The sequence below is a fragment of the Euprymna scolopes genome, chromosome 26 (assembly GCF_053919585.1).
Source record: "Euprymna scolopes isolate OS-2025 chromosome 26, ASM5391958v1, whole genome shotgun sequence".
Lineage (NCBI taxonomy): Eukaryota > Metazoa > Mollusca > Cephalopoda > Sepiida > Sepiolidae > Euprymna > Euprymna scolopes.
The window spans coordinates 49,544,331-49,767,502 of record NC_136507.1 but is presented as its reverse complement, the minus strand read 5'-3'; the positions used below and the strand labels follow the sequence as shown (position 1 = coordinate 49,767,502).

The 223,172-nt window shown below is 34.1% G+C and overlaps 1 protein-coding gene across 12 annotated transcripts; it reads left to right on the top strand.

The window, feature by feature from the left end:
• Positions 1-4,815: 4,815 nt before the first annotated feature.
• Positions 4,816-218,990, top strand: LOC145248018 (armadillo repeat-containing protein 8-like). 12 transcript variants are annotated; one of them, XM_080109718.1, is made up of 21 exons: positions 4,816-5,441; positions 57,290-57,363; positions 59,567-59,638; positions 60,560-60,708; positions 63,837-63,934; positions 66,188-66,283; positions 69,525-69,605; positions 72,757-72,835; positions 89,140-89,291; positions 100,391-100,600; positions 116,964-117,050; positions 120,406-120,570; positions 125,928-126,014; positions 172,559-172,651; positions 172,928-173,077; positions 192,817-192,867; positions 199,402-199,497; positions 203,806-203,901; positions 206,481-206,559; positions 207,655-207,748; positions 212,922-218,990. In XM_080109718.1, the coding sequence occupies exons 2-21, from the start codon at positions 57,350-57,352 to the stop codon at positions 212,950-212,952; spliced, it is 1,980 nt and encodes a 659-aa protein (XP_079965844.1). In that variant the 5' UTR covers positions 4,816-5,441; positions 57,290-57,349; the 3' UTR covers positions 212,953-218,990. The 12 variants fall into 12 exon arrangements, with proteins under 12 accessions (XP_079965844.1, XP_079965841.1, XP_079965839.1 ...); XM_080109715.1 differs by lacking the exon at positions 4,816-5,441 and adding an exon at positions 40,159-40,441 and having other exon boundaries at positions 66,191-66,283; positions 206,481-206,553; XM_080109713.1 differs by lacking the exon at positions 4,816-5,441 and adding an exon at positions 40,159-40,441 and having other exon boundaries at positions 66,191-66,283.
• Positions 218,991-223,172: the final 4,182 nt, after the last annotated feature.

Sequence of the window (223,172 nt, the reverse complement as noted above, 5' to 3'; positions counted from 1 at the left end):
ATTTCATTATCTTTGAATTCAGTGAAAATTATGATGCAGGTCATTGCCAATATTTTGGTGCTTTCCATGTGCCCATTATCTTCAGCTCCCAATTCCACCAATAGCATGCAGAAAGTTCCATTGCATTCAAATAGTTCTGAAATGAAATACAAAAATGGTGCAGCATTAGCAGTATCAGAATTTTTGTAGGAATTTTTGACACCCCTAACACGAAACTGCGAATATAATATAAAAATCTCGTAATTTCTGTTAAAAGTGGGTTATTTATTTTCTTTATGGATTATACTTCCAAAATAAACTATTACAGTTGTTTTAAAAGTAATAGAAATATTTAAAAAAAAAAAAAAAAAAAAAAAAAAAAAAAAAAAAAACAGTAATGAATTTTCCGAACTCGATATTTTTCAATTTTTAAACTTTAAAAATCTATCAATATTTTTCTATTGATTCTATTTTTACGATATTTTCAGGGTCAATGTGAAATTTTATGTTCTTTCCAATAAACCGAATATATTTTAGACAAACGTTTTTTTTTTAAATTCACCCCCCCCCCCCGTGTCACCCATTTTGAAATGTCTATTAAAAAGTAAATAATTAATTTATGTCGGGGAGTTTTATATATCACAAATTGAAGAGAAAAGGTCAATAAATAATATATTCAAATTAAAAAAAAAATAAAAAAAATCGCTTTTTTAGAAATTTACCTGTAAAGTCCGAAGTTTAAAACCTTATTTTATAAGAACACATTGTTTTTTTTGTTTTTTTTAATGAAACCTTGGTCCTTGCTCCTTTAATTGAAAAAAATAATTAGGGCTTGAATTAGATTTTTCGAGGAGCTATAAGCTTGGAAAGACAGGGGGTCGAATAATTCACGCCTCTCATTTTGAAATGTCTATTAAAAAGTAAATAATTAATTATGTCGGGGAGTTTTATATATCACAAATTGAAGAGAAAAGGTCAATAAATAATATATTCAAATTTAAAAAAAATAAAAAAATCGCTTTTTTTTTTTTTTTTTTTTTTTTTTAGAAATTTACCTGTAAAGTCCGAAGTTTAAAACTTAAAAAAAAAAAAAAAAAAAAAAAAAAAAACACGTTTTTTTTTTTTTTTAAATAAAACCTTGGTCCTTGCTCCTTTAATTGAAAAAAAAAATTAGGGCTTGAATTACATTTTTCGAGGAGTTATAAGCTTGGAAAGATGGGGTGGAATTATTCACTATTTTCACGAAATTTCTGACACTGCTAGTGCAGCAATCAGCATAAGTAACACATTTTTTGAATATGAATGTAGGGTCATAGGTTAATAAATATCTATTAACAAAACTAATTCTTATTCAGTTTAATGACGTTCAACTACAAATGAAATGTTCAAAATGTCCATACAATTCTGAACTATCAGCATCACGAGGTGTATCAGAATTTTTGACACCCCAACACGAAACTGCGAATAAAATATAAAAATCTCGTAATTTGTTAAAAGTGGGTTGTTTATTTTCTTTATGGATTATACTTCCAAAATAAACTATTAAAACTTGTTTTAAAACTAATAGAAATATAATATATATATATATTTTTTTTTTTTCAAAACAGTATTTCCGAACAATATTTTTTAATTTTTAAACTTTAAAAATCTCAAAATTTTTCTATTGATTCTATTTTTACGATATTTTCAGGGTCAATGTGAAATTTTATATTCTTTCCAAGAAACCGAATGTAATATTTTAGACAAACGTTTTTTTTTTTAAATTCAAATTTGTCTCCCTTTATTTGAACAGTGAAAAAGTACATTTTAATCCTTGTTTAAAAAATTATTTTATTTAAAAAGGACATGGAATACATAAGTATAAATATGGATAAATTCTTAATGAACAATGGAAGTACCAATCGAATAGTATTTTTTTTTTTTATAGCTAAGTGATTTTTTTTGGAATTTATATATTTTATAATCGAAGCAAGTAAAATTTCGTTGATTTTCTTAAAATCTTTTTAAAAATAAAACCAGATTAATTTTTTTTTTTTTGCACAATTTGCTACTAAACCAGTTTTTTTTTTTTTTTAAATTTGGTCTTTGCTCCTTTAATTAAAAAAAAAAAAAATAGGGGTTGAATTACATTTTTCAATAAGTTATAAGCTTCGAAAGACAGTAAGTCTAAATATTTCAGTGTTTGTGACACTGCTAAAGCTTTACTATTTCACACTAAAGTAGTCAACTGTGAAAGGAAGCATTCTCCATTTATATATAAACAGTTCAGTTAGAGCTAATATCAGAAGACATCAAAGGGAAAATCAGGTGATATTTATCATCAGTACTGTTTATAAAAACAAAGATCTCCAAATACAAAGGTTGGACAAAATAGAAATGGCGTGGATTCATACAATGCTTAAATGATTTTTTTTCGAGCAATTTTCTACTTTCTAGTTCTTTCATTGAAAATTCATACTTTATTTTTCTAAAATACACCAAATATTAAATAACATTACATTTTTGCATGATTAGTGACATTTGATGGGTTTCTACCAATTCTAATTTTCGAGTGATTAGCAAGAACCAAATTACATTATTTTTTTTCAGTAAATAACTGCATTAACATTAAAATAAAACTGTTCAGGAAGGTAATGGACACTTTTGGGTTTGTATCAATGTACAGATTCGAAAAAGTTGTCAAAAACAAATATACAACAGTCAATTTTCTACCCACCTGTATATATTTGTGTTTTTATTCAATGTCACATGTTTATTCAGTTTGAAAAACAGTGTTTACCGATGTATTAGAAAATTCAAAATGGCGCTCGACCCTCTCTAACACGGTAAGTTTGGGAAAAGATATAAATAATAAACTAGACAAAATCTATTAAAAACCCACCGAATATGTCAACTTATGTCACAGTAACATATTGAGCGAATTTCTAACAGTTAATTAAACTTGGAAATACGATTTAAGAAAATAGCGCGGATCAGTAAGTGCATTAGCACCGAATTTTTTTCTGAGATCTTTATTCCATACATACAATATCACTTTTTCGATATTTTTTAACTGTAACTAAGTTAATACAAAAATATCTGTACGATATTTTCATTGGATGAAAACCTGGCGGACGTACACGAGTAATGCCGGGATGCCCTAGGTGTATCAGAATTTGACACCCCCTAACACGAATAAAATATAAAAATCTCGTAATTTCTGTTAAAAGTGGGTTATTTATTTTCGCCCCCCCCCCCTCCCCAAGTTTCTAGTAAAAAGCAAATAATTTACTCACAAATTGAAGAGAAAAGGTCAATATATTCAAATTTAAAAAAAAAAAAAAGTTTTTTTTTTTTTTTTAGAATTTTATCTGTAAAGTTTGAAGTTTAAAACCTTTTTTAAGCCACGTTATATTATTTTTTTTTAAATGGAACCTTGGTCCTTGCTCCTTTGAGTAAAAAAAAAAAAAAAAAAAAAAGCACTTTTTTTTTTTTTTTAATGAAACCTGGGTCCTTGCTCCTTTAATTGGAGAGAAAAAAAAATTAGGGCTTGAATTACATTTTTCGAGGAGTTATAAGCTTGAAAAGATGGGGTGGAATTATTCACTATTTTCACGAAATTTGTGTTTTTATTCAGTGTAACATGTTTATTCAGCTCGAAAAACATGCAGTGTTTACCGATGTATTGGAAAATTCAAAATGGCGCCCGACTCTCTCTCGGAGAGGGTAAGTTTGGGAAAAGGCATTATAAATAATAAAGTAGACAAAATACTGTTAGAAATTCGCTCAATATATGTTACCGTGACATAAGTTGACATATTCAGTTGTTTTTTAATAGTATTTTGTCTAGTTTATTATTTATAACATCTTTTCCCAAACTTACCGCGTTAAAGAGACAGTCGGCCGCCATTTTGAATTTTCGTTAATTAATACATCGGTAAACACTGCATGTTTTTCGAGTTGAATAAACATGTTACATTGAATAAAAACACAAAAAATATATCCAGTTAGGTAGAAAAGTAACTTATTTTGCCTTTGATAACATTTATTTGTTACATATTTGTTTTTTGACAACTTTTTCGAATCTATGTGTACAGTAATACAAACCCTTTATTTTTTTTTCTATGTGGAAAGTCGATTGTCTGCCCCTTTCTGGTCTTATATTCCCAACATTGCCAATAGGTGTCGCTAGCAGTGTATCATATCGGAATTAGCATACTGACGAGTAGGGGGGAGGGTAAGAAAAGACGGTTTAAGTTTGTCTTTCCTAAGGAACAAATGGGTAACGAACGATGGTCCAAGTGTAATTTGTCTAAAAGACAGCAACAACTACTACAACAGTAGAGAGGCCACCCCCTTTTATCTACTCCAACTCTTAGTCAACGAGATTCACGCGTGACTGGAATGTCTATTTAACTTGTAATTAACGGACCACCCGGCAGTGTTGGTCACACACTCCTTTCTTCCCCACCGACTTACCCTCGGCAAGTCAAAATTCTCACAATCATTTAAAAACAATATGGTGAGAAGTTTTTCTTTGATAAAATGTCTATTTGATTTTCTTAAAAAAAAAAAAACTTCGATCGATTTACGTGATTTTCTGAATATGACCTTTTCATGCAGTGACAAGTACGTACAATAAAGATTTCAGATTTTTATAGTAAAGATTACTTGTAGACCATTTAGACTTGCACCTGTTAAGCTGTACAAGTTCTTTAATTGAATAATCCCCCCCTCCCAGACGAAAATGTTTTGTAAACCGGTCGTGAAAACTTAAATTTTAAGATTATTTCTGGTGATTTAAAATGTTCGCCATGTGAAATGTCACGTGACTACCGCTTACGCGTATCGTAAATGAAGTCAGTGAAATGGCGTCTGCGCGCACGAACAATCAACCGACTTACGCCATTATAGCCGATTTTACAGAGAAAAAAAAATCTCAAAACTTAATTTGCGGCGGTACGATTTCCAAATTCTTTTTTTAGCACACAGAAAGCTACAAAAATATTTTTTATCTAGAGTTCACGCTTTTTCTAAAATGCCTAATACGGATAATTTAAGATTTTTATTTTTTTCCTTTGAAGATTGTAATGCTGGGTATGGGGCAGCTAAACCAGCTGCCAACATTGCCCCGCTTTTTATTGAAACCAACCGAGAGCTCTTTTTAGTATCCTCGCTGTTACCTTAAGTGCAATTGTTTGAATCTCTTTTGCACTTGATTCACCAGGAATATTAGTTAGGTAGGACTTCAGGTTCTTCTTCATAAGTCCTCCTGTGGCAGTGGCACCTATGATAACTGGTATGATCGATATCCCGTTTAGGTTCCAGTTTCTTTTCATATCATACATGAGACCTTGGTATTTGGTCTGTTTCTCTTTCAGCTCTGTTAAGACCTCCATCATTAGGAACACTCACTTCAATCAAGGTTGCAACTCTGACTTATTCCATATAACTATGTCAAGTTTCACAGCAGCATTTTCAAGGTAGGTAATGTTCATGAATATGGCAAATAAAAAATTCCCAATAGGTAAATGAACGGATACGTACAATATAAACTTTTTCGATACTTTCATTTTGTCTTGATTAAACTGTACCAGTACCGTGACAGGTTTGTTTATCACCACAAGTACTAATCTGAACTTGCACTAATTTTCCTGTTAATTAACTATAACCTCCGGCCAAAAAAAAAAAGTCAAAATTTCTTTAGAAAATCCGAGATAATAGCTCCCTAATGCTGCGTACAACATCGAAGCCGATGAGTATTTTTGGGTACCCGGTAAAATCATCCCTTTTTTGCTAGGTAGGAAAACTGGTCTCTTATTCAATAATTCGGTAGATTAGTTACCATTCGATGATCGCCCAAGGGGGGGGGGGATAAGAATCAGAGGGCGGCGCTTCGACATGTGCGACGGAATTATATTTCTAAATATCCGGAAAACTACTTTTCCAATTTAAATGCGATATTGGTTTTATACGAAAACCGATTAAGCTGGAAAATAAAGTTCACTCAAATATTAGAAACAAGTTTTTCCCAAACTAACTGCAACATCATAATCGTTGGTGATGACTCATGATCACCAACGATTAAAACTGAATCGTAACCAAATTCAAGCTGTACTTTTTAATCGATAGTTTAAAGGTTCCAATTTTCTTTTCAATTTTAAACTAACGATGTTTGATTTAACTATTAACTAAATATATGAAAATTGCGGAGTTGTTTTAGAAAACCGGCATGCAATCAATCTTAATTTAATTTAGAATTTAACTAGAAAAGGGAATGACCATTTAACTGATTTTCATTAAAAAGGTAAATATTTTAAAATAAGAGTTCTTAAAAATCTGCCGGGAAACTTCGTAACAAAACGCATTCAGCCATCTGAGGCGGGGGGGTGGGGCACAATATCTATCTAGTTTCATCTATATATCCAACGAGAAAATATAGAAATTTGCAATAACGAGAAAAAAATCATCTTCATGGTTCATTAAATACAGATAATATGTATAAAGAGGAAAACAAAGGAAAGATATATCTGAATAATAATAAATGTATATCTAAATCTTAATAAAATAGAATTCATCTCCTTATAAAAGTTCATACTAAAAAAAAATTTCAACAGAAGTGCTTACCTAAAGCTCCTGGGAAGAATAAGAACGAGAAGATGGCGCGTATCTCTTATAAAGTAGTAAATTAGCGCCACGTAGCGAGAAAAAGAAAAACTACTTAACAAGATAAGATAACTTTAACGGTGCCCGGAAAACTTGTCCCCTGAAAACTCGTCCATTTTTGCTGGTAGGAAAACTGGTACATTATTGAATAAATATCGATTAAAAACACATTTTATGACCGTCCTTGAAGAAGATACTGTTTTTAAAAGAGAGTATACCCCCCATAATATTTAAAAAATATATTTTACTTGTTTACTGTTGTTTTAAAAAAGATAAAATCGATTTTCTAAGTGTTCGTTTTCTATCTAACTGGCTGAGCTGTTAGTGGTTTCACTTATTTTAAAGCGTTTATTCATTTCAAAAACGAGACTACAGACCGCAAAACTTTGAAAACTCTAACATAATTTGGTTACAGACATGCAGATACAAATTAATAATTAAACAAAATAAGTCCAGAAAGACAAAGCAATTAGAAAAAAACATTGCAAAAACATAAACTAACTTCATAGGTAGCATGGAAATGGTTGAATACAAAAAGACGTAGTAAAATTGAGTGTCTTAAAAAAAAAAAAAAAAAAAAATCTTGCCAGACTGAGGAAATTGATGAAAAAATTCAAAGGCGCCCTTTTCTTGGGAAAAATTTGTTATGAATCTAAAAGGGAAAAATGCTGAAAAACAAAGCCTAAATAGTTAAATATAGCTTTTAATATTCTTTTTCTTTGAATTTATATTATGAATTAAAAATCATTTGAATTTATATTATGAATCATTTGAGCTCCAGAAACTCTTCGTTAACTTTGTTTTTAGAGAATACTCTGAAACAATCTTCTTGCTTCATTCTCTTATATTCTTTTTTATTTAAATTATTTACTTTTACGATAAATGATTAATATTCTTTTTAACACACAGACTTTAGGGGAAAGAAGGTTAAGTGAAAAAAAATCTCCTAGACCCAAACAAAATAATAAAGTATTTTCTGTACGAAAGGATATCATAGCCCAAATGAATCACTTTTGAGATCAATTGTCTCGATCTGTTACAACATTTTATAAAGATTTTAATGAAGAAACGTCTAAACAGGAGTATAAATGTCTCTCCGGAGACTAGAAAATGGTCAAACTAACAGCTCGGAAATATATTCCAATATGATCATATTTGTTAATTTTACTAAACAAGAAAACTTTGGAGTTCTTGTTTACATCACTGAGAAGCCCCCCCCCCCAATCGTCTGCCTTAATCAAAATAAACCGCCCAAAATTTACACATCTCAAAAAAATCTTAAATCTGTTTAAAAATAAATTTTACAACTTTTCTCTTCTGTTTTTAAATGAGATGATCTATTTCAAATATTACCAAAAAACCAGCAAAGTTCACTCACAATATAAAAAAACTCTAAGCATTCATCAAAGTGACCCTTCGAGGGTATTTTAAATGCAATGAGCCATTGTTTATTTTTTATTTAAAATAAATTCTGAAACTCTCTTTCAATTTCTCAATCTTTATCTGTTACCTTCTTTCTTGTATTCCCTTCCATCTCCCTATCTCCTCTCTTTCTCCTGTGTCTAGTCAATTCTCCTTTATGAACAAACACACACATACAAACAGACAACTCTCCTGCAACGTTCATATACCGAGAGGCATTAAATCCTACTATACTGAACAAAAAACAAAAATATGTACAGCACACCTCTACTTTGCCGAGCAAGCTAGAACTTGCAAACTCTGGTGTAAATGGCCGAAGAAGCAGAACATAAAAATATTACCAAGCTCGCGTCCACCCACGCCAACACTAACTCGGAAAACTGATAACGTGAACCATGTCCGTCCCTTTGAGTCCCCCACTACTACAGATCAATGCATGGCTAGGAACAACAATATTAAAATTCATAGTAGATACTGGTGCGAGTATCTCAATAATGCCGGCGTCCATATTAAATGGTGTCACGTTAAAACCAACACCAGTATCACTCACTACTGCTAATGGAGAGTGAATAAAATGCCATGGCCAAGCAAACCTGGAAATTGGAATACCAATTTTGAGAAGGTCATTTTCCTGGACATTTACGGTCGCAGATATCACCAATCCCCTCCTCGGACTTGACTTCTTAAATAAATTTAGCCTTACAATTCACTGCAAAAACAGAACAATTTACGACCCAGTAACAACCATTAGAAAGAAATTAATGTTAAACATGACAGCTCCAGTAAACGTGGTTATAAAGGAAGTAGAACTACCCAAACTCATTCAAACCAGCCTGGATAAATACCCAGAAATTATTTCCCCACTTACTAACAAAAACAACAACTACTGCAGTGTTTATCACAGAATTGACACAGGTAGCCACGCAACAGTTTTTGCCAAATTCAGACAACTGTCTGCTGAAAAACTAATGGTGACCAAAGAAGAATTTAAGACTCATAAACGAAGGCATTATAACTCCTTCAGACAGTGAGTGGTCAAGCCCACTACATCTGGTACCTAAACAGAGTGGAGGATATCGTTGTTGTGGAGACTACCACACCCTAAACAGTGTCACTAAAAGTGATACCCCATCCCTAACATAAACTCATTTACAACTAAACTCGCTAATCCACAGCGATTTTCAAAAATTGATTCAGCGTATCATCCAATTAAGATGCACCCCGATGATATTCCCAAAACCACTGTTATTTCACTGATAGGACTTTTTCAGTATGAATTCATGCCGTTTGGATTAAAAAATTCTTCTGCAACTTTTCAAAGATACATGGACAGGATTTTTCGGGATATCGATGGTGTCTTTATATATATAAATGATATCTTAATCTTCAGCGATGACAAGCAAACCCACAAGAGAGACATAAACACAGTTTTTGAAATCTTACAAGAAAATAGCCTAAAAATATCATTATCGACATCTATTTTCACTGTAACATCATTAGACTTCCTACGTTTCAGAATTAATTCAAAAGGAATCCAGCTAACTGATAATAAAATCAAAGAATCTTTTCTGTGTCCTAAAGATGCTAAAAGCTTACGCAGATTTCTTGGTATAGTAGGATTTTAGAGAAAATTAATACCAGGATTTGCGAAGTTAGTTTTACCCCTACCTGAAAGAATGAGACTAATCCCTAGAGGAATACTTGAATACTTTGGAAAAACAATCCTTTTCTAACATTGTAAAAATACTTGGTGAGCTAACAGAATTACCTAATTCTCAACCAACTTGTACACAGTATCAACTGGTCACGGATGGCAGCAAATATGCTGTAGGCGCTGCCTTACATCAAGTCATAAGTGGAACCCCACACCAATTGGATTTTTCTCAAAGAAGCTGACGACAATACAGACGAGATATTCCACTTTCGCCCATGAACTTTTAGCAGCATATTTAGCGGTATTACATTTTCACCACCTCATAGAAAGTCGCGAAGTGTTACTTCTGACAGATCACAAGCCAATATGCGGTGCATTCCACAGTCTAAAACCTGCAAAATCAGATAGACAACAAAGACAGCTAGCAATTATTACAGAACTAATTTCAGACATAGCCCATGTGAAGGGTAACCAAAGTATAGTTGCAGATTGTCTATCTTGCCCAACATTTGGTCATACAGCATCTTCAAAGTTGCAGTTTACTGCCTGTCTGAATGATCAATAACACAGTTGTTGTATGGCATCATTAATTCTCTACACAAACATAATTATCTGGGGAAGTGAACAAAGCATTTTATATAAAAAACGGTTTTACTAAAAATGTATTACTAAAAATTAGGCACGACTAGTGTATGACTAATTGCTGTTGCTGCTGAGTAAAGCAACTTTGGCAAAGGTGATCGACTGGGCCCATCAGTGTAAAATATTGTAAAACAATCTTGAGGAATAAACAATAAAATGAATTTACTCAGAAGTTTGGAAAAGTTATTTTTGACAAATATCTTTTGAAGTCCATACCCATAAAGATATTTACTAAAAAAACCCTCCTGATTTTAATCAAATATTCCATTTACATGGGCGATCTACTGAGTCCATTAGTGCAAAAGATCTTGTGTTATTAAAATAAACAATAAAACGAATTTACACAGTCGAACCCTTAAATACTGAATTTTTATTTTTGACCACTGGTACCACTTTTAAAATTTTTTAATCTTTGTAAAAAACAAAACATAAATAAATAAACAAGTTTATTTCTTGATGTGTTATTAAAATTAAAAACAAAACGAATTTAGTCAGTCACAACTTTCAGCCGAGAGGTTTTTTCTTTTTTCTTTCTTTTTTTTTTTTGGCAAATTAAATTTCACCAGTGGCTGTTTACTTTAAAATTTGAATTTTGTAACACAATAACAATGTAACACTACAAAATCTTTGTAAAAAGTAGAAGAAATCCTTAAAGACTGAGGCAGTATTTCCAATCCCATGTGTCTCTTTTGGGGGAACTAGTTGTCCCCACATTTAAAACATTAATATCTAACTGCCCTGTCGGGAGGCAAGTAAATAACTATTATTTTTAAAAATCATTTTTTGTTTTCTTTCTTTTCTTCCTTCTTTTTTTTTTATAATATTGCATAAACCTCCATTTTATTATAATGTAAATTTGGTTCATTTCTTAAAAAAAAAAATTCAAAGAAAAGACATTTTTAAAAGTTTTTTCAAACATTTTTTTTTTTAAAGTTATCATTATTGTCAACTTCTGCTTGTTATTTTTTGTTTTGTTTTTTAAATTAAATGTGAAACTGTCGAAGTTGCTTTGACTTGTAGCAACCACTATGCCTGGCCGAAATAAATGCCCGGCAGGAACATTTCACAGTGTTCACCACTTTGAAACACTCATGTGTATGAAGAACACATAGGAACATGACGTTGTGATGTGACCACCACACACATAAAAGAAAAGGGACTATGTTGCGGTTGCGCTACCTTGCGTATGAATACAGTAAACAGGTTGGAACCTTTGAGAAGGCCTGTATATAAAAATTTGCTTGCCAAAATCAAATCAGTTTTCTCTTCAATTTCACAAGTTTGACACGTGTTTGAGTAAACTCCATGTGCCATAGACATCAAAACGCCTGTTTTTATATTATGGGTTGATACAGGTGAATATTAGTTAGAATCATGTTAGTAATTTGTTAGTGAAACATTCATTGAAGAGACAAAATGCACATGGTATCATAACGAGGAATTTATTTACACTGAATAGAAACACAGCAGTTTACTACTAAAAAGAGTGTCACTCAATGGTAGTGGGAGGTTGCAGTCGGACTTGTCGTGATATGCCTGAAATCCCAATCTTTAGCAAATTGTCTAAATTCTGATGATCGGTACTCGGGTCCATCGTTACTAATCACTATTTGTGGAATGCCAAATTTTGCGAAGGTGTTCTTTATTTTATTGATCACTGTACTTGATTTGCAGTCATCAAGTTTGTGGAGATCGAAATATCTTGCCATGTAGTCTATTATCACTACATATGCTTTACTATATAAGTAAAATATGTCTGTCACAATTTTGGTCCATGGTGTTACGGGTATTTCATGGTGTATTAGTGATTCTGATGGTTGTCGGTTTCTGTGATCTAGACAATGTGCGCATGTGCTAACCATTTCTTTTATTTGATTGTTTATGTTAGGCCAATATACGACCTCTTTTGCTCTTGCAATGCACTTTTCTATGCCTAAATGTCTAGTATGGATTTTTTGTAGGGTTGGGACTACTATTCGTGTACCTTTCGATACTAGTCCTTTCACGACTGATATGTCATCGCGGACTGGCATATATGGTGTTATTGTGGGTGGCACATCCTTATTTTCTGGCCAAGTTGATCTCGCATATTTCGTGAGCATTTTTAGTGTTGGGTCTTTCCCAGACTCCTCATGGTATATGTTGAGTTTTTGGTCGCTCATTGGGTATTGTTTTATAATGGTATGGATATATTTGTCCATTTCTGTATCCGATATTTCTTGTTCACTGTCTGATATATATGCACGTGATAATGCATCAGCAATTACGGATTCTCACCCTGGAATGTATATTACTTTGAATTCGTATTTCTGAAGCTCGAGTAAGAATCTTTGTATTCTTAGAGGGCTTTTTGTAATGGACTTTTTAAAAATTTACCTTAATGGTTTGTGATCATTTTCTATGAGAAATTTTCTTCCATAGATAAATTGATGGAATCTGTTGCAGGCCAACACTATGCTGAGTGTTTCCAATTCTATCGGGAAATAATTTTGTTCTGCTGGAGTTGTCGATTGTGACGCGTATGACACGGGTAACCATTTTTCATTATGTTTCTGTTGTAACACTGCACCCAATCCATGTTTGCAAGCATCGGTGGTGATTTTAATTTCTTTGCTGGGATCATAAAATTTTAAAACTGGTAGGCTAGTTATTATCCATTTTAGTTTTTCTATAGCCTCTATTTGAGGTTTGTCAAACGACCACAGTGTATTATTATGTAGCAGTAATCTTAATGGTGTAGTTACCTCTGAGTACTCTGGTATGAACTTGCACAGGTAGTTGGTCATTCCCAAAAATCGTTGGACATCTTTTTTATTTTTGGGTAGAGGCATGTGTGTTATTGCCTTTATTTTAGACTAGCGAGGGTTACCCGGCATTGCCCGGGTGTTTGGAGGTGTGTGTGTATGTGGGGGGGGGGTTTAAAAAAAAAATAAGTATGAGGATTGAACCCGAACCGTTGAGGCAAAGTTGTGAAAAAAAAAAAACCATTGCCCCACCGCGACAATTTAATTAGCGGGGAGTATCCGGCGTTGCCCGGGTGTTTGTAGGTGTGTGTGGAAACTCCGAGGGGGGGGGGGTAAAAAAAGTAAGTATGAGGATCAAACCCGAACCGTTGAGGTAAAGTTGTAAATTAAAGTGTGAACAAAAAAAAATGCGCAACGTTAACCATTGCCCCACCACGAGATGCTAATGGAAACACGTTTGAATTTATTTAATTATTTGGATTTGGCAGGTACCCGTTTTAATGAGTTAATGAGGTCAATTTTGACTGCGGGATAGTATTCATTTACTGCTGAACACTTTTTTTTTTCGCCTCCCCCAAGATTTTATAGGAAAAAGACTAACCCACATGCGGCGAGCGACAAATATTGAATATTTATCTTCCCGAAATCGAGCAAATTAAATAGACAGGCAAGCTTCGTTGTTAACTGTGAGATACTACGATTTATATGTGATATAAAAAGTTTTAAAAAGTTGTGAAGTGAGCAACTGCTTCTCTGAAAGAAGCCTTTTGTAGACACACAGAAAAAGCGAACACACATACATACATTTTCGCTTTTATATTTATAAAAGGGTCTCGTTTTATTTCTTCATCAGTGATCAAATGACCTAAATATGTTAGTTGCTTTGTTGCAAATTCATATTTATTTTTGTTTAATTTCAATCCAGCGTTGCACAATTGACTAAATACTTTGTCTAATGTTTTTATATGGTCCTCTAATGTTTCTGACCATATTATTATGTCGTCCTGTGAGTTCTTTGTTCCAGGTATGCCTTCTATTATTTTTGCAACTTTTTGCTTGAAAAATTTCAGAGGCACTATGTATTCCATATGGCAGATGTGTGAATGAATAACGACCAAATGGCGAATTAAATGTTAATAGCTTAGAGCTTTCTTCATCAATGTGTATTTGCCAATATCCATTTGATGCGTCCAATTTCGTAAAATATTTTGGATTTTCCATTCCTGCAAATATTTCTTCGGCGGTGGGTAATTTGTAGTGTTCTCTTTTTATGGCCTTGTTTAGGTCTCTAGGGTCCAAACATAGTCTTAATTTTCTGTTCGGTTTCTCCACTATTACAAGAGAATTTACCCAATCTGTCGGTTCTTCAATGGGTTTTATTATTCCCATTTTTGTCATTTTTTCTAACTCCTTTTTTAATTTTGGTTTCATCCCAAACGGTATGTTCCTTGGAGGATTTATGATGGGTTTTATGTCCGGATTTATGGTTATATGATGTGTGACTGGTAATTTTCTGATGTCACCAAAGCAATCTTTATATTTTTCTTTTAATGTTTCTATGTCCGTCTTGTTTATTTCATACATTCTTTTTATTAGTCCTAGCTCTTCTGCTGTTTCTGCGCCAATTACTGTGTTTGCATTTGTATTGGCCACAATGAAATGCGAACTTATTTTTATATTTTTATTTTGTAATTGTATAACACAGCTCCCTATAGTGGGAATTTGTGTACAGTTGTAGGCGGTTAATTTTATAGACATTTTCTTTAATTCTGGCTTTGGTTCAATAGTTTTATATATTTTTGCTGGTAATACATTTACTTCAGCACCTGTATCGATTTTAAAGTTGATGAGTTTTCATTGCCTCGAATCTTTACTTTCCATTTGTCAGTTTGTAGTGCGTCTACATTTTTTTTTCAATATGGCGTCCATGTTAAAATGGTTTTGCTCCACATGGTCTGAATTGTATGAATGTCCGACATTGTATAGTTTTTTCTTTTTCGTTCGACACATTCGAGCGAAATGTCCTTTTTTACCGCAATTTTTGCAGTTTTTATTGTATGCTGGACAGTTTCCTTTCTGACCCAGTGCAGTAGTTACATGTTTCAATCCATTGTTGTGTTTTGGCAGGCTTTTTGTCTTCACGTTTGAACATGACGTTGGAAGACAGCTTGTTTTTCTTTGGATTGCGAATTGTTGAAATATTTTCTGTTTCGGATGTAGCCATTATCTTGGAGTGTCTCTTCATTTCTTCAGCACTCAGGCCTGCTTGTATCACCTTCTGTAAATCCAGTAAAGGTTCTCTGAGCATTATTTTTCTCAACATGTTGTCGTTAACGCCACAAATTAGAATGTCTTTTATTAATCTTTCAGTGAGGTCACCGAATTCACATTTGTTTGCCTTTTGTCGTAATTCAAATCTCTGTTTCTTTCTGTTTGCACGCGAAAAATTGATATGTGAGAAACGTCAGGTTTTTTCTTGGTTGGCAGTGCGCGTCAAATTTTTCTATTACTTTTTTCAAGTTTAGCTGCTTGTCGTCATTTTCAAAATTGAACGTATAATATATTTTCCTTCCTTCGTTTTCTATACAGGTCAGCAATATGGAAGTTTTCCCCTTCTCCAGTTTCTTGTCTGACTCTGTAGCTTGCAGGAACAATTGAAATTGGTTTTTCCAAGTTTCCCATTCCTGTCCGAGATTATCTAAAGAAAAATTTAATTCTTCTGGATGTGGTAAAAATTCCATTTTTTTTTTTTTTGACGAGATATTGATATACGGCTATGAGTGTTGACGGTTCGATGTTTTATCCCACTCTTGACACCATTTTATATTATGGGTTGATACAGGTGAATATTAGTTAGAATCATGTTAGTAATTTGTTAGTGAAACATTCATTGAAGAGACGAAACACACATGGTATCATAACAAGGAATTTATTTACACTGAATAGAAACAAAGCAGTTTACTACTAAAAAGAGTGTCACTCAATGGTAGTGGGAGGTTGCAGTCAAGAGTGACGGTGGCAGTTACTAAGTCAAAGGGAGATAACTCGTGTTTACTCCATATGTAATACCTGTCATGATTTTAAATGAGACAGGATGAACTTTAATTCTCAGTGTGGAAATTTACCACATCGAGCAAGGATTTAAATCTTCTTTTAAACAATCTTATTTCAAACTAAGGTTCTTATCACTCACACACACACACACACACACACACACACACACACACACACACACACACACACACACACACACACACTTATATAATTTATGGACTGTTTCACTCAAAAATAGCTATATAGACTTTAAACTCTTGTGCTGCACTCTTATCATAAAAAAATCAGTAATTTCAAACCCCATGCTATTCTCACAAAATCCTTACTTCAGTAATCTTTTCATTATTGAACTTTTCCACCAACAAGAAAACCCATATGTATGAACACTTTGTTATAATATTTCTAACACATCAGAAAATGTTATTTCTTTTATATAAATTCACTGACCACAATTGGTGACTCCACTGTAAATTCAGAATCTGATGACCGCTCAGATGGAATACGGATCACTCATTTCAAATAGCATCACTAATAAAATAGTGATGGTGAACATTTTATTAATTTCATAAATCATAACTCCTGCGGTTTTCGGACAGTAATTGAGGAATTACCAGACAACAGTGGTGGACTAGAACAACCACACGGTATATGTTGGAGAATAACACTATGTCATCAAATTTGACTACGCTTGCGATAGTAAAGGTCCCGCCTTTTTGGCAGATGACCCTATATTTTTGTTTGCACATGTAGAGGCCCAATTTTATACTCAAAGATCCATAGTGAGCTTACCAAGTTCAAACCTTGGTGCTCCCGACAAACTACTTGTGGGTCTCATAAAATTTCTTATGAATTTTGTAAAAAAAAAGGAAAAAAATCCTTGATTACATCATTTAAAAAAAAAATAACAAGTGAGCTAAAAACAATGTTACGAAAAAGAAGTAAACAGATTCTAAAAGAAAGAAAATAAAGAACAAAACTAATTTTTCTTTTCCAGTCATCTAACAAAATAGTACACGCTGGTGACTCCAATAAATGACGACACTTACAAACATGGACCTTCTTACAATAAATGACGACACTTACAAACATGGACCTCCTTACAATAAATGACGACACTTACAAACATGGACCTCCTTACAATAAATGACGACACTTACAAACATGGACCTCCTTACAATAAATGACGACACTTACAAACATGGACCTCCTTACAATAAATGACGACACTTACAAACATGGACCTCCTTACAATAAATGACGACACTTACAAACATGGACCTCCTTACAATAAATGACGACACTTACAAACATGGACCTCCTTACAATAAATGACGACACTTACAAACATGGACCTCCTTACAATAAATGACGACACTTACAAACATGGACCTCCTTACAATAAATGACGACACTTACAAACATGGACCTCCTTACAATAAATGACGACACTTACAAACATGGACCTCCTTACAATAAATGACGACACTTACAAACATGGACCTCCTTACAATAAATGACGACACTTACAAACATGGACCTCCTTACAATAAATGACGACACTTACAAACATGGACCTCCTTACAATAAATGACGACACTTACAAACATGGACCTCCTTACAATAAATGACGACACTTACAAACATGGACCTCCTTACAATAAATGACGACACTTACAAACATGGACCTCCTTACAATAAATGACGACACTTACAAACATGGACCTCCTTACAATAAATGACGACACTTACAAACATGGACCTCCTTACAATAAATGACGACACTTACAAACATGGACCTCCTTACAATAAATGACGACACTTACAAACATGGACCTCCTTACAATAAATGACGACACTTACAAACATGGACCTCCTTACAATAAATGACGACACTTACAAACATGGACCTCCTTACAATAAATGACGACACTTACAAACATGGACCTCCTTACAATAAATGACGACACTTACAAACATGGACCTCCTTACAATAAATGACGACACTTACAAGCATGGACCTCCTTACAATAAATGACGACACTTACAAGCATGGACCTCCTTACAATAAATGACGACACTTACAAACATGGACCTCCTTACAATAAATGACGACACTTACAAACATGGACCTCCTTACAATAAATGACGACACTTACAAACATGGACCTCCTTACAATAAATGACGACACTTACAAACATGGACCTCCTTACAATAAATGACGACACTTACAAACATGGACCTCCTTACAATAAATGACGACACTTACAAACATGGACCTCCTTACAATAAATGACGACACTTACAAACATGGACCTCCTTACAATAAATGACGACACTTACAAACATGGACCTCCTTACAATAAATGACGACACTTACAAACATGGACCTCCTTACAATAAATGACGACACTTACAAACATGGACCTCCTTACAATAAATGACGACACTTACAAACATGGACCTCCTTACAATAAATGACGACACTTACAAACATGGACCTCCTTACAATAAATGACGACACTTACAAACATGGACCTCCTTACAATAAATGACGACACTTACAAACATGGACCTCCTTACAATAAATGACGACACTTACAAACATGGACCTCCTTACAATAAATGACGACACTTACAAACATGGACCTCCTTACAATAAATGACGACACTTACAAACATGGACCTCCTTACAATAAATGACGACACTTACAAACATGGACCTCCTTACAATAAATGACGACACTTACAAACATGGACCTCCTTACAATAAATGACGACACTTACAAACATGGACCTCCTTACAATAAATGACGACACTTACAAACATGGACCTCCTTACAATAAATGACGACACTTACAAACATGGACCTCCTTACAATAAATGACGACACTTACAAACATGGACCTCCTTACAATAAATGATGACACTTACAAACATGGACCTCCTTACAATAAATGCCGACACTTTCAAACATGGACCTCCTTACAATAAATGCCGACACTTACAAACATGGACCTCCTTACAATAAATGCCGACACTTACAAACATGGACCTCCTTACAATAAATGACGACACTTACAAACATGGACCTCCTTACAATAAATGACGACACTTACAAACATGGACCTCCTTACAATAAATGACGACACTTACAAACATGGACCTCCTTACAATAAATGACGACACTTACAAACATGGACCTCCTTACAATAAATGACGACACTTACAAACATGGACCTCCTTACAATAAATGACGACACTTACAAACATGGACCTCCTTACAATAAATGACGACACTTACAAACATGGACCTCCTTACAATAAATGACGACACTTACAAACATGGACCACCTTACAATAAATGACGACACTTACAAACATGGACCTCCTTACAATAAATGACGACACTTACAAACATGGACCTCCTTACAATAAATGACGACACTTACAAACATGGACCTCCTTACAATAAATGACGACACTTACAAACATGGACCTCCTTACAATAAATGACGACACTTACAAACATGGACCTCCTTACAATAAATGACGACACTTACAAACATGGACCTCCTTACAATAAATGACGACACTTACAAACATGGACCTCCTTACAATAAATGACGACACTTACAAACATGGACCTCCTTACAATAAATGACGACACTTACAAACATGGACCTCCTTACAATAAATGACGACACTTACAAACATGGACCTCCTTACAATAAATGACGACACTTACAAACATGGACCTCCTTACAATAAATGACGACACTTACAAACATGGACCTCCTTACAATAAATGACGACACTTACAAACATGGACCTCCTTACAATAAATGACGACACTTACAAACATGGACCTCCTTACAATAAATGACGACACTTACAAACATGGACCTCCTTACAATAAATGACGACACTTACAAACATGGACCACCTTACAATAAATGACGACACTTACAAACATGGACCTCCTTACAATAAATGACGACACTTACAAACATGGACCTCCTTACAATAAATGACGACACTTACAAACATGGACCTCCTTACAATAAATGACGACACTTACAAACATGGACCTCCTTACAATAAATGACGACACTTACAAACATGGACCTCCTTACAATAAATGACGACACTTACAAACATGGACCTCCTTACAATAAATGACGACACTTACAAACATGGACCTCCTTACAATAAATGACGACACTTACAAACATGGACCTCCTTACAATAAATGACGACACTTACAAACATGGACCTCCTTACAATAAATGACGACACTTACAAACATGGACCTCCTTACAATAAATGACGACACTTACAAACATGGACCTCCTTACAATAAATGACGACACTTACAAGCATGGACCTCCTTACAATAAATGACGACACTTACAAACATGGACCTCCTTACAATAAATGACGACACTTACAAACATGGACCTCCTTACAATAAATGACGACACTTACAAACATGGACCTCCTTACAATAAATGACGACACTTACAAACATGGACCTCCTTACAATAAATGACGACACTTACAAACATGGACCTCCTTACAATAAATGACGACACTTACAAACATGGACCTCCTTACAATAAATGACGACACTTACAAACATGGACCTCCTTACAATAAATGACGACACTTACAAACATGGACCTCCTTACAATAAATGACGACACTTACAAACATGGACCTCCTTACAATAAATGACGACACTTACAAACATGGACCTCCTTACAATAAATGACGACACTTACAAACATGGACCTCCTTACAATAAATGACGACACTTACAAACATGGACCTCCTTACAATAAATGACGACACTTACAAACATGGACCTCCTTACAATAAATGACGACACTTACAAACATGGACCTCCTTACAATAAATGACGACACTTACAAGCATGGACCTCCTTACAATAAATGACGACACTTACAAACATGGACCTCCTTACAATAAATGACGACACTTACAAACATGGACCTCCTTACAATAAATGACGACACTTACAAACATGGACCTCCTTACAATAAATGACGACACTTACAAACATGGACCTCCTTACAATAAATGACGACACTTACAAACATGGACCTCCTTACAATAAATGACGACACTTACAAACATGGACCTCCTTACAATAAATGACGACACTTACAAACATGGACCTCCTTACAATAAATGACGACACTTACAAACATGGACCTCCTTACAATAAATGACGACACTTACAAACATGGACCTCCTTACAATAAATGACGACACTTACAAACATGGACCTCCTTACAATAAATGACGACACTTACAAACATGGACCTCCTTACAATAAATGACGACACTTACAAACATGGACCTCCTTACAATAAATGACGACACTTACAAACATGGACCTCCTTACAATAAATGACGACACTTACAAACATGGACCTCCTTACAATAAATGACGACACTTACAAACATGGACCTCCTTACAATAAATGACGACACTTACAAACATGGACCTCCTTACAATAAATGACGACACTTACAAACATGGACCTCCTTACAATAAATGCCGACACTTTCAAACATGGACCTCCTTACAATAAATGACGACACTTACAAACATGGACCTCCTTACAATAAATGACGACACTTACAAACATGGACCTCCTTACAATAAATGACGACACTTACAAACTAGTAACACTGGTCATAACAAAGTAGCGATTTATGCCAATAATCGGGCAAAAATAAAAAATTAAACAAAACACGGCTTCCCTACAAATCAGACTCCAAGTACAATGAATTAGCAGCAAAGACATGATCCTCCTATGGATTAGTTGTCCTGTAACAGCACGTTGGACAATTCGCCCAGCAACGGAATGTTACCTACACCGTTGCTAGCGGTGATTATCAACACCTGTTTAATTCTGAATCTCCCATGAAATTCATGATACAATGAAGACAGATCCTCTCACATCAACCACGACCACACAGGCCATATTGGAGATACCACCATTTTCAGCACGTGGGGAATTTAATAACGCCCCCCCCTCGGCTCAACACTTTCGGAATGAGCTCATTACAAACACCTCAGATTCTTAAGCAATCCCAGTACATCTTCACGCATACATATTGATGCCATCCAAGCCATCAGTAGCACGAGTACAGACCCACTTGTATTTGGCAGAGGAGACTCATTTGCACTCATCACTTTTAACGGTGCACTCACTTTCACACATCTTTTGGACTCTGCAGACACACAGTTGTGCAGACTCACTTGCACTTAAACCAGAGGAATGAAGAGGAATTATATAATCTACGACATTTTGCTTATCTATTGATCAATCCCTTGGTATACTCGAAATGGACACAAACATCTATAAAGTTCATCTCAAACACAGGTGGCTCATTTTCTTTGAAATTGCACCATTTATCTCACCAAGCAACCGTGCAACACAAAAGTTCGTGATGTCACTTTTCTTTTGGACTACCATCAACCAAGATATACCCTTCAAACAGGGTCAGCTAAGCCACACCTTATGATACCATGCTACCTAGTGCTACAACTTCCACCAAATCCGGCAGACACATAAGGCATCTACTCCGATTTGCTACCTAGACCCAGTGAAATACTTGCAGTATTTTTATTCTTTCTCCTTATTATCGACTTCTCAAGGGAGTGATGTAGCAACCACTATGCCCGACCGGAATAAATGCCCAGCAGGAACATTTCACCGCTTTGAAACATCCACGCATATGAAGAATGTGTAGGAATATGACGTTTTGATGCAACCACCGCACACATAAAAGAAAAGGAACTATGTTGCGCTCCCTCACATATGAATACAGTAAACAGGCTGGAATGTTCGAGAAGGCCTGTATATAAAGATTTGCTTGCCAAAATCAAATCAGTTTTCTCTTCATTTTCACAAGTTTGGAATGTGTTTAAGTAAACTCCGTCTGCCAGAGTCGTTAAAACACCCGTCATAATGAACTTCAATTCCCAGTGTGGAAATTTACCACATCAAGCGAGGATTTAAATCTCCTTTTAAACAATCTTATTTCGAACTACTGTTTTTATGATACAAATGCACGCATACACAAATGCACACAAATGCACACACACATGTATTCGCTTATATGATTTTCTGTTTCTCTCAAAAATAGCCACATGGACTTTAAGCTCTTATCATAAAAAAATTAGTAATTTAAAGCCTTATGCAATTCTCACAAAATCTTCATTCAGTAATCCTTTCATTATGAACATTCAATGCAAGAAAACACTTATGTTGGAACAATTTAAATTAATATTTCTAACATGTAAATAAATGTTTATTTTATATTAATTCAGCGATTTTGTGTTCTTTGTCGAGTGCCATTATTTTCCAGATTTCGTTTTTATTTCTTTATGTAAGGATGTGGATTATTTTTTTCCAATACAGTGTGCCAAATAATTGTCTCAGTCTTTAAGGATTTAATTAGACGTACATAAATCATCTTTATTTTTTAGTCGTGCATAACCAAGACACAACCAATCTAAAAAATAAACTTGTTTATTTTTTTACAAAAATTTTTAACGAAAAAAAAAAAAGTGGTACACAGAATTGAAAAAAATAATTGTCTCAGGATTTTATTACATAAATAATACTTATGCATCTATTTACTTTCTGCTTTAAAAGATAATATTTTAAAAAAATATTTTATTTTTTTGTAAATACTTTTTACATGAATCTTAAAAGATATTTGCCCAAAATAATCTCTCTTTTGAGTAAATTCATTTAATTGTTTATTTTAATAATACCACAAAAGATTATGTTGTTTTGTGTTACAAACTCAGTAGTTTGTCTGTGTCAAAGTTGCTTTAATAGCAAATGAGTAGCAGGAGCAAATAGTTGTACATTTTCAGTAAAGCTTGTTATGTATGACTAAATCGCGGCATGACTAAAATGTACGGTCGGCTCCTGCTGATTTAAGCAATTTTACACATTGTTTCTATATGACAAACAGCTGGGCATTTAGTTGTACATTGGTATGGCATAATTTTAGTCATACATTAACTTTAAAAGTCTTTAATTAAATTCTAACTTTTATAAATCTCATCAACTTTGTTTCTCTCTTATGGTAACAAAACAAGAAAGAGAGAGAATACAACAAAAAGAAAAAAAGAGAAGCAATCATCAACAAATTGAAAAAGAGAAAGAGATAAAGAAAAAACAAAAGTCACTTGCGTTCTTTCAACAGCCACTCCCACCCCCCTTTGTTAATATCGGGTGCAAATGTTTACAGTTCTTTTTAGGTACTCAACAATTGTCATTTCAGAGTGAATAGAAAGTTATCAAACTGTTGTCAATAATGATTCCAATGATGTCTCTATTTACTTACTGCCCCATGAGAGCAAAGTTATGCACAAGGTTGGCTTTCAATGGGAAGAAATACAGCTGTGCAAAAAGGGCACCTATCTTAATACAACATTAGTGTGGTATACAACATTGGTTGGTTTAGTTACTTTTTTCTGAAGCAGAAAGTTTATAGGGACAATCAAATTCACAAGAAATCCCTAGTGGCTTGTAGTTGCCCGGGCGACAGTGAAAAACCCTGCTGAGAGAAAAGATTGGGTCATGAATCGACAACGATGTAATTTTTTTGGAAATTGTACTCCGAAACTGGAATGGCTCAGGGTTCAAGACTAAAGATGTTTATAATTTGAGTGCAGTGCGCGGCCCAGAGGGTCGTGGGGATGATCTACAGGTGCACTCATGGGAGGGAGAACCTCCCCTGGGGTGACATATTTGGGTACGATTGGTCCAGGGAACAACCCCAGTCTCTGAGTATATGAACCGGGCATAGAGTCAAAACCGTCAGTTGGAGTCAGAGTTTTTGAGAGTTGAGACAGAACAACTTGTCGAGAATCACCACACACTCTCCTCTCTTTCCACAACCCTAACCCTAACCCTAACTCTCCTCTCTTCCCACATCAACCTCACTGCTATATCGAAGAAAGGAGAAAAAAAAAAAAAGAAAGCCTGTCTTGTTTACTAAGAGATTAGTTCATTTTCTGATTGCACAATTTAGAATGCTCCAAACAAACAGAAAAAAAAAGAATGGAGATTAGTTCATTATTTTCAGCTTATAATTTAGGACGCGCAAGCTAAACATTATAAAAAGAAAGATAGTCGTTATTACTAAATTAGTTCATTTTCGCAAAGCAAACAGAAAAAAGAAAAGAAAACAAATTAGTGAATTTTTGCAGCTCATAATTTAGGACACTCAAACCAAACAAAAAAAACTAGTCTTGTTTACTAAGAGATTAGTTCATTTTCGCATCTCGTGAGTTAAGACTCACAAATCAAACAATAAAAAAAGAAAGCTTGTTTCATGTAGCAAGAGATTAGTGTGAAGTTCCATTTCAAAATTTAGGATGCTTAAAGCAAACATTAAAAAAAAAGAAAGTTTGTCTTGTTTACTAAGAGAGTAGTTAACATTAACATAGCAAAAAAAAAAAAAACAATAAAACAAACAAACAAAAAAAACAATGCACAGAGGTAATGTGTGTGTAGGTAAATGTTAGGGTATAATTACTTGAATCTATGATCATGAGTGGTAGAATGTTGTATTTGGTTTAACATGCATTGTAGAATGAGCGGCCATATTGTTTAACATTTGATGTGTTCGTTTTTTGTGAGGAGGTGTGTAATCCAGAATAATAGAATTTTAAGATGGTAGGTTATAGTTTAGACATAATACATTTGTATGTGGCATTTGTTATTGCAAACCTACGGTAATTTGGTCCAGAGGGAAATTTCTGCAATCAAAATCTTATATACAAGATAAACTCCTTGAAAAAATATATCGTTGTACACAACGATTAAAAACAGAAATTATTCTTTTTACAAATAATAAGTCTCTGGGGATTTACTCTGCAAAGGGAAGATGAAAAGCGGGGCACACAAACAAGAAATAAACAATTACATACATTAAAAATTCCTTTTTATCCAGTAGACAAAATATTTCCCGAGACCTCTGAACCAGTTTTTCTTCTCCAAAACTTTTCTTTGAGAGTCTCCCTTTCCTTCTCCCTCCCAAAGTCTTTCTTCGTCTTCAACTTCTTTTCTTTAAAACGGGTTTCTCAGAATCTTCTAGGGCTTTCTGGACCTAATGTTCGATCCTTTGGACTAAAAATGATCCTTCAAAGAGTATTTAAATAAATGTTTTCACCTCCTGTATAATCTTCTTGCTATTTAATTAAAGGTTCCTTTTCGAAGGGTAGTTTCTCTGAATCTCTTTTAATTCCACCTTTAGGTAAGGCTTTTTGCCTTTTAATTAAAGGAGAATGACACTGGATGCATTGACATTTCAACAGAGCACCTAATGTTCTGTCTGGTCGGCGTGGCTGTTGTCTAGGTACTGAAGAAATTGTAGTAGCTAAAATTGGAGACCACCACGATTCTAAGGAAGGAAGGAGGCAAGCAAAAGTTCCTTGAATACATTATCATCAATCCGACAACAGCAAAGCTTCAACTTTTTCATCACAAGAAAATATACAAAGAGCAGATCTTCCAGAACTTGAAGACAAGTTCTGGGAGAATTCCTCTAACTAAACCTTTAAACTTTTTCTATTGAAAGTATCAGATGGTATGAAATCACAGACAGCATATTGGCATACTTGGCATACTTGGCCAATGCCCTTCCTATTTATTTTATTATCTTCAATGCATTATTGTCATTTACATCTGTATAAACAGGATTGTCAGAAAAACATAAAGAACTCTTCAATCAGTCTGGAGACAATTTGAATCTTGGTTTATTTGTCCAGTGGTGTTGGCTTCTATAATGAATCAAAATGAGTGTTAATTAGTATCATATGTGTATGTGAGTTTGCAAAACTCAAAACAATCAAGATTTTAAAGCCAATAAAATAAAATAAAATTAAAAATGATAGAAATTGACAGAACTCCCTTTTCACTGATCTTGTAATTTTCACCATACATATCTTAATTTCACTGTGCTCTCTCAGATTCGAACATGTCACACCTCAACATAGCACATACGCATAACTTGCCTTCCTCAAAAAAAAAAATGAACTCTGCCATTCTTCAAACAGTTTGCTTACATACAGCCCAAGATCATCTAATTTGCATACTATCAGTGAGAATTCAGCACAATGTTGGCATTAATTTGCATGACCGTTTTTTTTTTTTTTTTTTTTTACTTGGGAGTCACCACTTATCAAGGTCTGAGAGCCAATCGAGGATAAAGGTTAATGAATGTAAAGTGGTAGTATAGAAACATTAATGGTGTACATTCGGTAGAATTTGATTATCTATGGGAACAGCTAAACAAGAACTTATTTACATTGGATTTGAGGCAACCATGCTGTATTAAACTGAGAAGCAGTGTTCCACAAGTGGGCAGTTCTGGGAAAGAAGCTTTGTTCATGGAACCTGTGTTTAGATTTAGGCACAGATAGAGAGTGGGGGAAATCGCATATAGTGGTTGTAGCTAGTTGAGTGCTTTTGTGAAAGTTTGGCAGGAGGTGGCCACAGAGTGGAGTACAGTCGGGCACTTGCCATGAAAATAATGATAGAGCAGAGATAGACCCACAACGTCTTTTCTGTGGGAAAGAGGTTGCAGGGAAGAGAAAAGGGCATCACCTACTAGGTTTTGAAGCTGGTTTTGAACTCTATCAAGGCTGGATTGAGTGCACCGAGCAGCTCCTGCCCAAATGTGACAATAGTACTCCATTTTAGGGCATAACTGGCTCTTTTACAGGTAGAGAATTGCATCGGCAGTGACATATCTACTGGAGCAGTAGAGTAGTCTAACCATTTTTCCAGCAATCTTGGCAACAAATTTGATCTATGTGTTCCATTTCAGATCAGGAGTGAAGGTCAGTTCAGAAGCTTGTCAAGACACGGACTTTCCCCAAGACGAGAGCCATTCATTTCAATTGAAGCGTGGTGGGGATCAGAGCGATTATGATGAAAGGAGAGAAATTTGGTTTTACATGCATTAAAATTAATCAGTCACCTTTTTCCCCATTGCACCACATTCTCAAGATCAGAAGAAAGAGAATCAGAAACGTCTTGGTCATTGCTGGGCTTTGAAGTGTTGCCATAGATTGTAGCATTGTCTGCATTAATGTCTACAAAGAATCTAAGAATGTGATTTGGGAGATCATTAATGAAGATCAAGAAGAGATTGGGCCCAGGCTGGACCTCTGAGGGACGCCAGCATTAATACTATGAGCTTCTGATTTCTGCCCATCAACGACTACTCTTATTAGCCTTTTGGAGAGAAAGGATATTATAACTGAGAGGACATTTCCTGCTATTCTGTAGCTGGCGATCTTGTGAAATAGACTTTATGCTATACTCTATCAAAAACTTTTGATATATCAAGAGCAATTGCTCTAAAATGAAGCTTTTGTTGAGAAATTCACTAATCCTGTGTGATATAACAGTTAGTACATCAGCTGTAGATCTAGCAGAACGGAAACCATATTGCACGTCACTGAGCAGGTTATTTTTACTGAGGTGGTTAACTACTTCTCTGTTCATCACAGATTTCAGCAACTTACTCATAATGAACAGTAGACTGATTAGTCTGTACTGAGAAGGAGATGACCGATCTCCAGAATTTTTAAATACGAGGCAGACTGATGGAGTTTTCCAGGATGTTGGACAGCATTTCTCCTTAAGTCAACGTTCAAACAGCTTTGTAAGTATGGGAGCTAATTCCGGTTGAAGCTTTTCGAGCACTCTAACTGGAATGTCATCAGGGCCAGTTGCTTTGCTGGAATCAAGGTTTTTGATAAGGTTGGCAACATCACATACAGCTATTTGTATGTTGCATAGTTTGTCTTCAGTTACAGGAGGAAATATGAGAGTGGGGTGTAGGTGGCCCTGATTACAAAGGATAGAATTTGAAGCAAAGTTATTGGCAAAAAGTTTTGCTTTGTCAGATGCTGACAAAATTACCTAAGGTTCATTGATGTTGGCAGAAATAGCGGACATGCTTCTGTTCTGTTATTTGCCCAGACTGGTGGGAACTAAGCTGCTGCTTAGCTACTTTAAACTTAACATGCTGAGCATACGACTTTCTTATATTCTTTATTACTCTTTTACAATGGTTGCTGACAGTCCTAAAGGTGGCTTTACATTGGAAGCAATGGAAATAGTGATTTCTGTAAGTAATGGCAGCAACACATTCTGGGGTGAACTACGGTTGGCTGTTGGGCTTTTGCTAGAATTTCTTGAAGGGTATAAAGTGATCTATACAGATAATTAATCATTCAGCCAGGTCAGATACTATAGAGGACACATTCTTTTTGAACATGATGTGTAGAGGTATATCTGACATAAATGTTGCCAAATTTATCCAAAATTATATTGATATTCAGTATGATGAAGAGGTACATCTGAGGACTTATTACATTTTGATTTTATCCTAACCAAGATCACTGAGTGATTGGAAGATCCCAATGGAGACAGAATAAAAGATGGGCATATTTCTGGGCAAGGAGACTTGCATATTGCCTGTCGGAGTCAGCCATACAGGTAGGTTCGTGAACAGTGTTAAGTCGTGAACAGTGTTAAGTCATAGGTAATCAAGATATCATGACAGTACCTCCTCTCAACATGTCTTGTTTGAGTGGAATAGCACTTCAATGTTGTGAACATTGAAGTCTCCGCAGATATAAATGTTAGCCGAGCGATGAGTTGACAAAATGTCATCAATTTTTTCAGATATACTCTCAATGAGAGTAACTCCACTGTTATAGGAGTGATAGAGGGCAAATATAAATGTGGCACTGTGAGCAAGTGTTACTCTGAAGCACATATAAGGCAAATTAGGATCTTCTCTGGAGATGTCACTACCACATGGGAAGCCATCTCTAATGTGACACATATTCCATGCCCATACCGATTTTGGGAGTCAAATTTTGATGTCAAGTTTGAGTATCCTTTTATTGCAAACTCATTTAGGGGAAAAAACGGCCATTGCTAGTTTTGCACAAGGTCAATGAGTCAGGTTTAGTCTCCTGTAATTGTACTTCATCCTCTGAACCCCTGATGTTAGAGAAAGAGACCTGGTAGTAGGGGTCTACGTTGAGAGTTGAAGTTGGGTTTGTGGGGGTCGTCAGGCCTTTTTAGGAACTAACTTCCTCCACAAATAAATAAAAATAAAAAGAAGAAGACACATGCAAAACAAATGGAGGTTTATTCACAGAAGCCAACCATTAACAAATAAAATATAATTCTCTTTATAATGAGTTCAGAAGTCCTTTTTAAGTGTTCGTATAAAAAAAAGGAGAATGTCTTTTTTTGTTGAACTGTTCATATGTTAAAATATGTTAAGAGAGGCAATAGGTAATGTTCGCCTGTGAAATTGTATGAAGCGCATGGAGCGGTGAAAATGGAAAAGTGATAGTAACACGCGTGGAACGTCCAAATGAAAATTCAGTTGAGAGAGAGATTTGATGTTTGTGTGTGCTTAAATACTATTTGGACCGGCTCCAGCGAGCTTAAGAGGAAAAGTTTAGAAAAATGTCCTTGGAGAAATCCCATTGGACGGAAGCATCATGTGGGGTGCTCTGTACTACGTCCACTCGCTTTGAGTCGATTTAATATATAAGACCACGCCGGAATTTGCGTGGGAGTTATTTTTTATTTTTCACGCGCCAACATAATCATAATCATACTGCGCGCCTAAATTGTATTTATTTTTATAACAATTTTTAATCCAAATCTTAACCGTGTCAACTGGCACAATACTCCCCCCAGATTGAAAAAAGAAAATTTTTTTTTTTTTAATATGTAATGTATTCCTTGAAATGTTTTGGCCAGTGGACTTTCCTACCTGTTTTTGTCGTAGGTTTGATGTTCCCGTCATTTTCTGCTGGACTCCCATCTAAGGGAATTTGATCTGGTGGGGAAATTGTCTGAGGGTATTCCTCAATGTATGCTGGTTTAATTCGGTCGATCGCGATGTTGTCTTTCTTGTCTTTCCTTTGGACAGTAAAATATTTTTCACTTCTGTCCAAAACTTGGTATGGTCCTGTGTAATTTAATCTCCTGAAAATGCCGCAAGGACACTATGTTGTCGCGTCTGATTTCTGTACCATATGTAGAGGAGATGACCACGCACTTTTGGAAGGTCGGATAATTCCTTGTTGTAACATGCGTTGAAATTCGTCTTTTGCGATTTTGTACTTATCTGGCTTCAGACGTCTGGGGGTGGCGTAGACGGGTTGTCTATTTGTTTTAATATAATGCCTTGCATTATGTTTAATATTATCCGTGACTTTGAATGGCTGAGTAAGTTGGGGGTATTTTTGAAACAGCCGACGAATGTACGTCTCTTCAGGTAAGGCAGAACTAATCCCAGTAGACTGGTATCTTGTGGTGATACCTTTAATTACGACTTTTGTTTGGTTATCAGTCTGTGTGCGATTAGTCATGTCTACCGATAGATTAAATCATGCTAGGAAATCTGCTCCTAATATTGGTGTCGTCACGTTGGCTTTGGTAAAAATCTACGAAAATGTGCGACACAAGCCGAGATTGATGCTTAAGTACTTTTCACCGTATGTCGGTATTTGTGTACCATTAGCTGCCTGGAGGTGGTAAGGCTGTGGAGTAGCTTTCTGTTTACGTAGCGGTGGTATCACGCTTATTTCGGCTCCAGTGTCTATTAAGAAGTTATATCCGTATTTACTCTCACAAATATAAAATAAATGACCTTTAGTGGAAAATCCAGCGACAGTTGTCGTCACTACTGGCTGGAATGATCGTTTCCCTGGTTCTTGTTTTTAAAAGAACAGGGATAAGTGCAACGCCTCGCTTCTGTGCCGAATTTTTTGTGGTAAAAACAGATTTTGTTCGCTCGTTCTCGTGTGTTGCTTTGACCTCTACTAAAACTTCGTTTTCGGTAGTTAGGTCGTTTATTAAATGAGTAACGACGGTTTATTTGCATTAATTCCTGCAATTGACGAGTGAGATTTTCGACCGTAGTTTTTAGTCCGGCTACTTCATCGTCTCTCGTCTGCTTTGGCTGTGCTTGTGCTGAGTTTACTTTGCGGTTCCTCAGATTTTCATGAATTCGATCTGCCATGTCGGCGAGCTTTTCAGTGCTTGTCTCTTCCCATGTGGGTGCCAGAATTTGTACTGTTGTGTCTGGGAGTTTATCCAGCCACAGACTTCTCATTATATTTTCGGACATTTTGTTGTCCCCTAGCAATGATCGAATGTATCGTAAAAGTTGCGATGGTGTGCGATCTCCCAATTCTACTTGGGTGAAGAGATTGCGTAACATTGTCTCGTTTGATAAGCCAGTCCGTCTCAAAATGGCCTCCTTAAGTTTATCGTATGGATTATTTTCTGGTATGTTCTCCAATAAATCAGTCACGTCTTCGACGACGTCTGCCGGGAGTTTTTCAACCAAATAACAATACTTGGTTCGCTGTTTTGCGTCGAAAAGGGCCTGGATCTGGATAAACCACGTCTTTATATTGGTGGGATTAAAAGCTGGTATATTTAGCGTTAATGTAGCCAGAGGTGTTTCAGCATGGGGAGGTTCCATTTTTCTGTTTTTCGTTTGAAAGTGATTTTAAAGCCTTTAAACTGTCGGTTGACTTGTTTCGAGTACGCGAAGCTTGAAATTGTGATCGAAAACAAATGTTGCTTTTGCTAGGGTCTGTGTTTCTGAGGTCTGTTAAACTGGCGAGTGAAGTTCGAGATTGTGGTAGATCATTTTCCGAGGGGTTTTACACGCTCGTGTTCACGTTTGGATCGGTTGAATTGTAGCTGTGTGTGTTCATTACACGTTATTTATCACCAACTCGTTGTTGGGGGGTGCCTGATGAGTGAAAGTGCTGTTTTGACGCTGAGTCATGATTTGTTTAATTTTCGATTTTATAGCGACTATCGGCATAACTCACTAATTTGTTGCTATATTATACTGAGATCCACGCTTCGTTTGATGGCTTGTATCATCCCTTGAGATTCGCGTCGTCTTTTTACTTCCTTTGAGTGTTACTGCACGCATGATATAGCAAGTAGGTTAGGAAACTGCGTGTAGCTTGTAAGGAGATTCCGTTGTGCATGTAATGTTCTAAGTCGGGTCACCAACTTGGTGGGGGTCGTCAGACCTTTTTAGGAACTAACTTCCTCCACAAATAAATAAAAATAAAAAGAAGAAGACTTACATGCAAAACAAACAAAGGTTTATTCACAGAAACCAACCATTAACAAATAAAATATAATTCTCTTTATAATGAGTTCAGAAGTCCTTTTTAAGTGTTCGTATAAAAAAAGGAGAATGTCTTTTTTTGTTGAACTGTTCATATGTTAAAACATGTTAAGAGAGGCAATAGGTAATGTTCGCCTGTGAAATTGTATGAAGCGCATGGAGCGGTGAAAATGGAAGAGTGATAGTAACACGCGTGGAACGTCCAAATGAAAATTCAGTTGAGAGAGAGATTTGATGTTTGTGTGTGCTTAAATACTATTTGGACCGGCTCCAGCGAGCTTAAGAGGAAAAGTTTAGAAAAATGTCCTTGGAGAAATCCCATTGGACGGAAGCATCATGTGGGGTGCTCTGTACTACGTCCGCTCGTTTTGAGTCGATTTAATATATAAGGCCACGCCGGAATTTGCGTGGGAGTTATTTTTTATTTTTCACGCGCCAACATAATCATAATCATACTGCGCGCCTAAATTGTATTTATTTTTATAACAATTTTTAATCCAAATCTTAACCGTGTCAACTGGCACAGGTTTAATCTTCTTTTGTTTCTTGAGAGTTTTCATTTTGAGGACTGAAATATGTAGAAAAGGTTGGCAAAGTTGTTAGAGCAGAGTAGAGAAAAAAATAGAAAGAATGAAGAATGATTTTTGCAACCATGTAGAGGTTTGGTTTCTTCTATTATATACTAATCAAACAAGATACGCAGACACATGGGTGTTTTTGAGGTAATATTTGCACTCATCACAGTTTTCTCTACAAAAATGAACAATGCTTCAAGGGAGAAACATCAATGAAGAATAATGTAATGATTGCCGGAACAAATCTTTGGCAGAGACATTTTCATAGCAATCACCATTTCAACGCCCATGTATATTAGAATGCGCAGACACATAATGCCGTAATTTGCCCATCTGCACACATGTGATAAAGGGACTATGTTGCACTCCACACACAGTGCAACAACAAACAGGGTAGAATATTCCAGAACACCTGTATAAAAGGTTTTAACCATTAAAATTAAAACAGTCCAGGATGCAGTTCTGTGAGTAGACATCACCGCTGCCCATCCTCAGCACATACGCCGGACTCCATCTATTCAGACGTAAAACAGCTTTGCCAAGTTTGCCGTGAATCTGTACCTTAATCCTCATCATGGAAAGTTACCATATCAAACGAGAATTAATTCTTCTAAAACAAATTTTATTTTCAACTACTATTTTCTTATGCAATGAACACACATGCTCAGCCCACTTACATGGTTTAATGACTTTCTTTTCCTCTCAAAAAATAACAATGTGTGTCCCTCTGTTCATAAAAATCAGTAATCTTAAACTTCATGCCCTTTACACGAGACACTCATTTAATTAAAATCATTCCAACAGTCAAGAAGCTATGTAAGCATGATGTGTGTGTGTGTGTTAAGAAAGCAACAGTTTGTTGAAAAAAAGAAATAATTCTTGTTTGATATGGTAACTTTCCATGCTGCGCTTGGTTGATACAGGAGCAGCTTGCAGCATTTGGCCACTGAAACTCCTCACCGAGAAGCCGCCAGTTTCATCCATCACACTGCAAGCGGTAAATCATTCATCTATTCCCACGTACAGTCAAATTTCTCATTCCCTTGACTTGGAATTACGTAGAGACTTTACGTGGGTTTTTACGATAGCTGATTTGCCCTATCCCATTATAGGCACAGACTTTCTGCATCATTTCAACCTATTAGTTAACATATGCAGACAACAGCTGATAGATGCTAATATGGAACTTTCTGTCACGGGTTCAAAATCGAACTTCACATCTATCGGCCCTGTATTTTTCATCGCTTCTGCCGATGATCCATATCATACATTATTAAACTCCTACCCGGAGTTAACTAACTTGAATTTTGTTGTGAGTGAACCACCTCACTCAACAGCTCACCATATTGAGACCACAGGTGTTCCTGTATTCTCACAACCTCGACGCCTCCCTGCTGACAAACTTAAAGCAGCGAAGGCAGAGTTCAACCATATGCTGCAACTGGGAATCATACGCCCCTCGTCCAGTCCATGGGCTTCCCCTTTGCATATGGTTCTGAAACATTCCAGAGATTGGTGTCTGACTGGTCTCTACCGACGATTGAATGCCACTACGGTACCCGATTGTTACCCAATCCCACACACAGGACTTCGCTTCTTCACTGCACGGTTGTAAGACCTTCTCCAAACTAGATTTGATTAAGGCATACCATCAGATTCCAGTGAATCCAGCCGACATCCTGAAAACTGCTGTAACAACTCTGTTTGGAGCGTTTGAATTTTAATGATGCCTTTTGGGTTGCAAAACGCGGCTAGTACCTTTCAACGCTTCGTGGACGAGGTAGTGTGTGATTTAGACTTCGTCTATAACTACGTAGACGACATGCTAGTGGCAAGTGCCTCATATGAAGAACATGTCACTCACTTCCGCCTACTGTTCGAACGGTTTCAACAGCACCAGGTTAGAATTAACCCTGGTAAATGTGTTTTTGGTGCTTCAGAGTTAGTTTTCCTGGGCTACATCATCAGCCCAGAGGGTATATCTCCCTTACCTGAAAAGGTTAAGGTTCTACAAGACCTTAAACCACTCACTTCACTTCACCAACTAAGGAACTTCCTCGGCCTACTAAATTACTACAAGCGCTTCACCCCACACTGTGCGGATCTCTTGTCTCCTCTTTCTGACTTGTTACGTAACAGGAAGAAGAAAAATGAGCAGATTTCGCTGAATGATATTCAGCTGAAAGCCTTTAAAGAAGTGAAGGAGAAACTAGCAACACACACATTACTTGAACATCCTGTGCCTGATGCCCAGTTTTCACTGGTTGTGGATGCATCGGGCAGAACTGTAGGTGCAGTGTTGCAACAACAACAACTACAACCCCTCGCATATTTTTTGAGGCAGCTGAAACCGGCAGAACATTACAGCACGCTTGGCCGCAAACTCCTGGCTATGTACCTCACAGTGAAACACTTTCAGCATTCACTCGAAGGCCGGCAATTTGTGATCTACACTGATCACCGTCCGCTTACATTTGCACTGTGTGCTAAGCCAGACAAATATTCACCTTGCGAAACTCGTCACTTGGATTTTGTTTTGCAATTTATCAGCGATATCTGACATATCTCTGGGGGACAGAACACTGTGGCAGACGCTTTATCCCATCTCCCTATTAATTCTCTGTCCTCACCTTCGGATATCGATTTACAACAAATGGCCTTAGACCAGCAAAGTCTGGACACGTTGGATCTGTCGTTACCTGAATTTGCAACTTGCAAATTCACGTATCTGCCCGTGCCTACTTAGGACACGCAGATCATATGTGACACTTCAACAGATTCACCTAGACCGTTTGTTCCCATGACTCATCGTAGGGCTGTCTTTGACACACTACACAATCTGGCACACCCTGGACGCAAAGCCACAGTGAAGCTGATTACAGCTAGATTTTTCTGGCCTAATATGAGGCGTGACATTACTGCCTGGACACGTTCCTGCATTTCCTGTCAGAAGTCAAAGGTACACAACCATATCCGTGCACCCCTTGGAACATTCAGCATCCCAGATGGTCGGTTCAGCCATGTTCACATCGATCTGGTTGAACCATGGCCGGTCAGCTACGGATTTACTTTTCTCCTGACCTGCATAGACCGTTTCACACGGTGGCCTGAAGCTATTCCCCTAAAGAACATTTCGGCTGAATCTGTAGCACGAGCCCTTATATCGGGCTGGATATCGCACTATGGAGTCCCCACAACAATTACCACAGACCGTGGAGCACAGTTTGAATCCCACCTGTTTCAGGAACTTTCCAGGATTTTAGGGATCAAACGTATTAGAACAACAAGCTATCACCCAGCTTTGAACGAGATGATACAACGCTTCGATTAACAGTTGAAAGCTGCCTTACGCACTTACCCTGACCAACAATGATGGAGCAAATACATACCTTGTTCTGGAAGTCACGGCAGTTATTCCTTAGAATCTTGCTATCAGGTACCTACAATACCGTCCAGCAGTCAAACTTCAGAAAGTGTGCGTTGGGCGGACAGATAAACTCAAATTAACATAATGAAAACAACTATTACGTTGAAAACGCTTTATTAATTAGGTAAAAAAAATCTGAAACAAAAAGAAAACAAATAGTTAAAAGGAGAAAACATAATTAAACAAAAGGAAATAATACATGAAAATAATTATATTTTGGACAGGCTTCTAAATTAACAGATTCTGGAATATCTTATCTTTTTCAATCAACTGTTAGGTGAAAGTCCGTAACAGTTAGAAAAGTGTCTTTTCTCCATTAAATTGTTAGGTGAAAGTATGGAGCGGTTAGAAAATGTCTTTTTTATTAAATCGTTAGGTGAAAGTATGGAACAGTTATGTCTTTTTCCTACGAAGGTTGTTATTTTAGTATGGCGCATAAACTACACAAGCGCCCAGAAAATAAAAATAGAAATAAAAGTCTGAGAAAAGATATAAGTTCTGTGCGAGCGAAGAAGGAGAAAATAAATTAGAATTTCTCCAAATTGTATATAGAACTCACACACTAGATTAATTAAACAGAAATAGGGTTTCAAGTTTTTCATAGAAGGAATAGGCAGGTAAAGTCGATAAAGATGAGGAATAATGGGATATTCTGAACATACCTCATGGCTTAGAATGGGAGATAGCCTAGTTCATGGAGTCGAGTAAAGGCCATGCGTATAGTTTCAAATTCCACGGTGAAAAGGAGGAAGGAGAGAATCGAAAACGAGACTAGGCCGAGATCGCGTGGGAACCTGAAGTTCTCGAAGGATAGCGATATGAAGTTTTTTCTTTACCTTTATATTTTTTTTTATTTGAATGCCTAAACGGCTAAGTTTTCCATTAAAGAAAGATCAAGAAAGGAAGAAGTAAGAAAGGAAAACTAATAAAAAATAAACTCGCACAGAGATGAATGAAAAAGAGGCACAAGACACCGGTTCTCTTAAAGTATGTTTCCTTGTTAAAAAGAGCCCGGTCTGAAGACAGAACATACCTTATGCCCTTCTTGGCTGTTGTGCAGCTATCAAAGAGGACCAGGGACACTCTCTAACCGAACTTGTCTATGGAGTACCTCTATCACTGCCAGGTCAGATGCTGATCCCGATAGAACTAGGATTGTCAGATCCAGCTCTGTTTATAAACAGACTGCAAGCTCCCACCCATGAAACCTAGGGAACAGACCATAAAATCTTCGGTCCCTAAAGATATTTTTTCATGGACACACATATTTCTTAGAAAAGACTGTGAAAGCCCCTCTAACACTGCCTTATACTGGTTCTTATCGCATGTTATCACACACTTCCAAACTTTTCACCCTGGATATTGGGGGCAAAAAAGAAACAGTATCTGTTGGCAGAGTGAAAAGAGCTTTTCTTGACTCAGAAACTCAAGACACACATATGCCACCTACATTCACACAGCATACACCTGAGGTGAATACTGAAAATGACAACTATGTCACTACTACACGTAGTGGCCGCCATGTACATTGGCCCAAAAAATTATGCAAAACTTTGTAAATTCGGTTTATTTAAAAAAAATTTTAGCTGGAACTTTCTATTCTCTTTATATATTCTTTCTTCGGCAGCATACACTTCCAGACATTACGTTGCCTTGTGTTCTGTATTTTTCTAAAAACTGCTAACTTTTTATTTTTCTTCATCGGCTTTTCGCCTAAGCAGGGAGTGATGTGGCAGTTAACAAACTATTTACTATAAGCGGATCAATGCTCGGTGCCAAAGTGATTCGGCCACACTGACCAATTGGTGGGCAGGGCGCATTGATTTGAGCTGTCCCCTTAAGGACTATTTTTAGCCCTTTGGGATCTTAGCTGCGATCGCCAGAGAGACGCCAGCAAGCGACCTATACAGACCTCTCTCACTCACCCCTCCAACTGCTACTTATTGACAACTGCAGTCTGATGGCAGAAGACACCTCCAAACAGATATTTACACTTTCTTTCTCTTCAGTCTGAGATACAATCTCGCCTTTTCTAAATAAACCCTTTATTATTCTTTTGTTAAAAGCAATGTCGCTTGGCCTTGTGTTTATTTAAGTAATTATTAAGGAGAGACATGCACAACATTTCCCACCTATAAATTCTTGTTCGATATGGTAACTTTCCATGCTGAGAATTTAAGGTGCATGATGCGCAGAAAGTCATGTTGGGTGATTTTAACGTCCCACAAGGATAGAGTCTGGTGTATTCACCGTGGACGGGCAGGGACCAGCCAGCGGTAATGTTTACTTGTAAAACTACATCCTGGACTAGTTTGATTTTCGCAGGCAAAATCTTATGTATGCATTTTCTAGAACATTCCAGTCTGTCTGTTGTATTTCTACGCATGGAACGTAACATAGTTCTTTCATCGCATGTGTGCAGGTGAGCAAGTTACGACGTTATGTACCTACGTGTATAATACGCTTGCATGTTGAAAACGGTGATTGCTATGAGAATCTCCTTGCTGAAGATTTGTTCCGCCCGTTTGTAGCGGTTGCTAATGCTACACTATCATCATCATGGGATCATACCATCCACCAAGAGATTACCTGTTTCCCTATGGATAGCGATATACTAGCAAAATAGGCAAGCAAAAGTAACTAATAATTGTATGAATTGCATAATATCTGCGGTGATGATGATGATGATGATGATGATGAAGCCACAGCAGACGAGCTTCTTTTATGAACCGGAAGTTCACACCGTTTCCATTCTGACTTCCTGTTTCTTAGAACTAACAACACCGCTCGTTATTGTCCTTTTGCTCTTCTTTTTTTTTAAACTTAAAAATTCAGATAAATACGAAACGAAAATGAATAATTATGTGAAATATTAAGTCTATCCTTTTTACCGATTGGTTGGTTGGTATGAGCGGTGTATAGACTTTGGCAAAGAAAAGGGCGACACTCATTATTTTGACCCCCCCCCCATCTCATCTTTTCTCTTTTCAACCAAAGATTTTTTTCTAAGCATGTCGAGTTCTTGTGTAATGGTAAGAACTTTTTTTTTTTTTTTTTTTTTTTTAATATTTTATGTTGTTCTGTTTATATTAACCGCGACCGTTATGTTTACTCTGATTTATATAAAGCAAATAATAATAATAATAATAATAATAATAATAATAAAAAATGGAATTGTGTCTATCCGGTGTTGCCTGGGAGTTATTTTACTTTCATTTTTATCCAGTTTTCTTTTCGTTTTTAACAATAAAAACAATAGTATTTAAAATAAATTTTAATGTATATATAGTTTGATTAACATGTATAATTTGATTATTAAATTATTTACTAGACAACATTGTTATAAAACAATAACTAACTTTTTTTTTTATGTAATCTCTACAAAATTGAACGTAAAAAGCTTCGATAACTTTAAATTTTTTAATAAATGAAGATTGGGTTTGTATTACTATACACATAGATTCGAAAAAGTTGTCAAAAACAAATATATAACAAATGTTATCAAAGGCAAGATAAGTTACTTTTCTACATAACTGGATAATTTTCTAGTGTATGTAACATGTTTATTCATCTCGAAAAACATAGTGTTTACCAATGTATTGGAAAAATTTAAAATGGCGTCCGACTCTCTCTTTGAGACGGTAAGTTTGGGAAAAGGAGTTGAAAATAAAAAATATGCAAAATACTGTTAAAAACCCACTGAATATATGTCGGCCTATGTTACGGTAACATATATTGAGCGAGTTTCTAACGGTATTTTGTCAACGAATTTTAAAACCGTTTAAATGAATTTCCACTCGACAGTTTAAATATTTCTAAATTCTTTAGAATTTCGAACTTTCTTTGTAACAAAAGATTAAACTGTCTGATTTGTTTATGAAGAGACTGAAATGCATTCTGGTGAATTTAATTTCCTGCTTAAATTAAAAGTTTTGGGACATAAAAACGAAAAAGACAACAAAACAACGAAAATAAACAAAATACATAACAAATGCTATCAAAGGCAAAATAAATTACTCTTTTTTTTTTATTTATTTGGATAAGTTTTGTTGTGGTTTAATTTATTTTAAGGCATTTACTTATTTCGAAACACAACCAGTGCCTAGTGCTACTGCTACTGCTCGAATTAGAACAAGAACTAAATGGTTGACATGAGATTGGGGCGTCTCCATAATCGTTCAAAAATCGAAAATTAAGCAAAATGCTCCGAACTTTACACTACTTTTATTTTTAATGCCATATTGACATTATTTTGTTGGATTTCTATCAGTATTTTGTTTAATCATCAATTTTAGAGCGATTATCATTACTCTCCAGGTGGATCGTCTCATGTCAGCCATTTTGTTCTCATTTTAACTTGACACTACTTATTTTCGAATTAAACGTTTTAAAGTTAGTTAAACCTTAAGTAGAAGTAACTTATCTTGCCTTTGGTAACATTTAAGTTATATATTTGCTTTTTTTATTTTTAACTACTTTTTTCGTTTTGTTGTTTAAGTTTTAATGTTTTGCTCTATATATTTAATTAATAGTAAACAATAACGATTATATAGTAAGTCACGCAGAGACGACGAACACGCAGATACAGTACACGAGAATTTATTAACAAAAGCAAAACAATACAAGTTTCTACTAAAAAAAAAGCAAATTTGATTTAATGTTTTCATTGTTCGTTTGTAAGCACATATGCGCCTGTAAATCACTCCTTCCTTCGCCCAAAACGAGATTTTTTTTTTTAATTGTTTATTTATTTATTTTTTAAGCGATCAAGTGTAAACAACCTGCGAAAAGAAAAATTGGTACTGGTCGCGATTAGAGTTCCCTGTCGAACACCCTAAAAAAACACTGACTTCTCCCTACGCATGAGCAAAGGATATGTTTTAGTTGCCATAGTAACTAAACGATCATGAATTTTTATCGACTTTGTTTTACTGTTTATGAATATTGAAATAAAAGACATTACTACACATTTATTAATAATATCTCACTTTTAATCACTTTTATCGACTTTTTTTCTTTTTTAAATAGCATTTTCTTTTTTATAAATGACTACGTTTTACTGTTTATGTCTCACTTTTTTTTATATTGTACTAGTGCACTTATTGATCCGTGTGAAATAACGTTATTTAAAAAGCCATTCTTAACATGGGGAGGGTGTTTTGTACCTATTCTCTACTTTAACCTTACAATTGAATAAAAAAACATTAAACTGTAATTAAACTTAGAAATACGATTTAAAATATAGCGCGGATCATAAGTGCACTAGCACCCATTTTTTTATTAATAAATGTTTAGTAATTATTTTTCTTTTAATATTCATAAACAGTAAAAACGTCGTCATTTAAAAAGAAAATGCTATTTAAAAAAGAAAAGAAAAAGTCGATAAAAGTGACACATAAACAGTAAAACAGTAAAAAAAAAAAGTCGATAAAAGTGATTAAAAACAAAGGCGATAAAAGTGAGATATGCAAATTCGCCTAAAAAAAGTAGAATCCCATTTTACGGAATTAGCTAAGAGTGTTAATTTACAATAACACCTATGGCACCATTGGCACTTCTGCATGTCAGTAACATGAAGCGAATGCGTGTAATTTAGTTTCAAGAACTGCCGACAGATGTTGTTTGTCAGCCAAAGAACCGGGGTCGATAACTATTGTTGTAATGAAAAAAAAAGTTTCATTCAACACACAAAACTAAAAACACATAGAAATGAAAAAAGTTGGGAAATTATTTTAATATTCATTTTAAGAAAATGCTATTAAAAAAGAAAAGAAAAAGTCGATAAAAGTGAGACATAAACAGTAAAACGTAGTCATTTAAAAAAGAAAATGCTATTTAAAAAAGAAAAAAAGTTGATAAAAGTGACACATAAACAGTAAAACAGTAAAAAAAAAAGTCGATAAAAGTGATTAAAAGTGAGATATTATTAATGTGTAGTAATGTCTTTTATTTCAATATTCATAAACAGTAAAACAAAGTCAATAAAAATTCATGATCGTTTAGTTACTATGGCAACTAAAACATGTCCTTTGCTCATGCGTAGGGAGACGTCAGTGTTTTTTTAGGGTGTTCGGCAGGGAACTCTAATCGTGACCAGTACCGAAAAATTTTTTGGAATTTAATGTGGGGCCAATTTCGCATATAAATTTTTGGTGTTCGACAGATCGAATTTTTTTAAATGTGTGGTTTTAAGCAAAAACAACAGTACTTACTTGTCATGTCGAAAATAGTAATATATACAGAAATTAATCGAGTAGAACAACTGCTATTGTGTTTCTGTTAAAAAAAGGTACCCATGCACTTTATCCGTGCTGAAATAATAACGTTATTATTTAAAAAGCCATTCTTAACATGGGGAGGGTGTTTTGTACCTATTCTGTACTTTAGCCTTACAATTGAATAAAAAAAATATCATAAAACTTTAAGTAAACTTGGAAATACGATTTAAAAAATAGCACGGATCAGTAAGTGCATTAGCACCTTAAAAAAAAAAAGGTCTATCATTATGACATAAAACAGTACGTCAGCCATTAAAGTGGCGAGTTCCATGTATTCGCAATCTTCAAAATGTTCACATCTAGGAAAAATACAATCATCCCCTCCCCAATTTTCCGTAAGAATTACTTTTAACTATAAATAATTTTCCAGTCGACGAATTTTCGTAATTTTTGTATATATTACTATTTTCGACATGACAAATACTGTTTTTGCTTAAAACCACATATTAAAAAAAAAAAAAAAAAAAAAAATTCAAAAATCGATCTGTTAACTGTTTCTTAACAAGTATCAATTTTTGTAAAATGGTCCCCCCCTTCTGTGTTACTTTAACTTTTAGGACAGTTAACTAGATTATTTTACTAACTCTAAGTTGAGTAGCAAGATCGTAATACATGTAATTGGTTAAAACAATATACCCCCCTCCCCCTAAAAAATAATCAACTGTCATGACACAGATAGTGGATCATTTTGTTAAATTTACATGTAAAATTGATCCCCAATGTAAATTTTAAAATAGTTTTTTTTCTTTCTGCTAAGTTTTCAGTGTAATTGCTTAAAAATGTAGAATCTCAATTTTCTTCAATAAAACCATTTGATTTTTTTTTTACTAGAAAAACTTGTTTTTAAAATGTCAAATAAAAAGTACTTTAGTAATTATTTTTCTGTAACACATTTGTAAAATATCAAACATTTTTTAAACACTATGGAAGCATTTCTAAAGAACCTTTTATTAAAAATTAATTCCTATTTCACATAACTTATTTAGCATAAATCAGGTTTCAGCATTATTCTCACAATTTTTATTTATTTATTTTTTATTACATTTTCACCCCAAACAAGGCACATTGCCACTTTGATGTAGGGGGCTACTATCACGGGCAACAGCTACTGGGGTACTATATAGGGAGTTGGGCAGCAAGATGTCTGTTCACGTTACACTTTAACTTCTGCATGTCAGTACAGTTGGGAAAGCAGGGACCTGGAATGGAATTCCAAAGTCTAGCGGTTCTGGGGAAGAAACTACTGGAGTAGAAAGCTTTTACATCTAGGGATCTCTACTGTGTAGGAGTGGGATTTAGCTGCCTGTCGGGTTTGTTGAGGATGTTTATGTCGTGGAGGCACAAGTGTTTGCAGTTTGTCAGAGCATTCACCATTAAAATACTTGTAGAACAGGCAGAGAAATGCAACATTTCGTCGATGGGACAGAGGTTGAAGCTTAGATGACAGTTCATGACTTATCAGATTTGCGACTCTCTTTTGAACCTGGTCTAGGAGCGAGAGACTAGTAGCAGATGCACCAGCCCAAATATGACAACAATACTCCATACATGGGCGAATGGTGGCCTTATAGAGGTACAGGATACTTTCGGGTTTTAGTAGTTTTCTAGCACGGTAGAGAGAGCCTACCTTCTTCACAGCGGTCCTGGCAATACTTTCAATTTAATTGTTCCAACTCATATTTTCTGTGAACATTAGGCCAAGGAGTTTAAAAGATGTACTTTCAGATAGTCATTGGCCATTGCTATTGGTGGCAGAGAAGGTTTCTTGTAATTATTGAAGGAAACAAGTTTAGTCTTGGCAGCATTGCATGTGACCATCCATTTTTGTCCTCATTCCACTACAGATTGGAGGTCATCCTTCTACTGTTTCTGTCATTTCTTTAGATATGTGTTCATTTGTTTTCCTGTCGTGCCTGTTATAGAGTGTGGTTTCATCAGCATATATACCCATCTCGGAGGCAATTTTGTCAGGGAGGTCATTTGTGAATATTAGGAATAATAGAGGTCCAAGGATAGACCCGTGAGGCACTCCCGCATTTATATCATATTGTTTAGATGTACGACCGTCGAGGACAACCTGGATTTTTCTCTTATCTAAGAAGGATTTAATTACGTTAAGTATTCTACCAGTGATACCGTAAGATCTAATCTTCCTGAGGAGACCCTCATGCCATACCCTGTCAAAAGCCTTAGATATATCTAGAGCTACCACTCTACCCTCCCCCGCTTTGTCCAATGAATGGTATATACGTTCAGAGATTACAGTTAGGATGTCTGCTGTGGTACAGGCTTGCCTAAGTCCATATTGTTGGTAGTCAGAAGTTTAGCATCTGTAAGGTGATGGACTAGAGCTTGGTTAATTATGGACTCAAATATTTTGGCGAAAAGTGGGAGAAGACTAATGGAGTGATAATTTACTGGTTTGGTTCTTTCATCAGAATTCTTGAGAACTGGTAACACAGAAGCAGTTTTCCAGCAGTTCGGAAAGCAAGATTCATTAAGGCATTTGTTGTAGAGTTTGGAGAGATTTGGAGCTACTTTGGCAGACCACATTTTAATAGCACAGCAGGGATGAGATCAGGTCTATATGCTTTTGAAGTGTCAAGGTTTTTTATGCAGGGGTGATTTTCAGATCGTCTAGCGTGGCGTCTGTCCACAAAGGAAAGTCAGGGAGGGAGTGGTTAGAAGGGTCCAATGTGGAGTTTGAGGCAAACCGACTGGCAAGCATGTTATCCTTCTTGGTTGCTGAGCAAACAACCTCGTGATTGTTGGTTAGTGGGAGAATTGTTGATTGCCCATTATTTACTACACTGTTGAAGATTTTCCAGAAGTCACGGTTCCTAATTTTTGTGCTTTGATGCATATTTTGATGGTTTCAGTAAATTCTCTTTTAGCTGTCGCTATTTCTTTCTTAACGTTACTCCTAGCTTCTATATACTTCTGTTTGTTTGAACTGGACTTATGTCGGTTAAATCTGTGGTACGCTTGCTGCCTTCGAGCAATGGCAGTCGCGCAAGTAGAAGTAAACCATTGGGGAGAGTGGGGCCTGCTATAAAATTTCTGTGTGGGAACGTGCTTCAATTGCCGTTTTGAACCATTCAGTGGTCTCGTTTGCGCACTGTTCAGCAGGAAGAGAAAAAATATTTCCCTATGGGGCATCTCTGATGAGATCCCTGATGGCTTCCCAGTCAGCCTTCTTATAATATCTCGTTTTGAGCAATGGCTCTAGAGTTTAGGGCGATTTCGACCATTATCACTGCATGATCAGCGTTCCCAAGTTGGCTGTTGGCATTCGTTATACAATCATAGGGAACTGTGGTCAGAAACAGATCTAGAAGTGATGCATGTTGTTCTTGCTGGTCTGGGAAACGGGTTGGAAATGTAACCATTTGTGATAGGGAGTGAGATATAGTGAAGCTATGTGTTGTGCTGCCCACTGCGTCTGTGTAAGTAGAGAATCCAAGCCAGTTTCTGTAGTGGACATTAAAGTCACCAAATACATGTACTTGTGCGCTAGTGTCACGGGAGAGTGCTGAGTCTATACTGTCAGAGACTTTGTTTATTATGGTGCAGTCCTGGGTCGAAGGAGAGCGGTAGAGAAAATAAAATGTCATGTATGTTTAGTCTAAAGCACATAAAGGCTTGATCGTCCGATTCTAGGTGTTATCAATGTAGATTCCAAGTCCGTGCATATGTCTGTCAGAGTCCTTACGGCAGAGTGGGAGATATCCAGGCATGTTAAAGTAGTTAGAGGGATGGAGGAGTGTAGGTTAGTCTCACTTAGTGCTAAGATATCCAGGGTATTTGTGAGGAGAAATGCTTCAACATCAGCTAAATTAGTTCTAAGCCCACGGATGTTCGTAAATGCAAGCCTGAAAGGAGGAGGCAAGTTAAATTTGTTTGAATCTAACCCTGGTTTAAGCTTAATTTTTGATTGTACTATCATCATTTTTTTTAAGAGTTTCAGTTTAGATAAGGAGGAGGTGAACAAGAGCTTATGCAGAATACCAGACATGCAATACAAGTAGACCATCAGCTGACCTTTCATCAACTAGGATTGTGGCCTCAGGAAAGCCCACCCGGGATGAGTGCAGGGTTCCTTTCCATGTGTGACATGGCACTACAAACATTCCGATATTATACAACTGTTGATGGAGCAGCCACTCTAAGCGCTACCAAAGAGTTAGGGTTCCTGTACTACTAGTTGGAAACAGCAGCCAGGGACCCTCAATCCATCAGACGAAGGTCAACCCTATCTAATTGCACAAGCATATGTGGCACTCAAGCACTTCCAAGTGCCCAGTTTTGAGGGGTGGGATGTCTCGGGAGTGGGGAAAATGGCGTTCATTGCCCTAGACACTAAACAAGAAACAAGATCTACCACTGAGTGTTTCTGTCGAATCCCTGTGATAGTGTATCTGCACCTGACTAATAGGCAAAGAAGGAGTATGGAAGCCAGGCGATAGACATAGCCCATCTACTCCTTAAGCAGTTTAGGTTTGCAAACCGCTAATTTTTTGAGTCACCAGCTCTAGGAAGGTTGTCATCCAGGACTGGAGAGGCCTCTCTCCCCTTAGGTTTAGTTTTAGTTTTCCTTCTCCTAGGTGAATTATCTGGGAAGATCTACTGCTACAATTCCTTAAAAATGCCAGGTATCCATAAACAGAAAAGAAGTTGGAGAACTCATAGTTGAATTGTAATGTGCTTTATGTACAAAAAACTTAAATTTAAACATAAGACCATTTAAAAATGAATATATTGCAATATTTCTTTAGTATTATTGTAGATTAACACCTTCTGCTTAACCCCACCAAACCCCTTCTGACCCCCCCCCCCTCTAAAATGTGATTCTACCTTTTTAGGCAATTATGTATGAAATTCCATGAAAAACTTTAATGAAAGATAAACAAATTATTTTAGAATTTAATGTAAAATAATTCCCCATTATAGGGCATTCTAGCGTTTTAGGGCAGTTAACTGTTTTTTTTTTATGGGAGATAAATCCTGTATGCTTTTTGTTTTATTTTTTTAAAGATGATTATGTGTGATTTTGAGAGGGTTTCTATGCAATGAGAATATAGGGAGAGTTGCCATTCGGACTTTGAATTAATTGTAGGGCTTAGGAAAATTATGTGTGAACATACTGAAGACTTGACAAAAACAACAAAAACAATATTAGAGGGGGGGGCGGTTAGTTTCACAAAAATTTAATGTAAAATGATTCACCATTTCCAGGCCATTCTAGCATTTTAGGACAGTTAACCAATTTATCTTTTATGTGCATTTTTCTTTAAGGAATCGATGCACCGATAGAAAGCGCTTAAGAAAAGATATGGCCGAACAACAACTTTTGGCACCATTCTATATAATATACCTGCCGAAATTAAAAAGGCTGCTTTCAGAAAGATCGGAAAAAGGAATAACTCTATGTTCAATCAGACATGTCTAAATATATATATTAGTGGTGGGACGATTGATCGGAATCGTTAATCGTAAGAATCGTGTATTTTGGGAGGTATCGGAATCGCATCGTTAAAAAATAACTTAATTTTCCGATTCCTTCATTACGATTCTTTTAGTCTGATGTTGAAAAAAAGAAAAAAATGTCCTGATATTTCTAACCGCAAGAGAGAAATGTAGCATGTTATAAAAAGAAACCAAAGAAATTCATTACTAACAGGGCAATGCTTAGTGCCCCCTCCCTTACAAGATTTATTCATTCAGATCTATTGTAATCAAAACTACAGAAGAGTTAACTTGAAAAGAAGTATGCAGGGCTCTACATTGCGAGTAAAAATTAAAAAAAATACGCTTATCTTTTTGGCGACTGTTTTTTTTACTAACAAATCTTCTAATAGTGAATGAAAATGCTTTTTCAACTTATATTTTCTTAAAATAAAACGAGCAAAGTCAAATTATTTAAACAGTAAAAGGTTTAATAAAACAATATACTTTTTTTTTTCTTTTTTTCAAAGAAGGCTTTTGAAAGAAATATCTCTAAAATGAAATTGATCACGTTGTATTATTTCGCAAAATTTTGACAGTAGTAGGCTTCTTTTGAAGTTTCAAAAAGATATCATTGGAATAACATTAGAACTACACATGCTAAGTGGTGGTTTGCGGTTAAGGTCTTCAGAAAATTAAAAAACAAAAACAATTATTTTGCTATCTCTTAATTACAGCTTTATATTTAATTTAAGCTACTACTGGGTAAGTTAATTTTCAAATTTTTTTTTTTTTTAAATTTACATTCTATTAAAATATTCAGCTCATGAAGCAATTAGATATATTTTTTGGAACTTCTTTGCAGATCCCCCCCCCCAAAAAAAAATAAAATAAAATATGGCTGAATCCAAGTTGAGCGTTACAAATTCCAGAGAAATATTGGTTTTAATTTAGATTAAATAACATTTTTGGTATGATTTTACTTTAGGGCTCGTCTCACGTTCGTATAGAAAAATATATTTTTGAAAGTAGATTTAGGTGTGCTGAAAACGCCACTCCATTCTCGAGTAACTCTTTATAAAATACCTATTTTGAATTTTCTTTTTATCGCGAAAAAATAAAACTTATTCTAAAAAAGACATGGGGCTTATGTTTTTTGTACCCCCCCCCCCAAAAAAAAAAAAACACCATGAACTTTATAAACAATCAAAAACACTTGTTAGATGCTTCCTTCGATATTTTAAAAACTATTTGCCGGGCCCCAATTTTGAATGCAATATTTGTTTATAACACACCCGAAATTATATGAAAATTAAGATTTTAAAGGCAAGTCGTGGTAGTGTATTATCGACATTTACAAAAAAAAAAACAATTGCCTTTCCAAAATTATCTGCAATTTTTAAAAAATTAATTTCCATCTAATTTTAAATTGTTCGCGAAAGATTACTACGCTTATGTCACTTTAATACGAGTGTGGGTGCACATATGGCACACGAATAGCCTTAGTGTGCATGCTAGCATACCGTAACGAAAGCTGTAAAATGGCTGAAAATAGTCTGAGGGTTCAGAGGCTCATACCCACTAGCGTAGGGGGGGGGGGGCGGTCAGCCCCGGGTGACAGCCATAGAGGGGTGACAATCCCCCCCTCCCCCCAAAAATTTTTTCAGCCAAGCTTAGGTGCGCAAATAGAATTTATTTATTATATATTATGGAATTTTTACGTTTTAATTTAAAATCTTTTTTTTAGAATATTATAAACTCTTTAGAAAATTAGTCATTGCAAAACCTTTTGTCGATTTTTATTGAAAAATTTTGTACTTATGACTTATGAAATCAGTTGATGACATTTCATTTTTTTTAACTGTGGAAAAATGAGAAAGAAACGATATATATATGGTGCTCAGTAAAAATGGCACTGGTAAAAATGGCACCGGTAAAAATGGCACAAGTGAATAACTAGGTAAAAATGGCACCAAAAGGTGCTACTGAAGCTATGAGGTCCCAAATTCTAACCTCATTTTGGGTTTTGTAAAAGTTCCTATTTTCTTGCCGTCAACGAGGGCAGAGTTAGACACAAGGTCGATTTTTAATATCCAGCCCCCCCCCCCCAAAAAAAAGGGGCAGTTTTCATCGGAACAAAAGATTACAATTACCTCAGTTTAGAAGCATTGTTTATCTAAAGGTTTGTATTTAATTGCACCCCCGCTAGGGCAAAGTTAGACACAAGGTTGGTTTTAAATCTGGGGAATATCCAGCTCCCCAAAAAGGGGCATTTTTGATCAGTTGGTTTTAAATCTGGGGAATATCCAGCTCCCCAAAAAGGGGCATTTTCGATCGGAACAAAAAATTACAATTACCTCAGTTTAGAAGCATTGTTTATCTAAAGGTTCTTATTTAATTGCACCCCGCGAGGGCAAAGTTAGACATAAAGTTAGACACAATGTCGGTTTTTAATCTGCAAATTAGCAAAATTACCAACTAGTCACTCAGAGCAGTTTTATTAGTGAGGGTCGAAATCGCAGTGTCTTTTTTTTTTGCCTAAGTCACCATCTAGGTGTCACCAATTTTTTTTTTAACCCTCCTTAACTTCAAAGAGTAAATACAATATATACAACTAAAAAAATAATTTTTAAAAATGCTGATTCTATTCATGAAAAATTCTTTTTACTAGAAATTAAAACTCAGGTAAAGATAGCTGACTGACAGCAACAGGAGCACTGGTTAACTACTGAACCACGTGGAAAGGTGTGGGGGGGAGGAAAAAAGGAAATTAAATGATGATAATAAATTATGATAACCGTCTTTGAAAGGCACTAAACTCCTAAAATTTACTTCTTTAAAATTTTAGGCGGCATTCCCCGGCGATTTTAAAGAACTCTCTCTCTCAAAAAAAAAATTTAATTTTTAAGGTTTGGGAAAGATATATTTATTATAACCGAATTCCTGTATGAAGACTGGATCTACTTTATTGGACGTTAATTTGTGAGATAAGTAATTTTTCAATGTTTAATATGTTTTTAAAATTATCAATTAAATCTTTAATTATCAATTCAATTATCAATTAAATTTTTTTAATTGAGTTTTATTTTCAATTTATTTTAAAAAAACAGGGTTTAAAATGTATTTTTCAAGGTAACAAGCTTTGAAAGAAGTCTAATTAAAAAAAAATCACTTAATTTTTAATTTCGACAACCCTGAGAATTTAATTATTAAAAAAATATTGAAATGTGACATTTTTTTTTAACATTTCTATTAGTTCAATTAATTTTCTTTCAATAATTCATTTCACTCAACAAACTTCACCATTTTTTGTTTTGTTTTGTTTTTCTTTTATCTTTTTCTGTAATTTTGGTAATTATTTTTGCTCAATTTTATCTAGTATTTCATTTGTTTTTATAGTGGTATCGTTTTTATATGTGTTCCTTTGATATACCCTATTTCAAAATTAGTTTGGCTAAACTTTACGTAAGAACCAACGTGTAAAAGCAATGAAAAAGTAAGAAAAAACAATAGGTGTTAACTACACTTTGTGAATTATACACGTTCATTTATAAATTATTAAATTAAATATTTATCTTTTTTTATATTTAATTAGTATATATTTTCTTTCTCTTCCGCAATATTTTTTTTATTTAATTCATTAAATCTGTTAATTATGAGGACCAAAATAATGAATTGTGTTAATTTATTCTCTAATTTTCTTGTTTTTGTTCTGTTATATAAATTCTATTTTATTTGTTTTTGCTCTGAAGGATTAATTCTATTTTCTTTGTTTTTTTTTTTTTTTCTGTATTCCAATTAAGTAAAATAAATTTTCTCTAAAATAAATTTTGCAAATTTTTCCATTTAGTTTACTATATAATAATTTTATTTAAACCAAAACACGACTGTGTAGGCATAAAATATCTCTTCCAAAGTTAGAGAACATATTTGGGAACTACCCGACCATAAGTATAAAACTACCTGGTATATTTCAAAACAATAATTCCCTAGGAATCGGAATCGTACTTGGTATCGGAATCGTTAATCAATATTTTCCTGGAATCGGAATCTGAATCGTATAAAAATTAGGAATCGTCCCAACACTAATATATACATATATATATATATATATATATATCTATATATATATATATATATATCTATATATATATATATATCTATATATATATATATATATATATATATTTTAGTTCCTTTAGTTAAAATCAAAACCAAGACTTATGAAGAATTCTATTGTTTTATTTTAAATCGATGCAGAATTTCAAATGCAATTAAAGACATTAGAGAAATAAATCCAGCAAGGGTTGCGAAACAAAAACAAACTTAGCTTTCACTTTCTCTGTTTCTATTATATATATAATAAAGCTGAATGTTTGTGTGTGTGTCTGTACATTAATAGGCTCCTATATGGTTTACTATTATACTAAACTGACTACATACAATGATAGAAGAGATATCAAGAAGCAAAAATGGGTATGTTTCATTTTGAACAGGAGTGGTTTATTAAAATTATGGTGTCTCTGTGTACACATCCGGTTCCCAAATAATGGAAATAAAAAAACTAAAAACAAAACTTTTACATGGGTTTTTGATATAGATGTGCATAAGAATACTTTGATAAGAATGTTTCAGCTTGAACAGAGATGGTATGATAAAATTGTGGGGTTTGTGTTCGCGCCAGACCTATATAGAATGGGAATATGCCACAAACTTTAATAAAGACTTTTGATATCTATCGTATAAGTACATTTTGATAATTATGTTTCAGTTTTAAGAAATGTGGTATAATAAAAATTATGGGGTCTTAGTTCGCGCCTGAAATATGTCACAAAGCTTAACAAGGTTTTTAATATAGATCCACATATGAATACTGTGATAAGCGTGTTTCAGTTTGAACAGTTGTGGTATAATAAAATTATGGGGTCTGTTTGGCTTTCGTAGAATGGTTTTTAATTTTTTTTTACTGAAATATCGTTTAAGAAAAATAAGTTTGTGAGTAATTTCAAAACCAATTCAGGTAACTGAAATAGGATTGGACCAATATTTAAACAATTTGATAAAAATGGAAGGGTTAAAGTATTTAATATTATTTTCTGTTTGTGTGTTCTTGTTCCCTTTAAGTAACTAATTTTTTTTAAATAAAGCTGCTTAAAAGTTTTACTCTTCCATTTTTTATCATAAATTATTAAAATATTTGTCAAATTCTATTTTCAGTAACCTAAATTGGTTTCAAAAATAATCCCAAACAAATTATTTTATTTTTAGGAAAAAAAAAAAATTATATTTTGGATGCTGATTAATTAATAAATAAATGAAAGAATTAAATGATGAGATAGCTAGAGTATGCCAAAGTAAAACAGTCGATTTTATGAAGTATAAATGAAGATTATGAGAGGCAAGACAGTCGAAAAGGATTTGTTGTCCTCTGACTGACGATGAAAGAGCAGATACCGAATTTTTAATTATTCATTCAAAAGTAAAATTAAAATGCTTTTTTTTCATGATACTACACTTATTTTTTAACAAATAAGACGCATTTTATTTATAAATATTTTTTAATGATTTCTTAAAACTTTCAAATGCAAAGAAATGGAATTTCTTTACTTTTCACATATTTTTATAGTTTGATTGATCGACTTAGAATTTATTTTTTTAAACTAAAAATAATCTAAAAATGGAAAAACTGGTTGTAGTCCTTTCATCCCATCTCACTTAACCCAAAATCAGTTTAAAAATACTACAAAACATGTTTTATGTATGAATTTTTATTTGTACCATTTTATGATCAGAGATAATTTCTTCAATCATCTTCAGAAGTCAAAATCTCTTCCATCAGTTTGCAGTTGATATGTTTGCAAAAGTTGAAGCAGAGAGACTTTTATATATCAAAACTCATTAAAACAAGCAAAGAGTAAATTCCTACATGCATCTCAAAGATCATATAAACAACTATATAGGTTAGATATGCATACTACCTTCTAGCTTCATAGGTAGTTTCAATATATGCATGAAAGGACCCAAAATGCAATGACTTATGTCAGAAATTATGGAAAACCAGACCTGTTTATGAGGGTCATCCAAATGTAAAATTTGACACTACAATTAGAAGAGTTTACTCTGTGCACCCACGTCACCATAAATGTTTATTTTTTGAGACTCCTTCTTCATGAAATAAGAGGACTGACTTCATTTCAATTTCTAAGAACTATTGATGAACAAACTGTTGGCAAATATATTATTTTACATGGTTTTACATTCTCTTTGCAATTGAGAAATTGAAATGGGTCAATGGGTGCAGATAATAGAATCACCATTTTTTTCTGCTTTTTCAAAAACATTTTGTTGGTCACTCTTAGCTACGAAGGGCAGCAAAGTTGATATAAAAATAGATGTTTCTGCAAAATTTTACTTTTTTTTTTCTAACCAATTAAAAACTTCTTTTTTTTTTTTAATTTGTTTTTATTTCTACAAATCAAAAGTATTTTTGTAAAACCATGTATTTGTCAACAGTTTAGAGAAACATAATTAGTTTTTATTTGGGCCACAACAATTTCTGTAAAAGACGTTTTCTCATATTACACCAGCTTGTTCTTATAGTTCAGTAGTGCAAATTCCACTGTGTGCAGTTTTTTTGTTTGTTTTTTTTTACTCACATGACAGTACCAGTATAATCAATTCTTATAATAATTTTCATGCTGGGGAAGTGTAGTCCAAATTTGTTGGGCTTGGTCAGATTTTACATTACAGATCCATCTATCTAGTCATAGATCCGTTATTATTTCTAATTGTAAAATTAAAGAAAAAATAGAAATTTGGATTATTGTTGACATCCCACAATTATATTTAGCATTTTTTTTTTTTTTTTTCAATTTTGATAATTTTGTAAAATGTATATTTTCGTTGAAATGGAAGGAATTATCAGATATTTTCCTGGATATCTTGAAGAATTTTGGCTTTTTACATCATACAGAATATTCTGAATAAATTTTAATTTAAAAAATTGTTTTTTAAATTAAAATTTTTTTTTTTTTTGCATTCTTTTATTTCAGAAACATAAGTATATAATACCAGTAACTTGCAATGGATATCTGTTTCAGTGTACTATTGTTGAGTTTCATGGCTGAAGACGATGGACGACTGAAAAGCACCAGATTATTGGAAAAGCGTGACCTGCATTATGATGATGCACACAAGATTAAAAAGTTCTGAAATCTTAGATGCGACTCAATGCTCCTTGAAGATTGTGAGATGAAGAATTGGGACAGATTTGGAAACAGTGGCTAGCAGAAAGGATTGTAACGGGTGTTCTGACTGTGTTTACACAATGAAATCCATTTAGAAACTGCAAAGAAAGGTGTAGCAAGATCAAGGCAATGCATACTTTGGTAAGAAAAAGCCAATGATGACTGAAAAAAGCGCTGAATGAACATCTTTGCCAATTCTCATGCAAAGGCCAACTACTTATTGAAATACTCAGATAAGAAACCTTTCTACTAGCTCCAATTGTGTGATGAATAGAACAATAGCTTGAGTCCATATGAAGTTTCACACTTGAAAACTAATTTCTCTCGATTTACTTCAAACGACTATATTGGGTTGCTGCCCAGTTGTCAAGTAAAACCATATGTGTAGTAACAAGACTTTGGTCCATGCCACACCTCTGGGAAAACCCAGGAATGGCCGTTTTGAGAATTTTGACAACCCCAACATTTGTTCTTTTCAACTCACCTGATTGTAACCCCATGTATTAAGTGAGATGCAGTTGAGAAACATACCAACCGTATTGTATGAAACGCCAAAAACAAGCTGATGGCTCAGATCAAACTGGTCTTCAGATATCTCTTGAAGGTTATGTGCTCCAGGTTCAGGTCATACTTGGCAGTTGTGATGGAAGTGCATGATAATTTCCTCAAGTGAACTATATTCAGTAAAAGATCCTTCAAGCAATGCACTTAGAATTTTGAGAATACATCCATTATTGACCAATATATGACATGTTTTTTTTTTTTTTCCAAGAAGTGTCAAATTAGATCAGCTCCAGTTTTGGTTTTCATTTGTATACAATGTGCAATGATATGAAACTTTATAAAAATTGTTTTCTATGTAGAAACCATGCAAGAAACATTTACTAAGACTAAATTGTTTTTTCTTCAGGAAGTAGATGGTTCTCAAAGCTATGTTGACATATTACTTTCCAATGATGCAGATCGGTGGATGGATTCCATTGTGTAAGTTTTTGCCACAAAACTTGAAACAATAATAAGACAGACATTTGTAAATTGATAGTTGTAAAATTCTGGAAATTAGCATACCAAATAATAATCATAAATCTATGTTAAGATTTTATTATAGAAATAAGATGAAATGTTATGCAAATCTCATTTTAAATGTTATGCAATTAGTTGATATAGAGTAAATGAAACAAAATCTTTCAAGAATGTTAATTGCTTTTCTTTATATTTTTGAACTTTTGAGATGAGGATTGATACTTTGGATTATTTAAAACACTTTTTTACTTTGGATGTTACTCTTAATGTTTCACTTAATATAATCTGACTTTTCCAGATGCTTTTTGTAAAATTTAAGAATCTATGAAATTTTGAACTGAAGCTTTAATTGATGGGAAAAAATTGTTAGCATTTCATCAATCATGACCAGGTAGAAGTTTTAATTTTTAAAATTTTTCATCATCATCATGACGGGCTCCTTGCCCGGACCAATGTGACTCTTCCTCTCCAGAGTTTCCTGTCTTCCATCAGTTGCTTCAGATCTTCAGGTTCACAGTTGGTGTTATGTGCTATTTGTTGGATGTACATGGATCTAGGTCATCCTCTGCTTGCGCGTCCGTGTCGTGGAGTCCATAGCAATACATCACTCACCAATTCATACTTGCTCTTCAGACAATGACCGGCAAATTGTAGGCGTTTTTGTCTGATGGTATTAGATATGGCAGGTAGATTGCCATAAAGTTGAATGATTTTGCCAAGATATATTTAATATTGTTCTTAGCATATGGGTGTATGTGCCATCTAGTTTTCTTTCCAATCTTTTGGTGAGTGTCCAGGTTGTAGCACCATAAACAAGGACAGACTCTACCACTGCCCTGAAGAACTGCCTTTTCAGTTTGTCAGCCAGTCTTGAAGTCCATACTGAATGCAGCCCATCCAATGCGGGCCATACTTTTGAGATGCGAATTCCGATATCTCTCTCTGTGGAAATTATTTTGCTGCCCAGATACGTAAACTCAACGACTTCTTTCAGTGTTGATCCAACCAAAGCCCTGATCTCTCCCTTCACATTGAAAGTCATAAACTTTGTCTTATCCGTATTAATGTGGAAACCAATGTCATTTGCAGACTTTTCTAGCTTACGTAAGTGTTTGCACATCAACATTGTTGTTTGCGAACAAAGTAATATCGTCTGCGTAATATGCATCAGTTATGTGTTCTGATTGATGACATCTGTTTCTGGATTCATTTAGGGTGAAGCCTAGCATGTTGTGTATATCAACAGAGGTGCGAAGTACAAAATCAAGACAGACAATGAAAAGAAAAGGGGCAAGAGTATCTCCTTGTAGAACCCCAGTGCGGATGTCGAAAAATTCAGTGTCCCCATCTGGGGACCTGACTGTTGCTCAAGTGTGCTCATATAGCATAATGATAGCATTAATGACTTCATTTGGAATGCCATATGCTTTTAATATGCTAGCCATTTTTCCTCTATGTACAGTCGAATGCTTTGGAGAAATCTACAAAGATCATGACTGCCTCAATGTTTTTTGCTTTGACTCCTTCAATCAGTCTCCTAACAGTAAGTATTTGACTAGTAAATCCATTTTGGTTCTTCCTGAACACTTCTTCGATATTTGATTGGATACAGTTGAGAAGCATGGCATTGCAGATTTTTGCTGCAATTGGAGTGAGTGTTATTCCTCTGTAGTTGCTTGGTATGCTTAGGCCACCCTTCTTGGGGAAGGGAAGTATGCATCCTTCCCTCCATATATTAATAATTTTTTGATTATATACAGAATTACATGAATTAAGAAGTATGTCATTGAAACCACCTGTCTTCCATACTTCAGGAGGTATGTTATCTAAGCCTGCAGCTTTACGATTCTTGGTCTTCTTTAGTACATTTAGAAGTTCCTCCATTGTAAAATCACCCTTCTCAATATCGAGTTCCTGTGCAACAATCGGCTGAATTGGTTGGTCTGTTACTTCTGGTTTGTTTACAAGTAGCTTTTCAAAATGTGCTTTCCATTTTGAACATGCATTTTCCAGAGTGTTTGCCTTTAACTTAACTTTGGCAGGTCATTTAGCATCGCCTTAAGACTTCTATTTGATCATGGTTAGCAGAATGAGAACAATCTACCTCTGTAGATTGAATAAAGGGTGCTTTTGTTGATTTTCTTTTTTTTTTCTTATCTATTAGACAGGTAAAAAACACAGTAATTGGTAACAATAAACAAAAGACCAATGTAATTGTGCAAGGTATTATCCCAAGGTAAGTAAAAAAACAAACTAATTTTCAATATCTACATTAATAGATATTTAGTATTTGTCTTGATCATATTTGCAGATGGCTACTTTAACCTTTGGCTCATAACAAACTAACAAACATTTTAGATTAATAATTTAAGGAGTAAATATTTTATTGGACTAAATTATTAAATCTATGATGTAGCATTATCATATATATATATATATATATATATATATATATAAACTAGACAGCTGTTTCTGTTGGGTATATCAGGGTTTCAGCAATCATGTTATGCTGGATGTAGAGTAGAAACTAGCTATAGTGACAGACTGACTCTTCAGCACCTTTCAGTAGGTGAATACTTGTAGTTTGAATACCTAAGGATACTAACTTGATCTACAGATTGCAAAATCAGCATTTGTATAAGCTGACTTACCATTGGAAAATTTACAATAACAAAAGATGTAAACATAATATTGTTTTATCATTTGACTTTATGGATTTCACATTGAATACTTTTTGTTATGACCTAGGATTTAGTTGACTTTATTTCATTGCTTATTTTCGTTTTACAATCTTCAAATGTTTCGCATTATGCTGAACAAGTTATCAAATGGGTATTCATTTAAGAGGTTTTAATATAATTAGAAATAAGTAGACAATTAAAATTTTAAAAATCTTTACATAAAAATGTCTTATGACAATTCATTTTATTCAAGTAACTTGATTTTAACAATCTTTTAAATTAGCCCAACTATTCTTATTGCTAAGGCTGTGGCTTCTCACTAAGGCATTCAGAATTTAATAAAAAAGAATTAATTTCAACAATTTTTTTTCTCTTAAGATGATTTTACAAATAAAATAAAACTATATGACAGTTTATCATAAGTGAGTGTGGCTTTCTATGTATAATGAATCTTTTTATTTTCTTTTCTTTCATAGACTTTTGCAATGGATGATGGATGACAATGTTCCATTGAGTTTAAAAGTTGAATGTTCTGTGGTTCTTGGTAGCCTCTCTAAGGGAACAGAAGCAAACATTGCCAGCTTGGTGGATGCGGGATGCGTGCCAGTTTTGTTGGCTGCAAAGAGTCAGTTTTTATCTGTTATTTCTTTTATTTTTTGTTGTGAGGGAGGGGGATTTTTTTATAATCACTCTGCTGTTGAACAAAAATGTGTTATTTAACATTTTTTTTTCAGAGTAAATACTTCAAATAATGGTAAACTCTTAGAATCTTATTGCATTTCAATAAGAATTAAAAAAAAAAATTTGCAATGTTACTTGTTACATGATAAAATAAAAAAAAACAAATTGCATAAAATGTCTGATTTTAGTGGTATTGCAAGCTGAGGACTGGCTATTCCTCTGCAACTATAACAGTTATTGAGTTTTTTGTTGTGATTTGCACTAGCCAAACACTGGCTGATGACCAGAGTGATTTCAGATGAGATTTGCAAGTCTGGTCATATTAATTTCTGTATTAAACTATGACATTCACTATTTGTAACATTGAAAAATAAGGTTTGTCATGCATGGCATCAAACTAGTTAGGGTTATATGCTGCCATAGTATAATGCAGACAGCATGGCAACAAACATTGCATCATGTAAACAGTATAATAAAAAATGATAAAACAGAAAAAGTACTTGTTACTAAAATAAAATACATATATTTTAAAAGAAATTCGTTTATTTAAAAAGTAAGACACTTTTTTTGAACTGCCTGTTTTGCTAGATGATTCAATGGATAATCTATTGCATTCATTTACACTGGTATTGTGAAAAATGACTGGTGTGTAGTGTAAAAAAAAAAAAAAAAAAAAAAAAAAGGTAAAATCTGAAATATGTGGTGCTTCTATAAAATGGAATGAATGATACAGGGTTTAATAACTAAGTGTTTAAGAAATTGAACAGTTCAATATTTCGTCAGGAGGTGAGGTAGTTGGTAGTCAATTGCTGTTTATTCCTCCTCCCACTTTTTGTACACACCTGTATTATACATTACCCAAATATTTTCTTTGGAATAAGTATTCTATCATTTTTCTGAGTAACCATGGTTTTAATAATATAAATTAAAAAGCAAAGCAAAAATGTAGACCCTCTGCAGGATTAACTCTGATAAAATAAAATTAAAAAAAGACAACTCTAGCTAAGGAAAATGGATTTTCATATAGTTAGAATGAATGGAGAATATTTTAAGATAAAATGATTGTTGCCTTCAAAAATGTATTCCAATTATGCTTTCCAAAAAAATCAAAAGAGACATAAGACCTAATAAAGACATATATAACCTACCGCATTTCACTAGTCACGCAAACAAATTTGGCTTTGTAGCATTTTCACTATTTCTTCAAGTTGTTGAAGCCAGTTAAACTTATCTGGGACAAATAACATTTATTAAATGATATATATAAAATCTATATCTTAAAGTATATGAATCTATTTTTTCCTACTTTATATTTGTTTTAAATTGTTATATCATTATCTGACAATTTTACTGAAAAGGTTCATGGTTCTTGAAATAATCTATCCTTTCTGTTGTATTAAAAATATTCTTATCTATAAATTGAAGTGTTATAAAATGATTATTTTATGTTAGAAACTAACATGGGTCAAAGAACTTTAATAAATTATTCTTTGTTGAAATATTTGAATATAATAAATTTGTAAAATATTTAATTTTTGTTTTATTTTATTCTTTCATAATATATCTACAATTATATAGATGCAACTTCGTGTGTTTGAGTTTGTTCCTTATAAACTCTGAAATGGCTGAACAAATTTCCTTTAAAATTTATAGAACTTTAGTGTATAAGTCTGGGAGTTATCTTAAGTTTTGTCTCAGAATACCCCTGATAATTATTGGTAATTATACTGTTATTTTAATTCATCTATCATTGGTAAAGCCATTTTTCCCATGTCATCGCTTAGCAATAATGGTAGAACAACAGACCATGAAAATTCTACTGTGAGTTCATACGTGTTTTTTAGCAGTGCAAAAGTAAATTGTGTTTCTGTTTGTGAACGTCCATTGAACAAGCAACTGATCCTGAAGAAATTGCAAAACAGTCTACACATATATTTAGTGAAATGTGATTCAGAGGTTTCTTGTATGTCGGTTTAACAAAACATAGCCCCCAACAACCAAGTACAAGTAATATGCTCGGCAACATAAGAAATTTTTCAACACGGTTGACTAATTATAGAACTATACAGCAACAACCACAGAAATTCTTACAACGAATAGATAGTCGATGTTGATCCTGTGGTTTCTTTCGCATACGGTTCAAGAAATCATGCCCCCCCCCCAAAAAAAAAACCTTGCCCAAGTAGTTGGTTTTGAGCTGGAAGAATAGCTGCTAAAGGGGACAAATCAGAAATTGGATTGTTGTTGGCACGTTGCATCCACTGTGTGGGGGCTACATTGATCAGTAAGGTGACAATGTAACCGAAATTTACTAAAATAATTTTAAGATTACAACCCCCCCCCCCCCCGGAAAATATTGGAACTACCAAAGAAAGATACAGATCAAAATAAGCATCCCCCGAGCAAGACCAGGTAATACTGCTAGTATATATATATAATTGTTATCAAAGGGTAAATTTTTAACAAAATAAAACTTATCAAGATAAGAAAAGATTAACACTACCAAGGGCAGCAGAAAACAATATTAAATGAAAGATCAGGAATAAGTTATATATAACTTTATTATATCATCAGAACAACAAGGAAAAAAAGGGAAATTAAAGAAAAATCCTCTTTAGGCTATGGCATTTCAAAGCTAAATGCTTTTCATCAGAAGAGAAGGGCCGAAATTATACAAAATGCAAATATAGACAGAAAAAACTGGCTTAATAACATTTAGAAATGAAATGAGAATGAAGGAATAGGATAAAATGGTAAATAGTAATTAAAAGTAGGTGCAACATATAAAAGTGAATTTGAAGGGTAGTATATATGTAGGTAATATTTAAAAATAAATATATATTTATACTATTACCTACGTTTAAATCTTGTATGGTATCAGTCACACGTATTTACTTTCAACTATCAGATTGTACGTTACCTCCCTCACTTGAACTTGTTACTTTTTCCTGAAAGTTTAGCAGTGAATTTATTAAAAACTGTAGCATAAAAATTAAAAAGATAGATCAAAAGAAAATTTGTCAAAACTTTTATTCATTTTTATTTTAAAGGTTCATGTTTTAATTTTTGTAGGATTACCAAATTATGATCTGAAATATGTAGAAGCCTGTCTACGTTGTCTACGTACAGTATTTCTCAGTCCTTGTGCACCTAAAGGATATATTTTTGAGGTATGTATCTATGAGTTATTTCTTGTTATTTTTCAGCTCAAGGTGTGTACAATTTGTCTTATAAAAACGGTTTATTGAATTATCTTTATGTTCATTTGTCTGGAAAAATGAGCAATTTACCCTCAGTTAATAGAAATTTGTATTAAAATTCAAGAACATTTTTTAATCCTAATAAAGCATCATTTACCAATGCTGAACACTGCTCAAGAGTAAGGATTAATGAAGTAGATTGATTTTCAGTTGAATAATGGATAATATTATGAGAAGATTGAAAATGATTAAAATTTGATTACTTATGGAAATGTTTTATGACAAGTATCTGTTTACATTGGATTTGAAGAGGAGTTCTCGCTATGTCTTATTGAAGCCCATTTAAGAATTTTCTATAATAATGATGAATTAGAAAAGTTAACACTGTCTCTTCTGTGAGAAAGGTGTTGTGGAGAACAGAAGTCATTCTCCCACTAGATTGTGAAGTTAATTTTTGTAGTCTGACAAGAGTGTTCTAATGAGCAACTTCCCAAATGTCATAGCATTACTCCATTTTAAAATATTTCACTCTTGTGTAGATAGATGATTGCATCAGAAGTCAAGTACTTTGTGGAGCAGTAGAATGATCCAACCATTTTTCTAGCAACAAATTGGATATGCCTTCCATTCTCGGTTTGGCATGAAAGCCAATCCTAGAAACTTATCAAAATGGAGAACTTTAACAAGGAAAATAATATTTTCTACCGAAAGAAAACCAAGATCTGAGTAGTGAAAGGAAATTTTAGATGTATTGAAGTAACAATCCACTTTTTTCCCCCATTGCATCACATGATCTAGGTCAGAAGAGAGAAAAAATCATCAACATATTGATCATTAATGCTCTTTGAAGTGCTGCCATAGACAGTTGTATTGTCTGCATAGATGTTGACAAATAATCTCATATATTGAATAGATTGTTTCAGAAAAAAAATGGGTTGATTTATCATAAAACTGACAAATCAAAACCCTATTACAACCAATTCCCATAAAAATAATTGTTTGGTTTCTTTTCATGACATATCAACCCTTCAAATAAATGAAAGAAATAACTAAGCATAAAAATAAAATCAATATGAATCATAGTTTTTTATTTGATAGGCTAACCAGTTTATGTGTAAGAAGTGTAAGGCAATGATGTAAGAGATGGATGAGAACACGAATGTGGAGAAAGTATATCTGGATGGCAAAGCTATTTAGATTACTGAGAAGTTTTGTTATCTTGGTGATACTATTGAAGCAGGTGCTAGTATGATTGTAAAGGTGGATGGAGTAAGTTGAGGGAACTTCTGTCTGTATTAAGTTGAGTGTTGACCAAAAGGAAAGATTATCAGGCATGTGTATGCTGATGTATAGAATGCTGTCCAACACGTACTACCATGTAAAATGGACATTAAACCAAATATGATGATGATTATGATCACTATAATATGCACAAAAATAACCATCAAATTATATCTGTGATTGGTAAAATTTGAAATAACTGTTTCACAACAGAAGAAAATCGAATAAGTACTTTTTTTTGCCTTGACAAGATACAAAATTAACTTTGTAATCTACAGCCCCTTTCTCACATGTAGTTATTCTTTGCTATTTCCATAAAACATTCACTGGAACTTTTCCTTTTACCACACTTGCAAAGAACTTTCATTTCTCTCACTGTGTGCCTAACGTTAAATGGAATTTCCATCAAGTGGGACACATTACCACTGGACTGCTTACCTACAGACTACATTTCAAATCCAATGCCAGCAAACATTTGTTATAAACCATCCTCAAATTAATCAAATAATAATTCCATTTATCATTTTTAATCTTCTCATAATATTGTTGATCATTTAGTTGACAATCCATACATCTATCTCATTAACTCTTATCTTTTAGTGTCTTTTAGCATTAATTTAATAAGTGGTAACATTTATACTTTATTAATAATTTATATAAAGAAATTGACTCGCCATGAGGATTTGCTAAGAATTTTAAAGCTAGTTTTGAATGACTTCATATTCAACACAAAAGTTTTGACATTCCTTTAAAATTTCAAAGGTTCATAAAGTAAATCATCCATTTTTCAACCATTAAATAAAGAGTAAAATAACCGATTTGTTTAAGAAAAAACTGAAGTTCATTATCGTTGATTTAATTTTATAATTAAATTTTTATATAAACAGGATTTCAAAATCTTTGTTTTATTTAAAAACTTAATATTGAAACTTTCGTTTTCAGCAGGATTCTGCCATCATTCCTCATCTCATAAATGTGCTTCCAAAATCAGCCTGTACTCAGGAATGTATCACAACTATCTTTGCCAACTGCTGTAAGGTAAGAAGAGACTAATTGCAACTTCGTCCCAATGTGATATCATAAAGATGAACTGAATCTGATATGCTTGTAGCCAGTTGTTAATATGTAGAAATCGGCACTTCTTCTGGCAAGATGTCCTGGGTGTAACCTTAAGTCTATCTGATAGTGAGGCCCCAGTTTAGAGTCACCCCTTAGTTAGCATGATCCATTATGACCTGGACTAATACCCTTGGGCAAGGTGTTCACCTTTACTCCATCCCACTATCCCAAAATCCATATTACAACCCTTTCTACTTTTTTTTCTCTGCCTACTATATTTGTATCAGCTATTTATCTCTCTTCCCTCTTCAACCATCCTGTGTATGACATTAAACTGCGTTCAGTGATGAGGGCTCCAATTTTGGAGCTTTGAGGAAGGTGCATTTCCTCCTTAATTACCTTTACTTCCTGACCCATTCTGAACCTAAATGGTAGTACCTGTCGGGATCCATCTATAGAAACTATCGTTTACAAACTATTTGTTTACGAATTATGCACCTGTAAACCAAATTGATCTACAATCTAACTGTAGGTATAATTTCTATATAGAATGAATCAAGGATGGTTAACATGCTGTAAAACTAGAAATAGAGCAAATGATTTTAAGTAATTAGCTTAGCAAAGTTTGCTATTTGAAATAATTTAAATAATAAACATTGCATTCATAAATTTATTGTAAACCTGACAAAAACTTTACATATAAATAAACATTAACATTTTAATATAAATTTATTTTTCTTTTAAATAAGATGTAAGGAAATGAAAAGAAAAAAATCAATTTGCCTGAACGATTATGGTCCTGTGTGTAGGGAGTGTTTTGTTTTTTAATTTTTTTTCTATGTAATTTACAAAATGTAGAGAATATTGTTGAAAGTCAAGTCGGTTTTGTAAATAAAAGGCAGGTTCAAAACATTTAAATCAAGACTATCATCGAATTTAAAAACAAGAAAAAAAAAAAAAAATGGGTGGCAGAAAGGTTACCTTCCCTTTCTCTCTAAGAGACTTTTCAGTATATTTCTTTTTAGCTAGCTAAGATATATTAGTTTTATTTATCTTTCTGGAAAATTAATGACATAATATTAAAAATTTAATCATTTATCCATTTTTCATTAAATCACTTTAACTACTGTCAATATTGACAAAACTGTTATATATTGCTAGCAGGGAGACCTGATGTTGCCTGGGATTGAATGATGATCAACGAATGTTTCATACTTCCATATTTTTATTGTCATCAAAATCGGTGAAATCACTCATTTTTCAATCAAATCGATTGATTGCCAACTCTAATTGGGAACCCATCATGGTGCGCCGGGAAGAAGCTTCACATGCCTCCCCGCAGTGACTTAGTCCACAATACATTGTAGTCTATATTGCACTGTAGAAAATCTGTTGATTTTATAAAATTATTTTTTAAATATAATGGCTTGAATTAAAGTTTAAATAGAAAAGTCAAGTATTGTGGTGCCAGTGGTGCACTGAACAGAAACATTCATTTCGTACGCACCCCTCTCAGATACAGTACATTTGACTTTATATGCTGCGCCTTTCTGCTTGAAATAATAAAATTTCTCAATTGCACTTGTGATTTTAGGCAGCATAAACTGTTAATTTTGGTCAAAATCGTTGGTATTTTCTTTCATTGAATTATTTAGATTTTGATGATAATTGATAATCTAAGAACACTGCCAAGTGCATAAAGTACTTTTGTGTGAAATTTCATAAAAATTGGCCCAGCCATTTTGAGTCTATAGGGAACGAACTGACACACACACACACAGTTTCTTTTATACAATAGTATCGGACACACACACATACACACACACACACACACACACACACACACACACACACACATACAATAAAATTACAAATAAAAAATGTCAAACATTTATGCAAATTAGGTATACAAATAGCTGTATCTGGGTATGTGATCTGTATTATATATCTACATTATTTTAAAATATCATGTTTTATTGATTTAAATAACAGTAACCTGTTTTAATAGTAATATAAGAATGATGACAAAAATCTTCCCATTTACTTAATTATATAATTTGATTCAAATGGGAAATGGGGTGGAGGTCTTTTGACCATCCATTGGCTATTTAATTAGATACATTCGAACAAGATCCTCTATATTAACCAACTATCCAGTTCTCTCCCACTCTCAATTACCATAACATTGCATTCACTCTAACAGATAATCTTTGTAAAATATTCAGAATAATGGAGAATATTTTTTTCATTAAATCTATTTTTATAATTTCAATGGTCAGATAAAAAAACACAAAAGGAAAAAAAAATATATAAAGTGAAATTTGTTTAGTAAAACTTTTTTCTTTTTTTTCTAGACTGAAATCTAGTTGTTTGGTATCTAAATAGAATTCTTAAAGATGTCTAATATAAAATAGTGATTAGATTGGACTGGTATAATCTCCTTTCAAGATAGAAACATTTAGAATGACGTTTTGGTCAGGGAATCTGGGCCTCCTGATCACACATTTTAGAGGTTGGGTTATACGAAATCATGAACAAACCAGTGACCTTTTTTAGGTTTTCATGGACAACAGACACAAGGGATGGAAACAGTGAAATCACGAAAAGCATTAACAAGAGGTCCTGAGAGAGAATCACCAGTACACCAACATGACATACGAAGAACAAAACAAAGAATGTCACTTAAAATTGATTGGTTAAAAAGCATTAACATTGTATCACCAATCCATGAATGAAATTTCAACCCTTGCCACAGATAACTAAGAATAGTAATAATAGACACGTTTACACATTTCATAGCTCGCATAATGAGAACAATCTACCGCCATGGATTAAATAAAGAATTTACTTCAAAATTCCATATAGGTTTTTATGTTCGAGAAAGGTTGGAGGTTACATTGGGTGAAACTTTAGGAAAATAACAACCAAGGTGAGAAAAGTAATTCAAATAATGCAAATTATCATTCATTATCTCCAAAATTTCTGAAGCATAAACAGTATTATGATTTCTTTATAATAGTATAAAAACAATCAGTTTAAATGACTATAAGTAAATTGAATACTTTGCAGCAGATTTCATCTCCTTAATTTGCTTAAGTTATTGATAATCTAGATTGACTCTGATTGGAATTTGGCTATCTAAAATTTAAAGTCTGGGTGCAATCAAGATTCTTACTGTTGGCTTTTCCTTACTTTTGTACTTTTATCTTCTCTTTTCAAGACATCAGAACATCAAAATATCCTGTGCAGTAATGGGGCGATTGAAGCATTGGCACCTCTTCTCAAGTCCAATATTTATAAGGTAAGATATTTTGTTTGAACTTCCAGAAATTAAAATTCTAAATGAAAATATTTCACTGTGATACAAATAAAAAGCTAATAGTTAAATTTTTTTCTTTCTGCAAAATTTAAGATTCATATTTATATATAACATTGGTGATTTGTATCTACTGTACAATCCTGATGGATTTAGAGATTTTGTATAATTGTGATAAATGTTAAATTCGAATCAAGTTCTTCAAAATAATTCATTTTTTGACTTAAAAATAATATCTGAACCAAAACATTTTTTACAAACACAAACTTGTGTCCCATAGTTATCCCCATTTGTTTCTTGGAATTACAGTACATAAGATGTGATGGGGACCACTTGTTCTTACATTGGATAGCTTGGTACAAGTGCATATTGCCTGAGACAAATGACTTCTTGCTAAGAAAATGGCCCTCACTAAATGGTGTAGCTTGTAATTATGACTCTGCCAGTCAACTCTCTATTAGTTTCACGTTACTAGATCTGTGTCTATGATGATTAAACTTTTGTTAATAAATATTTATGTTCATAATTTATTTGTGATTTATGTAAAAATATTCATTACACATTTTTCTTAAAAAATTCATAGTTTTGGACAATGTTATCAAAACATTCATTTGATAATTTGTAAGAAGGAAAAGAATGCACAACGTTTAATTTGATTTTTTTTTAATACAAAATTTCTAATTAAAAAAATTCATATTTTTGTATGAATAAACATTTTCTCCATCATGCTTTTTATTTATTTAAAAAAAAATTTACTTCCAGTATAAATAAATTTCAATGAAAGAAAATCAGTTTTCAGATATTCTTGTGTACTGACTTACATTACTTAGTGTTGATCCATTTTTTTTTCTTCACACTTTTCTATTTTATGTACCAGAAAAAAAGTTGAGTTTTTTAGAATGCGCAATATCAAGTTTTATTTATAATTATTACACACACCCATCCATAAAAATAATTGCTAGTGTGTAAAGAAAATGTATCTGCATCATTAAACTAAAAAATGTGACTCTTTGCTGAATCATTATATCCATTTCATATATATATATATGAATTGGCAGAACTCTTTGAATCATCATTATTTAAAATTTTGAATAAAAAAACTATTTTGAGAACACGTTAAGATGCAAATATTTTATTAAAATAAATTAAAAAAAAAATAATTCAAATTCCCCCCCCCCCCCCCGTTTTTTCCTTTTTAAACATGAAATGTTTCTTGTTAATTTCGTATAGTAACATATCAATCATCAGAGAATGAAAGTTTTTTTCTTGTAAGTAAAATATCAGTCTCTACATGTAAGTTATGTAACGGCAGTGCTTACATGTGTGGTTATCCTTTTGATGTAAAAAAAAAAAAAAAATGGGTATTTAAAAATTAGTAGAAAACTCCCCTTCACTTTGTTGTAGTTAATTTTGGCACATACCTTAGATATATTTTCTGTGCAGAAAATTATAAAACTTTGTTGATGGTAGCATGAGTGAGGTTGAAATTAATAAAGGAATGGCAATTTTGTCATTTAGAGGACCTTGGTCTATGCAATTCTTCTTCACTAATGACCTTTTATTTTTCTTGTGATTCATTCTTGTCCTTTACTGAAATCTATAGCAAAAAATGTAAATTCTTGCACCTTTTGTGAGAAGCGCTAATTCTATTTTACATGTTGTTGGTATCTACTGCGATATTAACAGGGATTGTTTGTTTTTTTTTCTTTCCGTTTTCCTCATGTCTAGGAACTTTCTGCCTTTTATGTTTGAAAATGTACTTTAATTTCAATAGGGGAGCATGTGCCAATATTTCTCCTATTGTAATTATTATGTTTGTGGAGCAAAATATGTGAATGTAGCAGTATATTTTTCAGTCCTGAGGAGCAAATCAGTTTTCTTGAGGTCACTAATATTTGTTTTGTATAAGTAATCATTTACAATTTTTGGTGTATTTTGAGCAAATACTAATGACAGATTCTTTTAGATATTTGTCAAAACAAAAAATACCATTTAAGAGTATTTTAGTATCCTAGAGGATAAACTTCCAAAATTGTGGTTAGTTTTCTGGGTTCATGTCGTGTGACTTTCTGCCAAACTTTTTTGAAAAACTAACAAATTAACTTTGAGAAGATCAGAACACTTACAGAATAACAAGCTATGACAAAAAAAAACTCAAGTCATTTCTAATTAAAATTCAAGACCAATAAAAAATATGGTGAATGATTACATCTAATCATGTTTCAATCATAAATCGCGTCAGACTATTTTGATGATATTAGTAATTATTTTTGTCTATAAATGACTTGGATTTGTTATATATATAATCTAATACGTAAATTTTTTTTTCTCAGATTTTCAGTCAGACCAGGTAGCATTTTTAAGACAACAAATAAAACTTTGCTTCTGACTATTCAATTTTCATTTGTTATTGTTCCTACTTACTTTGCCTCCCCACGAGGGCAGTTAGGGTAGTTTTTTAATGTGGAGAAAAGGAACAAAAATTAAAAATTGTCTCAGTTGTGAAGATTTCTCCTCCACCGAGAACAAGAAATTGAAGTGTAGCATCTGAAGAACAGATACTACACTTTGATCTCAGTCCAGAGCTGATTTCTTGTTGTATAATGTTATTAGCAATGTACTTTTCTACAATTTTTCTCTAAGAAAAATTTTGTTCGACCAAGACAACTGATAATGTGGACAATTTACTGACGTGTGTGTGTGTGTGTGTGTGTGCGTGCGCGTGTGCGTGCGTGTGTGTAGAAAACTGTATTTATGCACTTCTCTTCCTCTTTTGTGGGTTTTCTCCTATAGTGTTCAGGATGCAATAATCACAAAACAAATTATGTGATCCTGTTATTAGCTTTCTGAGCTTATCAAAAACATTGTGCATGGACTGTGGTATTCATTGTCTATATCTAAACAGCATTTAGGCAGGTGGTAAGTTGTAATAAGTTTAGCATATCTTGAATGTCAAAAGCCGAGGGAGAAGACCAGATTGATTTCATTTTCATATAGCAATGCTTGATTCAATCAAATTTCCCCTTCCACACCATCTCTCAATATATAACAGAAATATCTACTTTCAAAATCTTTCATCTCTCTCTTTCTCCTTCTCTCTCTGATCATTCTTGAACTCGACCTTTTATTCTTGCAGGTACAAATGCCAACATTAAGGTGCTTCTCTGTGATGTGTTACCAGAATGAAGAAGTTGCAAAAGCTATTGCTAATTATGGTAAGGAGTTTTTCCAACTACTTTTTAAAACAATTTAAAAAATTTTAAATACCTAGATTTATGAAATCCATGTATGCCCCCTATCCATCTTATTAGTGACAAAACAATTTATTTAGAAAGCTTACATAATGAAATAGAGATGAGAAAATACAGCATTAATCTGAAGAACGAAATCAATGATGCCTTGCTTATTTAAATTGGGTGGGTTAGGGTTATTTAAATTGGGTGGGTACAGTGAGGTTTTGAAGCACCTCCCCTCACCACCTGCCCACAAAATTTGCCAAAAACAATGTTCTCATGTTATTCACTGCATTTCCTAGAATATATATTCTATAATTCATAATGATTGGATCATAAATTTAGGAGTTAATCGTATAAATATAAGTGTGTGTGCATATATATATGTATATATATACTAGCAAAAGTACCTGTCGTTGACTGGGTTCAAAAACAGCCTACAGAAAATGGACTCTGATTTATGAAAGTATGATAGGTTATGAAAAGGAAGGGTTGTAAAGAGATAGCTTCAAATTTGGGGGTATCAAAACCAAAGCAAAATATGATGAAAGTAAAAATAAAATAGATAAATCCCATAATTTATTATACCATACCTGTTCACACTGAAACACTTATCACAATATTCTGTGTATCTATATTAAAAAGCCTTTGTGACATATTTCCATTCTGTGGAGTTCAGGCGCGAACGAACAGCCCATAATTTTATTATACCATATTTCTTCAAACTGAAACATAATTATCAAAGTATACTTACACAGATAGATATGAAAAGTCTTTATTAAAGTTTGTGCCTATTTCCATTCTATGGAGGCCAGGCGTGAACACAGACCCCACAATTTTATTATACCATCCCTATTAATAATACTTTGATAAGTATGTTTTTGTGCATCTATATCAAAAACACTTGTAAACGTTTTTTTTTTTTTTAATCTTTTATTTCTATACTTTGTGGACCAGGCGCGTACATAGACCCCACAATTTTAATGAATCCTCATTATGCCAGATCAAACATACCCATTCCTGTGTCTCAATACATTTTCTATCATTATATGTGATCAGTTTTCTATAAGTCAACCATATAGAAGCCTATTCGTGACCAGACATCTACACAGACGGTCAGCTTTATATTATAGATATATCTTTATGAATACAAAGTGGAGTTACTATCTTTAAAAGCATATCTGAGAAAATTGACCAAGTTCTATCAGCTTATCTTTCAGCTAACATTCACGTATGTGGAGACTTCAATGTTCATAATGTGGAATGGTTGACCCACTCAAACAAGACTGATGATGAGGGGAAGTTCTGTCATGATTTCTCCATTGCTTATGACCTCACTCAGATTGTTCACGAACCAACCCGTGTGCCCAACAATGACGGCCAGTATACGAGTCTCCTAGACCTTTTTCTCACAACTTGCCCTGAACTATGTTCAGTTTCCATTCTGTCTCCTCTTTGATCTTCTGACTACTCAGTTGTATCAATTAAGATGAAAATGAAATGTAATAAGTCCTCAGACGTACCTCTCCATCGTACAGTATATCGATACACTATGGCTGACTGGGATAGTTTCCGTATATTTATATCGGATCTTCCTCTGCGTTCCATGTTTAAAAAGGATGTCGTCTATAGTATCAGACCTGACAGAATGGTTAATTGTAGGTATAGACCATTTCATTCCCTCGAAAAAGTTCCAGCAAAAACCTAGCAGCCAGCCATGGTTTTCTCCAGAATGTGCTGCTGCTATTGCGCACACTTTTTCCACTGCTTCCAACATATTGAAACTAAGGCCGCTTTCAGGACTGCCAGCAATCATTTTAAGAAAGTAATAAAGAATGCAAGAGAGTTATATGCTCAGTCCATCAACTCCAAAGTAGCTGAGCAGCAGCTTGGTTCCCACCAGTTTTGGCAAATAGCAAACAGAATCCTGAACAGAAGCGTGTGCTCTATCCCAACTATCATCAATGGACCGGAGTTAATCTCATCAGCATCAGACAAAGCCAAACTCTTTGCTAAGAACTTTGCAGCTAATTCTACCCTTTGCGACCAAGGCCGCCAACCCCCAATATTTCCTCCTTTATCAGAAAACACACTATGTGATATACAAATATCTGTACGTGATGTTGCCAAGCTAATCAAAAACCTTGATTCCACTGGTGCTACCAGATCAGGCTGTCTATTGGCTTCCTGAGACGAAATGCACCTACATCGATTTTCTGTTTTTGTTTTCTATTCTCTTTTGTAAAACTTAATTATGTTTTGCAAAAACAAAAACAGCCCCCTTCCCTTTTTTCTTTTTCCTTCCCTACTTCCCAACCCCGTCAGTGGGGCATTAGAATACACTGACTGCCCCCCTGTAGAGAGTAAAAGTCTCTCAATGGGGCCACCTGTTGGCCGTAGATGGCATCCCGTAATGTCTACGAAAAGCATCCTGGTGGCTGAGCAAATGATACCTAGGGAAATAAAGGTATCAGTTGCAACACTCCACTTTGGTCTCGCTGGGCCAGACGGGCGGTCGGAGAGGCCCGATCCGATTAATCGGCTGGTCACGTCTAGCTCACCACTTATACACATATAATCTGCACCAAATATAAATACTGCATGACACTTCCCCATCAATACTGATCCCCAAATAAGTGGTGAAAGCGGTGGCTGAAGGTCAATTGTATATAATGAACAAGGACTAGACATGGATGTTTTTCTCTGATCTTTCACATATTTTACTTGGATGGGAGAAATTAAGATACACGAGTGCTCGAAGCCTACATTATGTACAAGTATATCATACCTGTAACCCTGTTGTAGCCAGGGTGAATGGGCTCCCCCTCCCCCCTGTGTGCATCCCAAGTAGGGCTCCAAGGTGGGTGGGGAGCAGGGATGATGAATTAAAAAAAAACGAACCCAATATGAGTTATAAAAATCCAAGTAAAAAAAGATTTTTGACAGTTCAGACAGTGACACGAATGAGGAACCAGATAACTATCCAAACTTCATAGTAATGGAGTCAATTGGAGAAGTGCCTTTAACCAAACTCTCCCCCCTTCAAGATAGAAAAAATACTATCAGAAAGGGTCAAACCTAAACTAGTCAAAAAATTAAGAAATGGTACTCTTTTGATAGAAATTCTTACCAAAACACAGGCAGATGAACTTTTAAAATGGAAACTTTTTGACAATATAAAAATGAAAACATACCCTCACAAAACACTAAACATATGCAAAGGAGTTGTGAAAAGCCCTGAACTTTCACTTTGCTCCATCGACGAAATCCGTTCAAATCTAAAAGAACAAAATGTAACGGATGTCAGAAGAATTCAAATAAAAAAAAATGGAGCAATGATAAACACCCACACACATATATTAACCTTTTACCAACAAAAAATTCCACAAGAAATAAAAATAGCCTATGAGAAACTAAGAGTCGAAACATACATCCCCAACCCACTGCGTTGCTTTAAATGTCAAAAGTTTGGTCACCATCAGGACCGATGTACACGCCAGCCAGTGTGTGGAAGGTGCGGAGAAAACGACAATCATATCAACTGTCAAAAAACTTATAAATGTGCCAACTGTACAGAAAATCACAGTGCCTACTCCAAAGACTGTGAAATCTGGAAAAAAGAAAAGGAAGTTGTTAAAATTAAACACTCATTAAACATCACTTACCCAGAAGCAAGGAAAAAGGCAGTAACAGCTAAATATTCCGAAATAACAAAAAAGAATACTCCCAACACAAATAAACACAATGACAATTATTGCACAACAAACCTCGATATTAAAATCCAAGACCTCACCAACCAAATCAAAAAATTGATAAATACAATTGCAGAAATGAAATAAACCTCACTGGAACCAAAAATCCAAACGCCATACCCAGTAGACCAGAAACAAATCCAAAAAAACAAACCAGAACCAAACTTAACTAAACAAAAACTACAAATAAACCCACAAATTCCCCTCTCCAATAGCTTTAAGATATTGGAGATCGAGAATTCTGAGGAGCAGAATGCCAACAATAAGGAGAGTCCCTTAATCCCCCACAAGAGTTCTAATATAAAAACAGATAACAACAAGCAAAAAAATAAAGATTCTCCAAAAACATCCGAACAGACAAGAACAATAAATGGGAAAAATTCCTTGAAGAAAACCAGCCCCACAAAAATTAAACCACGATCTCGCTTAACATCTAAAACCAGAGATAAATCAAGCATAAAAGCTAACAAACCAATTGAACACAAAGAACCAGAAGCCATGGAAACAAACCGAATCTACCAATGATAAAAAGCTCACAAATACTCAAACGCACATGAAACAGTCCAATGATTCAAATACAAGAACTACAGACCAAAATAAATTTAAAACCTCCTTGGAAACAATGGAAATAGAAGACAAAACTTCTAAACCCCCATAAAAAAGAAAACACCCCTATTCTCAAGACAAAAGGAAATCAAATACATAAAATCTAAACTATGGCCAACAAAATAATCCAATGGAATTGCAGAGGTATAAAAGCCAACCGGAATTAATTACTTCTACTAATATCCGATCTATGTCCCACAATAATATGCCTACAAGAAACCTTTTTAAAACCATCTGAAAATATCAATCTCCAAAGTTTTACTGAATACAACTACACAACAAATAACCCAAATAGAGCTTCTGGAGGAACATCCATTCTCATTAACAAAAACACAGCTCAAAGCCAAATAAATCTACAAACTAGCTTACAGGCAATTGCTGTCACAGCCACCCTACATAGAACGGTCACAATTTGCTCCATTTATCTGCCTCCAAACGACCCCATAGATGAAACTGAAATAGAAAAACTCATCAACCAACTCTCTCGCCCCTTATTATTAGGTGACTTTAATAGTCATAATGTTAGTTGGGGATGCTCAAACACAGATAGAAAAGGAATCACTATAGAAAATATTATCAACAACAACAATCTATGCATATATAACAACAAAAAAACAACCTTTATTCACTCGGCTACAAACTCGTCCTCAGCAATTGACCTCTCTATAAGTGATCCTAGTATCTTTATAGATTACAATTGGGCAGTGCATATGGATACCTGTGGAAGTGACCACTTCCCAATAACTTTAGAACACTTTGGTCCTGAAATAACCTCAAAAATTCCTCGCTAACTGGAATAAATTCAAATTACTATCTAAAAAAGCTAACTGGAATAAATTCAAATTACTATGCAAACACAAACTCCTACCTGGAAAACATGAGAAAGACCCAATCACTCACTTTACAGATACCATTATCTCAATAGCAGAAGAATGTATTCCTAAAACAAAATCATTAACCAAGTATAATCGTCCCTGGTTTAATAATGACTGTAAAAAGGCTGTGATGTGCTACATTAAGAAAATTCAACAATCAACCAACTACTCAGAATTTGAACAACTTTAAAATATGCAGGGCTAAAGCACGCCGAACAATAAACGAAGCCAAAAGGGAATCATGGAAGAATTTTGTGTCTAAAATCAATAACACCACCAAAGACAAAACTATATGGAATATGATTCAGAAAATATCAGGAAAAAACACCAGTCCCCCTGTCAACCACCTCTTTATAAACAATAGTAAAATAACTAAAAAAGAGGACATGGTAAACCTGCTTGCAGATACTATTGCAAATAATTCATCTTCTAAAAATTACGATAAAAAATTCCAGATCATTAAACACGAATCGGAAAAAAACAAACTGAACTTTAAAAGTAATAATGAGAGAATGGTCAACAACAGGTTAATTTGGTTTCTGGAAACAAATAAAATAATACTAATTTTCAGTGTGGCTTCCGAAAACATCGTAGCACAGCAGACCATTTAATTCGTTTAGAAACTTTCATCAGAAATTCATTTATACAAAAAAAGCATATGACTGCTATTTTCTTTGATCTTGAAAAGACGTACGATACCACATGGAGGTATGGCATCATGAAAGATCTCAAAGAAGCTGGAGTGAAAGGAAGACTACCCATCTTCATCAACAACTTCATTAATAATAGACTATTCAATGTCCGTGTAGGAACGTGCCTATCGGACATCAAGGAACAGGAAACTGGAGTTCCACAGGGAAGTATTTTGTTGGTAACATTATTCAGCCTAAAAATTAACAGTATTGTTGGATGCATAAACCAAGGCGTGGATTGCTCTCTATATGTTGATTTTTTAATTGCATACAGCTCGAGACCTATCCATATAATTGAGTGTCAACTTCAACAATGCATTGACAAAATAAAAAAATGAACAACTAAGAATGGCTCCAAATTTTCTATTAACAAAACAAAATGTATGCACTTTTGTCAATTAAGAAAACTGCATCTAGATCCTCTTTTAAAACTAAATGATATTCTGATTCCTGTTGTAAATGAACATAAATTCTTAGGGTTAATACTAGACAAAAAACTTACATTCATCCCTCATATAAAACATCTTAAAAATAAATGTAATAAAACTCTCCAGCTAATGCGGGTCATTGTCCACACAGATTGGGGAGCGGACAGACAAACCCTATTAAAGTTATATAGATCACTAGTGCGATCGAAACTAGACTATAGCAGCTTCATTTACGGTGCCACCAGAAAGTCGTACATAAAGATATTGGACACCGTTCAACATCAGGGCCTCAGGCTTGCGTTGGGAGCCTTTCGAACTTCCCCCATCGATAGTCTCTATGCAGAAGCCAATGAACCCCCATTATCAATTCGACATGACAAACTAGCCTTGCAATACCTGACCAAAATTCTCTCTTACCCAGACAATCCTGCTTATGACTGCATTGCAAACTCACTAGATTACTCGCTCTATGATAGGAAAAAATCACAACCAACAAATCCAGCCTGTAACTGTACCTTCAATCCAAATTACCAAAATCTATATGACCAAAAAGTAAAAGCTATAAAACCTTTTGGTCTCCATACAAAACCACTAGTAAAAGATGCAGGCATCACAATCACCAATATCCATGATGTCAACCAACTAAGCCTTCCACCCTGGCTACTAAAACAACCTGAAATCATCCTTGAATTAAATAACCTCCCAAAAAATCAAACCCATCCACTAACCTATCAAGAAAAACTCCTTATCATTCAGGAAAAATACTCAAACCATCAGCACATATACACAGATGGGTCCAAAGACAGCAACAAAACCGGATGCGGAGTCGTATCCACTAACATTACCTTACAGAAGCGACTACCCGACCATGCCTCAATTTTTAGTGCCGAAGCCACAGCCTTAGATATGGCACTAGATCTCATCACTGACCTTACCCACAACAAATTTATAATTTTTTCAGACTCCCTATCGGTACTCGAATCCTTAAAGAATAAAAATTTAAATAACCCACTACTCATCAAACTGCTACAAAAAATACACACTCTTTCACAAAACAAAAGTATCAAATTCTGCTGGATCCCCAGTCATTCTGGAATTCAGGGCAATGAAAAAGCTGACATAGCTGCCAAAAATGCTTTAAAACTCCTTAAAAGCAATATAAAAATTCCACATTCTGACTACAAACAACAAATAATCTCATTATGAAGAAATGGCAAGAAAGATGGAATAACTGTCCAAATAATAAACTTTTCAAGATCAAACCCACAATAGAAGAACGATTAACAGATGCCAGAAGATCACGTAGAGAGGAAATGATTTTGTCCTGTATTCGCATAGGACACGCACATAACCCACTCCTTCCTGCTAAAAAAAGAAGACCCTCCAGAATGTTTGGCATGCCAAGAACCTTTAACAGTAAAACACTTTCTTTTTGGATTGTGGCGATCTCGCGCATAACCGACAAAAAAACTATTTAAAAAAATAAACTCCAACAAAATACTAACATTTCTGAAAAAAGTAAATCTATATAAAAGAATATAACTTTAATTCAATCCAACTTTACACCCCCCCCCCAAAAAAAAAAGAAAGGAAGCACATCACCTAATGATACAAAAAGTCTGATTTGGCTCACTGATTAAATTAAAATATCTATTCCACAAAAGAAAAAAAAATTGAAACTCGGTATTAAATAACCCCCCCCCCCCCCCCCAAAAAAAGGTTGATATGCCGTAAAACCAAACCAAACCTTGGTTCCAGTAAAGCAACCGGCCTTGACAGTATTCCAATTATAGTACTCAAAAAAACTTCAACCAGAACTAGCGCCCATACTTACAAAACTGTTTAAACATTGTCTTAAGGAGAATTGCTTTCCATCACCCTGGAAAATCTCATCAGTATGTCCTGTATTTAAGAATTCAGGTGATCGTTCATCCCCCTCTCAGTACAGGCCAATAAGTCTCCTGTGGCTCATGAGTAAGTTGCTGGAATCTGTTAAATAGAGAAGTAATCAACCATCTCAGCAAAAATAACCTTAGTGACACACAATATGGTTTCCGTTCTGCTAGATCTACAGCAGATGTGCTTACAGTTATCTCATAGGATTAGCAAATCTCTCGACAGAGGCAACCTTTCTAGGGCAATTGCTCTTGACATCAAAAGCCTTTGATAGGGTATGGCATAAAGGTTTGCTTCACAAGATCTCCAGCTATGGTATAGCTGGAAATGTCTTCTCAATTATTAAATCATTTCTCTCTCATAGGTTCATAAGAGTAGTAGTTGATGGGCAAAAATCAGAATCTCACAGTATTAATGCTGGAGTCCCTCAGGGGTCCATCCTGGTCCCAACTCTTTTCCTGATCTACATTAATGATCTTCCAAATCACATCCTTACATCATTCGTAGAAACTTTTGCTGACGACACTACCATCTATGGTAGCAGATCTAAGACAGTAAACGATCAAGTTCTCTTCGATTCTCTCTCCTCTGATCTTGATCACGTTTACAATGGGGAAAGGAGTGCCTGGTTACTTTTAATGCATCTAAAACCAAGCTTCTATCTTTACATCAACGTTCTGATCCCCATCTGGCATCAATTAAAATGAATGGCTCTCGTCTTGGGGAGGCCTCAAGTTTTGACAGGCTTCTGGGCTTGATCTTTACTCTTGATCTTAAATGGAACACGTACGTCAAATCTGTTGCCAAGGCCGTTCTATCAATCCAGTAGATATCTCACTGCTGATGCAATTCTCTATCTATATAAGAGCCAGATACGTCCAAGGATGGAATACTGTTGCCACATATAAGCAGGAGCTGTTGGAAAAAACTTGTCCTGCCTTGATAGGGTCCAAAATAGACTTCGTGGCCTGGTGGGAGATGTCCTTTTCTCTTCGCTGCAACCTCTATCTCACAGAAGAAATGTTGTGAGTTTGTCTCTGCTTTATCGTTATTTTCATGGAAAGTGTTCGACTGAGCTTCAATCTATGGTCCCCCCTCGCCAAACTTTCACAAGAAACACTTGTCTAGCTGAAAACGCTATCAATAATTCCCCCCACTCTTTCTCTGTGCCTAAACGTAGATTCCATGATCAAAGCTTCTTTCTTAGAACTGCACGCCTGTGGAATTGTCTTCCGTTTTCCTGCTTTCCAGCTGTCTATAATATGGTTGTCTTCAAGTCCAACATGAATAAGTTTCTGATGAGCCGTTCCACTTTAGTTAGCAAATTTACCGAACTTCCATTATTATCGATTACTATATTGTCCTTTTGACTGCTGTACACTCTTTAACCCTTATCCTTGAGTGGCCTATCGGCCTTCATAAGTGGTGACGCCTATGTAAAAAAAAAAAAAAAAAATGTTTATTTAGAGGCAGAAAACTTAATAGTAAATTAAATTAGACTGTATTTCTGCAATAACGAAACAAATGTTATCTTCCAAATTGTCTAGTGTGTCTGGTTAATCAGCATAGATATGGTACTTTACAAATAAAATAATCTAATGGGGTTAAATCCCACAAACGAGGTGGCCAGTTTACAGATCCATTTCATGAAATTATTCATCCATCAAATGTAAATAAAATAAATTTGCACAATTTGCAAACTCTACTTGGGTGTCAGTCGTTTCATGATAAATTGCCAAACCAAGCTAAACTCAAAATAACTGATAGTTGCCAAATTTGCAGTTAAAGAAAATAGTTATCAATTTAAAGCTTGCTACTTTTTATGATAGTTTTCCTATTTCTAACAATTTAAAATTTTGTTTCTTCTCACTTGACATACCTATATTTTTCTTTCTTTTTGTTTTTTAATTTTTATTCTCTCTATATTTCCTATTATCTCTATCTCTATTATTTCGTATCCCATCCATCTTTTCTCTTTTTTTCTCTTGTTTTTCTTATTATTTATCCTTTTCTATTTTTTGTATTCTATTTAAACTAGATTTCATATTTCGAGGAGCATTCCAAAAGTAATAGCTCATATTTTATTCTTCCTGAATGGATCAAAGTGGATTGCAAATTGCATTGCTAATAATGACTGAACATTTGAATTCACGACCTGGAAATTTCATTTCTCTATTGCAAATAATAATGGTGTGAGACTCAGCAAGCAATCTCTGTCATGGATGTGCATCAGAAACAGATGTCATTGAATTCCTGGTAAAAGTGTATTGAGAATGATGGTGACTATGTAGAAAAATAAATTCTGGACTACAAAAGGTTGCTCGTTTTAATGGTATTAGTCCTATTGTAGCTGTAATGTACGTAGGTACACAGGGGACGATAACAGGGGGAACACCGGCAAAAAAGGGGCGGTGCAGAAAGAGACAGCATGTAGACACTTGCGGTCGGCTCTCGGCTGAATAAAGTCTTAAAACAAACTCAGCGTTTGCGTTCTCAGTGAGAAACACCACATGGCGACGAGGATGAGATCATTTCTCATAAAGGGGAAAGTTATTTAAACTTTTTCTCCGAAAAACATCGCGTTTAATAGAAATTAAATAGCGACATATTTCTACCTGCACACACGCATTTTAAAAACATGACGTCTTATGGTAAAATCGACGAATTCTCACCGAGTGGAGATGATTGGGACATATACTCAGAAAGATTGGAGTATTATTTTGAGGCTAACTGAATACAAGATCCAGGAAAGAAAAAAGCCGTCCTTCTTTCTGTTTGTGGTGGTGAAGCATTTACTCTGCTGAAGGATCTCGTTACGCCGCACAGCTTAAGAGACAAAAGTTATGAGGAACTCTCGCTCTCGTTAAAAGAGCACTGCAACCCAACACTGTCCGTAATTGTTGAGCGATTCAACTTTTATATGTGCCGCCAACAACCAGGTCAGTCCATTTCGGATTTTATTGCTCATTTAAAAAAAATTACAAAGTTTTGTGAGTTTGGAAATACGATAGAAGAGATGTTGAGAGATTTGCTCGTCGTTGGATTGATGGATGACCGAATCCGTCGGCGGCTGCTTTCTGAGAGGAAACTAACATTTCCTTATGCCCGACAGATAGCTCTTACCATGGAAAGTGCAGACAGGAATGTTAGTGACATGGCAGCCTGTTCAATGTCCAATTTTACAATACAGACGAAAGTCAACCAGGTTGAACGGCCTACTCCACTATGGAGACAAAAACAAAGACCATGTTTCCGATGTAACGGAAAACATTACCCCGACTCCTGTTGTTTCAAAGAGGCAACGTGTAATTTTTGTCACAAAACCGGTCACATTTTGCCAGCCTATTTGACCCGGAAGTACAACGACAGAGCTGGAAATCGTAAAACCCACAAGGTCACCAGTGAAGAATCAGTAGACGAAGATACAGGCAGCGACTGCGCCTCGGTGCATAGGCTGTTTAACCTGCCAGCAAATAGCAAAACCGAGCCCCTGATGGTGTTGGTGGGCATAAATGGTCGCAATGTCGAGATGGAGATCGACACCGGAGCTGCTGTTTCATTGATCAGCCGCAATGCATTTGAAAACCTATGGTGTAGTTAAGCCTATGTCACAGAAACTAGCAACCTACACGGGAGAAAGTATCACGCCGTGTGGTACGTGTCAAATGTCGGTAGACTATGATGGCCGACAGTTTCGTCTGCTATTAGTGATTGTTCCTGGTTCTGGCCCTGCACTTCTTGGTAGAAACTGGTTATGAGTAGTGCAACTCAGCTGGAAACGCATCCATCAGCTGAAAGCAGTAAATACTACACCTGCAATTGAAGACATTATTGCAAAATACCCCGATGTTTTCAAGGATGAATTGGGCGCACTGAAGGGTTTCACAGCAAAACTTAATGTTGACCCGAAAACAAAGCCCATATTCTGCAAGGCTTGACACGTGCCCTTTGCATTGAGTGAAAAGGTTGACAAGGAGCTGGATCGACTAGAGTCTCTGGGTATTATCGAACCAGTACAATACTCAGAATGGGCTGCCCCTGTAGTAGCAGTTGTCAAAACTGACCAAACAATATGGTTGTGTGGAGATTATAAAACTACAATAAACAAATGTTCAAATCTCGACCAGTACCCTATCCCCAGGATTGATGATTTGTATGCAAAATTGGTGCAGGGAAAGAAATTCACCAAGCTTGACTTGAGATCAGCATTACTGCAGGTTCCGTTAGAGGAAAACTCAAAGCAGTACCTTACAATCAATACATCACGGGGTCTCTACAGGTTCAACCACCTCAGTTTTGGAGTAAAATCAGCTCCTGGTATCTATCAACACTGTATGGACAATTTGTTGGCAAATGAACCACATGTCGTATGCTATCAGGACGACATGCTAATTACAGGATCATCAGACACGGAACACTTGATCACCCTTGACCGAGTGTTAGGGAAACTCTCAGAAGCTGGTCTCCGCGTTCGTCTGGACAAGTGCAAGTTCATGGCACCCTCCGTAACCTACTTAGGTCATTGGATTGACTCCGAAGGCTTTCACCCTACAGCAGAAAAGATCCGTGCCATCCGGGATGCACCAGCCCCACGCAATGTGACTTATTCCAGTTCTACGCTAGGTACGTCCCCAACGTCGCAGATAAGTTGGGCCCCCTCTATTATCTACTGCGGAAAGGTGTCTCTTGGACGTGGGGCACCCCCCAATTAACAGCTTTTCAGCGAGCCAAAGATGCATTGCAGACCACAAATGTCCTGGTTCACTATGACCTGAAGAAGGAACTGGTACTGACCTGTGACGCCAGTCAATATGGTGTCGGAGCTGTTTTGTCGCACATCTTTGCCGACGGTTCAGAGAAACCTGTTGCTTTTGCTTCGAGAACAATGTCACTGGCTGAGAAAAATTATAGTCAGTTGGACAAGGAGGGACTGAGTATTATCTTTGGGGTTAAAGTTTCATCACTACTTATTTGGATGTGCATTCCGTATCATTACGGATCATAAGCCACTTATCAGCCTCTTTAGCCCAACAAAGCCAACATTGGACACCCTGCCACCAAGAATAATACGTTGGTCACTGTTGATGAGTGCTTACGATTACACAATAGAATATAGGCCTGGTTCACACATCGTCACTGCCGACGCAATGAGTCGTCTCCCCCTGCAGGAAGCGTTAGATGTCCCAACACTAGGCTGACATTTGTGCTCATACACGCAAAGACCCCATCCTCTCTAAGGTTGTTCAAGCCACACAACATGGAGGGTGCAATCTCCCACATGATGCTCCGTATTTACCATTTCACGCTCGTAAAAACGAACTAAGTGTTGAAAGGGGGTGTCTGCTGTGGGGTTCACGAGTTGTAATTCCCCACCATCTCAGGCAGAGAGTGTTGGACGAGCTTCACCAATGCCACCCTGGCATAGTCAAGATGAAGGCCCTCGCCCGGACCTATGTATGGTGGCCTGGGATAGATGCTGACATCGAAAAAAAGGTGAACAACTGTTACCCTTGCCAGTGCTCCAGAAGCCTACCTGCTAAGGCACCACTACACCCCTGGGAATGGCCAGCTGATCCTTGGCAGCGGGTTCACGTTGATTATGCCGATTACAATGGCCAATACCTGCTTGTCATTATGGATGCACACTCAAAATGGGTTGATGTCTATACCACAAGTGCAGCTACTTCAGCCACTACAATTGAAAGGTCGAGGCGCTGTTTTGCTACTCATGGTCTCCCGCACATTGTTGTCAGTGATAATGGCCCATGCTTCACCAGTTCAGAATTTGCAGAGTTCATGAAACGGAATGGTATCAGACACAAATTTGTCAGTCCACATTATCAGGCATCAAATGGTCTAGCCGAACGCTAAGTTGGGCTGGTTAAAAACGGTATTAAAAAAATGTCGGGAGGAACTCTGGAAACAAAGATATCTCGTTTTCTGCTGACATACCGGACAACGCCTCACACAACAACGGGATCTACCCCGGCAGAGTTGTTGATGAAGCGAAGATTGCGCACCAATCTGGATCGTATGGAGCCCGCCACCTCAGGTATTGTATATAACAACCAAGAATGTCAAAAGTTTCACCATGACAAATCTGCCCAGATGCGTTCATTTGATGAAGACCAAGCAGTATTTGCACAGAACTTTGGTTCCAGATCCATATGATTGGCTGGTCACATTCTGGAAAGAGTATCTCCTTTATCCTTTCTAATCAGATTGCAGGATGGCCGGTTGGTTCGTCGTCATCAGAATCACATCAGGTCTCGCCGTTGTATCACCGAGCCAGCACCTCAATCCCCAAGTGAAAACAATCCAGAACGCATTTTCACGGAACTAAACATGCCTCCAGATATGGCAACAGAAAATAACACACATCCACAGACTCCATTGACACATGAGAATTTGCCCGATTATGAGCAGCCAGATAGAAAAGTGAGTGAGCATGACCTGCGATGACGATCGGGCAGTACAATAAGTCCACCGAATCGTTTTAGTCCGGATTGACTAAAGATTGAACAATTACCTTTTATTTTTTCTTAACTTAAAAAAAAAAAGGGGGGGGGATTTCAATGGTCATATACTGAGGCAGAATAATCCTCGACCACAAAAGGGTGACAAGGGCAGTCTACCCTGACCTTTTTTGGGGGGAGATGTAATGTACATAGGTACACAGGGGACGATAACAGGGGGAACACCGGCAAAAAAGGGGCGGTGCAGAAAGAGACAGCATGTAGACACTTGCGGTCGGCTCTCGGCTGAATAAAGTCTTAAAACAAACTCGCGTTTGCGTTCTCAGTGAGAAACACTACAGTAGCTCTTCAACTTTTTTAGTTAAAAATAAGAGGCTTTACTTTTGAAACAACTTTTGGACTACTCTCCAATTTTTGGCTTTGCAAGAACTTTATTCATATACTAATTTCTTACAAACTCTTTGGATATTTTTTATGTTAGATTTTATCATTAGAACTCTATAAATTACTAGTGGGTGTGCCGGTGTTTAAGTGGTGTAGAAGAGACCCTGGGAGGAGAGGGGGTTGTAGCTGGGCTGTCCAGATGTGTGTAGGTGGTGTAGTAAGGAATCTCCCCACCCCAAAGTGGTAGTAATGGGGGAGGTGAATCAAAACAACAGTAGGCAGAGGTGTTAAAAAAAAAGTGGTAGTAGGTAGGTAGGCTCGAACCCGTAATGCGAAGGAGGAGGGGGAAAAAAGGTTTTAAAAAAAAAAATTAAATAAGTGACGTCTTTGCCGATGTCTCCATCGTGCGACTGGAAGTCAAGAGCATTGAAATTATCCAACGGTGATGATGACTTGCTAAAATGTTGGTGAAAAAAGCTACCACTCCTTGTACAAAGCTGTCCAGTTTAGGGTAAAGTAATAAATGTTTTTGGCCAATTTTTCGATATTTATCGTCTGAAGGGTCGAGCTAGTCAGGATCCGTCACCTCTGTTGAAAGTTTTTGCGAGACATACAAACACATACACCCACACACATTTTGCCCTTTTTATATAAAGATAACTTCAATGACCAATTTTATGTGACAATCCACATTCTACGCCTTTGTTTATTCATTTCATGATATAACCAGTTTTAAATGGGGAATTCATTTTCATACTTATACAAAATTGAATTCCTCGACTTTGAATATCAAAGATTATATAAATTTTTTTTTTTTTCCAAATTAATAAAATTTTATTATGTTCATATACTATGAATTTCTTTAACATTATAATATATCAAATAACACCATGACAATCATGTTTTTTGTTTTTCTTTTTTTACAAATTTCTAAAGTGTGAACTGAAAATTATTCCAGAAAAAAGAAATGAAAAATATTGAAATATAATAATTATATGATAAATTAAATTGTGAAATTATTAAAGCTAAAATGTAATTAAATTTAAATGTTATGAAAAACAATAAAACAAGGTAGATGTGAAATGCTGTTTTCCATATTAACAATATTATTGTGTAAATTACATGGGTACAGCCAATTGTAGTAGTAATAGAAAACTCTTAAATCTTGTCTTTACAGGAGGTAACAAGAAAGAGACTGTTCCAGAAATGTTGGTACGTCTTCGTAATCGTGACAAGACGTCTGAAATGCAGATGGCAGCTGCCAAGTGCTTGACTTATTTATATCGAGGGGGTGCCCTTAGTGCCAGTGACCCCATCATAATGTTGAAGGTGAGTTGGACTCATAGATTTTAAATTCAATTAAAAAAAAATAAAAACCCAAAAACATTTCCAAAACTTTAGTTTCTAGAATACAAATGTGTAGTTCATTTGAAAAACTATGAGTAATAAGTTAGGGATGCGTGATGGACCTTGTAGATACTTCTGCAACCAATTGGAATATTTTATACCAATTTAAAATCCAATTCTATCGATTGTTATCATGGATCAATGAGATTTTAAAAATAAGTAAAACAGAAGGAATGCCTTCAATTCGACACTGGTTGACTTGACGTGCATGGCATTGGTAAATAGACATAATAAAATAGTTGCTTGGTTTTTCGGCACAATGTAAGTTTTTAATATAGAGAAATACTTACTTTAAGAAAAGGGGAGGAAATATGTTACATTTTTTTTTTTTTTTTGAAATTTAAAGTGCAGGTTTTTTTATTTACAAATTTTTTTATCAACAAATGCAATAATCGTGTCCATCATTCTAAATTCTGACTTTAAAAGGAGTTCTTTCTTTAATTATTAGATTTATATTTAAATTGTGATAATTCTGTACCCCTTACTCCTCCAATGATGTCCGGTGAGTGACAAAATCAAATTCAGTTCTAGGTCCCAGTTTGTCACTTGGTGTTTGGTAGTCACTCTGAAGGCCCTGGGTTTTGAAAGATCATGTCCGACAAATCACCATTCTACCCATGTTGTATAAGATCAAGAGAGAAAATTGTCTGGCACTAGTCACCAAAGTCTGTATCACTGTGAGACAAAAAGAATAACATCTTGGCAATTAGCCTTCTATATGTATAAAAGCGAAAATGTATGTGTGTATGTATGTTCGCTTTTCCTCGATGTCCACAAAAGGCTTCTTTCAGAGAAGCGTTTGCTCGCTTCACAACTTCTTAAAACTTTTTATATCATCTATAAATTGTAATATCTCAGAGTTATCCGCGGAGCTCGCCTGTCTATTTAATTTTATTGACTTTCAAACGTTAATTATTCCACATTTCCCACATCGGCACGCGTTACATTCGGTTTTTGGTATAAAAAAAAAGCGAAGCTCGACTCTAATCACAGGCCGCAAGCCAGTTGTCTCAAGAGAGCTAAGTAACGTTTGTTGACTTCGTCATATCAGACTGTAGCTTTCATTTCGCTCCTCCTAATAAACGGAGCGGATTTTTAAAAACAAACAAACCGGTTTATTCACCTCATTCAAAACTGTCCCGCACAAAATAACTGCTGAATACCTATCGCCGTCACGTCAATCAAAAACGCTCACCTGTTTTTTTTTTTTAAACACTTTACTATTTTCCAACTGCGCGTTGTGAAGGCTTTGTTTTTTTTTCACGGGCACCTGTTTTTTTTTTTTCACATACCCCAAAAAACACCCGGGCAACGCCGGGTATCCCTCGACTCTAATCACAGGCCCAGAGCCAGTTTGGTCAATGTCGACTTCATATCAGACTGTAGCTTTCATTTCGCTCCTCCTAATAAACAGAGAGCGGGTTTTTAAAAACAAACAAACCGATTTATTCAAAACTGTCCCGCACAAAATCGTAACTGTTGAATACCTATCGCCGTCACGTCAATCAAAAATGCGCACCTGTTTGTTTTTTTAACACTTTACTATTTTCCAACTGCGCGACTTTCACATACCCCGAAAAACACTCGGGCAACGCCGGGTACTCCTCGCTAGTCTTCTATATATATAAAAGGCAAAATGTGTGTGACCATTTCGTGTATGTCTTCAAAAGGCTTTTCTCGCACACGCTCCTGGGGTCGTTACTATCGCTTAAAACTGTGTATATAGGTCCTATCAGAGAGGCGGTAGCACTCTCTATATAGGGATGGCCCGTACACGCCTATATACGCCTACAAAACAAAACTATCCAAATCTCAACTAAAATCAACTTATAAGTTTCAAAAAGCACATATTCTTACAGAGAAGCGTCTTACGAATCCAGCGAGTGTCAGAACGTCGGTTAAAATGTCAAAAGGAGCTAAAAAAAAAAGGGGTACAAAAATGGCCAATTGTTCTTCTTTCTTCTTCTGCTTTCTTCTTTCTTCTTCTTCTTTCTTTTGAGACGATGTATCTCGGTGTACGAACAGTCTCTGACAACAGTTCAAGCATCAATCAACTGCTCTTTACACGGAGAAGTGCAGTGACCCATCGCTTTTTAGCTAACTCCATAATTAAATAAGATTACGTGTAATAACAAGTTTTAAACACTTATACCCAATGTAGACAGACCACTTCGAACACGGAACTTCTCTCAAAAGGGACAGCTCCAAATAATACACCGGATGCTCACAGACATTCCAGTTTGCCAGTGGCCTATATTTCTTGGACGCTGAATATTTGAGGTGAACGTTAAGGTTTTTTTCTTTAAACAGTAACCCACCAGCGTTAATGAAACCACAAAATCTTTATCTCAGTTGATCAAAATTGTTATAAGAGTAACCTATCAGCAAGTACGACGTCAAAAAACAATGTTATAAAAACAAATAATTCTCCAGATTTTGGACTGTAAAATATGTACAAAATGTCAATGCTGTGACCAGGATTCGAACCTAGGTTAGCACGGCCACAACATGGGGTCCTAACCTCTAGACGATCACGGCTAACACTGACGTCTGTCGCTCTTGGCAGAAAGACACATGACTACTGTCAAACTATTGAAAAATAAGGAGGAAACTTGAAATTCTCACGCATGCGCAAAAATACACTATAGCAACCATTGTTAAATGCAGCTGAATCTCTTCGCTCGCTAAGAAAAGTAGATCAGACCAGTTCTTCTAAGAACTCACCAAACGCCAAAGGAAATAAGTTAAATTAACCGCAAAAGAAACTGCAAGAAAGTCATCTTCTAAGAACTCACTGGAAGCTGACCAAAAAGAATCAAAATCCAAGCCCTAGCCACAAAAATAACTAGATATTGTGGCTACTATACACAATCTACTAATAAAAACAAGTAAGTTTTCTAAAATAAACTACAATAAATTAACCAAGTAACCTCACACTGTCACTGATTAGGACTTCATATAAAGATAACAACTACACTATTGGTGTATATACCGTTCCACACTTTAACTATTGGTGACGGGGCAGTATCTCAATTCTATGAGAGTTGTCTTGCTATAAGATAAGTGATATTATAGTAAGATACACATAAGTGTTATATGTTTACATTTAATAAAAAATGCCAAAGTCAGCACGTAGTAAAAAAGCTCAGAGAAATATAGACTATGAAAAAAACAAAGTCAAGGTATTATCTGAGCAAAAAGAATACTATCAGAAAAATGCTGAAACAATAAAAATTAAGTATCATGCAAATCCTGAGGCAAAGAAGGCTGCCTCACGTGCTGACTCAAAAGTACGGTATAACAGGGATCCCAAGGGGAAAAAACTGCCTCACGTGCTCTTTATAACAAAGAACCAGAAAAAAAGAAGGCTGCCTCACGTGCTCTTTATAACAAAGAACCAGAAAAAAAGAAGGCTGCCTCACGTGCTCTTTATAACAAAGAACCAGAAAAAAAGAAGGCTGCCTCACGTGCTGACTCAAAAGCACGGTATAACAGGGATCCCAAGGGGAAAAAAGCTGCCTCATGCACAAACTATTATAAATATAAATATCAAAAACTGCCAAATCTTTGCCAAAACGCCAAAGAACGAACCAAGAAAAATTTAATAGTGAAGGTATGAACATTTTAGAACTTTATAATACTCTAACTGTTTTATCAGAGAGGCGGTAGCACTCTCTATGTAATATAGAACCGATGGAGGACCAAGAGGCAACTCCTAAGGCCCAAAACCCAAAGACCTAAAACCCAGCAGGAAGCGACCTGCTACTAATGGAGGCGGCAATGAGCCGCCTCCTAAAAAAGACAATGAATGTAAGTTTAAAAATAAGACTGTAAGTAAAAATACTAATTAACAAGAATAAAAAAGCATTGGAAATGCAAAAGGATATAGGGATGGTATGCCAAAAAGTATACAAACAAGATAGCTATGAATGGCTAGGCACATGGAAATAGAATTGCATCCAAAGTATAGCCCTATAGCTTTTTACAACCGTAATGATGGCACGGAATGAAGATTGGAGAAAAGCTATAGGGCTATACTTTGGATGCAATTCTATTTCCATGTGCCTAGCCATTCATAGCTATCTTGTTTGTATACTTTTTGGCATACCATCCCTATATCCTTTTGCATTTCCAATGCTTTTTTATTCTTGTATAATAATATCTAGGAATTAGGAAAGCGCGTAGCGTATAGATTTATTTACGTCGATTTTTTTTACAAAATTATTGCTATTTTGGCTTCTCGCGTGTTGATTGGGCTTTTTAGTATAAATAAAGTGAAACTAAACTCAAACGGACGTGTTCGCGGCATTGCGCCGGGAAAAACGTCCAGAAGCAATCAGCTTTGATCAATCTTGTATATCAGACAGTCAAATTTCGATAAACAAACTCAGACGCTGCGTGACTTCTATTTGACCTTCTTAATTAGGTCAAATGGAAGCAGCCAAGTTAACTTTTATCACGCACGCCTGTTTTTATAGTTAGATAAATAAATTCAAACACGTCTACACTGTATGTCGCGGTAGCCTAATGGTAACATCGCACGTTTTTTTTTTCACACATTAATTTCAAACTCAAGGGTACGGGTTCGATTCTCATACTCACCTACCAAAACATTGTTTTATTATTATTTAACCCCCCCCCCTCGGAGTTTGGATTTACCTCAAGACACCCGGGCATCGCCGGGTACCCCCCGCTAGTTATATATAAAAGCAAAAATGTATGTATGTTCGCTTTTTGTGTATGTCTTCAAAAGGCTTTTTTCAGAGAACCGATTGGTCACCTCACAACTTCTTAAAACTTTTTATATCGCGTCTAAATCATAATATCTATGACTTAACAATGGTGGTCGCCTCTCTATTTAATTTGACCGACTTTGAAACGTTAAATATTCAACATTTTCGGATCGGCACGTGTTACTTTCGTTTTTCGGTATAAAAAAAGCGAAAAAAAAGTTTGTTCAATGTTGGCTTATCGTCATATCAGACGGTTGCTTTCATTTTGAGATGAGACACTCCCCCCGGTCTTCCCCAAAGTTAGGTAAAAACAAACAAACTGGGTTATTGACCTCATTAAAAACTGTCCTGCAGAAAATGTTAACTGCTGAATAGCTATTGCTTACGATCGCCGCATGTGCATTAAGCTTTTTCGTATAAAAAAAAAAGCCAACAGACTAGCGGTAAATAAAACACTGTCCCGCACTCAAAGTTCACGTCAATAACTCATCAAAAACGGGCACCTGTTTTTTTTTTTGTTTTTTTTCAGACTTTACTATTTTCCAACTGCGCGTCAAGGCTTTGTTTTTTTTTTTTTGTTTTTTTTTTTAACAACCAACGATTTTTCTTTTCATTTACCCAAAAACACACACACCTACAAACACCCGGCAACGCTGGGTACTCCCCACTAGTTTTGAATAAAGTAACAATAATTATTCGTTGAAAGCTTATACAACTCTGATCATTCACAAGTCTCTGATTTAAAATCTTAATATTTATGTCTGGATGACACTTTTGGTAAAGTTGGGATGATTTTTGAGTTTAGCAAATTTAACCTCAAGTCAAGGTGCAGCCTCTTGGTAGCATGGATTTTGATGGAGAGCAGAGCTAAGTCCATCTCTTAACGGTGTGGATTTAGTGGGCGAGCAGAGCTGGATCCATCTTGCAATGGCGTAGATTCTGGTGGAGAGCAGAGTTGAGTCTGGGTAATTTTTGAGTTCAGTCATTTCAACCCCAAGTTGAGGGTCAGATTCCAATGGTGTGTACTCTGATGGACAGCAGAGAGTCATCGAAGCTCACTCATGCATTTACTTATATTGAGAATTAGCTGCGAAGCTTCATCCCCCCCCCCAATAGAATTTAATTCATTTAATTTCTTGCCACATTTACTGGTTCTAATATGTGTGAGGATCTGTCTTTTCGACATTGGAGTGGTTAATGGGTTTACAACATGCCCTTCTTTTTCTTCTGTATCATTTATCTCTTCCTGCTACTGTTCCTGCTACCCTCAGGTTGGTCCCCGAAATCACAAAGGTGTTTGCTAAATTTGCATTAAACTCAAACTTTTTTTAATTAGTTATCAAAACTTTAACTACGGAAAAGGATCTTTTGGCAGGTAATTCAATTATCAACTTTGTTTTATCCATGTTAAGTTATGCAATCCTTTTCAGTTTTTAACTAGCAATTCTTACTACTTGACATGTTTCAGAAAACTTGCTCAGCAGCGTCTTGTTTCAGATATAGGTCAAATTCTTATCCTGTTTAAAATAATAAAAAAAAAAACATGATCAAATCTAGTCCCAACCTCCACCCTCCTGGGATTACTCCCCCTCCCCCAACGAATTTGCTTGATAGGACCACCCTCAGTGGAAGATGCTTAATATCTAGATAAATGCCATTACTTTTTATTATCAAAATGTCAAAGAATTTTTATTTTACAAATCTTCAGGAAAAGTGAATCCAATAAAGCTCTCGTTTCTTTATCAGATTCCATTTTCTTTTTATTGCTCAAAATAACTCTGAGGTTTTCTTTTTTGAGAAGAAACAGAATTTTTTTTTTTTATCAATCCTTTGACTCCCACAAGTATTTTAGTTTGAACTTTTTCTTTCATTCCTTTTCTTTTTCTGCCTCTTCATATTTTTTTTTTTTCACCATTTGAATCCCAACATTTGTCTTTGTGGAATATCAACCCTTTTAATCCCCCAACATTGTCACAATTCTAACAAATATATAAACATTTTTCTGGTCCCTTGACAAAAGGAGAGTGGACCTGTAAATTCACCCTTGTCCGTTTGTCTGTCCGCACTTTTCTCAATAACTATGCCTTGGAATTTTTTGAAACTTTGCATAAACATGATATGAATAAAAGAGTAACAGAACAGATTCTCCAGGAAGATTCTGCCCCCCCCCCCCCCGGTGTACCTTTCGGTTTAAAATGGCTAAAATTGACACTTTTGAGCTTATTAAAAAAAAATTGATGCTTTTAATTTTTATAAAACTTTCCGAAAAGTTATAACCAACTGATTTCTTTGTTTGTCTATACTTCGCGATAACTCTTGGGTGTACCCTAGGGGCTCTTTTAGGACTAATAAAAACACTTGGGGTAAATGGGGGGGGGTAAATGCTGAACTTAGTCATTTTTTTATGCCTCGTTCACTGTGCATTCACAGAGGACCATGCATGCTTCACTTGTTTTAAGCAAGAATAGTTATTTTACATTTCAATATTTATATTAGTTTGGTAGACATTTCAATATTTAAAAAAATTCAAGTTATTTGTTGTTTTTGTCACAATATCAGTGTAGGGAAAGACTTATTAAAATATAAAAAAGGGTGTGTGATGGTAGATAAAAAATAAGTTTATAAACTTTTTCCTGTGAGCAAAATAACAAGATAATACCTATTTTTTTTTTTTCATTACTTAAAACTGTTTTGCATTGTTGACTGAAGCTGTTTTAATTTTTGCTCAGAGTGCCCAATTTTGGGAGGGTCAGGATTTTCCCTACATTAAAAATAACAAATTTATAAAACAATACACTTTTAATTAAAACAAACAACAAAAAAAAAAACTTCCTAGTGCTGACCCACTAAGAAACAGAAAGTTGTTTTATAATGTAGGGAAAATCCAGCTCTCCGAAAAAAAAGGCACTCTGAATTAAGACGAAAATTAAAATTGGTTCATTCTAACAGTTTTTCTCGATCATTGATTAAGGAGCTGCACTGGAACAACATAATTTCTGCCTTTGTGTATTATAAAGCTTTGTACTTGCGTTAAAAAATAAATATTTAATATACCTGCTACTCTTAAAATAAAACTTTCCCTATCGACCTTGTAATGAAAAACCAAGCAACTTAAATTTTTCTTATTTAAAAATAAAAATGCCTACTAAAAAAGTAATATTAAATTGTAAAATCTTTCTGTTTGTTTTTTTAAAGTTTTGTAAATAAATAAAAAAAACCCAACAAAACTGCAACCTACATAAAAATATCTTCTAAAGTAATCTAGATAATATAGTCTTACCTCTTATACTCTTTGGATATCTTAGTATTAAGTGAAACAAACCTACTCTCCTCAATCCCCTCTACTTTAACATGACAGGATATCTCCCTCTCTGCTGTAAGGACTCTGATAGATATATGCACGGGCTTGGAGTCTATATTCATAGCACCCTCCCTCTTAACTAGAGAGCAATGTCTTGAATCGAATGACATGACTTTTATACACTTTCGACTAGCCTTTCATCACCACATTAGTTACTTATAGTTCCTCTACTATTCTCCCTTAAGTCAGGACTGTACCCTAATTGATAATGTCTCTGATAATATAGATGTAGCTCTCTTTTTAGATAGTAACACCCAAATACATGTGTTTGGTGACTTTAATGTCTACCATAAAAATTGGCTTGGTTTCTTAGGTTGCACTGATACAACTGAACGCTCTACTTATAGCTTCTCTATAGCTCATTCTCTCACACAGACAGTTATGTTCCCAACCTGCCTCCCAGATTGTGAACACCAGCAGGCCTCACTTCTAGACCTATTCCTCACCACAGTACTCAAGGATTGTGTGACTAATGATCACAATCCACTTAGAAGTGCAGACCAGCTAGTGATATCAGTGGACATCATGCGTAAATCCAAACTTTAAGGTGAGGAGCCATTACTCAAAACAACTACGTACTATCAAAGCCATCATCAGAGATGCCCTATGAAGCAATATCTTCTCTCTTTCTGCTGAACAGTGTGCCAGTGAGATAACTGAATTGTGCAAAGCGGTCATTGAAGCACATTCCCACATGGAAGTATTATAGCAAGCCCCACTTACCCCCATGGTTCACTACAGATTGTGCGGCTGCCATTGCATGAAGACAGCATGCAGTCTGCCGGTTCATACGTCATAAGTCAAATACAAATAGGCAAAACTTTATATATGCTAGAAATCATAAGAGAGAAATAGCAACAGTCAAAAGAAAGCATGTTGAAATAACCAGGGAACGCATATAATTGCAAAAGATAAGAACTTGCGATTTCTGGAAAATCTATAATAGTGTAGTGAATAAAGGGCTGTAAGTAATTTCCCCACTATCCAGCAACCAGAAGATCGCAACTGAGAAGGCAGAACTGCTTGTCCGGCTATTCGCCTCCAACTTCACCTTAGAGTCAACAAATAACTCTCATAAATTTCCCTATGCTGACTGAAGCCACACTAGATGATGTGAAAATCACCCCTTCTCATATCCGCGATAAAAAACTTATGCACCTCCAATGCATGTGGGTCTGATCTCATCTCTGCTATACTATTTAAGAAATGCTCAGCTGAGCTAGCCCCCATACTTTCCAAACTCTACAATAAATTCTTTGCTGAATCTTGTTTCTCTAATAGCTGGAAGATGGCTTCTGTGGTACCAGTGTACAAGAGTTCTGATGAAAGAACTCCCTCAATTGTTGCCCTATCAGTCTCCTCCTTCCCTTCGCTAAAATCTTCAAGACCTTAATTAATCAAGCACTAGTCCACCACCTTGCAAAAGCTAATCTTCTCTCTGACAAACAGTATGGATTTAAGCAGTGTCATTCTACTATAGATATTTTAAGTCCTATCTGAATGTACCCTCTTGACGTACATATGGCTGGTAAACCTGCTTAGCAACAAAATCACACCCTTTCACTGAGGTCTCTAATTGCCAGAAAGCTTTCTACTCTAATAGTTTCTTCCCTCAAACAGCCAGACTTTGGAATTCCCTTCCTGATACTTGTTTCCCTGACTGTACTGATAAGCAGAAGTTTAAATGTAATGTAAACCAACATCTTGTTAATTTTTCCTAGGCATGGTCAGAAACAGTAACCTCTTACGTTTAAGTGTCGATATGCCTTGTTAGAGGTGAACAGGAATAAATTAAAAAAAAAAAAAAAAAAGTCTTATATATTTTCGCCCCCATTTCTTAAAATAAATTTTTCTCTTTATTAAAAATTGACCCTGTGATGAAAAACCAAACAAGTTGGTTTTATGTCTCTGAACTCGAGATGAGAACAGTAGTCTGAAGAATCCAAATAATATGCACAGCTTGGTTTTATCTGTTTGTTTACCAGTGTCAACCAGAAGGCATTCATTCCATTTTTGTGAGGTCTTAAAACCTGATTTGTTATCAATTATACACTAATGTTAGTCATGAACCCACAATTTCCTTAGATTGTTGCAGAAGCAAACTTAGTATCTTGCTTCAAATTCCTACTGTCTACATCACATTATATTAAACTAAAATGTTCAAAAATAATTACTGACATGTTACAGAATTTTTTAAAGGAGGATTGATAATTTGCATTATTCTGACTATTTTTATCCTGGTTTGTTCTTTTACGGTTAAAGGCGTTGATTAACTCTAAGTGATAGTATTCTGTTATAGAACATTTTAGGATAGAATTGGATGAATTTAGAAATAATGGTTTAAAAAAAAAAAAAGAAAATTCTATGATGAGGTTCATAAATATTAATAAATTTATATACAAATATATATATATTGATCTTTATTATAGAGTGGAGGGTTAATTTTAAAAGCATATTATCCCAAGTAGTACATAACTCTGATAATAAGTCTCACAATTTAAAAAAAAAAATTTTTTTTTTTCCCCCCACTAAGAACTTGCTGCATGACAATCTCATCTTCACCGGAAATTAAGGGCAGTGTTGTGGTAGATGATGACTAAACGACTATCTTATGAGTAGTAATGTGAAATAGTTTCTTGAGAGAGAGGCAAACTTTGATTTTACACATCAATGATTTTGTTATGTGCTGACTAGTGTTTGTGAAAGGCTAAATGTTTGTACATCTCTAAAATGGCCATTCTGTTCAAAATACCAACAATCAATTATACATGTACACTGTTATTACAAAAGTTTCTAAACCTCAGTTTTTTTGCAACATTCTGAAATATTGACTTGCATTCCTAATCGGGTTCCCTATTCTAATAAAAAAAAAAAAACAGTTGATGCAGTGACATTCATTTTTTTTTTTTTTTTTTTTTTTTTTGCAGACATTGCCAACGCTTATTCGTATGTGCAAAAAGGATCGAACATTGGAAGAGAATGTAGAAGGGGCTGAAACTCTGGCCTACCTTATAGAAGTGAATTCTGAACTGCAGAAAGTTGCATCTATATCTGACCACCTCATTCGTACATTATCAGAGTATCTTAAGTATACCAATGTCCAGCAGATCAGCAGTTCACAGACAATGCAAAAGAAGGTATGTACTTTATTCCCGAAAGTGGGCTGGTATCATAATTTGAGGACATAACAAATTTATTTCAATTTCTTCCAAATGTGGATGACAATTGATATGAGAATAATTTATGAAATAACATAATTACTTGCATAAAGTGATCACATTTATTTTTATTTGGCTTTTTGGTTAGGAGCAAACTGTTGTATCTCTTCTGATGCAACACATTATTTTTTTGGTCCTCAGTCAGTGGAGGAGATATCCTTCTAGACTGAGGCAGTTAAAATTTTTGTTAGAATCTAGTGCCACATTTTCGGAGCTGGATTTTCTCTACATTAAAAACAGATTTTGTATCTAAATATGTCCTTGTGTTTGTCTAAGTATATAGGGACATTTATTTTTAGTTATTTACTTTTGATTTTGATCTGTTATCAGCCAGTGTCTGGTTGATGCAGGTCACAACAGACTACCTAGAAGTGTTGATTATATTTGTTGTATTTGCAGTATGGTATTGATTCTTGGTGCCAGGTTGTTATGACCAGGTTTTACATACAGCACTCGGCTTTCTCAAATAGTCATCCGTTTAAGTACATGGTAACAATATACACGTATGAAAGAAGGAAATAGAAAACTTTATCATTAATAATGAAGACCCCAGTCAGAGGGTTCTGATGTACCTAGGTAAGATAATATTATTTCCCTTTCTGATGAATTAGGCAATCAACCAGTGTAAAGTGGAATCCGAAAGCTTGTGGCAATTTAATGTTGATTAAATTCACCTTCGTATTAACTTATGTTTCAGGTATTAGCCATCCATGAAGGAAGCAAAAACTTTAAGCATCTATGAATCATTATTTTTCGGGGAGGGAGGACAGTCTTTCTACTTTAGTGCCTGTTTGTCTGTTTATCATGAAAACACGCACACACACACACACACACACACACACACATATATAATATGCTGCTCCACTGGGAACAGATACTCATTATTGTGCTCACTGAAAAAATGGTTAGGATTATTTGTTCTACAAGTATACGATTGTTTTGCCCCTTTATTGATATTTTTATATATAGTACTATGCATATGTTTTTTTATTATCCTTATACCAGGGAAGCATTCATCAGCATTAAAAATATACATAAAAATCAAAACAACTCAATTGTAAACTATAATGTATTGTGTACTAAATCACTGCAGGGAGGGAGGCATGTGAAGCTTCCTTCTATTGCACCGTTGTGAGTTCCCAACTAGAGCAGACACTCAATTTGATGAGAAAAAGGCAATTTCACCAATTTTGATGAGAATAAATTATTGGAAGCGTGAAACATTCATTTGTATACATTAGAGATAGGGGGAGGTGAACACTGAGAGGAAGGATAAATTTAACTTTGGAAAAGTTGATATATTTAGGGCATAATGTGATAAAAACTGGTACTAAATCTGAGATTCTTATCTTTTGTCACTTTTTAAAAAATGTAATAACAAAATAGCTATTAATAATCCACGTGAAATTTTTTTTACAATATATACTAGCAGGACTCGTTAACTGGTGTTGCTCTGTGGAAGCATGCCCCCAACATAAAAAATTAAACTATGGTTGTTGCTGGCCAACCCCCAACCTCCTTATGTTAAGAACGGCTTTTGGAATAGACATCCCCAACCTCCTTATGTTAAGAACGGCTTTTGGAATAGACACCCCCCAACCTCGCCATGTTAAGAACGGCTTTCGGAATAGACACCCCATATTTTGAGCGGAGGTGTCCAAATATTTGCCCCATATTTAACCTTGATATTCGTTGTCAGCATACCCACTCACAAATACTATAAACAAAAAAAAATGGGAGGTGGCAGTATCAGTCAGAGAAGTAGATTTGTTTATCACGTAGGCATATAAATCTGGCGGCCACTGAATTACAGTGCATAATGCAGATCTTTATGTCTTGAAAACTACTTGTCTCTGCCAAATTTAAATGAGATTGTCTTATTCAGCATATCCGAAAACCTATGAAAGTCATTTGGAGGTGGAGATAAGGTAAAAATTTACCTAAAAAAAAACAAAAACAAAGTTAATGTCTGTGCAGTGTTGATAATGAGTCTGGAAAAGAGAATTAAACAAAATACTCCCCAGAAAGTATAATTGGTAAGAAAACAAATATATAACAAATAAGTGTTTCTGTAGGCAATGTAATTTAGTTTAAAACCTACCTGCATAAAATATTGGGGCATTAACTTATTTGTAAGCGGTGTATATAAGTAACATGATTGAAGCTTAGGTAATCGTTGCTGGAATATATTAGTAATTAAAATCACCCACAGTAATAGTAAATGTAAAAAAAAAAAATAAGAAAATATAATAAAAATACCCCCCAAAAAACAAACTAAAACAAAACAAAAATAGCATTGTGTAAGGGTTAAAAAGCTGCTCCAAAATCGAGAAATAAATAATTGTACCCATAAATGTTGTTTTTTCAAGGCTTTTTTTGGGGAGGGGGGATAGTGACGTGTACGCACTTTATCCATAGATAAGTGTAAGGTTACCAGTATTTCATTTTCTCTTTATTATGTTTGTATTTGGTTTTTGTTTTTTTTTGTTTTTTTCATACCTAATGTGCTTTAACAAGTCATATTTTTTATTTGTTGGTCAATTTTTAAAAGAATTATATCGATGAAAAGAGAATAGAATAAGCATTCCAATGATAATTTATTTTGCTTTTATGCATTCAATATTTTTATGCTCCAATTTAAAAATGAAAAAAAAAAAATACTGTAAAAAATGACGACAGCAAAAAGGGAAACAGTTTTTTCAAGGTTGACATTTCATACGTTATGTTTGGATACATATGCCCGGGGTTAAATTTTATTGGATATGGCTGAAATTTTACAGGCTATATAAACAAATAAGTCCATCTCTACTGGTGTTTGATTTTTATTTTTACGACCACAGGAAGTAAAGTTATGACTAAGCAAAGTTGACGAAGAATATTTAAAAATTGATGAGATAAATCGGTATATATCATCCATTTTCATATAGATAATAGTTTCAGAATTATTTTCATGTATAATATGTAAATATTTAATAATTATTAATTGTGAGGAAATTTCTTTAAAATGTTATCTTTTATAGAAATTCAAATCGCTTAAAAGGAAACGATGACAGCAATGGTTAGCTATGCTCTAACCATCACTGTTAGCGTATTAACGAGTTTATATGCTCTTAAAAATAGAAAACTGTTTTTCCTGCTTTCAAAATGAAAGCAGGAAAAAAGTTTCATTTTTTATTCTGGGTTTGTCAATTTAAAAAAATTATCAAGTTTTTCAAATTTGATTTCCAAACAATACTATTTTGTTGTTTTTAACACTTGTACTAAAAGCGTTAAAAATAACAACAAAATGTACTAAGTACATGCGTTTGTTTTTTAGTGGTAAAACAAACAAACAAAAGAACAAATATATAACAAATAAAAGGTACTTGTGCACTTATGCTACCATGCTGAAATAATAACGTTATTTAGAAATCCATTCTTAACATGGGGAAGGAAGGATGTTTTGTTAACTATTCTGTACATTGACCTAACAATTAAATAAAATATATCGTGAAACTTGAATTTATTTATAACTCATTTGACAATGAATTAAAAATAAATTCAAGACCATTTTTTCGAATCTGTAAAACAAACCTTTTTTTTTTTTTTTTTTTTTAACTGAAGATATCTAAATAATAATAATTAGGCAGTTCGATAAAGAATTTCATTGTGATGCATTTTGTAAATTTTTACCTTGTTTCCACCTTAACATTTTTCTTTAAAATGACTACCTTTTACGGTTTTCGGGTATGCTGAAAACGAATATCGCATTTAAATTTTCTACAAATAAGTAGTTTTCCGATTATTAAGCAATGTCATTTATGTTATTGCTAGTGACCATCTTAGTATATGTGTTTGCGCATAGTTTCTCGGGGTTGTGTTTGCGTGCTCGCACGTACCAAGATGGCCACCAGGGATAACATAAGAAATGACATTGCTTAATATCCAGAAAACTACTTATTTGCAGAAAATTTGAATGCGATATTTGTTTTCAACATAACCTAAAAAGTAATCATTTTAAATGTTAAGGTGGAAACAAGGTAAAAAATTACTGTTTTATTTCTTTGTTTACATAGTTGAATTTTCAGTAAAACAGCAATAGAAATGACAAAAATTACCATCAACTGGTGAATATATAGTTCTTGTTTATCAGGATTCCTGGTATCCTGGTACTGTGAAAGCTACATCAAGGATTCACATAGAATATGATTTATGGTTGCATCTCAGAAAATAGGGGTATATTTAGGGCCAGATAGAAAGGATTTACAAAATTGAAAATTGGACTGGTCCTAAATTGCATAAGTTCTGGTCGACTATGGGAATTTCCATCTTTTCTAGAAATCCAAAATCTATATGAAAAATTTTCGATTTATTTCTGAGATTAATTCATATCTACTCAATTTTTTTTTCTTTGAGGGGAGTAGTAAATACCGACCATGAATGCTCTTTAGGCATTCAATGACTACACCCAGATGAAGCTCTCCTTTGGTGAGGAGGCAGGAAAATGCTTGCTCTCAATAAAGCTATATTTAAATACTACTATAATACTTGGTTTTGTTCATAAATAGACACCCACTGTATGATACCATGTGCCAGTTTAAAAAAAATTGAAATTTGTACATCTGAATTTATAATTCATGGCTTATGGTAATAGTCAGGTTCCTAATGGCACAATTTTAACGTTTGTGGGAACTTTTTGGAGATTTGCAAATCTATACAGTTTTGGAAAGGTTATTGTCTAAGGAATCAGAAAACCAATGTTTGCATTTGCCCAGATGCCTACATGGCAGCCATATTGGATTTACAAAATGGCTGCCGTAAAATGTACGTTTTGTAATATCTTGGCTTCTAAATACGCTGGAACACTGATTTTAACTGCTAAACCTACATTTTCAGGGTCCAGGAAGCCACTGGTGGTAGTTATAAAATTTTCCCATATGTATATATGGCAGCCATATTGGAATTTTACAAAATGGCTGCCGTCAAATGTATGTTTTGTAATACCGCGGCCTCTAAATAAGTTGGAACGATGATTTTAACTGCTAAACCTACATTTTCAGTGTCAAGGAAGTCAATGGTCCACGTTATCATTTTATCTTTTGTACCCCACCCCCCTTTTGAAACACATAATCCAACATATGAGTAAAAATCTTAACAACCCTGGCAGTTAGTCAGAAAATTATTTTTATTGAAATGCCTTTTAACTGTAAACTTTGAATGTTTGTGCAACCATCTTAAACATAATTAGATGTTTGATCATAGTCTATGTATAATAATCATCATCAACATCATCATCAACATCACTTTCATACATCACAGCTTGGGAATCTTCATCGTTTTCACACTGGCTGCTGCACCGACACATATCAGTACAAGCTAAGTCTTTAGACCTGCAGGAGCATCTGCCAGAAGAACAGTCAAATATACATTTGCATGTGATCATCTCAAGAATGGCCTTAGGGGCTGGGAGGACCTCTGTGGTCGTTGGTTTTAGGGTGCCATCCAAATCTTTGAAGTACCCATTTTCCAGGGGATCCAGTTGTGAAATCTGCAGAGCAATGGTTGCTTGTGCCCATACCCTTGCTTGGACATGGACTCTTAAAATATGCTGCTTTAGAGCTCCAGGTGTTGGAGGGAGCCTGTCACTTTCTGCCCTATGCTTGCAGAACAGATGCCATCGCAGTTCAGGGATTGTTTTTATGTTGATCCCTTTTGGCGAGTAAGCTGCACATACAAAGGATTCCAGTTTTGACAGCATTCCATCTGTCACTTCTGCTTCATCCATAAGCATTTGCAGAGCATTGACAACATCTGAGTCTGCTTTGAGGTAGATCTGTAGCCAGGTTGTCTTGCATATACGAGAGAACCTCTCTGTATTGTCGGTCCCAGTGAATGCATGGAAGGCTGGCAAAGCCTTTGCTCTTTCTTTACCTAGAGCTCGCCACAGTGGTTCAATTTGTATAACACAAGAGGACATAGAAATGGACGTGTTTTTCAGCAATAGGTCATAGTTTGCTGTGACTAGCACTAAAACGTCCGTATCTGGAGAGAAAAATACTAACTGTGCATCAGGTGGGTTTCGCTGTGAAGCCAGCACAGCCTGGTGGATAAGCAGCGTGTCTGCTTCCTCATGGTTATTTACTTCAAAGACCAGGTCTCTGTTGCTCTTAGTGTATCCAAAAGCAGATATGATGATCAGCTTGGATGATCCCTTGTTATACTCTAGAGTTTGGGCGGCAAGATAGTCAGTCAGATCAGCCTTCGTCTTGTCATGGGAGAGGAACCTCCTCATTGGGATGTGTTTGATGTTAGTGTCATCTCTGACTTGATACTGAACAGAAGCTTTTCCTTGTCTTCGTTTTTCTCTGGTTGCACTTTTCAGAGAATCTGCTCGGTATGTGTCAAAAACGAGGATGATTTCATCATAATCTCGTGTTAGTTGCATCAGTCTGTCATTGAAGCAGCTACTCTGATCCTTGAGTGTCACTAGAGTCGCTGGTTTCTTGCTCAGCTTCTGCAAAAGCACCATGCCATCCACCAGTGCTATCTTCCGACTTGGCTGATCAGTAGATGTGGGCTCTGTAAATCCTGTATACGTTGCATCTTGGTGGGTAGAATTTCCAGCTTGAGGTGACTGGTCTTCATGGGGCATGTCTTCTCTTGTCAGCTTCTCAAGTAGATGGATTAACTTGGACTTGTTGTAGCATGGCAGCATTGTTCCATCAGGGGCAAACAGTGCTCTTGGTGTCAGAGTGAATTCATGGTTTCTATGGCCTCTTTCTGGTTGATGTCTCGGCTTGACCTGGCAAGTACCATCAGCTTTGCAAACAGGTCCTTGGTCTCCTTCAGATCCACAGTATTGTCTCTGAGTTTCACTGTAATCTTCTTGTTCCCAGAAAGGAACATCTTGTTGTTCTCTTTCTTCACAGGGGCCCAGAGGCTGACATCTCCATTGATCCGTTCTGACATGTAATCCTTATACAACTTCTGTCCAGTGACATCAATATTCAAGATATGTGGTACATACTCATCTGGGATGTAGGCATTAGTGATCACATTGTACAGCTTTTCCACTTTAGTGGTAAAGGGATTTCCATGGCTGAGCAAGGCTTCCTTGATCTTGTCGACTGTACCATGTGCCCTCTTGACTGCACTTGGTCCAAGCTCATGATGCTCTGTGATTCTGTCAGCTTCCATGCCAAACTGACTCTTGAACTCTTTTGACAGACGTGAAAGTTCTGGTGTGGCCAGAAAAAATCTCTGTCTGGCATTGGCATTGTTGGAGATGCCTATTATGCCAGAGCTAGTCTTCATCAGTTTGTTCAGGTGTTCACATGCATGGTCTGCCCCAACAGACACGAAGGGAATGACACTTTCCGTGACTGATATATTGCCTGCTCGTAATTCCTCCCATGTATGAGGGTGATTGCTTCTCAAGTCATGCATATCTGCAATGTATCTTGGCCAGAGTCGCTTATACTTGATGCGGTCCATGGCAAAGAACAGTTTGCTAAGTGCTTCTCCAGCTTGCAGATGGAGTTCCAGGTCAGCATTTCGAGTTGCTGCTACAAAGAACAGAATTGCTTCCACCCAATCTAGGTACCTCATCATGGCCTTGAACATTGCATTCTGGGATTTCTGTTCCTTCCATTTTTTAAATGCTGTGATGACCTCAGCAGTGGTCAAGTCTTCCTGAAGGGTGCTGTTTGCTTGCTTCACGGATTCAGCCTTCGTGTCTTTATCCTTAGAGCAGGCAGCTTCTACTCCTTCTGCTGCCGTCAGGCACACATCTTTCAATTGTGGGTTGTCCTTGAAGAACACCTCCAGAGCCATTTCATAGAGTGCTATGTATGAGTAGATATGGGCATGGAGAGCTCGCTTGTAGTGTGTGCATTTCAGGATTTGCCTTGCTTCCACCCAGGCATCATCTATGCCGGAGTTCTCCATGGAGGCACCAAGCGCTCTGAGGGCAGCCATTATGACATGCAGTTCACCCAGTCTGGGAACAACCATTTGTTTCAAGTCAGGTCTGGCATCTAGGAGCTGCACCACCTTCTCATAAAGAGCCATGTCAAAGGTAATGACTGTGGGGTGATCTTCCCCAACTGCCAACTTTCTCAGCTTATTTGCTTGTACGATCACAGTTAGTAGAGTTGACCACTCGTGTGCCACCTCAGGGAGTAGTGGCAAGGCTCCAACCTGTGTCAAGGGAAGGCTTTCAGACAGCAGTGAGTTGTATCCTGCCCAGCCTGGAATCTTGCTGGAGGTTTCTCGAGGTTTCATTCTGGATAAAGCAGATGCAACAACCCATCCAAGCTGTGTCAGCTAATAGGATTCTGAGATCCCCTGGCCAATGGCAAACTGTTCTGACCTCTTGGTAGCCTGTGGTTTGGGCTTATTACAGTGAAGCATGTCTACATGATAGGGTGTGACTGATATACTCTTTGCATCACCTATAATCAAAGGTTCTGCAACAGGTTCTTTAGAAGGGTCAACTTTCTGGTACACTGCTGTGATGGTTCCGTGGTTGGTTCCCTTCCCATCAGGAGTATCCTCTGCAAAATCTATGTTATCTACGGCGAAAAACACAAAGGTCCCCTTCTTCAGGAATGGTGGTACATAGAGGCCTTGGTATGCTCTGGTGTTTTCTACAACAGCATTTGCCAGAGCAGTTTCCATGAGAAGGACACGGCGATGTGAAATAGCGTAGCCATGAGCATTGAGAAGATTCAACAGCTTCTTGTTGCGTGTGTCATGGTGGACAGTCAGTGCCAGTCCCAGAACCTGAGAATTCCCTCGTGAACGGGGTGACTTAAATGCTGATTCATTGCTTGGCTTGTACCTTACCTGTTTACTGGATTTGAACCCATACATGATATTCTGGCTCACCGTCAGTGTTGCTCGGTCAACATCTTTAGTTCTCTTTACAGTTTCCAGCTTTTCAGCAGGCCCAACCATTATCCAATGGATTAAGGTGTATAATTCAGCTGGAACATCATTATTGTCACTAGATACCTGCATGACATTTCTTTCCTTGGGCTCTTTGAAGGTTACAATGCTTTTCCTTATCACCTGTGCTGCTTTGTAGATTGTCTTCATGCTGTTCTCCTCCTTACCAGTTGTCATTGAGGTATTAACCATGTCCTCTTCACATGCATCTGGGGAGTAGAGGACAGTTGCCTTCCTTATTTTTGGTCGAACAGACTTGAGGTGTGGCAAATAAGTAAGGATCCTTTCTTTCAGCCATTTTCTACTGAATACAGGTACATGACCTTCAAAAACTTCCGAACCAAGCATATTAACATAAGTCGTTTCAATATCATCCATCCCAAGGTATGCTTTGTTTCTACATCAATAAGATTTATCAGCTCAAGCAGACTCGCCTTTTGTAGAAAGGGTTCTTCAGCAGTTTTTCTAGTGTTAGTATCTCGAAGAGCATGGAACACATTTTGGGTCCAGCAAGCTTTGTGGTATAGGGCATCAATTGCATGTGCATCACCTGGTGATATGCAGGTGTTCAGCCTAGTTTTCAGTGCAGGATTATGGGACCTTTCCACAGCATCTTTGAGAGTTTTACCTGCATTCTCAGTCCTGATCTGGTACAGTTGTTGGCCATTGTCCTGTTGACAGAAGAAGCACTCTTTCTTATCCAGTGGACTTGTATGTGATCGTGTGAATGGCAATGCAGAACCAGATGTAGAGGTGTCTGGAACAGCCTCTTCTGTAATTCCTCTTTTCTGCCCAGGCTTTTTGGCAGTGTAGTGTCCTGTAGCTAAAGCGTGTGCGATGCGATCTCTTGCACGTTGTATTTCAACTTTGTTAGTTGCACTCGAATGACATGAGCGATGCCAGACCGCCCTCTCTTCACACAATGTTTCTGGTGTGCAGTTCTGCAATCGCCTTTGGATTTGGATATAGTCCCCATCATTCAAACTAGCCCTCTCTAGAATTACTTGCAGTACGAGCCCATAGGACTCTAATCGAGGATGTTGCACCAAGACTTTCTTTTTATCATCAGACTGGCAGAGAATGCACTGCTTCCAGTTAATGGACTCCTTGGTTTGACATGCTTCCTCTCTACTTTGCGACTCATCACTCATGCCTCACCTACAAACAAAGAGAGAATTACAGTAATGTTAGAATAGCAATACAAAAACTACAAGTTCTCAAAGTATCAGAGGTAAATTAACAATTTGAATTAGTGATATAAAAGCAAGATTTTTTAGGAACAGCTGAAATATGAATTTATAAATGATACATATTTTTTATTACAAAGATATTGCAATAAAACAACACCACATCAGTTTGAACCCAGTTATGCATCTAAAGGTTAATGTTAAAGATGTTGTTGCTTTATAACTACCACCATTGGATTCTATGACCCTGAAAATGTAGGTTTAGCAGTTAAAATCAGTGTGCCGACTTATTTAGAGGCGAAGATATTAAAAAAAACGTACATTTTACAGCGGCCATTTTGTAAATTCCAATATGGCTGCCATATACACATCTGGGAAAATTTTATAACCACCGCCATTGGTTTCTCTGGCCCTGAAAATGTAGGTTTAGCAGTTAAAATCAGTTTTTCAGCTTATTTAGAAGCTGCGATATTCAAAAACGTACATCTTATGGCGGCCATTTTGTAAATCCAATATGGCCGCCATATACGCATCTGGGCAAATGCAAACATTGGTTTTCTGATTCCTGAGACCAAAACCTTTCCAAAAATGTATAGATTTGCAAATCTCCAAAAAGTTCCCACAAAATTACATTAGGAACCTGACTATAAAGACATACATCACATTTGACTGCATAATCAGAAAGAGCACACAATTTTACACAAGAGTGCCAAGTTTCATGAGAATAGCTTGAAAAATAAATAAATGGTGGCGAACTTACCAAATTTCTTAGCCCACTTTTTCTAAAGAAAAATGTCCATGTAAAAGCCTAAATTTTGGCACTTTAAATTCTCATTGCTTTAGAACTACTGATGGTATTTGCATAATTCAAACGGTTTTAAGCATCTTTTACATAGCACTTTTCATGCAAGTTGATAAAATAACAATTATCTAAAAAGAAAAAGTCCACTTGTAATGCTAAATACATATATGTATATTACGTCTCCCCACAATGACTTAGTTCACAATACAGTGTAGTCTATATTGCACAGTAGAGAACATGCTGTTGATTTTATAAAATTATTTTATATAATGGTTTAAATTAAAGTTTAAAATGCAAAAGTCAAGTATCATGGTTCAATTGCACTCCAAGCAGAAGCATTCATTTTGAATACACCAGTCTTATCAACGAACCTACTGTTCACTGAGCCTTTCTGCTTATGTAGTGATAAAACTTCCAAAATGCACTTGTGATGCTAGGCTGTATAAAAGTGTTTACTTCAATCTGACTTCTTTCTTCAATCAGATTTTTTTGATTATCGATTTTCAATACTTATTAGAGGCATTCTGATACAAAACTTATGTAAGAACACTCCCAGATACATCAAGTACATTTGTATGAAATTTCAAAATATCGTTTCAGCTGTTTCAGAGTCCATAGAGAACAAACTCTCATACACATACAGACATTTATATAATAGTAGAGATAATGGCTTGAATTATAGTGTAAAATAGAAATTCAAGTATCATGGTTCAATTATGCCCTGAACAGAAGCATTGATTTCAAATGTGACCTGTCATATCAAAGAATCTATTGTTGATTTTATTCACTGGACCTTTCTGCTTGTGCAGTGATAAAACTTTTTAAATGTACTTGTGATATTTTGGTCAAAATCAGACTTTTTTCTTTAATCAGATTTGTTCAATTATCTATTTTCTAGTACTTATCAGAAGCATTCTGATATAAAGTCTGTGTAAGAATACTCCCAGACACATCAAATACATTTGTGCGAAATTTAAAAAATATCAGTCTAACCGTTTCAGAATCCCTAGGGAAAGAACACACAGACAAAATGACTTATATAATAGTAAATATACACACACACACATATATATATATATATATATATATATATATATATATATATATATATATATATATATTATCACTTAATTCCAAAGTGGGATTATGTATTTGAAAGAAAAATGAAAAAATAAACAAAATCTTTAATTTAATTTTAAACCAAGGAAAAGTGTATCTTTCCTTGTTTTGACTTGCTGTCGGTGTGAAAAAAAATGTAAGGAGAAAAAGAGAGGGGGAATCTGTAAAGAGGGTGAGCAGATATTTAAGAGAAAGAGAGGGTAAACTAGTTAGCACGCATGCGTGAAGAAAAAATGTAAAGAGAGAGACAATCTATATAGACAGGAAGGGAAAGAATGCATTAAGCAGCACGCATGCGTAAATATGTGTAGTGAAGAGAGAATCTATATAGGAAGGAACAGGAAAATACAGTAAACAGCATGTACACGTAGAAGATATATGCAGTGAAGAAAAGGAAGAGAGGATTGCTAGAAAGAGGCAATTGGGGAGGAAACTGCGAAAGTTCTGCTGTATCTCCAAGTGAGGCAAACAAGAGATGTGAAAGAATAAGAGTGAATAAGAAGAAATAAACAAAAAATGTTTTGGCCAGCAACGATAATGCTGAAGGATGAATAGCGAATTTGTATATCCTGATGCTGTTGCAGATGAGAAGAAGTGAAGAAACGAAGTGAAAGAAATTATGAACAAATCTGATAAAAGTGGGTATAACATTGAACAAAGAATGAACAGTTAAAATCTTACATGCATAAAAAGAAAGGAATTATGAGACACCCCCCCCCCCACACTTTTTCTTTCTCCTTTCTTTATTTACACACATATACCGACAAACTGTTATTTTCATTTTGTTTCTTTTTTGGGCTATTGATACATCTTCCCTCAGCATATTTAAATACTAATTAATTTTCCTGTTGCCATAAGTTGTTTTACTCAGTCTGATTTTATTTCTTTTATCCCTAGTTTGTAAATAAGGTTTGTTTTGAAATTTTAAAACTCTTGTTTGCTTTCTTGTTTTCCTTTTCGCTGTTTTCGTCTATCTACTTTACAATTAATGCGTTTGGAAGAGTTTTCACATTTCCTTTATCTTATATATCGAAGCCCAAAGGACATTTTCTTTTCTTTAGTTGTTTATATAATTATTACGAACCGTGCTTCTTCATTATTATCCTAATGGAGTTGGTTTCATAGCAATTAGTCCTCGTTTGAAAGAGCAGGACACAAAATGTTTTAAATAATAATAATAGAATGACAATAACAAAGACTTTCGCTGGCGAGGACTACTATTGACCGTAACCAGTTATACAGTCCTTTTGAAATTTTCATCTCTATTTTTCTCGTTATCTACTGAATATTTTTAATGAAACCTATATGAAATATGTTCCTTATTAAATTGTAAAGACTTTTTATTCTGAAAGAAGTTTAAAAAAATTTAATCTAAAAAAGTTATTTTAAAGATTTTATTAAAAAAATTCAGATTTTCTCATTATTCAGACATGTATGACAAAGAGGAAGTTGCAAAAAAGAGTTGTGGTGTGAGGAGAAATACAAACTGAAACAGAGTATTCAGACCTGTAATAATACAAAGAGGGGGTTGCAAAAATGAGTTGTGATGTGAGGAGCAATACAAAGTAAAATAGAGAGTAGGAGAGTTTTTATAAATACATGCAAAACCACATTAATTTTTAAAAAATCCAAATTAATAAATTAAATAAAATATAATCTTAAAAAGATATGATGCAAGTTAGAAAAGCATTTCATCCAGAGCATGGAAATTGTTAAGCAAAATGTTTTTACTATAGGCTTTAAAAATAAAGGTACAAGATTCAATTTGAAATTTATTTATCTTCAAAGTGCACTTTTATAAATTTTACAAAGTAAGGTATTAAATTTTTATACCTTACTTTGTAAAATTTATAAAAGTGCACTTTGAAGATAAATAAATTTCAAATTGAATCTTGTACCTTTATTTTTAAAGCCTATAGTAAAAACATTTTGCTTAACAATTTCCATGCTCTGGATGAAATGCTTTTCTAACTTGTATGTGAATATATATATGTCACTTTATGAATATGTGAGTTTATTTTCCATAGACCCCCCCCCCCCCAAATGACTGAGCTGATTTTTTTTTTTTCTAAATTTCACTCAAATTTATTTTTTGCATTTAAGAATGTTCTTAAGTAGGCTTTGCATCAAAATGCTTCTGATAAGTATCGAAAACGTAAAAAATCAGATTAAAGAAGGGACAGTTTGATTTTGACCAAAGTTAACACTTTTATACTGCTTCACATCACAAGAAGGGTCTGATATATAAAATCAACAGCAGATTCTTGGATAACATGGATGCGTGCAAAATGAATGTTTCTGTTTAGAGCATAATTGAACCATGATATGTGACTTCCAATGAACCGTGATGGATCGTACACTAGAGTGAGCAATCAAGCGATTTATTTAAAAAATGGGTGATTTCATTAATTTCGAGTGTTGGGAATGTGGAACATTTGTAGGTTCTCATTTAATTCCAGGCAGTGCTGAATTTCTCTATTAGTATAAATATAATGGCAATTTGGTCTGTTTTTTTCTTTGTATTTTGCTGGTTAATTTTACTGTAGTAAAGGAGATTAGAAAAAAGAGGATTGATTTTTGATCATTTGTAGGAGGTCAGAAGTACTTTTGAATCTGTTAGTGAGAATTTTTCTGTGAAAATAAGAAGTCAATATAGTTGGTGTACTGTCAAGGTTGCTGGATCACTCTCTTTAATATTCTTGCGGAAAAGTATGAATCTGTATATCCTTTCTTCAGCTATGGGTATTATAGCAGGGTAGACAAAATTTCAAGCTTTGGTTTTGCAACCAATGTAAGTGAAGGAAAAATTCTAAAATAACACCAGTATTTCTTTGCTTATACTGGCATTGCTCTAGTCCTTTTGGATTTGAGCAATATCAATTTAGTAAAAGTGTAGTTGGCATTGTGCACTTCCTTGCTTCAATATAAACTCTTCCATGCAAACACCCTTTTAGTATATATGTATTGTCTCTTGAGACAGAAGGATGCATTGAATATATATATAGAGACCCCGATAAATGTCTGGATTTAATAAACCAATGTGAACGAAATAACTTCTCTATCATAAAAAAGCCAGTTTTACTTGTTTAAAATCAGGAATTACATAAGACACACCTACAAAGCTTATATATTCTTTTTCACCATGGCTTCAGATAGAATATTGAAATATTTATTTTTGTAATATTCATTCTTTTTCGAAGTCCAAATTAATCAGGGGAGTGGGGGGGAAACACTTAGAGAGATTATAATTATAACTAACTAAAATAACTTTCTTGGCCTTCAGGCTAGGATCAAAATGTATTGACTGTTCTGTTGTAGAAAGGGGAATCCCTCTTAAGTGTAGAAGAGTTATAGAAAGTTTTCACACTTTTTAACTATATTTTTCATTGTCTATGCCGCAGGCAACATAAAGTATCCAAACTAGTTTATTATAACATACAATTTAGCTTGTTTACTTATGTACTTGATAGGTTTCTATGCATGTTTTCATTCGTTATCTATTTAGTTTAGTTGTCCTGCACAATTTGTTTTCATTAGTTGGGTGTTCCATTTCTTAATACACTTTTCACATGCTGGATCTCTTGTCACTTGGCAGATTTCAATTTTCAATGTACTAGTTTTGAACCATGTTGCACATTGCGCTATAGCTTTATTTTGCAAAAACAATAACATTACATACTTGCAGCATTACACTTTTTGTTTTTGACTTTAGTCATTTTAAGGATAAAATTCAATTCCTTCTCTTATTTAGTTATTTGTGGACTGTTCTTCATAGTTGTTGTCTCATGACGTTTTAGGCAATTATTCCTCTGGCCTTCATCAGGTGATTAACCACGACAGGACAGGAATGCTGAGTCTCTTAACTGTATCCTTAGTAATTACTGCCTTCCATAGTTGTTGTCATCTCACTATAGAAATAGTTGGCTGAAATATCATGAAACAGCAACAACTATAAAGATGAGGATAACAGTCTGCAAATAAATAAATGTACAAATTACTCATCTCAAAGGATTCTAAGAATAAAATATACTTATGTGTTTTTTTTTATCCCATTTTTTTTCTATTAGCTCCTTTGTCTGAATTTTGAAGTGGTCAACATGTATGTGTGAAAAAGTGCAGTATTTAATACTAGAAACTTTGTTATCAGTGAGTTGATCCACAGTAGGATGTCAAACTGGAGTCTTTTATGATTAATTAGACATAATCAATCATTTAACTTTGTGTTTTATCTCTGTTTTGCTTACAGGATATCAATTGGGGAAATGAATTGAAACAAGCAGCATTTAAAGCATTTGCCTCACTTGGAGCAAATGATGAAGATATTCGTAAAAAAGTAAGTTCCTTAACTATCAATTTTATCTTTTTTTTTCACTCCAATCTCTATATTAATAAAGCTATCAAAGAAGATTTTGTGTGTGTTTGTCACCTTTGATAAATACATATAATTATTTTTTGTATTTACTGTTAATCGAATTCCTTATTGTATTCTGTTAATATCCATTTTATATGCTGGCATGTGTTAGTTTTTAGCAATTAACTTCAACGTTTTTATTTATCTCTTTGTCCATCCTTATTACTTGCTCATGTTTTCCTTACCATTTACCCGTGAACTGTCTCTATCTCAATTGTTCAAGGACTTGCATCCATTCTTTCAACATTACTATTGAACTCTTCTGTTCTGGACACATCTCCCTATACTGTGTCAAGATATAATCTTCCTCTAAGATTGTCTTAAAACATCCATTGTATCTCTCATGCTGTTTCTCTCCATGAAACTCCTGTTCTTAACTCTTACTAGTAACATTGCACTTTTATGTTATCACTGTTTGCACATGCCTGATACTCTTCCCTTGGCCAGCAGTGGTAATATTTAGCTAGTTAGTAATGAAAGTTCTCTCAATTTCTTTCATCCATTTTTCATTCTTGCAATCACACTACCACCTGCTTCAATAATATTACCAAGGTAACAAAATTTCTGAATAACCTCAATAGCTTTGCCATTCAAATATATTTTCTTCAAATCTGAGTTGTCATCTGTTTTTTTTTTTTGTATTATGCTTCTTGCACACAAACTGGTTATTATCTCTAAACCTCTGCATTTGTGTACCCAGTACCTGCAAATTACACCCAACACCTTTTCCACAAACTGAACTGGGTAATTTTCTCGTTTCTAAGGGCTTTCCAACATTACAACTACTGATTATCACTTTAATCTTCACTCTCATACCTTTACTTTCCTCCAAATCTAAACAAGTAGACCTTCCTTTGATTCATAAGCAAGTACTAAATCATCAGCAAACATCTCTTCTGGACAATGTGAAACTCTGGACAAGACAAATAGAAAGCAATTGACTCAAAACTGTACTCTTATTTATTTATTTTTTTAACATTAAAGCTCTCACTAAATGTACTGTCAATTCTAATATGACACTGACATTTCTGTAAATTGCTTGAACAACCTTCAAAACTACATTTGTCCCTAGTGGCATAAAATCAAACTGGTCTTAATCTATGCTTGTCTGACTTATTTGCGTGATTATTTCTGGTGTTACCAGATCCGGCTGTCTGAAGATATTGGCTTCTTGAGACAAAAAACCTGCTACAAAATGGATGCAACATGAATAGCCCAAAAGGATTGATGTATGATGAAACAAAATGACTAAAACAAACATCACAAAGAAATGCTTGAAGAACTTGAAGCATAAAAATTTTACACATTTAAAAACCTTGTTGGTGAGGCTTCAGAATACACCAACTGCCCCCCTGCAAAGGGTAAAAGTCCCTCAATGGGGTCACCTGTTGGCTGTAGTTGGCAACCCATAATGGGATCCTGGTGGCTGAGCACCTCACGACCCGGATCCAAGTGGCCATTAGTTTGCAACACTCTACTTTGGCTCTTACTTTGGCTAGACGGGCAGAGAGACCCAACCCGATCAATCAGCTAGTCATGACAAGCCCTAATAACAGTAAAGCCTCACAAAAAGAGAAATACAAATACATCACACACAAACATATATACAAATGTAATATAGCAAAAAAAACACATACTAATATTAGAAAGCAATGGCAAGATCCAATCAGATAGTGAAACCAGATGCTACCGACAACAAACTCCTTTATATCTTGCTGGGGCCAAGGAAATCCTCACAAGCAACTACACTCATTGTTTGAGTATATCATCCTTGTATCCCGGAGATGCTTGGGCGAATGGGTTTCCCCCCAACCATCTCCCAATATAGGGCTCTGAGGAGGGTGGAGAGCAAGGATGATGAAAGAAAATATTTCATATGGTTTCCAAAGAAATCAAAATACCTCATCTAGATGAAAACACAGAAAGCGATGAATATGAAAATACAATCTTTCCTAAATATATAATCTGAGAATCACATACACAAATAACCAAAATGTCTCCATTCCTAATCAAACAAATTATAAACAAAAACCTAAATACAAAGCAAATAAAAAATTAAAAAATGGAAGCTTACTTTTTATCTACTAAAACTAGTGCTGAAAATTTTTTAACATGGACAACGTTCCATGATATAAACATCAAAATCTATCCTTACAAAACTCTCAACACCTCGAAAAGAGTCCTCAGATGTCCAGGATTAAACAACTACTCTTTAGAAGAAATAAAAACAAACCTAAAAAACAGTTATAGACACCAAAAAAATTACAAAAGAAGGAAATGAACAAACACATACACATTAATCTTCAATACTCCCACTCCACCAACCGAAATCAAAATTGGATATATCAACATTAAAGTAGAAAGACATATCCCCAAACCACTTAGCTGCCTAAACTACCAAAAATTCAGTCACTACAAAGAATACTGCACCAGAAAAACAGTATGCCCCCAATTTTTTTTTTTTTTTTACATAGGCACACCACTTATCAAGGCCAAGAGGCCACTCGAGGATAAGGATTAACGAGTGTACAGTAGAAATTGGACAATATAGTAATTGTTGGTAATGGAAATTCGGTAAATTTGTTAACTTATATGGAACGTCTCATCAAAAACTTGTTTACGTTAGACTTGAAGACAACCATATTGTAGTCAGCTGGAAAGCAGGAAAATGGAAGACAATTCCATAGGCATGCAGTTCTAAGAAAGAAGCTTTGATCATGGAATCTATGTTTAGGTTTAGGCACAGATAAAGAGTGGGGGAAATTGTTGATAGTCTTTTCTGCTAGACGGGTGTTTCTTGTGAAAGATTGGCAAGGGGGTACCATGGATTGGAGCAGTAATGAACACCAGGAAACAGAATGTCAAGTAAAGATAAAATGCTCAAACAGTTGTCTAAGTTTCAAATCCCTCCTTGCCAGTGTTGTAGTCTTGCATTCCGGTAATAATCAAGACAAACACAGTGGTATAATTAAAAAAACGTGTCAGCAAAAATTTTGTTACAGAAGTACACATCATGATTTGGGGGTGGGAGCATTACTGCCATGAATCCCTACCTAATAGATATAACTATATTTATAACGTCTGGGTGAGTCCATTATTCCTAAAATAGAAATATCAGCTTACCCCTTAACAGCAATAATTAAATTTAACTTTCAGAATTCTATTATAAGTAAAAATAAAAAAATAAAAACAAACAAAAGCTTCTGAGCAACAGCGATTAGATACAAATTTATATTTCGCTAAAGAGCTTTTTTTTTTTTTTTTTGCTTTTGTCCAGATTATTGATACTGAGAATCTGATTGAGCACATCATTAATGGTATGGATAGTGATGACGTCAAGGTGCAGGCGGCTGCAGTTCGCTGTCTGCATAGCTTGTCCCGTTCTGTGCAGCAGCTGCGAACCACATTCCAGGACCATGCTCTGTGGAAACCTCTTCTTAAGGTAAGGCTATGAACAATGTAACTAAGTTTCCATGCCACCATACAACCTAACACTTTTATTGTTCTCTTTCCGACTGATTAAAGTTTCTCCTGAAATACAACCATGATTTAGAACAAGTAAAAAAAAAAAAAAAACTCAATCCAACATTTGATGTTCTGACAAAAAAATACCCTCAACAATCGTCAAAGTCCCACCCCTTCACTGATGTCAGAAAGCTTTCTACTCTATTCTTCTTTCCTCACACTGATTACTTTTGGTATTCTCTTTGTTCCTTGTTTCCCTTACTATACAAACATGCAGAAATTTAAATGTAATGTGAACAGACATTTTATTTGCAGATATATGTGGGCTGAGCATTGTAGCTATTGTACAAGAGGCAGAGGTACTTTTTCTTTTCTTGTTTTTTTTTTACATGGTAGTCAACTCTTATCAAGGCCCGGAAGCCACTTGGGGATGAGGGTTATTGCGTGTACAGTAATCAATGGGATAATATTGTAGTAATCATTAGTATTGGAGATTTGATGTGTGTGTGTGTGTGTGTGTGTGTGTATTGTTAGGAGAAACATATATACCCCCCCTCCTTATATCATAATGGATATATAGATATGAGCTAGACAGATCCCCCCTCCCCTTTCCAAGTCAAGCCAGACAAACCTCCCCTTCCTCCCTTCCAAGTCAAGCAGCAGACCTCCCCTTCCTAAGTTGAACAGCGAACAGTCGAACGACACAACCCCCTCCCGCCCTCACTGATCAACTATAAGCAGCAGTCAAACACCCACGCAAACATAGGTAACCATGACAGCCGACATCAGGCGGTCGTGACGTAAGCGCCGGAGGAAAGCGCGCGAAAAAGTTTAGTTTTCGAGTTGACAGCCGTTGGGAAACGACGACAATATTTTCTGCTCCCCAAAAAGCGGTAATATGCACCCGCGTGGACGACGCATGGTGACCGGCAAATGATCAAATCAACTCAATTTGGCGGACGGCCATGAGACCAAAGAAGGGACATTTACTCCAACACGGAATTACCTTGGTCAATATAATTCAATGAGAGCCATTTTACCCAAGAACTTTGTCAGGACAAACCGCATATCGAAGATGACAAAGAAAGAAAAAGAAGTGATAAAGAAAAACTAAGGACATTATCACGTCATCGAAATGCGCGCGTCAGGAGAGAAATTCCCACCAAAAAGCTAAGTATCGTTCGATATCCATTCTCTCATATTTCACCCCACCCCCCCTCAGCCCACTCAGTGACAGTCGAGTTCTTTCCGTGAAATAAATTCTTCCCTCACCAAGCATAAAGGTGAAAGAATTGGAAAAGAAAAGAAGGATAAGGAAAGAAAAAACATTGTTACCTAACTTTAACTTTGATTGTTCTAATATTTGTGTCAACTGTGACTTTACGCATTATCAAAAGAAAAGAGAAACCATAACCCCATCCCAACCTGATATTGTCTGCGACCGGACTTTCATTTTGATTATCCTGATATTTTGTTTGGTCTGTGTCTTTATGCTTTGCCAAAGTCTGTGACCCGACTTTCATTTTGAATATTCTAATATTTTGTTTTAACTGTGGCTCTGCGTTTTATCAAAAAAAAAGAAAAGGAGAGAAAAGGAAGAGAGAAAAATAATATATCTCCACCAATGACCCCCCCCCCCAATCCTGATCTGATGTTGTCTGTGACTGGACTCTCATTATGACCGTTTTATTATTTTTATTTCCTTCATTTGTTTTTTTGTTTGAATAATAAATTTATATATTTTAATGTTATTCATTTGGTGTCCAACCTTTTTCATTCCCTGCCATCTTTATTATTAAACGTGAATGTTATCGGGTAGTCCATGACGATTCCACTGATTCGAAACTTGGGAGATGCCATACGGTTGTGATATTATTACGACCGGCAAAATTCCACACTTTTACTTTTCTTACGACGTGTACTTGGGTATAGAATTCTTGCAAAATTCCTAACCCCTAGACTAGACCTGGGTCACGTCACAGTATATATATATATATATATATATATATATATACATATATATAATTATACACACACAAGCCATCATTCACCCATGCATGGAGTATTATTGAGATATTTGTACACCAACTGTTCCTCTTGGACAGGGTGCAAGAAAAAGAGTCTGTAACCTAATGAGTCTCATACTGTCTACTAAGCTCCAGACCCTGTTCCATCACTGCAATGTGTACGTGGAATATGCTTTGATGAAATTTTTCATTTGTACACTCTTGTTGCAATAATTTTGCTATAATGATAGTATGATTACAAAATTTGGAAGATTCTATTTATAGACGGGTGATAAAAACTGACCAATTAAATGGTGCTGCACTCTGCTAGCAACCTATTAGAAACCAGAATCACTCCATAAATATACAGAATCTCTTAAGAATTCTCACACAGCTTTTTGTCTTTGCATAAAGAATTCCAGACTTCTTTGGATTGGTTACCTATTCTTAATCTTTATTTTAACTTTTACAATTCAAAGCTTCTCTGGATTAATACTGCCATTTTGTTTAGAACAACATTTCTCTTCTCTTCTGAAACTAAAATGGCTTATAATTCAAAAGGTTATGAGCCCAGAGGATGACTTCGATAGATTAGAATCAAAATTCGAATTGTGGCAGGTGAAATTTTTGGGTTATTTATGTATCCAAAAACTACCGTCATTCAGACACAACCTGAAAATCAAAATCATCCAGAATTTATTTAAACTAATGTAACTGTTTTTTGCGGAATTGATACAGTTTTTGGATGACAGAAGTTTATCTCTGATAATACAAGAAGCCTTAGATGATGGCATTAAAGTATTGAACATGTTAAAAGAGCATTTATTGAAAAGAAAACCCCAAATTCTCTCTTTATATACAGAACTAAAGTCTCTGAAACATATGGAAACAGATAATTACAGACTATATTATAAGAGCCAAAACAGTGAATTTATTAAAAATATCTGAAATAATTAATGACAATTTCTTGATTTCTGTGGTTCTTAAAAGATTGCCAGGTGACTTTAAGCTGTTTACAACAGTGATAATCCAGAAAGAAAAAGCCATGATTTTTAGTCAATTCAAAGTAGCACTAAGAAGTTCTGAGGAAACTGAAGATAAAGGAAAATAACAAGAATCATGAAATTCAAACAAGCCGATCAAATCCCAAATCATAAACGAAGATGAATTAATATTTTCCCAAATTCATACATTAGATGACAACAAAAATGTTGACGCAGACAAAAATATTAATAATGATGACATTAAAGTCAAAATGTCAGAACAGTACCCAACCAGAAATAGAAAAAGACCATTTTAGATATTTTAGTGGTTGAGAATTTGGAGAATTATCAAATACATTGAAAATATACCAAAAAGCTTCATCGATACAATTAATTTAGAAAATTGTCAGCAATGGAAAATGGTACTGAAAAATGAAATAGACGAGTTAACAGAAAATAAAACCTATACAGTAGAGTCCCCAGCAAAGGATAAAAATGTCATTTTTTTCCTGATGTGTCTTTATAAAATACAAAAACGACTGCAGCGTCAGGTGTTGAACAGTATAAAATGAGATTTATTGCCAAAGGATTTTTTCAAATTTCTGGGACAGTATTTTTCAACATTTTTCCCCGTCTACAAACTTAAACACAATCAGAATTTTATTGCAACCTACATCACAGTATGACCTTAATATCCATCAAATGGACGTAAAAACTGATTATTTAAATACTCCGATAGACTTTGAAATGTATATTACCTCTCCAGATGAATTCAAAAGGAAAAATAAAAATTGGGTGTTGAGGCTTAACAAATCATGGTATGGTTTAAAGCAAAGTGATGGCAATTAGAATCAAATATTTCATAATTATTTAATTAAACAACAATTCAAACAATGCCCAGTGGACCCCTGTTTGTAGCCTCAAACTGTAAGTAAGCAACAAATTACTGATTTTAGTCTTGTGGGTTGATGACATTTTAATTGCATTAAATTGTGACGCAATGTAAATAGATATTAAGAATGGATTAAATAAAAAATTCAAAATGGGTGATCTTGGGCAGATATAATGGTTTCTGGGCATATAATTTACTTATAAAAAAGGAATCATTAAAATAAATTAATCGAGGTACATTGATCAAATCCTATTAATCTTTGGGATGCAAGATTCCAAGAAGCACGCTACACTAGTTGAAAATGTTATAAACCAAAATATGGATCCGAAATCTGAAATAATTGACAATAAACTATATCGAGAGATCATAGGGGGCTTTATATATTTGATGGCAGCCATAAGCCCTTTTTTGTTACATAGTAACGAAAATATCACAAAAATTATCAAGACTGACAATTAAGGATATAAAGAGGGCTAAACAAGTCCTTTGTTATCCAATAATTACATTCAAGGTAAGTTGTGTCAGAAGAATCCGATTATATGGCAGTGGATTCTGAGCTTTCATTAAACTCTCTCTCTCTCTATAATGCAATGACAGACCCATAATTAGATGGATCTGTAAGGGAAATCTGACCAAACCTAACGCATTAGGTTGGAGGATCTGCTGAAAGCAGTACATTTGCCAAGCATAGAGGTCATTTTAACTTAGTTTTGATAGCCATAATTCTACAGGACTATACTATCTTGAATTGCATGAAGCTTGGTTGGATAAGGAAAACTGATTGGACAAAAACGTATAGTGAAATTATGAGACAATTAACTTGCTGATCCAGAGGAATTGGAAAGTGAGCTTGTAAAATATCAAAAACATCCCCCCCCCCCCAGACAAAGAAAAAGTGACATTAAATGAAGAGAGACTCTGGGACTGTACATCTTGTGGGTACATTGGATTTCCCAGAGACACATCTAAATCACTAGCTGTGTGCCTCGGGAATTCATGATATCAAAAATTTTCTTGTATATGGCATAATCATATTGATACACCGGTTCTCATCAAATCACCAATGTTAAGCAATCTTGAGTCTGGCTAGTACTAGATGGGTGACTATTTGGGAATTACGCTTATCTTGGCATTGTTACGAGTTGTCCTGAACCTCCACTTGCCACTGGTATTTAACAATGCCGACTCAAGAGAGGTGTGATTGGAGATTGCGTAACTTTTGCTACAAAAATTCCACACGCAGTGGGTATCCATAGTCTGTCAAGACTGAAGGAAGCTACCATATTAAAAACTTATCAGCATCCCTAGGGTGTAATTTTAAAGATTATTATTATAAATTCTCATGTAGTATAAATGGATACATCAATATTTAATATATATATATATATATATATATATATATATATATTTGTTTTATATAATTTCTACCATTTTAAAATGTTTCTTTTTGTAGATGCTGCAGAATGGACCTGAAGAGGTATTGCGTGTAGCTTCCTCCACCCTGTGTAATCTGATGTTAGAGTTCTCTCCTAGCAAAGAGGTAAGTACAGAATATATAGAGAACACCTGTCAAAACAAAATATAACACTATGATTTGCATTTATTTGCAGACTGTTATCCTCATCTTTATAGTTGTTGTTTCATGACGTTTCGGCCAACTGTTCCTCTGGCCTTTGTCAGGTGGTTAACTGCGACGGGTATAGGGATGCTGAATTAATATAAAAATGAGGATAACAGTCTGCAAATATATAAATAAATATACAAATTACTCATTGCAAAGAATTCCAATAATTAAATAATGATCTGCATGTATCACATTTTTCAGTTGGACCATGTGCAGATTCAGCAGCTCTAATTATTCTAGCAGTTGAAAGGAATGGGATTAGCTTCACACTCAAAAATTGTGCCTTTACAGTCATTTTCAAGTTGAATGAATTATATTGTTTCTATTCACAAATCTCAAACTATTTATATTTACTTCTTATACTAGCATGGGTGCCCGGCATTGCCCGGGTGTTTGGAGGTGTATGCTGAGCAAAAAAAAGGGGGTAATTTTTTAAACTTTGACCCCTATTATGACCCCTGAAAATGTATTGTTTTGGGCTCAAATCAAGTTATTAAGTTAGATCCATGTCCACGGAAGCTATATCTAAAATTTCAAGTGTGTAGACCCAAAATTGTCGGAGAAGTTTGGTAGAGTTCTCAAAGCTCAAATCGTTGAACTTTGACCCCTTAATCGCCAAATTTCTGGCTAAAAACCGATCACATAGATTTTTCCAAATCTCAGTACCCTGTATATCAAATTTCGAGTCTGTAGACTAAAAATTGACAGTTATTTCGTAGGGAAATGTACACAGACACACACACACACACACTTTCACTTTTATAGATATATATATGTTTTTATTCAATGTAATATATTTATTCAGCTCGAAAAACATACAGTGTTTACCGATGTGTTGGAAAATTCAAGATGGCGTCTCACACCCTCTTTAACACCGTAAGTTTGGGAAAAGGTGTTATAAATAAAAAACTATACAAAATACTATTAAAAACCCGCCGAATATATGTCAACCTTTGTCACGGTAACATATATTGAGCGAGTTTTTAACAGTATTTTAACAGGGCACATCGTAAAAACTGACCCATTAATTTTCCTGAAGTAAAAACTATATAGTTTTTAAACTTTTAAAACTGTACATTATAAAAAGAAAACTGTTCGAGTGATTTTTTTTTTTTTACATGGGTGTCACCACTTATCAAGGCCCAGAGGCCACTCAAGGATAACGGTTAATAGGTATACATTAGTCATTGTGATTTTAGCATAGTAAACAGTGGGAATTTTGTAACTTGGATTACTTGAAAAAGAAAACTGTTCGAATGATTGAAAATGAAAACAAAATAACAATGTAAATATATTGATAAGAAAAAAACAAAAACAAACGAAGTTTCCGTTTCAGGAACCCGAGTTTAATTTTATGTCGTAATCATTCAACTCGTTAGCGGTTTTATTCAGCGATTAGGGATAACCATACGACATATCTAATTACCAAAGCGATTTAAAAAAATTTTTTTTTTTTTATTAAAACTAAACCTGTTTAGTTTTAATGAACCAATTTTTTTAAAGCCAACACTTTAGTTATTTTGAGAGCGTGCAACTGCACCCGAAAGGTTGATTAGGAAACTCCAAATGCTTTTATGACTCGAAAAAAAAAAAGGGCTTTTTATCGGCTTAAATGATAAACTAATGTTAAATATTAGTATTTAATATAATGAGATATCAATCTACACAATTTGCCATCGATTCTGAAATAAAATGAAATCCTGACATTGTGATCATTTTTGCAGGTGTTATGTGCCAAATATTGAAATAAGAATGTTTAAATTCAATTATTGTAATTTAAGTCTTTAATTTTAAAGTCGATTTTATTTATAAAATATCTTTTTAGAAATCAATCTCAAAAACAATCTGAACAATAAATCTCTTTTGTTATGGCTAAGTTTTTGTCAAGGGTAGAAATTATAATAGACAAGTATTCATCCGTGATGACATTTTACCGATTTCCTGGTTTACAGGTATTCTTGCTAAATTTCTTCGAAAGAATTGACATAAACAATACTTCAACTAAATACGTATATTTCATGCAATAATGACTTTTGTTTCTTCTGACTTTTCCTAAACTAAACATAAAACATCGGTTAGGGTTAGTTTAACATTCTGTAAAAGTACCTTCTGTTTTTTTTTTTTTTTTTTTTGTACTTCTGCAGAGAAGGTAAAAAACCGATAAAAACTGGATATATTTTTCGTGTTTTTATTCAATTTAACATGTTTATTCAGCTCGAAAAGAATACAGTGTTTACCGATGTGTTGGAAAATTCAAGATGGCGTCTCACACATTCTTTAACACCGTAAGTTTGGGAAAAGGTGTTATAAATAAAAAACTATACAAAATACTATTAAAAACCCGCCAAATATGTCAACCTATGTCACGGTAACATATATTGAGCGAGTTTTTAACAGTATTTTAACCGGTTTTTTATTTATTACACCTTTTTCCAAACTTACCGTGTTAAAGAGAGAATCGGCCGCCATCTTTAATTTTCCAATACATCGGTAAACACTGTATGCTTTTCGAGCTGAATAAACATGTTAAATTGAATAAAAACACGAAAAATATATCCAGTTTGGTAGAAAAGTAATTTATCTTGCCTTTGATAACATTTATTTGTTATATATTTGTTTTTTGGCAACTTATTCGAATCTATGTGTACAGTAATACAAACCCGAAATGAATTTAAGATCACGAGTGAAATGAGAAAATGAAGAAAATCACATTTACTGTGTGTGTTTACTGTTTATGTAAGTCAGCGGGTTTGGTTGCCATAACAACGTGACGGTAGTGAACGTGTGTGTGTGCGCGTGTGCTTGCTAGTACTACTACTACTAAGTTTGTAGGAGCGTTTGATTTCGTGTAGTTTAGTTTCGTATAATAGTTTCGTATTTTTTTAATTTGTAAATAACAAGTTATTAAAAAATTAAACCCTTCCAAGATGGACAATAAATAAAGCCATAATATTTTATGGTAAAGGTAAGAGCGTAGAAACGATTGTTTTTTAGGAGATGTGATTATTGGATTAACCAATCAGAAATCGTCTGTGGCACACACATCTCTGTTTTTATGGATATATAGATATATGAGGGGCATTCCAAAAGTAATACCTATTTTTTTTTTTTTATTTGACTCAAATGAATCGGTAGGGATTGCAAACTGTATTATGATGGCTGAACATGCATTCAGGACCTGAAAGTTTCATCTCTCTGTTGGGGATATTGACTGTAAGTGACACCTGTCATGGACGTGTGTCAGAAGCAGAGATGTATCATCGAATTCCTGAGACTGGTAGCAAATATGCAGAAAAAAATTTTCTGAAGCAGAAAAGGTTGCTTCATCACTTCTCAATCTTTTGAATTAAGAAAAAAATAGAAGGCTTTACTTTTGAAATGACCTCTGTATATATATTTATATAAATGTTTGAACTAGTAATCTATCTGTATTACCTCATCTCTTGCAATTCTATATTAATTACTACACCTGCATCATATCTACTTCTGTCCAACATAATATGCATGCTTAAATGATGTAATATCTCAAAACAAAATAAAAAGCCAACAACAATAGCAAAGCAAGTGATAACGGTAATAGAAAAGAACATGAATTCAATGTATTCACTTGCATTAACACTGACATAAAGATCGTTTCTATTAGGACCATCATTTTTATGATGCAAAATGATGCAGCATCATGATCTTTGTGATATTTTATGAAGCTTTTTGTTAGGGTAACAACTTTTTGGGGGATTGGGATGTATGCATAACAAGTCTTTTAGTTCCCTCAAAATTAATAAATTTTTGGTAACTTAATTGCATGCGTCATAGCAGATGTGATGAACATATTTTTATGATTTTATTTTTTCAAGTTAGAAAAAGTTACAAATATTTATTTGATTATTTGGATTCTTATTCTCATCTTGATTCAATGTTTTGTCCAATTTGCCCTCTGATCTTTTTAGGTGCATCTTTTCTAGTCGAGGGGGAAACTATATGGAATTTCAAACTGAACCTTTTGTATAATTCACAGGAATAAATTGTCTGTCAGCAATGACCAACTAGAAGTGTTAATTGGTTGTTAGCTATTGCCAGTTGTAAGGATTGAACCTTCAACCTCTAGAAGACTATTACTTAGAACTGCTTACTAATTGATGTCATGAAAATAACAAGATGAAAGTAGTATGAGTAAGCCAAATAATACAAATGATCAATCTTCATGTTTTAAATTTTTATAAATATGTTTTAGATTTTTATTGGAAAATGTTAATTTAAGATTAAGGGGACTTCAAATTTTTTTTTTACATTTGAAAAAGTAATGTGGCAGATACGGTGTCATGCTAAATGCTTTTCTTTTATCTGTTGGCATAATGTACTGAATCTACACCTGGTCCTTTCAGTTTTAAAATGGGTGACGATCATTATAGACAAAAAGCAAACCATGTCTTTTTTCTTTTTCTTTTATAAGACAATCATTTGCATACATATTAGACTGAAAAGCATGTTCACCTTACAAAAAAATATTGTCCATACACTGAAAACTTCGGTTATTCCATTTGTCCAATTAACCCACATGGAATGTATTACCACAACTGAACTCTATGATGAAACAAGAAACATTTATTGTGGTTAGTTTCATTCAGATCTCCTTTTACATAAGGTTAACCAGAAAATTGTAATAATTAAACATGATTGACTTAGTTCTAATTACATGTTTTGATTATTTGGTGAGACCAGAAATGTTTCGACCTCTTCTATACCATGGATCCCCCATAAAATTTTTGATGTGCTAACATACCCCCAACATATGGTTTGAAGATGAAATAAACAAATATATATTCAATTTAAGCAAGAAATTTATTTTACCTAATTTTTAAATGACATGAAAATACAAAAATAGCAAAATGATATAACAAATTGAAATTACAAATTTTAAAATTATTAAATCACAATTTTTTTTGTACCTGCGTGCCATTTTTTTTTTTTTTTTTTTCACTATTGGTGATCTATTTGTGCATTTGGATGGTTTCTAGATTTTTTTTTGATTGATAAGAGAACTGAAACCCATTTCGTATATGTGTTATCTCAAATGAAATAAGAACACTTGTCTCTTACTTGCTGCATACATAAATCAAGTGTTTGTGTAATGCTGTGTGTTTGTACTATTTCAAGATGGCAGTTTTGTTTGAATACAAGCAATGGATTATGCATGTACACCGTAATTTTAAAATTTCCAAACCCAAGTTTTCATCACCCTCCTGTTAGAAACCTCTGTACTAGAGAATCAAAGTAAATATTCAGTGATTAAATGTTGTTTTGGGTTGCTAAATGATATTACACAATCTAAACTAATTTGCTAAATGGGTTTTACTTTTTATGCATGTATTCCTGTGTGCATGAAGGAATATTCACTGCTGCTAATTTTTTTATGAGCAATTTTTGTCTGTCATTTGCAAACTTTCTAATTCCAGCTTGGACTGATTTTTACAAATAGCCTCCTTTGAAAATTGTACAACATATTTTTAGTATCTCATCACTATCAATTAAATAATCTTCAGTTTTATTAATTTTTTTTCTTTTAAACTTTTACAGTGGAACCTCAGCATGTGACAAAAAAAATAATTCCTCCTGGTTATCATATTCCAAGGTCTAATAGCTTAAAAGTAGTTTGTTGACACAAAATAAGCTTCTTATATATATATATATATATATATATATATATATATATATATATATATATATATATATATAATGATTTTGATTAACATAATCATGGTTGGTTTATGTATACGTGATTATATGAATGCCTTTAGTGATTGACTGGAAAATAACTTATCTACATATGAATTATTATGAATTATTTGACTGTTCCGACTTTTTACACCCAAATATTTCTGGGTTTGTGATAACCTCAATTTTTTTTTTTTTTGAGAGCGCTACAATCACTCTTTTATGGCAGACACAGTAGGCAAGGTGGTTTGGTTTTGCTCAACAAGTGCAGCCATTACTATTGAAGACAATTCATTTTGTACATCAGAGTTTGTCAGTGTAAACCAGTTTGTTCTTATCATGCAATTGTTTAAGAGTAGAAGATCGAAAATAATTTAGAAAAAATGGTTGAGAAGACCCACTTACATGATTACATGATGCCTGAGATTTAGAAGAATTCATCACTAGTTCACAATTCTCTATTAAGAAGACCATATCACTTGAAAACTACATCTATATTGACCATCACAGCAGGCTGTAGCTTCTAAAGTAAAAATCAATATGATACAACAGATCAAGTAAAGAATAGATACCCTGTACGAGGGGCGTGCAATAAGTAATGCCCCTGACCCACTTCCCATAGCAGTAGAGCAACGAAACTTGGCACAGTTATTAGTCTTTCTCTACATAGGAAGCACCCAGAGTTATGCATTTCTCCCATCGTTTGATGCAGCTCTGAAGACCGGTTTTGTAGAACACCCCAGGTTGGTCCTCCAACCACAACATGACTTCAGAAATCAAGGCTGCATCATCTGGGAAACGCTTTCCTTTCAAAAACAACTTCATGACTAGGAAGAGGTGAAAGTCGGTGGGTACAAGGTCAGGAGAGTAGGGAAGATGGGGAGGATTCCATAACCACATGCCCGTGCTTCTGATCTGGCGACATGCGAGTTGTGGACCGGAACGTTGTCCTGCAGGAGGAGGGTACCTTTGCTGATCTTGCTCCGCCTTTTGATTTTGATAGCTTCCCTTAATTTCCTCAAAAGTGAAGCATAATAGGCTCCTGTAATTGTGGTACACTTTGCCAGGAAATTTGTCATCACTACTCTGTCCTGGTCCCAGAAGACTGTGAGCATGACCTTGCCAGTGGAGGGCTGCACCCTTGCCTTCTTTGGAAGTGGTGAGTCCAAGTGCTTCCACTTCATTGACTGGGCTTTGGTCTCTGGATCATAGTGATGGACCCAGGTTTCATCCTGTGTAATCAGTCTTTTGAAAAACTTTCATCTTCTTGGCACATCTCCAAATTCATCCTCGAGCACTCGACGCGTTCTCGCTTCTGGAATGGTGCGAGCAATCTGGGAATCCATCTAGCAGACACCTTATGCATATGCAAATGATTATGAATAATAGTTTCCACAGACCCTGTACTAATCTTGACATCTTGGGCTATGTGGTGAATAGTAATGCGCCGATCTTCCAAAATGGCAGCCTCAACTTGACAGACAGATGCCTCATCAATAGCAGAAGGGGGGCAACCAGGTCTGGGAGCTGTTTCCATAGACTTCCGGCCATGTTTGAATTCACGATGCCAGCGTTTTACAAGGTCATATGATGGGGCATTATCACCATAAGTTTCTTTAATTTCATCAAACGTCTCCTGTGGTGTGCGTCCTTTCAAATACAAAAACCGGATCACTGCTTGACATTCAACAGGCTCCATTTCACACCTGACTCAGTTCAAACACCTGTAAAACAGAAACCATAATTAGTTCAGAGCTGTAATTTGCCACATAACTCGTAGAGATATAAATCATTGCACATGCAAAATTTCAGCTAGATCAGACAACTGGAGGTGGGTCAGGGGCACACCCCTCGTAGCAGAAGACGACGACTGGTGACGACCGTTGCACATTTCAAGGGACACTGGTGATTCGACTTTGACACTAGCACAAGCACATAGCGTTGGTTATTTGTAAACATGTCAAATAGCAGACATGGTTGAATATTCGCAAGCAAGATTTTTTAAAAATATATTTACAAAACTTTTGAAGATTTAAAAGAAAAATATATATTTACGAAACACTTTTTTTTAAGTAAGTAACAAAACGAAGATAGTTAACTAAAAGACATTTAAATAAATGGGTGCCTTACTGAGTGCATTTTTAATATATTTACAGAACTTTTTAATAAAACTTAGAATAATTATAATAAATAAATTTAAGCCAAACTTATTAATGGCAGAAACAAATATAAAATAACTGACTTGTTCAGATTTTTGTGAATGTTTCACGGATTTTTGCAACCAAGATTGATTTTTTTTTTTTTTTTTTACAAAGGCATCACCACATTATCAAGGCCCAGAGGCCACTCAATGATAAGGGTTAAAGAGTTTACAGTAGAAATTGGTCAATATAGTAATCATTAGTAATGAAAATTTGGTAAATTTGATAACTTATATGGAACGGCTCATCAAGAACTTATTTACTTTAGACTTGAACACAACCATATTGTAGTCAGCCGGAAAGCAGGAAAACGGAAGACAATTCCACAGGCGTGCAGTTCTAAGAAAGAAGCTTTGTTCATGGAATCTACGTTTAGGTTTAGGCACAGATAAAGAGTGGGGGAAATTATTGATAGTGTTTACAGCTAGACGAGTGTTTCTTGTGAAAGTTTGGCGAGGGGGGACCATAGATTGAAGCTCAGTTGAACACTTTCCATGAAAATAACGATACATCAGAGACAAACTCGCAACATCTCTTCTGTGAGATAGAGGTTGCAAGGAGGAGAAAAGGACATCTCCTACGAGGCTACAAAGTCTATTTTGAACTCTATCAAGGCAGGACAAGTCCTTTCTAGCAGCTCCTGCCCAGATATGGCAACAGTATTCCATCCTTGGACGTACCTGGCTCTTATATAGATAGAGAATAGCATCAGCAGTGAGATATCTACCGGATCGATAGAAAGATCCCACCATTTTTCCAGCGGCCTTGGCAACAGATTTGATATACGTGTTCCATTTAAGATCAGGAGTAATGGTCAAGCCCAGAAGCTTGTCAAAACTTGAGGCCTCCTGAAGACGAGAGCCATTCATTTCAATTGATGACAAATGTGGATTAGAATGTTGATGATGTAAAGAGAGAAGCTTGGTTTTAGATGCATTAAAAGTAACCAGTACATTATGTACAGTGTTTTTTTTTCTGTGTGCGTTTTTAATACAATTCAATTTAATTATTCTTTAAAACATTAACTTTAGCGACAATTAATATATTTTTAAATAATATTTTTAAATATTAAATTTTGATTTAATCTCATAATACCTTCACATGATCAATTTATTAAATGATAAAAAAAATCCAAAAGTAATATATTTAAATAAATGGGTGTCTTTCAGAGTGCACTTTTAATATATTTACAGAACTTTTTAATAAAACTTAAAATAATAATAATTATAATCAAAATAAATAAAAAGAATGAGCTATATTAATTACAAAACATTAAAAATCTACATCCTGTCTATTAAAAATATATCATTTTAAAAACTTTTAAAAATAAAATTATTTAAGCCAAACTTTTAAATGGCAGAAACAAATATAAAATAACTGACTTGTTTGGATTTTTGCGAATGTTTCGTGGGTTTTTGTGACCAAGATTGATTTTTATGTACAGTGTGTATTTTTCTTTCTGTGTGCGTTTTTAATACAATTCTATATTTATTTAAAGTGCGATATATGTTGGTGGTCATTGAAAGAGAAATCCTTCTAGGCCGAGGTAATTTTAATGCATAACAAAAATCACAAATATAAACAATCGAAAGACACCCATTTATTTAAATATCTTTTATTTGAATACGTTCGTTTTGTTACTTACTTTAAAAAAATATTTTGTAAATATATATTTTTCTTTTAAATCTTCAAAAGTTTTGAAAATATATTTAAAAAATCGATTTTTAATGTTTTGTAATTAATAAAGCTCATTCTTTTTATTTATTTTTATTATAATTATAATAATTATTATTTTAAGTTTTATTAAAAAGTTCTGTAAATATATTAAAAACGCACTCTGAAAGACACCCATTTATTTAAATATATTACTTTTGGATTTTTTGTCATTTAATAAATTGATCATGTGAAGGTATTATGAGATTAAATCAAAATTTAATATTTAAAAATATTATTTTAAAAATATATTAATTGTCGCTAAAGTTAATGTTTTAAAGAATAATTAAATTGAATTGTATTAAAAATGCACACACACAAAAAAAAAACACCGTACATCAATCTTGGTTGCAAAAACCTGTGACACATTCACAAAAATCCGAACAAATCAGTTATTTTATATTTGTTTCTGCCTTTAATAAGTTTGGCTTAAATTTATTTATTTTATTATAATTATTATTATTTTTAGTTTTATTAAAAAGTTCTGTAAATATATTAAAAACGCACCCAGAAAGGCACCCATTTATTTAAATGTCTTTTTATTTAAATACGTTCATTTCGTTACTTACTTAAAAAAATGTTTTGTGAATATACATTTTTCTTTTAAATCTTCAAAAATTTTGTAAATATATTTTTTTAAAAATCTTGCTTACGAATATTCGACCATGTCTGCTATTTGACGTGTTTACAAACAACCAACACCATGTGCTTGTGCTAGTGTCAAAATCGAATCACCGGTGTCACTTGAAATGTGCACCGGTTATCACCAGTCGTCGTCTTCTGCTACAGGGTATACAACTTTTGACTAGCTTGATTCTGTTATTGAAATTGGTTTCCTTTATTCTTCTTAAAACCAGGATCACATGTTGCTAAAATCGATGAGTGAAAATTATACAACGGAATTGACGGGCTTCCAACTTAGTATACTGTCAGGTTGTGTCATTATTCATTGTGAAAAATATACATTCACAAGTTGCTGAGAACTACTGACTGCTTAGGCAGACAAAATAGTGGATGTTTCTAGGTGCTTTGATCTTGATAGGCTAAAAGTGGAATTGAAAATGCAATCCAAATTTTTTTTCTACATACTGAATTTTGGAAAATTTGCAGAAACTAAACAAAATAAACAAATAATTTACAATAAGTTAGTATCTGATCCAGGCTGACAAGTTTAACACTCATTACAAAGAAAATATAATTAATATTTTCTTGTGTCTCCACATCATTGTTATGTTTTTCTTTTCTTCAAAATTAAGGGGAAATCCAAAAAATAAAATTTAAAAGTCAGTTTGTATGTTATGACAATTAAAAAAAAAAATAAGAGTAAATAAATAATAATTTACAATTTTAAACTAAACTAGACTACCCGTGACCCGTTGGGTCAGTATGTTATATTAGCTATGGAATTCATGTATGAGCATGACACTTGTGACGTAAAAAAAATAGGTTTTTTTTTTGACATAACAGAAACATTTCTATGAAAGTATATTAAAATGAAAAATCACGGACAGATCACTCAAACATGAAAAAAAAAATCCTCCCTATTCATGTAAAGTTACCTATTTTTCCAAATAATCGCTCAAAACTCGAAAATTAAACGTGATTTTCCTACGAATCTAACGCAAAAGAATGAAAAACCCATATTGGAATCCTTCAATCTAAAAAAAATAATTAATAAAATCTGAAGCAAAAAAATAAAACCTAAATAAATAAAATAAAAAAACTAATATTGAAACAGATTAGTAAATGCGTCAACAAATTCACCGTTCTCACAACTATTTTGTATCTAGAAATGTAAACAAAAAATAAAAAAAGAAGGAAGGAAAAGGGACGGATAGAGAGTAGTAGTAGTAGTAGTAGTCTTGGCTTTGCTACAATTGTTCTTATGTTTGTCAATGGATTAAAGTTGTTGTAAGAAAATAGCGACAGTATAGTTGTAATAAAGAATAGTTGTTAAATAATAATTTCGAAATGTTAATATTTCAGTGCGCAGGTCAAAATCTGCAAAAGAAGCGATTTGTGTTTATTTGTTTACGTTGTTATGGGTTAATGTTTATGCGCGTATGCGCAACCGGATGTCGTAAACCGGAAAGTGGGTTACATCACTCGTTACAAGGTCATTTGAGTTTTATAATTATATAGATAGATTTGCATATTTCTGGAATTTCAGTGCCTCAGAACCCTGAACATTAATTTAAAATGATTCACTTAAAACTAGCTGAATCAATTTTTTTCTTTTTTCTGTTTACACTTAAACTTTTCAGATATATAAAAAAACATTCAATAAATAAAATAATTTTTTTTAAAGAGGCAAAACTTTTTTTTCCAGTATTTTTTATTCCATAAATCTAAACTCCGCTTCGTTGATTTGAATTGATTCATAGCAAAAAAATGTTTTAATCTTGCAAAAATGTTTTTGAAGCTGTTGAAAATGGCAAATTAAAGATTAAACACAATTGTCATCAAATTTTTGATAATTGAAAGAAAAAACAACGCTGAAATTAGGTAAAGAATCGGCTGTTTATCCTTTGTGCTTTATTTTTTCTTTCTATTTATGCTAAAATAGTTGCAAAAGTTTGTGCATGGAAAAAGAGGTGCATTCAGAAAGTAATGTTATTACGATAGGGATTTTAAAAGAATGATGTCACTTCAAATGACCCACAAACAAACAAAAAAAAAACGTAAAAATATCCTGTGCATAAATGTTCTTAATGTTGGTGTTTTCAAATTTGATGTGTGCGATATTTATATGCAAAAATAACTATAATCTCATTGTAAAGAAAAAGGGTCACTTGTCATTTTGGTGGACTTAATATAGGGTTTTGTTTTTTTTTTCACAAAAAATATCAAAATTGAAAACTTAAAAATTTTTGCCTATTATCAAATTGTGTTCCCATTTGTTTCTACATGTCTAAATCTGAGTTTTTTTTTTTTTTTTTTTTTGATTTGCTACTAAAAGAAAAATCAAGCTTGATTTCTAATGTGCTATCAATCATTAAGAAGATGCAATGTGTTGCTGTTCAAATGAATCTTATGAACCAGTTAAAGTTGCACTTCTGTGTCATTTTTTTTTTTTTTTTTTTTTTTTCAAAGGTTAATGAGATTTTGTTCAATATTTAGGTTGATTTGATCTAATATGTATTGCTTCTACTATGATAAATTTTCATTTATCACAAGATGACATTACAATTGAAAATATTTTTCACTTATTTGAAGAATTTTTAGTGATACACTGTGAAAATTGGCTTTTGGACCAACAACATTTAAGACAACAAATATCCCAATTTCTAAGAAGATTTAAACAGTTATAATTCAGTAGCTAATTGTGCTACCAAAATAAATTTGATACCATTCTTTTTTTTAATTTTTTATTTATTTATTTTTTTTTATTACATTTTCACCCCAAGCAAGGTACATTGCCACTTTAGTGCAGGGGGCTACTATCAGAGTCAGCAACTACTGGGGCACTATGTAGGGATTTGGGCAGCAAGATGTCGGTTCACGTTGCACTTGAACTTCTGCATTTCAGTACAGTAAGGGAAGCAGGATCCTGGAATGGAATTCCAGAGTCTAGCTGTTCTGGGGAAGAAACTACTGGAGTAGAAAGATCTTTTACATCTAGGGATCTCTACTGTGTGGGGGTGGGATTTAGCTGCCTGTCGGGTTTGTCGAGGGTGTCTGCGTCGTGGGGGCACAAGTGTCTGCAGTTCGTCAGAGCATTCACCATTAAAATATTTGTAGAACAAGCAGAGGGATGCAATGTTTCGTCGATGGGACAGACGCTGAAGCTTAGATGCCAGTTCAGGGCCTATCAGATTAGCAACTCTTTTTTTAACCTTGTCTAGGAGCGAGAGACTAGTAGTACATGCACCAGCCCAGATGTGACAACAATACTCCATACATGGGCGAATGGTGACCTTATAGAGATACAGGATACTTTCAGGTGTCAGTAGTTTTCTAGCACGGTAGAGAGAACCTACCTTTAGCAATACACATGAAAAAATTGCAATAGCTTGAAATATTTCAATATTGGTATGCATAGAAAGAGCTTGATGAGCTAAGAAAGAATCTTTTTAAATTTTTAAAATCTGATTAAAATTAAGGAAGTTATGGCTATTTTTGTGCCTCACACATTTGGATATTTTTCCCTCTTTAAGACCATATGTGTTTCGTCACATTTTTTACACTACTTTTTCAGTAAAAATGTCATATCTTTGTTAAAACACAAGACTAAGAAATGAAATTTACCATATAAGTGTATTTTTGTACAAGGAATCAGAATATGCAACTGAAAATCTCCCAAAGTTTATGGTTTCCAAATAATCTGCAGTAAATGTGCATAAATATGCAGCAATTCCTTAAAAATGCCATGTATCCATAAACAGAAAAGAAGTTGGAGAACTCAAAGTTGAATTGTAATGTGCTTTATGTACAAAAAACTTAAATCTAAACATAAGACCATTTAAAAATGAATATATTGCAATATTTCTTTGGTATTATTGTAGATTAACACCTTCTGTTTAACCCCACCCAACTCCTTCTGACCACCCCTCCAAAATGTGATTCTACCTTTTTAGGAAATTATGTATAAAATGCCATGAAAAACTTTAATGAAAGATAAACAAATTATTTTAGAATTGAATGTAAAATAATTTCCTATTACAGGTCATTCTAGCATTTTAGGGCAGTTAACTGTTTTTTTTTTTTCTATGGGAAAATATGCATGCTTTTTTTTTTTTTTTTTTTTTTTTTTTTTTTTTTTTTAAGATTATTATGTGTAGTTTTAAGAGGGTTTGTATTACTATACACATAGATTCGAAAAAGTTGTCAAAAAACAAATATATAACAAATAAATGTTATCAAAAGCAAGTTACTTTTCTACCTAACTGGATAATGTTTTAGTGTTTTTATTTAATGTAACATGTTTATTCAGCTTGAAAACAGTGTTTACCGATGTTTTGGAAAATTCAAAATGGCGCCCGACTCTCTTGAAACGGTAAGTTTGGGGAAAAGAGTTAAAAATAAAAAAAGTAGACAAAATACTGCTAGAAACTCGCTCAATATATGTTACCGTGACATAGACTGACATATATTCGGTGAGTTTTTAACAGTATATTGTATAGTTGTTTTTTATTTTTAACTCCTTTTCTCAAACTTACTGTGTCAAAGAGAGTCGGGCCGGGCGCCATTTTTAATTTTCCAATACATCGGTAAACACTGTACGTTTTTCAAGCTGAATAAACATGTTACATTAAATAAAAACACTAGGAAATTATCCAGTTAGGTAGAAAAGTAACTTATCTTACCTTTGATAACATTTATTTGTTATATATTTGTTTTTTGACAACTTTTTCGAATCTATGTATAAACGAGATTTTGATATTTATTTTGATTTTGAAAAAAAAAAAAAAAACAGTTGTGGCTGTTCGCAGTAAAACATTGTTTTAATTCGCTGTTCAAAACTAATTTAAAGAATAAAAGTGCATGCAAGCTATATATCTACAAAAGTTTATTTTGTTTTTTTAATCATGTTTTTAAATTTGACGAGAAATGTGAGAAATTGCAACAGATTCATAATGCCGAATTGGTTGGGATTGTTATTATACATTCTGAAAACCGAATAGTTCTAAACTAATGTTATTCTGATAACAAAATAGCTTTAATTAAACATAATAACATTTATATTCATATTTTCATGTTTTTCTTAATTCGTTCTTGAATAAAAATTAAAGAATGCGTGTTGTTTACACTGTACTATCGCTGATTCTACAGGCTGGAGCTGCTGCTGCTTCTAGTAATACTAACTTCATTTGACCAAATTCGAGAAATAGAAACAATTTTTTTTTCGGGTAGGTCCTTTTAAATTATCAATTACCGCGGTCCTACTCAACATAAAATAATACTTTTAATTAATAAAGATAGTAAAAAGATTGATTTACTTACTACTGGGTGTCCGAAGAATTTTTTTTTCAAAATGTTCAATACTCGTCATATTAAAGTCTTATTTTTAACACAACAAAAAAAGAAATGGTCAAAAATATTTCGGACACTTGACAGTATTAAGATTAACACCTCTTCTGATTGGTTTCCAAATTTCATGACGAAATTCTTCATACAATCACGGTACGGACCTTTAGAAAACAGGGGGGTCATTACAAAACCTTACCGAAAACGCCATTTTATGACGTTCACATTTTTATCACTTTATTTGCTTAAAACTCTTAAAATATATAATGTACATTCATATTTATTAATTCATTTGAAAGTATATTCATTTCCGAACAAAACAGTAGTAATTTGAAGACTTGAAGTGCTTTGGTTTAAAAAATATGGCTATTTTAGTAGAACTACCTTGAAATCTGTGATTATCCAAAGCGTTTTTTCGTCCGTGTGTATTACTACTACCTTTTTTGCAGCGGCCCTGGCAATGTTTTCAATATAATTGTTCCAGCTCATGTTACCTGTGAGCGTTAGGCCAAGCAGTTTGAAAGATGTACTCTCAGACAGGGAGTCACTGGCCATTGCTATTGGTGGCAGAGAAGGTTTCTTGTAGTTATTGAAGGAAACCAGTTTAGTCTTGGCAGCATTGAATGTGACCATCCATTTATGTCCCCATTCCACTACAGATTGGAGGTCATCCTCTAGTGTTTTTGCCATTTCTTTAGATATGTGTTCATTTGTTTTCCTGTCATGCCTGTTATAGAGTGTAGTGTACTCAGCATATATACCCATCTCAGAGCCAGTTTTGTCGGGGAGGTCATTAATAAATATTAGGAACAATAGAGGTCCAAGAATAGACCCCTGAGGCACTCCCGCATTTATATCACACTGTTTAGATGTTCGATCGTCGAGGACAACCTGGATTTTTCTCTTATCTAAGAAGGATTTAATTATGCTAAGTATTCTACCAGTGATACCGTATGATTTAATTTTCCTGAGGAGACCCTTGTGCCATACCCTGTCAAAAGCCTTAGATATATCTAGAGCTACCGCTCTGCCCTCCCCCGCTTTGTCCAGTGAATGGTATATACGTTCAGAGATTACAGTGAGGATCTCAGCTGTGGAACGGGCTTGTCTAAATCCATATTGTTTGTCAGTCAGAAGTTTAGAATCTGTAAGGTGCCGGACTAGAGCATGGTTAATTATGGTCTCAAATATTTTGGCGAAAAGTGGGAGGAGGCTAATGGGGCAATAATTTGATGGGTCAGTTCTTTCGCCAGAATTCTTGAATATTGGTACCACAGAAGCGGTTTTCAACAGCTTGGAAAGCAGGATTCATTAAGGCATTTGTTGTAGAGTTTGGAGAGAACTGGAGCTACTTCGGCTGAGCACTTTTTTAATAGCACAGCTGGGATGAGATCAGGTCCACATGCTTTTGAAGTGTCAAGATTTTTTATGATAGCATGTACCTGAGCAGGGGTGATTTTTAGATCGTCTTGCGTGGCGTCTGTCCGCAAAGGAAAGTAAGGCAGAGGGTGGTTGGAAGGGTCCAGTGTGGAGTTCGAGGCAAACCGGCTGGCAAGCATATTAGCTTTGTCGGTTGCTGAGCAAACAATTTCGTGATTGTTGGTTAGTGGGGGAATTGTTGATTGCCCATTATTTACTACACTGTTGTAGATTTTCCAGAAGTCACGATTTCCCAATTTTTGTGCTTCGATGCGTTTTTTAGTGGTTTCAGTAAATTCTCTCTTGGCTGTCGCTATTTCTTTCTTAACGTTATTTCTAACTTCTATGTACTTCTGTTTGTTTGAACTGGACTTATGTCGATTAAATCTGCGGTATGCATGCTGCCTTTGAGCAATGGCAGTTGCGCAAGTCGAAGTAAACCATTGGGGAGAGTGGGGCTTGCTATAAAATTTCAGCATGGGAACATGTGCTTCCATTGCGGTTTTTAACCATTCAGTGGTCTCATTTGCGCACTGTTCAGCAAGAAGAGAAAAAATATTTCCCCATGGGGCATCTCTGATAAGATCTCTGATGGTTTCCCAGTCAGCCTTTTTATAATATCTCGTTGTTTTGAGCACTGGCTCTTCAGTTTTGGGTCTAGAATTTAGGGTGATTTCTACCATTATCACTGCATGGTCAGCGTTCCCGAGTGGGCTGTTAGCATTTGTTGTACAATCCTCGGGAACTGTAGTCAGAAACAGATCTAGAAGTGATGCTTGTTGTTCTTGCTGGTCAGGGAAACTGGTTGGAAACGTAACTATTTGTGATAGGGAGTGATATATAGCAAAACTGTGTTATGCTGCCCGCTGCATCTGTGTGAGTAGAGAATCCAAGCCAGTTTTTGTGGTGAACATTAAAGTCACCAAATACATGGACTTGTGCACTAGTGTCGAGGGAGAGTGCTGTGTCTATACTGTCTTGCAAAAATCCATGCACCTACATTAAAAGTTTTTAGATATCATGAAAGTATTTTATAAAAATTAATGAAAATAAAATTTTGGCATGGGATAACTATTAAGACTTAAATGCAAAGTTATTGATTTTGAAATAATTTTGACTACTATTCTTATCTTGGTTATTCTTATGTTTTGCTCAGGGAAACAATCTTCATGTGTATTTTGCGAACTTGAGAATCTTTGTTTCAGTTCAAAATGCAATTTCAACTCTATGCATCTGTAGACGCTTTGAGGTTACATCAGCTGAAACATTGTAAATATAACATCCAAGATAAGAATAATTCAAATAATACAAATTATTAGGTTTTACCAATTTTGGAGATTTTTCCAAAACAGACCTTCCACATGAACGTTGATAAATTTCACATTAAGTGTGAAATTCTGAGCTACCACAGCATTGTAAAAAAAAAATACAAGCCATAAAACTATATAATGATTATAGCTAGCAAACTTTACCTGTAAAGAGCTAAATGCATCTGAAGATGAAGTACTGTTGCCAGATCTGGGGATGAGCTGCTCTAACCACTCTTTCCGTGGTACAAAACCGATTTTGAAATCTGGTGGATGATGTCCTTTTCTCCTCCCTGCTATCTCTTACTCACAGGAAAGATATTGCGAACCTATCTCTGTTTTATTATTTTTATCACAGATGTTTGCCTCCACCTCACTCTTTTATGCCCCCCTCTAAAACATTCACAGCAAACACCTTACTAGCTCCAACTACTATCAGTAATCTCTTTATCTGTGTCTAAAACTAAACAAAAATTCCATTAGCACAGCATTTTTCTCAGAATTGCTTGTCTATAGAACACAATATAGTCGTTCTGCGTCCCAGCTGATTATAACATGGTTGTTTTCAAATCCGATGTAAACAACTTCTCAATGAGCAATCCTCTTAAATAAATTAATTCCTATCCCCAATTTCCATCACTGATTATCATGATGTCTCACTTGACATTTATTAACCCTCATCCTTGAGTGGCTGCCAGGCCTTGATAAGCAGTGGCTCTACAGTATAAAAAAAACATTTAAAATTATTGCAAAATAATATATTGCTAAGGTGAAAACTATGAAAATAAAGATTACCTGACTAAAGTCTTAAGCTATTTAAAAAAAGAATATTTTTATTGATTTTTTTTTGGTTGTTTTTTAACATTTTCCATTTAAATGGACATTAGTATCGTCTTCACTAAAAGATCATTTATTGTAGTGAAGTTAAGAATTAGAATAAGTAATTTTTAGAAATATATATATACTAGCATTTCAGCCCGGCGTTGCCCGGGTGTTTGGAGGTGTATATTGAGCAAAATAAAAGCGGTCATTTTTTTAAAATTTGACCCCTACTATGACCCCTAAAATGTATTGTTTTGGGCTCAAATCAAGTTATTAAGTTAGATCCATATCCAAGGAACCGATATCTAAAATTTCCAGTGTTTAGACCCAAAATTGTCGGAGGAGTTTGGTAGACTTCTCAAAGGTAAAATTGTTGAACTTTGACCCCTTAACAGCAAAATTTCTATCTGAAATCGCATTACAAAGATTTTCCCACATCTCAGTACCCTGTATATCAAATTTCGAGTCTTTAGACTGAAAATTGACAGAGTTATTGCGAAGGGAAATGTACACAGACACACACACAGATGCACACACAGACACGTTCACTTTTATAGATATACTAGCATTTCAGCCCGGCGTTGCTCGGGTGTTTGGAGGTGTATGTTGAGCAAAAAAAAAATAGCGGTCAATTTTTTTTAACTTTGACCCCTATTATGACCCCTTAAAATTTATAGTTTCGGGCTCAAATCACTTTATTAAGTTAGATCCAGGTTCAAAGAACCTATATCTAAAATTTCAAGTGTCTAGACCCAAAATTGTCGGAGGAGTTTGGTAGAGTTCTTAAAGGTCAGATCGTTGAAATTCGACCCCTTAACAGCCAAATTTCTGGCTGACACCCGTCACATCGATTTTCCCAAATCTCAGTACCCTGTATTTCAAATTTCGAGTCTATAGACTAAAAATTGACAGAGTTATTGCGTAGGGAAATGTACACAGACAGACACACAGACACACACGTTCACTTTTATAGATATAATAGATATATATATATATATATAGATAGTAAGTTATGAAAAGATATATGGCAGTTAAGCTACGTAGAATATTTTGCGTTTCATCCTCATGAGAATTTGTCAGGCTTATGTGAAGAGTTGTATTTATCGCACATTTTTATATAAACACATGGTATTGAATTTGCTAGTTAGCCAATCTGCTTTTTAGTTGTAACCATTCCCATCCTAATCAGTCAATGGTTGGACACTTACAGGACAAAGATACAGTTGACCCCAGGTTCACCCTTTTTCTTTGTGTGTTTTATGGGAAACAGTTATATCCTTTTGTGTATAGAAAGCTGACCTGCTTTCAACCTAGGTGTAGTTAGATACGTTATTTTGTGTTTTGGTTTATATTCGGATATTATTTTAGTTTTATTCATAAAATTATTTATATGGATATGTTCATTTTATTTTAATTAATTTATTTATTTATTATTAAATCATTTATGTATTATTAATTTAAAATTATTTATGTGTCGCTATCCTAGAGTAAAGTTTATCCTGTGCACACAGTTGTTTGCTATTTCTCGCCTACAGTTTAATAGATGTTGAGGTTTTTTAAAGTTTAGGATAGCGAATTTTTCATTCAGGCATATCTACATGAATCATCTAGGTCCCTACATATACTTGCTTGTTTACTATTTTCCCTTTGACTATCGGCAAACGTCCACTTTCCCTGAGTTTCCAGTATTGGTTTGCTAGTGCCATTTTCATTCGGTGTTTTTTGTTTTTGAACATGCTTTTATGGTCATAATATCTGGTTTTGAAATTTAAGGTCATACCTATGTAATATTTCCTGCTATTCAGGTTTTCTCTGGCAAATATTGTGGCCTGGTAAACTGTTTTTGGTTAGACATTTATTTTCAAGTGGGAAGAGTGTATGGGATCTACAGTTGCATTTATCTTGTTCATTATTAGTATTTTTATTTCTATTAGGGCTGTTGTTTGGTTTATTATTATTATTTCTAATAATTACATTTTTGTACTTTTTTTATTAGTTTTATTTTTGTCATATTGTTCACTTTTTTATTTTGTTTTCATTGCTCTTATTTAATATTTTGTTATGTGCTTTAATTATAATCTCTAAATTTTCGCAGCAGCTGTATCTTTACATCATCAACGCTCTGATCCCCATCTGACATCAATTGAAATAGGTGGCATCCGTCTAGGGAAGCTCTATGTTTTGATAAGCTTCTGGGCTTGACCTTTACTCCTGACCTGAAATGGAACACGTACATCAAGTCAGTTGCCAAGGTCGCTGGAAAAAGGGTAGGATACTTCTACTGCTCCGGAAGATATCTCACCCCTGATGCAATTCTCTATCTGTGTAAAAGCCAAGTATGTCCAAGGATGGAATACTGCTGCCACAGCTGGGCAGGAGCTGCTAAAAATAGTCTATCCTGCCTTGACAGAGTACAAAATAGGCTTTGTGGCCTAGTGGGTGATGCCCTTTTCTCTTCCCTGCAACCTCTCTCCCACAGGAGAGACGTTGCAAGCCTGTCTTTTGTTTTATCGTTACTACCATGGCAGGTGCTCGTCTGAACTTCAATCTCTGGTACCCCCTCGCCAATCTTTCACAATAAACACCCGTCTAGCTGAAACCACTGTCAAAAATTTTCCCCACTCCTTATCTGTGCCAAAATCAAAACGTAGATTCCATGAACAAAGCTTCTTTCTTAGAAGTGCACGCCTGTGGAACTCTGTTCTGGTTGCCTGTTTCCCACCTGACTACAACCTAGATGTCTTCAAGTCCAATGTAAACAAATTCCTGATGAACTGCTCCCTTAAGTAATACACTTTATCAAATCTCCAACACTAACGTACTGTACACACAATAACCCTTATCCCCGAGTGGCTTCTGGGCCTTGATAAATGATGACTACCTTGTAAAAAAAAAAGGAAAAAAAAAAGGATAACTAAAGTTATCCTACAGCTGCTGCAAAAATTTATTTTTATTTTTATTGAAGATTTTATGTAAGGGATTGATTATGGGGAAGTGCTTTTCGATGAGGTTTAGAAATTCCTTGCCAAGATTGGTTTTTAACATTTGATTGTATGGCGGCGTATACCAGATTATATTTCTTTTTCTTCTGTTTTTAATTTTATTATAGTTATTGGTGTTTTGTATCTTATATTTAATATCAATACTTTTGTACCCACTATTTTTTAAAATTGTGTCATAGATGTTGATTAACCTGTTAAATACATTTTTATCACTTGAGTTATTGCTGAGTCTACTTATGATAGTTAGACATTTTTTTATAACTGATGGGAGATGATTGGACTTAGGGTTTACGTATATTGGATTAGCATTAAGTAGGGTTCATACATATTTTTATCTAAATTTAACATGACATCCAGGAAATTTGTTTTTATGTTAGCTAGTACATCTGCTTTTTTCATTTTCTTGTATATGATTTTCTTAAACTTTTCTTGCTGTTGATGGTTTAATATGGTTAAATTTGGATGTTAATCCCTGTGTATCAAACAGATACTATAGTACTTAGTAAGCTGCACTTTATCATAACAAATATATAATTAATTCTTGCTGGTTGACCAGTCCTGATTTGATTCTTTTTGTTCTCAAACTTTCTTTTCTCTGGAAATTACTCAATCTCTGTTCGTCTCAGTCCTGTTTCCCTTTGTATTGGAAGGAGTCCTCTGTTGTTCCTATCTTTAACAATGGTGGCGATCGATCTGACCCAACTAAATATCATCCTGTTAGTCTTCTCTTTGTTATTAGCAAAAGTTTTTGAAAGCAGACTTGTTCATTTTCCTGGAAAATCTGGGCCTCTTTAGTAATGTTCAGTAGAGCTTTCATGGTTTTCGTTCAACAGCTTATTTATTAACTGTTGTAACTAAACAGATCTGTTGTTTTATGGATAATTCGGGCAAATGTAGAATCATTGCACTTGACATTTTGACGGTGTTCGACAGTGTGGTATCTTGCTCTTCTACATAAACTTTGAGTTAATGATATTAGTGGAACAGTGCGCAAATGAGACCACTGAATGGTTGAAGCACATGTTCCCACACGTAAGTTGTGCAGCAAACCCCACTCTCCGAAGTGATCTACTTGTACTTGTGCAGATGCCATTGCTCAAAGGCAGCATGCATACTGCAGATTTATCCGACATAAATCCAGTACAAATAGACAAAAGTTTATAGAAGCTAGAAGTAATTGTAAGAAGGAAATAGCCACAGCCAAAAGAGAATATACCAAAACCAACAGAAAATGCATTGAAGTGCAGAAATAAAGAACTCGTGACTTCTAGAAAATCTATAACAATGTAGTAAATAATGGGCAATCACCAATTCCCCCACTATTCAACAATCTGCTTGCCCATTGATTACTCTGCAGATAGAAACCACACTAGATGATCTGAAAATCACTCCTTCTCAAGTACATGATATCATGAAACAGATACTTCAAAAGCATGTCGACCTGATCTCATCCCAGCTGTACTGTTAAAACAAGCCAAAAACTATATGATCTCCTGACTGATGCCTTGAATTTTAGGAGAAAAATAAAAATTAGCCCCAAAAGGTGTGTTTTTAACCCCTTAAACACCCTGGGCCTAAAGATTTGTTTTATGAGTTCTTGACTATTCTGAACTTTATCCCATTTTTTTTTTTTTTTTTTTTTTTTACATGGTGGTCACCACTTATCAAGGCCCGGAAGCCACTCAGGGATAAGGGTTATTGCAAGTACAGTATGTTAGTGTGGAGATTTGATGAAGTGTTTACTTAAGGGGGCGGTTCATTAGGCATTTGTTAACGTTGGACTTGAAGACATCCAAGTTGTAGTCAGGTGGGAAGCAGGCAGATGGAACAGAGTTCCACAGGCGTGCAGTTCTAAGAAAGTTCTGTTGATAGTTAAATTCAAATTTTATGATATCATTTTTATTATTAAATTGTTAAGTGAAAATACACAATAATTACAAAACACCCTTTCATTTTATGAATAGATTTCTAAATATTATTTCAGCACGGTAACACAAGTGCATGAGTATCAAAAGTTTGTTTGTATAAAAATAAATGAAAAACACGTTTACACAGGATAGGAATATTTAATACAACGAATAAATGTCCAAAAATGTTATAATATGAATATGTATAACAATTATATTCTGTTACTGTCAATTCATTAATAAATACTGAAAATGTCATTAAAATTGGCTGATTTCCTGAATTTTGGTAAAGTTTTAAGTGGTGCTGGGGGGGGGGGGGTCACGACTCTAAAACAGTCCTCCAAACTTCTGAAATGCTTTTAGAAACCCATTCTTAGCCTTGGGATAAATTATAATTATATTGTACTAACGTTATTATTTAGAAACCTATTCTTAACATGAGAAGGGGAGGGTGTTTTGTAACGATTCTGTACTTTCACCTAACAATACAATATAAAAAGGGATATCATAAAACTTAACTTGAAAATAATATTACACAAATACACTGTAATTTTGTTTTATTTCTTTGAAAAAATTGTTTTTGTTTAATTTTAATTTAAATGCTTCACTTGACACCACTTGATTTATTTAAGTAAAAAACATTTAAATGAATTAAAACACACAAACCACTTATCCAATTAAGTAAAAGAAATACTTCTCTTGCCTATGATAACATTTATTGGTTTGTTTTACAATCCAGAGATGTGAAAAAATGGTAAAAAAACAAGATAAGTTACTCTTCTACCTACCACAATAAATTTTTGGTGTTGTAAATGTTTCTGTTCGAAAAACAAGTAGTTTTGCACATTAGATGAGAACAAGAAAAAATGGGCATTAAATCTTTGAAGTCTTGACAATGACTTAAAAATAAAATAGTGGTAGAAACTCACCTAATAATTGTCACGACAACTTAGTCATTAAAATGAAACTTAATCATCCTAATTAGTTTAATGTACTCAAAAACATAATTTCCTTTTATTTGATGTACTACAAGACATATTTTAACAATTTCTTTGAATCATGTTGTGGTGGCCATCTTGGATTTCCCATGTGCCATCTTGGATTTTTCATGGTGTAATGATGACAAATGATAATGTTCATCAGAATAATATTTCGCATGATGATAGTTTTATCTCTCCTTTTTTTTTTTTAGCTGTTATGATGTTTCTACTCAAAGCCGTTAAAACGAAACTGAAATATGCTAATTTAAATTAGTCCGTAACTTACCAAGTGAGATGGTCATAAATACAGCCAACTGAATTTTTATGATATTATATGTTCAAAATTTCATATCTTAAAAAGATCTGAAGATACAGCTTTTTAAAGATTGGTTAATCTGTAAATTGTGCAACTTTTCTACCATTTTTAGTCACACGCTTATATGCATTTGAATAGGACTGACTTAAGGCAAAATGTCCAATGAACTACACATTTTTGATACTTTGAATGGTCATAACTCCAGTTCTAATGGGCCGATTTAAAAAAAACTAAAGATATTATTTCTTTGTTTTGTATGCTCTTTTCAATAATGCTTGATTGGAGTTTATTCGATGAAAAGAAAAAAATAGTGTGATATTGCTACTTTTATTATTCCTGATATTCATAAATGACCTCGCTGATAAAATTGTCTCTGCGATGGGTATATTTGCTGACAACGCGACACTCTATAACAGACATGAGGTGAAAACAAATGAACACATATCCAAGGCAGGGGTGGAAGACCTCCGGTCTGTGTTGGAATGGGGCCAAAAATTGGATGGTCACATTCAATGCTGCCAAGACCTTTCCTTTAATAACTGCAAGAAACCATCTTAACCACTAATAGCCAATGATACATTACTGGTAAGTACTTCGTTCACACTCCTCAGCTTAGCATTTACGAGGAACAGGAGTTTGAACAGATACATTGAGTGCATTGTTAAGGCTGCTGCAAAGAAGGTGGGCTCTCTCTACTGTGTTAGAAAGTTACTTACACCTAAGAGTATCAGGTGCCTTTACAAGGTCACCATTCGCCCATGTATGGAGTAATGTTGCCACATTTGGGCTGGTGCATCTGCTACTAGTCTCTCCCTCTTAGACAGGGTTCAAAAGTGTCGCCAAAGGCTTCAGCCTCTGTCCCATCAACAAAATGTTGCATCCCTTTGCCTGTTTTTACAAGTACTTTAATGGTAGATGCTCCGATCGACTATAAGCCCTTGTACTCCCTCAACGTAAATACCCCTGACAATCAGCAAAATCCCACCCCTGCACAATAGAAATCCCTAGATGTAAGAAAACTTTATACTCTAATAGTTTCTTCCCTAGGACTGCTAGACTTTAGAATTCCCTTCTGGGCTCCTGTTTCCCTGACTGTACTGACATGCAAAAGTTCAAGTGTAATGTAGACATCTTGCTGCTCAACTCCTTACATACTACCCCTACAAATTATCTCCCATATAGTAGCCCCCTACATCAAAGTGGCACTGTGCCTTGTTTGGAGGTGAAAATGCAATTAAAAAAAAAAAAATTTTAGAAGTTGATCTAGGTTCAGTTATAAATTGAGGTAAAATATAGGTTGTTTTGTTTAATCCTGTTAATGTTACATATAGGGGTTTCATTAAAAGAGAGAGTCTTATTATATGGCTTGTTGTATCTTAGAGAGAGTGTTTAAGAGGAATGTTGAAAGACTCAGAGAGATTGATTGTTCAAGTTATGAGAGATTGTTCGTTTATAACAATTCCTATATTTTAAATGTTCATTCCTTAGATGTGTTGAATGGAAGAAGAAAGCTCTTAGAATGCTGAGATAGTGTTCACTGTTCAGACATTGTGTAGACATGAGATGTGTATGTCACGACTTTTATAACACAGACATATAATAACAATTCAATTTACCTTTTTGTAGAATCATAAGACAAGACGACGTTTTACAAAAACACAGATGAGTTTATTCTTCACACGACCGGCCGTGATTTTCATCATCAAGAATTCAAAGCTTCACATATTAAGTTTAAAGTGATCGTCTCGCTTCTAGACGTTCGAATTCCAAACTCCAGACTCTCTGAGTTTCTCCCAGTTTCTGTCTTCTTTTACTCTAAAGTTTTTCTCTATCCCTAGAACTTTCTATTTTCCGTGACGTCATACACATGTTAAAACATGTGCCTTCTTTCACATGTTCTGGACATGCGTGTCCAAAACTTTTCCTTTTTCTACAAAAAGAATTTTAACCTATACTCAGTAACCTATTTTTCCAATATGTTAAAAACATTATCTTATAACTGCACTCTTTCAATTAAAATTTCATAACAAACTTGACAGTGCACATTCTTTTCTTGAAATATTTTATCTCTATTCTAAACAACCGTTTGTTTTACATTCCTTCTTTTTAATTCTCACACGTAATCTATTTCTAAACCTAAATTACGAGGTTCGAATTTTGTCTATTGCTATTTCATTTTCATTATAACTAATCTCTCTATTTTTATACTTACATGAAAAGGGGACAGCCCTTATCATGTAACATCAAGACTCTGCTATCGTTTTTCAGTTGCAGGTGTGTTCCTTTTTCCTGAGATTCTCATGGATGGATTTGTTCTCAATGAGAAATTGACTCTAAACTTCTTGATCTTTCTTTCTCATCAAATCATTCTTGGAATCCATATATTAAATTCATTGCTCTTTCTGCTTCTTGTAAAAGCGGTTCTCTCTATTGCTCTAAACTCTTTCTCACACTCAAAGCTATTCTCTATCTTTTCATTGTAGCCTCTCTCTCACAGACATGATATTGCTAGTCTCAGTCTTTTCTACAAATACTATAATGGCAAGTGTTCCTCAGAATTATTTGATCCATTCCCTGCTTCCTTTCTTCCAGCTTGTTTGACTCATTGATCTAGAGGTCTCCATGAATTCACTGTTACCTTTTTGTAATACAACTTCCTATTCAAGTAGATTCTTTCAAAAAACTGCAAGATTGTGGATCTCTCTTCCTGCTCACTGTTTTCTTTCTACTTACAGCCTTGGTCTTTTCAAGACTAAGGTCAGTAGGTATCTCCTGTCTTTATAATAATCATCTTTCGTTTTTGTTAGCTCCTTACATCAAGTGACTTCATGTCTTATCGTGAGTGATTTCCATTAAAAAGAATCAAGTACAGCACATTTAATTCTTTTTCTTTACAGTCAAAACAAATAAGTAAAGGTTACTGCAATTTTTGTATTTTTTAGCAATTTATTTTATAGTTGTTTAATTATACATTGTAATACAGCATGTTGTTAGCACATAAGCACTGAGGAAAAAAATTAGTGAAATACAACACTAACATTTGAACAAAAGAATAGATTTAAAAATAAGGCATAACTCAAATTGTAATTACAAAAGTTTAAACACAAATAATGATAATGTATTTATACTAAAAATGAAAAATGTCCAGATTATAATTCTGTTTTTTTTTAAGAAATGATTTGAAATTTTATTATCTCCCTTACCGGTGTAACAAAATATTCCCCTGAAAAATTTTTTTTTTTATCTATAAGAGAAAAACTATTTTTAAGATTTAATTTTTTTGATTTTCGATACTTATCTGATGAATTTCTGTACAAAACATATCTAAGAACACTGCCAGACATATAAATTAGCTTTGTGTGAATTATGCAAAAGATAGGCAAAAGATATATTTCAATCATTTCTTCTTTAAAAAAAAAAACAGATTTATTATAATCTGGAGATATAGCTTAGTGATAAAGCATTCGACTACAGATTGAATGATCCCCTGTTCAAGCCAGGGTGTACCTCACTATTTTAATTTTTTCTTATTAATAAGTTTAATTTATAATAAGAGATACTATTCAAAATCACAGTAAATCTTTTCTTCATTTGTATATTTTTTTAAACTAACATTAATCAGAAGTGACTTTTCCAGGGCATTCATCATCAAGCCTAAATATCAGCTGATTTGATATTGTAAACAAACACAGATGGAATTTGATGAACAATATTAGTATTTTTTTTTTTGTGCAAATTAGTTCACTGGCCAAATTATTCCTGGTAATATATAATAATCAATAGAGGACTGATTCTATAATTATACATGTGCAATCTGCATAAATTAAAATGTTTAAGTGTATTGTACGACAGGGCAATACTGGGCTGGCTGGTAGTATATATATATATATATATATATATATATATATATATATATAATTTAATGTACTTTTTGAATTTGTTTCACAATAAGATATTAAATTCAAACTATTGTTTCTCCCCATCCTCAAAACAGATTTTCTCTTGATAATATATATAATGTTTGACCAAGCTTCATCAAGGAATTTTTCCTATCAAATTATAAAAAAAAACCCTACAAAAATCCAAGCTGCCAATATCAAGATTGTTCTCTGAAGAGAACTATCAAATTATTGAGTTCTAGTAATGTATGCACTATTGAACTATTAACCTAATGTTTGTATCAATTTAAAGGAATTATATATATATATATATATATATATATATATATATATAAAAAAAGAGTATAGTCAGTAACATTTGTTGATTTTTAGGACTTTTACTATTTTTAAATATTTTCATAATGCGTTTTGAGCCTTTATTTAGCTCTCTTCAGATATTTTTTAGTTAAGTTTGTTTTTTGGTGAAAGGTTTATGGAATTCACTTTTGGAGATCATTTTAGTTTGGCCAGCATAAGTGTGCTTTTGAAAGATATGTGAATATGAGACTGGGTGTCTCCAATGGGATTGGTTAGAGATTCATTCAATGGGGTCAGTTTCAAGTCCATTTGGTGAGGTCAGTATAAGGGGTGGATGGGAGGTGTTTATTTATTTTCATGATTTTTTTTTTTTTCCTTTTTGATGTGCGTGTGTCAGTGCCTGCATGTGTGTTTGGGTTAAAATCTGTGATTTCTTCTTTTCACATGTACATGTGTGTGCATGTGCTTATCTTTCTGTGCATGTAAGAGGGAAAGAGAGATAGAAAGACAGGGAGTGTGTGTGTGGAAGTGGCATGTGCGCATGAGTGTTTTGGTATGTTTGATTTGATTTGTATGGATGTATACATGTAGGTGCATGTATGTGGCTGCGCCATACTGTGTTGACTTATGTGTTTCTATTTACTTGTCTTACCACGAGGGCCTAGTTAAGCACAAGGTTGGCCCCCAATATAAACATATATATATACAGCCTTTGAGATTTGAAAAAAATCACTCGACCGCCGATTGAGTGTGAGGGAAAATTTACTCACCCCAAAATGTTTTTACTCATCCGACTTTGTCTTTGTTTCAGTCAATAATAGTAAATAATTTTACAACAATTCAATTATGTTTTTCTTCTTTATTCTTAATAAAAATATAACAAACTATTCTTCCGATACCCAAATTATGTTGTAAACTTTCATACAAAAATTAAAATATCTAGCCTAAACCGTGTGTGTTGAAAAAAAGAGTTACAAAATCTCCAAGGTATTCACGATTGTGAACTGGAATCTCTTGGTACGAGATCTCCGTGGCCCGAAATCCCCGATATTCAAAAAAAAAAAAATACCATTTAGCTGAAATGAACTAGATTTCTTAGAAAATCAGCATGGTTTAATAGCTTTTTAAAATTTAAATGGTCAATTTTTCTTTGTAATTTATGGAAAAAAAACTTTGATATAGAACAGAAATTGGTCTCTTTTATTTCTATTAAAACAAAGAATTCACCTCGAAACATTCTAAAATTTAGAATATTATTTTAAAAATTGGATATCGATTTTTTTCAAAAAAGAGTATGAAAATATCTGAATTTATATAATTGAGAAAAATGTGATTACTTGTTGTATAATTTAATTTTCGGTGCGTGCTTGACGGAACGATGCCTTTTTTCCTATTTCAAATGTTCATCTTTACTTTTGTAAGCATGAAGTGTATATAGTTGTAGAGTCGAATTTTTTTTCCAAATGAATGTCAAAATCAGAGAGCTAAATGAAGGCGACATTTTGACTACACGCCGAATGTGTAAATTTGACCTCTTGTTGACCTTTAGCGTGACCACTTTTTTCAATACTCCAACGGTCTCACAGCTAGAGATGAAAGACTTCACAAATGATGAGACATAAGTCACCACATATTTGAAGGTCGTAAAATAAGTAAGTTTTTCCTGTTTCTTTATTTAAAGAAATTTTATCGACTGGCGGGCCAGTGATTTATGATTTTAGTCGCCCCAAGAAATTTTCAATCGACTGTGGCGACCAGTCTTGTAAAGTCTCAAAGGCTGTATATATATATATATATATATATATATATATATTAATAAATAAATAAAATATACATTTTTTTTCTTGTTGGAATCACACAACCATTAAATAGGAACACATAAGCCAACACAGCATGGTACACCCACATACATGCACCCACACACACAAATCAAATCAAGCAAACCAAAACACTCAAGCACACACACACTCTTTCTCTCTTTCCCTCTTACATGCACAGGCACACAAAGATGCGCACATGTGAAAAAAGAAATCAGATTTTAACCCATACACACACATAGTGGACAACCACTCACCCTTACATACATAGATACATGCACACATCAAAAAGGAAAAAAATCATAAAAATAAACACCTTCCATCCACCCCTTATATTGATCTCACCAAATGGACTTAACACTGATCCCATTGAATGAACCTCTAACCAATCCTATTGGAGACACCCAGTCTCATATTCACATATCTTTCAAAAACATACACTCGTGCTGGCCGAACTAAAATAATCTCCAAAAGGGAATTCCATAAATCTTTCACTAAAAAACAGTTTTAGTTAAAAAGCTTTTAACTAAAGAATATCTGAAGGGAGCTAAATAAAGGCTCGAAAGGCATTATGAAAATATTTAAACATTAAAAAATAGTAAAAGTCCTAAAAATCAACAAATATACTCTTAAATATATTAGGTACGGGCAAAATGAATGCCGATGCTCAAAATGTATAAACATTTTGATCCCTCCCTTTATTTAAAAATTCACCAAAAATCAGGAAATTAACCAATTTTAATGAAATTTTCAGTATTTATCAAATGATTGCGGAATATAAGGAACTAATTATTTTTATTTAAATTTGAGCGGAAATGTATTATTTTGTTTAAACAATAAATACCTTTACTAAAGTTATAATTTTCAGTAGTAAATAAAAAACGCAAGAATTTATTTTTGCTTTTTTTATGTAAATAAAGCATCGTAATTTGTAACAATAAAAAAAAAAAATTTTTTATAGGAACATTACGAAAAAAGCCCCTGAAGTCCGTATTAATGAATTCGATATAACTCGAAGAAAAATGAATTTCTCGAACTACTAATATTACCATTGAATTAAGCATTATTTAATATTTCCACACAAAAAATATTATAATAGCAAAAATATTTTTACTTTTTTTTTTTTTTTTTTTTTTTGAATGACAGATTTCGCATAATTTTTATATGCAAGATTTTAATAATTTCCTTGCTCGTAATAATGTGAAACTTTTGGCATAACATAATTTTTATATAATCTCGAACAATAATTAAAAAAAAAAAATTAATTTAAAAACAGGAACATAAAAAATAATTAAATTAAAAATTGATACAAGCATTCAGAATAGGAATGTATGGATGCATGTGGGTGGGGGGAAGAAATGTGACACCCCTACCTCCTTTTACTATCATGACTTCATTTTGAAACAGCGTTTCGATTGGCTGAAATTTTGGGCCTCCTTACAATCGTGTTTACATTTTTTTAGTTTGTTGCGTTTTTGGCAAACATTAAATTACTTGCTTTTTGAGGGCTAATTAAGTTTTTTTTTGCACAAAAAAGGTGTTTTTTTTATTTAATTCAATATCTTAGGACTTTACTAATTATCTTTGAAATAGACCCAGAAAACTAATATTTATCTTTTTAAAGAATTTTTACAATGAATTATTTAACTTCTAAATTTAGCTGAATTGGTTAGCTCGCCATGAAAACATTTTTCATAACTTTTTTTTTTTCACATGTACAAATATTTTTTTCCTTTAGGAAATTAACTGAACCTTTAGTCTCTAATCTTTCAAATACAATCAAAAAGTAGTCGGAAATCTACAAAAAAGTTATGATAAATCAGCTTTCAAAACTAGGTCCTCCTATTTTTGCCCGCCCATTTTTGCCCGTACCTAAAATATATATATATGTATTCCTTTAAATTGATACAAACATTAGGTTAATAGTTCAATATTGCATACATTACTAGAACTCAATAATTTGATAGTTCTCTTCAGAGAACAATATTGATGTTAGCAGTTTGGATGTTTCTGTTTGTTTTTTTTTATAATTTGATAGACAAAATTCCTTGATGGAGCTTGGTCAAGCATTATATATATTATCAAGAGAAAATCTGTTTTGAGGATGGGTAGAAACAAGAGTTTTAATTAAAATCTTATTTTGAAACAAATTCAAAACTTATGTTAAATTACTATATTACAGATTCAGTATACTTCTCAGATTTGTCAATGTTTTTCCTTTGTTTTTTTAAAAACAATTTTCTGTAATCTTTTTAAAATTTTTTTTTATTTCTTTGAGTATTACAAAAAGCTCTCTAATAGTATTACAATGTATTTTTTACTTTTACCTCAGTTTGTAGAGAGATAATCACTGTGTGTTCAATGGGTTCAGCTTATTTAGGGATGTCTAGATAATCTGTCAGCATGATTAATTTTTGATGATTGGAGATACTTCATTGTAATTGAGGAAAATGGTCGATCATCCCTGCAATTTGTTTGCATCAGTTTTTGACCCATAAATCTTTAGCAGTGGATTATAGTCTGTTTGCAACACAAAATGTTTTCATGAACAAAATGATGGAATTTGGTGACTGCAAAAATAATACCAAATACTTCTCGATTTGTAACTTTTTTTTTTTGCAGGTAGTAATGTACGAGATGAGTGGGTGATAGGTTGTAGCAATTCATCTTCATTTTATGTAATATGCAGACTCCTATGCAATATTAGCATCAATAGCAACAATAATTTGGAGATTAGGATTTTGTGCATCAAAAATAATTCTGATGTAAAAATATATATATATATTTTTTTTTTTTTTTTTGCAAATTCCTACTGGCATTCCATTATGCAGACCCAATCTTTTCCTTTTTTAATAACTCATTAAGAGAAACTAACAAATTGTGCATGTTTGGTATGAACACATTATAATTTGCTAAGCCAAGAGAACTTTGTAATGACAATACATTTTCCAAAACTGCCACATTTTTTATTGTATTAACTCAATCTGGTCTAATCTTCTACCATTTTTGTTTATAATTTGCCCAAGATATTTTTATCTGTGAAAAAATCATTTTCCCTCCTTCAGTTAAGATTTCACTGTCTTCCTTTTTATTATTTTTTTTTAATTTTCTAAAACTTAACAAATTGCATTTAAAAAAGAAAGAAAAAAAACAATTTATACTGAAACTAAATTTTATGTAGTATTAATTTATAAAAATAAATTAATTCAAAATGAATAGTTATGCTATGTGGTGCTGCTATATTTAGTAAATAAATATAATACTTCATGAATTTTAAAGAGTAAAATTAATTTTTGATTATGGACAATCGGAAAAAAAAAATCTTTATAGAAGTTATTAAAATAAAAATATGCACAGTTAATGAGGATTATTATTTTTTTAAGTTAAAATATCAACCTATTTGTTGTACAGAAAATATTGTTGGTTACAATATGATTTTAACACGTTTAAGCAGAATACAATCAAATACTGCAATTATGAATTAAAGGAACAAACAAACACTGATTAAATAAACAAATTCAAAACCTATGATGAATTATTACAAAAAAAAAAAAAATGAAAACAAATGATAAATTAGTGTAAAAGTTTATATTGACGTGGTTAACTCCCAATATAGCTGCTAAATTTTATCAACTAGTTTTTTTTTTTTTTTCTGATTTACAAGACAGAGTAATTAATCCACTGTATAAATTTACTAACTGGTTTTTACAAATTTTATATTTTTATTATTTTGAAAATATGTTTTCTGGTTTTTGTGGCTTTCTTCAGCAATATTCTTTATTGGATACATCATTATCATAAAGTTTTATTTGAAGTATATATTAAGTTTCATTTTAAGAAAAACGGTTTGATTTTATTTCCTACAAAAAAGAAAATGTACACTCCCTTAATCCTTCCAATAACCCTAAGTCAGTGGCAACTTCTTTAATAAAGAGTTTGCTTTTATTTGTTAAATATTTGCCAAATAAAAATTAAAGCAAAATATACAAAAAAATAAAATAAATGAAAAAAAGAAAATACAAGCAAAATAAAAAAATAAAACAAGCAATTTGCCTTAACACTGTTCGGTAAATCTGGCAAAATTAGTCAATAAAATTTGGCAGCCATTTGGAAAGCTAATCTTTCCAATATAACTTTTAAAAATGAAATCAAGTGTTAAATAAGTTAGTTTAAGATAAAAAAACAAACAAACAAAATAAGTTACTTTAAAATGACAAAGCAATAAATGTTACTTTTAAATAAAAAATAAAAGATAAATAACTTATATTAAAATGAAAACTGACAAAAATAAAAAAAATAGAACAAATTGAAATTCAAAAAACGTAATTTCAATACAAAGTTACTAGTACAGAAATAAATTTAAAAAAACCTAACTTAGAAAAACATTCTCTTTGATAGTTTAGTTGAATATTTTAAATTTTCTTTCACTAAATTCTTAGTAATATTATCATTTTTTTTTTTTACCATAAAAATTATTTAACAGAATTTAAAGTGCTCCAGATAAGTCTCCATCTTTTTGTGCAATCCTGATTGCGAGAATCAGTAAGAAGAAACATTAGAGAACCTCTATTAAACTCCTAGAAATCGTTAATTTAAGATATTTTAAAGTCTTATGCGACAATTAGCACCAACCACTGTGACGTCAGCAGAAAAATGAGACTCAATGGAAAGACCTTCTCTTTATGAAGATCACGGAGATAAGAAACAAATTTATTTAGTTTATTCACAGACAACAGCTGTTTTGCTTTATCATGTTTCCTTAGCATAACTAGAAGTGGGATACGAAAATGTTAAAATTTGCTTGGACCATTATATGTAGTAAAGAAATTATATTTTAAATCTTTGACGATACAAAAAAATATAAGATTTAAGTTAGGTGTTAATAGTTATGATTAAAATGTGAATATTTCGAAATCTTGTTTTCAATTGGAAATTATGGTTTCTTATCAGTTTTTTGTTCCTTTTTATTTGTATTCCCACGAGAGCAGAGTTAGACATGTTTGTCTTTAATGTAGAGAAAATCCAGCTTCTCAATAATAGGTAGTCTGGATTGGGACAAAAATAAAAATTGCCCCAGTCTTGAAGAATTTCTCCTTCACTGACTGAGAAAAACATCTCACTTACCTCAAGACTGTTTCCGTGATTTTCTTCTGTTTTGTCTTCTCTTCTGGTTTTCGTCATCTTTCCCATTGGTGGCTACCGATGGGGTGTTTAAACACATTCTGCAAATATCAGTTGCACATTGTGTATGTGATACCATCAACCCTCTGAATGCTAATGTCCACGTCTTAGTCGTCTGTATCAGTTAGAGGATCAATTCATTTCCTCATTATAATCGGACCAATACCATAGTGAGAGTTTCTTTTTTTCTAAACACTAATTTGATCCTTGGTAAAATGAATATTACAGTAAATTTTGACCATAAACAACTTTTTTGATTAAATAAAAACCTGCAGTGAAAAAGTTTTACATAGTGTTTGCGCAGTTCTCTTTCTGGTGCAAGAGTGAATAAAAGGTTTTTAGGTGTATCATAATATCCATTGAGGAGATTGTAAACCAAAATCAAATCATTGTGTAATCATTAGCGCTCAAGAGAGAAAAGGTTAAGTTTTTTTGGAGACGGCTATCATAGGGCAGATCCGATAAATCCTGCACCATTCAAGTAGCTAGTAGTTGAACTCTCTCTAGATGCTGACTATATCATGTGTTAGATATGAGGGTACCATACTCTAACAGTGGTTTGACAAGGGAGACATAAAGAGGGAGAAGTTCCAGGCACATTGAAGACTTGGCTTGAGATTGCCAATTTTGCTTTTACAAACTACTAATCTGACAATGTCTGCAAAGAGGTGCACATTTCCACCAATTATTTCTAGTATGTTGTTGATATAGAGTAGGAAGAGAATAGGACCCAGCATGGAACATTGAGGAACACCACTACCATTTATTTGTATGCCTGATCACTAAGATCTTGTATATAAAAACTAGTAGCGTCCGTGTGTATTTGTGTACACAACTCTCCTACAGCCCCCATTACTGGATCGATCATGACCAAACCTGGCATGATGATGGTCTTCCACTTAGAGATAATGCACACAATTTTCCACGGTAAAGATCAAAGGTCAAGGTCATAGCCTGTGTTTGTTTGTTTGTTTATATATATATATCCACTTATCTTGTGCTTCCTTTTTAAAATTAAATATGTTTTTAACTCTTTTTCAAGATGTTTTTTAACATGTTTTATTAATCATTTGTTCATATATATATATATATATATATATATATATATATATATATATACCCTCCTACAGCTCACGCCACTGGAGCAATCATGACCAAACCTGACATGATAATGGTCTCTGACCTAGAGATGGTGCATACCATTTTCAAGGTCAAAGGTTAAGGTTGAGACTTTGCTCTATGCATGGGTGGTTGAGCATACAGTAAAGTCTCGTGCGAAGCACGAGTATCTTTGCTAATCTATTTTATAACTTCATGAAAACCATAGGTGTTCAGTTTGTGAAAGTAGCGATTAATAGTCAAAGGCTTTCACAAAGTCCAAAAAGACAATGCCAGTTGTATCTCCATCGTCCATTATATTCGTAACTCATTTTTCCATCACAAGTAAATTTGTAAGACATAAACGTTTCTGAATGAGATGGAGAGATGGTAGTAGTAGATGTAAGATGAGCCATGATTGGTTGAGTAAAGTTTCCATTGATTTTGAAATGATAGAGGTGAGGCTCACTGGTCTGCAATTCATTGTCATATCTTTTTTTTTTTTTTTTATTATTTTAAAGAAAAGGCAGATTGTAGCCACCTGTCAATCAGCAGGAACAACTTCAGTACTCAATAAAAGGTTGAGAAGGACTACTAAAGGTTCAGCTACTTCAGATGCAACAGCCTGTAAAATTGCTGGATGTAATCTATCTGGATCTTTTCTCTTATTCACGTCAAATGATAAAAATGTCTTCTTGACCTCATCCTGAGTAATGGTGATTGACCGCATTGAGTGTTGCAGGTTCTCTGCTGTCATCAATTTTGAATATATTTGCAAAAATATCAGCAAAGAGAAATGCATTCAAATCAATAGATTTGAGTGCTCAATTTTTTCTCCTTTGGAATTACTTATAGAGCTATGATTTGGTTGTTCAATTTTTTTTCCATATGAGCATAAAACACTTTGGCTTATGATAAACATCAAAAGCAAAATTTTGTCGACTCATGCTGGAGATATTTTCAACAGGATTTTGTTGTTTTCTGTAGATCTCTTAAGCCGCCTTAGACATGGTCTCTTTATAATGCCCCCATGTAGTGTTTCTTAATTTGCATTCACTAAAAATCTTCCTAGTAATCCATGGTTTATACTTCTCGTGTTTTGGTGCTTTCGGAGGTACTTGCATATCTGTAAGGTGCAACAAAAATTTCTTTATTCTTGCCTACATTGTTTCACGAGTTTGATACTCAGTGAGGCGATGCTAATCTAACTCATCGGAAGTCGTTTTAATTAAATCATGATACATAGCAAATTTTTTTCTTGGCTTATTTGAAACGAGGTGGTGCAAATGGAGTGTGCATGTAAAAACTTAGAATTGCATGATGACTTTTGCCAAGTGGAGGCAAAATTTGTTGAGGAGAAAGGAACTAGGATAACAAATGGACACATGGTCAAGCACGACCGACCTTCGTTTAAATCTGATTCTTGTAGATTTTGTTACATGCTGGTACAGAAAATATTCTTCCATTGTGTCCAAAAGGGAATTATCAAACATGTCATTGGAAGTACATAGATTTGACTGCCAATCTATAGTCGGTGCATTAAAGTCTCCCAGTATGAGACAGTCACTTTTGCATTTGGAGACAACTTTCATAGCATTAGTGAGGCTTTTGTCATCATCATCTGTATAAATTGGGACTGTGATGTACAGAAAGTACAGGAATATTTTCTGTCCATTTTTATATTGCAAAGAACAGTATCAAATCAATCGTGAACATTAGGAGGGAGTTAAAGTTGAGATTGTTTGAACGAAGATCTTGTATACATCATAACTCCTCCACTTTTTCTTTAGGATCTGTCACAGCAAAATGAAGTGAAACCTTGCAGGTTTTTTTTTTTTTTTTTTAATTTTTTTTTTTTTACTTCTGAAGATAACCAGGTTTCAGTAATCACTATCAGGTTTGCTTTCTTGTCTACAATAATGGATTGGAATTTATCCAATTTGAAGCAGATAGAGGAAACGTTTGTGAAAATAATTTTGAGTTTGTGATTTGGGCTTTAGTTTCTTCAGGGATCTTTAGAAGATTTTGATTCTTTTTCGTCCGATTTTTTTCTTTTTTTTTTTTTTAAGTTCAGCCATGGAAATTTGGAATCCTTGGAGATAATTATCGGAGGTAACCAGAGGAACGAGTGCATAACTTTCCGTTTTGTATTCGCAGACCGATTTCTCTAGCAGCTCTGCATATTTGGAGCTCAGCTTTTAGGGTTTTCTAATAGATCTGTACTTTTGGAGAGAACTCTTTCTGAAAATTCGAACATTTGTTGTCCCAATTAAACTGTTTAGCTTCATTTAGATAAGTTTTTGAATTATAAGAAGTGGAAAGATGAGGTGTTTGGTTTGTAAATTGAACTTCTAGTTGCACACTAATTTTGAGGACTCTAATTTGAATCTGTTCATCTGAGTTCCCGGGAATAACTTGGATGAGATAGGTAATAGTGTCAAAGTCCTCATAATACCTCTCTAATTCAATATTGGCTGAGCTCTATTCTATATTCCATCAGTTTTTGTATTATTGGCATCTTGAAGAGAACAACACTTGGGAGTACAATTGTTATCTGGGTTATTATACTGTTGACAGGGGGTCCAACTTGATTAATTTGACTGGCCAAATGAGGCTTGTGTTTACCAAAGTCACAGAAAAAGTGGGTTGGCAGATACCTTTTTGTATAAGAGTTGTACATTTAATTTCTGAGTTGATATAAATAGTTAGTTGGCAATCTTGATTTGGAATAGAAGCTGTAGCAGATACTGATCTTTTTTTTCTTTTTTAATTGTTGAACTCGTCTGAAGTAGATTTACTATATTTGATGATATACTACAGTTTTTACCAAGACAATTATTTTTGATTTTAGAGTATCTATTTGAGCTTGTAGACCAATATTATTTTACTTAGGTTATTTTTCAATTGCTTGCAGTAACAAACACAGGTTGGTGATCATGAGCAACCTGGGTTTCCTACTGGAATCATGTTGTAGGCATATTGCACTAAATATATTTATCAGCAATTTAAAAAAAAACATGATTTGCTTGATGATAAATATTTTCAAATGAAAATTAAGTGTCTTTCACCGATCTGTTTTGAATACACACATACACCCACTTGTTTTTATTATTTATAGAGCTTCAATAAATTGAATATGTTAAATATTGCTGCTCAGCTTTTATAAAATAAAAAAAAAAACAAGGATTTTACTTTATTATCTACTTCTTGTTGATATCACTGTTAAGTGGATGCACTGTTTTAATAGGCAACAACTCTGTTGGTAATAGGAAGGAAAGAAACCTTTTTAGACTTCTCGCATATGTAAGCTTTATTCCTTTCTCATGTTCTGGCTGCCGATTCAATTTTGTCTCATAGTTCTTTTTCATCATCTGTTGCAATCTTTTTCATACTGAATTATAGTCATGTGTGTTCTTCTAGTTTGTCATTAGCTCATGGACTTAGAACATGCTGCTTTGTGAATATTTTACAAAATTAATTTTTAAAAAAATTACTTTTCATCTATATAATAAAGTCACAAAATTTGTCAAAAATTTGATCAATAGCTTTCTTCCTACCAAATTAATATTTGATTCCAATTCATATTTGACCTCCCACCCCTTATTTTTTTCAAAAAAAAATAAAAAAAATTTATCCACTTAGGAAGACTTTTTAAAAAAGGCATTTTGAAAAATAATAATATACATAATAGTCTCAGTGTTTCTTTGTCCTTAATCCAGTACAATATACATGATTAGCATTACAGGGTGGAACGATAAGTGTCACCCTAAAGAAAACAATGCTGCAGCTTTATTTTAAAACTTTTATTGAAAAAATTAATTCAGGTAACTTGATTATGTAATAGAGCTGACATCTATTCAATGTAACCACCTCCAGCCTCAGTCACCACCTCGATATAGGTCTGGAACTTGAAGCATGCTTTTTATACAAGCACCAGTGGGAGCTCGGCAAATACTCGGTGGATGGCGGTGATCAAGCTGTCTTTGGTGTTGTGGGAAGTCATATTGGTGATCTTGACATATGACCAAACGAAATATTCCTGCAGGTTCAGGTCAGAGAAGGAGGTTGGGGGAGGGGCAGTGAGAGAAGAGTACAAAGCCTCAGTCTCTTTAGACTTGTGAGCCTGCTGCTACACCCAAGGTCTGCCAGCGGCCACCTGATTGCACCAGGGGATCACCACACTCTTCAGCACATCCAGGTACACTTTGGTGTTGACTTTCAAGCCGACTTCAAAGATGTGTGATGGTATCCTGTGGCTGTCACTTGAAACCACACCAAAGACCATAACTGTGGCCGGAAACATTTTCATCACCCTGGGCATGTCCTTGTTATTTGTGGCAATACAGCGATGCATTTTGAGGGTGCTGCCAATGGTTCTGTTGTCATAACTTAGATCGGTAGAGAGTATATTGTACAGCGGCACAGCTCCAATCTTACTCATTGAACATTGTGTCATTTTCAGACATGATAGAAGGCTCCTATCGCTCCTGGGATTTGTACACCATGGGCCAACTAGTAGATGGTCTGCAGCAAAAAAAAAAAAAAAAATGAAAATCTGTTTTCATCAAACAGAAATGGAATCCTGTCTTTTCTAGGGCAACAATTTTATTGTTTCACTCTGTAAAAAATGTATAACCAACTGAAATAACTCAGAGTATTAGATGAAATGTTCCAATTTTAATAACTGGTCTTGGTATCCACCTTTTTTAAAAAAATTATTTTTGGAAGTCTATTATTTTCCTTAGCTTTACCTATCTGGTGTTGGCCAGTAATTTGCCTTATCTCTTAAATTTGTGGAAAAGGGTATATATGTGTGTGTGTGTAAGTGTATCCATGTTTGTGTAAATACGCATAATCCCAATGACATTGTGATAGAAGCCATTGTGATAATGCCTATTGTGATAGAGGCCAGATTTATAGAATCAATCTGAGTAGTGAGTTTGGTAGCAAAATGTTTCATTTAAGTTTTTGTATGTTGGTATAACGGAAATCAAGGATTGCATCAAAGTAAGCATTTCAAGGAGCGACTCTTTCTGGCATATAGGGATCTCTACAGTGAATTAATTGGATTTTGCTAGTTGGGTGGATTAGGGGTATTTATTTTGAGGGTGCACAAGTGCAGTAAGTTCATTGGAGCACATTCCATGAAAATATTTGTAAAACTAAAAAAATAATTTTTTTATAATGGTTATTTAAAAAGAGAAACTATATAACAAAAACTATCATGCACTTCTGGGTAGCTGATTATGGATTTATTCAATCTTGATTTAATGATAGTGTCAGTGTTGTTATACTTGTCATGGGGTTGCATACATTTGGTCGTAGTTCAGTTGATGTTCGTCCGTCGGAATGACAAGGACTATCTGATCATCCTGGAGGGAAGGTGGTGGATGACACGTGCTGAATTGTGAATCTCTAATCACTTCTCTCTTGATTCAACACTGCTTAATTCTAGTGACAACAAGTCCAGGATGACTAGAAACAATGCCAAGATAAGTGGAGAGCACATACAGCACCTATTTTAGTACTGACTAGGCTCAATAACGCTTTACTTTGGTGATCTTATGGGAACTGGTGTGTCAATGTGATTGTCATTCACTGATTTAAATCCAGATGATATCAGAAGAAAAATAATCACTTGTTCCCACACCTATTTTTTACCAATTTTTGTCCTCTTTGTTATTTGCTCCTGCACATTGGTCATAAGAGAGAGAGAGATTCTAGTCTGTCTGTACTTTGACCTAGATCTTGAGCTGGTTTGGTTGTCTGGTTTATTCTTCAATCCTAAACATTAATTAAGCAAGATTGACTGAATTTTAATTTCTTGAGATCCCTTTTACTGTTAGACATTTTCTAGAATTAAAATCATGTAATGGATTCGATCCAAATTAGAATAAGGCTTTTAGACAAAAGTTTTTGTACCATATCTTGATTTTAATCTTCATAAGAGGACATAAAATTGATAAATTCTGTTTAGAGAATTAATTTCACTTGTCTTAGTTTCTCATGAAGATCAAAAGGCTTAATCTATGTAAGTATAGCACCCCACCTCCTCCTATTTTTTTGAAAGTGGCAATTATTTCATAAGAATAGTCTAAAAATTAGTAACCATTATTTATATTGTTAATTGAACTGGAAAACACTAGGTATCCCTGCTACTTTTTACCTTTTCCTGTTACAATCCTTCTGGTGTTTTCAGTTGTGTGTTTTATGCCATATTAATCTTTTTAAAGTCACTTAATACTTAGACACAATAGCTATCATAAATGATTCATATATCATTAAAAGAACACAAGTTGCTAATTTATGAATAACTGAGGAAAATTGCAGTTTCCTATTTTTCCTAAATTTGTGGTACACATTATTATGAGACTTTTCCTGCAGATTAAATTTTGTTAATTACATTCATTTCAATATTCTCAGCATTCAACTGACAATCTATCCATCTCATTGATTTTTTATCCTTGAGTAGCTTTTGGCCTTGATAAATGGTGACTCATTAATAAAAAAGAAATGACCGTAATAGATCCACAAATACTTGAACTCAGCATTACTGATTTCATAGTCTATGACAGTATACATTAGGCCAATCACACACACCTTTTTAGAGAGGGGCATGCTAATTTATGATTTGATTTTTACTATATGCAAAGCAGTTTGATCAATATCTTCGCATGTGTTTCTCTTATTTATTTATATATATATATATATATATATATATAACTACTTCATTTACTCACATAAAATTAATATACGAAAGCATAAATTTTTGCATAAACTTTAAGTATTTACTTCAACAGTGCTCAATACGTAGGTAGAGCTAGTTGATAAGTTATAAAATATATATGGCGATTAAGCTACACTGAATATTCCGCGTTTCATCCACTCTAGGATTCTTCAGGCTTAATATTCAGTGTAGCTTAATCGCCATATATATTTTATAACTTATATATACATTTGTTTCAGTATTCACTTCAACAGTGCTCAATGCATTAGTTATAGTAGTATAAAAAATATACTTATGGCAATGTTTCATTCCCTTAAAGGAAATCATCAGGCTACATGCAGAGATCTACATCCTCTAATCCCTTTTAATAGCAGTGTCCTCACCAACACCTAACCAACAAAAGTCATTAATTTTATTATCCACACCACTTTCTCTCTCTCTCTCTCTCTCTCCATCAACCAATAAATTGTCATAACCTCTATTAAGGGTTGAGCTCCCCATGTTTTTAAATAGGTTAAAAGCACAAAATCCAACCAAAGTTCAATCATACTGTCAGTCAATACAGTGACATGATCCTGGTCTTTTTGTTTTTTCTTCTTTTAGGTACTCTTATGAGATTTAAATTTCATATTTTTGTCTTTTAGTTTTTATATTTACTTATAAATATTTTTTTTTGGGGGGGTAAACTTCAAATGTTTCTGTGTAGCTTACTTATGGTGATTGCCACTTCTTTACAGGGAGATTATCCCTACTAAATTGCAGTGCTTAATTGTGAGCATACAGATAGCTCAGCAGTTCAAATTTATTATTTTTTATTTGATTTGGATGTGTCTGTGTCCTAACTTTTATTGACATTTAACAATGACAAGGAGTTTAAAATCTGGTTGATTCATTGCATTGACTTTCGAGCAACTTATGGTTAAATGAGATATTACATGGATCAATGTGAATTGTGTTCTAGCAGAATTCAATTTTGTTTTGTAATCCACACATACACACACATAAAAAAAAAAAAAAATAAGACAAGGATCATGTTACTGTATTGACTAACAGCATGATTGAATTACTTGTAACTAGGGTTGCTTTTTGTTCCTTTGACCTATTTAAAAACAAAGCGAATCAATATATCAGTTCCATTATTTTATGTTAGAATTTTTCTTTTCAAGGTTGTGTCAGTTGTCTTTTTTTGACTGCTAGCAGGGATGTGAGTTCCATGTTTTTAGCAAATTTTAATCCAGAAAAAAATGTTTTTCCTCATAAATCAATTTTTTTTTTTTTTATAAGAGATGGCTGATTTCTACCAAACCATCAGAGCCTCATTTCCTTTTTTTTTTTTTTTTTTTAAATCACTATTTGTCTGGATTTTTTTTTTTTTTCACTATCTTGCTTTGTCTTTGTCTTTTTTTCCTCTTCCTTTCCTCCTCTTGGCTTGCCTTACTTTCCTTTTTCTTCCTATTACAGTCCTCTCTGAAAACAGAAAATGTTGATTTTACCATAAAGGTTAAGATTTTAAAAGATTAATGACAGGGTTAGGGGAGTTAGATAATTTTTTAATAAAAGAATGATTTCCTGCCTCCTTCCAACATGTGCACTCAATGTCTTTTTCTTAAGTTGTTTTTTTTTTTTTTGTGTGCTGCTCTCTCCACACACACTAGGGAACCATGATCCCTGGGTTGAGAAATTCATCTCAATTTCATCTTTTTGCTTGCCGTTGGCTACTCACATCCCTCTGCTAGCTACTAAGCTGATACCTAGATGAGGTAGATGTTTCCATAGTTCATAAATATTTTCCCTATGGTTGAACCACATGTGGTATCTATAAAAATTTGACAAAATTGCATTCATCTGTTTTTGTCTAAAAGTAATAAGAATTTTTCTTTTTACTGGTGTTTCCACAGTGTGCTTGATCTTGGTGTAGTTTATTTTTTGTTATTAATTTTTCTTTTTAATAACTAAGCCTATTTTCTATCTGTAACTAATAAGATGATAATATTTTCTATCTGTAACTAATAAGATAAACAAAAAAATCCCCGATGTAGATGGCATTCTATAAATAATCTGTCATCATAACATTGTCTCCGTTTGGATTTTGTAGCCTATTCTGGAAACGGGTGGCCTCAACATCCTCGTCAACTTGACTAACAGTGATGACTCTTTGCTCCGACTGAATGGTGTCTGGGGACTGATGGTGAGTTTCTTCCACTTTCCTGAAGTGGGGGGAGGGCTGGTCATTCTTCATAGCTCTTAAAGGGGAAAAGGAGATGTAGAGAGAAAGGGAAAATTGACACTTTCCTTTTCTTTCTCTTCTTTCCTTTGACCATTTGTCCCACCTCTCGCTATATATTTAAAAAAAAAAAATTTTAAATATTGATTTTTTTTTTTTTTTTTTTTGTAACTTCTCCCCCGCCCACCCTCACTTCTTTAGCCGACACTACTATTGTGTCTTTTTTTCTTCCGCCTTCAGAATATGACGTTCCAAGTTGGTGAAAAGATGAAACACCAAATCCTGGAATCTCTGCAGACCGAACAGTTATTCCGGCTACTGTCTGACCCTGACCCCAACGTCCTGATCAAGACACTAGGATTGCTGAGGAATTTACTCTCATCCAAACCAGTAAGTTTTGTAATTCCTCCCCAGGGTTCTCTGGGTCATGCTGGCCCAATCAGACCCCAACCCACTCCCACCAATGGTTGTGTTTTGTAGGTAGTTAGTATAGCTATGTGTATGAAAAATTAAATATATTTAGTAGGTAGCTAGTATCTCGTTGTGCACATGTTTGTATATCATTTCCGTAGCTAGATCTTTGTGTGTGTATATAAACAATTTAAATCATCTTTTTTTTTTTTTTTTTTAAATCAAGTTCTAAATAAAGTATTATAGTTTACAGCTGTTTCCAAATGGTGTTTATTTAAAATCATACCATTGATTATATAAATTTTTAAAACACAAAACCATTTAAAGAACAACATTTTTGTAGGCACAATACAAAAACACAATGCTACTTCATACAAGTTTTCTTTGCGATTCAATGGAGAGATTTTGCACCGATCGACTTGTACATAAAGATGAAGAATGAGCATTTCACAAAGTTGAAAATGTCCATTTTTCATAAGGATTTCATATTCAATTTTTATTAATACATTCTTTAATAAAGAACAGAGGACTGCTCGAAGTATTAAAAATATGACACTTATAATTTACATGGTTTTATATTTACATACGATTATTTTTTATTTGTTCAATGTGAAGAAATCATTTTTAGCCGAGTATATGCTTGAATTCCTAAACAAAAATGTTTTTCTCTGAAACATTTCTGAAATTGACGTTTCTGAATTTTTGAAATGAGGATTGATTATTCATATTATTTGAATTCATCGGACTACTGTTCTCATCTTGAGTGTGATTTTCACGTTTTGGTCGATGTAACCTCCAATCTTTTTTTCAGGTGTATCTTGTCAAACTCTGGAATGTTTCTGTCGAACTCGGAAATTTAGATGGAATTTTGAATGAAGCCCTTTATTTACTTCACGGGGGTAGCATACTCTTGTTCTGTCAGCCATGACTGGACAGAGGCTCTAATACAATTGCAAATTATGACCTCTATCCAGTCATGGCTGATGGAACAAGAGCATGCTACCCCGTGAAGTAAAAGGATTCCACTCGAAATTCCATTCAAATTCCCGACTTCAACAAGATACACCTGAAGAAGATTGGAGATTACATCGGCCGAAGTGTTTTGAAAATCACACTCAAGATGAGAACAGTAGTCCGATGAATCCAAATAATACAAATTTCTGAAGTTATCAATCGACTGGATTAATATTATCGTCTTCGATGGATACTGAATAATAAATTGTCCAAATGTTGATGTTACATTACAAAGTAGTTTTGTCCACAGTAGTAGCCTTTACCAAAAGAATTGTTGCAATATATGTTTTGAATAGCATGTTTGATTTGTAATAATAAACTAGCTAAGTACCCACCATTGTCCAAAAACATTAATAATAAAAAGAAAAGTTCAAAAAAGTCTCTCACTTTCAAAATCAACATACGTTCATGCATATTTTTAACACCCACTCCTCCCCCAATTTTTTTTATCTTGTCCTCCCTCATATCTTCTCTCTTTTACCCTCGTCTCTTCTCTCTTTTACCCTCGTCTCTTCTCTCTTTTACCCTCGTCTCTTGTCTCTTTTACCCTCGTCTCTCGTCTGTCTCCCTTTCACCCCCCGTCTCTCGTCTGTCTCTCTTTCACCCCCCGTCTCTCGTCTGTCTCTCTTTCACCCCCCCGTCTCTCGTCTGTCTCTCTTTCACCCCCGCGTCTCTCGTCTGTCTCTCTTTCACCCCCGCGTCTCTCTTCTGTCTCTCTTTCACCCCCCCCCCGTCTCTCTTCTGTCTCTCTTTCACCCCCCCCGTCTCTCTTCTTTCTCTCTTTCACCCCCCCCCCGTCTCTCTTCTGTCTCTCTTTCACCCCCCGTCTCTCTTCTGTCTCTCTTTCACCCCCCCGTCTCTCTTCTGTCTCTCTTTCACCCCCCCCCGTCTCTTCTGTCTCTCTTTCACCCCCCCCCGTCTCTCGTCTGTCTCTCTTTCACCCCCCCGTCTCTCTTCTGTCTCTCTTTCACCCCCCCGTCTCTCTTCTGTCTCTCTTTCACCCCCCCGTCTCTCTTCTGTCTCTCTTTCACCCCCCCGTCTCTCTTCTGTCTCTCTTTCACCCCCCCCCCGTCTCTTCTGTCTCTCTTTCACCCCCCCGTCTCTCTTTCACCCCCCCGTCTCTCTTTCACCCCCCCGTCTCTCGTCTGTCTCTCTTTCACCCCCGCGTCTCTCGTCTGTCTCTCTTTCACCCCCGCGTCTCTCGTCTGTCTCTCTTTCACCCCCGTGTCTCTCGTCTGTCTCTCTTTCACCCCCCCCCCCGTCTCTCGTCTGTCTCTCTTTCACCCCCCCCGTCTCTCGTCTGTCTCTCTTTCACCCCCCCCCCGTCTCTCGTCTGTCTCTCTTTCACCCCCCCCGTCTCTCGTCTGTCTCTCTTTCACCCCTCCCCGTCTCTCGTCTGTCTCTCTTTCACCCCCCCCGTCTCTCGTCTGTCTCTCTTTCACCCCCCCGTCTCGTCTGTCTCTCTTTCACCCCCCCGTCTCGTCTGTCTCTCTTTCACCCCCCCCGTCTCTCGTCTGTCTCTCTTTTACCCCCCCCGTCTCTCGTCTGTCTCTCTTTCACCCCCCCCCGTCTCTCGTCTGTCTCTCTTTCACCCCCCCGTCTCTCGTCTGTCTCTCTTTCACCCCCCCCCGTCTCTCGTCTGTCTCTCTTTCACCCCCCCGTCTCTCGTCTGTCTCTCTTTCACCCCCCCCCCGTCTCTCGTCTGTCTCTCTTTCACCCCCCCCGTCTCTCGTCTGTCTCTCTTTCACCCCCCCCGTCTCTCGTCTGTCTCTCTTTCACCCCCCCCGTCTCTCGTCTGTCTCTCTTTCACCCCCCCGTCTCTCGTCTGTCTCTCTTTCACCCCCCCCCGTCTCTCGTCTGTCTCTCTTTCAACCCCCCGTCTCTCGTCTGTCTCTCTTTCACCCCCCCGTCTCTCGTCTGTCTCTCTTTCACCCCCCCCGTCTCTCGTCTGTCTCTCTTTCACCCCCCCGTCTCTCGTCTGTCTCTCTTTCACTCCCCCGTCTCTCGTCTGTCTCTCTTTCACCCTCGTCTCTTTTTTCTTCCTTGGTCATTTATACTCTCTTTTTGGACCCTCAGTGTATCGGAGAGGGACCTGTGTTTTCAGTGGCGTCCGTTAGTCCGGACGATTGCAAGAGAACCGTCCATTAGTTTTTCCTGAAATTTTGCCACAAATTGTATTTCGTTAAATAGATATGCAAAGTAAGAAATTTTTTTTTTTTTTTTTTTTTTTTTTTTTTTTTTTTTTTTTTTTGAGAAAATTCCCGTTGCATTCCCAGAGTCTCAAAAGGGTGAAAAAGCCCCAAAATTGCCAAAAATGACACGTTTTACTCCATAACTTTTGATCCATTCATTATATTTTTCTGAAACTTGACAAAAATATGGAGCCCATTGTCCTTAATATAAAATCGAGTATGGGTGACCCTGGCAAAATTCTGGTTTGCGTCCCCGGGGACTTTCAGTGCTAAAAATGCCCCTTTTTGTGGCTCTTTTTTCATATTTCTCAAAAACTTGATGTGTCTAACTATATAGTGGTTTTTCACGATGGTCAACTCAAATATACATGTATTAAGGCTTGAAACTGCACCGTTATCCATTTACACTGGGATTCGGCATCCCCAAAATGGCCAAAAATGATAGTTTTTGTCCTATAGCTTTTGATCCATCCTTTAGATTTTCCTGAAGTTTGGCCAAAATGTGGAAGCCATTGTTCTTAATATAAATTTAGTATGGGTGACCCTGGCAAAATTCTTGTTCGTATCCCTCTGGGACTTTTAGGGCTAAAAAAACATGCCTTTCTGGAGTTCTTTTTTTCATATTACTTAAAAACTTGATATATAATAGTTTTCTATGGTGCTGAATTCAAATATACATGTCTTAAAGCGTGAAACTACACCGTTTGTCCATTTTCACTGGGATTCGGCATTCCCAGGAGTTCAAAAGAGGTCACAAATGCCCCAAAATTGCAAAAAATGACACTTTTAACCCCATAATTTTGCCCCATCCATTAGATTTTTATGAAACGACGAAAATGTGAAGGCAACGTTGGCCCTTCACACTTCTCACATTCATCATTTCTTTACTATTTTTTGTGGTGTCATCTCACATGCAACACCAAAGGAAAACCACGCACGCACGGCTTGTTCACCTTTATTTTTTCTCTTACTTATCCCTGCATATCTCTTCTGTCTCTCTAATTCATGCACAAATTTTGACAACTGATAAAAAGAAAAATACAGATGGTCATCGGCCATTAGCTGATAAAGATTCAACCCAGTTTCAGTGTTTTTTTGTTGTTTTTTTTTTCAAACAGTGAATGGAAGAATAAAAGTAATTTTCTTTCGAATATCCCACTCTGCCCTCTGCACTAATTTGAATAGAAGAGTATATCATTTTCACCATAACTATTTTGTGATCATACTGAATCAAAATATGTAACTTGATTTTTTTTTTTTTTTTTTTTTTTATATATAAAGATTGGTTAGTTGTATTATTTGGAAACTTCTGTTCTCATTGTGAATGTAATTTTCATAGCTTTTCATTCGATGTAACCTCTGACATACGGTTAGAAGAACATCAAAAAGTCATAATGCGTGAAGAGTCTGGTATGGCTGACCATATCTGGAAGAAAAAGGAAATCATCTACCATTATGGGATGAAGTAAAAAGTTATAGACAGAAGAACGGTGGAGAGTCTCAAAGAAGCAGCACTTGTGCTGGGCAACAATCAATTTCTAAGTAGACCTAGTATAGAATTTAACACAATATAGGAACCATTAATTAAAATATTCAGTAATATCTAAACAATAATATAGTCATATATAGTAATAATTAGTAATAAATAGTGACATTTACAATTAGAAATAAAATAGGTTTAAGATTCCCAAAATTCATACTAGAATCGTTTGCAAGGACCCGTGGCCCAGTGGTTAGAGTACTTGAAAAAATCAGTTGTAAAAGTAACCTCCTCCTGAAGCTTAAAGGTTCAATTCTTAATGTCGGTGACCGAAAAATATAATTGCGAATTACTTAGGACCTCTCTTTAGTCATGGATGACAGAATGAGAGCATGCTACTCCTGTAAAGTAAATAAAGGCATCCAAATTCCAGAGTTCGGTAGAAACATTCCAGAGTTTAACAACTCATTAACTTTACATCGACTGAAACATGAAAATGACACTCAAGATGAGAACAGTAGTCCAAGGAATCCAGCACATGTAAGATGTGTAACTTGTATTTTCTGAATGTTAACCAGCCAAACAGAAATATGATTTTTCTTTTATATAATGGAAAATAGCTATAATATATATATATATATATATATATATATATATATATATATAATGCTGAGGTGTATCTGTGTCTACCTGACTATCTTTTGTAAACATAGGTGACAATGAAAGGTGAATTAGATGAGAAGTGCTTGAAAGAGGGAGAAGAATGGGGAAGAAGGACATATTAAACACAAAAAGTCTCATCATCCAAAAACTGTGCATTCAATCTATGTACAGGCAATATATTTTAATGTTATTTTCAATATATTTTAATGTTATTTTCAATATATTTTAATGTTATTTTCAATATATTTTAATGTTATTTTCAATATATTTTAATGTTATTTTCAATATATTTTAATGTTATTTTCAATATATTTTAATGTTATTTTTAATTATGCCTGATAATAAATGTACCCAAACAATATTTGAGAAGAAACTTGTGTAAATAGTTTGTTGCTTGAATGCAAGTAGATTTTATTGTGATATAAAAATGTTGCCATGTTTTTTTTTCTCAGTGCTATACTTGAATGATTTGTATGAAAAATGTAGCATTTTTTTCCATTTTCGGTGGGATGAGTATTCTAATTTTGAAATGAGATGGTATCTATGGAAGAATAATTTGTGTTGGTAGTGGATTAGAACTAAAGTGGAGGTAGGATTGTATTATTTCAGAATGTTTCTATCAGTATTAAAGTTTTTTTTTTTTTTTTTTTAGTTAGGATGGTTTGTCTCATCTTTATAGAGAGGACATCTTGGATTTGTAATTTTTGTTGTTATGGTTGAGTATTTTCATAAACCAATATCCTTTTCATTCCAATGTAATAGCATGCATTAGCAACACTAATTTGTCTCTATGCACACATTGTTATGATTATATTCTTCATCATAAACCAGCATAGCTACTTGAGGAAGCCTATATTTTTTTTTTTTTACTTTAGCTCACCTCGAACAAGGCACAATATCACGGCGATGTAGGGAGTTGAATTAAGGGCCATATTTATAGGGGCATTTTAAGTGAGGAGTTTTGTAGCAAAATATTTGCTCACATTACATTTAAATTTCTGCATATTTTTATAGTCAAGGGAGCAGCGAGGGAATTCTAAACGCTAGCAGTTGGAGGAAATTTATTATTAGAGTAAAAAGCTTTCTAGCATCTGGGGATCTTCACAGTATAGTGATGAGATTTAACTGATTGCTGGGCTCGTCTGGTGTATTTATGTTGAAGGGGTACCAATGCAGCAATTGGTTGGAGCACATTCTATTGAAGTACTTCTAAAAACAAGAACAGGAATGCAATATTACAGTAATGAAACAGAGCCTAGAACTTGGTGGATAGTGCTAGACCTATTAGAGGTTCTTTTTTGGATCCTGTCTAAGAGGGAAAGACTAATGATTAGTGCTCCAGCCGAAATGGGAGAACAATATTCTATGCATAGATGAATGGTGGCTTTGTATGGCTTTTAGATGCTGGCAAGTGTGAGAAGTTTTCAAGCATTGTAGAGGGAATTTATCTTTGTAGCATCCTTGACAATATCCTCTATGTATTTCTTCCAATTCATGTTACATGTGTGACTGTGGTTGACGAGTTTTAATAATGGTAGGGATGGTGCTTTTAGCAATTAGAAATCTATTTCTATAATTGTTAAAGGAAAAGAAGTTTGTCTTTGTAGCGTTAAATGTTACCATCTAACGAATAAAAACTACAGCTTAAAAGAAAACATACGGTGCCATATTTCTTTAATTCCTAATGACCTCTGCTAATGTCAAAAGTATTTGGGTGCAAGACGAAAATATCAATCTTGTTGGTCAAACTACTAGAAAAGTATCAAACCTAGAAAAATTTTCTCGGTAAATGAAATAAGTGTATACGTTAATCCAAGTTTCATTCATCAGACTTCAAACTTATATATTAGTAAAATGATGATCCCAGAACAGGTATAAGCATTAAATATAGCATTATTTTTTTAATTTTAATGGTTTCAGTTACATTCCCCCAAATGTTAGTTTTAAAAAAATAAAAATAAACTCAGTGAAAAAGATTGAACCATCTTCCCATCTTTCTCCAATGAACATTTTCCTTGTTGCATGTAATGACTACAATTTGTGGTTCAGATATAATGTCTATGATTTTTATCATTTGCTGAAATATAAAGTTCATCATATAAAATTGTTAATGTGTATATATTACGTGTGTACACTCTACATTGAAAATGATGAAAGAATTAAGCTTTGCAATGTTTGCACTTATATTCATCTAAAATGACATCAATCAGTGAAGTTAAAAAAGAAAATGGCTGAAATTGTAAAGTTTAAAAAAAACAAAAACATCTTAGCAATCTGCATAAAAGGGAGAAAGAAAGCAAAAAGCAAAAAAAATTATTATAAAAACAATAGAGGATTTCTTTCGAATTCATTTCAGATGGTGGAAGTTATCTGACCTGCTATTAGCTTTCTCCCTAAACACTCAAAATAGTTTGCTCTGGCTTGTTTTTTTACCTGCATGATGGAGAAAAAAGTGCATTTATATATTTCATAATTATTTTCAAAATACAGAATTTTATTCAAGTATTAAAGGAAAACATTTTTTTCTATTCATGAGTAAAAGAACAACCAAGCGGTTTCTCCCTTACTCTACGAAACTAAATTAAAGGATTATAAAAGGGAATAAAACTATATATTTAAAATAAAAAAAAACCATTATATATATATATATATCTATGGGAGATATCTTAAAGACTAATCATGCATAATCCTAGCAAACACTGTGTTTACAGAGAGGTGGTGTTTCAAATGAATATAGACAGAATTTTGAATGAATACTGAGATTAATTGCACATATTAGGTTTTAATCAAATGCTTTGTGATAGAAGACCCATACATATTTTCAGAATGCCCATTAAATGGAAGGTTTCACTCCTAATTTTGTTAGATGTGCTGTTGAACTATATTGTCTAATCTTACCATTGTACTACATATGTAGTCCATTCTTTTTTTGCATTTAAAATGATAGATCACATTATTATAATGGTGTGTGTGGGAGGAAAGTCCAAAGTCTTTATCGAGAGATTGCTAAAAAATTTTGTATAGAAAACATTGTATGTTCAAAGCAAAATAGCAATTTTTAACCGTTTAGTTAATTTGCTTGGCAAATTTCTTACTGTACCTAACCAAGGCACACAAATGTAAATTGGACATTTACTCAGTTTTATTTCAGAAAAATTAGATACTTTTCTTCTGATGACTGACCTAATCAAAACCAGGGGACAGCCATTATTGGACAAATTATTAGTAATAGTTCTTATTTGTCCATCCAATTTTGATTTTTAACAAATCATGAGAGTTCTATGTTAGGGTTCAAATTAAATTTGCTAGGACAAAATGAATTTCAACGGTTATATAATCCTGTAAACGTTAATTTATGGTAAATTAGTAGGTTGCCTAGCGTTGCCCAGTCATAAAATATGCTTAAATATGATATTTAATTCATGCAGATTTCATAATTAATTCTCTATTGATTATTATAATGTACCCAATATATAATAGTGATTTCAAGTTTAAAAAATGACTTGGGTGACAATCAGTGAAACCAGAACCAAAACGTATAGTTCTCCAGGTTTATTCACTGTCTAACCTAAATCCATACGTATACAAAAACTTTAAGAATAATCTATATTTGTACATGTATACTCATGCTGGTCAAAAAATAGAACATCATGTTTTTTAGCACTAAATTCTTATTGTGGACGATTTGTGAGATGTAATTGGTGCTAAAATATCCCCATCATGCTAAACTAACTGAAATAGTTGTTTTATGACAATGTTTTTTTTATATCAATTGCAATGCCAGTTTTTGAATATTTTGTGTTTCAAAATAATAGAACAATGCAGGTAAGTAAACAAAATAGTTTTTTTTATTAACATAAATACAAACACAATTAATCAATATTTAGTAGCAGCACCTTTGGCCTTGATAACAGCATCAATTCGCCGGGGCATGGAATCAATAAGCTTCTCGCAATCCTGTGTAGACACTGAATCCCATGTGTTCTCGGTTGCAAGGGTAGTAAGTTTTTCTTTGCGGAGCTTCCTCTTTATTTGGTCCCACAAGGCTTCAATAATGTTCAAATCTGGCGAGTTCGCCGGCCATTCCAGAACAGGGATCGATCGTTCTCAGAGGCTAGGAAGACATGGTGTTGGCAGAGTGCGCCGGTGTCAAGCCATGTTGAAAAATGATACCTGTAGCCTCCCTGTCAAACTGGTTATCCAACACTGGCAGTAAATTAGCTTCCAGGATATCTTGGTACACTTTTGCGTTTAGTTCTTTTGATGAAGCATAAATTACCAACACCTTTAGCACTCATACAACCCCAAACCACGCAAGACTGTGGGAACTTCACAGACTTAACGCGTTCTTGCTTATACCGTTCCGTGGTTATTCGCCAAACATGTGGCCCTTGGTTGCCGAAGGAGATACAAAATCGAGACTCATCTGAAAAGATCACATGCCACCATTCGTCTGCAGTCCAGGTTTGATGAGCAGTTGCTTTTCAGATGAGTCTCGATTTTGTATCTTCTTCGGTGGTTTTGGCAGGTGCGCAGTTTCTGACCTACTTTTCAGATTTTGCCCTAGCTCCAGTCACCCAATGAAGCAAACAAACTGGTGGGTCAGCATCTAATTGGCTGGAGGCTACTCGGCTTTCGTATATATTTCTCCCAAACCTTTGACCTTGGAGACTAAAACTTGCTGCTATTGTTTCAAATGATCTGAAATAACAGCAAGGGGAGACTTGATTCCAAATATTTCTCATATGTTATATCTCCCTTCTTTTGGAAATAGGGTACAATTATAAATATCTCCAGTATCAAATAATCCTTATACACTGTGAAATTTACTTTATGTATGAAAACCGAGGGGAGAGATAACATATGAGAAATATTTGAAATCAATTCACCCCTTGCTGTTAATTCAGATCATTTGAAACCACAGCAGGAAGTTTTAGTCCTCTCTCCATCAAGGCCAGAGGCTTTGGGGAAATATCAGATATTTTGTAATTCATATGCAATACTAAGAAAACAAATGACTATGATTGAAACATTATTAAAGATGCAATATCTTTCTACCCTCAAAACATTCTTTAAAATTACTACTCTATAAGTTTTCAAGGGTGCTAAAAACTAAAATAATGTTTAAAATTCTAGGAAACAAGTAGTTTCCAAGATTTGAAGAAATTATAGTTTCAAAAAGTGGGAGTCACTTTTCTATCTATATTAATTTAACGTAAAATGAGCACCCATTTTATAGCCACCTTTTTCAGGAGAGGTGGGGGGGGGCTAGTGTTTTAAACATTATTTTTGTTTTCAACACCTTCGAAAACCTATAATAGTAGTAATTTTAAAGGATTTTTTTTGAGGGTGGAAAAATACTACACTTTTACCAAAACATTTTATGGCTGTAAAAAAAGTGCAAAAAATAAGCTCTGGATGATGGATGATCTCCTTAATGTGCAACCTTAAAGGCAAATGTCACATAGTCCACTACACCTTTCCAACAAGCCTTCATTTGTTAAATTGTGATCAATTGTCACATAGATTTAGAATTTATAAAATTGCCAAAAAAGGTGGCATATATGTGTGTGTGTATGTATATGCATGTATATATATATATATATACACACACACACACACACACACACACACACACACACACACACACACACACACACACACACACACCTAGCCAAATGAAAGCTCATATCTTTGGTTCTATGAAATGAAACTACATGAAAATTTGCCGGCTTTTTGAAGATTATAATACTATTCTATGGTTAAACTTTTATAACAATTGGTAAGAAAGAACCTATATTTTCAAACTAGTAAAATATGCCCAAATTTGTTTACATTTGTATATACAGGGTCATCAGTATCTATTGTTACAACTTAAAGTGGTTATATTTAGGAAATTAAACAAAATTTAGAATTTTTGCAAATATATTATTGTAGAAAAAGCAATAGAAAGTTAATACACAAAATATTCAATATGTCCACCATCTGCGTCAATAACTAGTTGAAGATATTTAGGAAAAGCCTTACATGTGTCATGAATTACTTTCTGGGGGACTTTGGCCCACTCCTTCTGCAGTTTGACCTTCAGAGCTTCCAAACTTTGATGGAGAATGGCCGAGACCTTGCTCTCAAGGTATGACCAGATCCCAAAATCAAGGGGATTCAGATCGGGGGAAGATAGGGGCCATTCCTCTTTGGGAATGAAGTGTGGGACATTCTCGGAAAGCCACTCCTGAGTCTTTTTGGCCCCATGTGATGGTGTGGAGTCATGCTGAAAAGACCAGCAATGTTTTTTGAAGTGCTTCTGTGCCCAGGGCAACAATGCGCCAACGAAGATTTCATTTTGAGAATTTTGCTGGTTCAATTTCATCCCCTGGTCAACAAAAAAGAGAGACTTTTACCGGACTCTGTCACGGCTGCCCAGACCATCACTGAGGCGGCACATTGTTTCCTTGTCACCACTCAGGATCCTTCATCCCATCCCTCGACCAAACCCGATCGTTTTGGGTGTTAAAGTGATGTTCAACATTAAATTTCTTCTCATCCCTGAAAACGAGATTTGGTAGCGAGCCATCCTGAATGAGGGAAAGAAGAATCTTTGGAGTTGTTTATCAACAACTTGAGCAGAAAGATGTTGTTTCTTGACATGTTTGAATGGAGACATCTTCAGAGTACAGTTGACATGGTCCCATATGACACTCTCGACTCTTTAGCCAAATTCTGGATGGATCTCGTAGGATTCCTCCTGATCTTTTCTCTGACGGATTTAACAAGTTTAGAGGTTCTAGCTGTTCGAGGACGACCTTGTCCTGGCCTATTCTGAATGTCTCCAGTTTCCTCAAAACGTTTTAAAGTCCTCCATATCAGCATTCTGTTCACTTTCAGATATCCTTCCTGGAGTTTCCTGCTTTAAACAGCTCAACAATTTCAGTCCGCTTGTCTAAAATACTACCCATAGTTATATTCTGGTATCTGAAAGTATAAAGATTCATGAATAAGTATCAAAAATAGAGGAATACCGAGAAAAATGATTAAAATTATAGTTTGAAATAGACTGTAACGCTAAATATTGATGACCCTGTATAGTGTCATGAGAGGCCAGCTTTAGTTTTGATGCTTTGGTATGAATTTTGCTTAGGGATTTATTGCTTGGTTGTCTCCCCTGTCGCCTTACCAGGCCACTAATATATAGTATAACTTTAGGATTATGTTCTAAATATGTAAAGGAGTTTCTTTGTGTCGGGGCAGCTTTTCTAATAGCGTTTCATTAGAAGTTTAATTTGCTTTATGTTTAATTTATTCTTTTGTGTGGTATTTTGTTTCTGTTGATTATAATTATCTTCCTGTATTTTGTTGGTTGTAGTCGATTATTTAAAACGAGGTTAATTTCTACAAGATGTTTACTAGATTCACCATGTTGGCTGTCAGTAGATCCTCTGCTGTTCATGACACTTTTTTTTATTTGAACACTACAGTAGTTATCTGTTCAGTGTCATATTTTTCATGAATTTGTTGATGTATATAGTAACACTAGATGCAAGCTTATTTTACTTGTGATCCTGTCATAAGGATAGTGTTTTCTATCTTCTGTGTAGAAATAACGCACTCTCACAAACATTGTTAGACTTTTATGATAAAGAATGTTGATCAGTATTTATTTCAATAGTATATCATTCAGAAACCAAGAATATGACTTATATGCACATATAGAACATAATCCCATAGTTATAGTATCGATTTTCCAAACACTTTGTACATACTATCGGAGGTATCCAGCATTGTCTAATAAGTAATGAGGACCCTCATGCTCCCAGCTCTGGTCATCATAGATAGCATTTTTATCTAATTTTTAAAAAATGTCTAAATAAAGTAAGACACCATTGTTGCTGCTTATCAATGTCTGACATGATCACAAACTTCATGATATTATTGTAAAAATTCCTAATAGAAAATTACTATCACCATTAGATTCCTCATAAAATTTTACTTATGAATATTTATTTTATTTTGTTATTAGTCTTTGTTTTTAATTGCCTCCTGACTAAGCGAAAACTAATTTGAATGTTCTAATCGTTGCAATATTTATTTCTGTAATAGCCAAACAAACTTTCTCTTTCATGTGTATAGATATAATTTTTTAACTCTGCTCTCTTTCAGTATTTTTTATTCATAATCTGTGTGATTACTTTGATATAATTAACAAAAAAAAAAAAAAGAGGGGTGATACTTGATTCTCTAAATCAGATGTGAGACCATATTTCAAAGAATTCAAAAGTTAGGTTTGATTGAAAATTACTGCATACATGTATAATTCATTGTGTATTTCAAACAAAATACATAACCTTTCACAATTTTAAGTTCATATTCAATGGTAGATGTTTTTGTTGCATAAAATCTCAAAGTTTATACATTGGTTTTCCTTGTTCCATTTATGACACCATATCTATGAGACTAGTAGGGAGGACTGACAGCGCCTGGGATTGAATGAGGATCAACAAATGTTCCACCGTCTCATACTTTTATTGTCAATGAAATTGGTGAAATCATGGATTTTTTTCAATCAAATTGATTAATTGCCTGTTTTAGTTGAGCCTCTCCCCTTGCGGTGTACTTCACATACTGTCTTGCATTGACTTAGTCCACAATACCTTGTAGTCTACATTGCACTGTATAGAACGTTCTGTTGATTTTATAAAATTATCTTTGAATAATGGCCTGACTTAAATTTTATAATGCAAAAGTAAAGTATCATAGTTCAATTGTGTTCTAAATGCAAACATTCATTTCAAACATGCTTTCTTATCAAAAGAACATTTTATTCTATTTTTATTTTTTATTTCAGCCTGGCATTGCCCGGGTGTTTGGAGGTGTATCTTGAGCAAAAGAAAAAAAATAGTGGTAGTAGGAAGTCAGGCTCGAACCCATACAGCGAAGGAGGAAAAGAATGGGGGAAAAAAGTGACGTCTTTGCTGTTACGACCACCGCCAAACCAGAAGTGACGTAGGTTTAAATTAAGGCTAGACAATCGAAAAGATGGGATGACTTTCGACAATATCGGCGAAAAAAGTGACTCCTCCCTGTAGAAAACTGCCCAGTTGGAGGTGAAGAAATTGTTTTTAGCCAATTTTTCGATATTTGTTATCTGAAAGGTTGAGCTTAAAAACTATTCTGATCTTGTGAAAATCCATCGCCTCTGTCGAAAGTTTTAGGCAAACATGCAAACATATGTACATACATTTATATATTGGTAGCTTAAATTTTCGACCCAAACCGATTAAAAAGCTTGCCCTATCTCTGAATACCCTTTATGTAAGATTTCAAATGTTTAGACCAGAAATTGTCTGAGTAATTTGGTAGACCACGGCGGTCAATTTTTTTAACTTTGACCCCTATTATGGCCCCTTAAGATTTATTGTTTTGGGCTCAAATCAAGTTATTAAGTTAGATCCATGTCCAAGGAACCTATATCTAAAATTTCAAATGTTTAGACCCAAAATTGGCAGAGGAGTTTGGTAGAGTTCTAAAAAGTCAAATCGTTTAATTTTGACCCCTTAACAGCCAAATTTCTGTCTGAAAATCGATTACAAAGATTTTCCCAAATCTCAGTACCCTGTATATCAAATTTCGAGTTTGTAGACTGAAAATTGACAGAGATATTGTGTAGGGAAATGTACACAGACAGACAGACACACTTCCACTTTTATAGATGTATAGATTTTACATAATTACTTGAATTAAAGTTAAGCATACAAAAGTAAAGAATCATGGTTCAAATGTGTTCTAAGAAGAAGCATTCATTTCGAACCCGTCGCTGTCTCCTAAAAGAATCTAGAGTTGGTTTTATAGGCTGGGCCTTTTTGTTTGTGTGGTGATAAAACTTCTCAAATACACTTGTGATTTTAGGCTGTATAAAAGTGTTATCTTTTGTCAAAATCAGACTTCCTTCTTTAATCGAATTGTTTCGATTATCAATTTCTGATACTTATCGGAAGCATTCCAGTATTAAACCTACGTAAGAACACTTCTAGACATGTCAAGTACTTATGTGTGAAATTAAAAAAAAAATATGCCTATCTGTTTCAGAGTACAAAGGAAATGAACTCATGTAAAAAGTTTATTTTCTATAATAATAGTAGCTAAGATTTGGTTTGTTTTTATTGGCGAAAAAAAAAAAAAATCATTGAAGGTCGGTAGTATTTGGTAAGCAGTAGTCTGAGATGTCGGAAATTTTTCTGTCTCTATGTCTATCCTTGTGGCCATGTCACTAGTAAGGGTGCTGGAGGTAAACGTTTCGTCTGGGTTGACGTTATCCGCTTGATAGTCAGGTACCCAAACTTTGGATTAAGCACTAAGGAGACTGTCCTATCAGCAGGCGCAAAGTACTGGGACTGCTGTATTGCCATTTGGTGAATGGACTCTGGACTATACAGTAGTCTCTGGTGGGGGCCTCTCGATGCCATACTAGTGGGTAATTGTTATGGCTTTACCTTTTGATGTGCTACAAAAAAAAAAAAAAATTTTCCTGTCTTTTTCTCTCTTACTTTCCCTCTCTGTACTGCTCTAACCAAGTATGCCGACCTGTTCCACAAATCCCAAAACCTCAACATGAAACATCTCCAGAAAAAAAACTCGAATAAACCTAGAATCCCATCTTCCAACGTAGACCCCTACTACCAGGTCTCCTTCTCAAACATCAGAGGTCTACGTTTCAACCTTCCAGAGACGACACTGGACATATTCTTTCTAAGCGAAACTGGAATAGGGCCGACCACTTCCCTAGATGAGTTCATAATTAACGGATACTCTAATTTAACATCTAAATCTGACCCCCAAGATCGCCATGGGCATGGAATATGCGCCTACATTAAAGATGGCTTCCCATGTGGCAGGGATATCTCTAGAGAAGATCCTAATTTACCTTATATGTGCTTCCGGGTTGCACTTGCTTACACCACTGCATTTATATTTGCCCTCTATCGCCCCCCACAACAGCGGAGTTACTATCTTTAAGAGTATATCTGAGAAAATAGACCACATCCTGTCTGCACACCCCTCGTCTAACATCCACATCTGTGGTGACTTCAACGTCCATAACATGGAATGGCTGACCTACTCAAATAAGATGGACGATGAGGGGAGGTTCTGTCATGATTTTGCCATTGCCTATGACCTCACTCAGATTGTTCACACGCCCACCCATGTGCCCGATACTACAGGTCAATATGCAAGCCTCCTAGACCTTTTTCTCTCAACTTCCCCTGAGCTATGTTCATGTTCCGTTCTATCTCCTCTAGGATCCTCCGACCACTCCGTCGTATCAGTTAAGATAAAAATGAAATGTAATAAGTCCCCAGACGTACTCCTTCACCGTACTGTATACCGATACTCCATGGCGGACTGGGATAGCTTCCGTACATTTATATCTGATCTACCTCTGCATTCCATGTTTACAAAGGATGTGTCCTCTATAGTATCAGACCTGACCGAATGGTTAACTGTAGGCATTGACCGATTCATACCATCTAAAAAATTCCAACAAAAACCTACCAGCCAGTCAGCCATGGTTCTCCCCAAAATGTGCTGCTGCCATCGCGCACAGAAATCACTTTTTCCATAGCTACCAACGTAATAGATGCACTGAGACTAAAGCTGCTTTCAGGAACGCCAGCAACCACTGTAAAAGAGTAATAGAAAATGCAAGAGAGCTATATGCCCAGTCTGTTAAAGCCAAAGTAGCTGATCAGTGGCTTGGTTCCCACCAGTTTTAGCAAATAACAAATAGGATCCTGAACAGAAGTGTGCGTTCTATCCCAACCATTATCAACGGACCAGAGGTGATCTCGTCAGCTTCAGACAAGGCCAAACTATTTGCAAAGAACTTTGCAGCTAATTCTACCCTATGCAACGAAGGCCATCAACTCCCCATATTTCCTCCTATAACACAGAACACGCTATGTAACATACAAATATCTCTGCATGAGGTTGCCAAGCTAATCAAGAACCTTGATTTCAGTAAAGCTACTGGCCCTGACGGCATCCCAATTATAGTGTTAAAAAAGCTTCAACCAGAACTTGCTCCCATACTTACGAAACTGTTTAAATGTTGCCTTAAGGAGAAGTGCTTTCCAACACTCTGGAAAACCTCATCAGTATGCCCTGTATTTAAGAACTCAGGTAATAAGTCATCTCCCTCTCAGTACAGACCAATAAATCTCCTGTGTGTCATGAGTAAGTTGCTGGATTCCATATTAAATAGAGAAGTAGTCAACCACCTCAGCAGAAATAATCTTCTTAGTGACATGCAATATGGTTTCCGTTCTGCAAGATCTACCGCAGATGTGCTTACGGTTATATCTCATAGGATTAGTGAATCTCTTGACAAAGGCTTCCTTTCCAGGGCAATTGCTCTTGACATATCAAAGGCCTTTGACAAGGTATGGTATAAAGGCCTACTTCACAAGATCTCCAGCTACGGTATAACTGGAAATATTCTCTATCATTAAATCATTTCTCTCTGATAGGCTCATAAGAGTAGTTAGTGGTTGATGGGCAAAAATCAGAGGCCTGCAGTATTAATGCTGGAGTCCCTCAAGGGTCCATCCTGGGCCCAACTCTCTTCCTGATCTACATCAATGATCTCCCTAAACACATACTTAAATCATTTGTTGACATCTATGCTGATGACACAACCATCTACGGCAACACATCAAAGGCTGTAAATGACAACTCTCTCTCTGATTCTCTCTCCTCTGATCTCGAACGAGTGGTTCAGTGGGGGAAGACGTGGCTGGTTACCTTTTAATGCATCTAAAACCAAACTCCTATCTGTACATCATCAACGCTCTGATCCCCATCTGGCATCAATTGAAATGGATGGCTCTCGTCTAGGAGAAGCCCCATGTTTTGACAAGCTTCTAGGCTTGACCTTCACTCCTGATCTGAAATGGAACACGTACATCAAGTCTGTTGCCAAGGTCGCTGGAAAGATGGTGGGATCCTTCTACCGCTCCAGAAGATATCTCACTACTGATGCAATTCTCTATCTATATAAAAGCCAAGTGCGTCCAAGGATGGAATACTGCTTCCATATCTGGGCAGGAGCTGCTAAAAACAGCCTCTCCTGCCTTGACAGAGTACAAAATAGACTTCGTGGCTTAGTGGGGGATGCCCTTTTCTCTTCCCTGCAACCTCTCTCCCACAGAAGAGACGTTGCAAGCCTGTCTTTGTTTTATCATTATTTCCATGGCAAGTGCTCATCTGAACTCCAATCTCTGGTCCCCCCTTGCCAATCTTTTACGAAAAACACCCGTCTAGCTGAATCCACTGTCGAAAACTTTCCCCACTCTTTATCTATGCCTAAATCAAAACGTAGATTCCATGAACAAAGCTTCTTTCTTAGAACTGCACGCCTGTGAAACTCTGTTCCATCTGCCTGCTTCCCTCCTGACTACAACTTGGATATCTTCAAGTCCAACGTAAACAAATTCCTGATGAACTGCCCCCTTAAGTAGACACTTTAAATATCCACACTAACGTACTGTACTTACAATAATCCTTATCCCTGAGTGGCTTCCGGGCCTTGATAAGTGATGACCACCTTGTAAAAAAAAAAATCTATAATCAGACATGGGGATCATCAGTGGCTTCAAAATTGTGTTTTTCGACAAAATTATAAAAAAAAAAAAAAAAAAAAAAGCATTGAAAAAAAAATCGCTAAATTCAAATTTACTATTTGTTCTTGTGTAATGGATTTTTTAGATGAGAATTTATTATTTGGATTATTATTCTTATTTTCACAATGTTTCAACGCATTTCAAAAAGATCAGAGGTTACATCGAATGGAACAATAACAACCAAGATGAAAATAGTAGTCTAAACAATGCATACTATTTGTATTTAAATTTGTTGTATCATTTTGTATTTAAAATTTTTATGTCATTCTAAAATTAATTTAAATATATTTTTTGCTCAAATTGAGTATATAATCACTTGTTTCATCTTTAAATTAGATATTACTATTATAGGGATTGCAAAAATATCAGTTTTCTAGCAGTACTTTAGAAAAGGTAAGAACTGCTGTTATAAAGAATATTTTATCATATCTCCTTTTCCCCACTTTTTCTAATTTAATCGTAATTTGTCCTTCATTTGTTACCATTTCATTTTCGTTTTGTCCTAGCTGTAATCTAACCAATTAGATTGTGATTATCATATTATTTAAAACAGCTAACTCCATCTTCTATCATAGAAACGGTTATTCATTTTTTCTGTCAGTTTTTTCATCTTCCTCCTTTCCCCTTTTCGATGCAATCACCTTGTTTTCTGTAAACTGACCCTATACACACAGTTATTTACCAATTATTTTTTAGCCAACGATTTTTTCCTCTGACGAAGGGTTGGCCGAGAAAAGTACTTTTAAGGTAATATCTTCCCATCAATTCTTTCTAAAGCAATATTAAAGTTTTATAACACATTGAAAAATGTATAATAAACAAAATGTACCCATACATTATTTTAACATACAAACACTGATAAATTTTGCTCTAAAGCTCTATCCCAAAAGATATTGAGTCCGTTATCAATACAGAGTTCTGCTGATGTGATTCAGGTGTTTCGGAATTCATATTTGAACAATATTTTTGTGACTTTCAACAAAATTATAAAAACAAAAACAAAATCAGTAAATTCAAATATTCTATTTGTTTATTTTTGTTTCAGATTTTTTAAATTGAAGATGAATGATAATTTGGAATTAAAAAATTATTTTTTTGAGAAGTTGATTTTAATGGTTTTACACATGTGTACAAAACCTTAATGGGAAAATGGACAAGCCACAATATAAAAGACAAAATTACACCAAAACTCATCAATAAACTAATATTTCCTACCAATATGAATTTTTTTAAAAATGTGATTTTACTTTTTATATTTTCCGGTTTGTCCATTTTTCCATTTATGTTTTTTATAAATTGTGGCAGATGTTATTCTTATATTAATCTTATACACATATGTATTTAAAAAATTATGTTTAAATCATATTCCAAATAAAGTCTAGACATAATGGTATCCAAGTCATTTCCAGCTGTTTCCAGACAATGTTTATTTTCTGTATCTTCAAGCAGTATCTTTCTAAAGTATCTAGAAGAAACAATAACTACAACGTCCAAGAAATTATCCTCAAATAAAACAAAAACTACAAGTGTAAATTTAACGTTAAATACCTTGGTAAAATATGAAATTTTTATGCACATCATAGTACATTTTAAGTAATCCAGGAAATAGACAAATATATATGAATTCAGAGACATCTCTATAGCTGTTAACTACTTTTTAACTATTAGACCTAAAAACATCAATCTTGGTAAGAATGATCTTACCTATAGATTGCCCTAATGCATGTGTGTTTGAGGAGGAGGGGAAGTGTTATCATAAATTGCATGCCTACACTTGTATGGGATCCCATTTCTCCCTAAAAAAAATTATGTATTTGAAGAAAATGTTAAAACCATAATACATTTAAAGCAAATGGGAAGTCAAAAAAGTTGGATAAATGGGTGCTGCATGAATTGAACGATAATCAAAAAAATTCCTTCTGTGCAACAAAAATGACCCATTTCTTGAGCGGATTGTGACGTGTGATGAGGAGTGGATTCTCTACGACAACCAGCAATGTTCGGCACAGTGGTTGGATGCCAGAGAAGTACCACAACACTTCCTGAAGCCGTAATTGCACCAAAAAAAAGGTTATGGTGACTGTTTGGTGGTCTGCAGCCGGTCTTATCCATTACGGCTTTTTGAATCTGGGTGAAAGGATTATGGCGGAGAAGTACTGTTGACAAATTGACAAAATGCACCAGAAACTCCAATGTATGTGCCCGAGATTGATCAATATAAAGGGACTAATTCTCCTCCATGACAACGTTCGCCCGTATGTTGCTCAACTGACCCTGCAGAAGCTGAACAAATTGAGCTATGAGTCTCTGCCTCATCTGCTCTATTCACTGGACCTCTTGCCCACTGATTATCACTTTTTTTAAGTATCTCGACAACTTCCTGTGTGAAAAATGCTTCAAAAGCCGAGATGATGTTGAATCAGCCTTCAATGACTTTATCACTTCCAGAACTCTAGATTTCTATGCTAATGGGATAAATAAACTTGGTCCTCGTTGGTAAAAATGAGTTGATTCTAATGGTTCTTATTTCGATTAATAAAGTTTATTATGGAAGGAGTTATGATCTTTTGAAGTTGAAGTCAAAAAACATTATTTTTGCACCAACCTAATAGTACCTGTATTAGGATGGAGCCTCTCGAAGAAAGTTTTGCTGCACCACCCCACCTACATTTTTTTGTCTTAATGAAAAATTAGCTATTACATTACTAATTACCGATAAATTACTGAACCAAGGAGATGAAATAGGTATTAATTGTAGATGCTTTAAATAATTTACTCTAGATAAATGTAACAGTGAATCCACCATATTACATTTAACAAGAAAATTAATGCCTTCTATGGATTTAAAGTGTCTCTGACTAAAGATGAATTGAATGTTATTTAAATTCTTAAATAGATAGTTGAAATAATGGATTAGTTAAATTATGAATTCTAGAAATTCGCTAAGACTAAATTTTAGTTAATAATTAAAATAGAAGTGAACAAGGAAGCTAATAATGTTTTAGGTTTGAAATAATTTTGATTTCAAATATTAACAAGGATATAGGAATGTAGTTTTATCCTTTGTTAGGTGTGTCATATGTGTTACTGGAATTTATTTAGGGTGTGTGTTTGTATTAGTGATCGGACAACTCCAAAAATTTTTCTGATTCTGTTCTCAATTCCTGACTCCAATACAAAAACCAATTCTGATTCTTTTAGAATTTCTAAACATTTAATTAGAGATTTGATGCTTTTTAAAAATATTCAAATGACTGTAACCCCCTTGTGTAATGTCCGCATATATTTTGCAAAACGTAAAAAAAATTACACGGGGATGGGGGTATGACGAGTAGATTATTCTAAATATTTTTCTGAAATATGTTCCTGGTAATTGATTGAAAATTGTGCAACAAAATTTGGTTTTCTTTTAAAACGGACCTTATTTTCATTTGTTTATTGTTTAAATCTACAATGCCATGCTTCTCAACCGTATCCAACCAAAGATCGAAGAAGTGCTCAGGAAGAACCAAAATGGATTTAGAAAGAATCGCTCTACTACTAGTCAAATACTTACTGTTATGAGACTGATTGAAGGAGTCAAAGCAAAAAAGCATTGAGGCAGTCATGATCTTTGTAGATTTCTCCAAAGCATTCGACTCTGTACATAGAGGAAAAATGGCCAGCATATTAAAAGCATATGGCATTCCAAATGAAGTCATTAATGCTATCATGATGCTATATGAGCACACTTGAGCAACAGTCAGGTCCCAAGATGGGGACACTGAATTTTTCGACATCCGCACTGGGGTTCTACAAGGAAATACTCTTGCCCCTTTTCTTTTCATTGTCTGTCTTGACTTTGTACTTCGCACCTCTGTTGATATACACAACATGCTAGGCTTCACCCTAAATAAAATCAGAAACAGACGTCATCAATCAGAACACATAACTGATGCAGATTACGCAGACGATATTGCTTTGTTCGCGAACAACACTGCTGATGCGCAAACACTGTTACGTACGCTAGAAAAGTCTGCAAATGACATTGGTCTCCACATAAATGCATATAAGACAAAGTTTATAACTTTCAATGTGAAGGGAGAGATCAGGGCTTTGGTTGGATCAACACTGAAAGAAGTCGCTGAGTTTACGTATCTGGGCAGCAACATAGTTTCCACAGAGAGAGATATCGGAATTCGCATCTCAAAAGCATGGACCGCATTGGATGGGCTACATTCAGTATGGACTTCAGGGCTGGCTGACAAACTGAAAAGGCAGTTCTTCAGGGCAGTGGTAGAGTCTGTCCTTGTTTACAGTGTTACAACCTGGACACTCACCAAAAGATTGGAAAGAAAACTAGATGGCACATACACCCATATGCTAAGAACAATATTAAATATATCTTGGCAAAGTCATCCTACGAAGCAGCAACTTTATGGCAATCTACCTGCCATATCTAATACAATCAGAGAAAGACGCCTACAATTTGCCAGTCATTGTCTGAGGAGCAAGCATGAATTGGTGAGTGATGTATTGCTATGGACTCCACGACACGGACGCGGAAGCAGAGGACGACTTAGATCCATGTATATCCAACAAATAGCACACGACGCCAACTGTGAACCTGAAGATCTTAAGCAACTGATGGAAGACAGGAAATTCTGGAGAGGAAGAGTCACATTGGTCCGGGCAAGGAGCCCGTCATGATGATGATGATGATTATTGTTTATGTTATTTGAAATTTTCATGAACGATTAAAAAGAATCAATGATTAGTATACAAAATAAGAAAACAACAAAATAGTGAACAATATCCCGTGTAAAGAATGTATTTCTACATAATAATGCTACTATTTAGAAAACCATTCTTAACATTTCCTACCTTCCCTTTATGAAGAAATGTTTATATTTTTTATAACTGGGGGAAGAGGCTTTGCTTGGTCGTAAAATATGCTTAAATAAGATATTTTAATGGTCCAGATTTTGTATATATTATTATAATCATGATTAAAGTAAAAAAAAAAAATATTTGAGTGCCATCAGCTAGAATCGAAACCGAAAGCAAAATTAGCATTCAAAGCTGTTGATGTTACCACTGTACCAACACGACACACATATGAATGGATTAAAAAGTAAACTAAGATGAATGTACAAAATGTATAATGTTTTCAATTTTGAACCCTTAAAAACTATTTTAACCGGCTAAAGACCAATAAAAGAAGAATCCATAAAAAAATCCAATAATTTGAGACCCTAGCGCCATTCTGCAACTTTTAGTTTCAGAAGAGTTAGTTTGAAAATATGGAGACATTGTGCCTTTTCTATTTTAGATTATAAAGATTTGGTCAGTTATTAGATTGATTTGCATTACTGTAAAAAGAAAGAAGATTCAAATAATAATGACAAATAGATTAACACCTTTAGTTAAATCACTCCCCCAAAAAGAGATTGTACATTTCTTTTTTAATAATTACATAGCTGAAAGAGGAAAAAAAATCAATCATTTTAGAATGTTGAGTAGAAAAACAGTTTTACACTTAAATTTAGTATAAAATCATTTCTGAACAATTCTAACTTTTTAATCGTCCAATTACTCAAAAATTGAAAATGAAATAGAATACTCGTAAAACATATTTTTGCTCAATTGTTGACATTTATTTGATGTGTTTCTACCAGCGTTTGTTTAGTTTTATTTTGAGAAGTTATCAAGGGTTCTTATGCAGGGCTTATGGGGCAACCATTTTTTATTCTAGCTCGATAGAATGGACACTAAGTTTGTTTTTGAACTAAAAGTATGCATTAAAATAAGTTTAAACACACTTAAACTTATCCTTGTACATTTGCATTCATTTATTGCATATTTGTTTTTCATCTCTTTTTTTTTTTTTTTTTTTGGTACATTATTTATTAAGCCCTATTTGAATTTTGTTGAAATTCACTTAAAGTTTTCTTCTTAAACCAAATTATTTTATTTTCTATTAATTCTAACCTTATTAATTAGTTAACAAAATTATGATTTTGAATTTTATTAATTGAGAAATAAAACTAGCTTGGGTATTAATATAATAGAAATTAAATTCAAATTATTTAATTTTTATTTAAATTTACTCTACTTAAAGTGTTTTTATGAATGCAAATATATTTGTGAGAGTGTGTGTGTATATTATTGGTTTTTGTGTGTATCTAAATTGTCTATTGAATAGTGTGTGCCAATTTTATTTATATTTGATAGTGTGAATTATTTGTCTCTGGTGGAATTGGGTGTGCATAGGCTCTGAATGGGGAGAGGGGTAGCATCTAGAGATGGGATAAGTAGACCTTAAGCTTTGCATGTGGGTTAAATGTTTGTTTGGTGATTGTGGTGAGTTTATAAAATCAGAAGATTAAGAATATAATCTTTTTCTTTTTAGCTTTCTTCTGGGATGATTTTATTCATTAAATTTATTTTCTAACTATGAGATGCATTTTGGAGTTGCAATAACATAAATGTTGAAATATTGATCACTTCGCGTAGACTCCTTATGTTTATATGATTTTATTTATAAAAGTTCTACTCATATATTGAACACTGACAAAATATTAGGTTTTAGTTCATGTTATGCTTGAATTTTATATATAATAATCACATACACATGTGCATGTACAGACATACATAAGTATGTACATATACTGGTATGCATGTATGTATATATATATATGTATATATATATACATACAATACATGCAAACACAAATATACAATTACAGTCTCATAAATTATAGAATAGAAATTCTCTTACATATTTTATATCAATTTTAAAACTCTATGAATTCATTCTTTTACCATTATTTTTGAATTCGTCCAACTTATTAAAAAAAAAGATTTTTACACTAGTCCTTTTTTTTAAACTGGAATAAGTAATTTGTTATAATTATATATTATTCTATTAGAAAAGCATGTTAATTATTGTTGTGATCTATCAATGATGCACCACATGAAGTAGCATTTTGAATTGGCGAGGAAATGCTGTGTGAATTGTTTGACATTACTAGCGCCTCTCGATTGTCTTGAGAAATGTCTTGAAAGCTGATGAAAATTGTTGATGTTCTGAATATACTTTTTTTTTTAATTTGGTTGAAAAAAAATTTTATGAACTTTTAAATATCAATCATATTTTGTCAAATGTTGAATTATTGAATAAAATAAATTAAAACCTATTAAAAATTATGTAGAAATTGTTTTGTTTTGATTATTTTGAATAAATGATATTATGCATGCTTTATTGTTGACCATCGTGTGTGTATCTTGTTTCTGTTCTAGCATATTGACAACGTGATGAGTGGCTATGGAGATCAGATCATGCAGGCTGTGGTCTTCATCCTGGAGGGGGAACACAGTGTTGATATCAAGGAACAGGTGAGATATTCTTTCCTCTTTATTTCTAGAATCTTTACCATTTTACAAAAGCATTTGTTCAAATGTTGCATGTTAAAAGAACTAAATACTTAAAAGGGTTTATTTTGAGAAAATATTTTTGAGAATAAATTCTCTGTATTTTATTATATAAAGGATAGTTGGCTCTCCTATCTGTCTAGTTAAAATGTAGAAACCAACTAGATTTTAAAAACCACTTGTAGACGATTTTATAATAGCCATTTTGTTTTTTATTAGCTTTTCTGTCTGACACAAAGAGAGAAAAAGGACACAAAGGGAGAGAAAAATTCAGTTATTGATCCATACCAATATACTTTAAACTAGCAGGACCGGTGGAAATACTACAAGAGACTGATTCATATGTAATATATGGATGTTGGCATTCTGTAGATATTCATTGTAAATAGAGACGCTCTGATATTATTGTAGCTATTTTGTTAAAACTGCAAAAGTATTTATCCAAGTTAGCAGGGACGTCCGGCGTAGCCAGGTTGTAAAATATGCTTAAATATGATATTTTAATTCTTGCAGATTTTGTATATATTATTATAGTTAATGTTCTATCGATTTTTATATGTTATAAAGTTGTGATTTCAAAAATAAAATATATCCATATGGCTTTGGTTCATTAGCTTGAATCAAAGCCGAATCCCAAATTTAACTTTAGTTCCTTCAGCTAAAATTGAAACCGAGACCAAAAATTATGAGAATTCTTAGTAAAACAATTAAATGACTTGAGTGCCACCAGCTATAACCGAAACCAAAACTTATGAAGAATTCTTGGTAAAATTATTCATTGCAAGAGATGAAAGTACATAACAATTAAATGACCCGGATGTAAGCGTGACACAGAAAATAACACACATGCTATCATATTAATATATAGATTGAATAAGTCAAAGAGCTCCATCATCACATGATCTTCTTTGACTTTTTCTTCAACTTCCACTCATGCTAATTTCACTCATTTCAAATTTAATTTGACAATTGCTTTCTATCACTTAATAACATTTAATTAATGTTTTTTTTTTTAAAATCAAGTTTTGATAATTTTGCATAAAAACAACATATTAAAAGCATGTATGGTCCTTGATAGTAAAATTAATACAGAGTTAATACACAAGTTATGAAAGTAATTGTATGATTGACAGCATATGTTTTTGCATCCTTATCTTTCCACTACAACTCTTAAAAAATAATACACACAATATTTACACCATATTAATACAATATACAAATCAAATTCTGTTAAATATTTAATTCGGTAGTTCCCAAAAATGTCTTTGTTCTCTTTTTTATCATTGTTTTTGAATTCATTTAATTTCATTTTAAAATGTTCAGTTTTATTATTGTTCTTAGTCACATGCAATGACTTGTTGCCAAAATATATTACTCTATTTAGTCATGCCTACTGGCAATAAAACGCCCTGAGTATTTCAAGATTTCAAGATAGTTCTACTAAAATAGTCATATTTCAGAAACCAAAGCACTTTCAGTCCTCAAAATACCACCATTTTGTTCAGAAGTAAATATCTTTTCACATGTTTTCATAAATAATAATATACGCAATATATTTGAAGGTAGTGATGAAAATGTTAACATTATGAAACAGACATTTTGCATAAGATGTTTTTTTTTCTGTTCAATGTTTAGAAGCTCGGTACCACTCCCCTATGAGGAATTTGGTATGAAATGTTTTTAAAAATAAACAATTTAAAAAAATAATTACAACCTAAGCAGCAACTGTTGTTGGCTTAGTTTGAAATTAAAGAGTTTTGTGAATTACTTTTATTTTGAAAAACAAACAAAAAAAAAAACAACTTTTTGTTTAAAATTAATGTGGTTTGTGATTCTTTTATAAAATTTCATTCAAGAAATATTAGTTTTCAAATATATTTAACTTTAAACTTTAACTTTAAAATTGAAGTAATAAATAACTTTATAGCTGCTTAAAAAAAAAAAAATATACGATTCTACTCTTTTAGGCGATTATGTGTGAATACCCTAAAAAAACTTAGTGGGAAAAATATTACAACAAAAATAATTTAAAATTATAGCTATAGCTGGGGATCATTTTTGTATATAAATTTAATGTATAATGAACCACTATTTTCTGCCCATTAGAGCAGTTTTCTTGACATATTTTCAATTTTAAAAGTTAGTATATATATATATATATATAATTATGCTACCACTAAATCTAGGTCCAAGCCTACCTCCGAAAAGTGCCTCACTTGAACCCATTGTACCATTAACCTTAAATCTGAGTAACAGGTCCCACCTGAAAAAATCTTACTAACCCTAAGTCTGAATGGCACCACTTCAAAATAAAAACCCTTTCAACCCTAAATTCGAGTGACAAGTCTCCTATCATAAAAACTGTCTTAAAACCACATATAGTCGTCCAAAAAACAAAAAGTGCAATATTTGTCTTTCATAGAAAAATAAATTACTAGCTCTAATATGCTAGAATGTCCTGAAAATGGTTGATTAGTTTACATTATTTTTAAAACTAGTCCTTCACTCTAAAATAATTTTTTTTTCTGCCAAGTTTTCAGGCTGTTCACACATAATTGCCACTAGTCCTACCACCACTAACTCAAAGTTCAGGTGGCAAGCCTACTCTTCCTCCTACAAAAACCCTCTTAAAAACACATAATTGTTTAAACAAAAAGCTCACAGGATTTATTTCCCTTGGGGAAAAAATGGTTAACTGTCCTAAAACGTTACAATGGCCTTAAAATCTAAGACTGTTACATTAAACTTTTATATTAAATTTATATTTTTATTTCTTTTTTTTTTTATATTTCTGCCAAATTTTTCAGTGTGTTCATATGTAATTGCCTAAAAAAATTGAGACTACATATTTTGGAGAGGCAGGTGGAGTCGATTTAGCAAGTCTTAATCTACAATAATACCACAAAAATCTTGCAATATATTCGTTTTCAAACCTAGTATTAGGTGTCAGTTTCTTGTACATAAAATGCATTACAATTCAACTTTGAGTTCTAACTTTTTTTTTTAAGCATACATAGAATTTTTATGGTATCCCAACATTTATGTGCATTTACTGTAGATTACTTGGAAACCATTAATTTCTGAAGATTTTCGGTGCCATATTCGAATTCATTGCACAAAAGTACATTTCTTTGCTCAATCTTGTGTTTTTACTAAAAAATAGTGTAAAAAAAAAAAAAATGACAAAATCATGATTTTAAAGAGGGAAGAATATCTTAATGTGTGAGGCACAAAAATAATCATAACTTCCTTATTTCAAAAAATTTAAAAAGCTTATCAAACTTTGCCATCCAGATATACTTTCTCTATATTTGAAATCTCATCCATCTATTGTCTTACACTTTTTGCACACAAATTGGCTGTCTTCTCTCAACCTACCAGTAATGTAATGGCAATTCTTATATTGAGCAATTTTTGTATCCCAATGTAAATCTGAGTATTTTGTTAATTTTGAATTAATTTAAGTGTATTCTTATATAAATTTACCATGGAAGTAATGACCTGTAGGGAGACCCGTAGGTATCTTTATACATTATAGAAATACCTTATTTATAGCAGTGTTATTTTAATTTGGGGGATTGGTTATGGTACTTGCACAGTTTAATCAAGACATTAAAAAATAAAAATATTGAAAAAAAGGTTATATTGTATGTATCCATTATGGAACGAAGTCCTCCAGAAAAAAAATTTCACTTAATTTCATCAAGTAGTTTCTTTTTTACAGTGATAAAACTATTTATGATACCAAGCAAAAGGTTCAATTTTTAAGAAGAAAAGCTTGTATTAAAGATGGGGAGGGAGTGTCGACACTTTAAATGGAGTTATCTCCCCATGGCGTGTTCAAAAAATTCCAAAATGGCTGACTTCAATGCACTCTCATAAAAACGTGTTTTTCCACTGTAAAAAAAAACCTACTCAATCAAATTAAGTGAAATTTTTTTCCGGAGATCTTCAGTCCAAAACGGATACATACAATGTAACCATTTTTCGATATTTTCATTTTAATGTCTTCATTAAACTGTACAAGTACCGTAGTTAGAAACATACAAATGACTGAGAAACATTTCAATCCTACTTAATGTTAACTCAGTGTTTCATCTTTTAATCATCCATAATGGGTTTAAATTATGTTTAGACATACATGAAATGGTACTCTTCCTGGCCTATGATTAAAAGCTTTGAAGTAAAGGGAGTTTTTGCGGTTATTCCTGTGTTCAACTATTTTGACTTTTTTGTTATTTTTATTTTTTTTAACTTTAAAATATTTTTCAGGCCTTATGCATCCTTGGTCATATTGCTGATGGCAAGTCAGCAAAAGATTTTATTATGGGTAATGAAGATGTCCTTCGTAAACTGATCAACTACATGGTGAGTGTTTTTTGATGCATTCATAAATCTAACATTTTTTTGTTGATTTGTTGCAATTTTTTGTTAATAAATTTAAATGTTTCAAAAACTACATCTACAGTGTAGAAATTTGTGTTGAAATAGTATTGCCATCAATAAACATATTGATTGCACATATGTAATCTTAAGAAATCTACATTGGCATGAATACTGTTAAGAAATAGCAAAGATTATGAGAAAATAAATCAATTTAAAAAAAATTGTCAACCAGGCTTTGAAGAAAATAATCATTACTTTCTTTTGTCTTTATTCATTTCACACCACTTTTCTCTTGTTCAAACATTAGACATTTTCTGATATTACCCAAGCTCACTCTTTAATGAGCCAGCAGTCTTGTGTAATCACTTGCATCTAAATTTTCCTTGGCTGGCCTTACGGTTTAGAACCTCCTGCTTCTGCAATGGTTTATCCGGGAGGTGAATGTTCCACACAGTCATATCAGCAGAATTGATTCATCCTTAGAATAACCGCCATGCTAGGGAGATGTAGTGCTTTCAGCAAATCCTGGCCTGATATGTTGGGTTTAGTCAGATTTCACATTGCAGATACCTCTGATTATAGATCTATTATTGTGCTGCAAACTGGTAAGAGATGGTTGAGCATTTTGTGGCATATATCATGACTCTCTTAACTCTGTAGCTATACAACTTTGCCCCGATTTAGAATTCAAGAAGTTTTAGTTTAAATTAGGAATTTAACACCTCACATAGTAAGTCCTGAACCTTATTTATAAAACAACTTTTTTTTTACTTCATTTCTTACCAGCTCGTTCACATTATTTGTGAAATATACATAATGTTTTTCTAACAATTCAATGTCTTTTTGGTTGAAAAATTTGTCTTTAACCTCAAAATACACCTTGGTTTCACTTCTTCATTGGAGCCAAATCTCTTTCTCTGGGGCATTCTTTTGAAATCTGCAAATAGTTAGTAGTTGTTGGGGTTTAGGTTGGAAAAATAGGGTGGATGCAGAAGCAATTCTTGTAGTTTTGCCATCGTTTTGATTTATGATATAATCCAATGTTTTTGTTATGTTGGAACAGTTGTAAACGACACTGTATCTTCAATGCTTTGTTGGTTTTCATCGACTGTGAAAAAACAATATTCATTTTGAACACAACTTTCTCATTGACAAATGTTCATGCAAAATGGTGAAAACACTGCCTTTTGATATCTTCCACTTTTTTGCAATCTCATACAACTTCAATTTACAATCAGCCAAAACGAGTTTATGGACTTGATGTTTTCCGAACCACTTGAGCAATCTGAATATTCAGCATAATTTGTGTCCCCTCAACCATGTTTAAAGTCAGTATACCATCTCTTAACCATTGTTTTTGACAGAAAAGAATCTGAATCACACTTATCAAATCATTGCTTTGCTTGAACAGTACTTTTTATCAACAGAAAGCAATGCTTTATCAATACATGAAATTCAGATTTTTCCATTGTTTTGAAAATTTACAATAGAATTTTTACTTCTGCCATTTGAAGGTTAGTACTTTAGAAATACTAGATTTTTTATTATTGTCTTCTATATGGCAGGTACTAGACTTATTGATTCATGTGTTAGTTCAAAACAACTTAATTTTTTTAATAAATTCATTTATGTATATTTGTTAAAAAAACACTAAATATCCTAGTTTGAAAAAAAAATTTACCCCAATTAAAATTGTTTTAATTTTATAACAAGAAATTCAGTTTGTGAATTTTTTTAAAACATATTACAATAGTTAATGTCTGTTTAACAAACTTTTAATACCAAATTGAACTTTTAAAAGATTGTTTTAAAAAAGAATTATATTTTGTCTATTTTTTTTTTACCAACATACAAGTAAAAAATTATACTTTTATTAAATCTTTGAGTTCATATGTAATTAAGTTATTTGATTATTTTAACAATTATAATAATTGTTAAAATTCCCGTTTTCAATAAGATTATAATTCAGAAAATATTGAAATAGCTAAAAAAAAAAAAAAAAAAAGCAAAAAAAAAAAACTAATTCTATCCAAGACGATTATTTTAGATTTTGTCTATTTTTAACAAATTTCATTAAAATCCATTAATGTGTGTTATAGTTGCTTGCAGTAGTCTAAACTCCACTATTTTTAGATTACTTTTAAACAACAGAAATATTACTTTAAAAGAAAAAGTTATATAGAAATCAGAAAACAAAAATATTTGGTTAAATCGAATAAACAAAAAGCAAAAAAATAGTAAATTATTAAAATTATTTTTTTAAATATAAAAGAAACAATGCAAGCATAATAAATTGGTACTTGTATAGAATGCACTTATGTTATATTGGATTTTGTTCCTTCCATTTCAGCAACATGACTTCAAATATCTATAAAAACTTTTTTCTTTTCTTTTTTTTTATTCAATTTTTGTTTCATTTTTTTTATTTCTATTTTCTCCTTTTTCTTTTATATTTTTCTCCTTTGTTTCTTTCTCTCTTGTTTTGTTTCTTTCTCTCTTGTTTTGTTTCTTCTTTTTTTATATAACTAATTTCGTATGTTTTCCTGAATATTTTCTTTTAGGTCCACAGCAATGAAAAAGTACAGTTGGCCGCTGTGTACTGTATTGGTAATTTAGTATGGAATGATGACGAAGGTAAAGGTACTGTTTATTATTTTGATGAGTAATAATGTGTGTATAAGCAGACAAAATAAAATCAATAAAAAGGATTGATATGTCATTAATATAGACTGAAAATAAATTTTTTAAATTTAATGATTATTTGCATATCTGATGTTTTTTCAAATGTATTAGGTTGGCAACTAAGTTCTTGCCATTTTTAAAATCTACATTTTTTTGAAAGTAAAATAAGAACTAACAACTATTTAATCAATGATGTATTCTCCATTCCTGTTTACAACTTTTTTCCAAGTTTCAACAAGATTCTCGATCCCTTTTTGGTCAAATCATTTGATTTTGACTTGAAAAATAATATAACAAATTTTAAAAGCACAATTATTTAAAAAAAATGGCAAGAACTTAGTTGCCAACCCAAATGCCTTGCATCGCAGAAGTGGTTATTAGGTATTAATACAATCACTTATAAGATGTTACAACTCTGTCATAACCAATTGAGTCATCAATCCAATTGTGGCATCAAAATGAAGTTTAAACTAAATCTACAAAGGTTATTTATTTACAAATGCAAAATTAATAGCATAGATTTCAAATCTTTCTTAAAATTGGATTTGTGAGTTTTAGTTGATATTCTGATTCTCTCTGAGATATGAACAATTTGGAAAATAAACTATTAAAATTGAAATAGAATTTTACAAGTAATACAGTAATATAGTAAAGTTGAAATAGATTTCAGTAAAAAACAAAATTAAAAAAATGGATATGCACATAATTTAACTTTTTTTTTTTTAAGATAACATGTATATAGTTTGTATGCATTTGTCAAACAAATGATTGTAACACATATTTTAGAGATCAATGATATATTTAGAAAAATCTTTATCTACTCTACCCTAGTTCTTGCATTTTCATATAAGCTTTACCCTAATAAATTTAAGTTTTCTTTTAAAATGTGTTTTTTTTTTTTTTTTTTTTTTTTTTTTTACATGTATACTAATTCATGTATGTATTATCACTGAGAAGTATATCATACAGAGAGTGACTTCCTTAAGTCGAAGAATAAATTGTATTCTTGCATTGTTTTCTTTAAGCTCACTGTTATTTTTATTTTCTTTGTAGGATCTGCAGAAAGGCAAGCACGTCTTCGAGATTTAGGTGTTCAGAAATCTCTTCACCAACTGTCCACAACAACCTCAGGAGATCTACAACAGCGGTCAGTATCAAAATTGAGTATTTAATAACTGACCTTTATTTATTTTTATATATATATATATATATATATATATACTTCTCTTTAATTTGAGAATTTGCTGTCATAGGTAAATTTAAGTGTAAAACTATTCACTGATTGATTTGAATTTGTTTTGAGTATTATAATTTTGAAACAATTTACCGAATAAAGATTAAAGAACAACAAATAAAGTAGAGATTTTTAAGATTGAATTGGATGGATTTAGAAATAATCATGAGAAATAGAAATTTAGGCAGAACTTTTAGGAACTATTGTATGAAATATTTAACAATTTTATCGTTACATGCCATGTTGGAGGTGTTTGAATTAACCCCCATGTAATTATTTATTCATACCCATACTCAGGTATTATGTTCCGGGGTTTTTTGAGATGAGAATTGATAACTTGTACGGATTGATAACTTGTACGGATTGATAATTGGATTACTGTTCTTGTCTTGGATATTATTCTCACAACATTTCAGCCAATGTAATTCTTGTTTTATGTTTTTAATTATTAGTAGGTTAGTTACGAGAAAACAAGATATTATAAAGAGGCTGGCTGGGAAGCCATCAGGGACGCTCCATGGCAAAATATCTTTTCACTTCCTACTGAACCTTGCGCAAATGAGACCACTGAATGGTTCAAAGTGGCAATTGAAGCACATGTTCCCACACGCAAATTCTATAGCAAACCCCACTCTCCCCAATGGTTCACTGTGCAGTTCCCATAGCGCAAAGGCAGCATGCGTACCGCAAATTTAACTGACATAAGTCCAGTTCAAACAGACAGAAGTACATAGAAGCCAGAAGTAACTGTAAGAAAGAAATAGCGACAGCTAAGAGAGAATTTACTGAAACCACCCAAAAACGCATCGAAGCACAGAAATTAGGAACCCGAGACTTCTGGAAAATCTACAACAGTGTAGTAAATAATGGGCAATCAATAATTCCCCCACTATTCAACAATCGTGAGGTTGTTTGCTCTGCAACTGAGAAGGCTAACATGCTTGCCAGACGGTTTGCCTCTAACTCCACACTAGACTCTGCTAACCACCCCCTCCTTGACTTTGCTGACAGGCGCCACACTAGACGATCTGAAAATCGGCCCTGCTCAGGTGCATGCTATCATAAGAAAGCTTGACACTGCAAAAGCATGTGCACCTGATCTCATCCCGGCTGTGCTATTAAAAAAGTGCGCCGCCGAAGTAGCTCCAGTTCTCTCCAAATTTTACAACAAATGCCTTAATGAATCTTGCTTTCCTGCCTGCTGGAAAACTGCTTCTGTAGTACCAGTTTTCAAGAATTCTGGTGAAAGAACTGACCCAGTAAATTATTACCCCATTAGCCTCCTCCCACTTTTCGCCAGAATATTTGAGACCATAATTAACCAAGCTCTAGTCCATCACCTTACAGATGCTAAACTTCCGACTGACCTATAATATGGATTTAGGCAAGCCTGTTCCACAGCAGATATCCTAACTGTAATCTCAGAACTTATATATCAGTCACTGGACAAAGTGGGGGAGGGTAGCTCTAGATATATGTAAGGCTTTTGACAGGGTATGGCATGAGGGTCTTCTCAAGAAAATCAGATCATACGGCATCACTGGAAGAATACATAACATAATTAGATCCTTCTTTGATAAGAAAAAAATCCAGGTTGTCCTTGACGGTCGTACATCTAAACAATATGATATAAATGCAGGAGTGCCTCAGGGGTCTATCTTTGGACCTCTGTTATTCCTAATATTCATAAATGACCTCCCTGACAAAATTGTCTGTGAGATGGGTATATATGCTGATGACACCACGCTCTATAACAGACATGACAGGAAAACAAATGAACACATATCTAAGGAAATGGCAGAAACACTAGAGGAAGACCTCCGATCCATAGTGGAGTGGGGACAAAAATAGATGGTCACCTTCAATGCTGCCAAGACTAAACTTGCTTCCTTCCCTACCGCCAATAGCAATGGCCAATGACTTTTTATCTGAAAGTACATCTTTTAAACTTCTTGGCTTAACGTTCACAGGAAACATGAGTTGGAACAATTACAGTGGGAACATTGCCAGGACCGCTGCGAAGAAGGTGGGTTCTTTCTACCGTGCTAGAAAGCTATTAACGCCTGAAAGTATCCTATACCTCTATAAGGCCACCATTCGCCCATGTATGGAGTATTGTTGTCATATTTGGGCTGGTGCATCTGTCACTAGTCTCTCGCTCCTAGACAAGGTTCAAAAGAGTCGCCAATCTGATAGGTCCTGAACTGTCAGCTAAACTTCAGCCTCTGTGACATCAACGAAATGTTGCATCCCTCTGCCTGTTCTACAAGTAATTTAACGGTGAATGCTCTGACGAACTGCAAGCATTTGTACCCCCTCGACGTAAATACCCGACAAACCCGACAAGCAGCTAAATCCCACCCCTTCACAGTAGAGATCTCTAGATGCAAGAGAGCCTTCTACTCCAGTAGTTTCTTCCCCAGAATAGGTAGACTTTGGAATTCCCTTCCAGGTCCCTGCTTCCCCGACTGCACTGACATGCAGAAGTTCAAGTGTAACGTGAACCAACATCTTGCTGCCCAACTTCCTACACAGTACCCCTAGTGCTTATATCCCTGATAGTAGCCCCCTACAACAAAGTGGCAATGTGCCTTGTTTTGGGTGAAAATGCAATAAAAAAAAGTATAATTATTTTAATACCTACAGACACTAGGAATCATTAATGCAGGGAGTTATGATTACAGCCAGTTGGGAGATTCAAACTTGGCTACGAAGCCATCTCTGACTCCATTAGCAAGGAACAAATCACATCGCCAACGTTAACTGCAAGAAATGCAGTTGAAATTAATATTTATATAAAGCGTAAATGTCATAGACGGGTAGAGTGAGTTTATGATTATAACATGATCTGCATGTGTAAGCTTAAGTGACCAACTTATTTCAACTTAGAGTGCTCAACAATAAGAATCGGGTTCTTAAAGGGGCTGACATAATTATTACTATAATTATTTTAATACCTACAGAAACTAGTGTTTCATCCTTTTGGTAATCATCTGTGCAGGGATGCAGGTCGGGAGATTCAAACTTGCCCACAAAACCATTTCTGACTCCATTAGTAAGGAATCAACCACACAGCCAATATTAATATATATATAATTAATTATATATAATTAATTAATATATATATATATATATATATGCAACAGAATAATCAGTTCCAAGTAATAGTTTTGTAGGAGGTTGAAGGTTCAAGCTTCAGTAACAATCATACTAAGAATATAATCAGAATTGGGGAGGGGGGCTTTTCCCAGTCATAAAATTAAATTGCTTAAATATAATATTTTAATTTGAGCAGGTTTTGTATATATTATATATTTCAAAAATAAAAAAAGTATATGGGTACCATCAGCTAGAATCGAAAGCAAAACTGTAGCATTCAAAGCTGGTGACATTACCACTGCAATAATGTGACGCACATATGAACTGATTAAAAATAAACTAAGATGAATATACAAAATGTATAAGAATTTTTTTTTAATCTTGAACCCTTAAAACTATTTTAACCGACTAAAGATCCATAAAAGGACAGTCCATAATAAATCCAATCATTTGAGGCCTCTGCAACTTTTAGTTTTGGAAGAGATAGTTTAAAAATATGGGGACAGACGGACATACTGAGTTTTATAAAATAGATTTCTATCCAGTCATGACTGATGGAATGAGAGCAATGTACTCCTTTGATTCCATTTGAAATTCCATGGAGATTCTCAAGTTCAATAAGATGCACAGGTCAAAAATTACATGAACCAAAATGAGATGAGTAGTTTGAATAATTCAAATTATAAGTCATTGAACAAATCAATATTTCAATGAACTTAAAATTGTACCACATCTGCTTGAACATCCAATGGTTTAAAGGTCAAAGGGATGAGACAACAGAATGAGAAATATTTATTTTAAACTTAATTATTTAATGCTTTGTTAAACCATCTTTGAAACTGGTCTCTTGTGTCAATCAACGCTCCCATCCAAGACTCGAGATTGACCACCACCACTCTCTCAATTGTATTTCTGACATCATTTCGAACTAAGTATTATCACTTTCTTTATCACAAATTCTCATCTCTTTTCCAGGTGATGAATCTTCAGTATCTGATCCTAAACAGAAATATAGTTGTTCTCACAGATTATTGTATTTTTTCCAACTTTTGTTGGTTTCTTAATCTTCTTTGACCAATCAGTCATTTGTATATCTCAGCTCTCCTTTGTCTGATTTTTAAGCACTTTTTGCTAACTTGCCAAAATTAACAAAATTTGGAAAAAGTAGTTTTGTATCTGTACATTCATGCTTGAAAAATATAGACTTGAAACGTTTATGCAATAACAAGTGGAAATAAGAACATAAATCAGTTGTAAGGATAGGGCCTCACTTCTCTATATTGTATGAAGTATTTCCAAAGTTATGCCACAGAAATGTTGATAACTCAAAAACTATTTATCAAATTAGGCTGAAATTTTGTGTGATGGTTACTGCTAAAGAACATTAAATCCATGCATCAAATTTGGAAAAAAATTGGAACTTGAATTTAGATTGTAACTAAAATTTTTATGACTAAAGGTTAATATTATTATTAGATATAGTATTTTATTGGCTACTATATGGGCAAATAGCGAGTCTCTATGATGACCAAAATGAAAATGTGATTGTCACCTGTTTTATAACCTTAACCTAGATATCCCAAAATTAAACCAATTCTTAGACTGATTAATATTTTGACCAAGTTTAGTGATGATTGGTCAAGCATTGTGGACACTGTGTTGTACACAAATATACATGGTGACAAACAAACAAACTTGGCCGATGGTAATAATTGTTAAAAGAAAGGTTTTTATCTTTATACTTGTTTATGACACTTAGCCTTATCATTGGTTGATAAAAAAAGTTAATGCTAAAGATTTCTAAAAAGCATAGATCATGGATTAAGAACGGCCAAAAATCAGAGTAAATTAAATAATAAACAGATGAATTTGAAATTTATTAAAGGTTGCCAGCTACAACAAAAGGCACCAATTAAAGTAATTTTAAAAATGTCTTTTTTGTATTGATTGTTTTGTAAAGTCTTTTTTCTGTCTTTGCTTGTTTCAGAGTGAAAGTGGCCCTGCAACAGTTCTCCTGACAATATCTGAAATTATTTGCAGTTGACCCTGAGCAGAGATTATAGTAAGATGAAATAACAACAAAATGCTGAATTAGCTTCTGCCTCTTTCTATTTAATATCATCAACACCAAAATTCAATACTACTGCCTCTTTTTATTACTTGTTCATAATCAACTTCATAACTCAAGAAACCCTAAATAACAAAGAGAGATAACTACGTGATTTGTTGGTCTCCTCTCCTTTCAATTTCACATGATATAAGGATTGACATGATGTTTGCATGGAGAATGTTCTGGATTTTGGTGCTTTAAAAAGAATTTGTAAAAACTGATGATTAAAAAATCTTGCTACTTACTATCTATGAAGATCAAACTATCAAGGAGATGCAACAAGATTGAGCATGATCTTAGCCAGGATTACGTTGTGTGTGTGTAAGGATTCAGGTATCATAAAAGGAAAATATAGAATTTCTCAAGTTTTTGTTTAATCATACAATTCTGTTTATTGTAGTCTTTCTTTACCATTTTTGTTATTTTGAAAATTTGTGTTTTTACTTGAGAGAGATTGGTGTTGAATTTGACTAGTATGGATTCAGTCCCTCGTTTCAGGACAAGGCTCTTCCAAGAGACAAGTTTAGTTTTAAAATGAAAAGTAAATGTGAAAAATTAACCTATTAATTCAAATGTCTATAGTCATCTTTTATCTACATGTTAAGAGACAATGAGATTTTTTAAAATGGCATGTAATTTAAACATTATCGGCAACAATTTCTAGATTGATCATTGGTGAACTTGTTTAATGATATTAGTGATGTCAATAGTGATTAATATTAGATTATTTAGTCTGTTCTGTAACATGGTGCTTCTCTGTTCATTCTTGATTATTTTCAACCTTGAAAAACATTTCTCTACAACAAATGGTCACATAAGTGCATAAAAATGCATCAAGCAATTTCTATATTTGGAAGTATCAAGTTCAAACTTTGATTTTTGTTTCTTTAAAATAAACAGTTTCAATTGCAAAACATCTTTTGTGGGATCTATGAGAAACATAATCTCAGTTTTGAGTAATGTTGAGAAGTGAACCAAATCTTGACTAAGAAATTCTTTAAATTATCAAGCTTTTCTTTTCCAAGCAAAACCCTTAAAGTCATTTGAGTCTGCACTGACATCCACTGCTGCCTGATTTACAGTTTGTCACTTTTTTGACGATAAATCTAAAAATTTAAAATAGTTTATTATTTTAAAGCCGTTTTTTTGTGGAATGATGAAAATTTAATTGTAAGACTTCAATATAATTTAAATGTTCTTTTATTTGATGGAAGCAAAAAAAAAAAAGGTAAAACAGTCTGTGCATGCCATGGCGAAAATAACTTACCATTTCTGTTTGTTTTTAATAAAACAAAAGAAATTTAGGCATAAATAAATTAATGTTTAAAATTTTTTTAAGACAAAAATGTTAATTTAAAAGCAGCAAGAATTTGGTTAAATTCAATGGAATTATTTGAACATAAAATGAAACATTTTAAACTATTGTTGTAAATTTATTTTTGTAATCATCTGAAAAATATTAAAAATGATCCAAATATTGAAAGTGTAATGATTTTTTTTTTTTACTTATTTAAAACATCGTCATATATTATCCCCTAACAATTAATTTTTATGAAAATGAATAAAGACCTTAAATTATAAAATGTTATTTCAGTTTTTCATATTTCTTATTTTGTTTGTTTTAAATTTGTATTTAAAAAAAAGAAAAAAAAAAAATGTTTTGTGTTAAAATAATTATTTTAGTTCCTTGTGTTTTTGTTTGGACTGAATTCATTAAAGCACACAAAAAAAAACTGCAAAAAAATAAAAAGATGATCTGTAAATAAAATAGTGCATCACCACTCCATAAAGTATTTGTATTATGTGACATTAAAATTTAATCTTTGTGTCTTTTCATTTCAAGGGCCTGTCAAACAAATAAACACCTTAATCACTTTTACATTCTAGTTTGGATGTTAATGTGAAATCCTGTTACTTTTATTTAAACTGATTTTACATTAAAAAAAAAAAAAAAATTTTGGGCAGTACAGAATAAAATTTTAGATTGTCTTTAGTGGTGAACATGGTTTACAGGTAAAAGAATCATCCGAAGCAAGGCTATGTTCATTACGATGTCATCCCACAATGTGAAGAAAACAAAAATTGCCTCATGTGGAAGCAACTTAATAGGAGCTTATTGCAATAACCTTTACTTTTTTATTATTTTTTGATTATTGATTTAATCATCAATGATTAAAATAAAATTTATGCACAAAATGTTTTCTTAATGCAAAAAAGTAAAAGTAACTATTTTAACTTATTTTTTGTTTAAATTCATGATTTGTGATGCTTTTTTTTTCTTTATTCAAAATTGTATGCCGCATTAAATTGACAGTATTTTTGGAACAAAATATTTTGTCAATTTTTCCAGTCAGTCATATTGAAAATTACCCATAATCCAATTTCATTTACTTGTAAATCATTTTGACCACTAAAAGTGAAGATGATCGAATTTTCCAAAAAAGCAACATTATAGAAATCATTTTATTTCTTTTCATTAAAACAACTTTGTTCTTTTGATTTAAGTCTTTACCTGCTTTTGTTTTTTTTCTTGGACCATTAAACACACTTAATCAAATGTCTGCCTTGTTGCATCAATAGGCATACAATAAAACATATCTTTATCAAATAACAACTACACAATTGATGCAATTCTATTTTCAAACACTAAGACGTTATCTAAACTTACCTTCTCCCCATGAAATCGTAAACACCTTGAAAGATACAAATCTTTACAAACTTCTTTAAAGTATGGCCCTTCTGAGCAGCATATAACACACTAGTGTTTAATTGTTATTGAGACTGAACAAATGTACTCATTTTTTTATTGCTTCCAATTTGCTGCAGTATAATGTTGACATTTCCTAGATATATTCCTGCTTTACAGATGCAATCAACTCCTCCAGCACCTGTTGGAGAGAGTAAAAGGCAGAATTGTAAGCCTCGCTTTCTTTATTTTTTTTTATAACTCTCTTGATTAATGATAAAATTCTGAACATCATTTTAACAAATTCTATTTTTTTTTTTTTTTTACAAGACTTTTGGAAGCCAAGAAAGATAAAACTTGGTGTATTTTTAGCACTAACAACTGAAAAGAATGGGTTTAGCCTGACACCAGACATTGCCAAATATAAATTAAACAAATTTTCAATTTCAAGTTGATTTGCCCTCAAAAAAAAAATTTTCATTAAAATAAAAATCTCAAACAATTTTATATTCATCTCTTTGTCAAATTAAAATATATTTTTTTAATTTTTTAAATTGAAATTATTAAAAGGTGTATGTCAGAATAACAAGTAATCTTTACATTAGTGTTTGCTTTATTTAAGCATAATAAAAAAAAAAAAAAAGAATATGACCTGATTAGTTCTTTTAGTACGTTCTCACCAGAAATAGATTTATCAACTTAAAAAATTCAAAATAAAAAAATATTTTAACATTTTATTGATTGGTAAATTTTATTTTACACTTTCTTCCTTTTAATATATATCACCTGTTCTTATTTACCTTACCCCCCCCTTCCCAACCCACAGGAAGGTATGACATAAGGTTAGAAGGGGAAGATTGAGAAGTCAACCCACAAGAGGAAGTGTACTCCAAGCTTTAAAAATTGCTTAAGTAGCTCTTTCGGCATTTCTCAGTAGTGGCACCTCATTGATTAGCAATAAATTAACCTCTTCTCTAAGGGTGAGAAGATAAGCTTTGTTTTGTGACCTAGGACTGCAGCACATCGTACTTTAGCATGACACATGTAAGGTCACCAGACTGTTGGATTGACTGTCAAAGACGTATCTTCGACTAGTATAATGGCTTCTGCGCAAAGAATTACCCCCCCCCCCAAGTGAGACTTTTATCTAAACAAAAGTATTTGTACATTTAATCCCCTCCAAAAAAGTTGATAAATTGCTGCTAAATTTGCTTATTTCATATTATTGAAACTGGATGAAAATCAATTAATTTGTTTTTTTTTTTAACTAATGAGTCACTACTTATGAAGGCCAAAAGCCACTCGAGAATATGGGTTAATAAGATATATAAGAATATGAGGATTGAACATGGTAAATAGATTGAACAAAATTGGATTAGTTATTAACACATTTCATGTTAGCTTGCGGTAAACAGCAGGTGACCCAAGAGACAGTAATTTTTTCCCCGTTGTCAGAAACATGAAATGTAAAAACTGAAGGACAAAGTAGGCAGAACCGAGAGTTGTGTGGCTACTGAAATACATTCAGTCCATTTTCTACTTTCCATCAATATGGATGTACAGGTGGCAATGTTGCATGCCACGTGCAACATGCTCTCTTAAAAATATGCAACACTTTACAAATTTACATGTCATCTTAGTGCAAGGGATTTTTCAAGTTAGAAAATTTACATTAAATTTTTTGTAAGAAATATAGATGGTTTTGAATTTTTTTTTCATGTAAAAGATATGAAACCAAGTGGAAATTTTATTTACACTTGGAATTATATGAATTTTGAAAGACATTATGTACAATATCATACTAAACTTTCAATTGCTTGCATGATTATTGTGGTGGAAATACACTTGCTATGAATGATATAATCGAACTGGAAAACAATTATTACAATGTTATTCCAATGTTAGATTTTAAGAACAAAAAAAATTACCGGTTAGAAAAAGCTTAAGTTCTTATTTACTTATATCTTCCTATAAAAGCAGAGTTAAACACGAGTTCTGTTTTTAATGTGAAAATTTAGCTCCCAAAAATGGTACTCTGGTATAAGAATAAAAATTGCCTCAGTCTAAAAGGATTTTTCCTTTACTAACCTAGAAAAGGGAGATGAAGTGTGGTATCAGAATTGTTAGTTTTTTTGCAGGAAGGTGTCATTGTCTTTTCACATATAGTGCCTGATATTCTTAAATGGTCACTCATTTGATACTGACCAAATTCAACATTGCTTTACTTTGATAATCTAACAAGAACCAGCGTGTATGAACTTGATTATGCCGTATTCTATAGCAGTGTAGATAAAACCGTCTTCAGCCATCTTGAAATACAGTGTAAATCAATTTTGATTATTTCTAAAACTACATTTTGCTAACGGTTTCGAAATGTTCTTAAAACATTTGATCCAAAACAATATCCTCCAAATTTTGTATTTATCTTTTTTATTTTTAATACCAGCATACCATGCCAATTTCTCTCAGAAATTAGTTTTAATAGTAAAAAAATTTTTTTACAGCAGCACAATTTCCTATTTGCAACCATGTTTTCTGATTTATTTTATTTGTGATCCTGTTTTTCTTTTGAAGTTTTTGTTATATATCAGAATTTCTATTAATTTGTACATTCATTTCATGGAGAAGATGAATTTTTTAAAGGGGACAAAGCTGGAGTACCCCATAATTCAAGGTGGTCCAATATGGTTCTATCTGCATTAAATTAATGTACGAAACTGACACACACCCTCTCCATGTAGAAGCAGAATGGATTCATAGTTAGAATTTAATAAAATATATATTTTCATTTGATTAATTGGTACTTAATCGATATGATTCAAAACAAATTTGTGGCTTGATTTCAGTTCCAAAAATGTTTCGTCCTCGTATCATTCCACTTTTTACTGTTTTTATTGTTTTTATTTTATTTTATTTTTTATTTTAACAATCATCTGTTCCATTCCTTTTCTTTTGTACTAAATCCTGGAATTTATAAAAAAAAAATAAATGGGTAAAAAAAATTGTTTAAATCATTCCGAAAATGATTAGTGTTAAAAAAACATAAGAGATGCTGAAAAATGATTGGAGAAGATATGGCTTGATTATATATATATATATATATATATATATATATATATATGCTTTCTCCAATTTAAAAAAGAAAAAAAATTGTCTGCTTCTTCTCTTCCTTCTCCTTCTTGACTTTATTCCTTCATTAGTCACTGCCTGTTTAGTCTTATCAGTGTCTTTGTAATTAAAAATTTCAATAAAACCAAAAATATAAACATACAAAAATTCTTTTTTGTTTTCTTTTGTTCTGTTTTTTTTTTTTTTTTTTTTTTTTTCAGCATAAATTTCTTTGCTATTCAAATCGAATGTCAACACAATTTTTTTTAACTTGATTCACTACATTAATCTTTCTCAGCCATCTCATAAGGTTCATCGTCTCTTAACTGACAATCATTCCATCTCATTAACCCTTATCCTTGAGTGGCTTTGGACCTTGAAAAGCAGTAATCCATTAGTTTTAAAATAAAAGCCTTTTCACTGTTTGACCAAACTTACCTTCAGAGGTTGGCATATCTTAAAGAACTGGTCAATCGGCTCCTCCTTTTTCAGTGTGAACTCTAGTTGAACCAATAAGAAGTTCAAAAAACCTCATTGACTCAATAAAACCATGAGAATGTCAATTAACTGACCTTTCTAAATGTGTTAATAACTTTCAGTAAACAATCATTCAACACATCCATATATCATAAAATCGTAAGACAACTTGCAATATAAGTAAATGCAAACAAGAAAGTAAATCAGGTGTGAAACTGTATAACTTCGTCTGACAATGTAAGGATGGGCCCAAGTTTAATCTGAGACATCTTCATATTGTAAGAAGCATTGCAGAAGTGATGCTATAAACCATCCCCATAAGTATTAGTTCATTCTATTAATCATCTTCAATACCCCTCATAAGGTTTTTCATTTTACAATTGACAATCATTCCATTTCATTAACCCTTTAAGTATTTTTTGGCCTTAATAAATAGTAACTCATCTAGTATCCCCCCCCCCCAAAAAAAAAATATGTGGTGTTGGAGGATGATCACCTGCTTTAATCATGAGCAACTTTGCAGATAATGCATAGGATTATTGTTCTTATGCAAATCATTCAATGAGAAAAGTAAATTTGTATAGATCAGCATGCTACGACTGGATTCTGTTGTTGGCATTGGTTTCCTTGGTTCTTTCTCAAATTAGCTACTTATAGGAGTGACCACATGAAGGTTGCCAATATCCAGAAAAGAGAGTAGTGTTGTAGAACTAACGGAGTTCTAACTCGACACATACAGGTGCAGATTGTAGTAGTGGTAGGCGAGTCCAATCCCTTTCATATGATGTTATTTGCATTAAAAATAATGTTTCACATACATAGTTGCTGTTATTGCTATGAGTTAGTAGATATAGAACAGTTGAGGTAGCAAGATAAGTTAGAAAGCAAATTTCTAAATGAATTTATGCTACAAAAATTGGCATACCTGGTCAACAATTTTTGAGATATTTAATAGTATTAATACAGGATTACAAGGTAAGGAAAGTACGATAATATCATTCATATATATATATATATATATATATATATATACGCACTAGTATAAGTACCTGTCGTTGACTGTGTTCAAAAGCAGCCTACAGAAAATGGACTGGGCCCAAGAAGAATGAAAAAAAAACAGTTATGCAAAATTTGTGTTGAATTGTCTAAAATTCCAACTTTTTTTTTGGCTTTCACTTTAATAAGAACATGAATTTATGAGGTGAATTTATTCGACACAATATGATTCAACTCAAAAAAATAAATAAAACCTAATGTGAATTAAGATTAAAGTTAAGGTGTTATTATGGACCCTCACCCCTTTTAAAAAACGTTGTTAAACTTTGTGACATTTACATTCTATGGAGGTCACGAGCGAACGAACACCAAATAATTTTATTATACCATATTTCTTCAAACTGAAACATAATTATCAAAGTATACTTACACAGATAGATATGAAAAGTCTTTATTAAAGTTTGTGCCTATTTCCATTCTATGGAGGCCAGGCGTGAACGCAGACCCCACAATTTTATTGTACCATCCCTATTTAAGTTGAAATATACTTATCAAAGTATTCTTATGTATATCTATATCAAAACTCTTGTAAACGTGTTTGTTTGTTTGTTTGTTTTTTTTTCAGTTTTTATTTCCATACTTTGGGGGCCAGGCACGAACGCAGACCCCATAATTTTAATGAACCACCGTTCTACCAGATCAAACATGCCCATTCCTGATCCTCGATACATCTATCATTATATGTAATCAGTTTTTTAAAATAGTCAACTATATAGGAGCCTATTCGTGACCAGACACACACACACAGACGTTCAGCTTTATATTATAGATTTATGCATTTGTAGGTAACTTATGACATAAATTAATAATGCGTATAGTAAATAAATTTGCAGCTAATTCTACCCTATGCGACCAAGGCCGCCAACCCCATATTTCCTTGTGTGTCAGAAAACATGCTATGTGACACGCAAATATCTGTACGTGATGTGGCCAAGCTAATCAAAAACCTTGATTCCAGTAAAGCAACTGGCCTTGATTGCATTCCAATTCTCGTGCTCAAAACTAGCTCCCATACTTACAAAGTTGTGTAAGCATTGTCTTAAGAATTGCTTCCCAACACTCTGGAAAATCTAATCAGTATGCCCTGTATTTAAGAATTCAAGTGATTGGTCGTCTCTCTCTCTCAGTACAGACCAATAAGTCTCCTGTGCGTCATGAGTAAATTGCTGGAATCTGTTAGAAAAGTAGTTAACTATCTCAACAAAAATAACCTTCTTAGTGACATGCAATATGGTTTCCGTTCTGCTAGATCTACAGCAGATGTGCTTACTGTTATATCTTATAGGATTAGTGAATCTCGAGGGGGGAGACTTCTTGATATAACAAAGGCCTTTGATAGAGTATGGCACAAAATCTTCAGTTATGGTATAGCTGGAAATTTCCTTTTTTTTTTTTTTTTTTTTTTTTTTTTTTTCATAGGCATCACAACTTATCAAGGCCAAGAGGCCACTCGAGGATAAGGGTTAAAGAGTGTATAGTAGAAATTGGACAATATAGTAATCGTTAGTAATGGAAATTTGGTAAATTTGTTAACAAGTGTGACGGCTCATCAAGAACTTGTTTACGTTAGACTTGAAGACAACCATATTGTAGTCAGCTGGAAAGCAGGAAAATGGAAGACAATTCCACAGGCATGCAGTTCTAAGAAAGAAGCTTTGTTCATGGAATCTACGTTTATTGGATGTATCTGGCTCTTATATAGATAGAGAATTGCATCAGCAGTTAGATATCTACTGGATCAATAAGATTCCACAATTTTTCCAGCGACCTTGGCAACAGATTTGATGTACCTGTTCCATTTAAGATTAGGAGTAAAGGTCAAGCCCAGAAGCTTGTCAAAACTTGAGGCCTCCTCAAGATGAGAGCCATTCATTTCAACTGATGCCAGATGTGGATCAGAACGTTGATGATGTAAAGAGAGAAGCTTGGTTTTAGATGCATTAAAAGTAACCAGCCACACCTTTCCCCATTGTACCACGTATTCAAGATCAGAGGAGAGAGAATTGGAGAGAACTTGGTCGTTTACGGTCTTACATCTGATACCATAGATGGTAGTGTCATCAGCATAAATGTCTACGAATGATGTAAGGATGTGATTTGGAAGATCATTAATGTAAATCAGGAAGAGAGTTGGGCTCAGGATGGAATCCTGAGGGACTCCAGCATCAATACTGTGAGCTTCTAACTTCTGCCCATCAACTACTACTCTTATGAACCTATCAGAGAGCCGCTCCTTTCCCCATTGTACCACGTGCTCAAGATCAGAGGAGAGAGAATCGGAGAGAACTTGGTTGTTAACGGTCTTTGATGTGTTGCCATAGATGGCAAGTGCTTGTCTGAGCTCCAATCTATGGACCCCCTCGCCAAACTTACACGAAAAACACTCATCTAGCTGAAAACACTATCAATAATTTCCCCTACTCGTTATCTGTGCCTAAACCTAAACGTAAATTCCATGAACAAAGCTTCTTTCTTAGAACTGCACACCTGTGGAACTCTCTTCCGTTTACCTGATTTCCAGCTGACTACAATATGGTCGTATTCAAGTCCAATGTAAACAAGTTCTTGTTGAGCCGTTCCCCTTAAGTAATCCAATTTACCAAATTTCCACTATACTAACGATTACTATGATATTATCCCATTGACTACTGTACATTCTTTAACTTATCCTCGAGTGGCCTCTGGGTCTTGATAAGTGGTGATGCCTATGTAAAAAACAACAAAAAAAGGAACTGTATGAAAGAATTGTATAGTATGCATTTTCAAGATATAAGTGTACAAAAAACATGAAAATAGTGGAT

Bases quoted from the DNA above. Each gene is read 5' to 3' on its own strand.
- LOC145248018 (XM_080109712.1), top strand. From the start codon at position 40,421: ATGTCGAGTTCTTGTGTAATG. The intron at 120,571-125,927 runs GTAAGGCTATGA...TTCTTTTTGTAG, and splicing joins TGTGGAAACCTCTTCTTAAG to ATGCTGCAGAATGGACCTGA. The intron at 126,015-172,558 runs GTAAGTACAGAA...TGGATTTTGTAG, and splicing joins AGTTCTCTCCTAGCAAAGAG to CCTATTCTGGAAACGGGTGG.